Source organism: Schistocerca nitens, chromosome 1 (assembly GCF_023898315.1).
Source record: "Schistocerca nitens isolate TAMUIC-IGC-003100 chromosome 1, iqSchNite1.1, whole genome shotgun sequence".
In the NCBI taxonomy this organism is placed as follows: Eukaryota; Metazoa; Arthropoda; class Insecta; order Orthoptera; family Acrididae; genus Schistocerca; species Schistocerca nitens.
In genome coordinates this window covers 157423147-157711504 of record NC_064614.1, presented here as the reverse complement: position 1 = coordinate 157711504, position 288358 = coordinate 157423147, and the positions used below count along the sequence as shown (strand labels likewise).

The window sequence follows — 288358 nt, the reverse complement described above, 5'->3', positions numbered from 1 at the left end:
CTACCGGATACCACTATCCCATTACATCAAACTGTTCAGAAAATATGTACCAGCAGCTTCAAGACTTACGTCAGTAGCTGGCCGTTGTGGGCGAGCGGTTCTAGGCGCTTCACTCCGGAATCGCGCTGCTGCTACGGTCGCAGGTTCGAATTCTGCCTCTGGCATGGATGTGTGTGATGTCCTTAGGTTAGTTAGGTTTAAGTAGTTCTAAGTCTAGGGGACTGATGATCTCCGATGTTAAGTCCCATAGTGCTCAGAGCCATTTGAACCATTTTTTGAACCCTGTCCGTGCCACTGTACGTGCACTGATCTCTCTTATGTTATTTTATAGGTCCCTTCGTGACTATACTATAGTGGTAGCTTAATGGTCCCATATTCTGTTTCGAATACATGCTCTCTAAATTCAGAGTTTCGCAAAAAATAAGCAGTTTTTTTCCAAGGATTCCTATTTAGGTTCCACGAGGGCTTCTGTTAACGTTGCCATACGGACTAACCATCCCGTAAAGGTGGGTTACGGAGTGGCGTGGCAACTGTCATCGTAGGAAAGCTGGGCAAGAGCAGAAGAAATAAGTAGCGAACAAGTTAACAAGAAAAAAAGAAGATTTAATTAACTTGTATTTCTCCAGGTGCACAAAGACTCCGTACAAATAACGCAGCAAGAAGAGTCCAGCAATCTCAACGGTCGCGCAACATCGGTTCCGCGAGATCCCATGGAACCGCTATCGGCGTCTAACAGAAACTTGCAATTCCGTTGCCAACTTCACGGTATCGATGTGTAATATCATCACTTCTTACCATATCCTCACAAGCGTCTTCTAACCAAACTGCGTGCCTACGGAGTATCGTCTCAGTTGTGCGACTGGATTCGTGATTTATTGTCGGAAAGGTCACAGTTCGTAGTAATAGACGGAAAGTCATCGAGTAAAACAGAAGTAATATCAGGCGTTCCCCAAGGAAGTGTTATAGACCCTCTATTGTTCCTGATCTGTATTAACGACGCCGGCCGCGGTGGTCTCGCGGTTCTAGGCGCGCAGTCCGGAACCGTGGGACTGCTACGGTCGCAGGTTCGAATCCTGCCTCGGGCATGGATGTGTGTGATGTCCTTAGGTTAGTTAGGTTTAAGTAGTTCTAAGTTCTAGGGGACTGATAACCACAGCAGTTGAGTCCCATAGTGCTCAGAGCCATTTGAACCATTTGAACCATTTTGTATTAACGACGTAGGAGACAATCTCAGTAGCCGTCTTAGATTGTTTGCAGATGCTGCTGTCATTTACCGTCTTGTAAAGTCATCTGATGATCAAAACGACTTGCAAAATGATTTAGATAAGATATCTGTATGGTGCGAAAAGTGGCAATTGACCCTGAATAAGGGAAAATGTGAAGTTATTCACATGAGTACTAAAAGAAATCAGCTAAATTTCAATTACGCGATAAGTCACACGAATCTGAAGACTGTAAATTCAACTAAATACTTAGGGATTACAATTACAAATAACCTAAATTGGAACGATCACTTAGATAATATTGTGTGTAGAGCAAACCAAAGACTTCGATTCATTGGCAGAACACTTAGAAGGTGCAACAGGTCTACTAAAGAGACTGCTTACACCACGCTTGTCCGCCCTATTCTGGAGTATTGCTGTGCGGTGTGGGATCCGCATCAGCTGGGACTGATGGATGACATCGAAAAAGGATAAAGAAGGGCAACTCGTTTTGTATTATCGTGTCACAGACATGATACGTGAATTGGAGTGGCAATCATTAAAACAGAGGCGTTTTTCGTTGCGACGGCATCTTCTCATGAAATTTTTATCACCAGTTTTCTCCTCCGATTGCGAAAACATTCTGTTGGCACCCACCTACAAAGGGAGAAATGATCATCACGATAAAATAAGAGAAATCAATGCTCGCACAGAAAAGTTTAAGTGCTCGTTTATCCCGCGTGCCGTTCGAGAGTGGAGCGGTAGACAGACAGCTTGAAAGTGGTTCATTGAACCCTCTGCAAGGCACTTCATTGGGAATAGCAGAGTAATCACGTAGATGTAGAATACATATACAAAGTGATGTACTCTATATGTCTTACCACTTGTATTGTCATCAGCTACTGTCTGGTTCTTTCTCTGTGTTACAGACAATATCCCACATTTATTAACATGTCATGCACTTGATATGAAAGTCGTAATAAAATGCACATGAACCGTTCCTGAACATCTTTGTTTACATTTGATATAATAGGGCAAACTTTTCCTGTATCTCGTGTACTAAAGCCAGGGCTATGTAAAGACAGAACTGCGGCTTGTGGCGCTGTTACCCTGTTACACTTTGATCACATTCCACGCGTGTCATGTCTGTGAAGGCCTCTTCGAAGGCACTTCCCAATGTCGTCAAAAAAAGTATAGTTTATTTGTAAATAAAACAATTTCTGTGTTATAATTCGGCAGCTGTAAATATTAGAAATTCCTTGTGTATATCAGATATATTGCCATACTGTGAGATAAAACTCAACGACTACTGCACCACCATGTACCAATGTACTTCATTGGTTATATTTGAAGTGGTCTGTCTTAGTTGTATGATGGCTTCACAACGGGAAAATTATTTTCACAGCGTGGGATAGCTATCACAATAATTAGTACTGAGAATATTTAGCTTTTTTTAAATTACCGCTACCTGTCACAAACTTTGTTAATTATTGTATTACTTATTTATTTAAAGAGATGTTTCGAGGGAATGCCTCATCTTCAGGCTAAACGGCTTTACAAAAACAATTTTACAATAAGGCCATACTGATGTTACATAGTCTTTCCATTAGGTAACAGTAGTATGATCTTATTGTAAAATTGTTTTTGTAATGCCTTGTAGCCTGAAGATCAGGTATTCCCTCGAAACGTGTCTCTAAATAAATAAGATGGTTAACAAAGTTTGTGACTGGTAGCGGTAATTTAAAAACCTTTACATATATCTTGAGACAGTCACGGTCTAAAAATAGTCAAAATGACTTCAAATACTGAGTATGTTACCCATTCGCTGTCACATGTGTGATATATGTGCGACAAAATATTTCGGGAGTACGTCGCTCCATTATAATATGCTATAAAACAAGGAAAGAAATCAATACATTGCGATACTACACACATTGACAAACATGTAAATATCATTCTGTATTGTCTTGTAGTGTAACACACCTTGAAGTTTCTATGCCATTAGGTATCGTCAAAACTAAAACGCCACCAGCAAACATGCAGTGTCAGACATAAAACACTTCCTTGAACATATCACGTTGGCGCATAATACTCTCATAAGGTGTAGTTGTAAACTATACATAGCCTTCAAAATGTGTCTGTAACGGAGGCACGTTTCTCGAAGATAGCTGTCATTGACTTTCTTTTGGCGGAAAAGCAGAGCATCGTAGATATTCATAGGCGCTTGCAGAATGTCTTTGGAGACATGGCAGTGATCAAAAGCACGGTGAGTCTTTGGGCGAGGTCGCGCAAATTTGTCCGATCTCCCGTTTGCCGGCCGGTCGCACACAGCTGTGGACCCTGCAGTGTTGAACGTGCTGACGCTCTCGTATAAGGTGATCGACGGATCACAATAAAAAACCTCGCTCCTCAACTGGACGTGTCTGCAGGTAGTACTGACACATTAGTCCAACAGATGGGATCCTCAAAGATGTGTGCCCATTGGGTTTCTTGTCGCCTGACAGAACAACATAAACAGCAACGAAGGACCATCCGTGCCAAATTGCTAGCACGTTAAGAGGCTGATCAAACTGGTTCAAATGGCTCTATGGGACTTAACTTCTGAGGTCATCAGTCCCCCAGAACTTAGAACTACTCAAACCTAACTAACCTGAGGACATCACACTCATCCATGGCCGAGGCAGGATTCGAAACTGCGACCGTAGCGGTCGCGCGGTTCCAGACTGAAGCGCCTAGAACCGCTCGGCCACCTCGGTCGACTAAGAGGCAGATTGTCACAGGGGATGAAACATGGGTTCGCCACTTCGAACAGGAAACAAAATGGTAATCCATGGAGTGGTGCCACACCAGCTCTCCTCCGAAGAAAAAGTTCAAAGCCGCACCCTCACCCGATAAAGTCATGGGAACGGTCTCAGCGTGTTCGTCACCACAAGAGTGCAAACTAACTTCTCCTTCTCCATGAAAGCTTACAGCCTCACACAAGTCTGTTCACCCGAGAGGAGCTCAGGACTATTCTTCCTCATCCACCCTACAGTCTGGATCTCGCATCTTCCCTACTAGACCGAGCGAGGTGGCGCAGTGGTTAGCACACTGGACTCGCATTCGGGAGGACGACGGTTCAATCCCGCGTCCGGCCATCCTGATTTAGGTTTTCCGTGATTTCCCTAAATCGCTCCAGGCAAATGCCGGGATGGTTCCTTTGAAAGGGCACGGCCGACATCCTTCCCCATCCTTCCCTAATCCGATGAGACCGATGACCTCGCTGTCTGGTCTCCTTCCCCAAAACAACCCAACCCAACTCTTCCCTACTTCCATCTGTTTGACCCGCTGAAGGATGCACTCCGCTGGAAGCAGTACGTAGATGACGGGGTGGATGTTGATGCAGCTGGACGTTGGCCCCGACGTCGAGCAGTAGAGTGGTGGCCGGCCGCAGTGGCCGAGCGGTTCTAGGCGCTTCAGTCTGGAACCGCGCTGCTACTGCAGTCGCAGGTTCGAATCATGCCTCGGCCATGGATGTGTGTGCTGTCAGATTAGTTAGGTTTAAGTAGTTCTAAGTTCTAGGGGACTGATGACCTAAGAAGTTAAGTCGCATAGTGCTCAGAGCCATTTGAGCCAAAGTCCGCTCCACCGGACGCACCATAAATGTCCAAACGATAGTGAAACTCGTCCTATACTTCTTCTAGCATGTCCGGTGTTACTGCATTGATCATTGTTGCGACGCACCGTCGCAGTCTATCCAGAGTTGCAGGAATGCGAGGCACATGGACAGATTATTTCACAAACGCACAGAAGAAAAACCACATACCGTGAGATGAGACGGTAGGCCAATGACGCAATGCGAGATCCGTTCGCCACTTACAGCCTGTCGCTGAGGCAGCCCATTGTTTAGAAACGCTCTTACAAACGGTGCTGCAGAAGAATGCTGAAGATGAGATGGGTAGATCACATAACTAATGAGGAGGTATTGAATAGAATTAGGGAGAAGTGGAGTTTGTGGCACAACTTGACCTCAAGAAGGGATCGGTTGGCAGGACATGTTCTGAGGCATCAAGTGATCACCAATTTAATATTGGAGGGCAGCGTGGAGGGTAAAAATCGTAGAGAGAGACCAAGAGATGAATACACTAAGCAGATTCAGAAGGATGTAGGCTGCAGTAAGTACTGGGAGATGAAGAAGCTTGCACAGGATAGAGTAGCATTGAGAGCTGCATCAAACCAGTCTCAGGACTGAAGACCACAACAACAACAACAACAAACGTACGACAGCGCGACAGTGCTCACTCCGGTTGACAAATGAAAATTTTTGCATGTTTTCGCAACCGTAGTGAAAGCCACATCTTGAACGTAATTCCTGTTCCGCAGAAAGGAACGGGCTGTAAAACTATTCAGGACAGGGCCCAAAACATGTGAAGTTTCGGAGATTGTCTATTTTGTTCGACTACGACCTGTAGCTGCCGTGCTCCCCCTTATCCTTACTTTGCAGCAGTTCACATTTCACTTCAGTGGAACGCAGCCTCGTCACTGGTCACTCAACATGAACAGAAATAGTTACCTTCCATCTCGACTCACACAATGAATACAGAAAAATCTGCACATTATTGTTTATCAATATCATAGAGGGCTTGAAGCAAGTGAATGATTTGCGGCCGCGAAACAGGCTAAACAGACTCGTGACATCCGGCTAGCTGCACCAGGGAGACATCTACTGGCAACCATATGAACCACCAACTAACAGCTGCCACACAGTTTTTTGGTTGCGATGTGTTGGTTGAAATTTACTCTAAGTTTCCAGAATGAGATTTTCACTCTGCAGCGGAGTGTGCGCTGATATGAAACTTCCTGGCAGATTAAAACTGTGTGCCGGACCGAGACTCGAACTCAGGACCTTTGCCTTTCGCAGGCAAGTACTCTACCAACTGAGCTACCCAATCACGACTCACGCACTGTCCTCATAGCTCTACTTCTGCCAGTACCTCGTCTCCTACCTTCCAAACTTGACATAAGCTCTTCTGCGAACCCTGCAGAACTAGCACTCCTAAAGTTCGCCTCCGATAGCTGAGTGGTCAGCGCGTCAGAATGCCAATCTTAAGGCCCGGGTTCGATTCCCGGATGGGTCGGAGATTTTCTCCGCTCAGGGCCTGGGTGTTGAGTTGTCCTAATCATCATCATCTCATCCCCATCTACGCGCAAGGCGCCGAAGTGGCGTCACATCGGATGACTTGCACCCGGCGAACGGTCTACCCGACGGGAGGCCCTAGCCACATGACATTTACATTTAGCACTCCTGAAAGAAAGGATATAGCGGAGACATGGCTTAGCCGCAACCTGGGGGATGTTTCCAGAATGAGATTTTCACTCCGCTGCAGAGTGATAATCTCACTCAGCAAACATCCCCCAGGCTGTGGCTAAGCCATGTCTTCGCTATATCCTTTCTTTCAGGAGTGCTAGTTCTGCAAGGTTCGCAGAAGAGCTTCTGTAAAGTTTGGAAGGTAGGAGACGAGGTACTGGCAGAATTGAAGCTGTGAGGACGGGTTGTGAGTCGTGCTTGGGTAGCTCAGTTGGTGGAGCACTTACCCGCGAAAGGCAAAGTTCCCGAGTTCGAGTCTCGGTCCGGCACACAGTTTTAATCTGTCAGGAAGGTCTTTTTTCTCCAAGTTTGGTTTTTTATTCACTTGTAAAACTTAGTCTTGCGAATCGGATGAATCGTTTTTAAAAATAACGCATAATTTATTACAGTGAAAAGCAGTCCACACCGCAGTAAGCTTTCATTTTTAATTCTGGTTACCGGTTTCGTTCTAAAAGAATATCCTGAGATCTGAGCTCGAGATTACGTGAGGATCCCGTTTGTAACAGGTACCCGCGGCTCCGTGCACTGCCAACAAATTAAAAATAAAGCAAATTGCGATCTGTACTGTTTTTTATTAAACTGTTAAGTGAGATGGGTGTTGTTCCATAAAGGTTTAAAAAGAATTGTTTACTCTATTTTTTAGCGTAAAATATTGCAATTTCTCCACAACAAACGCAGACACAGCGGAAAGACGTACACACACACACACACACACACACACACACACACACACACACACTACAGCACGCTGGGTCAAGGCCGCAAGCCGTGCTGGTCCGCTAATAAGAACGCCGTGGGGTCCCGGCCGCCGTTCCTCGGTGTGGGGCCCGCTTTCACAAGAAACACGAGTTCCTTAATTAAGAGGTGGCCGCCCGCTGCTAATGAGGCCTCGTCGGATTCATTAACCTAACACAATAAAGCTGTTTATGGCGCGCCCAGACCGGCCCTGCACAGCCCAGCCCCCAGCCGCGTCGAAGCGGCGCAGCGTCTCGCGATGTCTCGACAGCTGTAATGCAACGGAACATAACTGCCGGCACCCGGTGACCCTACAGCACAGCACGCCGGGCTACACACCAACGTCCGCTGGCCACCTTGAAATGTGTGGCGGAGGGTACTTGCGACACCACTAGCATCTACAACACCCTGCAGAACCACTGTCGGAAATGGTTCAGCCGGCCGCTGTAGCCGAGCGGTTCTACGTGCTTCAGTCCGGAACCGCGCTGCTGCTACGGTCGCAGGTCGAATCCTGCCTCGGGCAGGGCTGTGTGTGATGTCCTTAGGTATGGCGGGTTTAAGTACACTACTGGCCATTAAAATTGCTACACCACGATGATGACGTGCCACAGACGCGAAATTTAACCGACAGGAAGAGGATGCTGTGATACGCAAATGGTTAGCTTTTCAGAGCATTCATACAAGGCTGGCGCCGGTGGCGACACCTACAACGTGCTGACATGAGGAAAGTTTCCAACCGATTTCTCATACACAAACAGCAGTTGACCGGCGTTGCCTGGTGAAACGTTGCCTCGTGTAAGGAGGAGAAATGCGTACCATCACGTTTCCGTCTTTGATAAAAGACGGATTGTAGCCTATCGCGATTGCGGTTTATCGTATCGCGACATTGCTGCTCGCGTTGGTCGAGATCCAATGACTGTTAGCAGAATATGGAATCTGTGGGTTCAGAAGGGTAATACGGAACGCCGTGCTGGATCCCAACGGCCTCGTATCACCAGCAGTCGAGATGACAGGCATCTTATCCGCATGGCTGTAACGGATAGTGCAGCCACGTCTCGATCCCTGGGTCAACAGATGGGGACGTTTGCAAGACAACAACCATCTGCACGAACAGTTCGACGACGTTTGCAGCAACATGGACTATCACCTCGGAGACCGTGGCTGCGGTTACCCTTCACGCTGCATCACAGACAGGAGCGCCTGCGATGGTGTGCACGAATGGCAGAACGTCATTTCTTCGGATGAATCCAGGTTCTGTTTACAGCATCATCATGTCGTATCCGTGTTTTGCGACATCTCGGTGTACGCACATTGGAAGCGTGTATTCGTCATCGCCATACTGGCGTATCACCCAGCGTGATGGTATGGGGTGCCATTGGTTACACGTCTCGGTCACCTCTTGTTCGCATTGACGGCACTTTGAACAGCGGACGTTACATTTTAGATGTGTTACGACCCGCGGCTCTACCCTTCATTCGATCCCTGCGAAACCCTACATTTCAGCAGGATAATGCACGACCGCATGTTGCAGGTCCTCTACGGGCGTTTCTGGATACAGAAAATGTTCGACTGCTGCCCTGGCCAGCACATTCTCCAGATTTCTCACCAATTGTAATCGTCTGGTCAATGGTGGCCGAGCAACTGGCTCGTCACAATACGCCAGTCACTAGTCTTGATGGACTATGGTATCGTGTTGAAGCTGCATTGGCAGCTGTACCTGTACACGCTATCCAAGCTCAGCTCTGTTTGACTCAATGCCCAGGCGTATCAAGGCCGTTATTCCGGCCAGAGGTGGTTATTCTGGATACTGATTTCTCAGGATCTATGCACCCAAATTGCGTGAAAATGTAATCACATGTCAGTTCTAGTATAATATTTTTGTCCAATGATGGCCAGTACTCGAGAATCGGCAGAAGAAACGAATGTTTTATGAGTCAGTTCATTCGTGAATGAACTATAATTGCCTAAGATTCTTCCAGTGAATACCGGCCGGACTGGTTTTTTGTGATTATTCTACTTCAGATCCCTCCGGACGGTTACTCTTACAAGGGGACCGCACCTATTCGTTATCACCTATTTCCTCCAGATATTTATGGTATATCCAGGATTGGGCCAGAAATGAAACTGACGAAATGGGAGCTTCAGACCGCCAAGACTTTAGAAAAAAAAAAATGCGCTCGATAATGGAAACAAGATGGAAATAGCATTTGTCGACCTTGAAGGAAAAAAAAAGAAGGTTCAAGCTATAAGGAAACACTAGTAGTATACAATATATAAAAGAGCCAAGAATGAAAACTAAGACTGGAAGTGCTCATATTAAAGAAGTATGTAAGACAGGGATGTAGTTTTTCACCTCTAGTGTCCTACATCGAAGAGACATGACGGAAATAAGAGAAATATTCAAGAACGGCATTAAAATTCAGATTGATGGGTATCAATGATAAGATTCGCCGATTACATTGCTATTCTCTGTCAGAGTGAAGAAGTATTAAAAGATCTGTTGGTTGGAGTGAACAGTCTAATGACTTACAGAATATGGATTGAGAGTAAATCGAAGGAAGACGAAAGTAATGAAAAGTAGCAGAAATGGGAATAGCGGGAAACCTTACATTAAAATTGGTGATCACGAAGTAGACAAAGTTAACGAATTCTACTAACTTGGAAGGAAAGTAATACATGGAGGACGAAGCAAAGACATCGTAAAAAGCAGACTAGCTCAGGCAAAGAGGGCATTCGTAGCCGTGAGAAATCTACTGGAATCAAACGTAGGCCTTGAACGGGGGAAGGTATTTCCGAGAATGTACGTTTGGAGCACAGAATTGTATGCTAGTGAATCACGGACAGTGGGAAAACAGAAACAGAAGAGAATCGAAGCGTGTGAGATGTGGTACTACAGAAGTATGTCGAAAATTTGGTGGAGTGGTAAGGTAAGGAATGTTAACACTCCGCTGCAGAGTGAAAATCTAGCGTCAAAGTAAAAGGCGCGGGCGTCCAAAAAAATGGTTCAAATGACTCTGAGCATTATGGGACTTAACATCTATGATCATCAGTCCCCTAGAACTTAGAACTACTTAAACTTAACTAACCTGAGGACAGCACACAACACCCAGTCATCACGAGGCAGAGAAAATCCCTGACCCCGCCGGGATTCGAACCGGGGAACCCGGGCGTGGGAAGCGAGAACGCTACCGCACGACGACGAGCGGCGGACAATCGGGCGTCTGTAAATGAAAGTATGGACGGGGTGATTCCGTGATGATGTTACAGACTTTCTAGGATGATGGAGAACGATAAATGAATTATTTTGAAGTAAGGATCCCTGTACCGGAAACGAACGAGTCGAAAGTCATAAACGAAAACCGTTCTGATACCTCTGACAGTCGAATACATGTACCGGTTCTTGTGTTGCGAAGAGTGTAGCGTTGGTAACTTTCAGTGGTGGTAGTGTGGACAAAATCGAGAAAAAATGTCCAGTAAACGTGGGCTCTAAATTGCATACCTGAGGAGCTATGACCATTCGTTCACGCACTTTCGAGCCCACATTTATTGGACATTTGTTCTCGTTTTTGTTCACACTACCACCAGTGAAAGTAACCAACCCTACACTCTTCACAACACAAGAACCGGTACATGTATTCAACTGTCAGAGGTATCAGAACGGTTTTCGTTTATGACTTTCGACTCGTTCGTTTCCGGTACATGGATCCTTACTTCAAATTAATACATTTATCGTTCTCCATCATCCTAGAAAGTCTGTAATATCATCACAGGGTGCTGGCAGTCTGGGTCACAATCTGCGTGTATGTCATGCGGAAGGATGACTACTGCTTGGAAGCGTCGTTACTATTGAGTGTAACGTATGATTTTAAGGCAGATTTAACAGTGGGGCGAAGTATGAGTTCTTTTTAAAAAATGCGCTCTAATATCTGCTGAATCGAAGAAATAAACTGTATATCGTGTTTGAGGAGGATGTATATATTTTAGGACGTAACAATTTTTATTGACTACAGAGATACAGCTGGCTGTAGAGATAAATTTTCATTTCGCTTGTTGGTACGTAAGTTTCTGGAGCGTTCGTACTGACTGTCATATTTTGAAGCTGTGCTAGAGTTTATACACTGGGGTGATAAAAGTGATGGGATAGCGAAGTGCACATATACAGATGGCGGTAGTGCAAGTAGACAAAGTATAAAAGGGCAGTGCAGAGGCGGAGTTACATTTGTACTCTGGTGATTCATGTGAAAAAGCTTCCTACATGATTCATGACAGTGGCCGCACGACAGAGTTAACAGACTTTGTACGCAGATTAGAGCTAGACATACGGGACATCCCATTTCGGAAATCGTTAAGGAATTCAATATTCCAAGATCCACAGTGTAGAGTGTGTGTCGAAAATACCAAATTTCAGGGATCATCTCTCACCGCCGGCCGCGGTGGTCTAGCGGTTCTGGCGCTGCAGTCCGGAACCGCGGGACTGCTACGGTCGCAGGTTCGAATCCTGCCTCGGGCATGGGTGTGTGTGATGTCCTTAGGTTAGTTAGGTTTAAGTAGTTCTAAGTTCTAGGGGACTTATGACCTAAGATGTTGAGTCCCATAGTGCTCAGAGCCATTTGAACCATTTTTTTTTTTCATCTCTCACCACGGACAACGCAGTGGCCGACGGCCTTCACTTGACGACCGAGAGCAGCAGCGTTTGTGTCAAGTGTCAGTGCTAACGGACAAGCACCACTGCCTGAAATAACCACAGAAACTAATGTGGGACGCACGACCAACTTATCCGGTAGGACAGTGCGACGAGATTTGGGCTAAGGCAGCAAAAGACCGATGCGAGTGCATCTGCTAACAGCACGACATTGCCTGCAGCACCTCTCTTGGGCTCGTTACCATACTAGGTGGACCGTAGACGACTGGAAAATCGTTGCCTGGTCAACTGAATCTCAATTTCAGTTGGTAACAGTTGATGGTAAGGTTGGAGTGTGGCGATGACCTCCCGAAGCAATGGACCCAGGTTGTCAATAAGGCACTGTGCAGCCTGGTGGTGGCTCCATAGTGCTGTGGGCTGTGTTTACATGGTTAAGCTGAGCCAACAGAGACCGTTTGCAGCCATTGACTTCGTTTCCAAACAACGGTGGAATTTTCCGTGGATGATAATACGCCGTGTCACTGGGCCACAGTTGTTCACGATTGGTTTAGAGAACGTTCTGGACACTTCGGCGAATGATTTGGCCACACAGATCGCCCGATATGAATCCCAGCGAACATTGATGGGACGTAATCAAGAGGTCAGTTCGTGTACAATATCTTACACCGGCTACACTTTCGTAATTATGGACGGCTATAGAGACAACATGGCTTATTATTTCTGCAGCGGACTTGATGAGACTATGTCACATAGAGTTGTTGCACTATGCCGGGCAAAAGGAGGTCCGGCAAGATATTAGGCGGTATCCCATGACTTTTGTCACATCACTGTATAACTGAATTTTCCAACTATGATTTGTTGATAAATTCTACTGTATCGTCCTAGGATTTCGCGCATATTTATAAATGCTGGGGCTTGCCGATTTGATATTTGTGCCCGTGTTTTGGAATGGAAATACTGCTTCTGCTTGTAGAGAATACGCCATTTCCTCCGTGTCCTCCTCCTTCCTCCTGAGGGTGATAAGGGTTTTGCACCCATATAGTACCTTCTTGCAGACACTAAGTCATAATGCACATTTTCATGAAACTTCTGTAGAATTATAGTTGAAATCTACACTCCAAAGAGGAAAACGCTATCGTTACTTTGCAAAAGGCCTTTTGAAGACTCACTAATTTCGAAGGCCACTTCACGAGGTTCTCATCATTGACAACTCTGTACAGTTTTTTTAATTTTTTATTTATTCGCCTCTGGGTACAGAAATGGAGCCAGTCCAAACATACAGGGCCCTCTATCCATTAAAAACATATTTCATTTTAAAAGTGAATACAGACCGGTTTCAGTAGAGTACTTTCTGCCAGACCGCTCTTCTCCACGAGAAATGTTCTCAAAAATTACGTACAAATTTCAGTGACATGGTTAATAACACACGATAATTACATTGGTCTTGTTTCTTAACTGACAGGTTTCTAATACAGAGAAATAAGCGAACACACACACACACACACACACACACACACACACACACACACACACACACACACACACACACTAAACAGTTACAGCCTAAGTCCAACTTTTAACATGATTTCCACAAACAATCTAAGTGTCTACATCCATTGTTGTAAAAAGTGTTAACATACGCTAAAGAAGTTCTTGACTCATGTGGACCAGTACCAAGTAGATTCTCTTCTACACCCAAAGCAGCCGAGATATATGTGGCTGACGTCCTGGCACTCTCCAGTCACGAGGTGGTAATGTTCGCATATTGATCGTATAGAATTGCCGGTAGCAGCCATGGTTGAATTTCGGCCCGGAAATGCCTCTTGTTACCTACGCCATTTGCTACATTCCATATTCTCTGTATGGCGGATACACGTGCATGAGTTGTTTACACAGTTGACTTGGCAAGGTAGCAGCAGTGTTTACGCTGCAGCGCCTGGTGGGTAGACGTGCCCGCCACGCGCGGACCCCCGTGCTCTTTTTGCCGGCTGTGACGGATTGCCTTGCCTCGAGCCAGGCTGTTAGCATTCGGGATTGCCCTAATTAGCCAAATAATTAGCGCGCTGTCGCGTTAAACGCGGTCTGCGGGCAGAAACACACGTCGCACCCCGCTCCCAGGGCTCTGCAGTGCAGCCGCGACAGCGCTTTCACTCGTAAAGCTATTATTTAGTCCCAGGTTACAGTGCACAATGAAAGGGAAGAAAAAGCAATTGGTCAGCTGCGTTCAGGTCTAATTGGGCAAGGGCGTGTCGCTGTACTTTGCGGCGCACGTACCAGAAGGCTATGCCATGCGTCTAACTATGCGACTGGATTCCTGTCAGAAAAGTTACAGTACTTCGGAATTGATGGAAACTCATCTAGTGAAACTGAAATCGTATCTGGCGTTCTGTGAGGAAGCGTGAGAGGCCTTTTGCCGTTGTTGATCCATACAAATGATTTAGGGGGGCAATCTGAGCAGCCTTCTTGGCTTCCTTGCAGGTTACATCGTGGTTTACCATCGATAGCCTTGTTAAAGTAGTTCATATTCGACGTCGAGAGGGCTACGCTCTTCCCACCAGCAATACACCGCTATACTGGCGTTGTCGGTTCCCACTGTGCAAAGCACTGTCCCCGACAGTTCTAAAGTAGAAATCTTTATGGTACGCCAAACTTTTGACTATTTCTAGAACAAGCATAACAACAACAACAATAATAATAATAATAATAATAATAATAATAAAACCTGGCCTTATTCCAAATATTATATAGCAAATGTCATGTAGTGCGATACGAAACTTCGCGAAGATCCCTTTCCGAGTGAGGTATTTTCATAATCAACGGAGAGAAACTCATTTTTGTAAAGTCAATGGTTTTTGAGGTATGACACCATAAGTTCGAAATTGTTTTCTGGAAGGCAAAATTTCATCTCTCTCCAAACATTTAATATAAACTCGGCCCAATTTAAAATAAATGATAGATTTTTGGCATATTGTTGTTGTTGTGGTCTTCAGTCCTGAGACTGGTTTGATGTTGCTCTCATAGTAAAGTTGCATGCCCCGGGAAAAATTACGGCTGTAGTTTCCCCTTGATTTCAGCCGTCCGCAGTACCAGCACAGCAAGGCCGTTTTGGTTAGTGTTACAAGGCAATGTCAGTCAGTCAGTCATCCAGACTGTTGCCCCTCTTCAGGAACCACACGTTTGTCTGGCCTCTCAACAGATACCCCTCCGTTGTGGTTGCACCTACGGTATGGCTATCTGTATCATTGAGGCACGCAAGCCTCCCCACCAACGGCAAGGTCCATGATTCATTTTTGGCGTGCTTAGATATATTCCAGAGACCTATGCTATACGTCTTCCTTGATTTCTGCAGGAGATAGACTTCAATGCGGTTTTCTATCCCTGCGGAGAGCGGTGCGCTAAGGTGACTGGCTGCAGACAGTAATTGCCTCGACACCGTCGTAACTTCGCAGCTTAAAAGTCAGGTGTCTAATAATTTTAAACGGCATTATAATGGAGCAAATACAAAATTAAAAAGGAATTGAGGAATGATTCAGACATATCCGAATAGTGCGAAAAGTGGCAACTGACGCTATGCAGAGAAACGATGAGAGGTCGTCCACAAGAACATTAAGTGAATTTCCTACACGACACAAATGTAAAGCTTATCGATCCAACCAAATGTTTTGGAATTATTTTGAAGAATGATCAAATAGAAACTGTTATTAAAATGTTCAAATGTGTTTGATTTCCTAAGAAACCGAACTGCTTAGGTCATCGGTCCCTACACTTACACACTAATTAAACTAACTTAAACTAACTTATGCAAAGACCAACACACACACCCATGACCGAGGGAGGACTCGAACCTCCGGCGGGAGGGGCCGCGCAGTCCGTGACATGATGCCGCAAACCGCGCGGCCATTCCGCGCGTCAAAAAAACGGTTATTACGAAGGCAAATTGAATAGTGCATTTTATCGGCAGAACACTTAGAAGGAGCAAGAAATCCACCGATGAAACTGCTTACATTACGCTTGTCCGTTTACCCTTCAACACTGTTGCGTTGTATCGCAACCTTACGAGGTGGGATTGGCAGAAGACGTAACAGAGTTCGAAGAAGGGTGGCTCATATTGTGTTATTACGGAAAAAGGGGGGGGGGGGGAGCGAGTGTTAAGAATATTATGTGCTGGGGTTCAGTACATAAAGGTAATACAGAAATTAAGTGGACTGTAAATGTTATTTATTTATTCATAAACAGTTACAGAAAGAGAGAACACTATAGGTTACTGGGACCGATGACCTATGCAGTTTGGTCCCTTTAATCTTCAAACCAACCAACTATAGGTTACTGTACAGGTCTGATGTAAGCCACATGAAGAGCTAACACTATCAAGTAATTTTGTGGGAAAGTTCGTGCTGAAGTGACGCGTAGCACGAAGCGTAAGGAGAGATATGCGTGAAGCGTTCAGTGAATTCGAAAGTAAAATTCTATGTACCGACTTGACAGAAAATCCTTGGAAGTTCTGGTCTTAGGTTAAATCAGTAAGTGGCTCGAAACAGCATATCCAGACACTCCGGGATGATGATGGCATTGAAACAGAGGATGACACGCGTAAAGCTGAAATACTAAACACCTTTTTCTAAAGCTGTTTCACAGAGGAAAACCGCACTGCAGTTCCTTCCCTAAATCCTCGCACAAACGAAAAAAAGGCTGACATCGAAATAAGTTTCCAAGGAATAGAAAAGCAACTGGAATCACTCAACAGAGGAAAGTCCACTGGACCTGACGGGATACCAATTAGATTCTACATAGAGTACGCGAAAGAACTTGCCCCCTTTCTAGCAGCCGTGTACCGCAAGTCTCTAGAGGAACGGAGGGTTCCAAATGATTGGAAAAGAGCACAGGTAGTCCGAGTCTTCAAGAAGGGTCGTCGAGCAGATGCGCAAAACTATAGACCTATATCTCTGACGTCGATCTGTTGTAGAATTTTAGAACATGTTTTTTGCTCGAGTATCATGTCGTTTTTGGAAACCCAGAATCTACTATGTAGGAATCAACATGGATTCCGGAAACAGCGATCGTGTGAGACCCAACTCGCTTTATTTGTTCATGAGACCCAGAAAATATTAGATACAGGCTCCCAGGTAGATGCCATTTTCCTTGACTTCCGGAAGGCGTTCGATACAGTTCCGCGCTGCCGCCTGATAAACAAAGTAAGAGCCTACGGAATATCAGACCAGCTGTGTGGCTGGATTGAAGAGTTTTTAGCAAACAGAACACAGCATGTTGTTATCAATGGAGAGACGTCTACAGACGTTAAAGTAACCTCTGGCGTGCCACAGGGGAGTGTTATGGGACCATTGCTTTTCACAATATATATAAATGACCTAGTAGGTAGTGTCGGAAGTTCCATGCGGCTTTTCGCGGATGATGCTGTAGTATACAGAGAAGTTGCAGCATTAGAAAATTGTAGCGAAATGCAGGAAGATCTGCAGCGGATAGGCACTTGGTGCAGGGAGTGGCAACTGTCCCTTAACATAGACAAATGTAATGTATTGCGAATACATAGAAAGAAGGATCCTTTATTGTATGATTATATGATAGCGGAACAAACACTGGTAGCAGTTACTTCTGTAAAATATCTGGGAGTTTGCGTGCGGAACGATTTGAAGTGGAATGATCATATAAAATTAATTGTTGGTAAGGCGGGTACCAGGTTGAGATTCATTGGGAGAGTGCTTAGAAAATGTAGTCCATCAACAAAGGAGTTGGCTTACAAAACACTCGTTCGACCTATACTTGAGTATTGCTCATCAGTGTGGGATCCGTACCAGATCGGCTTGACGGAGGAGATAGAGAAGATTCAGAGAAGAGCGGTGCGTTTCGTCACAGGGTTATTTGGTAACCGTGATAGCGTTACGGAGATGTTTAATAAACTCAAGTGGCAGACTCTGCAAGAGAGGCGCTCTGCATCGCGGTGTAGCTTGCTCGCCAGGTTTCGAGAGGGTGCGTTTCTGGATGAGGTATCGAATATATTGCTTCCCCCTACTTATACCTCCCGAGGAGATCACGAATGTAAAATTAGAGAGATTAGAGCGCGCACGGAGGCTTTCAGACAGTCGTTCTTCCCGCGAACCATACGCGACTGGAACAGGAAAGGGAGGTAATGACAGTGGCACGTAAAGTGCCCTCCACCACACACCGTTGGATGACTTGCGGAGTATAAATGTAGATGTAGATGTAGATGTAGAAGCCTAGGTCTGCAAGTCGTGTCGGCTACGATAAGATCGCTGTAGGATGAACGGTGTCGGTACTGGTTGGGTATTCTCATCAGGCCAAGAGACAGTGTTACACAGTATTAACCATCTGTCTCTCGGAAATGGCTAATATTATCGAGATTCATATGAAACATTCGGGAAATGGCTAATATACTAACACTAATACGACTATTTCGTCTCATTTATTTTTATTTTCCAGAGTAGTGGAGTACCTCACGGACGACCTTTCAGAAATGATAGGTCAACATACAGCGAAATTCTTATTTTATTTTTTTCCTCAGAGGAACTTTCATCTTTCACGAATTACACGTATCAGATTCTGGACGTTCACAACGATGTTGCACACAAATTATATTTTATATCTTAATTTACAGCAGGTGTTCAGTCTACTCCGAGCCTCACAGTACCTTTGCATCAACTGTAGTGCTGTCTGTTCCAGCATGGCGGGATCTTGTTTCGTGTAGCGAAACACATCATTCATTTGGACAATATGTTCAGCTCTGTTGGCTGATGGAGTAATACACACCGCGCCATTGACATGCCAGTCATGGGCAGTTAAATCAATTGAATGCGCTGGTCACGCAACAGGTCGTACTCGACGTGTGCTGCCCGAAGTCAACAGTTGGCTGTGCTCGCGGGGGGAAATAGTACGTCATTTTCTTGTAGCACACAGCCACGTCGATAAAATACGAGTAGAACAATTCGTGCTCCATGTTGGATTTACAGTATCGCATCTGCTACAGCACGCCGAGGGCTTAGAAGCAGACTGAGGGAGATGCACACTGGACTCGCATCCGGAAGGACGCTGGTTCAAATCTTCGTCGTGCCATCGAGTTGTAGATTTCCTGTGATTTCCCTAACTTAATACCATAACAAAGTGTCTCTCGTCTGTGAGTGTGTGCTTACTACACGAGGGACGGCGCTCGGGCACTTTAAATCTCTGCTATAGCATTTACTTTCTGCTCACTGCTCACTGACTTTACCTCTTAGAGGAAGTCGAAAATTAACGACATTATATCTTCAGACATTACCCTAGCAAGACACTAATATGTGTCGCGCAACTAAGTCGCCATTTTGTGCACGTAGACTAAAAGCATTGAAACATCTTATTCTGGTGAGCGTTACGTAAAGCACTGCTCTAATTACTGTATTAGCCTAGCCTGATAGAGATTTACGTTGCAGTGTAGAATTTTTTGTTGGTTTCAATGAAGACTACAAGCAGAGGCACAAAAAAAACCTCATTCTAATAAACCGTCTCTTTGTATATAAATTGTAATAATTGATGCTAGACTTTCAGTAACTTTCATTTCTGCAGTGTTAAGATTAATTTTGCACTTTATTTTGTTGAAAAATTGTTACATTTAATCATTATTCAGGCAATAGTTTTATATAGTAAGAGTTGGAAACTGATGGAATCTTTCCGGCTTATCTAGCGGGTCGTGGCGTCGTGTTGTCAAAATGTATCGCTGAAAAAGCCTACATTGCCGTAGTATTAGAGAACATAGTGACCGTCTTGTAAATGGATTTATATTTTATTTTTCGCAATCAGATTAGGCAAATGATATCTTGACCGGTTACGACTCGTTAGTAACTAATCATTACGCGATCTGTTTAAAAATAAAGAAAAATACACTAAGAAACTAACAAGGAAAGTGTTTGCGTTCTAACGAACATATCTGTATGAAATGTGGGTTACAGTACCATTACGTACCTCTCAATAAGCTGGTGAGTATCGTTTTTCTGCAAGGTTCTGCATAAGTGCTGTAGATGCCACTGCAGATGTCATTGTAGAACCCAAACGCAGAGCAGATATTTTAACTATAAATGCAAGTGGGGACTTTAAATAAAATGCTCAAAGCAGTATGAATGATTACAAAGCGCACAGCGAAGTAAAGCAAGTTGATTACTACTGGTCATAACCGGTCAGACCTGCACATTCTGTAGTATCAGTGCTGACCGCCCCCGTCATTTATACACTATATCATCTAAAGTATCCGCACATCTGGCTGAAAATGACTTAACAAGTTCTTGGCGCCCTCCATCGGTAATGCTGGAATTCAGTGTGGTATTGGCCCACCCTTAGCCTTGATGACAGCTTACACTCTCGCTGTCATACGTTCAATCATTTCCAAAACGTCACAAAGGTGTTCTATAGGATTCAGGTCAGTACTCTGTGCAGACCAGTCAATTAAAGGGACGTTTTTGTCATGTAACCACTCCGCCACAGGCTGTGCATTGTGAACAGGTGCTCGATCGTGTTGAAAGATGCCGGCCGGTGTGACCGAGCGGTACTAGGCGCTGCAGTCTGGAACCGCGCGACCGCTACGGTTTGAATCCTGCCTCGGGCATGGATGTGTGTGATGTCCTTAGGTTAGTTAGGTTTAAGTAGTTCTAAGTTCTAGGGGACTGATGACCTCAGAAGTTAAATCGCATAGTGCTCAGAGCCATTTGTTGAAAGATGCTGTCGCCATCCCCGAATTGCTCTTCAACAGTAGGAAGTAAGAAGATGCTTGAAACATCAATGTAGGCCTGTGCTGTGATAGTGCCACGCCAAACAACAAGGGGTGCAAGCCCCCTCCATGAAAAACACTACCACACCATAACACCACCGCCTCCGAATTTTACTGTTGGCGCTACTCATGCTAGCACCGGGCATTCGCCATACACACCCCCTGCCATAGGATCACCATACGGTGTACCGTGATTCGTCACTTCACATAACGTTTTTCCACTGTTCAATCCTCCAATGTTTACGCTCCTTACACCAAGCGAGGCGTCGTTTGGCATTTACCGGCGTGATATGTGGCTTACAAGTAGCCGCTCGACCATGAAATCCAAGTTTTCTCACCTCCCACCGAACTGTCATAGTACTTGCAGTGGATCCTGATGCAGTTTGGAATTCCTATGTGATGATCTGGATAGATGTCTGCGTATTACACATTACGACCCTCTTCAACTGTCGGCGGTCTCTGTCGGTCATCAGACGAAGTCGGCCTGTACGCTTTTGTGCTGCAAGTGTCCCTTCACGTTTCCACTTCACTATCACATCGGAAACAGTGGACCTAGAGATGTTCAGGAGTGAGGAAATCTCGCGTACTGACGTATGGCACAAGTGACACCCAATCACCTGACCATGTTAGAAGTCCGTGAGTTCCGCGGAGCGCCGCATTCTGCTGTCTCACGATGTCTATTGAATACTGAGGTCGCTGACATGGAGTACCTGGCAGTAGGTGGCAGCACAATGCACCAATTATGAAAAACGTATGTTTTTGGGGTTGTCCGGATACTTTTGATCACATAGTGTACTTTTGAAGTTGTCCTCAGGTTCACAAATATTGTAGTCAGCGTTCTGCCACTCGTAACGAAGCATTGATTTATGTTCTTACGCAGGTAATTGATTGTAAATAACAAGATGCATTTTCATGATAAAGAATCTCCCATGCATTTCTGCCTGCATGATCCTGAAGTGTAGCTTATTCTCTTGGCGTGTGTTTTATATCGCCTGAAGAAATAAACGTCCAGAGATTATGCATATTTTGTAGTTTTAGGAGACATGATTTTTAAAACTACATTTTTTTTCTTTCAGAAGCTTCCGGTAGCACTTTTTCATTTTTTGCCCAGCCCAAGAGGCACAAAGTACTAGTGATTTTATCGACAAATATGGATTCAAAACTGACATAAAAAAAGGCTTCAGGTGAGCTTTCTTCATTTTTCCGGTCACACTCACATCTATGAAGACATTTGTAAGGCAACGTTTTTCTATTTCCGTAGAACACGGGTCAAAACTTTCCATTTGGTTCCTGGAAACGTATACAGAGTTTGTCTGCCAATCGTCCGTCCATTGATACAGCAACATCGATTGCGTAGTCGTGTGTTGCAGTGTTAGCTGATTGTAACGTTGAGACAGTGTTTCTCTCCCTTTCATGCATAATGTTCTTTCGGAAGAAAGTTTATTGTTGGACTGATTCTGATCAACAACCATTTTGATGTTTTTTGTCGTAATATGCGCATTGACTACAGCAACAAATGTAGCTCTTTGAATCGTCTCTTCCTCGTGCTTGGAGCGTAGTTATCCTAAACTCCTTTTTCAGATTAGTAATAAATCCTAGTGACGGTGTAAAGTTTGTATACGCGAGATTTCTGTCTACGTCAAATGCCCAATGCTGTAAATGCCAATAACGAACAGACTGCTCCATTACAAAGTGGTTGATGATATTGGACTGCAGCGATCAATTTCCTTTGAAAATTCTTTGGCCTTCTCTTTTCTTTGGCCATAGTCCAGTATGTTTTTAATATTGCTTTTAGCCCTCAGTTTAGGGTATCTTTTCAAGAACATCCCACATGATAATCATCGTATATGTTCTCTAGTGTTTTGTCATCAGACACCTTGATTGCACTTTTGACTTAATTTCTTATCAGGAGAATGTTGAAATTCCCTTTTACTGCTTCCATCCCCTGTTATCGAACTTGCAGTATCACTGGTGTTTGCAATGAGATGTTCGTCATTACCATCACTAGCATAATAATTGTGTGTTAATGTTTCAACAGTATCCCTTTCTAACTGCTGATAATGTTTTTGTACTATAACGCTACAGCAGAGGCTGATGGGACATTAACCAGATATAGGCCTTCATGCGGTGGCATATCACATCGAACAGAGTGCATAAGTGCTTCCAGATGGAGCCGTAGTTACTTAGAAGTCGACAGTAAATAAATAAACAATAATAAGGAACAAAATGGTTCAAATGACTCTTAGCACTATGGGACTTAACATCTGAGGTCATCAGTCCCCTAGACTTAGAACTACTTAAACCTAACTAACCTAAGGACATCACACACATCCATGCCCGAGGCAGGATTCGAACCTGCAGCGTGGTTCCGGACTGAAGCGCCTAGAACCGCTCGGGCACGGAGGCCAGCTAGTAAGGAACGGAGTGGAGAAAGAAAGAGTGGACAGCATTGCCATAAAATTTTGCGGCACAGCTTACATAAAAGACATTATCTTATGGAAGAACCACAGCACTGTTAGTGTCTATTACTCTAACAAGGCAAACCCAGCTAAAACATAACTGTCTGCGTTTTTTCTTAAGTACAGTCAGGCACGTCGCAAACTTAACATCACATGGAAAGTGATACAATTTGTAAATACGCCCCATCCAAAAGATACGCAGTTATTCTTGATCTTACTGTGACATACAAGCATACTGCATGACTACTAGAATGTAATTGGATGCCAGAAGTAATATTTTTCGAAGATTACTGGTAGCATGGTAGCACGCAGAGCTGTCAAAAACAAACCCTGAAAACAGTGGTACTGGCAACATGCCCAGTCTGGTAAAGATCCATCCACGCGAACATAGTTGACAAGGTGCTAAGGGAAACGTGTAGCCTTATTACAAGTTGTTTCAAACCTACGCCACTTCTAATCCTCTATTTACTCAGAGGCATAGCGCCTCCAGATATTCGTCGTGAAGTAGCTGCTAACGAAGAGAGAACAGATCAAGGTCATCGGAAACTACTCTCTACGTGGACACGATTCAGCAACCCTGAGGTTGAGATCCAAATGAAGTTTCCTCATGACGACTTCAACCCTGGAACAGCACCAGCTACAACAAAGAATCAACGTTGTATTTCTCGAGTTGTGAATAACTCTACCTGGCCTCTTCATTCGGAAACCCTCCCACCTGGGCTCGAACAGAATTGGATCGTGTAGACGTCACTCAGCCTTCTTTTTTCTGGAGTTGGAAGATCCTGGAGTAAGCTCCAGAAATGGTACTTCCCTATGGATACTACCAACTGTGACTGTGTAGATATCCACCCATGGGCCACCTACTAGATTGTCGACTGTGCCCTGCATCTTGTACAGAAGACATATTTCTTGCGACTCCGGGCGCTATTCATGTTGCAAGATTTTGGTCGACAGTAGGGTAACTGGATTATCCTTTATTTCATATGCTTTTAATGGTAAAATAACAGTCTGTTGAATTTATTTCCGACTGAAATAAAAAGAAAATCACCAATCGGTTAAAAGTTTTTATTTTTTAACTCTACTACTAGTTTCGACCTCTCCGGTCATCTTTTGACAGTAGTGAAGTATTGTCGCGATCATACATCTACATCTACATGACTACTCTGCAATTCACATTTAAGTGCTTGGCAGAGGGTTCGTCGAACCACAATCATACTATCTCTCTACCATTCCACTCCCGAACAGCGCGCGGGAAAAACGAACACCTAAACCTTTCTGTTCGAGCCCTGATTTCTCTTATTTTATTTTGATGATCATTCCTACCTATGTAGGTTGGGCTCAACAAAATATTTTCGCATTTGGAAGAGAAAGTTGGTGACTGAAATTTCGTAAATAGATCTCGCCGCGACGAAAAACGTCTTTGCTGTAATGACTTCCATCCCAATTCGCGTATCATATCTGCCACACTCTCTCCCCTACTACGTGATAATACAAAACGAGCTGCCCTTTTTTGCACCCTTTCAATGTCCTCCGTCAATCCCACCTGGTAAGGATCCCACACCGCGCAGCAATATTCTAGCAGAGGACGAACGAGTGTAGTGTAAGCTGTCTCTTTAGTGGACTGTTGCATCTTCTAAGTGTCCTGCCAATGAAACTCAACCTTTGGCTCGCCTTCCCCACAATATTATCTATGTGGTCTTTCCAACTGAAGTTGTTCGTAAGTTTAACACCCAGGTACTTAGTTGAATTGACAGCCTTGAGAATTGTACTATTTATCGAGTAATCGAATTACAACGGATTTCTTTTGGAACTCATGTGGATCACCTCACACTTTTCGTTATTTAGCGTCAACTGCCACCTGCCACACCATACAGAAATCTTTTCTAAATCGCTTTGCAACTGATACTGGTCTTCGGATGACCTTACTAGACGGTAAATTACAGCATCATCTGCGAACAACCTAAGAGAACTGCTCAGATTGTCACCCAGGTCATTTATATAGATCAGGAACAGCAGAGATCCCAGGACGCTTCCCTGGGGAACACCTGATATCACTTCAGTTTTACTCGATGATTTGCCGTCTATTAATACGAACTGCGACCTTCCTGACAGGAAATCACGAATCCAGTCGCACAACTGAGACGATATCCCATAGGCCCGCAGCTTGATTAGAAGTCGCTTGTGAGGAACGGTGTCAAAAGCTTTCCGGAAATCTAGAAATACGGAATCAACTTGAGATCCCTGTCGATAGCGGCCATTACTTCGTGCGAATAAACAGCTAGCTGTGTTGCACAAGAACGACGTTTTCTGAAACCATGCTGATTACGTATCAATAGATCGTTCCCTTCGAGGTGATTCATAATGTTTGAATACAGTATATGCTCCAAAACCCTACTGCAAACCGACGTCAATGATATAGGTCTGTAGTTAGATGGATTACTCCTACTACCCTTCTTAAACACTGGTGCGACCTGCGCAATTTTCCAATGCTCTATCGGTGAGCGAGCGGTTGTATATGAGTGCTAAGTAGGGAGCTATTGTATCAGCGTAATCTGAAAGGAACCTAATCGGTATACAATCTGGACCTGAAGACTTGCCCGTATCAAGCGATTTGAGTTGCTTCGCAACCCCTAAGATATCTACTTCTAAGAAACTCATGCTAGCAGCTGTTGGTGTTTCAAATTCTGGAATATTGCATTCATCTTCCCTGGTGAAGGAATTTCGGAAAACTGCGTTCAATAACTCCGCTTTAGCGGCACAGTCGTCGGTAACAGTACCACCGGCACTGCGCAGCGAAGGTATTGACTGCGTCTTGCCGCTTGTGTACTTTACATACGACCAGAATTTCTTCGGATTTTCTACCAAATTTCGAGACAATGTTTCGTTGTGGAACCTATTAAAGGCATCTCGCATTGGAGTCCGTGCCAAATTTCGCGCGTCTGTAAATTTTAGCCAATCTTCGGGATTTCGCGTTCTTCTGAACTTCGCATGCTTTTTCCGTTGCCTCTGCAACAGAGTTCGGACCTGTTTTGTGTACCACGGGGGATCAGTTCCATCTCTTACCAATTTATGAGGTATGAATCTTTCAATTGCTGTTGCTACTATATCTTTGAATTTGAGCCACATCTCGTCTACATTTGCATAGTCAGTTCGGGAGGAATGGGGATTGTCTCTTAGGAAGGCTTCTAGTGACACTTTATCCGCTTTTTAAATAAAATTATTTTGCGTTTGTTACTGGTGGATTTGGAAGAAACGGTATTGAGCCTAGCTACAACGACCTTGTGATCACTAATCCCTGTATCAGTCATGATGCTCTCTATCAGCTCTGGATTGTTTGTGGCTAAGAGGTCAAGTGTGTTTTCGCAACCATTTACAATTCGCGTGGGTTCGTGGACTAACTGCTCGAAATAATTTTCGGAGAAAGTATTTAGGACAATCTCGGAAGATGTTTTCTGCCTACCACCGGTTTTGAACAAGTATTTTTGCCAACATATTGAGGGAAGATTGAAGTCCCCACCAAGTATAACCGTATGAGTGGGGTATTTTTTTGTTACGAGACTCAAATTTTCTCTGAACTGTTCCGCAACTATATCATCGGAGTCTGGGGGTCGGTAGGAGGAGCCAATTATTTAGTTCGGTTGTTAAGTATAACCTCCACCTATACCAATTCGCACTGTTGCAAATTTATATTCCAGGCATTTCTTAGCCTGGCCAGGGTAGAAATGCAATACTGGCATATCAAAGGGTTAAAGCGAAATTAGCAAAGTGCATCGAGGGCTTACTTACAAACAAAAAATCCCTAAAAAATACCAGTTTATGCTCATCATTTTACAAGAAATACAAGATACTCTTTATTCTCAATAGTAAAATATTTAACAGCTGACATCACCAATTTCCGGTAATGTGGAAGCAACAAAACTATGTACAATAATTCGAAGATTGCTGCAGCCTGTCTACTTGTTTGATCGCCCATCCGCCATACTTCTGGCAAAGGAAAAGGCACCCAGTGTGTCTCCGATTTTGCTCATGTTTTCCACACATGTAACAAACACTGCTGTAGTACAATGCACTAAGCTACACAACGAGCCCTCCTCTCCGCCCCTCCCCCCCTCGCCACACACACACACACACACACACACACACACACACACACACACACACACACACACATGCATATATACCTAATTTTACTTATTTTTGGAACTGTGGCTAACACCGTCTTAAAAAAAAAATATTCCGGTCCTCCAGAGCGAGCAAGGTTTCCAACTATCATTGTGCAAACGCTGGGGAACTAGAAATTCCCTCCCGAAGCTTCGCTGGGATTCTATCAGCCGCTCCCTGTCTGCTGGCGTATTTGGCTCGGAAGCACAAAGTGCTGCAACATTCCGCCGTGCTTCCAAGAGTAGCGAATGAAAGACGGCAGAACACGTTTTCAAAAAATCGAGGTTCAAAGATTTTCAAGACTGTTGAATACCATACTATATTTCTGGACTCTAGTCTCGTAAAGCCACTAAAATGCTGCATGACGTCTAATACGGCGCTTCTGATTCCATGGAATCAATATTCGCATGGCAATAGCTATCCCACGACTTTTGTCACCTCATTGTAAGCAGTACGATGAATAATAATAATAATAATAATAATAATCAAATAATAAATAAGGAAAGAAACAACATCAAAGAATCAGAAATAGCAGAAAGAAACAGTTTTAAAAATAAAATACTAAAGTTTGAAGGCTTTCAAAGCAGAAGGAATAAAATCTCGGGGACAACATGGACAGAAGAAAGGAAGAACTTCATGGGGAGAAAATGGGGGAATACTGGAAAAAGAGGAAACAACAACAAAGGAAGAAGGGGAACTGACGTTGTTGACGTGATCCTAATTGGTCAATACGATTGTATAAAAATATAATAATAATAATAATAATAATAATAATAATAATGTAGGTGATCGATTGCAAACGCTTGCAACGAATGAGCTACATACGTTCATATAAATGTGGGTGACGTCAAGGAACGAACAGAAAGCGTTGGGTCTGTGTGCGGCGTTTCTGGTCCACAACGAGCGAGCGCGCGATGTCGCAGAGAAGCTGTGCGTGGGCGATCGACACGGCTGCCGGCTGGGCCGTTCTTCACGTCTCGTCGGCGCAGATTGGATCTCCGGGGGCGGCAGCGGCGGCGGCAGTCTAGGGATGGTGTGGGGGCGGGAGCCGGAGCGCCCCGCAATTGCGCGATTTATCGCGCGCCCAGGGCCAGCTGTCACTGACGGACGCCGGATTGGACGTTTCATTTCTGCCGTTCCTCTGGGGTAAGAGAGGCGGCGCCGGCAACGGAGAATGGCCAACGTCATTCGTCTACGTCGAATTAAGTGGTGCGTTAATACGAGGTTCATTCCGTAATGAAACAGACAAACATCTGTACAACAAAATTGGCCTTTTTAGACAGTTACAGAGCGCGTAGAACGTAACGGTTCTTAGCCTTCCTTTTTGCTCTCTTCCCAGAACCTTTTTCACTTTTTTTCCTCTCCTCCTCGGAAGTTTAATGTGTTCACGCCCCATTTCTCTTCAAATTATTTTATGCTGTTATCTTTGCTTCCAAATTCTTCTCTGGGTGTAGATCATCACTAGTGTAATACCAGGTTCTTGTACATATCTTCTGACCTCATTTACGCACTTAGAGCTGGACATTAATGATGTGACATATTGTATTGAACTGGGGACCTAGAAACGACGGAGGGGCTACGTCCCCGCCGTAGCCTCAGTGGTACACAACCCCACATCAGGCTACAGCAGTCCACCCACCCCACCGCCGCCCCACACCGAGCCCAGGGGTTACTGTGTGGTTCGGACCCCAGTGAACCCCCCTCCCTCCCTCCTGACATCCCTCCCTCCCTCCCTCCCTCCCTCCCCTCCCCCGGGAACGCCTCACACCAGACGAGTGTAACCCCAATGTAAGCGTGGTAGAGTAATTATGGTGTACGCGTACGTAGAGACAGTGTTTGCGCAGCAATCGCCGACATAGTGTAACTGAGGCGGAATAGGGTGAACCAGCCCACATTCACCGACGCAGATGGAAAACCGCCTTAAAAACCATCCACAGACTGGCCGGCAAACCGGACCTCGACACTAATCCACCGGGTGTATTCGTGCCGGGGACCGGCACGCTTTCCCGCCCGGAAAGCAGTGCGTTAGACCGCACGGTTAATCGGGCGGGGATGCGACATAACTGAATTTTTTTTTTGCTCAGTCGGTTTTCTTTGATTCTCACTAGGTTTCCACAAAATCTCAGCCGTGGTTTCCGTATTGTGTCCGTGATCTTTGCGGTGCATTTGTGGAGCTCTTCGTTTTTTATATTCTCTCAAGTCGAGTCAGTAGTCTTCTGGAGTTCCAGAATTTCCCTGAGAACCTTTCATTCCTCTTGCTACAGTTCTCCTAACTTCCCTTGTTATTTAAAATAAGACGCTTCGAAGCACAGGGTCCTGGTTTTATAACAGAATTATAGTGAGTCATTATGACCTTTTATGATATCACTCGTCCATTTTATTGGTTCTGTGTTGGTTTATAAGCAAGATGTAATTATCTGGCACTTCGTTTGACTGCCTCTTTATCCAATCACTGGGTAAGTATTTGCATTTATCTCTTATTTCAGTATTCCAATATTTTATCTCCAAATATTTCTCCCCTTGGTGTCTGGTGTCCGTGTTCCATATATTACTCTTCATTCTAGACTACCTTCTCCAGTGATTTCATGCTATATCTCAAGCATTCTTTCTCCAGCGACGCCGCGTGGGATTAGCTAAGCGGTCTAAGGCGCTGCAGTCATGGACTGTGCGGCTGGTCCCGCCGGAGGTTAGAGTCCTCCCTCGGGCATGGGTGTGTGTGTTTGTCCTGAGGATAATTTAGGTTAAGTAATGGGTAAGCTTATGGACTGATGACCTTAGCACTTAAGTCCCATAAGATTTCACACACATTTGAACATTTTCTTCAGCTACGTCAGCCCAATAACTACGGTAGCAGATGGAACTAACCACTGTAAACAACACGGGTGCATTCGAGCAGTAGTGAGCAGACACTGTTAAGTAGTGGACATGCGACCGTAGTTTCTCAACGTTGTTGCATCACGAATTGCAATGGAACATCATTGCTAAATCAAGTGTTCAAGACATTCTCCAGAATGTTTTGAAGAAGGGGAAACTGTGCGCAAAGTTTATTCCGAGCCCTTGACTCCAGAATAAAAACGACGGATGGACGCCTGCCGCAACTACTTTGAAATACAAAACGAGGACAATTTTTTCTATAAAAATTCAACACAGGTGACAAGACTTAGTTGTCAGTACAGAGCCTACGACAAAACGACGAAGCAGGAAGTCACAAGAAGGGTCAACGCTTTGTCGACGTAACTGAGATTCAAACCAATGTGACGCCCGAACTGAAGAACATCCCAAAGATTGATTTTGCTGGCAGTTTCACATGGTTCTGTGAACGTACTGTGCATCGTACTCAAGTGAGCGTACTGATACGGTATTACGGTATATTCTCGACTAAGGTGGAGGAGATTAGTGTTTATCGTCGACAACGAGGTCATTAGAGGCGGAACACAAGCTCGGATTAGGGAAGGATGGGAAAGGAAATTGGCCGTGCTGTTTCAAAGAAACCATTCCGGCATTTCCCTGAGTGATTTAGGGAAATCACGGAAAACTTAAATCAGGATGGCCGGATGCAGGATTGAACCGTCGTCCTCCCGAATGCGAGTCCAGTGTGCTAACCACTGCACAACTTCGCTCGGTTTAACTAACTTAGTGCTCGCTGCTTCGTTGGCGTAAACACTAAGGCCTGGAGAGATTTTTTTTTATTTTATTTTTTATTTTATCGAATTTTTACGTTTGTCACATACTGCAACATCTTCTAAACTTTTCACGCTAATTAAGGCCAAATAAGCATGGTCTTCTCCGAATATACTTCTGACTAAAAAGCGAATCTGGTAGCTGGAGTCCAAAGTTTTTGTTAATCACGCCTTGTGCGATTCTTGTGGAGTTATTTCCATAGCACCTTTCATCCCCCTAAGAAATATTCTTTTATATCTAACCAAGTGAAATATCAATTTTCATAAATTAAGTTTACAATTTTTTAATTTAACGAGATATTTGCTTAAATATATTCATCTCCTATTGCATTCACTTAGGGGTCCAATTTCCAGAAACACTGAACACGTCTTTTTTTTTTTATTTCTAACCGAGAAGTCAAATACCAGTTGTCATAGATGTTGCCTTAAAATACTTTAGTAGTTTTTTAGTGATTATTTAAAAAAAAAACTTTCACCCACTGTTTCACATCCATAAGGTTAAATTTCAAAAAATCCTGAAACACGTATTTCTTTTTCTAACTGAGAGGCCAAATACTAATTTTCGTAGTTTAGCCTCAAAATTGCCTTAATAGCGACATTTTTCAGCCCTTCATCCTCTATTTCACCCCCTTAGGATTGGAATTTCGAAAAATCCCTTCTTAAACGACGCCTACAGTACAAGGATCACACATTCTCCAAATTCCAAGTTTCTATCCTTTACGATTTGGGTTGGACGATGATGAATCAGCCAGTCAGGACATTCCTTTTTCAACGTTAACAAAAAAAAAAAAAAAAAAAAAAACAGCGTGTATACCGGAGATTGCTTCAAATCAAAGTTCCAGCTTTGTGGTGACACAAAAAATTTTTGTACCACTGCATGTAATGCTGTGTCCACTTGTTGATCTCATACTGCCACTAGCTCACGAAGCTTATTGGAGGGGGTCCTACGTGGCCTGTTCAATGGCTGTTCTCTCTCTCTCTCTCTCTCTCTCTCTCTCTCTCTCTCTGTGTGTGTGTGTGTGTGTGTGTGTGTGTGAGTGTGTGTGACTGGGACGGCCTCAGCAACAGGCGACAGCGGACGCGCGGCAGCGTTGCCCGTGCCGTCTGCTCGCCCCCGCGGTCTGTGGCGCGCGCGAGTATCGATCCCGGGCCCCGGCTGGCGCACGTCCGGCCCTGCCCAGCTGTCCCGGGCTCCCGCCTCCGCCGCCTCCTCCACCTCCTCCGGACTTTTATCTCGGCCGCCGTCTGCCGGCGCGCGCTTCCGCTGCCGATGACCTGGCTCGCCATCAGCTGCGCCAAAGACGCCTGCCACTGGCCGAGACAGGCGGCGAGGGGCGAGAACAAAGCCCAGCCTGCGCGTGTCAGCTCGGGTCGATGCCACCGCCGTCTGGCACCCGAGTTAATCGCACGGAAGCAAGCGTTCCTTCACCTTTTGTCGTCAATCCGTCGGTCCCATTTTCAGCATCGCGCTTCCCTTCCACCTGCTCCGATTCTTCACAGTTCGTCTTGGAGGGAGGCAGTAAGACTGCTGATGCGGTGCGGATGGAGCTGGACGGCTTCGGAGCATCCTGAGTCCCGGAACGACGATTAACATACTTGGCCGCGTCGACATTGCAGCACTTGTTCAGCAGGACTAACTACGGTGTGCTTGAGGAAATCGTCACGGCATTCCCGTCGAGTGGTTACGGAAAACTGAACTGTGACTGCGCCGAGCGTCGGATGTAACAGTTTGTAGGGATATGAAATGATCACATAAAGTCAGTCGTAGGTAAAGCAGATAAAATGAAGTGATTGTATCTCATTGATGACCAGAAAAAAAGAGCGATGCGCGAAGCATTCAACCACTACCACCGTCATACCTTAGCAAAAGATCTTGCTGAAAACCCAAGGAAATTCTGGTCTTAAGTAAAATCGGTAACTGGGTCGAAGGCTTCCATCCAGTCACTCTCTGATCAGTCTGGCCTGGCAACGGAAGACAGCAAAACGAAAGCTGTAATTTTAAATGTAGCATTTGAGAAATGTTTCACGCAGGAGGATCGTACAAACATACCGCCGTTCGAGTCTCGTACAGATTCCCGTATGGAGGACATAGTGATAGACATCCCTGGGGTTGTGAAGCAGCTGAATGGGTTGAAAATAAATAAATAAATAAATCGCCAGGTTCTGATGGGATTCCAATTCGGTTTTACAGAGAGTACTTTACTGCATTGGCTCCGTACTTAGCTTGCATTTATCGCGAATCTCTTGCCCAACGTAAAGTCCTGAGCGAATGGGAAAAAGCGCAAGTGACGCCTGTATATAAGAAGGGTAGAAGGACGGATCCTCAGAATTACAGACCAATATCCCTAACATCGGTTTGTTGCAACATTCTCGAACATATTCTCAGTTCGAATATAATGAATTTCCTTAAGACAGAGAAATTGCTGTCCGTGCATCAGCACGGTCTTAGAAAGCATCGCTCCTGCGAACCGCAACTCGCCCTTTTTTCACATGATATCTTGCGAACCGTGGATGAAGGATATCAGACGGATGCCATATTCCTTGAATTCCGGAAAGCGTTTGACTCGGTGCCCCACTGCAGACTCCTAAGGTACGAGCATATGGGATTGGTTCCCAAATATGTGAGTGGCTCGAAGACTTCTTAAGTAATAGAACCCAGTACGTTGTCCTCAATGGTGAGTATTCATCGGAGGTGAGGGTATCATCTGGAGCGCCCCAGGGAAGTGTGGTAGGTCCGCTGTTGTTTTCTATCTACTTCTTCTTCTTCTTCTGCTTTTACGGCCTCATTGGACCACTTCAGTCAATCATTTCTGGTCCTCTTCTTTGGTATTTTCCCCTTCCGAGTGGCCCAGTATCTCTTCATTCGTTCCGATGCTTTTCGTCGTTCCTCATCTGTAAATACCCTTTTCATTGTATGTCGTTTGTCAATTTTTGGTTTAAATCTTATTTCTGTGTCCCTCAACTTCTTTAAATTTGGCGTTTTGTTCTGCAAATCATCCAGGGTTATTTCCAGTTCTTCCATATCCTCTCTTATTTCCTTAAGCCATCCTCCTTGTTGTTTCAACTTCCAGAGTTTCTCAATAATTTTCCTTGATAATCTGGTTTCTGGTGTCCTCAGAATGTGACCACAAAAAGAGATCCTTTTCTTTCGTATAGTATCAGTGATGGGCTCCAGTTCTCTGTATACCACTTCATTTGGAACTATCCGCCATTGCCCAGCTTTTTGATATTTCTTATTTATGCATGTTCTAGCAATTCTTCTCTCTACTTTTAAAATTTTGTCAATTCTGTTTTTCTGGGTGACTTTAAAAAGAGTTTCACTTCCGTATGTAACCTCTGGTTGAACCACCGTCTTGTAATGTTTTAATTTTGTTTTAATCGATAGACATTTTTTATTGTACGTAGACCACGTTAGTTTTTGAGCTTTTATCATTTTATTAGTTCTTGCTCGCCATGCAGGTTTCTCGTCCAATTTATGTGTTATAATTTCACCCAGGTATTTAAATTGTTTCACTATTTTAATTTCCCTATTATTCACTGTGATGTGATCTATTACAAGTGGATCCGTTACCATTATTTCAGTCTTTTCAAATGATATTTGGAGTCCTAATTTTTGTGCTATATTTTGTAAGCTTGTTATTTGTTTCGTGGCTTCCTGAATATTATTAGCTAGTAATGCTAGGTCATCAGCAAATCCCAAGCAATTTAGGTTTATTTTATCTTTCTTAGTCCCAATTTTAATATTCATAGGATTTTCCTTGTACCATTCTCTCATTACATATTCAAGAGCACAATTGAATAGCAATGGTGATAAACAATCTCCCTGTCTCAACCCTGTTTTAATCGTAAATGGTTCAGATATTTCTCCTCTAAATTTTACTTTGGATTTGGTGTTTGTTAAGGTTAACTGTATCATTTTTATTAATTTAGGATGAAGTCCAAAATTCCTTAATATTTTCATCATTGAAGATCTATGGATGCAATCATACGCCTTTTTGAAATCTACAAAGGTTATGACTAGTTGTTTTTGCCTTCTTTTGTAGACATCCATAACTAACTTTAGGGTGATTATCTGTTCTGGGCAGCTTCTCCAGGATCTAAATCCTCCTTGATATTCTCCCAGTTCCAGTTCTAGTTGATCTTTACAGCGGTTGTATAGTATTCTTGACATGATCTTATACGTGCAGTCCAAAAGGGAAATTCCTCTATAGTTGTCTGGATTTGATTTTTCTCCTTTCTTATGTAATGGATGTATTATAGCAGTAGTCCAATTTTCTGGTAATTTCTCTTCATTCCAGATTTTTACTATGCATTTGTGTAATGCTATCTTTACTGGTTCTGCTGCATATTTCCAAAGTTCAGCAAACGTTTGATCTTCTCCACTTGCTTTGTAGTTTTTGAGTTCTTTCAAAGCTCTGTAGACCTCATTAATTGTAGGTGGATTTATATTTTCTGCTGGTGTTTTAATTGGGGTTTCTGTGTTTATCTGAAGAAGTTCTGGGGGATCTTCACAATTTAGTAACTTGTTAAATGTTTCTGCTAGAATTTCTGTATTTTTACTATTGCTATGGGCTAGGCTATTATCTTTATCTTTTAACATTAATGTTGGAGGATCATATCTTTGTAATTGTCTGCCAAATATTTTGTAATAGTCTCTTGAGTTTCTATCTACATAAATGATCTTTTGCATAGGGTGGATAGCAATGTGCGGCTGTTTGCTGATGATGCTGTGGTGTACGGGAAGGTGTCGTCGTTGAGTGACTGTAGGAGGATACATGGCAGTTGTGGGGAAGGCGGATAATCGTCTTCGGTTCATTGGTAGAATTTTGGGAAGATGTGGTTCATCTGTAAAGGAGACCGCTTGTAAAACACTAATACGACCTATTCTTGAGTACTGCTCGAGCGTTTGGGATCCCTATCAGGCCGGATTGAGGAAGGACATTGAAGCAATTCAGAGGCGGGCTGCTGGATTTGTTACTGGTAGGTTTGATCATCACGCAAGTGTTACGGAAATGCTTCAGGAACTCGGGTGGGAGTCTCTGGAGGAAAGGAGGCGTTCTTTTTGCGAATCGCTACTGAGGAAATTTAGAGAACCAGCATTTGAGGCTGACTGCAGTACAGTTTTACTGCCGCCAACTTACATTTCGCGGAAAGACCACAAAGATAAGAGAGATTAGGGCTCGTACAGAGGCTTATAGGCAGTCATTTTTCCCTCTTTCTGTTTGGGAGTGGAACGGGGAGAGAAGATGCTAGTTGTGGTACGAGGTACCCTTCGCCACGCACCGTATGGTGGATTACGGAGTATGTTCAAATGGTTCAAATGGCTCTGAGCACTATGGGACTCAACTGCTGTGGTCATCAGTCCCCTAGAACTTAGAACTACTTAAACCTAACTAACCTAAGGACATCACACACATCCATGCCCGAGGCAGGATTCGAACCTGCGACCGTAGCAGTCGCACGGTTCCGGACTGCGCGCCTAGAACCGCGAGACCACCGCGGCCGGCATCGGAGTATGTATGTAGAGGTAAAATTCTCCACCTAGGGAAGTTCGGCCGCCGAATTGCAAGTCTTTTTAGTTGACGCCACATTGGGCGACTTGCGTGTGGATTGTGACGAAATGGTGATGAGCATAACACAACACCGAGTTCCTAAGTGGAGAAAAATCTCCAACCTGGCCTGGAATCGAACCCGGGCTCGCTGCATGGCAGTCTGAACGCTCTGACCACTCAGCTGAAGGGACGGACGCTAAAGCGGATGGCAGACTTTGGTTCGTTAGCGAGATACTGGGAAAAGGCAGGCAGTCTACAAAGGGATCCAATGCAGTGTGGATAAACGGGCATTAGGAGATCTTGCACTTGCGACTTAACTTTCGTTGCGCAATTTGCGTCCGTACGTTAAAAACTTGGCTCGTCGATGTCTCAGGGTCGAGCTGTACAATGACTGCTCTACCAGTCAATCACTACACTCATGATCCTGCGGTCAAATGGTTGAGGGCAGACACGTAATGCGAGTTAAAGATTATTAAACATAAAAGATCGAGGAAATCACAGTGATAACGTATGCTACACTCGAGATATTTATTTTAAATAACTGATTTATTCAACATGATAGAGCTTCCTACAGGATGGTGGTCTCGATGGTAGTCTCCACTTAACACGATCAAATTTCTAAATTCGTTTATACGAGGGTAATCCCAAAAGTAAGGTCTCCTATTTTTTATAAGTACATAGACCTGTTTATTTCTACAGTGGTTTACATCAGTTTACAGCTTGAACATTGAGCTATTTTTCGATATAATCACAATTTCTTTCGCTGCATTTTTGTAGACGTTGTGGCAGTTTTTGTATGCCCATGTCATACCAGCACGCCGCCATACTATTCAGAAAATTATGAACCTATTCTTGCACCTCGTCGTCGGAGCTGAATCGCTTTCCGGCCAAGTGTTCTTTTAACCTAGGGAACAGGTGATAGTCACTGGGCGCCAAGTCAGGTCTATAGGGTGGGTGGGTGATTATGTTCCACTGAGACTGTTGCAGGAGAGCAACGGTTTGCCGAGCGATGTGTCGGCGAGCGTTGTCATGGAGAATGTGTACGCCCTTGCTCAACATTCCTCTGCTCCGGTTCTGAATTGCCCGTTTGAGTTTTTTTCAGAATTTCACAGTATGTCAGCGTTAATTGTGGTCTCAGCGATTCAGCTCCGACGAAGAGGTGAAAGAAGAGGTTCATAGCTTTCTGAACAGCATGGCGGCGAGCTGGTACGACATGGGCATATAGAAACTGCCACAGCGCCTACAAAAATCCATCGACAGAAATGGTGATTATGTCAAAAAATAGCTAAATGTTCAAGCTGTCAACTGATGTAAACCATTGTAGAAATCAACAGGTCTATGTTCTTATAAAAAAATAGGAGAACTTACTTTTGGGATTACCCTCGTACACCAGTTCTTGTAACCCGCACTCAGATGCATAAACTGAAGTTCATGTTTAACGAAATAGAGCCTCATAATCCGACAGCCAAAGCCACAGTTGCAAGTCTTTATTCAGAGTATATTGCGTGGCGGCACTCCCGATCGCGAAAACACAAGTAACAGAAAATCCACTCTTACATAAAAAATCATAAATCAATCCTCTCTCTCCGATGGTTATAGCTTAACTTTTTGCCCTTGCATTCCACCAACAAATCCACCAATGTCGCCAAACTTTAGCCAGTGGGATCTAAGGTAGCACCCCCCCCCCCACCCCACCCCCCCATCACACAATGAACGCACATCTTACAACACTTTTACACATTGTGTGCAGCTGAAATGGAATGAAAATTAACTGGTAATGAGAATGTAAATGGAATTGGACCACCATGCCTACATTGATAATTCTGCAATTATTTTTCGTATGTTACATGAAACATTATTTGATATCACGCTTATTGACAAAACATGGTTCAAATGGCTCTGAGCACTATGGGACTTAACATCTATGGTCATCAGTCCCCTAGAACTCAGAACTACTTAAACCTAACACCCAGTCAGCTTATTGACACTAACTATTAATTCCTTTAAACATCGCTGCGTGATGTATATAGACAAGGATCTGCATTTATCGCACTTTCGATCAAATACATCAAAAATTTTAATATGTTAAATTAAAGTGATATATTAATATCTACATACGCCACATTTATAAGTGTACGTGTGGAGTACTTTCTGGTATGAAACACTGAATGTCGACACTTACCGTTATAGCATATAGACACTTAGACCGCCACAGCTTATTTATTAATTATGTAATTTGCATTGCCACTCGTGATAATGGCTACTGTGCAGTTCCTTTGTTCGATGTTATGTGTACCTTGTAAGACAGCTTTGTTTGTTATTTACAGAGTGTAAACGTTTACATTGTAGAGTCTAGTTATGCTTATAAATACAGATGGTGCTTGTGTAAATAGGATTGCGTTTCTTGGGCTCACATATAACACTTAAGCTTACTGCATCAATATTTCTTGTCTCATTTTAAGTTATTAGAGTGTTTGTTATATTCAGTGTCTTGGTATTTCCAAACAACGTTTAGCTTCGGACATGTACAACTGTTAGCGGTATTCCTGGCTTTTGCCTGTAAGTGCCTACCTCTTGAGGTAAGACTCTCACTCCCGTTAATCCCTCCTTTGTTCGCAGGCCCTCATCAGACCTGCCTCAGCGGAACACACTACCGTTTGCCCAGCCTCAAATCATATAAACAACACAGTGAACAGTTTTCTATAGTAATCCAGTGTTGTAAGTGTTTCGGAAAGGGAACCTACCCTAGCGTTCTTCAGCAGCATAAACTAATCGTTTAACCCCTCCACAGCTCCCGTCTTTTCACAATACTCATTGCGGACCGTCCTTAATTGTTCACGATTTTGGGTATTAGCGAGGCAATGGGATCTTACCTGGTTTCCCCACCCTTAACTTATACAGCTCCAAATAACTCAACGCCAGCCTGTGGCTTCCTCTCCTGCCATGTTACGTTACACACTGGAACCAGAGAAACCCTAAATTCTATTGTCTGACAAGTTTCTTGTGCTAGCCATTGTTCGCAGCAGCTGTATACAGTATAAATTGTAGCAGTGAGCAAGAAAAAGCCAGTTTTGCGCTCTGCAATAAAGTTTTGTTCAAACAACCACACGCGTTTCGCCTTTTGAAGAAGGCACCCTCAGAGGGTGTCCTGGATTATTACATAATTTTTCGTTTTCACAAATTGGTTTTTAGAATTAATACAGCACACGTAAACGTAATAAAATCAAGAGGTACTTACAGTAAAAACGTCTATCTCATTACAAAATCATCATGCAATCTTCCCTAATGTGAAAACCGGTTGAAAGTCGCACACCTGCAGCATAAGCTCCGTAACACAAATCGGTGCAGTTCTGCGATCTTTGGCAGCGGTAGGATGATGTCACAACCAGGCTGATAGGTTGTTACCAGTCCAAAGTTCTTCATTTTTTACTACCTAAATAGGTTTAATTTTAAAAATTAACTAATTACGCCTTTGTAGCTTCTGAGGATGTCTGTTGTAGTAGGGGACGAAACATTAAAAAGGAGAGTAGCGTGCGTAATACATGGCCTGACGCCTATGAAACGATGTCTGCAAAGATATAATTGTCAGCTGTTAAAGTCTGTAGTGCGGTCCGGCCGTGTGGCCGAGCGGTTCTAGGCGCTTCAGTCTGGAACCTCGCGACCGCTTCGGACGCAGGTTCGAATCTTGCCTGGGGCGTGGATGTGTGTGATGTCCGTAGGTTAGTTAGGTTTTAGTAGTTCTAAGTTCTAGGGGACTGATGACCTCAGATGTTACGTCCCATAGTGCTCAGGGCCATTTGAACCATTTATCTGTAGTGCATTGTTGCGGCATTGGTCTCAGGCAGGCAACAGCAGCCAACCCAGGGTATGTGGGCCAGTCAGCTGTGTAGTTTTGTAGTTGGCCGCTACGAGAACAGTGTTGTAGCAATCCGCAATGCAGTGGTCTGCCCTAAGGGTGGGCCGGATTGCTACATGCTGTAGCATAAAGCACAGTGATACAACCGGTTCTGTGACGGGAACCGATCTCCTGTCATAGTACATCCGGCCAGGACAAGTGCTGGGTGGTTGTAAGTAAACTGACAGTGTTGGCTGCTGTTGCCTGCCTGAGACCAATGCCGCAACAATGCACTACAGATAAATGGTTCAAATGGCTCTGAGCGCTATGGGACTTAACATCTGAGGTCATCAGTTCCCTAGAACTTAGAACTACTAAAACCTAACTAACCTAAGGACATCACACACATCCATGCCCGAGGCAGGATTCGAACCTGCGACCGTAGCGGTCGTGCGGTTCCAGACTGACGCGCCTAAATCCGATCGGCCACACCGGCCGGCCTGCATACATCGCAGGGTGCTGAAACAGCATAGGTGTGTTCATTAATCGGTGCGTTCGCGGAGTATGCTAAAAAATTATAGTTCCACATTTTTCCACCAGATGAAAATATGGCGCTGCAGGCAGTCAAAAGATGAAATGTTTCCTGTTTTGACTTCAGGAAGCTGTTTGTCCCTTGGCGATGAGAGTTAATTTCTTTTGTGAAGTGATTGTTGGTGTAACGGTTTAAGAAAGTTGACGTTTTCCGTATTGAGGAGGTAGACCATGTACGCTGGTAGAGTTGTTTTATCAGAACAGCAGCAGTAGCAGTACCGCGTTGTGGGAATATCGGCCACAGAAACAGCTGCGAAGAGGGCCCATGTCAGGAAATTGACTAAAGAATATGACCAAGAAGCTTGAAGAATGATGTGGCACAGCATGGAGAGGAAGGCGACCCATTCTCATGGCAGTTTTTGATGAGGTTTCTATAGCTATAGCCGACCGCACAGCAAATGCCTCAAATTCTGGAGCCAGTGCTCGAGCTGTGTCACGAGAACACACTCTCCAGTAGTCAACAGTTCAAAAGGTTCTGCGGTGATGTCACACTATTATCGCTATAGCACTCAGAATGCGCACCGAATGAAGCCCCAAGATAGGCTACAACGCTGTGACTTCGCCCTTCGTGTTTTGTTTTGCACACATGAAAATGGATGAGATGTGACGTGATTCTAAAATATTTCTGTTTGCTGATGACACTAGCTTGGTAGTAAAGGATGTTGTGTGCAACATTGGCACTGTTTCAAATAGTGCATTTCATGACATAAGTCTTGGCTTGTAGAAAATAAACCAACGCTAAATCACAGTAAGACTCAGTTTTTACAGTTTCTAACACACAATTCAACAAATCCCGACGCTTCAATTTCACAGAATGGGTATATGGTTAGTGAAACTGAACAGCTCAATTTTCTAGCTGTTCAGATGGTAAACTGTCGCGGAAAGTCCACGTTCAGGATCTTGTTCAAAGTCTTAATGCTGGCATTTTTACTATTCGAACGATATCTGAAGCAAGTGACAGTTCGACACAAAATGTAGCCTACTTTGCTTATTTTCATTCGCTTATGACGTATGGTATTATATTTTGGGGTAACTCTTCCCATTACCCAAGGATATTTTTGGCTCAGAAACGGGCGGTTCGGACAATAAGTGGTGTAAGTCCTCTTGTCGAACGCTGTTCTCTAGCCTGGGTATTCTGACATTGGTCTCTCAATACATATATATTCTTTACTGTCGTTTCTTGTTACCAATATCAGCTTTTTCCCAAGAATTATCAGCTTTCACTCAGTTAATACTAGGCAGACATACAATCTGCATTTTGACAGCAGTTACGTGACTCTTGTGCAAAAACGTGTGCAGTATACTGCTACATCCATTTTCACTAAGCGACCACAAGAATTCAAAAATCTTAGCAGTAATCCACGCGCTTTCAAGTAGAGACAGAAGAGTTTCCTTACGGGCTACTCTTTGTATTCTGTCGAGGAGTTCCTTGATAAATTAAGCTGATTCCTATGTTATATTATATTGCGTTTACATAAATTTATGGCTTGTCTTTTTTCGGGTTCATAAACATTTTATTTTATCTGTTATTACTTTTACGTTAGTAATTTCATATACTGACACGTTCCATGACCTTGGAGAGTTTCTCCTCAGTTTGGTCCTACGGAACTAGACGTGTTAAATAATATAAATAAAAAATATGACCGGGGAATATTCTTTGGACGCACGAGTCGATGCCCAGAACTGTCGCATATGGGATACTGCTCCTCCACACATTGTGTAGGGACATCGACTGCACTCAACTTACAAGTCTGTGTGGAGTGGTTTGCCAAACTCCTTCATTCTCGGTCCGTTTTTCTTTGAGAGGACGACATATCTCAGTCCTTTTAGGTGTACAGTGACACCGGCTTGTTACAAGGATCTCCTTGTGCAAGAAGTGATTCCAGCACAGCAAGAATGCAAGTGCGTCCAGACGAATATTTTCATGCCAGGCGGGTCGACGCCTCATGTAGCTTGCCAGATGAAAGATTTGCTTCGAGAAACGTTCGTTAACAACTGCATCATCTCTAGGAAGTTTCAAGATGTGTGGCCTTTCTGATCCCATTTGTGACTTGTGGTGGTGGGGACATCTGAAAGATCGTGTCTATCAGGGATGTATCCGATCTCTTCCTGATTTGAAGGATAGCATACGACGACATACCACTCTGATTTCACCAGATACGCTGTGAACAACTGCCCACCATGCGTGTTATGAAAGCAGCATCTTGTTGATTCGGGAGACCATATTGAACCCATGTTTCAACATGTGACCAAATCCTAATAAAAGTGACAGTACCACCGTTACCAAATATTTGATCGTTACTCCCATTTTCGTGCACCCACACCACATTCTGACTGCCTACAACGCCATATTTTCACCTGGAGGCAGAAAGTGGAACTACTTTTTTTCTTCAGCATACTTCGCGAATGAACTGATTAATGAACGGTGTTTTAGCGTCTTGCGATATTTACAGCCGCCACTGCAGCCGTTGGAACACCGTCAGTTTAGTTATAACCGATAGAGGTACTCAAGGTACCCTCCGCCACACACCGTCAGGTGGCTTTCGGAGTGTAGATGTAGATGTAGATAACCGCCAAGCATATAACCAGTTCAGCCAGTAGCTTCATTCCATCGGCATTGTGTTTCGCCCGCCAAAGTCTCCACTCTAGTTATGAGCAGGATATGCGACCAAGCAGCTGTACTGCTACAGCTTCATCTGAAAGCACCATCACCTAGGCTTCGAACTGGCATCCCATTTGGTTTACTTCACTGACGCACTCGCTGCCGCTAGCGACAGTCAGAACCGGGGCCACAGCCATCGACCTGTTGTATGAGAAACGCTGAATAATAAAGAATGTTTATGATTGCAGGCTTTCTCGGCGTATTCCAACCGACTGAGGTGGCGCGGTGGTTAGCACACTGGCCTCGCATTTGGAAGGATGGCGCTTCAAACCCACGCTCGGCGACCCAGATTTAAGTATTCCGTAATTTTCCTAAATCGCTCCTGCTAAATGCCGGGAAAGGGCATGCCTTTGAAAGGGCATGGGCGATGTCCTTCTCCAGACTTGACACAATCCGAGTCTGTGCTCCGTCTCCAATGACCTCGATGTCGACGGGACGTTAAACCCAATCTTCCTGCCGGCCGCTGTGACCGAGCGGTTCCAGGCGCTTCAGTCTGGAACCGCGCTGCCATTGCTGCGGTCGCACGTTCGAATCCTGCCTCGGGCATGGATGCGTGTGATGTCCTTAGGCAAGTTACGTTTAAGTAGTTCTAAGTCTAGGGGAATTATGACCTTAGATGTTCACTCCCGTAGTGCTTAGATCCATTTGAACGATTTGAACCAATCTTCCTTCCTTCCTTCAGCGTATTCCAATGATGAAATCTTCCCGGGTGATCGGCCGAGTAATGGCATCGTGTTGTCGCAACGTTTCGATGAGTTTGTCACCCATTATCGTCTCTTGCTTGTTGCACGATTCGAATACTCCCTCAATACTCGAATTTGCATCGAAAAATGAATGTACGAGGGCTGTCCAGAAAGTACAGGGTGATTCAAAAAGAATACCACAACTTTAGGAATTTAAAACTCTGCAACGACAAAAGGCAGAGCTAAGCACTATCTGTCGGCGAATTAAGGGAGCTATAAAGTTTCATTTAGTTGTACATTTGTTCGCTTGAGGCGCTGTTGACTAGGCGTCAGCGTCAGTTGATGCTAAGATGGCGACCGCTCAACAGAAAGCTTTTTGTGTTATTGAGTACGGCAGAAGTGAATCGACGACAGTTGTTCAGCGTGTATTTCGAACGAAGTATGGTGTTAAACATCGTGATAGGTGGTGTATTAAACGTTGGTAAAAATGGCTCTGAGCACTATGCGACTTAACTTCTGAGGTCACCAGTCGCCTAGAACTTAGAACTAATTAAACCTAACTAACCTAAGGACATCACACACATCCATGCCCGAGGCAGGATTCGAACCTGCGACCGTAGCGGTCACGCGGTTCCAGACTGAAGCGCCTTTAACCGCACGGCCACACCGGCCGGCTAAACGTTGGTATAAACAGTTTACAGAGAATGGGTGTTTGTGCAAAGGGAAAAGTTCTGGACGGCCGAGAACGAGTGATGAAAATGTAGCATGCATCCAGCAAGCATTTGTTCGCAGCCCAGGAAAATCGACTCGCAGAGCTAGCAGAGAGCTGCAAATTCCACAATCAATTATTTATTGGCACTTATCTGTCCGTAACTACCTGAACGTCAACTACCCGAGGCGATGGATCGGCCGCCAGGCAGCCCGTGACAGAGCACTTCATCACTGGCCTCCAAGAAGCCCTGATCTTACCCCCTGCGATTTTTTCTTATGGGGATATGTTAAGGATATGGTGTTTCGGCCACCTCTCCCAGCCACCATTGATGATTTGAAACGAGAAATAACAGCAACTATCCAAACTGTTACGCCTAATATGCTACAGAGAGTGTGGAACGAGTTGGAGTATCGGGTTGATATTGCTCGTGTGTCTGGAGGGGGCTATATTGAACATCTCTGAACTTGTTTTTGAGTGACCAAAAAAACCTTTTTAAATACTCTTTGTAATGATGTATAACAGAAGGTTATATTATGTTTCTTTCATTAAATACACATTTTTAAAGTTGTGGTATTCTTTTTGAATCACCCTGTAAGTTACGATCGGTCGCGAAATGGAAACCACTGGGAAAATCCGGTAAAGCTTCGCACAGATGTGTTGGGCAGGGTCTCTAGTATGCCCGTCGATCGTGTCGCGCCGCTCTTTTCAGTTTTGAGTAAACAGTGAGCACTTAAAGATGCGTAGGGAATAGCGTCTCCCGCCAAGTATGAGTGCCTGGTTAGAGATTTCGCCTGTGTCATGCAGCCCACATAACACAACTGTCGAGCAGTTCCTTCTTCATGCCAGTTCTGGCCCGTACAGTGCAGGGGCAATGAAGATGCTCCTGCAGCGTTTCCGATGAGAAGTGTTTGATCACCCACAATACAGTCCGTAATTGGCTCCCCCTGAGTCTCATCTCTGCTCACAAGAACCGCTGGCTATGAAGACACAATTTTTCCACAGACAACGAGCTGCAGACCAGTGCAGATAACTAGCCGAAAGCACAGGCGGCTGCTTTCTATGACGAGGATATTGGAAAGTTGATACAACACTAAGACAAACTTCGAAGTTGGAGCGGCGAATATGAAGAGAATTAGGTGGAAGGTGTTCCTAACTGTTGCAAATAAAACGTTTCTGGTTTTCACTGTGGTTTCCATTTTGCGACCGGTCGTAACTTACTTTCTGGACAGCCCTCGTACATTAGAGTCTCGATAGTTCGACCTGTACGAAAGCAGGCCCACATGGAACAATTAAGAAGTTGGACTATCGAAATTTATGTGGTAAAAAGAAATAAAGCGATGTTGAAAACACTACAGAAGTAAAATTATGAACTTTAGTAAAACAAGATGTTTACATGGGCATTTACGTTGGCGGAATAAAGGTTTAACTTATGTCTGGTAACAGTTTACTTCGTGAAATAATGTTGGAGTGTCTTTTATTGGCGAAGCTGCAATATTCCTGCGCGACATTATCACAGTTTGACCTCAAGAGCAGATCTTGTCGATTGGAGTCAAAAATGGTTCAAATGGCTCTGAGCACTATGGGACTCAACTGCTGAGGTCATTAGTCCCCTAGAACTTAGAACTAGTTAAACCTAACCAACCTAAGGACATCACAAACATCCATGCCCGAGGCAGGATTCGAACCTGCGACCGTAGCGGTCTTGCGGTTCCAGACTGCAGCGCCTTTAACCGCACGGCCACTTCGGCCGGCCGATTGGAGTCTCATTAGGCTGTTGCGACGTAGCGCATGGTGGATTCAAGTACCACGTAGCCATCTATATGATTCACCATCGCTACAGTCTCAACTTTATGCTTCTAACTTACCGTTCAAAAGGCGCAGATTTCCTTTTCTTTGTTACAGTACTCATTTTTAGGTGTATGAACAAAAAGTCAACGAAGTAAACGAAACGCAACTGTACTGACAATGACAAACCTAAAAAACGAGTTTCAGCAAAGGGTTTGCATGTGTAAACAACTAAAAATCGGAAGAATCGTATAATTGGGTCATTGACACAACTAAGGAGAGAGAGTGGTTAGACAGGTGTTGCGCCATGAGTTGGTGAGGATGGATATGTTCTTGGTTTTTATTTTGTAAAAAAACTTTCTAAAGCCAAGGTAGCATAAGTATTTCTTTAATTTCAACAACCGGTTTCGGCTGACTTTGCTGTCATCTTCAGGTCTGTATAACAGTGCACATGCATGTAATATCTCATAATGACTTACGACGCAATATTTGAGAAAACATGTTTTTTGTTTGACGTTATAAGAAACAGAAATGGAAAATGCAAATGTACGTATTCCATTCCCACTTCTCTTCGTGTAATGTCAAAAAATTTTATTTCTCAAATGTTACTTATAATTTATGATAAGAGATACATTTCACGTATGTGCACTATGTTACAGGCCTGAAGATGACAGCAAAGTCTGCCGTAACCGGTTGTTGGAAATAAACAGATATTTATGCTACCTTGGCTTTGGATAGTTCTTTACTAACTAAAACAGATTGCTCCTTCTCATTTCTAAACATGAAAAAATTCGATAAGGTTTAAATTTATTTATTTTTAATTTAGAGGCTCAGATTTATGGGAAACTCGATATTCCGAGACTCGAAGTACGCGGACTCGGCTGTATTACACATGTAGTGTATAACGTGTCGTGTTCTATGGCTGGCGTCTCAGGATTAGGTTAGGGGAGCGGGTGAGTGCTTTGGGGAGTAGAGAGACGTTCTTTTGAGAGGGAGACGTTCCTGCCACTGCACTCGGCGGGACGTGCGTGCGAGCAATAAAATAGCGTTTTCACAGCCGAGCGCCCGCTTCTGCCTCGCGAGGGGGCGTAACAAAAGATGAAGACCCGCTTTCAGCGCTGCGGAATGGCGCCCACTTACGCGCCACCATTCCGTCTTGCTCCGCTTACAGCCAGTCTCGATTGATTCCGCGCCTCGTTCGCTCTCTGCCCGGAAGAGAGCGAAAATATCTGCCGCGGAGACACGGAGGGTGAAGTGCTCGTATGGAACTGTAGCAGACAGTGGTGAAAGCAATGAAAGCCGATAAAATTGCTATACTGAGCATGCCAGACGCGGCTGATGACCTCTGAGATGACCTTAGAGAATTGCATGTCGTGTGCAAGAAATGCGAGGAACGTCTTCTAAAGCGAACTGTTGCTGGTGGATTATTACTTATTCTCCGTGTTTTACTGTCCTTGTTAATACATACTGACAAAACAAGTCTCGCACTAGAGTAATTTGGGTCTCGTTATTGAATGGGCATTTAAAATTTCGCTTTCAAATAGTTTTTTTTTCCTAACGCAAAATGAATTGACGTTTCCCCTTGACACTGGGCGTCCCATAAAGAATATGACAAGCAGTATTTTTTATGCCGACGCCATTGGGGGGCGCTGGGCTGTGAAAGCGCTATTTTATTTCTGGCAATGGCACAGGCAGCGATAAAACTGAGGAATTACCCTTCATATATTTCCAAAGAACAATGAAGCAAAACAAAAATGGATAAATGCTTCTAAACATGCCTATCCATTTTGGGTCGCTAATGGGTGTGTGTGATCAATACATTTTGCTGATTCGTATTAAGAAAGCGATTGAAATGTGAGCTGTTGAATCTTCCTCTGAAATGTAAGTGAGCTGTGATGCTGTTCCATCTCTCCAGTTTTGATTTAGGAGTTAGTTACGAGCCAGATAAATAAAACCCACAGAACACGATGTTATAAAGTAAAAATATTACCAACCAATGAAGATACTATTAGTAGAGAAAACATTAACAATGAAAGCAAGCAGTGCCGTAAAAGCGACGTTTGTTCCAGCTAGAAATTACGGAAAAGAAATAAAAGAACTTAACAAAAAGGACGCAGATGTAGAGGCTCATCTCTCTTTTTAATGCTGACTTGCTTAAAATTACAAAATTTAAAAAAAATTGGTCAACGGTTCTTTATTTGACTGTCAGCAACAAGTGATGATGAAAGGAGAGAGTACTAACTGATCATCTGTAGAGTTCGCAAAGCTCGTGTCTTTAAATTACACTATCCAGTCAAAAGTATGCAGACACCTATTAGTGGACATTAATATGTGTATGAAGTGAAGTGTCATGCTACAAGACACAGGAAAATAATATCCAGGGTGTAATGTTTAATGAACAAAAAAGTCTGCTTCGACAGTGTGGAAATAAAGGCCAAAATACAATAACAAGAGTAACACAATAGGTACAAAATAAGTGTGGATAACAATAATGTCAGGCTGGCTCTAAGCGCCGAGGGCATGGGTTGGAGATTAAATTCACAGAGAAAATACTGGCGCAATGCTCCGTTCGGAGTAGAACGATGCCAGGTGCCAAGTCGGGAATGACCACTTCGTGGACGCTAAGTTCGTTGCCTGCAAGTCTGGGTCAGAGTCTGAAGAGTTTGGAGCCGAAAGCCGGTACATCCAACTCAGAATAACATCGCTAATGATGAACACACTGTGCTGCTGCAGAATCTAACGTTCCTGGATTCAACCAGGGTAAAATTCTGGAAGGACAAACGACGATGACTTCTGAGGGCGGTGCTTGTCCTTAATGATGCACTTAGAGGGCAAGTCAGTTCGATGGGGGTGACTAGCATCCCTAACTTGCAGCTTTAGAAACCTGACTCACTGGTGCTGTCTTGTCTCCGGCTTAGACAAAACTGGGCAAATAAAAGTGGCCCGGACGAATGGATACGATTGAACTCGAATATGTGCATTAACGGAGGGGGGAGAACCTACAGTTACTTCCAACAGGATGGAGCAACTGCCCACACAGCCGCCCGAATCTTGGAGCACATTTATACAATCTTCAAGCCTGAAACAGTTGTTAGCAGAGACCCTAGCTGGTCAGCCAGGTCGCCTGATCTGACAGTACGATTACTTTGTATGGTGGGCCCTCAAGTATAAGATGCATCACAACAATTCTCATAGTCTGCAAGAACTGCAGCAGAACATTTCCGGTGAGATTGCAGCAATTCCAGCAGTCCATTTTCAATCCACCTTCAGCAACTTGCGTAACAGGGCCCAAAAGTGTCAAGAGATGAGTGGTGGTCACTACCAACATCTGCTATAATGAGGCTAGTTCTGTATTTCCTTTCCTCTGCCCTCTGCTATTTATCTTTGTACCCTGGAAACTTGTTCTGCGGGCCACTTTCATGTGCCCCCTCATCCTCGTATAGCTGCCTGCGGCGGACTACTGTTGGAAATATTTTCTTTGTACGTGGCACGTGGGCGCGAGAGTAGGTTCCGTGATGGTGGCGCATTCTGCAGGCGCCGGCTTCGCCTGCTGGTGGCCGGGCTTGACGGCTCCGTGACGTTCTTGCTATGCCGAGACGTGCAGGGGCAGTGTTAGCTGCCCACGTGAGGGAGTTGTCGAAGGGTTGCCTTTCTGCTGGCGATAGCCTCAGACATTACAGGGTATGTCCGCACTTCGCCTTTATGACGGCTTGAAATCTGATGAGGATACTTTCAGTGGGGTGTCTGGAGTCTTTGGAGGGGTAGCAGCCATTTTACCTCTAGAGCCAAAGCCATTGATGGTTTGGAGTCTGGAGCGAAGTCGACGTTCTAACTCAGCCCTTGTGTTCCCTTGAGTTTAGGTCAGGAATGTCAGAAACATTATTCTCCCCAGACCATTCAAAAAAATGGTTCAAATGGCTCTGAGCACTATGGGACTCAACTGCTGAGGTCATTAGTCCCCTAGAACTTAGAACTAGTTAAACCTAACTAACCTAAGGACATCACAAACATCCATGCCCGAGGCAGGAGTCGAACCTGCGACCGTAGCGGTCTTGCGGTTCCAGACTGCAGCGCCTTTAACCGCACGGCCACTTCGGCCGGCTCCAGACCATTCCCTCACAGATGCTGATTTATGGCAGAATGCATTGTCGTGGTGATACAATCGCCGTCTCCGAACACTTTGTCTACCGTGTGCATTACGCAATGCTGTAAAATGTGATCATATCCTTCAGCATTTAGTGCGGTAATCACGGAAAACACCTCTATGAGGTACCACCAACTCTTCCACACTACACACAATAGCAGGTAGCGTCCTCCATGTGCCCACCCGGTTAGCCGAGCGGTCTAATGCACGACGTTCCGGAGTGGGAAGGAGCACCTGGTCCCCGGCACGAATCCGCCTGGTTGACTTGGGTCAACGTCCGGTGAGTTGGCTAGTCTGTGGATGGTTTTTAGGCGGTTTTCCATCTGCCTCAGCAAATGCGGGCTGGTTCCCCTTATTCCGCATCAGCTACACTACGTCGGCGGTTGCTGCGCGAACAAATTTTCCACGTACGTGAACACCACCATTACTCTACCACGCAAACATAGGGGTTACACTCATCTGGTGTGAGATATTACCTGGTGGGAGTGGGGGGGGGGGGGTGTCCGCCGGGGGCCGAACCGCACAATAACCCTGGGTTCGGTGTGGGGCGGTGGATGGGTGGAGTGTGGTAGTCGTCGTGGAGTGTTGGACCACTGCGGCTGCGGCGGGAACGGAGCCTCTCCGTCGTTTCTAGGTCCCCGGTTAATATACAATACAATGTCCTCCAGGCTTTCGTCATACGCGAACTGTTACATCGGATTCTCACAGCGTATTGCCTGATTAATCATTCCAAATCACTCATTTCCAGCCATTCGCTGTCCAGTGGTGTTGCTCTTTACACCAGCTCAAGCGTCGACCGTATACAAAAATTTGTGTCTTGTAAATACTGTTGACCCATGGAAAACGGCCAAATTTTATTGCTTTGAAACATAACAAAGGGGAATTTAAGAAACAAGGGATATTTACGCGCGACAGCAGCCAGACCTCAGAGGGGGGTAATGTAAAGTGTCAAAGGCTCGTAAAAGCATTGGGGAAAATACTGACCAGAGGCGCCAGGGCAGCGACAGTCGCGTATATTGGTCACAATACAGGCTATAGATGCAAAAAATGGTTCAAATGGCTCTGAGCACTATGGGACTCAACTGCTGTGGTCATCAGTCCCCTAGAACTTAGAACTACTTAAACCTAACTAACCTAAGGACATCACACACATCCATGCCCGAGGCAGGATTCGAACCTGCGACCGTAGCAGTCGCACGGTTCCGGACAGCGCGCCTAGAACCGCGAGACCACCGCGGCCGGCCTATAAATGCAAGAGTGATATAATGGCAGACAAGTAGCTAGGATAAGAGAGAGGAATAAGGTTCAAATGGCTCTGAGCACTATGGGACTCAACTGCTGAGGTCATAAGTCCCCTAGAACTTAGAACTACTTAAACCTAACTAACCTAAGGACAACACACACATCCATGCCCGAGGCAGGATTCGAACCTGCGACCGTAGCGGTCGCGCGGTTCCAGACTGTAGCGCCAGAACCGCTCGGCCACCAGCGGCCGGCGAGGAATAAGGTTTGAGTCTCTGGAAGGGTCACCTGTACTTCATGAAGAGTCTATAGCAGGCCTGGCCTAAGACATGAATAACAACAGACACTTCCCATCCTCCACTCAGCCTTCGGAGAATAGCCAATGAGATAGTGAGGGCCCTTTGACAGCACATCATGTCAGAGACTGGCAGAAGCAAAGGGGGAAAATTGAATAAAACTCAGAAAGAGGATACTCAAAAGAGATCTATCACAGTCACACTAGAAAGTTGGTAGTTGTATCAGCAGAGAGAGCCAAAGGGAGTACCCAGACAGGGCTAAGCAGATCAAAAGTATCTGGTCACCCCCAAAAACATACATTTTTGATATTAGGTGCATTGTTGTGCCACTTACCAACAGGTACTCCATATCAGCGACCTCGGTAGTCATTAGACATCGTGAGAAAACGGAATGGGGCTCTCCATGGAACTCACGGGCCTCGAACGTGGTCAGGTGATTGGGCGTCACTTGTGTCATGCGTCTGTACGCGAGATTTTCACATTCCTAAACATCCATAGATCCACTGTTTCCGATGTGATAGCGTAATGCAAATGTCTGTCTGTTGACTGACAGACCGCCGACAGTTGAAGATGGTCGTAATGTGTAACAGGCAGACATTTATCCAGATCATCACACAGGAATTCCAAACTGTAGCAGGATCCACTGCAAGTACTATGACAGTTAGGCGGGAGGTGAGAAAGCTTGGATTTCATGGTCGAGCGGCTGCTCATAAGCCACACATCAGGCCGGTAAATGCCAAACGACGCCTCGCTTGGTGTAAGGAGCGTAAACATTGGACGATTGAACAGTGGAAAAACGTTGTGTGGAGTGACGAATCACGCTTCACAATGTGGCGATCCGATTGTAGAGTGTGCGTATGGCGAATGCCTGGTGGACGCCATTTGCCAGCGTGTGTAGTGCCAACAGTAAAATTCGGAGGCGGTGGTGTTATGGTGTGGTAGTGTCCTTGTAGTTTTGCGTGGCACTGTCACAGCACAGGCCTACTTAGATGTTTTAAGCACCTTCTTGCTTCCCACTGTTTAGGAGCAATTCGGGGATGACCCTTGCATCTTTCGACACGATCGAGCACCTGTTCATAATGGCGCAGTAGTTAGACGACAATAAGAAGCCTGTATTGGACTGGCCTGCACAGAGTCCTGACCTGAATCCTACAGAACACCTTTGGGATGTTTTGGAACTGATTGAACGTATGACTGCGAGAGTGGAAGCTGTCATCAAGGCTAAGGGTGGGCCAATACCATATTAAATTCCAGCATCACCAATGGAGGGCGCCATGAACTTGTAAGTCATTTTCAGCCAGGTGTCTGGATACTTTTGATCACATAGTGTATCTGTAGTAGTTGTAGCGCAGCTGATGGAATACTAATCGTTTAGGTAGGGACTTCTGCATGTCTTGTCGTGTGTGCAGTCTCAGTACTGACAGTTCCATTTTAAATAGACGGAACTGTGCTAATTAGTTACGGTCTTTGTGTAAAGACTTGGTCTCTTCGTGGATAAATTTCCTTTAGATCAAGTATATCAGGAGCTGATACTGTTCTCTGAATAAAGTTGTAAAACACTCATAGTATTTGTTATTTCAGTACGTATGCAAGCCTTACCTTTTATAATAAGGGAATTTTAACAACATAGTCAGTTCAAGACACCTTCGCAGTTGGCCAAACGACTATTTCACTTCTTTCCGAATTCTGTCGCCCAGTCCCGAGCAGCATTCACGTTTCAGGCGCGACAGTAGCTGCTCGAAAATTGTATTACATTCTTTTTAATTTCCTAAGCACAGTCATCGTGGTAGTTGGACTGCTGGTAGCAGTTTGCAACTTACAAGTGATAGCTTCCGCTAACGTAAAGTGATTTTTTACAGCCACCCTCCGCAATGCTCGACATTGATGTATGCGTGGTGTTTGTTTAGCTACGGTTGTTCCTTCGTGTTTCCACTTGACAGTCACATCACCAACAGTCGACTTGGCTGATATAGGAGGTTAAATGTCCCAGACGGATTTGTTAGTCAGTGACGACAACGTCTAATGCCACTGAACTCTCCTAACCAAGTCATTCTGCTGTTACTACTTCACTACTGCCTACACAATCCTCCTTGCCTTCATTTACATTGGTGGTCCGCCTATGTTGTTATCTAGTGTTCAGTTCCGTATTAGATGTCGGTATCTGGATACTTGCGATTAGCTAATGCATGTAACTAGGCAATGGCCTTTCTGCAGCGGATACATCGGTTCCCGTGAGATCACCGCAGTTAAGCGCTGTCGGGCGCGGTCGGCACTTGGATGGGTGACCATCCAGGCCGCCATGCGCTGTTGCCATTTTTCGGGGTGTACTCAGCCTCGTGATGCCAATTGAGGAGCTACTCGACCGAGTAGTAGCGGCTTCGGTCAAGAATACCATCTATCGACCGGGAGAGCGGTGTGCTGACCCCACGCCCCTCCTATCCGCATCCTCCACTGAGGATGACACTGTGGTCGGATGGTCCCGGTAGTCCACTCGTGGCCTGAAAATTGAGTGCTTTTAATGCATGTAAGTAACAAAGCGCTGTGTTTTTAAATCAAGATAAATTTATATGTTCTTTAACTAATAAATGAGTTCAAAATATCCACGGGTGTGCTGCCGGTCTATAGTGTCCAACGGGCACAATATTTCGGCGATCGTACATGTCGCCATCATCAGGTGAACTGACGGACTGAGCTCCTGTGAACGTGCCGGCACGGAGATCCGTACGCTAAGGCTGCTCAGAGGGAACTGGGTTCGGTCGCGGCGGCGGCCGATTTAAATACCCTCCGCCCGTGGCGCGCTCCCTCCGCCGTCCGCGCCCCGCGCCACGGACGCGCGGTGGAACAGATTGCGACGGCGTCTGAGATGACGTCGGTGTGATGGCTCTGTCCGCCGTGGTCGTCACAACTATACGTTTGCTCGATGTACTCTTGATTAACCCGATCGCTGGTTCCCAAGCCTTGCTAAGATTATAGCCACAGTCGCGGTTTATGAGGTCGTCATTAGTGCGAATTTCGATGGCCTCTCTAACAACGCTGTCCTAGTACCTCGACGTCTGTACCAGAATCCTCGTGCGGTCATACTCCATGGCGTGATTTTCCGACAAACAATGTTCAGCGACCGCCGACTTGCTCGGATACATCAGTCGAGTGTGCCTCTGGTGTTCACGGCATCGATCCTCGACGGTACGCATCGTCTGACCAATATACGACTTGCCACATTGACACGGAATCTGGTACACGCCGGCCTTCCTCAAACCGAGGTCATCCTTGGCGCTCCCCACCAGTGCACGAGTTTTATTTGGAGGACAGAACACAGTTCCGACCCGGTATTTCTTCAGAATGCGGGCGATTTTCCCCGAGAGTGCGCCTGTGTATGGAATAAATGCAGTGCCTACTTCCTCCCTCGTGACTTCATCCATCTCAACAGGTTGTGCTGCAGTGGTTGGGCGGAGAGCACGTTGAATCTGCCACTCCGAGTACCCATTTTTTCGAAAAACAGTTCTCAGATGTTCCAATTCCTGGGGTAGACTCTCTGCGTCGGAGATAGTGCGCGCCCTATGTACTAGAGTTTTAAGTACCCCATTCCTCTGTGAAGGGTGGTGGCAGCTGTCTGCGTGCAAATACAGATCAGTGTGCGTAGTCTTCCGATACACCCCATGACCTAGAGTGCCGTCAGCCCTTCTCTTGACCAAGACGTCAAGGAAAGGTAATTTACCCTCCGTTTCAGTCTCCATAGTGAATTTGATGTTGGGGTGTATGGAGTTTAGATGTGTAAGGAAGTCAAGGAGTTTATCCATACCATGTGGCCAGATGACGAACGTGTCGTCCACGTAACGGAAAAAGCAAGTAGGTTTCCATACGGATGACGACAGGGCTTCCTCCTCGAAGTTCTCCATGTACAAATTCGCTACCACCGGTGAGAGTGGGCTACCCATGGCGACTCCCTCCGTTTGTTCGTAGTATTCTCCATTAAAAAGAAAATACGTGGAAGTCAAGACATGCCTAAAAAGTTCAGTGGTCTTCTCGTCAAACTTCTGACTCTCGCAGGGGTACCCCGAAATTCGCACCAATGACGACCTCATAAACCGCGACTGTGGCTATAATCTTAGCAAGGCTTGGGAACCAGCGATCGGGTTAATCAAGAGTACATCGAGCAAACGTATAGTTGTGACGACCACGGCGGACAGAGCCATCACACCGACGTCATCTCAGACGCCGTCGCAATCTGTTCCACCGCGCGACCGTGGCGCGGGGCGCGGTCGGCTGAGGGAGCGCGCCGCGGGCGGAGGGTTTTTAAATCGGCCGCCGCCGCGACCGAACCCAGTTCCCTCTGAGCAGCCTTAGCGTACGGATCTCCGTGCCGGCACGTTCACAGGAGCTCAGTCCGTCAGTTCACCTGATGATGGCGACATGTACGATCGCCGAAATATTGTGCCCGTTGGACACTATAGACCGGCAGCACAGCCGTGGATATTTTGATTATCAAATACGCCGGGAGAAACTTTAGAATCACAATAAATGAGTTAACAATACTATGGCAGTTGCTGCTTTACCCTTGATTATTGATAATATTACTAGTGATAACCAAACACGATAAATCATCGGACTTCGAATGGCACGACTGCACATGGGCGCGACAGATTGTACACAACGCCCGTATCTTGGTGCCTGGAGTTTACAACCTCATGCTATGTTTATATTAGTAAATTTTTAACAGTAGGGAATAATCTGCAGTAATTCACACAGTAAATTTGGGGTACGCTTCTTTAGTTAATCTTTCCTTAACCAGGGGTCTACTTCACAGACTCGGACTTTCTTCAGCAAGCACCCAAGCTTCTCTTAATAAGTCACACGTTATATTGGTTACATTTCACTTACACTATTTCAGTAAATAGTATCTGAAAATTACACACATTAGTCTAAAAATATCTTTTCACTAATTACTGACACATCTACTATGCTGTGGTGATCTTTGTTTTAATCAAAGCAGTTATCTTTAATACTACAATTTCAATCACTTTAAGGTTTCTAGTTGTTACACTTCTCAATAGTTTGGACCTACAGCATAGCATCCTGAAACTTGCAATTACAGTGCCTTTTGTTGTTTTCTGCTCCAAGCTGCTCATTGAATTCCACAGTTATAATTTACTGAAAATATTTAAATGAAAATTTTCAGCCTCAGTAAGACTGACCATGCTTATGTCGTAATTTTGTTGAAACCATGACTCGTACAAAAGCCATGTATTATGTGGGAGGAAACAGGTTAACTATCCATAAAATTCACTGGTAATACACTTTGATGTTAACACTGATTTAATATAAACTTTTCATCGTAGCACAATGTTATTACACTTCATTACACTTGAAAATGATTACTTTTGTTGGTCTTTGTTATAAGGCGCGGCTTCACACTTACGATCGCAACACGTTGCTGGTAGCGTCTTATTTGAACAAACTTGGCCAAAATAGTGTACTTCATAAATTTATTATTAGTAGTCGTAACAACATACCAAATAGAGGATTCCAGTTATGTGGTCATACACAGTTGCACTAGTCATTGCATTATTGCGCAACAACACACTTTTCCCGTAAATAGTCTTCTTCTCGTTCTGCAACTTTTTAATATTTATATTCCACGGAACCACTCCATAAGACGTCGTTTCGGCGATGTAATTTTAAATAATTAATAATAACTTTTAGTGCACTTAGTAATTAGTCTTGGCCTGCTCGAGTGCGATACGACCGCTGCCTTGCTATCCCACGACTCGACTTTTCATTGTTCTTTCTTCCCACTGCTAGCTAGGCTGTTCCGTTTGGGTTACCTGGATGAATCCCCACCTTGCTACTCTCGTAAAATTAACTTGTACATTTACTTATATCCTATTTACTTTCATACATTCTTTTTCCATCAGTACATATTATCTTTTTTATTCGTTCAGATCTTATCTTCATTCCTTAAACACTTCTGAATATTTACTAGGGGGGGGGGGGGGGGAAACTGGTCGTACAGTACGGTTTGCAGTATCGTTCACCTTTTGGCCGCTAGATGGCTCTCCTTGCCTGTCTCGAGTCACTCCTGCCATTTCGCGCCGTTCCTTTATACTAATACTACTGCTCTCAGCGCTTGTAGCGTCACAATACGAATACGATGTAACACGAAAAATCCCTATTGTTTTTACAATTATTGTGTAAGAGTTAAGTCTGTTTGCGCGAGATGTATACATAAGCTTTTATGTGGTGCAGTGAGGCGAGGCAAGAGGGTCGTTGTTAACCTTACTGCTCGCTGCACATTTGCACGTGATTCCTTCCGTGTACACTAGTAACCATGGCAGTGGGCAGTGGGCAGTTCTGTCACCCTTTGCTCGGGGTGCTTACGAGTCATAATTTTTTGGCAGCTGCCATCAGCTGGTAAATGTTGTTGACCGTGAATGATCTCCAAGAGTCATGTATTAAACGTGCCACATGAAACTGTGCAGGCAAACTGCGACAGATGATGTAAACTCTGAACACGTCTTATATCACAGCTTTATTATGTTTCTAAAATCAAGAGAACATGTGTTGTTAAAAAATTTTAACATCATGTGGTATGTTGATTTCGAGTTGGCGAAGCCAATGAACGTTATCTCATGAGAACAACAAATTCTTGTTCTTGCACGTATTTTACGAATATTAAATTTCGTTATGTGGTTGATGTTCACCATTGTTTTGAGGTGAAAGGAAAATGCGACCGATGATGTCGGTACCTCATTATCCTACATTCGACGTTCTGTATTGGTCGGTTCAAATGACTCTGCTATGTACACTCCGTCTCACTGATTACCGACTTGGATGGAGAAGTCCATGAAACTATGAATAGTAGCTGAATACGGTCCATTCCGCTGTTAGTAACGTGGTAGACCTCTTTGGAACCAACAGTGGTGGTCTCCCATACTCTTTTTGTCATATAATGTATCTTTTTGCACTGAACGCTCCATTGGAGTTCGTTGCGTGCATTACATTGTAATCATCCGAGCTCGCATTGCGTACTCGCAAATCTCGACAGGCACGAAATATTTTATGGCATTCCCGTCAGTTCTGTCGGAATTTGTGCAACGCGAGTTTTGCACTGCGCAGCCTTTTGTTCCGGCGGTGTGTGGGCGCGGCTGCTGCCCGTCACGCCCTCATCTCGTATTCTGTCAGAAGCGATCTGCCACCCGCTCGTAATGAAAGCGTCAGCGGTGGCCGGCCTAAAAAATTCAGAGCCCTGGGATAGTGTGTGCCGCTTCACGTGGTGTTAAGAGCTCTGCTGTATTTCAGTCCATCAGAAGCTCAGATTTTCTGAATGTAACATGACAAAGGCAAGCACAAGTGTCTTCTTGTTACCTAAACTGTTGCTTTTGCTTGCCAGTCTTCATGGTGTTTACTTTCTGTAGGTTAAAAAATCGTTGAAATGCCTCTGAGCACTATGGGACTTAACATCTGAGGTCATCAGTCCCCTAGACTTTGAACTACTTAAACCTAACTAACCTAAGGACATCACACACATCCATGCCCGAGGCGGGATTCGAACCTGCGACCGTAGCAGCAGCGCGGTTCCGAACTGGATCGCCTAGAACCGCTCGGCCACATCGTCCGGCCCTTTTGGTTACCTCTTGAAGCAGTTCACATCTTCATAGCAGACATATGCTTCTACAATTTTGCTATATTTTGTAACTGCATTTACCTTTGATTTGACACCATAGGATGTGCGGTGCTAGGTGCCGTCTTAACGGTACTGCTTCAGCCTTTTTGTGTTCCATCACGCACTCGTCGGTAACATGACTTAATAATATCTGACCACATCACATCTTTTAAATTTTTGAGCATAATACTAAACAACCGATATAAAATTCGATGAAAAAGCATAAAAGGGCGAATAGAGAACTTTGATAGGTTGGAAACGGTTTGAGCTGACTGCAGAGCATGTAGAAAGGAATTCGCTTCCAAGACGTTAGTTGTGAGCAGTTATATTTTATTTAATTTTTATTATGTATTTGTACCAGGACTTATAGGAGACAATATGAGTTGAAGCTGTTTGGTCATGGAATGAGTCAGTACACAGTTTACAGAATACTGATTTTCTAAACAAAATAAACTGAAAAACAGGAAAAAATTTTGAGAGTGTATGCGGATAAGTAACGCAGTGTGTCCCAGAAGAAGTGTTTACGTTAGAGGGTGTCTTGAGGAACAAACTGAGGATACGAACCTCTGTCGGGAAAACTCATCGAACGACGCTACACAGCATCGGAGCTAGACACCAGCACTTGCTACTAGGCCACCCCTTCGGCAGCAAACTTGACTTAGTACATTGATGGACCGTAGGCGGAACGTCTCGCAATGTTGTTTGTTATTCATTGATGACTGATTCCCACCATCGCCAATGGAGAAGACCGAGCTAGCTGTTTTGTAGAAAAGCCGTATCTCCTATGAATGTGAAGCTTTGGTGCCTATGTGGAGGGCGGTTTCGGTCATGGGTATCCATCCGCAGTTTTTTTTTTCCTCCTGAGTCCTTCTAAAATCCAAAGTTTTTCGGTATAAAGTTGAAAAACAAACTGCAGATTGAAACCAGTGTCAGATACAGTCATCTACCGAGTCAACAAAGTAACTCATTCATTGGAGACAAGGCCTGTCTATGCTGCAGTTAGCTCCATCTCCTCCTCTGGGCGTCATGGCAACCAGTCGCCATCACTGAACAACAGACAACCTTGCCAGACGATCCGCCTACGGTCTGGCAGCTTAGTCACGTTTGCTGCCGAAGGGGTGGCCGAGGGACGGCCGAAGGACAGGTTGCGGCGCCTATAACCTCGACGCTCTGTAGCGTCGTTGGTTGACGTTTCCGAACGCGGGTTTCTATCATTGATTCATTCCTCGAGACACCCTCTATGACCCCTCAAAGTTCGTCGCAACATTTCTAGGACGCACTGTACATTACAGAGAATAGTTCTCTACTACTGTAAGAAACTCCTGTACAGAAGAAGGGAAATGTCCCTCAAGGAAATCTTTCAGCTTAGGCTTTTAAGAATCCTATTAAAATGAATTCGTGCGAGTAGCGCACAACTTTCTGTACAGTGCTTACGAAAGTGTTATCCAAGTGCAAATAATTTTTCCATATAGCATACACTGAATTAATGTTTGCAGTTTCTGCTCTGTGGCCGGCTGGAGTGCCCTTCGGTTCTAGGCGCTACAGTCTGGAACCGCACGACCGCTACGGTCACAGGTTCGAATCCTGCCTCGGACATGGATGTGTGTGATGTCCTTAGGTTAGTTAGGTTGAAGTAGTTCTACGTTCTAGGGGACTGATGACCTTAGCAGTTAAGTCCGATAGTTCTCAGAGCCATTTTGAACCATTTGAATGTATGTACAAAGATGGTAGAGCTAGGATGTTGAGAAACCACAGCAACGACCTACAGAAATTCGCGAATTCACACCGCAAATCTACAGTGCTGCTCTTTTCTGGTCTGAGAATATTTTTGCTGAGTGAGTACACAGAGTTCCCCAAAAGATGACACCGTACAAGATAAGGAAGTGAAAGTAAGCCTTTGCGTCCCAGTCTCAGTACGGTGGAGATTATTGTTGTAGTTTCTGCGCAAGACGTTGAATGTGATATTTACATAAAAGCTTTTCGACTTCCACCATTCCTAAAAATTTTAAATAATCGATTTTACTGCCTGTTTTACCACTTTGGAACAATAAAGTTGCGCTTTTAGAGGAGCTCCGCGTTGGAAACTGTATACATCTCTTTTTGTTACAGTTAAAGTGTTAATCTGTTCTCTGAAAGCCACGTGCTGATTTTACTGACGACGCTGTTACGTATATCTGGAGTTTTAAAACTACCATAGACTATCGTGACGGAGTTTTAAAACTACAATAGACTATCGTGAGTAAGCGTAGACTACTGGAGTTTTCCTAGTAGAGTTGGTCAGTTATGAGAGACGCTACGGTCGCAGGTTCGAATCCTGCCTCGGGCATGGATGTGTGTGATGTCCTTAGGTTAGTTAGGTTTGATTAGTTCTAAGTTCCAGGCGACTGATGACCTCAGAAGTTAAGTCGCATAGTGCTCAGAGCCATTTGAACTAAGTTATGAGAGAACCGCGTTCCCTTTATGTTAGGTGTGTTGCATACCCATCCGGCGTTACCTCATTTCGATCGCCTTGTTTACGTATGCTATCAGTGTCTTACCAGATTCCCCTAGAAACCGGAAGTGATGAATAGAAACTGATTGATTATACATAAAGGGCCGAATAACTTACGAAATATTTTTGTTCTACATAGCTATGCTCCTGTCTGTTATTTAAGAATAAACAGTATTTATAGCAAAGCTGAAGCTGTCAAATTCAGGTTTTATTCGAAAATTGGTGATTTATAACATGAAACAGGGATATGTATTAAAAATAAAGAAAACATTAGTGATTTATCGTACAGCGCTAGAAAACGTAATTTTCTCAAAAAAGATAAAACAAATAAACGCAAAACAAAAATATATCAAACATCGCTTCAATACTTCATCGCACTTGTCTATAACATTCTTCTGTTATTCATAAACAATTTTCGCATTTACCGATAACAACAGAAAACTCTTGCCTTTAATCATGATGAACATCGTTCTGAAACTAACAATGTTTGATCAAACATTATAACAATAATTGCATAGACTTTTTATGTTTGTGCAACTAAACTGTACTTGCATCAAAAGTAATTGCTGTCGTTACATAAAAACGGAGAAGTTATGTGATCAATGAACTTTTATTACTTATAAAATCATATTTGTATTTTGTAAGGATATAAAACGCACAGCGGACTAATACTGAACGATGTTCTGTTCTAAATATGTGAAAAACAAGAAGTCGTCGGCTCCCAGTTTCTCTCTAATACGAGGGCAGTTCAATAAGTAATGCAACACATTTTTTTTCTCGGCCAATTTTGGTTGAAAAAACCGGAAATTTCTTGTGGAATATTTTCAAACATTCCCGCTTCGTCTCGTATAGTTTCATTGACTTCCGACAGGTGGCAGCGCTGTACGGAGCTGTTAAAATGGCGTCTGTAACGGATGTGCGTTGCAAACAACGGGCAGTGATCGAGTTTCTTTTGGCGGAAAACCAGGGCATCTCAGATATTCATAGGCGCTTGCAGAATGTCTACGGTGATCTGGCAGTGGACAAAAGCACGGTGAGTCGTTGGGCAAAGCGTGTGTCATCATCGCCGCAAGGTCAAGCAAGACTGTCTGATCTCCCGCGTGCGGGCTGGCCGTGCACAGCTGTGACTCCTGCAATGGCGGAGCGTGCGAACACACTCGTTCGAGATGATCGACGGATCACCATCAAACAACTCAGTGCTCAACTTGACATCTCTGTTGGTAGTGCTGTCACAATTGTTCACCAGTTGGGATATTCAAAGGTTTGTTCCCGCTGGGTCCCTCGTTGTCTAACCGAACACCATAAAGAGCAAAGGAGAACCATCTGTGCGGAATTGCTTGCTCGTCATGTGGCTGAGAGTGACAATTTCTTGTCAAAGATTGTTACAGCCGATGAAACATGGGTTCATCACTTCGAACCTGAAACAAAACGGCAATCAATGGAGTGGCGCCACACCCACTCCCCTACCAAGAAAAAGTTTAAAGCCATACCCTCAGCCGGTAAAGTCATGGTTACAGTCTTCTGGGACGCTGAAGGGGTTATTCTGTTTGATGTCCTTCCCCATGGTCAAACGATCAACTCTGAAGTGTATTGTGCTACTCTTCAGAAATTGAAGAAACGACTTCAGCGTGTTCGTAGGCACAAAAATCTGAACGAACTTCTCCTTCTTCATGACAACGCAAGACCTCACACAAGTCTTCGCACCCGAGAGGAGCTCACAAAACTTCAGTGGACTGTTCTTCCTCATGCACCCTACAGCCCCGATCTCGCACCGTCGGATTTCCATATGTTTGGCCCAATGAAGGACGCAATCCGTGGGAGGCACTACGCGGATGATGAAGAAGTTATTGATGCAGTACGACGTTGGCTCCGACATCGACCAGTGGAATGGTACCGTGCAGGCATACAGGCCCTCGTTTCAAGGTGGCGTAAGGCCGTAGCATTGAATGAAGATTACGTTGAAAAATAGTGTTGTGTAGCTAAAAGATTGGGGAATAACCTGGTGTATTTCAATGCTGAATAAAACAACCCCTGTTTCAGAAAAAAATGTGTTGCATTACTTATTGAACTGCCCTCGTACATTCATTTGCACTGAAGTGATAAAAATCTGGGAGAGCGATGTGCACGAAATAGATGGCAGTAGTACCGCGTGAAAGTGCAGTGCATTGGCGGAGATGTCATTTGTACTGAGGTGATTCGTGTGAAAAGGTTTCCGACGTTATTATTGTCGCACGACGTGAGTTAACAGACGCTGAACGCGGAATGGTAGTTGGAGCCAGACGCACGGGACATTCCATTTCGGAAATGGTTAGCGAAGTCAATATTCAGTGCACAGAATACCAAATTTCAGGCACTACCTCCCACCACGGACGACGCAGTGACCGACGGCCTGCACTTAAAGACCGAGAGCAGCGGCGTTTGCTTGGAGTTGGAAGTGCTGACAGGCAAGTAGCAGTGCGAAATCGAAATCAATGCGGTGCATACGACGAACGTATCCATTAGGACAGTGTGGCGTTAACGGGCTATGGTAGCAGAAGATCGCATTGCCGACAGCACATCGCCTGCAGCTTCTCTCTTGGGCTCGTGACCATGTCGGTTGGACCATAGACGATTGAAAAATCGTGGCCTGGTTAGTTGAGTCTCGATTTCAGTTGGTGAGAGCTGATGGTAAGGCTTGAGTGTGATGCAGACCCTACTAAACCATGGACTCAGGTTGTCAAGAAGGCACTGAGCAAGCTCGTGGTGGCTCATTAATTGTGTGGGCTGTGTTTACACGAAATTGGTTAGGTTCTCCGGTTCAACTGAACCAACAGAGACCATTTGCAGCCATTCATGGACTTGATGTTTCCAAACAACGGTGGAATTTTTATAGATGACATGAATCCCATCGAACATTCATGAGACATAATCGGCGGGTCAGTTCGTGTACAAACTCCATCACCGGTAACGCTCTCACAAATATAGACGGCTATGGAGACAGCAAGGGACTTCAAACGACTTGTTCTGTCTATGCCACGTCGAGATGCTGGACAGAACGAGGTCCAACACAATATTGAGAGAAATCCCAAGACTTCTGTCATCACGGTGTATCATTCTTTCCCTGCCAATGCTACCAGTTAAATAGGTAATCCTACCATTTACCGCGTCATTTTTGTAGTGTACCAAACCTACCGAACCGTGCTTTTGGTAGAGTGCAACATTACATTCAACGACTCACAATACGCACGACATCAGCAAAGCGGGAAAAAATTTTTAAATCATGTGTCATGTTTAGTGGCAGATCATTGATTCATATCAAGAAATGCAAAGTGCCCAGAACAGAACCGCGTGGCATCCCCACTTTACATGACGCCAGTCAGGTTCAAATACTTTTCTTGTTTGTTGACACTAGTTTGAAGCCCCTCGCTGTCTCTATAGCCGTCCATATTTGTGAAAGCGTTGCCGATGCCGGATTTTGTGCACTGCTTTTTCAACTGAATGCAGTGTGTTTAAGGTGCACACAACTGTCCCCACTGATAAGCGAATTTTGCAATTTATAAAAACTTTATAGTGGTGCCGCAGAAGAACGAAACACCTCAATAGAAATATTGTTTCCCCCGCAGCCAAGACTGTTTTCCTTTGGAAACTTGTTTTCTTTCCTTTTATCGGCAGATGATATCTTATGCCAAGAATAATTCTGTTATTCTACACTTCATAACTACGACCACAAAATATTCAAACATTTTCATTTTCTTCTATAGCCAGCTGAACTCAGCGTAATGTTATCTAGAACCGAAAATATTTTTGAATGCACTCTTCGTTAAAAATCGATACACTTGTTGACACACGTTTGTGGATTACTTCATATAAATGGGTATTTCAATTTCAGTTTAAAACATGTACGACGTGTAGGTAACCATCTAAATTGGACTCTATGTTCGGAGACTTATGGTTTCCTGGTTAAAGGGACAAACATTTGAAACAATGCGGGCTGCTCAGAGGTCTCGATGGCGAACTTCGAGTGGGCTGTAGCAGTGCTTTTCATAGTTTTTGGGCCCACGACTCCCTTGGCCTGAACATACACACCTGTGGCTCCTTTCACACACGACATCTTAGAGTAAGTTCACTTAAGTTTAGAAAAAAAGAATAAGAATACTTATTTCTTTCTTAACTGTTGAGATTTCACATTTTAATCAATTTGAATGTAATAACATCTTATTCTTTCAACGAAAACAATGGGAAAGTTGAGGTTGCTTTTTCATCATCAGTTCTTCAAATTTCGGCACAAGGTTGGAAACTGTGACTCTTAACTCTTTCTCCATATTCACTAGCGATCTATATTTCGTGTTGATGACTGCCAATTCTGAAAACCTACTTTCCTTAAGTAGGATGTTGCCAAAGTTATGAAAACTTGTAAGACCTTGTTATCTACTTGCGGATGCTCCTGCTTCAATAAGCTCCAATAATCAAGCCGTGATCAGGAAACAAACTGCGACTTCAACGTAGAGTCGGAAGACATCAATAATTAGCTCTTGATCTTTAGTGGCACATATTTACAAAAGTTCTGTTTTGAAAAATCAGAGATCCAGGTGTACTGGACGACATGCTTTGAAAATTCCATTAGAAAGTAATGTCTGAGTTCAATTAAATGATCCACAAACTGACTTAAGTTGTTCATTCAACAGAAAATAAGTCTTCTAAAATCGTGTGAAGAGCATGGAGGACCTGTGTCTTTATTGGCAACCAAGTTTTTTCTGCCACAATAGGAGTTTCTGAAGCGTGAAATTTTGTGTGACTGTCGTAAAATTTTGGTCTCATTATCATGGAGAGATACATTCAATGATTTAAGTCTTCAAAGTTGTCACAAAGACACATCAGCTACAAAAAGAATTCACTAAGAACTTGTCGGAACTCAAATGTTCCTCTGGAATAAGGTAAGATAAAAGTTCATCTCCAAGTTCATACAGCTTTTTTAACACATTCGCATGTGAAAGCCAGCAACAGTTACTGTAATAAATTAGGGAAATTTGCTTGTACCCCACATCGACGCACAGCTATTGAAAACATCGCGATGTAAGTGGCCTAGACTAATTTGACTTCAGTTACTGATTGAGGAACCTCATGAAGGACGGGACTCATGCTTTCTGCTGCCAATGCTTCTCGTTAAATAATACGGTGTGTCCAAACAGCATGAGGAGTCTCTTTACCATCAGAGCTTGCAGTCCGTCGTCACTGCCAGCCATACTACGACCTCCATCTGTAAACTCGCCTACACAGTATTCCCAATTAATTTTTCCTTCCTTAAAAGAATGTAGTGTTTCAAAGAGATCTGTTGCTTTGCTCCAATGGTTATTTTCCTGCTGCAAAGAAATCTCTGTGAACTACCTTATGTTTAAACCAGATGTAACAAATTAGAAGCGGATCATTGTTGTTGTCTAGATTCATCCAACTCAGTAGTGAAATCATCATTACATTTGAGTCTTTCAACCATATGGTGATCAGTATAGTCAACCGTATCGAGTACTCGACATCTGTTAGTGGTATCTGACAAAGGCCACTTTCCAGTTGCTTGGCAGTTGACTCACCTTTCACAAAAGCTACAATGTCCAGAGCAGCTCGTAAAATGTGGTTTAACGTTATGGTGTGTGGTTTCTTGCTCTTTGCTACAGCTCAGCAACTTTGTAAGACGAAAGAACTGTCTTTGTCGGAACCATAGCTTATTTAGTGAATTTTTTTGTTTCGTTTGTCGTTTCTTGTAACTTGTGGGAAAAGTATTCTCGTGGTTTGTTTAGTACACTGGTGTGATTTGACTCCAAATGTAATTTCATTTTATTAGGCAGCATGTTTTCCGTAGCTAGGATTTTGAATTACATGAGACTCTGAGGTCGTTCTTCATTTCATGTCTGGAGAACTGCATGAAACATCTGAGACGAGACTCACCAAATCCACCAAAAATAAACGCAAAAATATCTATTTAAAGAATCAGATAAAATTCGCTTGACGCCTTCTTATGAGACAGTCTTCACTCCTTTTCAACTAGCTATGTAAGTGTAGACCATACGTGGCGTAAATTCAAGGAAATAGTGTCTGCGGCAAATGAAGAGGTTTATAACGAGTAACTCAATAAAAGATGGTACTGAACTCCCCTGGGACACAAAACAGGTCAGAAGACTGTTGCAGAAGCAACGAAAACAGCATACCAAATTTAAAAGAACACAAAATCTCTGAGATTGGCAATTTTTTACTGTAATTTGAAACTTAGCGTAGACTTCATAACGAAACTCTGACTCGAAATCTGACAGAAGATCCGCAGAGATTGTGGTCGTATGTAAAGTACACCACCCCCCGCAAGATACAAATAATACCTTCGGTGCACGACAGCAATGGTAATATTTCCTATTGCAGCGTCACTACAGCCGAGTTATTAAACTTCGTTTTCCGAAATTCCTTCACTAAAGAAGAGGAAGTAAATTTTCCAGAATTCGAATCAAGGACAGCTACCACCACGAGTAACTTAGGAGTCGATACTCCTTGTGTAGCGAAGCGGCTTTAAACACGTAATAAATGCAAGTCTTCTTGTCCAGGCAGTATACCAATTAGGTTTCTTTCAAAGTATGTTGTTACAATAGCCCAATGCTTAGCAGTCATATACAACCGCTCGCTCGACAAAAGATCCGTACCAAAAGAATGGGAAGTTGCACAGGTCACACCAGCACTTAACAAGGGAAAAAAAGGGGTAATCCGATGAATTAAGGACCCGTAGCTCAGATGTCGGTTTGCAATAGAATTATGGAACATGTGTGTTCGAACGTTATGAATTGCCATAAAGAAAACAGTCTATTGACACATAGTCACCACGCATATAGAAAATATCGTTCTTGTGGAAAACAACTAGCTCTTTTTTCGCACGAAGTAATGAATGATATCCACAGGGGTTTTAAAATGATTATACATTTCTGTGTTTCCAGGAGGCTTTTCACACCGTTCCTCACAAGTGAATTCTAATCAAATTGCTTGCCTGTAGAGTATCGCTTCAGTTGTGCGACTGGATTCATCATTTTCATGTCAGAAAGGTTACGATAAGCAGTAATCCACGGAAAATCGTCGTGTAAAACAGATGTGATACCTGGCGTCCTCCAAGGAAGTTTTATAGGCCCTTTGCTGTTCCTAATATACATAAACGATTTAGGATATAATCTGAGCAGCTCTCTTTGTTTGCAGATGATGATAAAAATTTAGCGTATAGTGAAGTGAAGTGATCAGAAGATCAAAACCAATTCGAAAATGGTTTACTCAAAATGTACGTATGGTGCGAAAAGTGGCAATTGTCTCTTAATAAGGAAGAGTGTGATGTCATTCACAAGAGTACGAAAAGTAGTCCATCAGATTTCGCTTAAACTATAAATCACACAAACTTAAATGTTGTCAATTCAACTGAATACTTAGGAATTACAATTAGGAACGATTGAAATTGGAACGATCACGTAGATAATGTTCTGGGAAAGACAAACCAAAGATTGAATTTTTTTGGCTGAACATTTAATGCAACAGGTCTGCAAAAGGCACTGCCTACACTAGGCTTATTGGTCCTCAATTTTGCTGTGCTGTACGGCATTTTTAGCAGACAGGGTTGAGGAGGACATCGAAAAAGTCCAAAGAAGAGCAGCTCGTTACGCACTATCGCGATACAGGGGAGATAGTATTACGGATATGATAAGCGATTTGAGGTGGCATTTATTAAAGCAAAGGCGTTTTTCGTTGCGGCGAGGTATTTCACTAAATGTCAGTCACCCACTTCCTGTGAATGTGAAAATATTTTATCGCCACCAACCTACATAGGGAGAAATGAATCCTTGCAATAAAATAAAAGAAATCAGAGCTCGTACAGAAATGCTTGAGTGTTCATTTTTCCCACGAGCTGTTGGAAAGTGCAAGTTCATGTAAGCGTTATGTAACCTTGCAGTCGATAATGTAATGGTAATGTTAATACGCGTTTATTAGGAATCTTACTGATAACAGGAATTTACTTTCCCGAGTCAAATTGTAGGAGGAGTGACTTAGAAGACATTCTCTGTCTTTATTTTCGGATATCTGGGGATTTCCAATTTCCTGCCTGATTTCTACGGACAACCTCTTACAGATATTTGCACCAAAATAAAAAACTCCTTTCTCAACTCTACATACTATATTACTTCGTGCGAAAAGAATGATATTTTATAAATGCGTGGTGACTATGTGTCAATAGACCGTTTTCATTACGGCAATTCATAACGCTCGAACACACGTTCCATAGTTTTATTACCCTTTATAAAAATTATTTCACTTTTAGTATTGTTGTTAGCTTCATAGTTCATCTTAAATTCACCCTTATTATTAATCAAAAATACCACTAGAGATCGAATGTATTCTGTTCATGTTCTAAGGTACTTGTACGTGCCAGACTGCAACAAGCGGTAGGTGTACAAATGAGTAATGGAGAATGATCAGTTCAGTGCACATCGCGTTTCAAACAAGAATAAATGGGCTGCGTGCAATTTAGAAGCAATTTACTGCCAAACATACATGATATTTCACACTGTGCTTTCATACAACGCTTGCCTGTTGCATATGTGGACATTAGCACAAATAACGGGAGGGCGCAAAAATTTCTGGCGCCAGAGGCACAGTATAATTAATTACGGCCTGAATATATATGACTCCAGTGATTGGTAGCTGCTCGTTCACCGAGTGTAACATCCGACGTGGCCATCCATCCGTTGGCTTCATAGGTCTTCAGTCACAAAACGAGCACTTACCTTATAGTCTCTGAAGAAGACCAGCAAATGAACCTACACGTCAGTCCAGTTTTCTTTTCTAATGCTTACCTACGTGGAGTGCAAAGTGTGCGCTATTGTGATTGAAGCTTTGACAGCTGCTATTAATCTTGGTATATATGGGTTGACTGATCTGCTCCTGACTGTGGGTTTTATGCAACCTGCAATGCCTTTAAAAAACCTGCACGAGGTTTTCATATTCTGTCGCTCTCTATGTGCGAACTGTGAGTCCTACAGAAAAATGAAAATGACCTTTTGTAGAAAATTTTATGTAGTTAAATTTTGTACTGTGATACGTTTTCGCTAGAGGCCTTAGTTTTTGAGTTATTCGAGAAAACGTAAAAAAAAGACCTCCAAACGTGTTATTCTTCCAGTGAAAACATATCCCAGTACAAAATTGAAGTACATTGAATTTCCTAAAAAAGATCCTGTTCATTTTTTCTGTAGGACTATTGTTGGCGTGTAGCCAGTAAGAGAATGAAAATCTTGCGTGTGGTTTTAGAAGGCGTTGCAGGTTGCAGAAAACCCAGATATACGGGCAGCTCAATCACCCTATATAGTCTCACTGGCAACGGAATTTCAGTAACTCAGCGTTACGAAAATTTAAATCTTTTTGACTAGACTTTGCTAAATTTAAGGTTCAGCGCAACATTACACGTGTTGAACCATGACAACCACATTATGAATCCCTCATTTATGATTCATCTTTGCTTTAGTCTATTTTTAATTATACGTAAGTTAGGTGCACTTTGGCTGCAGGGCTTTGCAGTTTATGCATTTTAACTCTGCCATAAAGTAGCTGTGTATCACGAAGCAAAAAATTGCCCCGTACCTGACAGAGTTTTTAGATTTAGCTGAAATTACAGGTCTGAGTTAAATGTACTGTAGTACAGTACTGGCTGTGCCATAGTAGACAAATTAAGAAGCAGCGACATCACGAAAGAATTGAACATATTTATTCTAAGAAACATATTCGAAGACAACAGAAGAAAACTGAGTGAATGTCTGTACTGAATGAACAGTGGCAGACTACCGTACAAAATCAGAAATAATACTCCTGTCGATTGAAGTCGAGGAAGGCCATACAACAGGGGGCACCGTAACGAGCAAAAGCGTAATACTTAAAGTACAGAAGAAGAAGAAGAAGAAGAAGATAAGAAGGAGAAGAAGAAAAAGTACCGTTGTGATGGAATTATTTTAAGTCACACAATTGTCACATAATTCTGTAGTGATGGAGTTTAGTTAAGGCCTCATGTTGGAAGTTAATTAATGTTGATTACCTTTATTAATCATAAGAGAACAGCTATTGAGTTCGGCAGTTGCAATTAATAATAGATTAAGAGACTAAGTGTACCAACTGCAGAAATATTAATAAAAACATTACAATCGTATATCTTCAGAACTCTTCTGTTTTGACCATTAGAGTTAATTTTAGTTATGCTTAACAAAATGGACTTGCTAATTAATTTGTGTCCTTCCATTATTACAATTAAAATATGAAAACAATAACATCGCTTCACATTTTTGGGCGACAGTCACGAGATAACGCTGAATGATATTTCCGCCATATGAGTGCACAAACTTCCTTATTTTATATTACTGTCATGATTTAGGGCTCAAGCCATTATATAGTAGAATAGTATTGAGTATAACTAGACTTCGATGTCTTCTGTTAACAAAGTCTAATTATACCCAAAGTTGTTGTACTTGGTAGTGTCTTGAGACCGAAATTGTGATAGTAATATAAAATAAAGATGTTTGTACAATCAAATGGCGGAAATATCATTCAACACAGTAACATCACCGTTGTAGTAATGAAAGTCTCTCAGATCCTTTGTCTTAGGCTTTAGTAATTATAAGGGGCAGTCTAATGAAAACGATACAGGGAAGAAAGTATGCAAACTGCCCATTATTTCAAAAGTAATCGTCAGAACTGTTGAGCCCTGAAGGAAGACATTCGTGACCGTCGATTTGCTTCGGATGAAGTAGTGCATGCCTGGCTAAAATAATGGTTCCACAGGAGCCACAGACACTTTTTTTCGTAAAGGCATGTACCGTCTTGTGTCATAGTGGAATAAATGTTTTAACAGTTACGGCGATTGCTTTGAAATAATAAACAGTTTACTTACATATTTTTACAAATGTCTTGTTTTCATTTGACTACCCCTTATTTTGCTCTTGATAAAAATGGAATATTGTGCACTGTGACAGGAGTGCTTAATGACGTGTCTTTGCCAGGCAGGCGTCGTGGTAGCATGTGCTGCTAAAGCTGCATGTATATGGCCCAAGATGGAGTGGCGTTAGCGACAACGAACCCCGCCGACTACCCCCGCAAAGTCTCGATTGACCTGCAGGCAGTAGTGCAAACGCCTTTCCCTATGAAACTTCCTAGAAGATTAAAACTGTGTGCGGACCGAAACTCGAACTCGGGAAAGTTGAAGACGAGGTAGTGGCGGAAGTAAAGCTGTCAGGACGGGGCGTGAGTCGTGCATGGGTAGGTCAGATGGTAGAGCACTTGCCTCGCGAAAGGCAAAGGTCCCGAGTTCGAGTCTCGGTCCGGCACACAGTTTTAACCTGCCAGGAAGTTTCATATCTGCGCACACTCCGCTGCAGAGTGAAAATCTCATTCTGGCTTTCCATACCTCTGGCGGCCAAGCGTTTCTTATGATGCCCTTGAGAATTTAACGCGAAGGAATACAATGTTTTGAGTTGTGATTGATGACTCAATCTGCATCGACTTCATTCATTTCAGCGGAATAAGCTCAAAATAATACGTATACGAGGGTGGTTTGATAAATCTGATAAATTTCTGTGAAATAATGGAACATTTTTAAGCGCCTTTTGGTTGGTAAGCTTGATTATTCCATGGATCGTATAAGGAATTTCAACAATGTTCGGCATATAGTTAATTGTTGGCAGCCGTCTGAATTGCTCAATGTGTTGATTGCGTTTGAAAACGGAGAAAGCCGAGTTTCGTGCTGTTCTTAAACATTTTCAGTTGAAGCGCGGAACTGCCGTAGGAATAAAAACAGAATGGGATGAAGTTCATGCGGATTCTGCACCATTATTGAAGAACATTTGCTTTTGGGTAAATGAATTTAAACATGGTAGGGCGAGCACCGAAAGCGAAGCGCGTTCAGTGCGGCCAATTGAGATCACCACAAAGGAAAACCATTTACAAAGTCCATGACATGAAGAATGCAAGACCGCCGAATAAAAGTTCGTGAAATTGCTGAGACAGTAGGTATCTCAACTGAGCAATTACGTAATATGCTGAACAAAGAATTGGCTATGAAGAAGCTGTGTGCGAAGTGGGTGCTGCGATTACTCACAGTCGACCAGAAGCGTATGTTGCACAACATTTGAACTCAATGTTGGGTGATGTTTAACCGCAGTGCGTAAGACTTTTTCCGTCGATTTGTGACTGTTGATGAAACCTGGATCTATCATTACACATCAGAGTCAAAACGACAGTGGAAAAAAAAAAAAAAAGGTTGCACTAAAGAAGGCAAAGACCATTTTGTCAGCTGGTAAAGTAGGCCCATTGTTGTTTTGGTATTCCCAAGCAGTAATACCCATAGATTACTCGGATAAAGGCATAATCATAACTGGGTCCTGTTATGCTTCATTGTTGGATTGTTTGAAACTTAGGTTGACTGAAAGAAAATCAAGGTTTTCACGCAAAAAAGTGCTCTTTCACCAGGACAATGCACCATCTCGCCCATCAGCAACAACAGTGGCAAAAGTGCAGGAATGGGGCCTTGAATTGTTTCCGCATCCTCGATATTCACCACACTTAGCCCTGAGTGAGTTCTTCCTGTTCAAATGGTTCAAATGCCTCTGAGCACTATGGGACTCAACATGTGAGGTCATCAGTCCCCTAGAACTTAGAACCACTTAAACCTAACTAACCTAAGGACATCACACACATCCATGCCCGAGGCAGTATTCGAACCTGCGATCGTAGCGGTCGCGCGGTTCCACACTGTAGCGCCTAGAACCGCTCGGCCACTTCGGCCGGCCTTCCTGTCCCCTACGTTGAAACTTTGGCTTGCTGGGAAGAAATTTTCATCAAATGAGGAAGTAATAGGTTGCAGTCAATGTGTATAAGTTCGACAGAACTAATTTTTCCGATGGGATGAAAAAGCTGGAGGATCTCTGGAGAGAGTGTATCTCCCTCAGAGAATACTCAGGACGTGAGCTGAGCTGTTTACGAAACCAGCATTTTTCTTCCTTTTTTTTACCAGACTTCTCAAACGATCCTCGTACGTCCCTTAAGCCGTCGGCACACGGACCGTGCTGTCGAACCTTAACGTTGAGCTTGCCAAGTTCAACGTGCTGCTGAACGCTCAGGAACAATGCGACTTGTGCATACGGTACGCGTGCCCCAACGTGGTATACGCAATCGCAACGCACTCCAGCGGCAGTTGTGGTATGTTTCTAGTTCGTAAATCACACTGTTTACTCAATACGTTGCGTAAAATTCCCAATTTAGCTCTATTAAAACGCACATTTCCTCCATTGCTCATATCCTAGTCGTGTTGTTCTATATGTAATATACACACATAAAAACTTCAATACCGATGTACATGTTTTAAGACAAAAACGAAAGTACCATGTCCAATCAATAAGGACACAGGGTTCTAAAAGTTCCATTACAAACAGTGCGACACAAATTTGCAGTAGTTCTCCACATAAGATAAACACTACTTTATCTTCCCCACATTTTAGTAAAACGTTGAAGTCATTCTTACTTGATCACTGTTCCTACCCAGTAGCAGAAACTTTACAACACGTAAATCACGAAACTCAAAAGAAAAAGGAACAAAATATCATTATACAAGCAGTGCAAGCTGTCCTGTGGATTAAGCTAATCGAACGAACTCATTCCTAAAAAAAAAAAGGCGAACTTATATTTACATAACATCAAATATTGTAGTATATACTTACATTAAACAACTACAGTGACAACAATTCATTTTACGGCCATTTCTAAGATGTTGCCACCTGCTAAGTGCTTTAATCGTAGCTACGTTACTAACTGAAATTAATTATAACAAATTGTACCAAGAACAATGTGTTTTTGGTGGATCCTCAGTGTGTCGCTACCTTCAAATGACATACTCTCATAACACGCAAGTTACAATAATTCTTTTGCCACAAATATGATGTCTCTCATTATTTTATTCCAACGAATCACGCAGTTAACAAGGGGTTTTCGAGTGATTTTCAATTTGCTGGTGCTCAGAAACGACATATATACATATAGGCTTGAATTGAATGCTCCTGGCGCCTTACAGTTCAATGCTGAAGGGAGATGGCGTGCATGTGACGTAGGTAGCGTTGTGCCATCTGACTGGTCAACGCTCAGACGCACGTTCAGAATATCTGAAATGTAGATATTGCTCTGCACGTTCGGAAAGACTCCCGAACGTGCTATTCCACCTTACGTCGGAAGCTCGGCACGCTCAACGCTCAATGTTCGGATGCACGGTCCGTGTGCCGACGGCTATACAAGAGAGGGCTCCCGTCACAGTACCGAAATAAGGGATTTTTTTTCTTAAATTTTACATTTTGGGTTCTGTGGAACACACTCCGTCCAATTTAACGTATTGAGTTATATTAGTCAAATATTTTTCGAGTCAATCACATTTTCGAAAATAATACGTATAAGTGTACCTGGATTAGTGTCTAACACCTTTCGGAATTCTTCTTGTATCGTACAATTCGGCGCGAAATACCGAAGCGCCAGTGTAGTGGAAAAGAGGCCCATTGGTTGAATTGCCCGGAGCTGTGCGGCCCACGCTGTGGCGTGACTGGCTGGACGGAGGCGGAGCTGTACCTAACCTCTGTGCGGTTGGCCACCGTGCTAACGGAGCAAGCTGTGACGTAACAGGGCCGCCGCTAATGGAGGTAACTAAGTTGCCGGCAAGTTGCCCCTCGGCGCTGTTGCCTGCTGGGAGGTGTCGGGCCTTACCGCCGCTAGCTGGACCTCTCACACCTCTACTGTCGCGCACTACGACTCGTCAGGGCGTGAAGGTACGACAATTAGCCCCTAACGTTAGCGCCAATGGCCTAACAGGGTAAATTGGGGCTCGGGGCAAAATTAGACTTCACCCTCCCTCCTTTCAACGTCCTCCTTTATGTTTAATCCACAACCTACTTGAATGCGCCAATAAACCAAAACAGTATTGTACGGAAGAATAATTTTAAGTCTGGAATTCTTCGATTATCTATTCCGACAAGAGGTTGCCAAACTACCACGTCTAAGCTTCAGACGAACCAAACCGTCTAAACTTTTAAGTTGTTCTGGAACTGTAATGAGCCAAAGCTTAAATAATAATGAGTTATTACTCGTTACGATTTCGCTGCTCTTACCGCAAACAACGTACGAAGCAGACCAAGTCCATCGATCCAAATTTGTTCGATAGATGCTCTGAGCTACGAAAGAAAGTGCTTAAGTTTGCCGAAGGATCCCGCGCAGATAGCAACGCAACAGAGAATGGCAGCGTGATTTGGACGTCAACTCTTAAATTCGGATAGACACTTTCGTCACTATATTTAACTGTGAATTGCAATAGTTGTTCTGATTTTTGATGGAACAGCTGTCTGGCATTAGTATCGTGCAGTCCAAGTTCTTCACCGTCCACGTCACGGCTGTAAAATTTACCAAAACATTCGCATTTGGTCCGCAGCTCGTGGTCGTGCGGTAGCGTTCTCGCTTCCCGCGCCCGGGTTCCCGGATTCGATTCCCGGCGGGGTCAGGGATTTTCTCTGCCTCGTGATGACTGGGTGTTGTGTGATGTCCTTAGGTTGGTTAGGTTTAAGTAGTTCTAAGTTCTAGGGGACTGATGACCATAGATGTTAAGTCCCATAGTGCTCAGAGCCATGAACCATTCGCATTTGGTCTTTAGGTCCGTCTTGCCAGCGTCGTAGGGTCTAGTGAAGCAGGGGATACAACCCGTCGGCTTTGACCAATGACGTCATACATTAGTCATAGATAGTAAGGTCTTCACTTTGGGGCATAGATAATAAAACAGTTCTGTGTTCCGGATAAGCGCTATCATTGTACATTAAAATAATTATTCGTAATGATATTGAGGTAATTTGGAGTATTAGTTTGTTATTGTAGAACAATTTTTAGTGTCTTAATTTCGTTTATAGAAACGGATTTGCCTGTTTGTGGGTATGTAATTTTCGTTACTGTCTGTCTAGACGAGCTTCGCTTATTCCTCGATATTTCCTTGTGGTAAGCTCACTTTTCCATTTGCTTCTTTCACTGTATTTCACAATTTTGACATATTTCACAGTTTTATTCCACCAATATGTGTATTTTCGTGTTGTGAAGTACGTAATAGAAATTTCTCAGCTGTCGATCTTCTTTCGTTTCCCAGCACTAGTATCAGTTCGACATTTTCGAATGTGTACTTGCTATATTACAGGCGAAACCCCCGACACAACTAAAATTTGCATCCCGTCCTTCACTTCGCCTTTACACTGACACTATATATGTCAATTGGCGAGAAAGATACAAATGTTGCGTATGGCTATATAGCTCAAGTAACGAATGAGATATTAGTAGCGTCCAAGGCAACAAGAAAACTGTACCCCATAGTGAAGTACGGGATGCTAATTGTACATTGTCGTCTTCTTGTCTCTCTGTAGTTCAATTGAGGTACAGATTGCAAATGTAACGTACGTGTATTTCCACCTTTTCGTTACCAGTGTACATATATCGAGGTCAACGGAAGTCTGGTATACATATATTACATACGTAGGTCCTTCTGTCATCAGTAATACTGACATGTACGTAAGAAAAGACTGTTAGTAATAGCGGAGACGAAATAAACAGCACATCTACAATTTGTATCCCGTGTTCCACTTAGGGTTTACTGCAGCGGAGGATACATCGTTCAGGTGAAGAACAGAACAGTAATGCTAGTGAAAACGAAGAAATCGACTTACGACAAACTCGTATTCCGGACTGTACTTAAGCAACACACTTCGAATGAGATTTTAATTTGTATCGGGTGTTTCATTTACGGTTTAGTGAAGCAGGGGATACATAGTTCAGATGAACAACAGGACAGCAATGCTAGTTGAAACTAAGAAATCGACTACGCTGAACTTGTATCCCGTACTGCACTTAAGCAATACAGTTCGAAAGACATTCGAGATACAACTGACATACATGTAACGTGATGTATTCTTTGCTAGTAATATATTTCATTCATTTCTTTCCATTGTATTTTGCGGAGAAATACTAAGATACAAACACACGATATCGTTAACGTGAAAATACTACTGGCCCTTATATATGTGAAGTACAGTTTTTCTCTCTTGCATTCCTTCGTTTCTGAACATTCTTCTCAGCTCTTCCATCTTTGTAATACATGCTCTCTGGTGAATTCTGACGTCATTGGTCAAAGCCGACGGGTTGTATCCCCTGCTAAACTACACCCGCGTCCTAACACAGTTCTCTTCACCTGAGAAGAAACCTTCACTTTTCAGATATGTCATTCAATGACGAGAACCTTCATTGAAACATTTCTTCTCCTTCTTCTCCTTCTCCTCTTGACATATCCGTTGGCATCCTCAGTTTCTTCCTAGTCCCCTTTCGCCCTCCCTCTTGATATTTTCGTTTGCACATCCTCAATTTTTTCTCCCTTCACAATAAGTCGCCTCCGCCAAATTAGCCGTTGAAGGTCACGTGCACTTGCTGTCCTATCCTGGTTACGCCGTCGATTAGCGCTCTACATCTTCATCTATACTTAGAGGGACGCTCCATATTCATTTAAACATTATTTTTTCCACCATTCGTTGTGCACCAATTGACTCATCATTACTGTTGCAAGTATGTTGTACTTTGGTCTAAATGTAAGTAGAAGGAAAAAACACAAGAAGTGTAATCCCTGTACAGTGTAAGTAAATTTCTCGACTGCTGACATTTGTTGAGCGGACAACATGCTGCTGCATGACGTGGTTTCTGTGGTAACAGGGTGTAATCACTACGGATATTCACAAGCGATTGATGGCAGCCGGCCGGAGTGGCCGAGCGGTTCTAGGCGCTACAGTCTGGAACCGCGCAACCGCTACGATCGCAGGTTCGAATCCTGCCTCGGGCATGGATGTGTGTGATGTCCGTAGGTCAGTTAAGTTTAAGCAGTTCTAAGTTAAGTCCCATAGTGCTCAGAGCCATTTGAACCATTTTTTTGATTGATGGCAGTGTATGGTCAGCATACACTGTCACGAAACGTTATACTGCAATACGACAACGCCTCCCCCCATGGGAGTCGGAAAACCCCAGCTGCCTTCGCTGAAATGGATTTCCAGGTACTGCCACACCCACCGTATTCTCCTGACTTGGCCCTTTTAACTTCTGTAGACCTTCTCTGAAGCACTTTTCTGTTGTCTGTCGCAGTTCCCGGAAGTCTGCGAAATAATGTCCGCGTAGAGGTTCCTTCATAGCTCAGAATATGTGATGATCACAAGAGATCAAGTCAGAGGAATACGGTGGGTGTGGCGGTACGTGGAACCCCATTTCAGCGGTGGCAGCTGTGGTTTTCCGACTTTATGGCGAGGAACGCTGTCGTGTTGTAAGAGCACTTTCCGTACCGATACACACTTTCCACACACTGCCACCAATCTCCTGCATATATCCTCAGTGTTCGCACCCTCTTTCCGCAGAAATCTCGTCCTCCAGCGCTGTCTTTGATGGCCACATTTCATTTGTCCGCTCACATAATGAAGGCAGTCGGGGAAATGGGATTACAAAATGGTTCAAATGGCTCTGAGCACTATGGGACTTAACTTCTGAGGTCATCAGTCGCCTAGAACTTAGAACTACTTGAACCTAACTAACCTAAGGACATCACACACATCCATGCCCGAGGCAGGATTCGAACCTGCGACCGTAGCGGTCGTGCGGTTCCAGACTGTAGCGCCTAGAACCGCTCGGCCACCCCGGGCGGCAAATGGGTTTACAGTTCTATTGATTGTCCTTCCACCTACTGTTAGACCAAAGTACTAGATACCTGTAATGATGAGTCAAATGAACGATGAACGATGGGAAAAAATAAAGTTTAAAAGAATATGTAGGGCCCTAAGTATAACTAAATTAAAGACCACCTTCGCGTTTTTCTCTCTGTACATGAAGGCTATTGTCAGAAACTACTGTAAGAATTTCGATGGTGTTCTCACTAAGAGACCGATTGATTAACGAGGAATGTTTTTTGTATATGATTTATTAGCGTTACGCCAGGCAAGTCACCTGGTCTTAGATACTTAGCGCTGCCCATGCCCGTTCGAATCCACCTCTGAATGTGTACCGCGATCATGCCCCCTTTTTTCTGTATCATTCGCGACTAATGCGTGGCATGCACGACTATCGGTATGCCACCGTGTGCTCTTAAAAACTTTCCTCACGTGGTTACTTTGGTAGATGTACGCAGAAATAAGAAATATGTTCCCTGACTCTTCTTAGAACGTACACCATCGCACTTCTGACAGTCAACCATAATGAGTCTCTGTAATGCACAACGCCTCTTGTAACGTCTGCCAGTAGGGTTCGATGATTTTGTCAGTAACGCTCTCGTATTTATTAAATAAGCATACGACGATCGTGTAATTCTCCTTTGGATCTTGTCTCTCTCTTCTATTAATCGTACCTAACAAGGATTGCACACAGACAAGCAGTATTCAGGAACTGGCCCAATGAGCGTTTTGTAGCCCAAATCTTTCGTGGTGGACTTAAATTTCATTAGCATTCTTTCGACAAGTATTAGACTGTCATCTGCTTTCGCTACAACTAGTTACATTGCTCATTCTACTTCAAACAGTTATGGACGGTTACGATTTGTATTGTATTAGATTGCATGTTAACCGGAGACCTAGAAACGACGGAGATGCTCCGTCCCTGCCGCAGCCGCAGTGGTCGACAACCCCACGACGACTACCGCAGTCCACTTCACCCCTCCGTCGCCCCACACCGAACTCAGGTTTATTGTGCAGTTCGGCCCCCGGTGGACCCCCCAGGGAACGTCTCACACCAGACGAGTGTACCCCCTATGTTTGCGTGGTAGAGTAATGGTGGTGTACGCTACGTGGAGAACTTGTTTGCGCAGCGATCGCCAACATAGTTTAACTGGGGCGGAATAAGGGGAACCAGCCCGCATGGAAAACCGCCTAAAAACCATCCACAAACTGGCCGGCTCACCGGACCTCGACACAAATCCGCCGCGCAGATTCGTGCCGGGGAACAGGCTCTCCTTCCCGCCCGGAAAGCCACGGTTACGATTACGTCTCTCCCTCTTTTGAGTGATCTATTTCCAGTCGTGTTGCGGACAATAATGGCTCATACTGCATCATTTTGTTGCTGTGGTCTTCTCCCCAAAGATTGGTTCTATGCAGCTCTCCATCCTCGGCAAGCCTCTTCATCTCTGAATAAATGCTGCAGCCTTCATCCGTTTGAACATGCTTGCTGTATTCGACCTTGAGGTCCCACTACAATTTCTACCACCCACACTACCTTCCACTGCAGAATTGACGACGACTCTTGACGCCTCAGAATCTGTTCTGTAAACCGGTTCCTTTTTTTAGATAATTTGTCCACAAATTTCTTCTTTCCCCAATCCAATGCAATACCTCCTCATTAGTTACGCGATCAACCCAGCTAATCTTCAGCATTCTCCTAGAGCACCATGGTCCAAAACTTGCTTCTTGTCTGACCTGTTTATCGTTCACGTTTCACTTCTGTGCGGGGATACATGCCAGACAAATACCTTCAAAATTTTCTAATATTTAAATGTGTATTCGATGTTAACAATTTCTCTTTTTCATTAACTCTTTACACTATTTCCTGTCTGGATTTTAAGTTCTCTGTGTTTCGACCATCACCAGTTACTTTGCGCCCGCATCTCGTGGTCGTGCGGTGGCGTTCTCGCTTCCCACGCCCGGGTTCCCGGGTTCGATTCCCGGCGGGGTCAGGGATTTTCTCTGCCTCGTGATGGCTGGGTGTTGTGTGCTGTCCTTAGGTTAGTTAGGTTTAAGTAGTTCTAAGTTCTAGGGGACTTATGACCACAGCAGTTGAGTCCCATAGTGCTCAGAGCCAGTTACTTTGCTGCCCAAGCAGCAAAACTCGTCGATAACTTTTTATGTCTCATTTCCTAATCTCATTCCCCCAGAATCGCATGATGTATTTCGACAAGGTTCCATTACCCTTATTTTTCTCCTGTTCATCTTATAACCTCTTTTCAAGACGCTATCCATTCGTCAAACTGCTCTTACAAGCCGTTTGCCGTCTATGACGGAAATAAAATGTTATCGGCAAACTACTAACCTGTAATTACCTTTCTACAGTTCTCCTTGGTTTCCGTCAAAGCTTGCTGAGTGCACAAATTGAATAAAACTGAGACGGGCTATATTCCTCTCTTCCTCTCTTGCTCTCTTGTCAACTACTTCAAATGGCTCTGAGCACTATGGGACTTAACTTCTAAGGTCATCAGTCCCCTAGAACTTAGAACTACTTAAACCTAACTAACCTAAGGACATCACACACATCCATGCCCGAGGCAGGATTCGAACCTGCGACCGTAGCGGCTTGTCAACTACTACTTGCTTTTAATGTCCTTCGACTCATGTAGCTGCAGCCTGGTTTTTGCAAAAGTGTGAATAACGTTTTTATCCCTTTATTTTATCCGTGCTGCTTTCAGAATTTCAATAGGTGTTGTCCAGTCAACATTCTGGAAAGATTTAGACAAATCTAAAATTGCTCTAAACGCAGATTTTTCGTTTTTTTCCCAACTCCTAAGATAAGTCGTAAGGTAAATTTTGCCTCACGTACTCCTACGTCTCCCCAACGTCAGCCTGTATCAGTTATTCCATTCTTATACAAAGAATTCGTGTCGATAATTTGCAGCTGATACTTCGCTGATCATCACACCTGTCAGCAGCTGTGTTTTATGGAATCGGAATTATTATATTATTCTTGAAAGAACCTTCAGAAGAAGGTGTTTCGCTTGTCTCATATATCTTGCATACCAGTTGCACACCAATCGAAATAGTTTTATCAATAATTCTGACGGAATGTCGCCGACTCCAGGGATCTTGTATCGACGCAGTATCAATCTTCCGTCTGATCTTCATCTAGTTCCTTTTCAGTTTCTGTAACACTGCCTTCATGTTAATTTCTTTCTGTAACCTCTCTACATACTCCTATCTTTCAGTTTTCCCTTCTTTACTTATTACTGGTTGTCCATCTGAGCTTTTGATATTCATACACCTTCTTCTCTTTTCACAAAAAGCGTCTTTAATTTTCTTGTAAGCGGTATCCATGTTTCCCGTAGTGAAATATCCTTCTAAATCATTATATTTGTCCTCTAGCCGTATCAGGCTAGCCGTTTTGTACGCTCTGTGAATCTATTTTGTCTTCTGGTTCTTATTTTTTTCGCTATTCGATCCTCTGCTGCTTCCACTATTTCATCTCTTAAACTACCCATTCATCTTCTGTCGTATTCCGTTTACCTTTTGTAATCAATCATTGCATAGTGTTCCCTCTTGAAACTCTCAACAACCTCTGGCCCTTTCAACTTCTCCGGGTCCCAGCTCCTTAAATTCCAACCAGTTACCAGTTTCTTCAGTTTTAATCTATAGTTCATAATCAATAAATTATAGACAGGGTCCACATCTGCCCCTGGAAATGTCTTACAATTTAAAATCTAAAGTTAGTATAGGTTTTTGAATACGTGCGTAATTCCGGCGATCCTTTATAAAATCGGACACGACACGCGCCTCTTTCCAATCGCTCGGAAACGTCTCTAAAATATTAACACACGTGGAAATTCCTCTTTGTCAAACAGCTAATTAAATGCTCATCTTCTCCCGGTTATCCATGTTTTTGTTTTTCAATCAATTGTACAATTTTCTTTCCTCCTCTCTACATTACTTGCGTTTCTATTACTTTCCTCTTCCTTGCCCCCTTTTCCCATTCCTTTTATCACGTCCTTTATTTCCACTATCAACAATTACAATCTACCTGCCTGAAATTTACCTTAATTATTTTACTTCTCACAAACGAATATCGAGTGTTTCGACTGGTACAGCTATTGATGTTTCTTCTGTTTGTTGTAACTATTTCCAGTCATTGGATTACATGTTAGATGTAAGATCTCTTAACGTGTTCCTAATTAATGTAATGTTTAACACTAAAAATGCGTGGTTACACGTGAGAGACGGTCTGATGATCCTAATCTTTCCAGGACACAAAAAATTAATACACAGGAAGTGTTTTGACCTTACCAAAATTTTTTGAAAAATATTAGGCCCCATGTAAGAAGGAAGTCATGTAAGAAGGAAGTCAGTACCAAGACTAAGTTATCTGTGCACCTTTCAATCTTTCGACCAACTTTGTTGTATGGGAGCGAAAGCTGGGTGGATTCAGGTTACCTTATCAATAAGGTTGAGATTACGGATATGAAAGTAGCTAGGATGATTTTAGGTACTAGTAGGTGGGAACAGTGGCAGGAGGGTGTCCACAATGAGGAAATCAAAGAAAAACTGGGAATGAACTCTACAGATGTAGCAGTCAGGGCGAACAGGCTTAGATGGTGGGGTCATGTTACACGCATGGGAGAAGCAAGGTTACCCAAGGGACTCATGGGTTCAGCAGTAGAGGGTAGGAGTCGGGGCAGACCAAGGAGAAGGTACCTGGATTCGGTTAAGAATGATTTTGAAGTAAAAGGCTTAACATCAGAAGCGACACCAATGTTAGCACTGAATAGGGGCTCATGGAGGAATTTTATAAGGGGGACTGTGCTCCAGACTGAACGCTGAAAGGCATAATCAGTCTTAAATGATGATGATGATGATGTATACAGAATCAGTTTTTTTTGTTAAGATAAACATACTTTTTAACGTTGTTTCTGAGGTACGTGTATAAGATGCCCTGTGGTCAGCAAGTTCGAGTAAAGAAGTGCAGCACCAAGGGTCACAGATTTGTTGGACCCACAGGAGATCGTCACAAAGATGCTGAAGAACCTGAAGTGGCAGACGCCTGGAGATAGACAACGTCTAACCGGAGAAATCAAGCTTCTAGAACCAGTGTTAAATGGGGAATATATTAACGTGTTACAGCCCCCTAAATGTAGCCGCGGAGGTACCGCGAGTGCAGGACTAGACTAACTAAAATCCGCAGAGGGAAATTTAAGGAGTCGTTCTCTCCGTGCTCCACTCGCAAAAGGGACGGAAAGAAACCCTACTGTGCGTTTCAGTGGAAAGTAGCCTTTGCCATACACTTATCTTATGTAAAGAACGGTTGTGGATGTAGATACAGAAATTTACCATAAGTACTCAGTCTGCCCGTGTCATATGGTCCCTGTTGTTCCAGTACCGCACTACCCATTGGATCAGTAGCGACACTTCTCGCGGCGTATCTTCATTGGAATATTTCTTCTTTTCACCCTAATAAGCATATCACGTAAGGTTCTTTCAAAAGGTTTAGATTGCCTTGTAGCGAATCGGGTTTTATATTTGCTATGAAATTAGTTGGCCGCTTGATTCTGTTTAATATTCAGCAAATGGCTGCACTCGCAATTTTTTTATTTGGCTGTGTAATAGTCTTCCACTGATACCTTCCATCCTTACCAATTTCCTTTCCCGTCCATTCTTTGTCACTTGAGACTAATGCTGGCTTTTTTCTGCTTGCAGGGGCTTCGGCAAGCAAGGTTTTCAGTGTCAAGGTAAGCACGCGTCGCCTGCCTTCGCCGTCCGCTTTATCTTCTTTATTTGCCTTGTTTAATTGGCATTTGGGCAAAATCGACGGGACGCATTGTTTACAGTCTGCCTTAGCTGAAACTGTTCAAAATGCAAACACGACAGCGTGAAGGACTTCTGAGGAGCCAGAGGAGTAAGTAAGTATGCAGCACTTATAAGGCGCCTGTTCGACCGATTCTTAGTATCGTTCATGTATTTGGGTTCCTTACCAGATAGAACTGATAGGAGAGAGAGAAGATCCAACGAAGAGCTGCACATTCCGTCACGGGTCGCCTAGTCGGCACGAGAGCGTTACGGAGATGATCAGCAAACTACACTACTGGCCATTAAAATAGCTACACCACGAAGATGACGTGCTACAGACGCGAAATTTAACCGACAGGAAGAAGATGCTGTGATATGGTAATGATTAGCTTTTCAGAGCATTCACACAAGGTTGGCGCCGGTGGCGACACCTACAACGTGCTGACATGAGGAAAGTTTCCAACCGATTTCTCATACACAAACAGCAGTTGACCGGCGTTGCCTGGTGAAACGTTGTTGTGGTGGCTCGTGTAAGGAGGAGAAATGCGTACCATCACATTTCCGACTTCGATAAAGGTCGGAATGTAGCCTATCGCGATTGCAGTTCCTCGTATCGCGACATTGCTGCTCGCGTTGGTCGAGATCCAATGACTGTTAGCAGATTATGGAATCGGTGGGTTCAGGAGGGTAATACGGAACGCCGTGCTGGATCCCAACGGCATCGTATCACTAGCAGTCGAGATGACAAGCATCTTATCCGCATGGCTGTAACGGATCGTGCAGCCACGTCTCGATACCTGAGTCAACAGATGGGGACGTTTGCAAGACAACAACCATCTGCACGAACGGCTCGGAGACCATGGCTGCGGTTATCCTTGACGCTGCATCACAGACAGGAGCGCCTGCGATGGTGTACTCAACGACCGAACCTGGGTGCACGAATGGCAAAACGTCATTTTTTTCGGATGAATCCAGGTTCTGTTTACAGCATCATGATGGTCGCATCCGTGTTTGGCGACATCGCGGTGAACGCACATTGGAAGCGTGTATTCGTCATCGGCGTGATGGTATGGGGTGCCATTGGTTACACGTCTCTGTTACCTCTTGTTCGCATTGACGGCACTTGGAACAATGGACGTTACATTTCAGATGTGTTACGACCCGTGGCTCTACCCTTCATTCGATCCCTGCGAAACCCTACATTTCAGCAGGATAATGCACGACCGCAGGTTGCAGGTCCTGTACGGGCCTTTCTGGATACAGAAAATGTTCGACTGCTGCCCTGGCCAGCACATTCTCCAGATCTCTCACCAATTGGAAACGTCTGGTCAATGGCGGCCGAGCAACTGGCTCGTCACAATACGGCAGTCACTACTCTTGATGAACTGTGGTATCGTGTTGAAGCTGCATGGGCAGCTGTATCTGTACACGCCATCCAAGCTGTTTGACTCAATGCCCAGGCGTATCAAGGCCGTTATTACGGCCAGAGGTGGTTGTTCTGGGTACTGATTTCTCAGGATCTATGCACCCAAACTGCGTGAAAATTAATCACATGTCAGTTCTAGTATAATATATTTGTCCAATGAATACCCGTTTATCATCTGCATTTCTCCTTGGTGTAGCAATTTTAATGGTCAGTAGTGTACATTGGCAGACGTTACAAGAGAGGCGTTGTGCATCACGGAGAGATTTACTATCGAAATTTGGAGAGAGCATTTTCCGGGAAGTGTCTGACATCATATTACTTCCACATACGTCTTACGTTATGACCATGAGGAAAAAGTTTGAGAAATTAGAGCCAATACAGAGGCTTATCGACAATTATTCTTCCCACGCGCTGTTCGCGAGTGGAACAGGGTTGGAGGGCTCAGTTAGCGGTGCAAAAAGTATCCTCCGCCACATGCCATTAGGTGGCATGCGGAGTGTGATGTAGATGGTGTCCCAAAACCTCGGCGTCAAAATTGCTAACATGATAAAGGTTCCTAAACTTAGTAAGTAATTATCATAAACGAATATGGTTTCTGCACACAAACAACTTTAACCTTAAAACAACTTACATCTGTACAACGCTCGACATCCAGTTGCAGGAAGATGGCAAGTAAGAAACTTGTTGCAAGTTGCTTCGGAACTAACATGTCCCTCAGCTGATTTTCCGAGGTAAGTTAATAAGTGCAACTTGCCGATAATACTGTATTCACATATAATACTTCGAGGTATGTCCACAAAGTAAGTTCCGTTTGGTTATATAAAACAGATGTGTGCAGATACAGAAAAAATGTTTATTGTACAAAAGTCTACAACTGTTAAACTACTTTCCTGCATAGATTCCGAAATTTTGTAGACACTTTTCATAGCATGGCACAAGTTTTTGTATGTCTTCTTCATAGAAGGTTGCCGCCTGTGTATTCAGCCATGTGGTAACATGTTCTTTAACCTCGTCATCATTGTTGAAATGTTGACCACCAAGGACAGATTTAAGGTGTAAGAAGAGATGAAAGTCGCTAGGAGCGAGATCCGGAAGATGATCAAACGCGTCCCAGTGAAATACCTGTAAGAGTTGTTTGGTCACAATCGCCGTGTGAGGTCGAGCGTTATCGTGGGGAGGGGGGGGGGGGGAAGGGGGAGGGAGGGAGGAAACACTTCCTTTTGACAGTAATTCTCGGCGCTTGTTTTGTATTGCGCGGCGCAATTTCTTAATGGTCTCGCAGACATCATGTGCATTGATATTTTGGCATCGTGGTAAGAAACCAATCAGAAAAATGCCGTTTCTGTCCCAAAAAACGGCGCACATTACTTTTCGAGGTGCCAAGATTTTCGTAGGCTTAACCGTCATTGGGGATGAAGTGTGCCTCCATTCCATTGCTTGCCATTTTGTTTCAGGTGTGTCGTACAATACCAAAGTTTCATTCCCCGAGACGATCCGAAAAAAAAAAAAACCATCACCTTCTTCATTGTAGCGTGTCAAAAACTGAAGTGCACTGCCCATCCGTTGTTTTTTGTGTTGTTCAGTAAGAATTTTGGGTACCCAACGTGAGCAAAGTTTTCGAAGTTTCAGTTTTTAGTAACAATTTCATGACTTAGTGATCGTCAGATTTGCAGAACTTCCATAGCAAGGGCACTTAGTGTAAACATACGGTTGTGCTTAATCCTCTCTTCGATTATGTGAACTAGTTCATCAGTAACCACAGACGGACGTCCACTTCGTTCTTCATCGTGCACTTGATCACGTCCTTCATCGAACAGTCTGGCCCATGTTCTAACCATTGAATCGCTCATAGCATTTTGTCTGTAAACCTCGTAGATTTGCCGATGAATTTCCTTTGGTTTATCTTTATTTGCATTTAGAAAACGAATCACAGATCTGATTTCACACGCGGCCGCAATTACGGCCGACATTATAAATAAGCACTACAAAGCACACGTCGGCAGCAGCGATCTGAAAATGGCGTACATGTCTTCTCCTTGAGTCAGTGTGTCCGCAGCTCGTGGTCGTGCGGTAGCGTTCTCGCTTCGCACTCCCAGGTTCCCGGGTTCGATTCCCGGCGGGGTCAAGGATTTTCTCTGCCTCGTGATGACTGGGTGTTGTGTGATGTCCTTAGGTTGGTTAGGTTTAAGTAGTTATAAATTCTAGGGGACTGATGACCATAGATGTTGAGTCCCATAGTGCTCAGAGCCATTTGAACCATTTTTGAGTCAGAGTATCAGAGTAAACGCCGCGCATGCTCGGAACTGCGATCGTAGCGCTGCCACGAATAGAAATAGAAACGGAACTTACTTTGTGGACGACCCTCGTATACTGTCCGTGATCAGAACTGTCCGGACATCTGTTAGTGGCCATTGATGTGGGATGTTGCCATTCTTCGCCTCTATGACGCCCTGAATGCTGTAGGGAACACTTCTAATGAGATATCCGCATGCCCGTGGTGGAATGGCAGCTCATTCTTCTTTAAGAGCCAAAACAGGCAAGGTAACGGTGTTGGACGCTGGAGTCTGTAGCGAAGGCGGCGTTCGTATTCCTCCCAGAGGTGGTCCTTTGGGCTCATGTCGAGACTCCGTGCAGGCCAGTCTATTTCAGAAGTGTTTTTTTCCATTGCCTTAGAGATGCTGTTTTATGACAGGGTCCTTTGTCATTCGGATACAACAGTTATGTTATGTTAACCGGGGACCTAGAAACGACGGAGAGGCTCCGTCCCCGCCGCAGCGGTCCGCAACCCCACGACTACTACCGCAGTCCACTTCACCCCTCCGCCGCCCCACACGGAACCCAGGGTTATTGTGCGGTTCGGCCCCCGGTGGACCCCCCAGGGAACGTCTCACACTAGACGAGTGTAACCCCTGTTTGCGTGGTAGAGTAAAGGTGGTGTACGCGTACGTGGAGAACTTGTTTGCGCAGCAATCGCCGTCATAGTGTAGGTGAGGCGGAATAAGGGGAACCAGCCCGCCTTTGCCGAGGCAGATGGAAAACCGCCTAAAAACCAACCACAGACTGGCCGGCTCACCGGACCTCGAAACAAATCCGCCGGGCGGATTCGTGCCGGGGACCTGCGCTCCTTCCCGCCTGGAAAGACGTGCGGGAGACCGCACGGCCAACCGTGCGGGCCTACAACAGTCATAGTCTTCGAACTGTTCTTCTTCTGTTCGCTGCACACAATGTTGTAACACGTGTTCATAGCATTCCGCATTTAGTGTTTTCCTGAGCTCAATAAGGGGAGCACGCACTAACGACGAGAAACATCCCCGCACCGTAACACCTCCTCCACTGTTACTTCACGGTCAGCTCAACGCATGATGGTAGGGAACATTCTGCAGGCATTTGCCAAACCCAAATCCTTCCGTATGATTGCCACAGTGTATAGCGCGAGTCGTCACTACAAGTATCTCGTCTCTAGTTCAACGGAGCCGCTCTTCACACCATCTCAAGGGCTGCTTGGCATTGGTTACAGAAGTGTGTGGGTTATGAGTAGCTGCTCTTATCATTGTACCTCATTTGGTTTAACTCCCTGCGCAGTCATTGTGCTAGCGTTTTGCTTTTAAATAACTCTTTCTGCTGAGTTATGAACATAGTTGTTTCACAGAGTATCGAGGAAATTTGTGTGGAATAAGCATGGCATATGCACTCAACGAGTTCGTTGACATGTTTCTCATGCTTGGCGAATGCGGACACGATGCTAGTGATGTAGTCGCAGCTTATGTGGGTGGTTTGTGGGATTAAAGGGACCAGACTGCTTAGGTCATCGGTCTCGCAGCTTATGCCGTGAGATATCTTGGCCGAGGAGGTGCGTCGACCATAACGTTCTTACATACTGAACAATGAATTCGAGAAGGTACAGCTGTAATTAAGCCAGTCCATTTTGAACACGATGTGCAGGAACTAAATAACAGATTTTCTTCAAGATGATTAGACTCAGGAATGGTCTACGCTGTTGCCCGATTTAACACCAGTAGATTTATTTTTGTGAGTCGACTTCTAAAAATTGTGTTTAGCCTTTGAACTCAGAATCCAAGATGACTTCAAGCAGTGTACCGACGAATCTCGCCGCATCATGTCTGCAACAACTTCCCATCTAGTCCGCGGTTCATTTATAAGGCGCACTGCGTTGTGCATTTAGGAAAATGAGTACTGGTTTAAACACGTCACTTAAATTAAGAGACAGTGAGAAAAACATCCTCCAGAACAAAGGCAGTTAAGTATGTTGAATCAGCGCTAATATTCTGAAGGTTTCTGTCTCGCTAACTAAAATTGACAGAAAATTGATTTAAATTGATTCGGACACAGTTTGTTTATGTGAAGTCAAACCTGTCAACTATAGAGAGGAAGTATGGGTTGTGGTTGATGCCAGATCAAATTAGGCACTGAACTTAAAAGCGTATACCGGAAAAGAAGGAAACGCCCCAGAAAAAAAGGTCAAGTACAAGGAGTGGTGTTGAAACGTCCCCATAGAAAATTATGAATTACTGTACTGGTAAACCTCTTACGTTATTTGATTTACAAACAGCTGAGAAAACTCAATGTACTCAAACAGTTTTCTCTTTACTTATTCTGATCGTCACTAAACTGACACTCAATGTTTTTAGCGCAACGCAATCTGACTCTCAATAATCCCTACAAAAGAATGGCCCTGACTAACAATAACCTAGCCCTTTCATGAACCACTTACCTCACAAAAATCTTCGTTACTCGAACTGCTGCAATACAGCGAGCGCCAATACCGCCAGCTAAATGAAAGATTCTAACTACTGTAGGCACTAACTACTGATAGGCATAGTTAACAAATGAAAGATTTTGATAGAGAACAACCAATGTATTTACCTTAATAATGTTCAAACGTCATCATATATGTATCTATCAATTCATGACATCCATCTATACAAATTTCCTTTTTCTGGCGGACACACGTCCAGATCGTCCGCTTATAGTGACCTCTCAAAACTATGGCATCTCTCTCTCCACATCCACCACTGCTGGCGGCTCACCTCCAACTTCCCAACGCTACGCGCTGTTCACATCCAATTCCCCAACACTACGCAAGCGAATATTCCAACAATGCCAACCAGCCACAGACTGCACACAAAAATGGTTCAAATGGCTCTGAGCGCTATGGGACTTAACTGCTGAGGTCATCAGTCCTCTAGAACTTAGAACTACTGAAACCTAACTAACCTAAGGATATCACACACATCCATGCCCGAGGCAGGATTCGAACCTGCGACCGTAGCGGTCGCGCGGCTCCAGACTGTAGCGCCTAGAACCGCTCGGCCACCACGGCCGGTGACTGCACACAGCACCGTGAGTGTTTTCCATACAGAGCGCTACGTGGTGTTACCAACATAAAATCCGAAGCAGCCTACTTGCAATGAAGAGACCGTGACAAAAACATCCTCCAGAACAAAGGCAGTTATGCATGTTGAATCAGCGCTAAAATTCTGAAGGCTTCTGTCTCGTTAACTAAAACTGACAGAAAATTGATTTAGACTGATTGGGACACAGTTTGTTTATGTGAATTCAAACTTGTCAACTATAGGGTGGAAGTATGACCTGTGGTTGGTGCCAGATCAAATTATGCACTGAACTTAAAAGCGTAAACCGGAAAAGAAGGGAACGCCCCAGAAAAAATGAAGGGCAAAGAGTGGTGGTGTGTCTAACTAGTTGTCTTAGAGGACGTTTCAGCATCACCACTGATGCTTTTTTACCTCTCTTCCACTTGCATTTGAACTTTACAAGAGGAATTTGACTCTTTGTGGAACAGTGAGTAAGAATAAGAAACAGATACCTAAAGCTTTGTTACCTAACACTATGAAGAAAGTAATATCATCTGTTTTCGATTTTCATAATGAGGATACCTTGGTGTTCTATGTCCCGATGAAGAATCGTACCTTATTTTTCTTAGCACCGTGCTTCGTGACACGAACTTAGGAGATGATACTGAACGCTACAAAGAAATGACATTTTTCATTATAACACCACCAAAGGGGTGTTGATACACTGGACAAGAAGAGGGTCTTACGTCGTATTTATCAATATGGTTGACAGAGGGTGTTCGAATGCTTGTATATTATCTTCGTCCAAACGTGCCTCGGAAGGCCCAACGGTACCGACCGACCTCCGTGTCATCCTTAGCCGATAGTCGTCACTGGATGCGGATATGGAGGGGCATGCGGTCAATACACAGATCTCCCGGCCGCTGTCAGTTTTCGTGACCGGAATCGCTACGTCGCTATCAAGTAGCTCCTGAATCGGCCTCGGAAGAGCTGAGTGCACCCCGCTTGCAAGCAGCCCTCGGCAGACCCGCATGATCACCCATCCAAGTGGTAGCCTAGCCTGACAGCACTTTGGTGATGTAATGGGAACCGGTGTTGCCAGTGCAGCCAGGCCATTGGCACCTTGCATATTATGCAAGGCAAAAAAATCAGCATATTCCATCGAGGAGAAATTTTCTGCCAAATCGTGGCATGGAGTTAATCATATCCCAAGTCAAACGGCGACCATAAAGATACATATGACTTTCGAACATAGTAATAACTGCAATGAAAAGTATAGGTCAGAACTGGGGCTGTGGGAAGAGAAGATGGCTAAACTCCTGCTCAAGTCCAGCTTTTAGAAAGAAACTTGTGTCAGCTGTGACCAAGAAAGTTTGACAAAACGTGTAGTGTGTATCCTGAGAAATGTGCAAAAAATATATATGCACAAAAAAATTCAAGAATATTAGAAAAACTCTGTGTTTCATGCCGTGGACAACATGAAGTGAACAAATGCTTGGAAACTTGATTGTTCCTTTTTTTTAAATTCAGTTTTTCTCATTGTTGTACTTTTGTTTTGACTCACCAGGAAAAGTATAGTTAGTACAACGTTTTCCAAGGATGTAATGCAATTTTTATGAGTGCATTTGAGAGAGAGGAACATATGAAGTCAGTTATTGTGTTATATTCCAAATTCATAGCGACAGCATTATAGCCTTAATTAATTGTTAAAATGTGTTGTTGTTAGTTTTGTTATTGTTGTTATTTTTGTTATTTTGTTGTTGTTGTTATTTTGTTGTTATTGTGGTCTTCAGTCCTAAGACTGGTTTGAAGCTACTCTGTCTTGTGGAAGCTTCTTCATCTCCAAGTAACTACTGCAACTTACATCCTTCTGAATCTGCTTACTGTATAAATTTATTGTTCTCCCTCTACGAGTTTCAGCCCTCATACTTCCCTCGAGTACTAAATTGGTGTCCCCTTGATGTGTCAGAGTACATCCTACCAACCGATCCCATCTTCTAGTCAGACTGTGCCACAAATTTCTCTTCTCCCCAATTTTACTAATTACTTCCTCATTAGTTACGTGATCTCCCATATGATCTTCAACATTCTTCTGTAGCACCATATTTGAAAAGCTTCTATTCTCTTCATGTCTAAACTGTTTTTCATCCATATTTCACTTGGTATATTAACAACTAAAGTGTATTTTTTACTTAAATTATTTTGTGACATTTTGCATTCAGTCATATTCAAAGACTACTACACCTATATTAAAAAAAGTTTTGCATCACCTTGGATCCGAGAGTTCCGGAATCTGTACAGAAAACTGGAATAGAGATCAACATAAGCATCATTTCCGCCCTTTTTGTTGCTCATGAAAACCACACGTTGCATGTTGTACCACCATGCAGTGAGGCCTTCAGAGGTGGTGGTCCAAATTGCTGTACACGCCGGCACCTCTAATACCCAGTAGCACGTCCACTTGCATTAATGCATGCCTGTCTTCGTCGTGGCATACTATCCACAAGTTCATCAAGGCACTGTTGGACCGGACTGTCCCACTCCTCAATGGCGATTACTCCTCAATGGCGATTGGGCATAGATCCGTCAGAGTGGTTGGTGAGTCACGTCGTCCATAAACAGCCCTTTTCATTCTAGCTCAGGCATGTTCCATAGGATTCATGTCTGGAGAACATACTGGCCACTCTAGTCGAGCGATGTCGTTATCCTGAAGGAAGTCATTCACAAGATGTGCACCATTGGGGTGCGAATTGTCGTCCATGAAGACGAATGCCTCGTCAATATGCTGCCGTTATGGTTGCTCTATCGGTCGGAGGATGGCATTCACGTATCGTACAGTCGTTACGGCGCTTTCCATGACCACCAACGGCGTACGTCGTCCCCACATAATGCCACCCCAAAACAGCAGGGAACCTCCACCTTGCTGCACTCGCTGGACGTTGTGTCTAAGGTGTTTAGCCTTTTCCCGGCGTATTTCCAATTTGAACAGTTCTCGGGTATCCGACCAGGTAGCGTCGTAATTTTTCCATAATATTTCGGCAGACTTACACGCTACCATCTTCAGGTGGTTCCTGACGAGTGCTGTGCTGTTCCTCTCGGTGCCTTATATATACTAGCCGTTAACCCCTCCACCGTTCCTCTCCTGGTGTCTTCGGTGCGGCCGGCGCGGCGGCTACTGGAGGTGGTGGGGGAAGCGGCGCCTGGGTCTGAACAGTCCTCGATCTCTGGGACCGCATATTTCTCTCCAGGCTGAGTGGAGGGTTCCAAGCCTGACAGCGGCCTTCAACTTAGTCAGGACTGCAGACCCCTGTTCAGACCCAGGCGCCGCTTCCCCCACCACCTCCAGTAGCCGCTGCGCCGGCCGCACCGAAAACACCAGGAGAGGAACGGTGGAGGGGGTAACGGCTAGTATATATAGGGCGCCGAGAGGAACAGCACAGCATTCGTCAGGAACCACCTGAAGATGGCAGCGTGTACGTCTGCCGAAATATTGTGGAGAAATTACGACGCTACCCGGTCGGATACCCGAGAACTGTTCAAAAAGTCTTGTAGCTGTCTATTGTTTTTTACCTTAAGTTGTGTGTTAGCGAAAATGTGTTTCTATTTTGATAGTGTTTTGATTATTGCACAGTTTCCGTTTTTTATTGCCTTTTCCTGGCGATTGATCGTGACCACCTCATGCATTTTCAGCCAAGCACCGGGACATCTGTTTTTATTTGAATGAGGTGGTTGTTTTCCTATATTCGGTATTCTGTATATGTGTAATCTCTACGCTCACTCTTCGATTGTTAAGAATATTATTATTATTATTATTATTATTATTATTATTATTATTATTATTATTATTTTCGATTATTCCCATTTAAGAGAGCGTTTGAACTTGAATTCCTTTATGTTGATTGTTTATGTTTTTTCTGAGCCCAAATTTTCTTCATGTATTCACTGTGTTGTTTCTTTCGCTCCGCTGTCCATTTGCATCCTGGTCTCTTCTGTGTTGTGGTGTCAAATTTATGTTTTTTGATGATGTTCCTGAATTCAGTTCTATTTTCTGCATAGTTTACTGTTATGTGTGCTTGTCTGAGGTCCTATTCAACTTCTTTTATCCATTTTGTTTTTCTCCTGCCTGAGTTGATGACTTTAAGAATTCGCTTTGAAATTCTGTTTTCATTCATCTTGTGGATATGTCCGTAGAACTGCATTCTTCTTTTCCCTATTGTATCCGTAATCTTGTCTGTGTATTTATATAATTCTGATTTTGGTCTCTTCTTCCAGATTCCTTGCTCTTGTATCGGGCCAAACATTTTCCTCAGAATTTTCCTTTCTTGTTTCTCTATTTCATTGATTTTAGTTTGCCCACCTATTTGTGTTGTTTCAGATGCATACAGTGCCTCCGGAAGTACGACAGTGTTGTTGTGCCTCAATTTTGCGTTAATGCATGTGGACTTTTTGTTATAATAGTTCCACGTGAGTTTATATGCTTTCTGAAGTTTTTTTATTCTTTCCTCATTGGCCTTTAGGTTGATCCCTGATGGCTGGATGATTTCTCCCAGGTACTTAAAATGTGGTACTTGTACAATTTTCCCATGGGTTGTCACAATAGGCAATTTGTCTTGTGGCACTCTTTCTATGTACTGGGTTTTCTCATATGAGATTTGCAGGCCAGTTCTTTGTGCAATTTCGTGTAACTTCTCTATGGCGTTAGTGGCTTCTTTTCTATTATTTGTGAGGATTGCAAGGTCATCCGCAAAAGCTAAACACTTCACATTGAATCTATTATCTTTTCTAATGCCAATTTGGATTCCTTTGACTTCTTTTTCCGATGTCCTGATATTTTTTTCAAGAATGATATTAAAGAGTAATAGTGAAAGTCCGTCACCCTGTCGCACTCCAGTTTGGATTTCAAATGGTTCCGAGATATCCCCTATAAATTTAACCTTGGAGACTGTGTCAATTAATGTTTGCCGAATGATTGCTCTTGTCTTTCTGTCAATGCTGAATTCTTCCAGCGTCTTGCAGAGCGCTACTCTGTCTATTGAGTAGTAGGCCTTTTTAAAATCTACAAAAGTGACCACTGTGTTTCGGGTGTTCCTCATCTGGAGAATCATTTTCAGATTCCAGATCTGCTCTATGCATGATAGTCCCTTGCGAAAACCAGCCTGGTATTCTCTTATTTGTGGGTCAGCTTGTTCTTCTAATCTATTCATGAGAACTTTTGATAGGATTTTATATGTGACCGGTACGAGTGAGATACCCCTGTAATTATTTGGTTCAGTTTTGTGGAGTGGATGGATGAGTGCGCATTTCCATTCAGAAGGGATCTGTTCTGTTTCCCAAATGTTTAATATGATTTTGTGAATTTTTCCTGTTAATCTTTCATCATTTAGTTTCCATAGTTCTGCAATAATTCCATCTTCTCCTAGGTCTCTATTGCTTTTCAGTGTCTTGATAATTTCTACTAATTCGTTGATGGTTGGCGGTTTAGCGTCAGGATTTGGTGTAGACGTCTGGTAGTGAATATCCTTTGTAGGTCTTTCGCAGTTGAGAAGTTTGTTGAAATAGTCTGCGAGGATTTCGCAGTTATTCTTCGTGTTAGTTTCTAGTGAACCATCCGGTTTCTTGAAGCAAAGATTGGGTGGCTGGTATCCTGCAGTATGTTCTTTAAACGTCTTATAAAAATTACTGGTGTTGTTCTTCTTAAAGTCTTGTTCTATCTCATCTAGTCGCCGTTTGTCATAATTTCTTTTTTCCCTCCGAATAGTTTTCGATGTTTGTTTTCGGATTACTAGAAACTGTTGCCATTTTTCAGATGTTTTGTGACTATTGAAGTTTTTCCAGGCGTTGGTCCTTTCTTCTATTGCTTGGTCACATATTATATTCCACCACCTGTGTTTTCTCCTTCTCGGGGGTTGACCCAATTTCATCGTGGATTTGAGGACGTCCACAAATTCTGTCCAGTTTGTGGTGTTCGTCTGACTAATTTCCTGTAAGATGTTTTCCTTGTTGAGTTTGATGTATTCGGGGTCTGGTCTCAGCACTTTATTTAGTTTTGGCTTTTTTCTATTGGGTTGTAATTTTGTCTTTATCTGTAGAAGATGGTGGTCTGAGTCAAAAAATCCTCTTCACATTCAGAATTTCTGCTGTGTTACTCTTGGAGATGGCCACATGGTCTATGTGGAATTCACCCAACATTGTGTTGGGCGACTTCCAAGTATACAGTTTCTTGTTGGATTTTTTGAATTATATTGACATAATTACGAGGCCGAAATTTTCGCAAAAGCTTATCAATCTTTCCCCATTCTTGTTAGTTCTCTTGTGAGCCGTATGGGTTCCGGTGATTTTCCTGTATTTTTTCTCTTTGCCTAATTGTGCGTTAAAGTCGCCTAACAAGATTATTACATGGTGTTTGGCAATTTTGTTTGTCGTCTCCTCAATGTCATTCCAGAAGTCATCCACTTTCTGGCGGTTCTTCTTGTTATAGTTATTTGTGGGTGCGTGTGCGTTGGTCAAGGTATATGATTTGTTGGTCGATTTGACGGAGAGCGTTGATACATGTTCTGAGGCAGACTGGAAGTCAATGACAGAGTCGATGATAGATTTGTGGACTGCAAATGCTGTACCAAACTGTTTGAGACCTTTCTCATTAGTTTTAACTGCTGGTTTTCGTTTGTAGATCCTGTAGTTGTCTGTGTCAAAATGGTTTCCGTCCGTAAATCGTGTTTCCTGGATTGCAAGGTTTTTGATCTGGAATTTTTGCAGCACGTCTGTAAGTTGTTTGATCTTGCCCAGTTTGAAGAGAGTATTAGTATTAAGTGTACCGATGAAGTGTCTTTGTTTTGTGTGTAATAATTTGGACGTCGTCTGGTTCTCAACCTTTGGCGTAACATGATGCTCCTGGTCCCCCGGAATCCGATGACCAGGTAAAGCCTGCCTTGTGACTGGTGTCCGTGGTAGTGGATTCATTGCTTGTGTTATCATCATGTTTGGTTTTCAAGTTGAAAACTAACTTGGTGGTGGTCCTTCCGAGGAAAGATCACAAGGAATACGACTTGATTGTTGAGATCAAGAAGGTTGCTGCAGCCGCACCATCTAGCCGAACAGACGCTGACCCTTAACCGCTGGATACCAGGCAGACGTTAGTGGATTTCGGTTGATAGTTTTAGTCCACCTCGGGTATTTTATTTCCCCGGTACCCTCCATATCTGGAGAGCATTCCCCTATCCACCACCAGGGAAGGTGCCCGATGGGAGACTATCAACAACACACGGGTTAAGAAAATAATTATTATAAAAATAATCATTTCACACTGAAGAAGTCTAAAACAAAAAGACGGAATCAATTTGTATGCGCTTACTCGACTGAATTATACGTTGGACAGCTGATGAAGTCAACATTGATCCCTCAAATTACGTGATCTCTCGCGGAAAAATGACAATGGCACCCTGTCAGAGTTTAGCTGCAAAACCACTTGGTGGTTCACGGAAAATCTGGCAGTTGGAAATTGGACTGATTCGCTTGAAAACCAGTTTTTCCCTTAGCATTTTTTGATGCAAACCAGGACCATAGAAAGTTACTTATGACAGCAGTGGAAAAGAAGTCGTTTCTAAAATAGAAGAAGATCAAAACACACTTCAACGATCCATTTTAGACGAGACGCTCGTTTTGGCATCATTTAATTTTCTTAGAAGATCATTTGCAACACTAGCTCATGAACATAAAACTTACTTTATTAGTATGAAGTCAGGCACAAACCAATTAGCTAATAAAATTATTAAAAAAATTAATTCAAAGTAGCATTATTTGTGAAAGAATTGTATTTGAATTGTACATTGGTAATATTTGCTTGGTTGATACATTCCTTTTGCTATCGTGAATCTGCCTGACAAACCTATTTGCTTGTAACTACAGTATAATGTTTTTAAAATTTAAACACTAATTTATGCATGGACATGACCTGAGTCTTTCGTTTTTTCTTAAAAAAAAAGTCAAGTTGTTCATAACGATGTTAATAAATGGTGTTGAATACCTTAATGATGTATATCCGTTTCATTTTTTAATCTTATTAATTCATCAATACAGTAGAGCCCTGGTAATTCGAGCTAATTGGGGCGAAGGCTACTACGAATTACAAAAAGTCGAAAATACGGAAGTATCTCTAAATCAATGAGTAAATCACGAATAACTGTTTAATGAGCACAATAATGATTAAAAAATAAAAAGCAATATAGTACATATGTGCGTGCACATTTCCAGTCTGCAGACATGTGAATTACAACTTAAAGAAATTGCCCATAGTCCTTTGTTTTAAAATAGAACCTCGTTTTATAGTAGCAATGTGGCGCAATCTTCTAAAAAGCCTGCTGTCTGCTGGAGTAGCGTCCGCTTTCTGCTAGATATCATGCAATGCCACATCTAGCGCTGCTAGAGCCTCCGGGTCAGTGATCACTCGTACAATTTCTTCAGCTCGTCGTCACTGTCTTCAGCGTGTTGACTAACCATTTCGACTACTGCAAGATCTGTCCATTCTGGAACATCACTCTCATTCGTATTTTCACCTCCAGCAAGCTTTTTCATCATTTCTGCCAACGATAGGTCATATTCGTCTGTGTTGTAGGTATCCGTTTCATTCTGTAAAATCTGTTTCCGAAACTTTTGTATTGTCTCTGCCTTTACTTCAGACCATAAATCAGTTATCCAGTACACTAAGCCTTTTATGGTAGGTTCTTTTTTTACAAATTCTTTGATGGTTCCTTCTTCAGCTTTCTCTGGAACAAAATCTTCGAAAAACCACATCTCAAAAATATTTTTGTCCACCCAAGCAGTTTTCTGGTGGACAGGTATAACTGGCAGTGCAAAAGCAGTGATATTCTTTAAACCTCTAGGCTTAGCAGACTTTCCTATAACCAGCAGCTTCAGTTTATGGTGGCCACTTGCATTCGACGCAGTAAGAACTGCTAATCTTTCTGTACCTTTTTTGTACTGGGGACAGACTTTTCTTCTTTTGAGGCTAGAGTTTTAGATGGAAGCATTTTATAATTTGGCCCTGTTTCATCACAGTTATACACTTAAGTAGAAAGATTTCCTTCTTTCGTAATTTTTCTTAATTTCTCAGAAAACTGTAACAGTTTGAAAATTCGCAGAAAGTTTTTCACCGCAAATTTCAAGCAGTCTTACGCCGTATCGCTTGTTCCTCCTATCCAACCATCTTGAACTTGCAGTAAAATAGTCCTCACCTTCCTTTAACTCACTTCTAAAAGATACAGTTTTTTCTTGCAGAATATGTCCTGAAATTGGGTTTCCTTTTTTGTCTTTGTCGAGTCAACCAAACGAACAAAGCTTCACTCGTTTTTTCATACTCAGATTTCTTTATGGACTTCCGTTCAAATAACGAAACAGAATACTTCTTTTGTGACAACTTCTCAATTTCATCTCTATTTCTACACAAATTTCCAACTGTCACATCACCGACTCCATACTCAACAGCAAGGCTTTTTTACGTTTCTCCTTTGTCTAGTCTTTCCAAAGCCTCCAGTCTCATATCCACGGGAACAAAATATTCTCTTACTCCTACCACTCATTGTAATGTATGAATTAAAACATTAAGAAACAGACAATTATATGTACAGTGCACTGTACATCAATGTAACTCTTTAAAATTAATGTACACAGGTGGGCTGACTACAGCGCAGATGTTACTGCGCAACCAACTACAGTACATGCAACAACGGTCAGCCAATGTTATAAATGTGTACTGTATTGCTACATACGCGTACTGTATTTTAATGACCACTGTTGCTGAGTAGGCAGAACAATAGGGGTAACAGTAAGGATGGTATGCACTGTACAACTGATTGGGTGGTCTCGCGGTTCTAGGCGCGCAGTCCGGAACCGTGCGACTGCTACGGTCGCAGGTTCGAATCCTGCCTCGGGCATGGATGTTTGTGATGTCCTTAGGTTAGTTAGGTTTAAGTAGTTCTAAGTTCTAGGGGACTAATGACCACAGCAGTTGAGTCCCATAGTGCTCAGAGCCATTTGAACCATTTTTTACAACTGATTGTTAGGCGTTCCCAGTTGGTGAGGGGTCGACAAAGAAAGAGCAAGCGCATTCCTCTAAACCTAATGGTACCTGCCCATCTGTCATGGAAATGCATTAGCACTCTGAGGCCAAGGTGATTTCTGTGCATTATGAACGAAAACTTTAAGTGGGACAGTTTTATCTGTATTGTACAGGGAAAATCGAAAGGAAGTTCAAAATTTAACACATTAGAAAGTGAGTAAAACATACATACGGACAACGTATGAAAACGTCTTTTTACTCTGTGTTTTATGAAACATGTTAATTTTCTTAAAACCAGTTCGAATTACACGAAAACTCGAAATATCGGGGCTCTGTTGTATTACTAAATGGCTAAAACAGCCACCCTGTGTCAGCAGCTGCAGGCTGCGTTTCTAAGAGTCAACATGAATTTGATATTCAGTATTTCATTTAATTATTGCCCGAATTTAAAAATGTGAAATACTGCCGTAACTTTTCATCAGGAGGTATAATCTTAAGTTACAGGTTTAACATAAGTATTAAAGTTAGAAACTGAGTATAAGTCTTGAGGCTGATAAATCACGGCACGAAAGTTATTCCTTATATGGGAACCAGGGCTTATAGCGACTTCCAACAAACTTTGAAAATAATCTGAAACCTTTTCGATACTTCTCCTCGCTGACACCGCAACATAATGATGAAAGGAAAGAAGTTTATCACTTGATACATTTTTCGCTGTTCTTGCGGTAACACTTCAGCACAGTTATCATGTTTTTATTCATTACGACTTTACTACAGACTCTAGTTGCAACACATTTTGCAGACAGTACCCACATATACCAATGAATGTAATTGCAGAATTATATCGATTTTATCGTTGTACAAGTCATACGTATACGACGGCATAAACACTGACATGCCTGAAAAACTAACTTTTTTTGTGTCTTCGACAACAAAGTTTTTACATGGTTAATGTCAAATATTTAACACATTAACTCAGTTGTGAAGTAATCAGACGTTAAAAGCTATTTTACACATGGGAGTTCGGTTCTTTAAAAACTGAGAGGGGGGGGGGGGAGATTACTGGTTACAACATAAACTATACTGTATTTAACAGTACAGTTAAATAAAACCCTTAATTGCCGCGTCATAGGTCTTTAATTTTAATATTTCTCTAGAATGCTATTTGTGGATGTTTATTATCTTGGTATGACCCGTACCATTTACGAGTTTGGCAAAGAAGTGTACAGATCTTCCATACGACTCTGTAAGAAGTAGCGCCCTTTTATTACGTCTCAACGCGATTCCCGTTCCTCTTAGAAAGAGCAGCTAGTGCAGCAGAGTGGCTTATGTTGCTGGAGAACAGATTCACTGTGCTAAACGATTGCAGCAGACAGATCTGTGTCAGTCCCGGTCGTCGTCTGTTGGCAGCGTTAAGCTGCGTCAGTCCTGCGCACACTGCGACGATGGCAGCTCGCCATTCCGTTTGATTTGCTAGACAGTCGCTCAGACTGCGTCCACAGCCCTAGAGATAACTTCATCCGTGCGCCGTCTGTACGCCTGTGGTAGTCGCTCTGTTGTTAACTGCAGAGACACTGGCCACCCCGACACATTTAACACGGGTAATGACGCTAATGCTGGCTTGCACAGCTGTATGCGTGGTAAAGTATTGTGTAGGGCAAGTACGGCTGGTTTGCTGGCAATCGTCATTTTGGGCCATCGCGCTGCAGGTCAAACACTGAGGACTACAATACACGATGTAGCAACAAAATTAAAGTATCACTTTTTCGAAACCTTGTAATTGTCTCCCACTGCGACGTAAAAATACGAAATTTGGCTCAAAGGTGCCTACAACTTTCCTCTGTAATGGTGCACAAGCTTGGAGCTCTGCGACGTATCTTCGGGCTCGGCGGCGCTTCAGACAGCGAGGTATCGACACATAGAAAAAAAAAGGCCAGGGTTCAGAAGCTCAGGTGACGTGTAAAGTGGGTTAATAATGACCAATTGGCACCAAATGTTACCATAATTCTGCCCAGCACCACCGGGGACGTGCCACATGATAGGATGGTCGTCACAGCCCCTCTTACCTACATTTCACCCCTTCGTTTAACGGCTCTGCGATGGAGGTAAGAACCGCGACGCCCAGCGTTGAAATCGTGCACTGTTCTTATGAGTGGCTGAGGAAAGCATTTCGCTGCTCAGAATCGACACGAAAAGGCCTCAGGGGTTGGCATAAAGGGCGTCAGTGGCACCACAGCTTTCCTTGGGACGTTGATTCCCGAACACATCACTGTCGAAAACGAGAGCGCAGTGCGATAAGCAGCAGGAAGACGTTCTTGACAATCTTTGATACTACTGACATTTCCCCCGCGCTTCAATCCTTCTGCAAGGACATCGTGGGCTAGCAACCCTATTGAATCTGATCTCACCTCTTTGAAGTGCAGCAGGACGCAAGTTTTATACAGGGTGGAACCATTAGGGACAGTTCAAAACTATTCGACGAAATCTGAACGCGATTCGAAACAATAAAGGGGTCTTACGCTTTTTCAGTGCTCCTGTTTCACGCCTTACACATGGTTACGACATGGGCAAATCGTTAAATAAAACAGCAAAGGGTCCGTCTAGACTCCCCCCCCCCTCGTTCGGCAATAACCTACTTGTACCTGCCCCCAGTTATTGAGAATTTTATAAAGTGCATTTACAGAGAAAAACCTTCGGTGTAGTTCTAAGCGCCTGCAGGTAGGCAACCACTTGACACACAATATTTTTAGCGCAACGCAATCTGACTTTCAATAATCCCTACAAAAGAATGGCCCTGACTAACATTAACCTATACCTTTCACAAATCACTTACCTCACAAAAATCTTCGTTACTCGAACTACTGCAATACAGCGAGCGCCACTACTGCCAGCTAAATAAAAGATTCAAACTACTGAAGGCACTAACTACTGATAGGCATAGTTAGCAAATGAAAGATTTTAATAGAGAACAAACAATGTATTTACCTTAATAGTGTTGAAAAGTCATAATGCTATGTTCATGACATCCAGTCTTACAAATTTCAAAACTTCGCCATTTCTCTCCCCACATCCACCACTGCTGGCGGCTCACCTCCAACTGCCAACGCTACGCGCTGTTCACATCCAGCTGCCCAACACTACAATGGCAGACAACAATGCAAACTAGCCACAGACTGCACACAGCACAGCCAGTGATTTTCATACAGAGCACTACGTGGCGTTACCAATAAGAAAACGTAAACAGCCTACTTACACAACAAAACATTCATTTTATAGAAGCCATGCTATTGCGGCACTAAGGTTTGTTTAAGAGATCAGATTAAAGGATTTTTCCCCTGCGAGATTCCTTATTTTAATGCTTACGTAAATCATAGTTTATTACCGATATAGAAACACTGCTTATTATGTATTACATCTGTGTAGTTTACAGTTTTGCCAGAAACGGGAAAGGATTTGGAAGAACAGTGAACGAGATGGGTAGCACCTTGAAACGAGATTATGAGATGAACTTCAACAAAAGCAAAACAAGGGTCATGGAGTACAGTCGAACGAAATGAGGCGATGCTGACACATTAGACTAGAAAATGAGATACTAAAAGTGATGTATGAGTTTCATTATTTAGACAGAAAAATAACTGATGGTGATGGAAGTAGGCATACTGGCAAGAGCGAGAAAAGTATTTATGAAAAAGATAAATTTGTTAGCATCGATTATAACGTTAAGTATAAGCTTGCTGGCTTTAATGGTCGTTGTTACTGAAAGCAAAATCTTCCAAGTTGTTAGGTCGCCTTAGATTTCTTTTCAGTTTCTTCTTATACAATGGACGTTTCGACTTTTTTTTTTATATAATCCATTATGGAGTCGAGGTAGCAGTTGTCGTTATACTGATTATCACTGCTAGCATTCAACCGCGATTCTTATACATATTTTAACAACGCGTTTCAAGAGACAATGCTCTCATCATCAGGTTGTAAAATCTATGTCATGAATTAAACGGACTAAAAAGACCAAATATCATCACCAATAGTGGGGAAGTCCATAGAGTAAAACAGAATTAAAAGTATATTGGACTGTGGGTCCTCGTCTTACATTGAAGTTGTTGACACAAGTCAATGGCCGTCCCATAGCTACCAAATATGCTGTCGACTGCGCCGGCTCGGGAGCTGTTGTGGACTGACGTGCCTAGGTGTTGTGGCGTGGTTACAGCCGTATGCTTGACGGTAACGCTATGCTATTGGGCGCCTCATTTCCTTATTGCATTGGTCTGCCATCGTTAGCCTATCGCAACTCCGTCATTGACATGTTACAAGTTTAAAGTCGCATGCCTGCCCTAAAATAATTCTAAAAACCCGCTAAAAAATCTCATTTCTTTAAAGTTATCTTGTACATTTAGGATATTGCTTTGTTTCTTTTCATGGATAGCTATCTCGAATTCCTCTAGTAAATCAAGTTTCCTCCCTTTCTTTTCTACATGCAATATTTCTACGTTGTCTTCTATGCTATTAAGGGGATGGCCTGTTTCATATATATGGTTCGCAACAGCTGATTTGTCATAATTCCCTAACCTGAACGCATCTTTATGTTCTTTATACCGGATCGCGAATGATCTTCCTGTCTGCCCTATATATTTTGCATCACAAGTTCTGCACTGAATCTTATAAACTCCCGATCTTTCAAACTTATTTCTCTTCTCGCCAATATCGTGCTTAAGGCTATACCTCACTAGGTTATTAGTCTGAAAAGCTATTTTGACATCGTATGGCTTAAAAATATTTGCTATCTTTTGTGAGACTTTTCCGTAGTATGGCATCGTGATAATTTTCACTTTCTCTCCATCAGGTTTATTCTTTTTGCGCTTATTACTTTTCCGTAACAGTTTTTTAACCATATCTATTCTGTAACCGTTGTTCATCGCTATTCTCTTAACGGTATTAATTTCAGTCTCCCTATCTTTTTCACACATAGGTATATTGACTGCCCTATGCACGAGACTACGGAAAGCAGCTTCTTTATAAGCCTGCGGATGGCATGAATCATTCGGGATCACGGCATCAGTAGTAGCTTGTTTTCTATAAACGGATAACGCATGTTTGTTGCCCTGCTTTTTTATATTCAGGTCCAGGAACTGTAAACTATTGTCAGTTTCATACTCCACGGTAAATTTTATTTTATTATGTGCGTCGTTGAACTTTTTTACTATTTCCTCAATGTCCTCACGGGAACCATCGACAAGTAACAGGGTGTCGTCTACATAACGTTTACGTTTAATAACAAATTTTATATTCAGGACGATGGGTTAGCCATGGGGTCCAGTATTTCAGGAACTATGGCAGACATTTTTATCAATGACCTTGAAGATAAAGTTCTAAATTCTGACGATAACATTATGGATAAAATTGTTTATTACAAACGTTATGTAGACGACACCCTGTTACTTGTCGATGGTTCCCGTGAGGACATTGAGGAAATAGTAAAAAAGTTCAACGACGCACATAATAAAATAAAATTTACCGTGGAGTATGAAACTGACAATAGTTTACAGTTCCTGGACCTGAATATAAAAAAGCAGGGCAACAAACATGCGTTCTCCGTTTATAGAAAACAAACTACTACTGATGCCGTGATCCCGAATGATTCATGCCATCCGCAGGCTTATAAAGAAGCTGCTTTCCGTAGTCTCGTGCATAGGGCAGTCAATATACCTATGTGTGAAAAAGATAGGGAGACTGAAATTAATACCGTTAAGAGAATAGCGATGAACAACGGTTACAGAATAGATATGGTTAAAAAACTGTTACGGAAAAGTAATAAGCGCAAAAAGAATAAACCTGATGGAGAGAAAGTGAAAATTATCACGATGCCATACTACGGAAAAGTCTCACAAAAGATAGCAAATATTTTTAAGCCATACGATGTCAAAATAGCTTTTCAGACTAATAACCTAGTGAGGTATAGCCTTAAGCACGATATTGGCGAGAAGAGAAATAAGTTTGAAAGATCGGGAGTTTATAAGATTCAGTGCAGAACTTGTGATGCAAAATATATAGGGCAGACAGGAAGATCATTTGCGATCCGGTATAAAGAACATAAAGATGCGTTCAGGTTAGGGAATTATGACAAATCAGCTGTTGCGAACCATATATATGAAACAGGTCATCCCCTTAATAGCATAGAAGACAACGTAGAAATATTGCATGTAGAAAAGAAAGGGAGGAAACTTGATTTACTAGAGGAATTCGAGATAGCTATCCATGAAAAGAAACAAAGCAATATCCTAAATGTACAAGATAACTTTAAAGAAATGAGATTTTTTAGCGGGTTTTTAGAATTATTTTAGGGCAGGCATGCGACTTTAAACTTGTAACATGTCAATGACGGAGTTGCGATAGGCTAACGATGGCAGACCAATGCAATAAGGAAATGAGGCGCCCAATAGCATAGCGTTACCGTCAAGCATACGGCTGTAACCACGCCACAACACCTAGGCACGTCAGTCCACAACAGCTCCCGAGCCGGCGCAGTCGACAGCACATTTGGTAGCTATGGGACGGCCATTGACTTGTGTCAACAACTTCAATGTAAGACGAGGACCCACAGTCCAATATACTTTTAATTCTGTTTTACTCTATGGACTTCCCCACTATTGGTGATGATATTTGGTCTTTTTAGTCCGTTTAATTCATGACATAGATTTTACAACCTGATGATGAGAGCATTGTCTCTTGAAACGCGTTGTTAAAATATGTATAAGAATCGCGGTTGAATGCTAGCAGTGATAATCAGACGTTTCGACTACTTTAAGTGGCGACATCAGGAGACCCTGAAGATGACACCAGTAGAGGATACCAACGTCCATTGTGTGAAGTAACTGAGGTGGAATATACCGCGGCCTAAAAACCTAGAAGATTTAACATCAATAAATTTAAATGTCAGGCAGTCTTTTCTGGCACTTTTTCTCCGGAGTGTAGCCTTGAAGAGAAGTGAAACGTAGGCGATGAACATTTCAGACAAAAAAAGAAAAGTAGCTTTTGAAATGTGGTGCTGCAGAAGAATGCTGCAGATTAGATGTGAAAATCGAGTAGCTAATGAAGGAGGTACTAACCGAATTTTGGGAAAAGTAATTTTTGATACGGCGTGATTCAGTCTTGCGGTTAATGAACGGAGTCAGGTATATTATACAAATACCTGGACGTAACAGTGTGTGGGGATATGAAATGGATCACATGCGTTCAGTCTTGGGTATAGCAAGTGAAAGACTTCAATTTGTTGGAAGACTAATGAGAGAACGGGTCTTACTTAAGACGGAGACTGCTTACGGAATGTTTGTATGACGAAAATAGCAACACAAATTCATAGGTTTGTGGAACAGCGGAGCTCCAACGTATGTTTGCGCATTGAATTGGCAGCACGAATGGTCGTAAATACCAATAATATTTTTCTTTTCTTGTTTTTTCTTTTTTATTTCAAGCATACTGCAGTATGAGGGTGTTCTACATCAGACTTTACATTTCAGTTGACTTCGATAAAACTAAAAACGCAAATGCAGCAAAAGAAAATTCAAGTTCCAAAAAGCCGGAAAATCGGGGAAGGTGAAAGTGCAAACCAGTTTTTTCAAAAAATGGTTCAAATGGCTCTGAGCACTATGGGACTTAACTTCTGAGATCATCAATCCCCTAGAACTTAGAACTACTTAAACCTAACTAACCTAAGGACATGACACACATCCATGCCCGAGGCAGGATTCGAACGTGCGACCGTAGCGGTCGCACGGTTCCAGACTGAAGCGCCTATAACCGCTCGTCCACACCGGCCGGCAAGTTTTTACAACTTCTGCTAACAGCGAGGTACAAATCGGGAAAAATATGTCGAGTACAGAACATCTAAGAAAGAGAAATGAACGCCAACAATAGTGCTTAAGAAAAAAGCGCCATTCGGACACATTTGTGTAATGTAGAATGTCGCGAGAGGCAGACCCGCGAGGACAGAAGAAGGTGGGCTGTATTATATTGTCAGTAGAGAAACAGTAACTACAGAGTGACGTCTTCAGGAGAACTCAGGGACTTCTAACGTGTACTAGTCATTGGATGCTGGCCGAGTACAAAATCCATCAGGGACATTTCACCCTACCTAAAACTACCAATGTCAACTATTGGTGAACTGATTGTGATGTGGAAACGCGGAGGAACAAACATAGCTACATCTACATCGATATTCTATAAATCACATTTAAGTGCCTGGCAGAGGGTTCATCGAACGATCTTCACAATTCTCTATTATTCCAATCTCGTGTTGCGCGCGGAAAGAATAAACACCTATATCTTTCTGTACTAGCTCTGATTTCCCTTATTTTATCTTGGTGATCGTTCCTCCCTATGTAGGTCGCTGTCAACAAAATATTTTCGCATTCATAAGAGAATGTTGGTGATTGGAATTTGGTGAGAAGACTCCGTCGCAACGACAAACTCCTTTCTTTTAATGAAGTCCAGCCTAAATCCTGTATCATTTCTGTGACTCTCTCCCTCATATTTCGCGATAATACGAAGCAGGCTGCCTTTCTTTGAACTTTTTCGATGTACTCTGTCAGTCCTATCTGGTAAGGAGTCCACACTGCGCACCAGTATTCTAAAAGAGGACGGACAAGCGTAGTGTAGGCACTCTCCTTAGTAGGTCTGTTACATTTTCTATGTGTCCTGCCAATAAAACGCAGTCTTTGGTTAGCCTTCCCCACAACATTTTCTCTGTGTTCCTTCCAATTTAAGTTGTTTGTAATTGTAATACCTAGGTCTTCAGTTGAATTTACGGCTTTTAGATTAGACTGATTTATCGTGTAACCGAAGTTTGAGTTCCTTTTAGCAGTCATGTGGATGACCTCACACTTTTCGTTATTTGCCGGCCGCGGTGGCCGTGCGGTTCTAGGCGCTGCAGCCCGGAAGCGCGCGACTGCTTCGGTGGCAGGTTCGAATCCTGCCTCTGGCATGGATGTTTGTGATGTCCTTAGGTTAGTTAGGTTTAAGTAGTTCTAAGTTCTAGGGGACTGATGACCACAGATGTTAAGTCCCATAGTGCTCAGAACCATTTGAACCAACGAGGCCGGCAACAATCAATTGTAGGACGGAATGTCAACAGTGAAAATTTGCGCAAAACCGGGACTTGAACCCGGATTTCTCGCTTATTGCTAGCGGTCGCCTTACCATTTGCCTACCCCTGCACGACCCCCGGCCACACTAAAACTTCCATATGTCGTCATCCATGTGTCCACAACATGTACTCGTATATCCACTATGTATGTTCCCGTACAGACGAGAGATTTTGCTTGAAAGTCGCATTCGTGTCCGAAGGAACTTTGCACCTTAATTCGGGATCCACAGGCACTGCAATATCGTATTAATCTGCCTACACCGGGCAAGCGACGGTCTACAGACACTACATCTACATCTACGTGATTACTCTGCTATTCGCAATAAAGTGCCTGCCAGAGGGTTCAATGAACCACCTTCAAGCTGTCTCTACCGTTCCACTCTTGAACGGCACGTGGGAAAAACGAGCACTTAAATTTTTCTGTGCGAGCCCTGATTTATTTTATCGTGATTATCATTTCTCCCCATGTAGGTGGGTGCCAACAGAATGTTTGCGCAATCGGAGGACAAAACTGGTGATTGAAATTTCATGAGAAGATGCCGTCGCAACGAAAAACGCCCTTGTTTTAATGATTGCCACTCCATTTCACGTACCATGTCTGTGACACTATGTCCCCTATTTCGATTTCGCGATAATACTAAACGAGCTGCCCTTCTTTGTAATTTTTCGATGTCATCCGTCAGTCCCACCTGATGCGGATCCCACACCGCACAGCAATACTCCAGAATAGGGCTGACAAGCGTGGTGTAAGTAGTCTCTTTAGTAGACCTGTTGCACCTTCTAAGTGTTCTGCCAATGAATCGCAGTCTTTGGTTTGCTCTACCCACAATATTATCTATGTGATCGTTCCAATTTAGGTTATTTGTAATTGTAATCCCTAAGTATTTACTTGAATTTACAGTCTTCAGATTTGTGTGATTTATCGCACTCGTAATTACGATTTAACGATTTTTCTCCACAATTATCTTTCTTGCTGCGAAATACATCCACAAGACTGAAAAAACCAGTAATTTGCAGTCGCCAAAACGTAGAACACAGAATACAGAGTAATGCAGCAACCATCAGACAGATGCAAAAGTTCTGTGGTGTGGTTGCCGTCGCTGTGGGAACAGATAAACTTAGCATCGCTGAGGCGCCCTTCAGTGAACCGATGTAGTATCTTCAAACCGGCCAACTCTTTTTCAGCAAACCTCTCCAAACTGCTGTGTATTACCGTTTACCTACAAATAACACAGCCGGAATGAGACACACCCGAGACAGAACCACGGAATACTGAGTGGAAGTGTGGGAGCGAAGTCTAAAATGGACCTAAAATGTGGAGATATTTCACAGAATAAAGGTAACTGGGCTAACAAATTAAATAAATTATGATTACATGACTACTCTGTAAGGAGCCTCCGAAGATCACGGGACGCGCTTATTCCAAATCAGTCAGAAAAAATCCCCGACAAATTTCCAAAATGTTGTCGATGGAGTTAAAGCTCAACCTGTAAATACGGGCTGACAGTTATTGAAGTATATGAAAAAAAACGTAAATTAGTTACAAACTACAGCGTGCGCACACTGTATTCAACGTGTAACCGTCACTACAGATATTCAAATTATGTTATGTCATACGGTATTCGATATGCCTGTCATCAAAAAATGTTCAAATGTCTGTGAAATCTTATGGGACTTAATTGGTAAGGTCATCAGTCCCTAAGCTTACACACTACTTAATGTAAATTATCGTAAGGAGAAACACACAGACCCATGCCCGAGGGAGGACTCGAATCTCCGCCGGGACCAGATGCACAGTCCATGACTGCAGCGCCTCAGACCGCTCGGCTAATCCCATATGACTGTAATCATTGGCAATGATGTGCTGCAGACGAATAGCGAAATTCTGCATTAGCCGCTGAAGTGTCGGAACATCGATGCTATCGATGACCTTCTAACAACCCTACCACAACAAAGGTCAAAAATTAATTATGATTGTAGTGTTGCTCACGCTGCTAAATTTTGGTTCAAATGGCTCTGAGCACTATGGGACGTAACCACTTTGGTCATCAGTCCCCTAGAACTTAAACCTAACCAACCTAAGGACATCACACACATCCATTCCCAAGGCAGGATTCGAACCTGCGACCGTAGCGGTCGCGCGGTTCCGGACTGTAGCGCCTAGAACCGCTCGGCCACTCCGGCCGGCTGCTAAATTTTGCATTTTCGGGCAACAACATAGTTATATAATGTAGCAGGTGTCATTAGAGCACAGTTAATAAAGTCATTTCTTGAAATAATGGATCAGCTAGGCACTCATATTTTCGTGTTTCCCACGCTGGTCTCGTTATGAACTCATGGCTCAATCGTCGAAAATCTAGGTAGTGTTGATTCCAAGCTCGGATGCAAAGAGGCCTAGGTGTTATTCTGCGATATTCAAAAGTTTTATAGATGTGTTTCATAAACCATTCTTGAAGATTAAACTTTTGCACGTTAGGACAATGGTGATGTAAAAAAGTAATGAGCACTACGAATTTAATTTACACTTCTTTTTTATTACTTTTGTTACAATATCACGTAACTAGTTTCAAAACATCACTTCACAACATAAAACATACTTGAAAATATCTTCCTCACTGTTAAAGTTCACATTTCATAAACTGACTACAATTTGCGTCTTTTTAACATGACGACCAAAGCTTGACTCTCTAATAACCGCTTACGCGCCCAAAAATCAGAGTTACAAGTACGTCAAAGATCATAGTGACAAAAGAAAGAATACACATAAGAATAATATCATTGCAATATATACATATCGATGTATCGAAGTACCTCTACATTAATGAAATCAAATCTGAATGTTGTTACAGAAATATGTGAACTATTTTACAGAAACACAGTAGAATATTGCTGGTATCGAGAGGTTGAGGTGAGATGCCGTAATGGTTACGTAATTCAAGTACTATTACAACCTCCTGAATGATAGTTTTCAGCAATGGTTTTGGGATTATTGTTGTACAAATTGCCTTTAATATAAGCCCACAAAACAGAGTGGTATGTGTTCAGATCCGGAGAATATGGCGGGTGATCCAGGCCCATGCCAGTGGCCTCTGGTACCCCAGAGCCAGAATGCGGTCCCCAGTGTGCTGCTCCAGGACATCAGACGTCTCATGCTTCGATGGGGCTCGACCTCCGTCTTGTATGAACCACATCATGTCGAAATCAGGGTCACTTTGCATGATGGGTATGAAAAATCATCTTCCAAAATCTTCACATACTATTCGGTAGTTACCGTGCCATCAAGAAATATCGCACCGATTATTCCGTGACTGGACACTGCACACCACACAGTCACCTGCTCAGCCTGAAGGGACTTCTCGATCACGAAATGCGGATCTCAGTCCCCGAAATGAACCAATTTTGTTTATTGATGAACCCAACCAAACGATAGTGGGCTCCGTCACTAAACCAAACCATATTCACATAGAAGTTCAGTTCGTCAATTCTGTGGACAATAGTGTTGGCGAAACACAACTGCTGTTACATGGCCCTGGGGCTTAATGGCTGATGGGTTTGAGTTTTGTATGGGAAGACATGCAGATCTTCAACAACAATTTGTCACATTGTCTGCTGGTTGATTCCCACCTGTCGTGCAGCTCGCCTGATCGATTTCCTGGGGCTGGTTTGAAGCACAGCGATTGTCTTCTCGATGTTTTTAGCCTTTTTGGACGACCAACACTGTCCGTTCTCCCAACTTGTGAATCAAATTCTTGATTGTTAGTACCCTGAGACCTGTTGTCTTCAGCTTGAACTCGCTCGCAAACTCCCTTTGAGCCGCATTTGGAATGTTGTTGCTCGCATAGTAGCCCTTCACAAGCGCTATACGCTCAGGTAGCCTGTACCGTGACATTGTCACGTGCAAATGGTCGACAAGGCGCGTGCGCATGCGTGTACTAATTCCCATCACGCCCCGCGGGCAACCGTGCAGTGTGATCGTCCTAATGCAAACCGTTCAGAAGTTATGACGATTTTCTTTCATATAGTTCAATAATTGTCGCCCTATATGTAACTGTAGATGTTAAATCGTAGAGTTCTGCATGAGCTCCATTGCGTTTCATAGGCGGCTTTCAATCTTCGCCGCTTAAGAGATATAAACTCAAACTTCCTTCTAAAGCCTGACAATCTTCTTTTTTTTCCCCGGACGTCCCGCTACGGTCGCAGGTTCGAATCTTGCCTCGGGCATGGATGTGTGTGATGTCCTTAGGTTAGTTAGGTTTAAGTAGTTCTTTGTTCTACGGGACTGATGACCTCAGATGTTAAGTCCCATAGTGCTCAGAGCCATTTGAACCATTTTTTTTTCCCGTACGTCCAGAGTTTTCGCTAATTTTTTCCTCAATATCTGCAAACTGTTGAGGACAATATTACGGCATGCTGATAATTTTTATCTTTATTGCCATCTAATTACAACTGAGGGCAGCACGTTTTATATTATCGCCTAATATGGGAGGGAGTGTCACAGAAATGATACAGGATTTGGGATGGACATCATTAAAAGAAAGGCGTAGGGAGAACCGATCACCACGATAAAATAAGGAAAATCAGAGCTCGTACGGAAAGATGCAGGTGTTCGTTCTTTCCGCGCGCTATACGTGATTGGAATAATAGAGAATTGTGAAGGTGGTTTGATGAACCCTCTGCCAGGCACTTAAATGTGATTTGCAGAGTATCCATCTAGATATACGTAGATGTAGATTGAAACACTGTTTTTGTACCATAAGCGTTTCGTCTTTATTCTTTGCAAGACATCTTCAGTGATCTGAAACATGTGCATATTTTTGTTTACACTATTTAGTTTACATTTAGGACGTTGTATATATAGGCTACAAACAGTTCTGGGATTTTGCATATCTATGGTGTAGTAATAATTTAAAGTTCTACTTACAGGCTGCGTGGATGTGGTTATGCATTTATGTTTTTGTTTGTTTTTGCTGCCCCCGAAACCTGTAAGTACAACCTTAAATTATTATTGCATCATAGTAAAGCAAACGGCCAGAACTGTTTACAACCTATATACATAACGTCCTAGACGTAAACTTAATTGTACAAACAAAAATATGTACATATCCCAGACCACCGATTATGCCTTGCAATGAATAAAAGCGAAACGCGTATGGCACAAAAATTCAGTTGTAATTAGACGGTTCTAAAGGTAAAAATTATTAACATAGTATAATATTATACGCAACTGAGGACGACAGGACAGCAAATAACTGAATAGGGTGAGAACAAGTTTTGAAGCTATAAATATTTTACAGCTTTCTGCGGCTACATGCATTCCACCTGCTGGGATCCCCTAATATTTGTGTGTACGTGTAAAAAATACACCCTGTGTAAATTACAAAACGCTCATGACAACGATAATTAGCTAGGAAACGTTATTACAGAACCATTTAACTATTGCGGCATTTAGTTCCTGTAACGTCTTGTAATAAACAAAGACAATATATTATGTAATAATTAAAATATTAGAGGTGTCATATTGTGTCATTATGTAAAATTATGTATTATTTTCTTTATTTTTTATTTTTGAGAACGTCTGTGTCGGCGAGTAATAAGACTGACACAGAAGATAAATGTTGTACAAAGATCACCAAATGAATTTGTATATAAGGCATGATGTAAAGCAATGTCTTTGTCTTCTTAATCTGAAAGCTGTGAGAGAAAGATCTCCTGTTATTGTCGTAGAGAGCGCGAAGGTAGCATTCTTTTGTCGAGATTGTGAATTGGACGCCATTGCGCGTGAATGTACACAGGTCTGTAATTATTAAGATATTTAAATGTTTAAATAGAGTTGTTTAAATGAAAACTTGTATTACTTAAATGTTAAAGTGTGCCTGCCTATTATCCCATCCTGTTAAGATATTTTTCAGCCATATAAAAATATTATCTGTGGAGCTGAGCTGTGTGGAGAAAGAAGAGCCGCTGCCGCGGCGTATTTAAACGACTTACAATATAGTCGAGTATACCGCAAGGAAGCGGTAAAATAATAGTAAAAAATAATATTATTTCTTTTAGCTCCCAGGCTGGCAGTGAAGATCAGCAGATTTTATGATGTGTTGCAGGTTGACGCGGGCTGCTGATAGGATATAATTTTCAGTGCAAATAATTTTATGTACCTAAAGAATCTGATAGGAAACTTGCTGTGCTCCGTTCTGACCACGGCTAAATTTTATAGTGAATACGTAATTTTCTTTAATGAGAGTCTCATGTTCTTGGGCTAGCCGTGGTATGAAATAGCATTTTAGTAAGAAATAAAATCCACTGCAAACTTGTATTTGTGAACGATCGTACGAACTGTAACATCAGTGATCATAGGACATTAATTTCAACTTTGAATAATTACGAAGTAGGAAAGATATATTGATACTTAGCATGAGTTGCAGTTACTAAAAAATCGTTCTTTAAATTGTAGGCCAGATTCAGAACAATAATACTTCCATCATTTTATTTTGCTAAAAAAGGGTAACGATGATAAAGCAATTAAAAGCACAGCATTGTTAAAAGAATTTCACGTCACTCTTTCCATATATGCGTTGTTACGCCAATAATAATTAAAAATAATTAAATAAACCAGAAGGAGCAAAAACAATTTTTATAAAAGCAACAATTAACGAAAGGGCAGTCGGCAACAGATATAGTTTTTTTTTCAGAGAGACGTGAAACTGGCGCCCAGCGTGGGGCCCGAATTTGCAGTGGCCACAATTATAAAATTTTATGTATTTTCTTTCAGTGTCTATTGTTATGTAGGTGTATATGTATATGTATTTAGTGTTAAATGTATGTATATCATGATCTATGCTATGTATTAATGAATGTTCAAACACTCTTACATGACAAAACGTACTACTGCAAGCGAGTTTGAGAAGACGATCCTGATTGTACTGAGAAGCTCTAACGACTACGTAATCCGGGGGCAGCCGGACCCCGAGATAATAGAAACTAAAGGTAAGACTACAGTGTAGTTGTCCTGTTTGTAGAAGTTGAGCTCCAGTGAAGTAATCTCATATCGCTAGTGGTGTGCATACTGTACGTAGTTTGATGTTAGTATTTGTGACAGGACAAAGTTGATGTAGATAGTAATTTTTAGTGTGCAGTGTAGTGTATATAAAGTGATGTATTTTGTGTGCAAGGGGAAAAACTGTTAGATTTTGTGTTTTAGTAAGCAATTTAGGAATATGGTTAAGTTGCGTAGTCAACGTCCAAGCAATATGGATACTGAAGAACAACAATTAGCTAGTGAAGGAAATGTGGAACAGGGTGCCTCAAGTAGTACTAGTACTCTCTTTGAAGATATAACTGGCGAAAATGTGGGGGCAGGGCCACAGGAAGTAGTGCCACCGCCCACTAGTCATCAAGTTGATGTAGATAAAGAAATTGTACCACCACCAGAAAAGCAGGAACCAGAGAGTGGTAATCTGCCTGGTGGGTATTCAATTCAGACTATATTAGAGCGTGTGCTAGATTACCAGGCAAAATTTGCGCAACAGCAAGTTGAGCGAGATCGCCGGCAAGCTGAGCGAGATCGTAAGCTAGCAGAAAATTTACTTGCCCAGCAAGCCGAGCGAGATCGCCAGCAAGCCGAGCGGGACCAGCAACTTGTGCAATCGTTAGAAAATATGAAAAAAGAGATAGCAGATATGAAAAAGAATTACGAGTCGATACCTAAGGCCGTGCAGGAGCTGACTGAACAGGTCACCCACCTGCAAGTAGCAAACACTAACATGGTAGATGAAATAGGTGTCTTAGCCAACAGAGTAGAAAAGCTAGAAATAGATTCCACACAGCTTGTAGAGCAGAAGTGGAATGAACAGGCAAATAAAATTGAAACAGAATTTAACTCATGGCTAGAAGTGAAGGAGACTGAGATTGACACGAATATTAATTCTAAAGTAGAAGCAGCAATAGCAAATAGAGATTCAGAATCGTTCAGTACCGCCGTAAATAGTCAGGTACAGAACGATGTGCAAACCATTAAACAAATACTCAGTGAGGATATTCCGCAGTGGCAAGTGAATGTTAACAAACGGATATCCGATCTGGAGAAGGGTTTAGCACAAAGCAGGAAACAAGTGGAACAGGAACCTCTGTCGCCAACAGCCCATGGTTTTGGCAACGCACAAACTTATATGCGATACAACAATGGGGAATCTGTAGTCGATAATGCGAAGAGCTGTAGCTCCGGTTCGGAGCACACAGCATATGTCCCAGCAGCGAACCCATGTAGTTCAAAAATATTAGTGGAAGAAAGTTTAATTAAAAATAGACAATTTCAAACATTTACTACTGAAAGGAAATCAGTACACCCAGTGGTATTTATAAAAAGCTTTAAAAATATCTTACCCAGTGTATGGAACGAAACACAGAAAATACAATACGTAATGTCGTACATTCAAGGTGACGCAGCACTGTGGGCTACAGAAGTAGCAGACAGCTGCAAGACATACGAACAGTTTGAAAGGGCATTTTTATCGAAATATTGGTCGCCGTGTATACAAGAGCGACTAAGAAAAGAGGTATATAATCCCGAACCGTACTCACCCCGTCTTGGGAATTTGAGGCGGTACTTTGAAAAATATATAAACAAAACACGCTACTGGGACGAGCCTATATCACCGAGAGACATAATAAGACTACTCAAATCCCATTTACCAATTCAGATCAAGGAGAAGTTAATACATGTACCAGAAAGCGACATGGAAAACTTCCTGTCGGTCCTAGATTCCATAGATTTGATACAGGAAGATGTAAAATCGGCGTGCGACCATTTGCGGAATAATGGGTCGGGATGTAATCACGACAGAAACAGTAGTGCACAGAACCACAACCATAGAAATGGTGGGGGTGGTAGCAAGCGACAAGAACAATCGCAAAATGGTAGTAACGGTAGAGGCCAAAGCGGGTATGGACAACCAAATTATAACAAAAAGCGTCGATTTGACGACAGATACGAATCCGGAATGTCAGGGACCAACCGCTGGAAAAATGCGCGAGGTCAGTGGCAGAGTAATTATAATGATAGTAATCGAAATTGGCAACAGAATCAGTGTAGAAGCCCAGAGCGACAGGCTAGTGACCGGTATGACAACAATAGACCACCACCGCAAAACGCGCCTATTGCGCAGCCGTGGCGGCCTACAAATCAGAACGTACATATAGTGGAGGTCGCGGACAATAGCCGTCCAAGTACCTCCCAAGTAACTAATCCAACAAACTAGAATCGGCCTCGATATGCTCTCCATCGACGGCCGAGGGATGGAGTGAGAGCAACTCGAGTAATAACAGTAATAGACCTGGGATACGCATGCTGCGATACAACGAAGGTGTCAGTATGGATAAAGATCTGCTGAACGAATCGCACGAATGTAAGAAGGATAATAACGAAAATGTGTAAGCTATTATTGAAGCTAGAATCAATGATGTTGCAGTAAACATAATTATCGACACAGGTGCCTCAGTAAGTGTGATGAGTATGGAGCTATTTAAAGCACTGGGAAAGGGACATAGTATTCCGACCTTCCCGGTTAATAATTGTAAGGTGTCTGGAGCCATTAGTGCACAGAGCCAATCAGTTAAGTACCAGGTGCAGGTGGAGATTTATAAGGAGGGCGAAGCCATAGTGAGCTCGTTCCTCGTGGTTAAAGGATTGAAGGTGGCCTGCATTCTGGGAGTAGATTTTCTCCGTGAGAGGGACGCATTGATCGACCTCTCCGTGGGGAAACTAAGCATAATTAATAGGGGTAGAAGGATTGAATTATCTATGATGAAATTGAAGGAGGTACTTGTGCCGTGCTGTAATCGAATCGATATCAAAGGTAGGAACCCTTGGGTACTACACATCGATGATTTTTCACATGCAACAGACCTCTATTACCCGAACTTAGAGGATCAAAATTTCGAAACAAATGTTGAGGCATATCAGACTAAAGTGCACGAATCGGAAGGTTTAAATGATACGCAAAAGCAACAGTTGACGCAGCTGCTATCGGAATATACTATGGTATTTACCGACCGTCCAGGAATAGTCAAAGGGTACCACTATCACATAGAGGTGATACCCCATAATACATACTGTCGCGCAACCTACTCCATCCCTTGGTCGAGGAGGGAATTAGTAGCTAAGGAAATTCGAAAGATGTTAGAGTGGGATATCATAGAGCCCTCCTTCTCTCCATACAGTAGTCCTCTTGTAGCAGTGGCGAAAGCCAATGGAAAAATCAGGCTAGTGTTAGATGCTAGGGACATTAACAAAATTATTATACCTGTCCGGACTCGTCCAGAGAATTTAGACGAGCAAATACAAAAATTTCATGGAGTGCAGTACTTGACCTCGATCGATCTGAAAAGTTCATATTGGCAAATTCCCCTTACAACGGAATCCAGGAAGTACACAGCTTTCATATTCGGGGGGCGAAGTTACCAATTCAAGGTGCTTCCCTTCGGATTGAATGTGAGTGCTGGAGTGTTTATTACTGCACTAGACACCGTACTGGGTCCAGACCTATTGGAAAAAATTACGGTATATGTAGATGATTTGGTAATCGCGACTGCTACTTGGGACGAACACATGGAATTGTTGCACAGAGTACTAGAGAGATTTAGGCAAGCAGGGGTGACAGCAAACCTCGAAAAGTCAAAATTTGGCAGAAACAAAATTAAATTTTTAGGCCATCTTATTACACCACTCGGTATCAGTCCGGACAACAAAAAATTAGAGGCGATCCGACAATTTCCAAGCCCCTGCACTAAGAGACAATTGAAAGCGTTCCTTGGGCTGACGTCTTTTTTCAGGAGGTTCGTGCCCAATCAGCTGTTAAATGACGCGTCACTACTAAATCTATTACGAAAAAATGTGCAATGGGTTTGGAATGACAAATGTCAACAAGCCTTCGAAGCGATTAAAACCGCCCTACTGAATGCGAATATTTTGCAGCACCCCGATCTGTCCAAAGATTTTTGTCTCGCGACGGATTCATGTTCTTATGGCTTGGGCGCGTGCTTGTTTCAGTGGGAAGAAGGAAACGACCCAACAACAATAAAAGTTATAGGCTTCGCCAGTAGGACGTTAACTAGCTGCGAGAGAGCCTACTCGGCAACTGAACTCGAAGCACTTGCAGTAGTCTGGGCTGTCAAAAAGTTCAATTATTATCTACAAGGGAAGGAGATTAGAGTCTATAGTGACCACCAAGCGTTAAGTTTTTTAATGTCATGCAAGCTGTTCCATACCAGACTGAGGAGATGGATGCTTGTCTTACAAGAATATAGGATAAAGATCATGTACATTAAAGGCCAAGATAACGTAATAGCGGATGCTCTGTCACGACTGCCGGTAGGATTACCGGAGTTAGCAGAAATGTTAGAGCAATCCGCGGAATATAAAGTATTGTTAGTGCGTGACAACACTTACATGAAAGATTTTTTATATATATGTAAAAACATGTTCGAGTTACAAAGATCAGATCCGATGTGGAGAAAAATTATTAATGATATTGAAGAGGGGGTTAACAATAGAGGTGAGCAAGATTTTAAAATAGTGAACCATATTTTGTATCATAAAATTAGCACGAAAGAAGACTGCTGGGCAGTATGTATACCCAGCCAGTCAGTAAAAGTTATGATATGGCACACGCACTTGGCATGGGGCCATGCAGGGATTGGAAAGTGTGCAGAGATCATGGCGAGATACTGCTACTTTCCCCGTATGAAACACCATATTCAGACAACAGTTAGAACTTGCGTGATATGTCAAAAAGCGAAACATTACAATAGATCCACCAAGTTTGAACTACACCCTATAGTTCCTCTCAGGCCACTTCAAATAGTATCGGTAGATGTGGCAGGTCCCTATCCCATGGCCAGAGGAGGTATGAAATATATACTGGCCATGTACGATATTTTTTCCAAACACTTGGCAATTTATTGCATAAAATCAGCTACTGCCAAAACCATGGTCAGGCGGATCAGTCAAGAATATTTGCCTAAAGTGGGAAAACCCGAAGCCATAACAACTGATAATGCATCTTATTTCACGGGTCGAACTTGGAAAAATTACTTACGGGAACAAAATATACAGCACATTCTGGTATCCCGATTCCATCCAGAAGCAAGCCTAGTTGAAAGAATATTCAAAGAATTGAATAAGTTCCTTAGAATCTACATAGGAAACCGACATACTAAATGGCCAGAGCTAGTACCGAAATTTGTAGAAATACACAATTTAACACCCCATTCAAGTACAGGCTATCCACCGGTAGAGATATTGAATGGATTTAAGGAGACACCGAATGAATGGCTCACGCCGTTGCCGAGATTGCCAGCTAAGGCAGAAACAAGGGAAGAAAAGATGGAAAAGATATGGAACAGACTAACCAACTGTGTAGCAAAGAGGAAAAGGAAGTACGACCGAGGAGTAACAAACGAACAGAAATATAATGTAGGAGACCTAGTACTCATTCGTAACCACCCTAAATCCTCAGCCACCTTAAAACAGAATAGTAAGTGGCAATTGCTATATTCAGGACCCTTTAAAGTAATAGGCGTGCCACATGAATGTAGCTATTTGTTAGCACATCCCCATACGGGGAAGATCAAATGATTATATCCACGTAAAGACGTGAAGTTATTTATTCAGTGACACATAATATATAAAGAGTAATAGGTGTAAAAAGATTTTAATTGTGTTTTAGAATATAAGTGTGTTAGTATTTAGAAAGAAATTTGTGTGTAATGAAGTTGGGAGGAAGTGGAACCAGAAAGTGAGCAATAGCTTACACAGGACAGATTTTGTTTACAGACAATTAGTCATTAAGATATTATGTGCTTATTAAAAAATGAACAATTTTCTTGTTGTATAAAGGATTAATTTCTTGAACCATTTTTTATGTGTAGTGTGTAAGTGCAATCAATGATGCAATCTTATAGAGTAAAGGGATTGCTGTAATTGTATTAGGATAAGAAACCCTGAGAGAGAGAGTCTTTACTAGCCAGACATTGACTTTGCAATATGCAACAATGATGTAATGTGATGTCGGCTGCCAGTAGTGATTTGAGAACGACACTGGAGCAGAACCTAATTAAAAACGAGCCCGTTCCGTGGAAACTCCGTTCTGTATGTAGCAATGCTTCAATTGAAGCCTGTGTACCTGGTACACGACCTTGAATATTCATTACGCGATACGCGAGTTAAGTCAGACAATGCAGAACCTACACTGTAGTCATATAGGAAAAATCATTAAAAATAATGTTATTGCTGAACGAAGTATTTATTGAACAATATGCCCGAGTCAAGCTGTCATGCACATGGTAAAATCTGTTTGATAGATGGGTGATAATCAGGCAAGCTACACTAAAAAAAAAAAAAAATATGTATAAAAAAAAAAAAAAAAAAATTCACACACCGTTAAAAAAAATTTACAAAAGGGCCAAATACGCCTAGCAACAATATGAAGAGTATGTTGTGATAAAGTGAAAACAAATAAATGCTATGTAAATCAGAGTGACTATGCAAAGAACAGTTAAAAGGTGTTAAAAAATAAACTGTGTGCATAAACACTTAAGGACAGGACGGAATATTGTGTGTAGTAGGGACAGAAAATGACTGTTGTATCTGCACCAATATATACGTCGATAAATCTAGTGTTGAGTGATAGACTGTCCTAGTGCAGCGCTCAACGAACAATAGACAGTGTATAAAAACAGTAGTTATTGATCCGTTCGGAGACGATTTACACAAACATCGCTCAACGGAGACATGTAGTATGAGTGTAACGAACCATTTTCTCGTGTTGAAAGACGCTCTGGCAGTGCATCAACCGTGGAAGTGAGTGAAAACGTGTAGTACAATGTGCGTGTGACGAACTCTGAATACCAGTGTCACGATGCCACAAAAAACCTGTTATCACGCCAAAACATCCTGTGCATACCAGTGAAGCGACGGCTTACTGAACAATAAACGCTTTTAACAAATTGCCTCTTCTTCCACAGCTAGTAATCTGTGTCCTTAAAGACAGTACACCGTTGTGGAATGTTTGTTTCATGCGCCACGACGGGGAGCCATGCGGAGAAGCAGAGACGAGTGCCGTGCCGCCATCCAGCCGGTTGCGGTAAACCACTGCCACTCGCCGACAACAGCGAATGGTTCAGCGCGGTTCGCGACTGCTTGGGCGCCACGCTAGCACGACCTCACTGTTATTGAGAGCCGGTCGTCGAACCCAGCGGCCGTCGGTACGCGGCGTTCCAGACGACGCTACTCAACAATTGCTTCGCGCCGCCAGCTCCATACCACATTGTTGTCATTCAAATGAACTATTAACTATATGTATAATGTGCTAACATGAATGGTGTTTAATGGACACGCAATGACGTGATAAACATTTTTTTTTGTTGTTATCCAACACGAACTCACAATATTCATGGATTTAGTGATGTATCGATCTAATATGTTTGCGTCATGTTAATGAAAGATACTCGCACGAATGCTAGACATTTTAAACCAACTGTCGCGAGTAAGTGCAAAGACGGTTCATTATACTATTGTAAAAATGTGTAATAAGTGACTTTCATAACAATCCAGAATACAAGTAGTATATTGATAACAAAGAGACTAAAAGTGTAGCATGCTATCACAAATAGCCTTTGTTATATGTGGACATTGAATAGAGTCTAAACTTTTCGTGAGATGACCATGGCTCCGGCGCAGTTTTCCCAGGTTTTCTGATCGCACGTAGCCCGAATGGGGGAGCCAAATAAATGTAATGACCCTGGGACTAGGTTGACGGTCACCTCGCAAAGTGTAAGAACAGTATACGAAGTGTAATTAAACCTACAGTGTAAAAGAACTGAGTAGTGTAAAGTGAATGTTCCAACCAAAGTAATAAACCATAAACAAGACAGACGTTAGTGGCAGCATATTGCCGAACATTTTCATCGTTAGTCAAATGCTGCCAGGGGGCAGTGTAACGTCTTGTAATAAACAAAGACAATATATTATGTAATAATTAAAATATTAGAGGTGTCATATTGTGTCATTATGTAAAATTATGTATTATTTTCTTTATTTTTTATTTTTGAGAACGTCTGTGTCGGCGAGTAATAAGACCGACACAGAAGATAAATGTTGTACAAAGATCACCAAATGAATTTGTATATAAGGCATGATGTAAAGCAATGTCTTTGTCTTCTTAATCTGAAAGCTGTGAGAGAAAGATCTCCTGTTATTGTCGTAGAGAGCGCGAAGGTAGCATTCTTTTGTCGAGATTGTGAATTGGACGCCATTGCGCGTGAATGTACACAGGTCTGTAATTATTAAGATATTTAAATGTTTAAATAGAGTTGTTTAAATGAAAACTTGTATTACTTAAATGTTAAAGTGTGCCTGCCTATTATCCCATCCTGTTAAGATATTTTTCAGCCATATAAAAATATTATCTGTGGAGCTGAGCTGTGTGGAGAAAGAAGAGCCGCTGCCGCGGCGTATTTAAACGACTTACAATATAGTCGAGTATACCGCAAGGAAGCGGTAAAATAATAGTAAAAAATAATATTATTTCTTTTAGCTCCCAGGCTGGCAGTGAAGATCAGCAGATTTTATGATGTGTTGCAGGTTGACGCGGGCTGCTGATAGGATATAATTTTCAGTGCAAATAATTTTATGTACCTAAAGAATCTGATAGGAAACTTGCTGTGCTCCGTTCTGACCACGGCTAAATTTTATAGTGAATACGTAATTTTCTTTAATGAGAGTCTCATGTTCTTGGGCTAGCCGTGGTATGAAATAGCATTTTAGTAAGAAATAAAATCCACTGCAAACTTGTATTTGTGAACGATCGTACGAACTGTAACATCAGTGATCATAGGACATTAATTTCAACTTTGAATAATTACGAAGTAGGAAAGATATATTGATACTTAGCATGAGTTGCAGTTACTAAAAAATCGTTCTTTAAATTGTAGGCCAGATTCAGAACAATAATACTTCCATCATTTTATTTTGCTAAAAAAGGGTAACGATGATAAAGCAATTAAAAGCACAGCATTGTTAAAAGAATTTCACGTCACTCTTTCCATATATGCGTTGTTACGCCAATAATAATTAAAAATAATTAAATAAACCAGAAGGAGCAAAAACAATTTTTATAAAAGCAACAATTAACGAAAGGGCAGTCGGCAACAGATATAGTTTTTTTTTCAGAGAGACGTGAAATTCCGTGGCGCAACACTAATAAGGCACTTGTTAGTGAACCTCAACATCTGTCATTCCGACCTACACGGCGAAAAGCGAGATGAACTTGATGATACACAACTCTTTTAACGCAAGCCCTTTGCTGTTAATAACGACCTGCCAGAGTGCGGTAAACAAGTGAGGATACATTCCTCTGTTATTATCCTTGGATACAGCATGAAGTAATCATCTTTTAGTGTTGTTACTGTAAACAGTTTTGGCAGTTCTGGGTAAGTGGAGAAGATACATTCGCTCTAGTGAAACCAGTTCATATTGAGATAAGTTTGTGAAATGCTTTCACATAGGAGTTTTATCTTTGTACTTACAAGGGAACCTCCCCATCGCACCCCCCTCAGATTTAGTTATAAGTTGGCACAGCGGATAGGCCTTGAAAAACTGAACACAGATCAATCGAGAAAACTGGAAGAAGTCGTGTGGAACTATGAAAAAAATAAGCAAAATATACAAACTGAGTAGCCCATGCGTAAGATATGCAACGTCAAGGTTATTGTGGGTTCAGGAGCGCCGTGGTCTCGTGGTTAGCGTGAGCAGCTGCGGAATGAGAGGTCCTTGGTTCATGTCTTCCCTCGAGTGAAAAGCTTAATTTTTTATTTTCAGGTTATGTGACAAACTCTTATGTTTTCATCACTTTTTTTTGGGAGTGATTATCACATCCACAAGAAAACCTAAATCGGGCAAGGTAGAAAAATCTTTTTACCCATTCGCCAAGTGTACAAGTTAGGTGGGTCGACAACATATTCGTGTCATGTGACGCACATGCCGTCACCAGTGTCGTATAGAATATATCAGACGTGTTTTCCTGTGGAGGAATCGGTTGACCTATGACCTTGCGATCAAATGTTTTCGGTTCCCATTGGAGAGGCACATCCTTTCGTCTACTAATCGCACGGTTTTGCGGTGCGGTCGCAAAACACAGACACTAAACTTATTACAGTAAACAGAGACGTCAATGAACGAACGGACAGATCGTAACTTTGCGAAAATAAACTTTTCACTCGAGGGAAGACTTGAACCAAGGATCTCTGCTTCCGCAGCTGCTCACGCTAACCACGGGACCACGGCGCTCCTAAGCTCACATTACCCTTGATGTTGCCTATCTTCCGCATGGACCACTCAGTTTGTATATTTTTCTTATTTTTTTGATAGTTCCACACAACTTCTTCCTGTTTTCTCGATTGATCTGTGTTCAGTTTTTCAAGGCCTATCCGCTGTGCGAACTTATAACTAAATCTGAGGGGAGTGCGATGGGGAGGTTCCCTTGTTAGCAGCATAGTGGAAGTCTATTACTGCACACGGGAAATGACCGACATTTGCCAGAGCTTAACTGAAGGTGATGACCTCCATTTACCGTGTAGAGTAATAAGATTCCCAGTATGCTGCGAAGTACAAAAATAATACTACAGTATAGAAGCGTTTCACAAACTGGTTTTGATCCATCAGAACTACCAGTACGATTTACAGTAACAACAGTAACTGTTATTAACCGTGTGCTGTATTCATGGACAAAACAGAGGAATGTTCCTTCATTTGTTTACTCCATTGTGTAAGTTGTTCATAACAGCAAAAAGCTTGGAATAGAGGTAGGCTCTCCAGAAGGGATAAGTAGCGAAGATGAAAAATTGCTCATAGCTCTTAACGTGCGCATCTTGTAGCCTATGTTTACTGGACGTTTTTCTTGTGTTGGTTCACCTCTCCAAACATGGAATGCTTTTTTAACGTCCTTTATATTTATACGAAGGAAGATTGACTAATCCTGTGCAGCTTGTAAACAAAGGGAATGGCGACGGGAGAAGTTCAGAGGGCGGAGTCCTTATCTCTTCCTCAGATGAGGCCGGCTGTCGCAGACTCGAGCGCCAAGATGAGAGAGGTTCAGGCAAATAATTAATTTTCTAGAAGATAAGAAATTAAGAAAAGAAACCGTAAAAAAGGGGTAGTAAAATAAAAGTTAATGACAAATACAGCTCGTATAAAGTGAAATGGCTGAGATAAGAGGTCGGAGAGAGTAGGAAGAACGGACAACATTAGAGGTTGAAAGAGAGATTTTTTTTTGATAGGGGAAGCTGGTTTCTTCCCCTGTAATATTAAATAACTTCTTACTACCTACAGATAAGAGCAGTGTCCTACATTTATCTTATGGCGTCTTCCCAACGTATGCTGTGCTGTTTTTTGAACTGTTTTCTGGCTCCGTAAGTTGCGCGTGAAACTTGTGTGACAAGAGTCCGTGCAGTGTTTGGTATTATTAGTCGAAGCATCGCCGCAATGCACTTAATTGATCCATCATCGGTTTGTACGCTGGACTGTTTAACTTTATAAAAATAATTTTCAGCTGCGTGTGTGTGGTTAGTAAAGTTTCTATTAAAGTTTCCTCGTGTTAAAGATCTTGTCTCAGTCATCATTATACCTTGCTACCTCCACTGCTGTCAATTTGGACTTCTTAAGCTGTGTTCATTCTTTTGTTGTCAGGCACATCATATGACACCAATCACATTCACGAGTCTGACACCATTTTCGGCAATGTATTGCGTTATGTTTTGTTGTGGTTGCTGCTATCCAAACATTCTGTAGAACCTGTCCCGACGGAGGTTCGAGTCCTCCCTCGGGCATGGGTGTTTGTATTGTTCTTAGCATAAGTTAGTTTAAGTAGTGTGTAAGTCTAGGGACTGATGTCAGCAGTTTGGTCCCTTACGAATTCACACACATTGGAACATTTTTTTTTTTGTAGATTGTGCATTATGGGTTAACATTATTGCATCGTCGTCGTCGTCAACCATTTGGCTTTCATTGCCGCATAAAGGCATCCCGTAAATGTTTCAACACATTATACTGTTCAGCTATACACGTTTTTTAGAATACACTGCGCCTCCCCCCCCCTCGCCGCCGCTGGCCGGGGTAGCCGAGCGGTTCTAGGCGCTACAGTCTGAAACCGCGCGACCGCTACGGTCGCAGTTTCGAATCCTGCCTCGAGCATGGATGTGTGTGATGTCCTTAGGTTAGTCAGGTTTAAGTAGTTCTAAGTTCCAGAGGACTGATGACCTCAGAAGTTAAGTCCCATAGTGCTAAGAGCCGTTGCAGGCCTTCAACTAGCCTCCTCCCAACAACACACGACCATCTCTGGCACCGTGGAAGAACCAAATTTCATCAAAAAACACAACAGCCCTGCCCTCCAGTGATCTCTCGCTTGACACCACTGAAGTCGCATATGGTGGTGGTTTGGGGTCAGTTGAATGCAAACTACAGGGCTTCTGGCTCGGAGCTGTCCTTGAAGTAACCGATTTGTAAGAGTTAGTTGTGTCATTGTGGTGCCAACTGCTACTCACTTTGCCGCTGCAGATGCAGTACGATCTGCCAGAGCCAAACGCCGAACACGATGGTCTTTCCTCTCAGCAGTGCCACGTGGCCGTCCGCAGCCCGGTCTTCTAGCGACCGTACATTCTCGTAACCACCGCTGCCAACAACCACTTACAGTGGCTACGCTCCTGCCAAGTCTTTCTGCAATATGTATTTCTGCAGTATGGCATTAGGAACATCCAGCTTCTTGTAGCCCTATTACTCGACCTCGTTCAAACTCAGTGAAGTACTGATAATGACATCTTTGTCGCTAAAGACATTCTTGGCTACCTTCACCTCACCACGTCCAAACTCAAAAATAATTAACGCACACGGCCGTTACACGGTGTGTTTAAAGGAAACCTGATTTGCGTCCTTCTACGACACTAATAGCGCCGCTTTTATGTGACTGGGGCGAAATTGGAATAGACATCATCTTTCAGATGGCAGAAACTCTCTTACCAACTTCCGTTTATGTCGCGTAACACTTTTGGTGTTGCAATTTTTTTTCCGTCAGTTCCACTTACCATTAGGTCATAATCTTTGTCTCTTGGAGTCCAACAAAGGACTCAAGTGATCCACTCTACCGTCCATACTAGTGGCTACGTGTCACACCCCCTTCCCCTCACCGCCAAACTACATTTTAGTTCCATTACCGGCGTAATTACTCTGCCATTAGAGTATGTTCTCTGGTCCAGTTTTTATTCTCCTGTCTCTCCTAGTAACTCCCATCAGACATTGCTCCATCAGTTCCTGAGACTTCCTTACTTTTGGATGAATTCGCATTCAAAGACGAAAATTTCACCATCTGAAGTCAAAACTGGTAACTCATATATTGCAAACTCTTTGTTTCAGACGCACCGGAAAAGTGATTTAGAAACCCTTATTTAATGTAGCATGCGTTCTAAACCATTTGTGCTCTTCTGTTTAACACTCTGCCTTCCCACCCAGGTGCCTTTAATTTCAATATCGCTTTATACCCTGATGGTACATATAAGCACCAGACTGCTCGTCTTAAAACGCAGCGACACAGGGATTCTTGCGGCGGAGCGCTGGTCTGTTACATGGTCAGCTTGAGAGTGGTCTCAGGCGGTATCTCACTCTCGTATAGGCAAATGCTGGACTGGTCCTCAATCTTGGCCTCAGAAAATGAGATACACACACAGGTAAAAACTTATATTCCATTGACGAATTATGTGTTAGGCCCGGTTCAGACTTCCCGCCTGATGCATACAAGCAATACGATGAGCCGTTTCAGTTACGATTGTGGAAACAGTGAGCGTCATGTCGTCAATCCATCCAGCCGTTGCAGTCAGGCTTATTATATCCTGTCCCAGACGTCCTCCCTCCCCCTCCCCTCCCACCCGGAAGGAAATCTAAAGAGGTATTGGAAATCGTACCCGGGTCTTTCCGCACTGAAGGCATTGGTGCTAACCATTCGGCTACAGTTCTAGGCGCTTCAGTCCGGAACCGCGCTGTTGATACGGTTAGAATTCTGCCTCGGGCATGGAAGTGTGTGATGTCCTTAGGTTAGTTAGGTTTAAGTACTTCTAAGTCTAGGGGACTGATGACCTCAGACGTTAAGTCCCGTAGTGCTTAGAGCCATTTGAACCATTCGGCCACGGAGACAAACAGTCCTCATTATCTTTTGCTTTACTTGAAGCATCCCAGTTGGGTTAAATCTTATTGTTTGGAGACATAATCTTTCTCAACTCATTGTTTCGTGACATTAAAACAAACGGTTTAAACACCATAACACACCGAAAAAGGTTAATGCGTTTCAGAAGCAGAAGGCTCACAGCTTCATTCCCTTAGGTGAATGACGACCTATGTTGCTAGCAGAGATGACAGATTAAACTGACAAGAGTAACCGAACATTACCTGACGAAAGGGTGTGCTGATCTAAAACAAGGTGAACACAACAAAACACTCAGTTATGAGGGCGCGCTGAAAAGTAATGTCTCCGAATTTTTTTATGCGAAACCTCTTAAAAGTTTTTAAACAAAACAAACGCCATTAACATTCTACATCTTTATCTACAATACTGGCTATTAAAATTGCTACACCAAGAAGAAATGCAGATGATAAACGGGTATTCATTGGACAAATATATTATATTAGAACTGACAGGTCATTACATTTTCACGCAATTTGGGTGCATAGATCCTGAGAAATCAGTACCCAGAACAACCACCTCTGGCCGAAATCACGGCCGTGATACGCCTGGGCATTGAGGCAAACAGAGCTTGGATGGCGTGTACAGGTACAGCAGCCCATGCAGCTTCAACACGATACCACAGTTCATCAAGAGTAGTGACTGGCGTATTGTGACGAGCCAGTTGCTCAGCCACCATTGACCAGACTTTTCAATTGGTGAGAGATATGGAGAATGTGTTGGCCAGGGCAGCAGTCGAACATTTTCTGTATCCAGAAAGGCCCGTACAGGACCTGCAACATGCGGTCGTGCATTATCCTGCTGAAATGTAGATTTTCACAGGGATAGAATGAAGGGTAGAGCCACGGGTCGTAACACATCTGAAATGTAACGTCCACTGTTCAAAGTGCCATCAATGCGAATTAGAGGTGACGAGACGTGTAACCAATGGCACCCCATACCATCACGCCGGGTGATATGCCAGTATGGCGATGACGAATACAAGCTTCAAACGTGCGTTCACCGCGATGTCACCAAACACGGATGCGACCATCATGATGCTGTAAACAGAACCTGGATTCATCCGAAAAAATGACGTTTTGCCAGTCGTGCACCGAGGTTCGTCGTTGATTACACCATCGCAGCCGCTCCTGTCAGTGATGCAGCGTCAAGGGTAACCGCAGCCGGTCTCCGAGCTGATAGTCCATGCTGCTGCAAACGTCGTCGAACTGTTCGTGCAGATGGTTGTTGTCTTACAAACGTCCTCATCTGTTGACTCAGGGATAGAAATGTGGCTGCACGATCCGTTACAGCCATGCGGATAAGATGCCTGTCACCTCGACTGCTAGTTGGGATCCAGCAAGGCGTTCCGTATTACCCTCCTGAACCAACCGATTCCATATTCTGCTAACAGTCATTGGATCTCGACCAACGCGAGCAGCGATGTCGCGATACGATAAACTGCAATCGCGATACGCTACAATCCGACCTTTATCAAAGTCGGAAACGTGATGGTACGCATTTCTCCTCCTTACACGAGGCATTAGAACAACGTTTCACCCGACAACGCCGGTCAACTGCTGTTTGAGTATGAGAAATCGGTTGGAAAATTTCCTCATGTCAGCACGATGTAGGTGTCGCCACCGGCGCCAACCTTATGTGAACGCTCATTTGCATATCACAGCATCTTCTTCCTGTCGGTTTAATTTTGCGCCTGTAGCACGATATCTTCGTGGTGTAGCAATTTTAATGGCCAGTAGTGTACATATTTGTAGCCCTCTACCTCTAGAGGGCTTTGAATTGTAGCGTTTAACAAGGAGACGTGTATCATAACTATGTCTGCGTGCGAGAATCACCGTGCTGAAATCGAGTTTCGAATTCGGAGAGTTCGTCCACTCATGGAGCACACCCTCCTTCAGCATGACAATACAAGAGCACACATGAGTGCTGCGACGTCTGCATCAGTCCGAGGCCATGGGTTCACTGTTATCGATCATCCTCCATGCAACCCTGACTTGGCTCCATCCGATTTTCTTCTGTTTCCAAAACTTAAAGAATATCTTCTATAACTTCACGTTAATAATGATGTTGTGCAAGCAGAGGTGAGGCTTTTGCTCTGTCAACAGAGTCGAATATTCTACAGCGAACGTATCAACAAACTGGCTTCTCGTTGACGGAAATGTCGACAGTGCGACAACGGTGAGAAACGAATATGTAGACAAGAAGAATAAATATTTAGAATGCTAATAAACTTTGTTTGATTTAAAACGCTGTAAGATTTTTCACATAAATTCGGTGGCATTATTTTTAATCAAGGCCTCGTATATTTATTTTTGCTAGTTTCCAACAAATTCTTTTTACTTTTAACTTTTTCTTAAAAGTCGTTGCATGTTGCAAACTTCAAATTGCAGTGCATAATTCTGCTTTTACCACATCGACACTCAATTTGTTTCTAGCGTCAGGCCATAAATGATTTATGTGACAAGAATCCGATTCATATCACTGATGTAGATAGCTGGTGTGAAGAGATCCGTAAACTAAATAAAATTTTGGAACAGTTACGAAGTGAAGCTTTTACGTCTACAAAATCGTTTTTCCCAGAAAACTCTTTTCAGTTGAGAAGAAATGCGTAACAGAGAAAAATTATCGAAAGGATAATAGTAGTTACATGCAGCAATGACTAAGTGGAAATAGTCTTCAGTGACAAAAAAAAAGGTGAAAAAAATTTGTTGAAAGCTGTAACTAGCAATACAAATATCCTTAATGTTTGGTGTGTGTTTCATGATGTTCGCCCTCAGTTCGGCCTATGTTCGGTAGTTTTATCAGTTTAATCTGGCCATCCTACAGACGACTGTGACGTCTCGCCACTAAGTTACAAGGTTGTTGTTGTGGTCTTCAGTCCAGAGACTGGGTTGATGCAGCTCTCCATGCTACTCCATCCTGTGCAAGCTTCTTCATCTCCCAGTACCTACTGCAACCTAAATCCTTCTGAATCTGCTTAGTGAGTTCATCTCTTGGTCTCCCTCTACGATTTTTACCCTCCACGCTGCCTTCCAATACTAAATTGGTGATCCCTTGATGCCTCAGAACATGTCCTACCAACCGATCCCTTCTTCTAGTCAAGTTGTGCCACAAATTCCTCTCCTCCCCAATTCTATTCAATACCTCCTCATTAGTTATGTGGTCTACCTATCTAATCTTGAGCATTCTTCTGTAGCACCAAATTTCGAAAGCTTCTATTCTCTTGTTGTCCAAACTGTTTATCTTCCATGTTTCACTTCCATACATGGCTACACTCTACACAAATACTTTCAGAAACGACTTCCTGACACTTGAATCTATACTCGATGTTAACAAATTTCTCTTCTTTAGAAACACTTTCCTTGCCATTGCCAGGCTACATTTTATATCCTCTCTACTTCGACCATCACCAGTTATTTTGCTCCCCAAATAGCAAAACTGCTTTACTACTTTAAGTGTCTCATTTCCTAATCTAATTCCCTCAGCATCACCCGACTTAATTCGACTACATTCCATTATCTTCGTTTTGCTTTTGTTGATGTTCATCTTATATCCTCCTTTCAAGACACTGTCCATTCCGTTCAACTGCTCTTTCAAGTCCTGTGCTGTCTCTGACAGAATTACAATGTCATCGGCGAACCTCAAAGTTTTTATTTCTTCTCCATGGATTTTAATACCTACTCCGAATTTTTCTTTTGTTTCCTTTACTGCTTGCTCAATATACATACAGATTGAATAACATCGGGGAGAGGCTACAGCCCTGTCTTACTCCCTTCCCAACCACTGCTTCCCTCTCATGTCCCTCGACTCTTATAACTGCCATCTGGTTTCTGTACAAATTGTAAATAGCCTTTCTCTCCCTGTATTTTACCCCTGCCACAATCAGAACGTGAAAGAGAGTATTCCAGTCAACATTGTGAAAAGCTTTCTCTAAGTCTACAAAAGCTAGAAACGTAGGTTTGCCTTTCCTTAATCTATCTTCTAGGATAATCGTGGGGTCAGTATTGCCTCACATGTTCCAACATTTCTACGGAATCCAAACTGATATTCCCCGAGGTCGGCTTCTACCAGTTTTTTCATTCGTCTGTAAAGAATTCGCGTTAGTATTTTGCAGCCGTGACTTATTAAACTGATTGTTCGGTAATTTTCACATCTGTCAACACCTGCTTTCTTTGGGATTGGAATTATTATATTCTTCTTGAAGTCTGCGGGTATTTCGCCTGTCTCATACATCTTTCTCACCAGATGGTAGAGTTTTGTGAGGACTGGCTCTCCCAAGGCTATCAGTAGTTCTAATGGAATGTTTTCTACTTCTGGGGCCTTGTTTTGACTTAGGCGTTTAATTGCTCTGTCAATTTACAATACAAATAAATTTTCCAGAACATTAAGAACAGCGGATCCAGCACGACGGGACTTGCTAGGAAAGAGAGAACAACTAATAAGCGCCCATATTCTTAATGCGTCGTAGTTTTCGACAATATATACCGTATCCTGGAGTGTCAAATATGTGCCTCTTTTATATGAATTTCTCCTAACTGTAGAGAGGGAACAGAAGCAATCTGCAACAATCAACAACTTACATATGCGATTTACCAGTGTGCCTCACTGTTTGACACACGTTTGCTTGCTTCTTTTGGATACAGCACTACTCACTTGCGTTGGTAAGCGTACCCATTACTTTTTTCTACTTTTAATGCTCAGAGAGACTATTGAAATACGAAAGTGTGCCTAAAAAACAAATACAGTAATACCCACATACAGAAGCTTGCAAGTTAAATGCATGTTCCTTGATTGATAATAGCGATCTCGCGACTTGACGAATTATGTCACTTAATTAACAAATGTAACATGAAAACATACTGGCCATAGACAATTTGCATTACAGTCTTCAGTTACCTTCATTTTTTACATGTACCACGTTCCGAAATTATTATCCTGTGGCGTAGTAGTTACGAAGATCAAACGCCAGTTAAAAGCAATTATTAAATCTCCAGTGGTATATTACTTACAAAATAAGTACAATAAGTCCTGCTTTATAACGTGTAGCGACAATTTTACTGTCAAAATATTATTGGAAAAAATGGGTGTTTCAAAATGAATATATGGGTTTTAAGGCTTTGTAGCATATATTACATTCACGTTACAGTTATAAATTATACACCACATGAAAGAGAAACACAAACAGTTTTTCTTACAGTTATTCAGTGTGAACACCGATCACACATCGAGTCGATAGGCGAGTTGTTCCGAAACATTGATCAATGTGTCAGGAGTAACTTTTGCAATAACACTGAGAAACGTCGCATACATCAGCTGGTATCGGAGGTACATACACACGATCGCGTCAGACCGTTTGTGAACGTGGAGTTTATGTATAAAAAGCTTTTAACCGGCCCATTGCGCCCAATCCACCGGTCGGATACAACGTTGTTTAACCAGTCGCGTACTGAGTTATGCCAGCGAGGCGGCGCATCATCTTTCTCCCAAATAAAGATGTGTTCTTCAGCTTCTTCCCATTGAGACACGGGCCATAGTTGTAACACATCAAGATAAGAAACATCAGTTACAGTTGATTCACCGAAAAGAAAGGTCCATAAACATTCCGCAGGGTTATTTCTTGGGGCTAAGCGTGAAAGACTCGCACTCGTTAAACACGTTTTTCAGTCACTCTTTGTCATTCCATACTCGTCCCATTGCGCATAGGTATACAAACAAATCTGTTTGAGTTGCTCTTTAATTTGGTGTATTATTTACAATTGTAAGTTGAACGTAATAAATGTTACAACGCCTTAAAACCGGTATGTTCATTTTGAAACACCCTGCAATTTGTGCCACGCACTGGTTACAAATTATTATCATTATTATTTCTTCTTTCTCTTCTCAGACGTTTTGTCTGGTCATAAATGGAAAGTGACGCGGACCTTGATCAAGCGTGACTTCCTTTTAACTGTACGGTATATGTTACATTGCATTTAGGGACTTTAGGGTAATTGAACATGTATCAATAATTACAGATTTCTGTAGTTGTATATATACGTTTGGACGTAGCTGTATTGCGTTGATGTACTGCTGGATATTGTGTGGTATGACTCCTGTAGTTGATAGTATAATTGGTATGATGTCAACTTTATCCTGATGCCACATGTCCTTGACTTCCTCAGCCAGTTGGATGTATTTTTCAATTTTTTCTCATGTTTTCTTCTGTATATTTGTTGTATTGGGTATGGATATTTCGGTTAGTTGTGTTAATTTCTTCTTTTTCTTGGCGAGTATGATGTCAGGTTTGTTATGTGGTGTTATTTTATCTGTTATAATGGTTCTGTTCCAGTATAATTTGTATTCATCATTCTCCAGTACATTTTGTGGTGCATACTTGTATGTGGGAACATGTTTTATAAGTTTATGTTGTAAGGCAAGCTGTTGATGTATTATTTTTGCTACATTGTCATGTCTTCTGGGGTATTCTGTATTTGCTAGTACTGTACATCCGCTGGTGATGTGATCTACTGTTTTATTTGTTGTTTGCAAAGTCTGCATTTATCTGTTGTGGTATTGGGATCTTTAATAATATGCTTGCTGTAATATCTGGTGTTTATTGTTCGATCCTGTATTGCAACGATGAATCCTTCCGTCTCACTGTGCATATTGCTTTTTCTTAGCCATGTGTTGGATGCGTCTTGATCGATGTGTGGCTGTGTTAGATGATACGGGTGCTTGCCATGTAGTGTTTTCTTTTTCCAATTTACTTTCTTTGTATCTGTTGATGTTATGTGATTTAAAGGGTTGTAGAAGTGGTTATGAAACTGCAATGGTGTAGCCGATGTATTATCATTATTATTATTATTATATTTATCTCAAAGAGTATTTCACACATAAAATAAATAGTCTTCTGATTTAGACACCATTATTACAATGTAAGCAAGACCTAGCTCGGTGTTCTGCACGAATTCCCCTGGAGCAATGATGACATATGTCGTCAGTCTTCGTTTTCTCGAAGCACAAAATGAGCATTGACGTTGTTGTGCTTTCTACTACTGCTCAGATGAAGTTCTACTTACAAATCATCCAATATGTAAGTCGAAACCAAGTTCTGCACCATCCATATTGTGCTGATTCCAGTAGCAACAGACGAGATTAACACTGAAGAGAGCCAAAGTGATGTAAATTGTCTTTTAACTGTGACTACTTGATACTTCACCTAAAATGCCACAATACGATAAATTCCAAGCAACTGAACAAATATAAGACTATGAGTAATCAGGCACACTATTACTAAACATTCGTGGTATTTACGACAAGAGCACCAGTGTCAGCAAACCGTTGGAGTCAGGTTATAAACAATTAATCCATTGTTAACAATTATTGTCATGAAGGTATTCAAGATTACGCGTAGCTTATGTGTCCAGATTGGCGGTAATCGTGAAGATGTACCAAGTGAAAAGTTAAATTTTACGAGGTTTTAGTAATGTAAGGTTAAACAACTGTCTACAAGAACGCGTAGAGCAGCCACCACATATTCTCACTGCACGCTTCTGTGCGACGAACATTTTCTTCCTTTTGATGTTTTGCCCCAGTACGTTATCGAGCGAATAATAAGAAAGTTGAATGAGCTTTTTGATATTTTTATATCGAAGGTCTGCTTTTGTTCATAAGTAAAAGTTGCAGAGCTCAGACGTTACAGTAAGTACCGTCAGGTCTTACTTGCTGCTTGTATGTGATTGTGATTTCAGATTGAAGTACAATTCAGCAAGTGACACTCGCCTCTGTTGTGAGAAGTAAGGCTCTCAGGCAAATATTAGCTGAAGAAGAGGTACTTTAGTTTGTTATGGAAGACATTCCCTCCGACACGGTGATGCCAGTTACATCCCATTTACGCGTAGCAAAGCGAAAGGGGAACGTCCATGGTGGTTAGACGCGTCACATTAGACTGCACGCACCGAAATCAAGCTGTCATAGCGTCGAGTGCTAAAAGGAAATAAGCAATGCTTACCTTTCCTGCGTTCGTTTAATTAAATACCGTGTGAGTGAACAACACGAAAAGAAAACGTTCATTATGGGTGAAAAAATTGATGAGCAGACGGACTTTTTCTTCAAAAAAAACTTCTTTTAGAGGACGAAAACTCATTTAGAAATTGAGGATGAGGGACTATAATTATCGATTCGTAGTAGACCTTGAACAACAGAAATTAACGAAGCCGCACACTGCGATGCAACAAGCAATTACTTTTGCCGAAATAACGGTCGGTTTTTCTAAGATTGCAATTGGAACCGTTGAATCGAAGTCTTCCAAAAAAATTAAATTTCTGATATGTAAACATCCTCGCTGCGGGCACCACTTAGCTTAGAGGTCTCAGCGGCAACTATTTCTCGGCACTATTGTGAAATCAGTGTTTTTATTTACTTTTCTCCACGGTTGCCTACAGCCTACACGCTTTTAACGTAAAGCATATTTCGTTTAATGTTGTACCACGTCTGTTCCTGTTGGGATAATCTTTACTTCTGACTACAAAAAGTCGCGGCTTCAGTTCACATTGTTAAATAAAACACGTGTTTTTTGCACGTAGTTGTCAAATTCTAACTTCCTTCTTCCCGAAAGAACTTAGCACGCCGTGGGATCTTTGAAGTGGACAGCAGCAGACGCCTTCACCGCACGAAAGCACAAGTGAGAGTAAACTACATGGGTTCCATCGGGAGCGTTCTTGTATCATCGTACGGCATTTCACGTACGGATCATGCCAGCCCTATTGTTTCACCAGCTTGTGCTGGAAAATACCGCCAGAAACATTTTTATTTGATGCTAGAAGCGATTTGGGTGATGAAGAGGAAACTATATCCGCGCAGAGAAATTGGTATAAGAGAACAGTTGTGACAGGTACACCGCCAGTCCTGCAGAATGCTGGTACGCGAGTAGGAAAAGAGAGTTTCCGCCTGTCAGCAAACGTGAAATATGTAGATTCATCGATTAGAAATTATTTTCTTACACCTGCGGTACACCTCGTTACTGTTTCTCTCAAATACTTTGTTATTTGCATCTCACTGACGAAGCTACTTTGCCAAGATTCACTACAGATATTCAGTACAGATAAGCTATAAGTGGTTGACAACTAACAGATCAGCTTGTTGCAAAATTCATGAATTGCAGATGCAGATTAGTGACGGGCATAGATTAAAGTATGGTGCACTTCAAAGATAGAACATCTGAAAAGCACTACAATTCAATGAACCCCGTAATGAGAGGCTATGAACTGGGATGCAAATCTGGTTACATACGCGTTTTCTGTTCGTCCAGGTAAAACAGCTGCATGTAAATAATCTATAAAAAAGTGTGGTCTGAGATGAAGCGTTGTGGGATGGTTGATAAGAATTCTGATAAAAGCCTTGTCGTGATTATGGATTTTCCCTTCTTTAGTGGAGCTGTTTGAGTACCTGATCTGCCGGCCGCGGTGGTCTAGCGGTTCTAGGCGCGCAGTCCGGAACCGCGCGACTGCTACGGTCACAGGTTCGAATCCTGCCTCGGGCGTGGATGTTTGTGATGTCATTAGGTTAGTTAGGTTTAAGTAGTTCTAAGTTCTAGGGGACTGATGACCACAGATGTTAAGTCCCATAGTGCTCAGAGCCATTTGAACCATTTGAAGTACCTGATCTTGTAAAACATACACTTGCAAGACTTAGATACCCTTTCTTACAAGGGTTCTTTCGCACAAACTTGCGACAAATGCAGGGACTGACTAGAAAGTGACAGAAGTGGAAACTCCATGTGGCCAAGCGTCAAGCGTTTAGAAAAAATGGAATTTTTGGCGCTGGTCGGATGTGGCATCAGCGATTTATGTTAGCGTACTTCCCAGTCACGGTTGGCGCTGCGCAATGATTACAGAACTGCAGTCCTAGGTTCGTGGGGTCGAGTCCTTAAGCGGAAGCTTGTTTTTTAATATTCAGTTTTTACGTTACTTACACCGCAAGTAAACCGAAATAATTGCGTTTACTAGTATTTTAAGAAAAGGCACGAAAAGGTAAAGGAAAATTTGCGATTGAAAATAAATTTTCGTGAGCGGATTGTAATGTGTGCGCGAGAACTTCTTATATGAAATTAGATACTGTTACTATTCTACATTTGATGATTTACACGTGCTAGGTGATATTCATCGTAAAAAGGGAGTATCAATAATTTTCTCAGCATTCTGCGCATATTATAAACGCCGCATTTTTAAAGACTGTAGGTAAATAATCCTATTTCACATTCAGAAAGATTCTCTGTCTCATCACACAGTATGGCAGCAAACCACGCATAATATGAAGTTTGGCCAGATGTTGGCGAGGGTAGCTGGTGATACAGCCTTCAGCAGGTGATGCAGTGTTCTTCAAGGTTAAAATGAAAATACCGCATTACCAAGTCCTGGACACTTTAATTACAACCCCTTTTTGAAATGTTATTTACAGAATCCTCGTTAACACGGTAAGTAAGTAAAAATCGTTATTGGAAACTGATTTTGCAATCCGAAATTTTCCTGTGCGTTTCCTTTTCATCCCTCTTATGAAAATATTAATAAACACAATATATTGACCCTTATTTCGGTTTATTTGCATTACAAGAACGTGAAAATTGAAAATAAAACAAAGAAATTGTTTCCGCGTACGTACTCGATCCAACGACGGTTAGCGTTCAGTAATTTTTCCACAGCGTCAACCGTTGGCTGGAAACTACGCTCACATAAATGGCTGATGCCTCTCCTGACTCGCGCCAAAAATGCAATTTTTTTCTAACCGCTTTGACATAGGGAACTCCCACTCCTGTCGTTTTTATTTCGTGGACAAGCCTTGCAGCAACCATAAATTTTGATGAAATCAGTTATGACGAGTTGGGAGGGTCACATCGTTAGACATTTTCTACGACTGCGAAAGGAACAAGAAATGCATCAAGGCGACTACTACAGCACAGTTGAAAGGCAAGACTTTCAGAGCCGAAAGCCCGGTCGTGTACCCTTGATGACTGCAAGACACAAATCTTTCCGCTGGCCACCAGTCTCCCCAGACTGAACATTATTTAGCATATCTGGGATGCCTTGCAACGTGTTATTCAGAAGAGATCTCCACTCCCCTCGTATTCTTTCGGATTTATAAACAGCCTTGCAGGATTCATGGTGTCATTTCCCTTCAGCTATACTTCAGACATTAGTAGAGTCCATGGCACGTAGTTTTTCGGCACTTCTGTATGCTCGCGGGGGCCCTACATGAGATTAGGGAGGGGTACCAGTTTCTTTGGCTCTTCAGTATGAATATATTCAGTTGATTGACTGGCGTAGACTAACACACTCCTTTTGCACTTGTCTCAAAACAACGTTGCCATAGTCATATAAAATAGCCTGTGAAAGAATGCTGAAGTGCAGATTATTAGTGAAGGGCAAGACGAGGATCCAATGATACTTAAATCCTACAGACGAATTTGTTCTCGGTAATATACAGACGGAGTCAAAAAGGGCTTTACAACTTTGGAATAATATATAAATGTAGTGAGGTAATTTAACATAACCGTTAGATGTGTCAAGTTTGATTCACGTAGTGCAGCAGTACCCCATTCCGCCCCTAGGAGCGCCAGTGTAATGCAAAGTTAATATGGCTGCTTTCACTGTTGCGGAGTGCGAACGGTGTGTGTTTTGTTTTCATGAAACGAACTCGGCAACAACTGTTCGGCGTAAATTTCGCACCGAATACGCTAAAAAAACTGCTAGCAGACCTACGGTTTATTCCTGGCACACGAACGTTGTTGAGAAGGGTTGTTCACTGCCACGTGATACAGCACCAGGTCGCTCGCGTATTGATGATTATGTCGGACAGATTAGGGAGATCTTTGCCCGCATTCCACTAAAATCAACAAGTCTCGCTGGACTGGCATTCCACAAAAGACTGTTTGGTGAGTCCTGCGTAGACATTTGCATTTGAAACCATATAAATTCACAATGGCACAGCAAATTAGTGATGAACGCAAGGTTGCTCGTGGGGAATTCTGTACGAAAACGTTGCATCGGATAGAGGACGACGAAAGGGTCGTAAACAAAGTAATCTTCAGCGATGACTCAACATGTCATATCAATGGCATGGTGAACACCCACAACTGAGAATATGGAACAGCCAAAATCCACATGCAACACTGGAAACGTTCGTGACAGCCTCAAAGTTAATGTATTTTGTGCCCTTAGCAAATTGAAAGTGAATGGCCCTTTCCTCTTCATGGAGAAAACCATCAGTTGTAATGTGTATCTGGATATGCTTGAAAACTTTTTTAATTCCACAATCGATCGATGAAGATAACGGAGATGGGATAGTTTATTACCAGCAAGACCGTTCACCACCACATTGCCCCATGGAAGCTCGAGGATTCCTCAATAATCGCTTCCCAAGTAGGTGGATTGGCCATGACCACCTCCCTCCATAGACTTTCTCTGTGGTTTCATTAAAGACCGTGTGTATGTTCCTCCCCTATCATACGGTTTAGCCAACCTGAAAAATCGAATCCACGCTGCCGCTACAGAAGTGCCGCCCGATTTGCTGCAACGAGAGTGGGAAGAAACTGATTACCGGTGGGATGTTCACCGCATCACATCGAACCAAAATGACACTTGACACTTTTATGTGGAACTTGAGGTTGTTTGCTACAAAATAACACATCTACCGATTCTGTAAGTTATCCCAATAAATGTCTATATCATTCCAAAGTTATGCACAGCAAGAGGTTATTCTCTCCATTCTCCTCCACATTCACATCTCAAATGCTTCTGACCTTGTTTCGTCCTCTCGTCTCAGCGTCCACGTTTCTTCCACATACAGTGCCACACTCCAGACAAAACATTTGCCACGTCTTTTCCTTAGACCCTTATCTAATTTGCCACATAAGAGTCTCCTCTATCTGTTGAATGCCTCCTTCGCTATGGCAATTAGATTTTTCAGCTCCTGGTGACATCTCTAATCTTCAGTTATTGTGCTTCTAACAAGGGAACCTCCCCATCGCACCCCCCTCAGATTTAGTTATAAGTTGGCACAGTGGATAGGCCTTGAAAAACTGAACACAGATCAATCGAGAAAACAGGAAGAAGTTGTGTGGAACTATGAAAAAATAAGCAAAATATACAAACTGAGTAGTCCATGCGCAAGATAGGCAACATCACGGATACTGTGAGCTTAGGAGCGCCGTGGTCCCGTGGTTAGCGTGAGCAGCTGCGGAACGAGAGGTGCTTGGTTCAAGTCTTCCCTCAAGTGAAAATTTTAATTTCTTTACAAAGTTATGATCTGTCCGTTCATTCATTGACGTCTCTGTGTGTCTGTGTTTTGCGACCGCACCGCAAAACCGTGCGATTAGTAGACGAATGGACGTACCTCTCCAATGGGAACCGAAAACATTTGATCGCAAGGTTATAGGTCAACCGATTCCTCCACAAGAAAACACGTCTGATATATTCTATACGACACTGGTGACGGCATGTGCTCCACATGACAGGAATATGTTGTCGACCCACCTAACTTGTACACTTGGCGAATGGGTAAAAAAATTCTTCTACCTTTCCCGATTTAGGTTTTCTTGTGGATGTGATAACCACTCCCAAAAAAGTGATGAAAACATAAGTGTTTGTCACATAAACTGCAACAAATGAATGCAACAGTTTCACAGTCGGACAGTTTTCCCTGTGCTCTGTCAAAACATATGTTTTTAACGTTTTCAAATTTTTCCGTGTGTAGACCGTCAAATCCTGCATATGTCCAAGCAAATCTGAACATGTCCTGGAATTTTGGAGAGCGAAGTTGATTATGTGTGAGTGCCTGAACTTTGATAATTGTGCGAAAATTAAAAATGTAACTTTTCACTCGAGGGTAGTCGTGAACCAAGGACCTCTCGTTCCGCAAGTGCTCACGCTAACCACGGGACCACGGCGCTCCTGAGCTCACATATTACTTGATGTTGCCTATCCTACACATGGACTACTCAGTCTTTATATTTTGCTTTTTTTTCATAGTTCCACACAACTTCTTCCTGTTTTCTCGATTGATCTGTGTTCAGTTTTTCATGGCCTATCCACTGTGCCAACTTATAACTAAATCTGAGGGGGGTGCGATGGGGAGGTTCCCTTGTAAGATATTTAAATGCACTTACTTGGCTAATGGTAGATTGTCCTATTTGAATATTGGACAGTCTGCGTCTTGTACTGATGACCATACTCTTTGTTTTTGCTGTGTTTATTTGCATCCCATATTCCACACAAGCTTCATTCAGATCTTTCAGCATGTTATTCACTGTCCGCTCACTTTCTGCCACCGATACCATGTCATCAGCAAATCTTATACACAGATGCAACACGATTTATAGTTGCTGAGTAAATACATCGTGGTAAAGCAAAATAAATAAAACAAATGATGTTCATGTAAACTTTATTTATGTGGCATAAAAGATGTCCCCTTAACTTTAAGAAACTCATTTCAAACCAGAAGACGAAAGGCTACAAATGGTGATGCCGTACATCATGTAATAAATAGAACAATAGATGCATAGGAAATGAAGCCTTTAGCAACTGTTAGAAGCATAAATAAGGAAGAAGAGAGAACGTCCTACACTTCGCTCTTAACATCTCAAGGATTAGATACAAGCTGTATTTTTTAAACATTTCTAATAATGAAACAAATATGTTTTATGAATAAAAGTCCACCTTCTGTCTATGTTTCGGTTACCGAAGAACAGAAGGCAACGGACTTTTATTCACAAAATATACAGTATATCTTTTGCTTTCTCTACATTAACCCATCATGGATTTGTTAAAAATGAAACAGTTGCTTCATTTGTTATGTCTCTATTGCTATACTCCTCGTACGACGTATCCCACAAACAACCGCCGTCTTTAAATTTCTCCAGAAACTCTGTCATTAAAGTTTCGTCCGCCTTGCACTGTTTCATGTATATTAGAATAGCATTTAATCCGGCGGTGACAAAAGACGATCTTTTGTCGAACTGTTGGCACGCCAGCATTGTACGCGGCACAGTTTGGGGTGGGGGGTGTCGGGTGTTGGTACCCATCCGACAGCCTGACTATAAAAGTCAGTCGGTCTGTCGACGCGTCTGTAGGCTCTTAATTGCAACGATGTTTAAACCGTCGGCACACGGCCGCATTCCAATGTTGAGCGTTGAGTGTGCCGAGTTTCTGTCGTTATAGCTTGGAATCGGATGTTGGGAAGTCTTTCCGAACATGCAGAGCAATATATAGTATGTCGGATATTCTGAACGTGAGATGGAAGAACGCCAGCTGCGTCACCCGACGCCATTTCTGTTCAGTAAAGAGTCGCGAGACACCACAATTATTTTAAATTCTTCTGGGCCTGCAGCGTCTTGTAAGGACCTTATGTGTACATAAAGCCAAAACGCTGCTTTGTGTAGCAGTTGTTATTATTGTGACTTTATTTTCATTGGATATAGGCCTATTTCGACTCAGAGGCCATTTTCAAGCACTCTGCAACATATAGTACGGTATTTAGGCCATGTGTCTGTGAATGTTCGTAATAAATAATTATTTTGTACATTTGGCGTAAGACTTACTTCCCGTTGACGCTCTTGCTGTCAGACATCTTACTTGGTGTGGTTTTAAGCAAAGCCCAGGCGAAATTATAAACTACTCGCTAAGTAATGTCTCAGCAGTGGACGTTTTCTATGTTGGCCAGTATCGTTAAGATCTTGTTAACATTTTGTAAGTTTGACAGCTTCGAGTTACGGCAGCGGTGTTACATGGTTACAGATTTGCATACCGCACTGCACACAACCTAAAGACACAAATTAACTCCGGAAATACGAAACTACCAGTGCATTCATACCCTGGCGTATACAAAATTAACTGCAATGACTGCGGAAAAATCTATATAAGCCAAACAGGAAGAAATTTCCAAATTAGATACCGAGAACATACCAAAACAGTGACAAAAAACCATCTACATTATTTAACCATGTAAAAACTGAAAATCTCGATATAGACCAGATTGTAAATTCGATGCAAATTCTCCACAGAACACCAAAAGGCCCAATATTGAACTTTCTGGAAGAGATATAAATCTATATACACACCCGCAAATATCCGGGAAAAATTTGAAACGAACAAACCGATTTAAAACATAAAAACTATTTTGATAATTTTATTGAAATTATTGACCACGGATAATTTCATAAAACGAACACCAATATACAGCTGCAAAGATTTTACTATCACACAACTCCATAGATTTATAGAAACAAATCTGTAACCATGTAATACCGCTGACATAGCTCGAAGCTGTCAAACTTACAAAATGTTAACAAGATCTTAACGATACCAGCCAACAAAGAAAAATTCCACTACTGAGACATTACTTAGCGAGTAATTTATAATTTCGCCTATGCGTTGCTTAAAAACACACCAAGCAAGAGCATCAGCTACGTAATATGGAAGTAAGTCTTACGCCAAATGTACAAAATAATTATTTATTACGAATATTCACAGATATATGACCTAAATACCGTACTATATGTTGCAGAATGCTTGAATATGGCCTTTGAACCGAAATAGGCCTATAGCCAATGAAAATAAAGCTACAATATTAACAACCATAATTATTGACGTTCAGTTGAAGCCCAGATGTGCCGTTTCTAATCGCCAGCAAATTGCGAATCTCTCTCAAATCTGTTAACTGTACTATCTGTTGTAATAAAATGACGGGAAACGTCATATTGGTGCTTAAAGAATTATTGTAACTTACGTATTATGTATTATGATAGTATGCCGTTTCAAGGCAACGGCACATTGAGGATCCATCAGAAACGCATTGTTCCTAATGCAGTTTGTTATAATTAAATTTAAGTTAATAACATATCTACGATTAAAGCTTTCAAATGATAGGATACAAAGTATGGTTGTAATTAATCTACGGTTGGCGTAGCGCAATGAGTAGACACAGAATTGCTACGTACCAAATGATATGTTGGTGGTTCGCATCTCACTGCAAAAAAATTTTTTTATTAACCTTCGCGTTTTGTTATAGGTGCAGATATATTATTTTTAGTTTAATAAGAGTATATTGTATGACATTCGATGTTACGTAAAAAGTGCGCTCTTTCTGACGAGTGGATTTCTTCGATTGGCTTTATCTGCAAGACAACTTGGACTACATCCAGTGCGACATTTTACGCTTTCTTGTTTCAATTTTTGTATTTCACGTGTTGTAAATTAAGAATGACCTTAGAGGTTTACTGAATAGTGAAAATGATGAAATAACTGATCTTGTATGGAGAACTATTATAAACTTCTATCGCGTTATTTATAATGGAACTTTGGGTCAACAGAAACGTCCGATCTTACTCGTCGGCTTTGACCCGTGACGTAAGCGTGTTGTGGTGTGTGACGTCATTACGGCGCGGAGTTTGGTTTGCGATTGTGGCGTGTTTGTAGATGTCTTGTTTTTATTTGTGGTGCTCTTTGGTGGTGTGTTCATGGTTGGGTTGACGTTTGGGTGGGTTGGGTTTTTATTTTAGTTCAGTATTTTTTCGTTGGTGTGTGTGTGTGTGTTTTTGTATGTGTGTGTGTGTGTGTGTGTGTGTGTGTGTGTGTGTGTGTGTGTGTGTGTGTGTGCGCGTGTGTGCATTTGTGTGTGATTGTGGTGGCCAATCTAGTTTGTGGAGCTGGAACTTTTTTGAGGTAAGTTCCGTTTTTTTTTTTTTGGTTATTTATGTATGTTTTGTGTATTGGGTATAGGTTGGAAACATCCGATCTCACGCGTCGGCTTTGACCCGTGACGTAAGGGACCTACACATTGATCTGTAGCGTAGCCCTGAATACGAGGTTAGGTTGGGAGTTTTTTTTTTGGAATGCGGCCGCGGCAGCGGCCGCCTATGATTCGAAAATATTGATTTGACACTAATGAACATGTATACGTAATATGAAGCAATTTGATGAACATATTGATCTGTAGCGTAGCCCACTTGAGGTTAGGTTGGGAGTTTTTTTTTTGGAATGCGGCCGCGGCAGCGGCCGCCTATGATTCGAAAATATTGATTTGACACTAATGAACATGTATACGTAATATGAAGCAATTTCATGAACATATTGATCTGTAGCGTAGCCCACTTGAGGTTAGGTTGGGAGTTTTTTTTTGGAATGCGGCCGCGGCAGCGGCCGCCTATGATTCGAAAATATTGATTTGACACTAATGAAGCCTGTGGGGGGATGGGGGGGCACTGCAGACTCCCCCCACCGCATAACGACACATGATGATCAAATTTTGAAAAAAAATGAAAAATTTTTTCCGTACCTGCTAAACTGCATAACTGCCGATGTATGTAGGTGTAAGGGAAGCTTTCGTTTCTTAGTTTTCTATTGGGGGATGTGATCGGTAGGTTCTGTTGAGCTATATAGGTTAAGGGAAGTGTCCGATTATGGATAGCAATGTGTTTTTTGGTATTTGGTCAGTTTTGTGATGTTGATTTATTTCGTTGTTTTGCGTGGTTTTGAATGGCGGTCGGTGGCTACATTTCTGTATATTTAGTTTCTCCCCACCCAAAAACCCCTAATTTCCCACGCTTGTCCCGTTACAGTCATTAGGCTTTTTGTGAAACTTGTGTATTTCAGTGTTTACAATACGTATGCGATGTTTTTATATCCGCCATATTGGAATTGTTTATAGTCGTTTCCGCGGTATTTGTGACGTCATGGGTCAAAGCCGACGGGTAAGATCGGACGCTTCTGTATTTCCGGAACTTTTATAAGCCGATGTTCTTTTACATTACATTACATTTATCGTTTTCCATGGATCCCTTGGAGGAGTGTCTGGGGTGTGGAAAGAGTCAAAGGTTGTTCTTCTTTTATTATTCAGATACATGGATATTGTACAATTCTAATGCAGACAGAGTTATGAGCTATAACCCCTGTGAAGATGTTCATCGACGGAGTAGGAGGAGACGGCCAATACGAAGTTGTTTAATTCACTCTAAACCGATCTTTATCACTTACAAGACCTTTGATATGCACTGGTAAGTTATGGAATATATGCGTACCCATGTATTTGACTCCTTTTTGTACTAATGTTAAGCTTTTATAGTCCTTATACAGGCTAATACTTTCCTTTTCGCCTTACAGCATTGTTGATGGATGTTGAGGTTTCTATTTATGTATACTACAGACAGAAAAACATCACTAACATATGGACAAGGGAGAAAATGTGCGTTTTAGTAGAGCTAACGTAGGTATTTTATGCCCGTCAGTTTGGCAAACAGTGTGATTTGCTAGCCCCAGATATAGCCGGCAACTGCCGCCGGAGCGCGCTGCGATCGCATGTACCACGTCGAGGCACACATACCACAAGAGGAAGTAGCATCAAATGGTTCAAATGGCTCTGAGCACTATGGGACTTAACATCTATGGTCATCAGTCCCCTAGAACTTAGAACTACTTAAACCTAACTAACCTAAGGTCATCACACAACACCCAGTCAACACGAGGCAGAGAAAATCCCTGACCCCGCCGGGGAAGTAGCATCGTTTCTGAGCATTCAGCAAGATGTTGTTGAACTTGGCAGGCTCATCGTTGACGTACGAAAGCAGGTCCATATGGCGACGGCTTTAGATACGAAGTTCTTTGGCTGGGTGCATGGCTAGTGCAGTGTTGCAGCGATGCAAGCGAACGTTGTTCGCCGGCCGCGGTGGTCTAGCGGTTCTAGGCGCGCAGTCCGGAACCGCGCGACTGCTACGGTCGCAGGTTCGAATCCTGCCTCGGGCATGGATGTGTGTGATGTCCTTAGAATAGTTAGGTTTAAGTAGTTCTGAGTTCTAGGGGACTGATGACCTCAGAAGTTAAGTCCCATGGTGCTCAGAGCCATTTCGAACGTTGTTCGTCTGATGTGACTTACTCTGTCAGCCACATGAAACATGAAACATATTTTACAAGAACTTTATTTCAGTGCATTTAGTAAAATTTCATGATGGTATTCCGACCTAAACGGTGGAAGGAATCTGGTATTATTATTCGAAAATCTGTGAGAATTGAAGTTCGAATCAGAGCTGAAGGCGTGCTCAGATAGCCTAACGGTTGAGACTGGCACCAATTTTCAGTAATTACAACATATTCATTGCATTGTAGGTTTAACATATCCGAACTATAGATGTACAAACTCGTTCATCCTTGGGAACTAGTTCACTGGTGATAGCTCTTTTTTTGGGAACCGTTCATTTTGACTCGTTCACCGTTCATTTGTTCTTGGTATACGGCTCTTATGAAAAATTGAAAATTAGTAGAATAGTTGACTGAAGATGGAAGGCGTCAAGAGGGGCACTTGGTGGCTCCGCCCTGGAGTACAGAGTTTTTATTCATGACAGAATTCTCACACACTTGTAATTTTCATGACTGCAAAACCTCTCCTTTAGCCAACTGTGGCGTTATGTGGCTGATCGCCGTGAAATAATATAAGGTGACGCACGAAAAACCGGCCCCAAGTACAGACTGTTCGCCAATTACGCAGGATTTGTTGACCGCTACGAGCAGAATAGATAAACATGTAATAATTAGGCATTGAAGGAATAACAAATAAGCTAATGAAAACAACTACTTCGAAACAATAGATAACGATTGGTAGGCGATACTGAGCAGCCTAGTACTCGGGGCCGATTTTTCGTGCGTCACCCTACACCACTCAAATAATATTATAGAAGTTATCATACTCTCTTTACAAAATGTGACACCAGACTCTCGATTATGGAACGCGAACTTCATTCGGTTGTAAGTCGGTCCGCCTTCCATAAGAATGAACAAGCTCTTTTACCTTGGATCAAAAAAAGACGGAAAATGGCCACTCGTGTGTGCCGTTCCCACTTCCTTTGCATGTTTAATAAAAAATCTTGCCTTTTTACAAGTATTTCTTCTGCTGTTTATCAAAATAGTGAAGTAAGCTGATACGCCGTTTTGTTACCTGAAAGGATGTATTATTACATACCACATAATTTTATGTAATTTACGTAATTATAAAATACATTTTAAGTACCCGTCATGGACGCTGAATAGAAAACGAAAAGGACCAGAAGTTCAGAGTTCAAAAAAGGTATGAAACAGATCTAGAATGGACGTGCGCAGCGAACAAAACGAACAGCTCTATACTGAACTATGAGCAGTCGGCAGTGCAACTGCGACGAGTGGCCACGCGAAGAAGGGCGAATCCGGCCGAGCCAGACCGAGACCGATGGAAACGGGACCGAGGCTGGAACGAGACCGGCCGACGTACCGTTGCGGGAACAAGACCGGCCGTTTCCCGTTCCCAGGAACTATAAGTAGAAAGCCGCGACCGAATTGAACTATGAAATACCGTTCCTTAGAATTCGTTTGTCGCTCGTTCCGTTCATCTTGATGAACTGTTCCTTTGGACCCGTTAGTTCACGAACGACCCATCTCTAATCCGAACAGTTTGCACTGATAAAATTTCATAGTAGTGTATTTTCTTTGGTTTCATCCCCTAGCAGGCGACTCATTTCATTGCATTTGAGTGTATTTAATTCAGTTCGGTCACAGGTTTGTTTGGATGGCGAGAGAGCTTAACAGAAATACTGAAATATTCAAACTGGATGACATTTTAATTAAGAAAGTGTACATCTTTGCTTGGATAATTTCAAGCCCAGAAACTACCAACTTTCTTTAGTCCACCAAGTATGTATCCCATAGAGATAGTACAGATAAATTAAGAAGGTAACTGTCCTCACAAAGGAGTACAGTCATTTTCTCACGCTACATCCGTCTGCGGAACAGGAAGAAACCTTCATATATAGTACCGGAAACTGTACCTTTTGCCACATTTTTCCCAGTGACTCAAAGAGAATAGACCTTGTTGTACAGGAACACCCAGGATATTCTAGCACCATTATATGCTTGTTCTGAACTTCATACAATTCACCTGTTGCGTGTGTGTGTGCGCGCGCGCATGTGTGTGTGTGTGTGTGTGTGTGTGTGGTTTGAACGTCAGACAGATTGTTGTGATTATTTTGTATTTTAGTTGAGCCGTATCAAGTTTGCGTCAGTTTTTTTCTTTCCTCGGTAATTTGGCGTTTGCTTCTTCCTTTCGCACAATACTGCAACGTGTGCATTATAGTTGCTTACGGATGAGAGAAGACGGATATTATTTTATAGATTGGTATCCACGATGGCAAACCGTGCGGTAGCAGCGCTCGTATGTATTCAAACGCATGTGGTCTGTGTCATGTTGAAAGGTCTCTGTTGGATTCCTTTCATGTTTAATTTCTCAAAATTGTTGTCTTTTAAGAAATAAATTCCTCTTCTAAATTTACTGTGGCGTTTCTGACTATCTGGGAGGAGACTGAGTAGTGGAACGTGTTACTTTTACACGTAAACAAGAACGATCTCTCACACTACTACACTTTAAAGCACAGTTTATATGTAATTCTTATATGTAATTCATGTCACACAGTCTCATACGGAACCTACATCCGCTTTCTTTTATATACTGTGTATGATAAGATACTGTCATCCCCCTTCCCTTCTGTGTGAGAGGATGAATGATCAAATGTGTTTGTAGCTGCATGCTTGAGGGTAGCAGACAAGGCTGTCTGCTAGAGAACAGTAGGACCAACGTTGAAACAGGTAGCTACGGTTCCTAAAAGCAGAGAGGTTTCCATTCTTAGTATGGTCCGGTCCGTCCCCTGTCATGTTGGTATAGGGAGCTGCCCCTCTGGCGCCTTCCGTTTGTCTTTGTGAGCGACTCTCGGGAGCACGCTGGGTAGTTCAGGGGGAGTCTGGCAGCTGGAGAGTAAGCAGTTGGAGAGTGGCAGTCCAGCAGTAGCAGTCTGGCGGTAGCGAGCGTCTGAAGTGGTAAGATCTCCGGCCAAGCGCGTGTCTGTTAAATCCATAGGACAATGGATTTGTTAAGTTGAGGTTAACTGAGAATTTAATCATTTTATTTCGGGTTAGCTTTAAAATAGCTAAGGTTATCTTTAATTGCAGCGGAGTGTAATTCTCGTGTCCAGTTCAGATTAATTTGCGGTAGTTGCTTTGTTACTACTTTGTGAGTAAAGTGGAACCACGTGTTGGTCAGTAACTCTAAGTAAGATCAATCTTAAATGCAAATGCTTGTGTGATTATAACGTATCGTCTTGAAAAGATTTTGAATATACCAACTTTTCTTTGTGTTCAACCCACGTGGCGTGTACTTTGTGAGACCAGTACCACGTGCTTATATAACTGTTTGACCCATCAGGTTAATAGTAGGACGTTAGTAACCAGTTCGAGGTTTTTGTTTTGTAATTCGCTTTTTGATCTAATTTATTTTTATTATCTAAATTATTGCGGAGTTATACGCTTTCTGTAAACCAAGTTGACCACGTGAAGGGTAATTACAAGACGGACAGGATTGTGCTATGAAAGTAATCTCTGAATCTGTTTGTAGTGATTAACTTTCTCTTGCATGCGTTTCAATGTTCTTTGTGTGTTGTTTTATGAATGCAGTGTTGTATCCAGTCTCCCAATCTTGACTCCATATTTTATGTGTTCCGTAATATTCCAATCTCACAGTCTCACAATCGTAAATAAGGCACCAGCTCAGTTATAACTCACGTATAATATGCTGAAATTTCAATGAACAATCTTTAAAATAAATTTGCAAATATAAACTGATTTCTTTCTTTTTATTTAAATTCTCCTTTTATATAGATATATTACCGGTTGTTGTGTGACTGTAAAAGATTATAATCAATGATAGACTGATTGGTAATATGGTAAACTTAGACTAGTTACCTGCTGAAACAGTGGCCCAGTAAACGCACGGTTAACCTCCCAAGACAGCTCACAGTTTTAAACCGCTTTCATGGTCTAATTAGCACCCGATTTCAGCATACCAAATTCAAGTCACAATCTTACGCTATTCAGCAAAGCAAATTAGAGTTACAATCTTTCACATGGCGACCCTGTTCTGTGATTCCGCTAGACTCTGGAATCTCTGAGACGTTAGATTGCAAGCGTTGTATAATCTTAATTTTTTTTCCCTACAGCGCTCAAACAACTTTTGCATTGTTTCTGAGCAGACGTTCAAAAGATTCACGGCGTTGTTGATCGGCGTTGCGTTGTTTGTCTTGTTTTGTTTTCTATATTTGTTTGTTCTATATATGTGTGTTTTTTTTTTCGCTTGTAAATTCCACTGTTTCGAACAAAGATAAAAATTTGTTTTGCGTGTGAAAAAGTGCGTACTAGGTTGAGTATCTTTCGTGTGACTGTCGTAAATTTTGGGGGACACATTTATTGTGATTAGTGTGTTGCGTACTGGGTGTAAACTGCACTAATGCTGACACGTAACCAAGCTAAAAGTAAGGGGTCCGACAACTTAAGCAACATGGACCAAGGGGATAATTTGATTTCCAATATTAACGCGTCGGGCGGTTCCGAAAATGCAATGGGGAATACTTCAGACGAAATGCAAAACAGCACGAACGGGGTCACATCAGAGCCAGAAATTAATTCGCCTCCAACTAAACAAATTGATTTGGCAGAATTCATGAAAGCCTTATTGCAACAAAATAAAGAAAACGCAGAGAAATCTGAAAAATCGATCCGCGAGCTAGGCGAACAAATAGACAAAAAATTAATCCAGCAGACAAATAAAGTTGACAAGTCGATGCAGAGAGTGTCCGATGATATCTCACAAAGAATAAACAATCTGGCAAGTGAAATAAAAAGTGACATTATGAAAGAATTAGGCCGTACATTTGAACAAATCGACGACCGTCTGCAAGCCCTAGAACAGAGCAAGCGGTGTGGCGAGGCCGAATCTAAAGAAAGCCAAGAACGGCTACTTAGGAATTTCCAAGAGCTGAGAGAACAATGCCAAAGAGATCGTCAGCAGGTACTGTCGAGGGTCCAAGAGGCTGAAACGCATTGTCCCACGGCCGTTAGCAACACAATAGCGGACAACAGTTTAGCGATCCACGCGTTGGAACAGCAGGTCGAACAATTGAAACAGACTGGGGCGGAGGACAAGAGACAAATAGATGAGAAGATCGCGGCATTAGCGGACATTGTAGGCACGATGAAGCTGACGGAAAGCGAGAACAATATCACACAGGTAGCGGCCGCAGAGACCGAAGAAGTGCGTTCGCTTCTTAAATTCCAGAAGGGACAGTTTGAAGTAAACAGACAGCACAAAGCTGTAACAGGCGATTTACAAGAACGCGTGGCGCATCTGGAAAACCGCATGGCGTGTGATTCCGAACTCGCCAATAGCAATAAAAATAGCCGTACGAACAGTGCAGAGAGGGACTCCGGCCACGAGGGAGATTGTGACGACAGGGAAGAATGTAATTTAAGGGGCAGACATGAGACAAATAGAAACATTCAAGGGCCTCGCCAGGAGGAAATGCGGGGATTTGATTTCAAACATTTCCTTACGGTAAGAAAATTTGAGATATTCCGTAATTCTCAAAAAGGCATACATCCACGAGCATGGCTCGAGCAATTTGAGTTCTGTCTTCCTCCCGACTGGGCAAGTTCACATAAAATAGAGTATATGTGTGGCTATTTGGAAGGCGAACCGGCGAGTCGTATGAGGTCGGCAGCGCGTCACTGCAACTCCACTCGGGAGTTTCGACAAGCCTTTCTCTCCGCCTATTGGTCGGAAGCGGCACAAGATAGGGTCAAACATGGCATAATTATGCTGCCAAATTTGAACCAGTCTGGTTTCGGCAGCCCTGCACGCCTATTCGACCACATGCTGCAGGCAAATCAATTTTTATACGACCCATACGGACCTGCGGAACTAATTAGGATATGCATCACCAAATTGCCGATGCACTTGCGGCACGTCATTCTTGCAGGACGATGCAAAGAGGACGTGGAAACGTTTAAAACGCTTCTCCAAGAGTTGGAATACAATACACCAGAATGCCCGCCTAATCAGGCACAAAGTTATTACGGGGCTCAGCAGCGCGATCGCAGTCGTGGCCGTATTACTAATCAACGGCGTGACTGGTCGTCGCGACGCGAACGAAACAATAATCGAGACAGGCCGTATAGAAACTGGGGTAACAGTCGCGAACACAGATGGAGCAACAGAAATGAGAGAGGATGGGGACAAAATCGTGAACGCAACAGGTACGGCAACCAGCATCGTTACTACGATGAACACGGTGGGAGTAGAATTGTAGGCGGAGCACCTCATGATGTTGAAATTCGGCCAGCTAACCCTAGACATAATCCAACAAATGGAAATGAACGAAACCGGCAATGACAAATGATCAGCCCAGAAGGCGCCAAATCGGAACAAATGAGCGACATGGCAAATGAGTACATAGGATTTATAGAGAGGAGAATGAATGGATTTGTTTAAATTTGTGACGTATGCATTTTGAATAATATGTTAGTAAAAATTAATGATAAAGATGTTTTTACGTGATTGATTGAAGTGATGTTTTAATTTGTTTTCTTTCCTTGTGCAATTAGGATTTAGGTTGGTTCTAATGTGAACATAAAAGGTTTCCTTGTGAACGAGTAAAATGCTGTTTATGTTTTTTTTGTGTGTAAATTGAATGGAGTCGCTCCTGAGAGAAGCAGGATCGTTGCTGAATTAGTGCAAAAACTCAGGGGAATATCCGATCTGTGGATATTATGGGTCTGGCAAACCCAGGTCCCCAGCTGTTAGTAGCCTTGTTTCCGATTTTCTGCTTTCCGTGCTACTATCTATCTATTACTATTCTATATCTGTCAGTATAAATGAGGATCTCTTACTATAGTATGCGTGCTGTATGAATATTTTAAGATAGGAGAACTCTGAGAAAGGAATGAGTAAGTTTGGAATCTTGAAAACCGGATGCGATAATACGATTGTTTAAACCATTGGCTTCCCAATATGCGATGATATGTTAATAATGATATATGTTTTTTTTTGTTCTTTATAGCTGAGTACGTAAAGTGATGTCTGTGGATTTCGTAAGTATATTGATTCCCTTCAAGGTGAAAGAAGAATTGTGGTTTGTGTAATTTACGTGGCTCTGAAATATTATTGTGGTAGTCAAATACGAGCAGTTTTTCAGCAAATGGAGAATGGAACGGAAATATGGATCCTTTTTGTAGTCTTGATTGATGTTGAGCCAAAGCCTGGAAAACTTATTCTGCGTTAATACTTGTCCCAGAAAAGCGACGTTTATGTGTTTTGTGTTTTGCTGATGCTGTGAGCATTACAGCCTACTGTTTTCGCTGGTGCGGGATGCACTGCAGCCTATAGGATTTGTACTGAGGAAATTTCCCTCTTGAAGGTAGAGGATGATTAAATAATTTTGATTATGGGAACGAAGGAAAGCTTGGTTTAAGGTAATAAGGATGAAGCAAAACATTTGTCATTTAAACTACAGGAGGAATCGAATCTTTTGTGTCTGTTGTAAGTTCAATATGTTGAGATGATACTGTTTTACAGAATAGAGGTGACCACAATTTTGCCATTCATGAGAAATGAATCCAGAATAACCACCACAGGAGAAATAACTGATTCGAAGGCGAAAGGTAACGTAAAGAAGGAACGAAATCGAAGCAAAATGGGTAAGAGAATGTAATATAACCTGTATAATGCAAATAATTTAACCTTCTCAGAGCCATCTGTGTGATTAATCCTTGTAACAACGTAATTTTAGATGAAATTTTCTTACTGTGTTATGTGTGAATATATGAGTATGATAAATGTATAATTGTGAGTCTCTTTTCAGGTGTGCGAACTGGTATAAATGTTTTTGCGTGTAAATAACCATTGTTCTTTTTAATGTGTATGTTTAAGGAAAGTCTCCATATTCATTATATGACAAGACATATGCGGCGAGCGTCAAGAAGAGGACGAAATAGAACAATGTGGTAGTGGTGTAAACACTTCGTTGAAGTAGCATTGAAGTGGCTTGTGGGATTAATTAGTAGTGGATAGAAGTAGAATTTAGAGTAATGCATGCTTACGGGTAGTTAGTTTGTAGAATAGACAACAGGTGTGCATGTGTGTGTGTAAATAACATGTGAACCCCATGCTCTCCTAACCTATACTTGCGCAAGGCATAACCCTATTCATTTTAGTGAATTAATAAGTGGCATTTGATTTATTAAGACACAAGTGAACCACATTAGTGATGTGGATTTAAATATGATATTGTCAGTTCATTTAATTTTAATTTTTTTACATTGTCAAGTCATTTCACTTTTATCTTTTTTATATTGTCAAGTCATTTAACTTTTAATTTTATATTGTCGATTCATATAACTTTGTTCTTAAAAATTGTGAAAGACAATACTAAGTGATATTATGTATGACATTGTGTAATCACATAAGGATGATGAAAAATTTCTGTGAATGCAGTTGAGAACGTGAAAGCGAACCGGCAAAACTCTTAAGAGACGGCGGGAGCAGCCAGCTAGTTGTAAACTGGCGGGTTTCCCAGCGGGACACGCTGTCAGCCAGGCCACTTCGGGAGCGCGGCCGACAACAAAAGACCCTACGCCGCAAACACTTTCCCGTATACCTGCAGCTAATGGAGGGCCGCCCGCGCGACCCTAGCTGAAGGGAATGACCTGAGATGGGCGAGCGGTCCACCGCGCGGAAATCCATCTCCTGGCAACGCACCTCACGCACGCGACCGTGACGAGACGGCTGCGGTGTAACAACACAAAGGGCGTGGAGCCTTTTGACAGGTACTGTCCAAAGAAACTTGCAGACGTCAACGACGCCTATCGACATTTCCTGACGGATGCCTACTGTCAAGCGACAGTAATTCATGGTTAGATGTTCTCTGGTCGCTAAGGGTGACACGAAGAAGAGCCATTGAAGTGTCATCCTTGCCCAGGAATATCAACCTGGCATGTCAATCGAGGATACTGCACGAATTTGACAATACAAACATGGAACAAAATCGAGATGTTCGTGACACAAGAGAAACTTCATGAGAGGCCAGAGACGGCGGGATCGCACGCAACAGATGGACAAAAATCCCTACTGACAGCTGCGGCGACGAACCCCCTCCCCCTCCCCTTATATTGTGCCACGGAACAGTGGAACTAGTGAGTGTATAAGTGAACAGTGATTATACGGTTCTTAGTTCAATGCATATACGTGTGTTTCTGTCACAGAAACTTTGACTCGTGTGTTTTGCAGGGACTCGATTTATTGGTGTTTATTAAACTCTGACTCTTGTATTTTGCAGGTGTTCTATATTTTTTTAAACTTTGACTATTGTATTTTGCAGGTGTTTTATTTATTGGTGTTTTGTTTTAGATGTTGACTATTGTACTGTTTTATTGATCAATGTTTGTTCTTGTGTTAGGTATTAGATTTGTGATATTTTGTTTCATAAATTCATTACTGTGGCACTGCTTCCTTTATCAGTCAGATTGCGATTCATTCTCATTGGGCTGTGATCGATTAGCCTTTGCATGGGGCATATTTATTGTGAGGAACCCCTTAAGGGTAACAATCACACAATTATTGTAGTTTCAGTATAATGACACAGTGCTCATTGTTTGCTAACTAACTGAAATATTGTAGAGTGATTAAATTAGTGCCACATAGTTAGGTTAATCCTACAGATTATTAGTTTTATAAGGTATAGAAATTTTTTTGCGATAACCACTTAGTAAAACATGTTTTTTTTGTCGATTTTTTTGCTTTTGCGAATTGTGCATTGTAATGTTCTACTTTATGATACTGATGTTATTTGATGTTCTTTTTTTAATTGCTGTGGCACCTTTGCTATTTTCATAAATTTTGCCTGTTAATAAACAGTCATAAATTTGCCTGTGATCAGTTGGCTCTTGCAATGAGCAAATACTGGTGAACTCCATAAGGGTAACAACCAGAAATTGTTTTCATATTAATGACACAGGAACCATTGTTTTTACTTGCTGACCGATTTAGGTCTACATGATCTTTTAAATAGGTGTCACAGATTGTGTGTTTTTTTTTTCTCTCTTTGAAATTGGTAGATTGTAAAGATGTTTGAAATTATTGTGTTTTAGCAAGTAGCTGGTGACCTTTTGCCTTTTTCTTTACACTTTTGGTTTAAGTAGGGTGTGAGAAGCCTGCTTGGGAATGTCCTAGCATGGCCAGAAAATTCCCTGCACAGTCTTTTCCCGGAGCGTTGGGGTTATGAAAGGTCTCTGTTGGATTCCTTTCATGTTTAATTTCTCAAAATTGTTGTCTTTTAAGAAATAAATTCCTCTTCTAAATTTACTGTGGCGTTTCTGACTATCTGGGAGGAGACTGAGTAGTGGAACGTGTTACTTTTACACGTAAACAAGAACGATCTCTCACACTACTACACTTTAAAGCACAGTTTATATGTAATTCTTATATGTAATTCATGTCACACAGTCTCATACGGAACCTACATCCGCTTTCTTTTATATACTGTGTATGATAAGATACTGTCATCCCCCTTCCCTTCTGTGTGAGAGGATGAATGATCAAATGTGTTTGTAGCTGCATGCTTGAGGGTAGCAGACAAGGCTGTCTGCTAGAGAACAGTAGGACCAACGTTGAAACAGGTAGCTACGGTTCCTAAAAGCAGAGAGGTTTCCATTCTTAGTATGGTCCGGTCCGTCCCCTGTCATGTTGGTATAGGGAGCTGCCCCTCTGGCGCCTTCCGTTTGTCTTTGTGAGCGACTCTCGGGAGCACGCTGGGTAGTTCAGGGGGAGTCTGGCAGCTGGAGAGTAAGCAGTTGGAGAGTGGCAGTCCAGCAGTAGCAGTCTGGCGGTAGCGAGCGTCTGAAGTGGTAAGATCTCCGGCCAAGCGCGTGTCTGTTAAATCCATAGGACAATGGATTTGTTAAGTTGAGGTTAACTGAGAATTTAATCATTTTATTTCGGGTTAGCTTTAAAATAGCTAAGGTTATCTTTAATTGCAGCGGAGTGTAATTCTCGTGTCCAGTTCAGATTAATTTGCGGTAGTTGCTTTGTTACTACTTTGTGAGTAAAGTGGAACCACGTGTTGGTCAGTAACTCTAAGTAAGATCAATCTTAAATGCAAATGCTTGTGTGATTATAACGTATCGTCTTGAAAAGATTTTGAATATACCAACTTTTCTTTGTGTTCAACCCACGTGGCGTGTACTTTGTGAGACCAGTACCACGTGCTTATATAACTGTTTGACCCATCAGGTTAATAGTAGGACGTTAGTAACCAGTTCGAGGTTTTTGTTTTGTAATTCGCTTTTTGATCTAATTTATTTTTATTATCTAAATTATTGCGGAGTTATACGCTTTCTGTAAACCAAGTTGACCACGTGAAGGGTAATTACAAGACGGACAGGATTGTGCTATGAAAGTAATCTCTGAATCTGTTTGTAGTGATTAACTTTCTCTTGCATGCGTTTCAATGTTCTTTGTGTGTTGTTTTATGAATGCAGTGTTGTATCCAGTCTCCCAATCTTGACTCCATATTTTATGTGTTCCGTAATATTCCAATCTCACAGTCTCACAATCGTAAATAAGGCACCAGCTCAGTTATAACTCACGTATAATATGCTGAAATTTCAATGAACAATCTTTAAAATAAATTTGCAAATATAAACTGATTTCTTTCTTTTTATTTAAATTCTCCTTTTATATAGATATATTACCGGTTGTTGTGTGACTGTAAAAGATTATAATCAATGATAGACTGATTGGTAATATGGTAAACTTAGACTAGTTACCTGCTGAAACAGTGGCCCAGTAAACGCACGGTTAACCTCCCAAGACAGCTCACAGTTTTAAACCGCTTTCATGGTCTAATTAGCACCCGATTTCAGCATACCAAATTCAAGTCACAATCTTACGCTATTCAGCAAAGCAAATTAGAGTTACAATCTTTCAATGTGGTTATTTATGTTGTATTGTTTGTTGCAGTATGCAGCTTCGTGGTCCACAAGCGATGTCACGAATATGTCTCGTTTACCTGCCCCGGAGCCGACAAAGGAGCAGATTCAGACGTAAGTATCCGAAAAGCAGGCCTGTGCATTTCCTGCTCTCAATAGCGCTGCTTGTTCAGTAATAAGATATTTGCGCAGTTTTAATTACATAAAAGTTTACTACGTTATAGACTCGGTGACTTCGTAAGTTCCAAGGTATGTTCTGTTTAGATTGTGTGATGATTTGAAACGTACGCTTCTTTTACAGTTCCAGTTTTATATGATTCACGCTTGTATCGGAATAGTAAATTACCAGAAATAGTATAGAAATTTCTCACTATACTAGTTTGTATACGTAGCAACACAGGTCGCACACCTGAAGTAGACAAGATTATAACAGATCTGCATGAGAAAAAATATTGGCATTTCTAGATTTCGTTCTTTAAAATTGACATGGAGGCGGATGAAGAAGTTGGACATATTCTCCAATACTGAAGACGGCGAGATTTGAGACAATACGCTAATTGTATGCTTTAGAACTAATAATGAGAAAAGTAGCGTAACCTAACGAACAACATGTCGACAGATAGTAGAGTTTAAGGGATGATAGGACAATTTTACTAACAGTTGCCTGTGGCTGGTTTTTTGTTTGGATCATGCTTCCCCTTAAGTTTTTTCTCAGACTCATTTGTGTTTGCAGAAATTCGTCGATTCGAGATACGAGGCCTGTTCAGAAAGTAAGCTCCGATTGATTGCCAAATTGAAACCACGGTGAACATCAGAAATGTTTTACTTGTAACAATTAGCTACACCTTTCAGCTACTTCTCTACGTAGTCGCCGTTCTGACTTAGACTTTTGTCATAGCGTTGTACCAACTTTTCAATAGCCTCATCATAGAAGGCAGCCGCCAGTGCTTTCCGCCAATTCTCCACGCTGGCCTACACCTCGTTGTCTGTGTCAAAATGTTGTCTTCAAAGACAGCGGTTCATGTGACCAGAGATGAAACTCAGGGGGAAACAATTGCGGACTGTATTGTGGGTAATCTCACATTTCCATTTGAAAACGATGCAGGAGCATCTTCATTGCCCCTGCAGAATGCGGCTGAGAATTGTCTTGAAGAAGAAACAGCACGACAGTTATGTAATGTTAGCTGCATAGCTTCAGGCGAAATTTCTCACCAGGCCCTCGTACTTGGCGGCAGACACTATTTTCTAGACATCTTTACGCACTCACTGCGAGCTCAGAAATGAGAAGAGCGACGTGATGCTAACTGGGGTTATACTAGAGACACTACCCAACACATCTGTGCAAAGCTTTATCGGATTTTCATAGTCGTTTCCATTTCGCGACCGATCGGAGCTTACTTTCTGAACGCCCCTCGTACTATGGCCACAGTGTGTTTCAGTAAGGATTTCGTAACTTTCAAAAACTCGTTTCGCTACCTTTCAGGATAACTACATGTTAGCGAAAGTTTGCTTGGCACAAATTTCGGCTTAGCGATAAACAAGACAAAGAGAAAGAATGAACACTTCGCGCGGCCAGTAGTTCAACAAATCGGCATATTGCGTCCTTTTCAATGATGCGAGGCATCGAGTATAGTGGCGGACCAGTGAGGAGTTGAAGCCACAGTTTGTGGAGGGTGCAGTTCAGGTAAGAAATGCTCCTGTGATGTTTTGGGAGTGACGTAAGCACCATGACGTGGGTCCATAGATTAACGTTATCGTGAACATGAACCAGGATACCATTTCAACATTACCCATCACCAAGTGTAATCTTCGCATACGCTTTGGGTATGCAGGAATTAATAGTTGTCATAACAGCTCCCTTTTCCATAAGCTGACAATTTTTCGTCTATCAAATTTCGTTTTAGTTACGGCACTGAGCCAGTTTCAGTATTATAACATGTTCATGGTCAAAGCAAAAGTTATTGACTACGGAAGGGGTCATTCTGCGCGGATAGCCGGCACTCTCTGTGCGCGTTACACAGGGGTCATAAAGGCACTACAAAAAGCTCTCCGCCCCTGGCAATAGGCCAGGCGGCAGCCAACACCACTTTCACGCTTTTCAGTCTCCTCTACCCTGACTGACATTGGTCATAGCGGATGAAAACCATTCGTCACAAAGCAAAACTTACTGCGTTCATACCACTACGTTACTACACGAAACTGGGCTTTGAACTCAGGTCTTCGGCCAGCAGCGTCTAAAGGCAACTCTCGACTTCGTGGTAGAAGCAGAGAATACATATGCAGTGCCTGACAAAAAAAGTAAAGCACTACGAAGTCATTACGCATACACAACACCAGTGGGCTTGTAAAGGATTAGAGTTGCAATTCTCTGTGAGAGGTAAATGGGTCACCTCTGTGCTTCAGTGTCGTTCGTGTACAGTCGTGGACAAAACGAACGAGACCCCTCGCCTTTTCGTTATGCTGATCCGCATAGCTTTAAAGTCTGCTACACAGCATAACAGGCAAGGCGACGAAGTGCTACCAACATACTGTACTATGCGCAGGAGTGAAACTGAAAAACTATCCGAACTTAGTCACACTCTTTTCAATCACGTGTAAGACTATATTAATTCTCATTAGTGTGTTAAACACAACACATAAATATAAGATACAAGTTAAAGAAGAAACGGTAATTAGTATGAACTGTACTAATAAAAATGAATTTTAACTTATCCACATAACTATTTCAGTAAGACACAGTACCCGAGATCGTTACGAATTAGCAAAATATTATGCGCATTCGGCCGCGAAACGGTCTGTGTCAACGTTCAGACGAGTCATACTGAATTACCGTTGCTGACCTACCATGAAAGTATGCAAATTTAGCAATGCGTGAAGATTCATAACGAAATTCAGTTAAAAATCATACAGTGCCACACTTAAGTCAGTTCAATTATTGACAGAAGCGGAAAAAGTAGGCAATAACAAGTATGAAATTCTACAAGATATTCATATTTACACCACAGGGCGCCGGTACAGAATAAAGGTAGCATAAAACGTATTGGGGGTGCGAGAATTTCTTAAAATTGCTTTGCTGATAGTCTATCTGCCTCCATCAAGATTAGAACCGAAAACAAACCTGACCTCCCTTGAGTAGCAAACACCTTTCACTACGCTAGCAGACAACACAGGAAAACGGCCCTCTATTAGTACCCCAGACATGAATAAGCCGGCAATTTCGAAATGAAAATGGCAAAATGATCCGCAGTTTCCGTTGCATAGAGCTTTCTGGGCTCAAAACATGAATTTTCTACCTTTATGTCACCGCTTAAGTGTTAATCATTTAGGATGTTTATCGAAATAACAAAATACTGTTATTAGCTTGTAAATTTAGTAGGATAATTCTGCACCACCCCAGGAAATAAACGGCTAAATAGCTGCCAAACGTATTCTACAATGTTTAGGATTCTACATTAGATTTGCCACAGCCAGAAAACGTTCATTAGCCGAAGTATTTCTTAAGCTAGCTAGCAATGCGAATGCTCGCACTTCTAAAGCGCTGTGGCATTAATACTGGGGTCTGAATTACCACGAGTGTAGGCAAATGGATTTTATTTGCATTCCTGTAAACGTGATTTGGATCGAAAGGGTAGCTACGAGTAATATGCTGATGTATCGATTGCTACTAAAACATTTCAAATAAAGAGTAGGGAGAGTTATTTATGCGGCCCTCATCTTCAGTAACTGTCGTAGCTATTATCGTTGTTAGGATTTCGTCACCTAAATCGGTAAAAATGGAACCCTAATAGTCTCACTTTCTTGACAGTCTATGTGTCTACCCAACCCTTAAAACCCGTTTACCTCGAGTACGGGTAGACATAATAAGTTGAAATGTATCGCACTTCCTGCGGGATACGGTCCCTTGGTGGTGTAAGAAAGTGAGCTTCTATATCAACGCAATGTAAAGATGCGGCCGTTTATGTAAAGAAAATTTACTCGAAAGGTCAAAAACTGGCTCTAAGAACTATGCGACCAAACTGCTTAGGTCAACAGTCTCATAGACCTAGAACTACTTAAACCTATCTAACCTAACACACATCCATGCCCGGGGAAGGATTCGAACTGACGCCGCAAGCAGCCGCGCGGTCCGCGATATGACGCTGTTGAACGCACGGCTAACCCGCGCCGGCAAGCTACTAAATTTACTCGCTAATAACAATATTTTGTTCTTTCGATAAACATCCTAAATGATTGTCACATAAGCGGTGAAAAAGCTAGAAAAATCATGTTTTGAGTCCAGAAAGCTCTATGCAACGGAAACTGCGGATCATTTTGCCATTTTCATTTCGAAATTGCCGGCTTATTCATGTCTGGGGTATTAATAGAGGACCGTTTTCCTGTGTTGTCTGCTAGCGTAGTGAAAGGTGTTTGCTATTCAAGGGAGGTCAGGTTTGTTTTCGGTTCTAATCTTGATGGAGGCAGATAGACTATCAGCAAAGCAATTTTAAGAAATTCTCGCACCCCCAATACGTTTTATGCTACCTTTATTCTGTACCGGCGTCCTGTGGATGTAAATATGAATATCTTGTAGAATTTCATACTTGTTATTGCCTACTTTTTCCGCTTCTGTCAATAATTGAACTGACTTAAGTGTGGCACTGTATGATTTTTAACTGAATTTCGTTATGAATCTTCACGCATTGCTAAATTTGCATACTTTCATGGTAGGTCAGCAACGGTAATTCAGTATGACTCGTCTGAACGTTGACACAGACCGTTTCGCGGCCGAATGCGCATAATATTTTGCTAATTCGTAACGATCTCGGGTACTGTGTCTTACTGAAATAGTTATGTGGATAAGTTAAAATTCATTTTTATTAGTACAGTTCATACTAATTACCGTTTCTTCTTTAACTTGTATCTTATATTTGTGTTGTGTTTAACACACTAATGAGAATTAATATAGTCTTACATGTGATTGAAAAGAGTGTGACTAAGTTCGGATAGTTTTTCAGTTTCACTCCTGCGCATAGTACAGTATGTTGGTAGCACTTCGTCGCCTTGCATGTTATGCTGTGTAGCAGACTTTAAAGCTGTGCGGATCAGCATAACGAAAAGGCGAGGGGTCTCGCTCGTTTTGTCCACGACTGTACCATGTTATACCAGGCATGGTAGCACCTATTGGGTGATGTCAGCTGCCCCTACATATGGGTATTACGCAACCTTTTACAATTTCGTCGTGACTATACTGCGGACACTTCCGTCTTGCAAAATGACAACAGCTTGTTCACATGTCTGTACGCTCACGTTACTGGTTCGTCGAACACTCGGGCACACATCGCACCTTGAGTGGCTCTCTAAATCGCTCTGTCTTAATCACGTAGAAAATGGCGGTGACTGGTTGGAACAGTGGATGAAACATGGCTTCAGCTTTACATCGCACACCTGAAGAAACTTGTCGAATATTTTCTCACAGAATAAAGAGGCAATTATCTATGTTAAAGACGGTGTTAGTGTCATGTTTCCTGGGGTGACTAATTTTTTGTCTGGTGTGCTTATGTGTCTTATGCATCTGCGCAATATTCATCAATTCATTTTTGTTTCTAGCATCTTCCGATGCAGAATTTGTTGATATACAGAATGTTTCCTGATTTCTATTACCGAGGGCAATTAGTAGATACAGATTTAAAAAGGAACCCACGTACGGAAATGTTCTGCTTGGTTTTAAAATATGTTTCTAGAATGAATGTAAAAAATGAGAGAGCTAGTAGAGTGGGTCGTAACAAGCAACTTGCATATAGCGTCTCATGTTCGCATCCTTTAGCATTCGGCGTCATTTAACAGCGTTGCGCGTCGCCGGGTAGGTAGGCATACAGCCCGCCATCCGAGTGGACATGGTAGCTGCCCTGCAGGGCAACGATTTCAACTTCTTTGTGACACGAAGGTAAAAGAAAGGTTAGGTTGACGTTTCATGACCTTTATTTGAAAACAAAAACTGGTCAGTTACAAAAACTGGTCAGAGTTACGTCCTCCTGCTCGAATGAACGCCATGCAACGACGCCTGAGTGATTGTCGCACCATTTCAAACTCCCCTTCATCCGTCTCGATAGGGTGTTGTAACCAAGGAATTTCACGTGTCCCCAGACGAAAAAAATAAAGTCGAGGGAAACGTGCAGGCCATGCCACCGGCACAACGGGCCCTATCAAATTCTCACCTAAGGTCTCATCCGAATGATTTCGCACCGCATGAGCGAAGTGCGCAGATGCACTTTGGTTGTTGTTGGTACCACATGCTTTGTCGCATGTTCAGTGGGACGTATTCCAATAACTCTGGAAATGTTTCCCATCTACATCTACATGGATACTCTGCAAATCACATTCTAGTGCCTGGCAGAGGTTCCATCGAACCACCTTCACAATTCTCTATTATTCCAATCTCGTATAGCGCGCGGAAAGAATGAACACCTGTATCTTTTTATACGAGCTCTGATATCCCTTATTTTATCGTGGTGATCGTTCCTCCCTATGTAGGTCGGTGTCAACAAAATATTTTCGCATTCGGAGGAGAAAGATGGTGATTGGAATTCTGTGAGAAGATCCCGTAGCAACGAAATACGCCATTCTCCAGCCCAAATCCTGTATCATTTCTGTGACACTCTCTCCCATATTTCGCGATAATACAAAACTTGCTGCTTTTCTTGGAACTTTTTCGGTGTACTCCATCAGTCCTGTCTGGTAAGGATCCCACACCCAGAAGTATTTTGAAAGAGGACGGACGAGAGTAGTGTAGGCAGTTTCCGTAGTAGGTCTGTTACATTTTCTAAGTGTGCTGCCAATAAAACGCAGTCTTTGGTTAGCCTTCCCCACAACATTATCTATGTGTTCCTTCCAATTTAAGTTGTTCGTAATTGTAATACGTAGGTTTTTAGTTGAATTTACGGCTTTTAGATTAGACTGATTTATCGTGTAACCGAAGTTTAACGAGTTCCTTTTAGCACTCATATGGATGGCCTCACACTTTTAGTTATTCAGGGTCAACTTCCACTTTTCGCACCATTCAGATATTTTTTTATAAATCGTTTTGCAGTTTGTTTTGATTTTCTGATGACTTTATTAGTCGATAAACGACAGCGTCCTCTGCAAACAACCGAAGACGGCTGCTCAGATTGTCTCCCAAATCGTTTATATAGATAAGGAACAGCAAAGGGCCTATAACACTACCTTGGGGAACGCCAGAAATCACTTCTGTTTTACTCGATGACTTTCCGTCAGTTACTACGAACTGTGACCACTCTGACAGGAAATCACAAATCCAGTCACATAACAGAGACGATATTCCATAAACACGCAATTTCACTACGAGCCGTTTGTGTGGTACAGTGTTAAAAGCCTTCCGGTAATCCAGAAATACGAAATCGATCTGAAATCCCTTGTCAATAGCACTCAACACTTCATGTGGATAAAGAGCTAGTTGTGTTTCACAGGAACGATGTTTTCTAAACCCATGTTTAGAAGATTAAATATCTGATACCGTACAGTGGCCAGAGGAGCATGTATGGACCAATCAGATTATCGCCTACCAAAACGGTCGAGACACCGACAGCAAAGCACTCTTGGTGATCACGAGCAAAGGCGGTGTGCGGATTATCCTGTGCCTTCACGTGTTGACTATGCCTGTTGAACACATCTTCCTTGTAAAGGATGCCTCATCTATAAAAAGTACAAAGTATCGAAATTCAGGTTGAAGGGCTCACTTCTGCAAAAACAACTGGCAGAAGTCAGCGAGACGAGGAAAATATTCTGGGTTAAAGGCTTGAACATTAAACACCCATCAGACCTTGGAATGACTAACTGCCATTTCTCGAGCAATGCTCCACGAGCTTGTTGAGGGCGTGTTTTGCAATAGTGTTAACGCCTCCTCGTCGAACTCTGGTGCACGCACTGTGCGTTGATAACCACATCGTGCGCCATTGTCAGCGCAGAACTTGCCTCAAGTGCGCCTGTCTCTCTTACGGACTCGTGAATGGCGAGAATCTGGTACTCAACGATTCGGAAACCGCTAAACGTACAACTGTTGAGCAGGGAGAGCATTTCCATCCACCGCCCCGTAAGCATAGTGCATGTCTGCCCTTTTCTTCCAAGAAAAGCGCTCCACTTACCGTCCACTCTGCAAGGAACTAAACACAAGAGTGTCCCCGTTTCTTGACACACTGACGCAGGACAAGACAGGCTCTGTAGCGTTTACAGATGCCGTCCTATGTGTGACATCCTATCGAGGAGGCATTTGCACTGCCAAACGCATCGCGTTCACGTCCCAGCAAATGCCGTGGTGTTGTCCCACCCGGAATATCTGCTACCATTTCGGCTAGGGTGGCGGGGAATGTATGCCTACGTCCTCGGCGGCGCGCGACGCTGTTAAATGATGCCTAGCGGTGAACGCGAAGAGCTACCGACATGAACTGTATGCAAAGTTGCTTGTTATGAGCAACTCTACCAGCCCTGTGATTTTTTAAATTCATTTTAGAAACACCCTGTAGAATAAGTCTAAAGATAGGATCACTTCCAAATTGCACACGACGCACGCGCCAAGAGAAGCAGCGCCATAGTATAGTATAGTTCGCAAGCTTACGTTTAGGGGGGAGCGCGCAGTTTATGAAGTAAAGCCACCACGGCCGCATGAACCCTTTCGCTGCTACGGAGACGTGCTCCCCGCATTCCGCGCTGTGCGCGATTTTGTCACTGCACTGCTCGCCTGTGCTGACACATGGTGTTTCCGACTGCTTTGACACACTTATCATTCGATTCCACAAAAACTATTTGGCCCAAAAATTAGATTTTTACACATCTTCTTGACTGATACCTTCCCCCCACTTCCTTTGACTGATTGAAGTGCTTTAAAATAAAGCCAAATGCGCCCGGTCTAAATAAAACTTTTATTAGTCGCGAAAGACGGAATATTTCTCAATATTACATACGACACCTATGTGGTACTTAAATTAAATGAGATATTGTTATACAGTAAATTTTATATGAAATTTAGGTACCTTGTCCACACTTCATTCTCAACATTGTGGCAACTAAAATCGACCATACGGAAAGTATACGCTATGGACTTTTACCTCTGCAAACTCTTCAAAATTTCGTGCAATGGTTTACTACATTTAATGCTGCACAATAACTGGGTTGAACATCGAAACAAAATTAAGTCATTTATGGGGGGAAGGTATCAGTCAAGAAGATGTGTAAAAATCTAATTTTTGGGCCAAATAGTTTTTGTGAAATCGAATGATAAGTGTGTCAAAGCAGTGGGAACATCATGTATCTGCACAGCGAGCAGTGCAGTGATGACAAAATCGCGCACAGCGCGGAATGCGGGGAGCACGTGACTGCAGCAGCGAAAGGGTTAATGAAGAGAAAGCACTAGAAATTTCAAAAAATTGCATACAAACGAATAAAATTCGTGAAGTAAGACACTTCGATATTGTTTTTAAATAAAGAAAATATTTAGCATCGCATAAGGTTTGAACTCTTTAGTTTTCGCTTACTAACCCAACGCCTTAACCGTTACGCTAGCGCAGCTCATCATGCAAATTATCCCCATAAGGGCTCTAACAGGTCACGCAAAATTCTGACAAACACTGTTGGTATGCCTATGAATAACTCGCACTTCGTCGAAGTACAATAGGAAATAAACAAATACCGCTGTTCTTTATTGCGAAAAAGCGGTTCGTGAGAGTGATACAAACACCTTTCCTTGCTATCGCCTGAATTAAGAGTCTTATTGCTTGTTTGGTTTAATTAATTAATAGAAAATGAAGCAATTGGTATAAAGAATGGTTTTTCAAAACTTTCAAAAAACAGTCTGCTATGAAGACATTGCTTTTGTTCTATTACTTTATTTATGACTGAACGTTTCTAAATCTGAAGACACTCGTCCGTGCTCTGCTCTGCAGTCGAGATCTGGCAACGTCGTTCTCTGTTCATTGTCTGACTGTATTTTTTGACGTCAGATGCGCAGAACGAACCTAAACTCGGCCGCCAACATAAATGACGCGCACTTTAGTAGGTTTGACTGTGGTGTTACAGGGACTCGCCACGCTATGGAGTGTGGAGACGACACACTTCGTCATGTAGAAGAGAACCCGACGAAGACTGCTCGCATCATTGCACATGCCATTGGCTCCAGTAAAGCACAGCGGACAGAGCTCACTGTCTCCATCGTGTGTGTTCCGTAAAGTGACTGATTTAAGTGATTCGGTCTTCAAACTTCTTTTACATCCAAACGGTACATTTCCCAACACGAGTTCCTAATTAAAACGTTATCTACAAAGTCCCCTCAACAACCTCTAGAAGCCTGTAATAGGAATTGTGAAACGTATCTATTGTTGTGGACATAGCCTTCCCATAGGATGAAAGAGACGCTGATTATGCGTCGGTAGGAATCTGAAAGATGTACCAGGAAGAATTATCCCATTCTGCCAACTACTTTCAACTGAATTGTTGCCACTGAACTATATGGGGTGATTCCGTGGAGATATAACAAACTTTCAGGGTGGTCTAGAGGTAGCATCTTAATTAGTTAGTAATCAAAACGTCATGGATCTCGGGTTCGAAACCAGACACTGTTTAAATTTTCAATAAAATCATCAGCAATAGCGGATAAGAAGTCACCCTCGCTCTGCCAACGGCCTTTTCAAAGACGGCGGAGGAGCGGACAGAGGTCCAGGCTATTCTATTGCCCTTGTGGTGGGAAATCTGCCCCCAAAAATGGCGGAAGGATCAGCTTTGATCAACGTCATGAGGATGCAGAAGGCAATGGAAACCACTGCTTTAAAGACAGACAGTGTGTATCCACAGGACTTGTGGCCTATAATTGAAAAGTGTCATGATGGTCTCTCCATTGGAAAACGTTTTCGGATAAGTCCCCCATTCTGATCTATGGGAGGGGACTGCCAAGAGAGAGGTGCCCATAAGAAAAAGATTGAATAACCAACGAAGTCAGAGCATGGAATGTCAGAAGTTTAAACTTAGTAGGAAAACTAGAAAACCTGAAAAGAGAAATGCTAAGGCTTAATCTAAATATAGCAGAGTGACACTGAAGTGAAACGGAGAGAGGATAAGAATTTCTGGTCAGACGACTGTAAGGTAATATCAACAGTAGCAGAAAATGGTATAACGGGAGTAGAATTCGTTATGAATGGGAAAGTACGGCAGAGAGTGAGCTACTGCGAACAGTTCAGTGATGTGGTTTCTCCCATCAAATCAGACAGTAAACAAACGCCGACAACGATAATTCAGGTATACAGAGCGACGTCGCAAGCAGAAGGTGAAGAGACAGAGAAAGTATATGAGGGTTTTGAACGGTTATTCAGTAAGTAAAGTGAGATTAAAAATCTAATAATCATGGGGAATTAGTACGCATTTGTAGAGGAGGGAATAGAAGAAACTGTTGCTGGAGACTATGGGCAAGGCAGTAGGAATGAGAGAGGAGAGAGACTAATTGAGATCTTGAATAAGTTTAAGACTGTGGTGGTGGTGGTGGTGGTGGTGGAGCTATACTTGGAGATGGGAGAAAATTCCAGCTGGATTAAACCAATGACACCGAGATTCCGAAATCAGATAATGGATTGTGAGGCGTACCCAAGAAGCATATATAGACGTAAAGCACAATTTAGTAATGTTAAAGAGTAGACTGAAGTTCAAGAGAACCGTCCAGAAGAATCAGTGTGGAAGGAATTGGAATAGTGAAGTACTGAGGAATAATGACATTCGTTTGAAGTTCGCCAAGGATATGGATACTGCGATAAGGAATATCACAGTAGGCAGTTCAGTTGAAGGGGAGTGGACATCTCTAAAAAGGGCAGTCGTAGATGATTGACAGTCAGACATGGGTACGTGGGAGGTAACTGCAAAGAAAGCTTGGGTAACATAAGAAATACTTCAGTTCAGGACAGAAATAAGAGCAGCATGGGTCGTAATATCTATATTTCATTGCAGATCTGGATTTCAGCTGAGAGCAGCTGTCAACATTGCTATAAATACAGGATTCAGACACTGATAAAGTACACAAACCGAGAACCATGTCACAGTTGTACACAATGCCAACAGCAAAATTACATTACGTGATAGGTAGTCATGTAGACTCAGCATAGTTATGACACAAAGTAGAATGTAACTTTGGCATGTACAAGCATCAGTCAAACTGAGGTTGCTGTTTACACATCCATACAGCTAACCTCGGTTTACGTGATGTTGGATGGCCAACGCCGTCTATGTCCATTACCCGTATATGAAAAAAAAGTGGGTTAAGGTAAAATTTACACATAATAATAAAATGAATTCACATAATAATTATAGCAAAATACAATTTTGCCAGGAGGCATGTAAATTAAAATACGAGTGGTGGCAAATGTGGCAATACATAGAGTCCATTATAGTGAAGTACATTAAAGTGTATTAAAAAACTTTACTTCATAAAATGATGATGAATGAACACAATTGTTAAGAAGCTTAATAATTTACACAAGAAAAGAAAGTTCACATGTGAAATAGGGAATAATGATTCCAAAAATTTCCTGTACTTTAAAATTAAGAATGAAAATGGGAAGCACGTCATTGGGATCTTCCGGAAAAACACCTGTACATATGGTGTGTTAGATTTTTATTCTGACCACCCTAACCAAAATACGAAGGAATTTTTAAATTTTGCAGTAAATCGCTTTTTCAAACTTCCACTATTGCAGTCTGAAAACAAAACAGAATTAGATGTCATCAGTTACACTAAAAAAGCTAATTATTATCCACAGAATTATGTAACAAATATTTACAATAAAATTTCAATTCAAGTGGGACCAAATACAACACCTGTTGCAAATAACACAGCAAATGCCAAAGATAATAAATTTGTTATGTTACCGTACTATCGTACTCTTAATATGAGAGTACCGTCAGCTTTTAAGAAATATAAAGTTACAGCATCTTTTCCGACAGTGAATAATCTTGGTCGATTACTATTAAGTAATGTACGAAAAACTAACATTTTTCACAAGTCAGGTGTAGAGAGAGGGAGACTTCAGATTGTGACACTTGTAATGTGGGCCAAACTGAGAGACGGTTCGCGTCCAGATTCCGGGATCATATGACGCTGGAAAGAAGGGACCTGACGGGTAAATGTAATTTTGCCGCCCACCTGATGGACAGCTGGAACAGTGGTCTGGATGTGACCTTGCAATTGAAATTGCTTCAGAGAGGCGAGAAGGGCAGATTTTTAGATTTGCTTGAGGAAATGGAGATTCTTTTTCCATCAGAGATTTTCTCACGCTATTTTTCTCAATAAGCAAGTAGCAGTGAGAAGCACCCATTTTTTGGGAGCTTTTTCAAAGCCACCTTCTCGACAGAAGGCATGGTAGCGACTTAGGAGGTCCGAATTCAACTATTCAATTACTATGTAGTAACATTTGACAGTGTACCATAAGAGTACAAGCAGTAGAACTAAAACTCTAAGTCGTCTTTCCAGTATTTAGAGACTGTACACGTTGTAATGTAGTTTCTATCATCAGTGAATGCTACGTACGTTTCTTTAAAAAAAAATTGCTAACAAGCATATTGTTAAAAAAATTTTTTATTTCACTTTCGCTTTTCAGCAATGACACCGACTGGAAAGTTTCGTTATGTGGTGTCTACTTGCTTTCTATTGGTGAATATATTTCACATTTTTAGACCATAAAACGAACTAAAAATGGAAAATTACAGTTTCTACGCCAGTTTGTTACTCCTTTTTAATATAATAACTGGTCGGCTGTTTATAATTTTATTACGTGGAACCGTTGCTGTTGTGCAGCTATGTTTAAAATATTAAAATACCTTTTTAATATATTAAGGAATAAAGTTTTAATGAATTTCATTGTCCTTCGCTGTAATGGTCACAATGTATTGCAATATTTGCCGCAACACTTACTTTAATTTATACCTCCTGACAAAATTATATTTTACTGTAATTGTTTTTTGAATTCATTTTATTCTTACGCATAAGTATAATCTTAACCTATTTTTTCATATATGGATCACGGGCATAGAGGGCGTTGGCCGTCCAGCATGCCGTAAACCGAGGTTAGCTGTCTGGACTTGTAAACAGCTGCCTCAGTTTGACTGATGGTTGTACGTGCTGAAGTTATATTGTAATAGCGGCTTTACAACTATGTCGAGTTTACGTGACTACCTACAACGATATGTGATTGTGCAGTTGGCACTGCATACAAATCTGACATGGTTCGTGGTTAGGGTGCTTAATCAACTTCTGTGTTTTTTTGTGCTCGTATTTATAGCACTGATGACAGCTGCATTGTTAGCTGAATTCTACACTCATGCTCACAAATTAAGGATAACTGCAGAATGTGGTGCCACACAACGTGGCACTCCACAAAACTGGCGCTAATAGCATAGGAACATGGGGATCACACACGACACAGATCTGTAAGTCCACGGTATTTGTGATAAGTTGAGAAAACCGTCCCGAAACACATGTGCTACAAAACGACACTGTTGCCTGCGCATGTACCCCGACATCAATATGGGATATGATCACCATGCACAATACACAGGCCGCACAACGGGTTGGCATACTCTGGATCAGGTGGTCGAGCAGCTGCTGGGGTATAGACTCCCATTCTTGCACCAGTGCCTGTCGGAGCTCCTGAAGTGTCGTAGGGGTTTGAAGACGTGCAGCGATACGTCGACCGAGAGCATCCCAGACGTGCTGGATGGGGTTTAGGTCTGGAGAACAGGCACACCACTCCATTCGCCTGATATCTTCCGTTTCAAGTTTCTCCTCCACTGTGGAAGCTCGGTGGGGCCGTGCGTTATCATCCATGAGGAGGAAGGTGGGACACACTGCACCCCTGAAAAGGTGGACATACTGGTCCAAAAGTTCCGATACACCTGACCTGTTACAGTTCCTCCGTCAAAGACATGCAGGGGTGCACGTGCACCAGTCATAATCCCACCCCACACCATCAAACCACGACCTCCATACAGGTCCCTTTCGAGGGCATTAAGGAGTTGGTATCTGGTTCACGTCAGATGAAAACCGGCGAGAATCACTGTTCAGACTATACCTGGACTCGTCCGTGAACATAACCTGGGACCACTGTTCCAACGTCAATGTGCTGTGTTCTTGACACCAGGCTTTACGGGCTCTCCTGTGACCAGGGCTCAATGGAATGCACCTTGCAGGTCTCCGGGCGAATAAACCATGTCTGTTCAGTCGTCTGTAGACTGTGTGTCTGGAGACAACTGTTCCAGTGGCTGCGGTAAGGTCCCGAGCAAGGCAACTTGCAGTACTCCGTGGCCGTCTGCGTGCACTGATGGTGAGCTTTCGGTCTTCTTGCGGTGTTGTACACTGTAGACGTCCCGTACGGTAGCGCCTGGACACGTTTCCTGTCTGCTGGAATCGTTGCCATAATCTTGAGATCACACTTTGTGGCACACGCAGGGCCCGTGCTAAGACCTGCTTAGCATGACCAGCCTCCAGTCGCCCTAGTATCCTACCTCTCATAAGGTCATCAATATGTGTTCTTTGGGCCATTATCAACACACAGTCACCATTAGCATATCTGAAAACGTCTGCACACTTACTCGCTGCACCGTACTTTGACATGCACCAACACACCTCTGCGTATGTGGACTGCTGTCAGCGCCACCATGCGAGGACCGCAGGTCAAATGCACGGCATGGTCATATCCCGAGGTGATTTAAACCCGCAAACCGCCAACCAGAGCGTTGTTTCACCATGTATCAGCATTATCCTTATTTTTTGGGCATGAGTGTAAATAGCAAGTTGCAGGGCAGCCAAGGCGAAATAGATGCAGGAAAAATGTGAAGAAATCTAAAAATTAATTACCATCGTAAGAACTGACCCAGCAAATGATAAAGTCAAAACAATCCTCGGTAAATTTAAAAGAAAGGGTGATTGCATTAGTGCAACGAAAATTCCACTGTAAAACGCAGAGGAAACAGCGGACGGGTGTAGGAAGTACACTGAAAGCCTCCACGAGAGGGAGGACTTGTCTGATGAATTGATAGAACAAGAAACTGGAGTCGATAAAGAAACGTAGACGATCCAGTATTAGACTCAGAACTTGAAAGAGCTCTGGAAGCCAAACGACCTTTCAAGTTGGCGTGTAGAATCTATGAGACTGCCGAGGTACCATCAGACTTTCGGAAAAATATCGTCCACATAATTCTGAAGATAAGAGTAGGAATCTGCGAGGATTGCCGCACAATCAGCTTATCATCTCATACATCCAACCTGTTGACGAGAATAATTCACAAAAGAATGGAAAAGAAAATTGATGATTTTTTGGCTTAAGGTAGACGACAGAGAATTATGTTGAATAATGTTTATTCAAGAAAGGTCGTTTCAAATAAACGGGAAGTGGTGCTACAATATTCAGTTAAAAATACATACAGTAACCACCCTTATCAAATGCAGTAAAGTTACGTTGAGTGTGATACGAGAATGGTAGCGAAAGAAACTAGAGAGGCATTTATCACTTTGGCTTGAAAATGGAAGCAAACTGAAGGAAAATAAAGATGCGCTTATAGAATTCGTAGATCTAGAAAAAGCTTTCGACAAAGTGGAACGGTGCAATATGTTAAAAATTCGGTGAAAAAATGGTTCAAATGTCTCTAAGCACTATGGAACTTAACATCTGAGGTCATCAGTCCCCTAGACTTAGAACTACTTAAACCTAACGACATCACACACGTCCATGCCCGAGGCAGGATTCGAACCTGCGACCGTAGCCGCAGCGCGGTTCCAGAATGAAGCGCCTAGAACCGCTCGGCCACAGCAGCCGGCGAAATTCTGTGAAGAAAAGGAGTAAGCTACAAGGAAAGACTGGCGAGGTTCAATATGTACAAGAAACAGGAGCGAACAATGTGGTTGGAAGACCAAGCTTTGAATATAAAGTGGGTGAGACAAGGTTGCAGTCTTTCACTACTACTTTTCAATCCATACATTCGCCAAGAAATGATGGAAATAAAAGAAAGGTTCAGTAACAGAATGAAAATTCCGGGTGAAAGGATATCAGTCGTAAGATTCCATGATGATGACATGGCTATCCTCAGTGAAAGGGAAGAACAATTAGAGGAGCTGTGGAATGAGATCAACAGTCTAATGAGTGCTGGACTCTGAGTAAACCGGAAAAGGACAAAAGTAATGAGAAGTAGCAGAAATGAGAATAGCGAGAAACTTAACATCAAAATTGGTGCACGCGAGTAGACGAAGTTGAGTTCGGCTACCTTAAAAGCAAAATAAGCAATGACGGACGAAGAAAGGACATAAAAAGGAGACTAGTATATGCAAAGAGGGCACTCCTGGTCAAGACAAGTCTACTGGTATCAAACAAAGGCCTTAATTTGAGGGTGAGCTGTCACAAAATGTAGTTTTGGAATCCAGTGTTATCCGGTAGTGAATCAACGACTGTAGGAAAACCAGAACAAAAGAGAATCAAAGCGTTTGAGACGTGATGCTACATTGGAATGTTGAAAATCAGGTGGACTGATAAGATAAGAAATGAGGAGATTCTCCGCAGAATCAGCGAGGAAAGAAATATGCGGAAGGCACTGTCGAGGAGAAGGGACAGGATGATAGGGCATTTGTTCAGACATCAGGGAAAAACCTCTATGGTACTAGCGGAAGCTGTAGAGGATAAAAGCTGTAAGGGAAGACAGAGATTGGAATACATCCAGCAAATAACTGAGGTGGCAGGCGCATCAAACCAGTCTCCGTGGCAGGCCGCATCAAACAAGTAAGAAGACTGACGCTGCAAACATGGACTGTAAAATGCGCACCTTAGTAGCTATGAGCACTTATTCATCTTCGATACTATGAAACACACCTCTTCTACAGAGAAGATTCCCAAAGCTCTTAAGGTATGCATGCTATTAGACTTGGTCCATACTATCACCCCTGAACGTCGCCTAACCCACGATTTTAGAAACAACGTATCTGGTACAAGTCAGAGGTTCGACCACTGTACCATCCTCTGCCAATGACGATATCGGATGCAGTATAGAGGGGGTGGCAAGGTGCACCTCGTACGATTCCTTCCACCAAGAAAAATCCTGGCAATACTGGGTATCGAACCCGAGTGCCCTCGCATGGCAGTCAGGTTCCCTGACCTCTCTGCTATGGAGACGGATTACAGTCGGAAATATCTGAACGGTTTTGCCTATAGCTTTAGACTTCATTGTTTCTGGACCAGGGTCTCTTATCTCAAATTGATGTATTTACCCTTCTCCATTAACATTGAAAGTTTGCAACACTATCACGGAATCATCCTGAAGAACGTACACTAAGCTCTATTCTTACTGAAAATTGTGGAGTCTTAAGTGAACTTTTACTACGACTTGTGCGCTTCTGACGATTGGATCTGGCATCACAGTACAACAAGAGTCCAACTTAATACATAGTGTTATTGAATGGCAGCTTAATCCTGTATGATTACTTGAATGGCATTTTGGAGGCTTTTCATGTTACGACATTTATTATGTTTCTTACTGAAACGCACTGTGTAACTTCACTAGTTGTTTCTGAGAGACATAGTATAACGAAGCTGCATTTACGTAGTGAAATATATTGAACATTTAACATTTTTGACATATTAACATTTAACATTCGAGTACCCCTAGCGAAGTACAGTGCGTAGCTCTCTTGATACTTTTTGAAAGTTAGATAAATGATGCACTGAAATTAAATTTTTACTAGCTACAGTCATAGAGTGTAGTTAAAGAGTACGAAAACCTATCGCTGAGCACCAGAAACTCTAAAATTCTTATCTTTCATTACGAAGGAGAAGAATGGATTGCATTTAAACGGAAGAGTAGCCTTCTCTATAAATTTGTATGTTTTATGCTTACAATGCTAGTAATTTTAATTATTTAGCCTATTGCATGACTTTTGAATGTAATAGTGACGTAGTTAAAATGCTGATAAAGTTTGAGAATATATGCAGAATGATACGCAGGTATTAGGAGAAGAAACAGAATGCACTGTATTACATAATGGTCTTTATAAAGGTATTATATGAAAGCACATTATGGGTTGCAAACGGCGACAACTAAGACATTTTCTTTGTTACTTTACTATCATGATCTTTTCATGGGACAATCTGGATCGAATGGAGTCCATTCATAGCGCATAATGCTCCGTTCGTCGAAATTATTTGCAACTCTCCCCTTAATAACAAAAATGCTGTTTTATCTTGTCTTTAGACTTCAGTTTTGACAAATAAACATATTAAACCTGTGTTGTTACACTATGAATATATGTCTAAGTCTAGCAAAACTGGAGTTGAAGTATTAAGTACAGCCATGAAATAGTTTAAGGTTACTAATCATTCAGGTTACATTAATTCCATTTACACCATTGACCTGGCCATATTGACTATGGTCAAATCGCAGATGCCTCTTATTGATAACGTACCATAATTGGAGAGGCTCAACAACGGATATTTTGGTCTTGAGAAGTACTACTACTACTATTGCCGCCGCCACCACCACCACCACCACTACTACTACTAGCAATGTGGTAGAATATTCTGGACTCCAATGCTTTCGGTTTATATCTAAACCTACTTAACTCTATCACCACAAATGAGAAGGATTTACAGGGATTTCACCCGTCTGGGTATTTGTTATTGAGCGGGAACGATATGCACCCATTGTACTGTATTGTATGTTAACCGGGGACCTAGAAACGACGGAGAGGATCCGTCCCCGCCGCAGCCACAGTGGTCCACAACCCCACGACGACTACCGCAGTCCACTTCACCTGTCCGCCGCCCCACCCCGAAGTTATTGTGCAGTTCGGCCCCCGGTGGACCCCCCCGGGAACGCCTCACACCAGACGAGTGTAACCCCTATGTTTGCGTGGTAGAGTAATGGTGGTGTACGCGTACGTGGAGAACTTGTTTGCGCAGCAATTGCCGACATAGTGTAACTGAGGCGGAATAAGGGGAACCAGCCCGCATTCATCGAGGCAGATGGAAAACCGCCTAAAAACCATCCACAGACTGGCCGGCTCACTGGACCTCGACACAAGTCCGCCGGGCGGATTCGTGCCGGGGACCAGGCGCTCCTTCCCGCCCGGAAAGCCGTGCGTTAGACCACAGGGCCAACCGGGCGGACCATATACATCCATACTCGAAAGCACTACGTGTATAGCATGTTACTTGGCTTCTTCGCCTTGTACTCAGAATGCCAATAGTTGTGGAATACCGATTAGACTGCGGAAATTCAACACGGTGAAGTTTCTTACCAGTCAATGAACACACAGGGTTCAATTGACTCCACCCGAAAGATATTCTATTTTGTCCATGTTTAGCAATCTGTGTAGCGACATAGTTTCTTAAAACTACTCAGACTGATTTTCATACCTATCTCTAACGATCTTAGACAGGGACTGGAACCGAGAACCCGGAACTTTGGCTTTCACGGACACGCTCTTGGCTCTTACTAACCGAGCTATCCAGCTAAGTTCCAGTCTGACGGAAGTTTCTAATACATGTAAAGCACAAATAAGTTCACATTGAACACGTATCTCAAATCAAAATGTGTAGTGATTTCGTTTCGCAGCTGGTTTCGAACCACAGTAGAAGAAATCCTATATGTTATTATGGTGCAACAACTGCCATTTTTCATTGGGTCTTCATGGTGACTGAATCATTGACATTATCTGCATCGACATCAGTCTGAGAAAATCGTCGAACAGTGTGTGCCAAAGATAACTTTTTTGTACCATACATTAAAGTTTCTTCGCGATCCATTCGTGAATGGAGCGTGGGAAAAATGACTGCTTGTGATCTCTTTGCGCACTCATGCATGCTTAATTTTGTCTACACGTTATCTGTGAATATGTACAGTGTGTTAACTGCAAGTTGGTTGATTGGCTCCCTTCCTGAAACGGTAGATCAGTAGTGTCTTTTCGTACTGTCCCCTTTCCTTGTGATAAGTGTACGTAATTGTTGCAGTTAGGATTTTATTTAACATGTCACGACAGTATACGATTTCCGTTTCGATTACAAACAATATTTAAGATAGCTACAATTAAACGTTTCTGTTACTCCGCCAGCCACAGTAGCCTGTGACATTTCACAGCGCTTTTTGTGTGTGCGTTTGTTGTCCCCTGTTAGTGCGATCTGATATACTTGAGCAATATTCAAATGTAAGACTGCAGTAAACCAACTGACACTTACATTTATTGAACTAAACTGTTGTTGTTGTTGTGGTGGTGGTGGTGGTGGTGGTCTTCAGTCCTGAGACTGGTTTGATGCAGCTCTCCATGCTACTCTATCCTGTGCAAGCTTCTTCATCTCCCAGTACTTACTGCAACCTACATCTCTTCGTCTCCCTCTACGATTTTTACCCTCCACGCTGCCCTCCAATGCTAAATTTGTGATCCCTTGATGCCTCAGAACATGTCCTACCAACCGGTCCCTTCTTCTTGTCAAGTTGTGCCACAAACTCCTCTTCTCCCCAATTCTATTCAATACCTCCGCATTAGTTATGCGATCTACCCATCTAATATTCAGCATACTTTTGTAGCACCACATTTCGAAAGCTTCTATTCCCTTCTTGTCCAAACTATTTATCGCCCATGTTTCACTTCCATACAAATGCTTTCAGAAACGACTTCCTGACACTTAAATGTATACTCGATGTTAACAAATTTCTCTTCTTCAGAAACACTTTCCTTGCCATTGCCACTCTACATTTTATATCCTCTCTACTTCGACCATAATCAGTTATTTTGCTCCCCAAATAGCAAAACTCCTTTACTATTTTAAGTGTCTCATTTCCTAATCTAATTCCCTCAGCATCACCCGACTTAACTCAACTACGTTCCATGATCATCGTTTTGCTTTTGTTGATGTTCATCTTATATCCTCCGTTCAAGACACTGTGCATTCCGTTCAACTGCTCTTCCAAGTCCTTTGCTGTCTCTGACAGAATTACAATGTCATCGGCGAACCTCAAAATTTTTATTTCTTCTCCATGGATTTAAATTCCTACTCCGAATTTTTCTATTGTTTCCTTTACTGCTTGCTACAGTAAAGCTGCATGCCCTCGTGAAAAATTACGGCTGTAGTTTCCCCTTGCTTTCAGCCGTTCGCAGTACCAGCACAGCAAGGCCGTTTTAGTTAGTGTTACAAGGCCAGATCAGTCAATCATCCAGACTGTTGCCCCTGCAACTACTGAAAAGGCTGCTGCCCCTCTTCAGGAACCACACGTTTGTCTGGCCTCTCAACAGATACCCCTCCGTTGTTGTTGCACCTACGGTAGGGCCATCTGTCTCGCTGAGGCACGCAAGCCTCCCCACCAACGGCAAGGTCCATGGTTCATGGGGAGGGGGGGGGGGAGGAAATGGTGAACTAAACTACGGTATTTTATTACAGCATAGTCAGCTAAGTGTGTTGGGAGATTAAACAGAAGCCCTTGTTTCGTGTTTTTATCAAAGGTACTTCCGTTAATCTTCTGACCATTTAACAGCGAATGCTGTTTTAGAGCCAATCGACTCGTCGATACCTAAGAGAATATGAACATCGGTGTTGCGCATAAATTTTAATACATTAGGGAAAAATCAGGAAACAGCTTGAACTAGATAGGTTACATATTATAACTGATGAAATTTGAAAGCTCCTTATCCTAAAATCCCATTTCTGTCTTGTGCCATCTGTATAAATACAGTATAAAATGAGGGATTTTATAATTTGTCCATGGTCACGCCTTTATTTACTAGTTATTAGGTTTGTTAAGTTTCCATCAGTGGTCTATCGAAATTGCTGTGTTGTGTAACTGCGTCTAACTTATAATGTAATGTGTTTGCTGATCTACATCTACATGATTTCTGCAATTCAAACTGTAAGCGCCTGGCAGAGCGTTCATAGGGCCACCATCAGACTAATTCTCAATCGTTCTACTCCCGAACATCGCGTGGAAAAAAGAAACACGTAAATCGTTCCGCACGAGTTACAATTTCTGTTATTTATTATAAGGTTTGTTTCTTCCTGTGTAAGTTAGCGTCAGTAAAATAAATTTCCCTTCAGAGGAGAAAGTTGATGATTGAAATTTCGTGAAAAGATCTCTCTGCAACGAAAAACGCCGTTGTTTTAAAGATTGCCATGTGAACTTGCGTATTATATCCGTGACACTTCCCCCCCCACCCCCTCCCTATCCCACACCAACCCCTATTTCGCGATAATACAAAACGAACTGCGCTTTTTCGATATCTCCTTCAATCCTATGTGGTAAGGATCCCATACGGCTTACCAGTACACTTTCAGAGGACGGACAAGCCTAATGTAAGCACTCTATTTACACTCCTGGCCATTAAAATTGCTACACCACGAAGATGACGTGCTACAGACCCAAATTTAACCGACAGGAAGAAGATGCTGTGATATGCAAATGATTAGCTTTTCAGAGCATTCACACAGGGTTGGCGTCGGTGTCGACACCTACAACGTGCTGACATGAGAAAAGTTTCCAACCGATTTCTCATACACAAACAGCAGTTGACCGGCATTGCCTGGTGAAATGTTGTTGTGATGCCTCGTGTAAGGAGGAGAAATGCGTACCATCACGTTTCCGACTTTGATAAAGGTCGGATTGTAGCCTGTCGCGATTGCGGTTTATCGTATCGCGACATTGCTGCTCGCGTTGGTCGAGATCCAATGACTGTTAGCAGAATATGGAATCGGTGGGTTCAGGAGGGTAATACGGAACGCCGTGCTGGATCCCAACGGCCTCGTATCACTAGCAGTCGAGATGACAGGCATCTTATCCGCATGGCTGTAACGGATCGTGCAGCCACGTCTCGATCCTTGAGTCAACAGATGGGGACGTCTGCAAGACAACAACCATCTGCACGAACAGTTCGACGACGTTTGCAGCAGCATGGACTATCAGCTCTGAGACCATGGCTGCGGTTACCCTTGACGCTGCATCACAGACAGGACCGCCTGCGATGGTGTACTCAACGACGAACCTGGGTGCACGAATGGCAAAACGTAATTTTTTCGGATGAATCCAGGTTCTGTTTACGACATCATGATGGTCGCATCCGTGTTTGGCGACATCGCAGTGAACGCACATTGGAAGCGTGTATTCGTCATCGCCATACTGGCGTATCACCCGGCGTGATGGTATGGGGTGCCATTGGTTACACGTCTCGGTCACCTCTTGTTCGCATTGATGGCACTTTGAACAGTGGACGTTACATTTCAGATGTGTTACGACCCGTGGCTCTACCCCTCATTCGATCCCTGCGAAACCGTACATTTCAGCAGGATAATGCACGTCCGCATGTTGCAGGTCCTGTACGGGCCTTTCTGGATACAGAAAATGTTCAACTGCTGCCCTGGCCAGCACATTCCCCAGATTTGTCGCCAACTGAAAACGTATGGTCAATGGTGGCCGAGCAACTGGCTCGTCTCAATACGCCAGTCACTACTCTTGATGAACTGTGGTATCGTGTTGAAGCTGCATTGGCAGCTGTACCTGTACACGCTATCCAAGCCCTGTTTGACTCAATACCCAGGCGTATCAAGGCCGTTATTACGGCCAGAGGTGGTTGTTCTGGGTACTTATTCTCTGGATCTATGCACCCAAATTGCGTGAAAAAGTAATCACATGTCAGTTCTAGTATAATATATTTGTCCAATGAATACCCGTTTATCATCTGCATTTCTTCTTGGTGTAGCAATTTTAATGGTGTGTAGTGTAGTAGACTTGTTTCGTCTTCTAAGTGCTCTGCCCATGGAGATATAAATAAACGAATGTCATGTGGCACAACGGCCAGGTGCAAGCAATTGGACGCAACTTCTGCGACTTAGGTGTCTTGAAAACCAACGGCATCCAGTTCTACCCAAACTATCACGCGTCCAAATACTAGGCGGACCCAATGTTGCTTACTGTCAGCGATCGGGCGGGAACCGGTGTTACCTAGGTGACAAGGCCGCTGGCATGGAGGTGTAATATGGGGAGGTGACACTACATTACTGTTCGTTGCTCTGAAGTCGGCGCCGCCATGTTAGCTACCTTAAAACATTAACAGACTACTGTTTACGATTGCATCACGTTCTTTATCTGTGTCGTATGCATGCAACGGTTTTTCTAAATAGCAACTGCTGCAGTTCAAATGTGTGTGAAATCTTATGGGACTTAAGTGCTAAGGTCATCTGTCCCTAAGCTTATACACTACTTAACCTAAATTATCCTAAGGACAAACACACACACACACACACACACACACACACACACACACACACACACACACACACATGTCCGAGGGAGGACTCGAACCCCCGCCGGGACAGCCGCACAGTCAATGCTGCTGTTCTTCCGTAAATAACGCAGTTCGGAAAGCATTGTCAGACGTTTTTCTGGTCTTAAATACATATTTGATCCAGTAATACGACGCATTTGACTTCGTCAATGTAACTTTCTATTTGTCATACGTTTCGAATAACCGAGAAGCGAAGTATGTGATATGAACAGGCAGCTTTCCTCATCCAACATCTTCCTTAATATGGACTGACGAAACTGATGTTCGGTATGTGTCCTTTTCCCGAAAATACTGAGAACATATTTTGCTCTGTTTGGTCGGTTTACAATCTTTTCTTCTCAAACCTTTCAGCCGAGAGTTTTTAGAGTCGATTCTTAATACGAAAAATAAAGTCAAATGACAGAAACAAAACCATTACAGTGAAAGGAAGCAGCGAACCAAAATTTATGTATACAAAAGAAAAATATTTGTTTTTCAGTTTCACCGCCGGCCGCGGTGGCCGAACGGTTCTAGGCGCTTCAGTCGGGAACCGCGTGACTGCTACGGTCGCAGGTTCGAATCCTGCCTCGGGCATGGATGTGTGTGATGTCCTTAGGTTAGTTAGGTTTAAGTAGTTCTAAGTTCTAGGGGACTGATGACTTCAGATGTTAAGTCCCATAGTGCTCAGAGCCATTTGAACCATTTTTCAGTTTCACCCTTTTGTTCGTTTGGGACAAACAACCTCTTTTTATATGGTGTAGAAAAATTTCCGCTACCAGTCGCAATAAAGGGTTATTTATTTGTCATACGACCGGTTTCGGGCTTGCGCCCATCCTCAGGTGTTTATACATGTACATGTTTATATTGCTGGAGATAACTGTATAAATACAACAAAAATTATTTTACATATGCTGCCTTACCACTTACAATTGTCCCAATTGTATCTGTTTAGTCACCAGCAAATAATATTTTTTTATTTATACATTGGTCTCCAGCAATATAAACATGTACATGAATGTATAAACACCTGAGGATGGGCGCAAGCCCGAAACCGGTCGTGAGACAAATAAATAACCTTTTATTGTGACTGGTAGATGAAATTTTTCTACACCCTATAAGGGAACAGTCACGGAGTTCAACTTCATCCACTATGGATACAATTCATTCTCTTTTTATATATATCATGAAACGTTTATTAAAAAATCTGTCACAGTTAAAGTACATACGTTTGGTGACTAGTTAACGAACTGACTGGTTCATTCTCAGGGTTGACTTACTATGGCTGTACTGGAAGTGCCTGATCGTAATAATGAACATCACTATGGCAATACAGGCTTTTCTAAGTAATTGTAGATGACTGTCGCAATCAGCATGTTCCTACTTTGCTGTCTTTGAATCTAACTTGCGAATTAGGCACATTTTGGTTGCGATAGTCACCTACAATTACCTTGAGAAGCTTGCATTGCCATTGTGATCGTTATTAAGGTCAGGCACTTTCAGTGGAGCCTTAGTTGGTCAGGCTTGAGAATGAGCCAGTTGTTTGAAACTAGCCGCGAAACGGATCTACTACAACTGTGACAGATTTGTTAATAAAGGTTTTATGAAACAGTAAAAGTAACTATCGCTTGAACGAGTCCACTTACGAATGAAATGGAATTCCTTTACACTTTAGACTAAAATTTGTGACATTGTTAACGAACTTCAGTTATGTTCACTTGAAAACCGACATACTTGTATCAGCATTATTTACTGTTGTTTTGGACGTACGTTTAACTTCGCAAGCCTTGGTGATTTAGCTGTCTGCATGTGTCATCCCGCTGTCCTTGTCGGTGCTTTGAAATGATCTATTTAATCCTTGTACAAGGGTCGTCCACAAAGTAAGTTCCGTTTGGTTATATAAAACAAACATGTACAGATACAGAAAAAATATTCATTGTGCAAAAGACGAAAACTGTTAAACTACTTTTCTACATAGCTTCCGATATTTTGTAGGCACTTTTCATAGCGTGGCACAAGTTTTTGTACACCTTCTTAATAGAAGGTTGCCGCCTGTGTATTCAACCATGTGGTAACATGTTCTTTCAGCTCGTCATCATCGTTGAAGTGTTGATCACCAAGGACGGATTTTACGTGTAAGAAGTTCCTAAGGAAAAGCAATCCGAAAACAAAGGAAGTAGGTTACAGTACGCTTGTTCGCTCTCTGCTTGAATACTGCTCAGCAGTGTGGGATCCGTGCCAGATAGGGTTGATAGAAGAGAGAGAGAAGATCCAACGGAGAGCAGCGCGCTTCGTTACAGGATCATTTAGTAATCGCGAAAGCGTTACGGAGATGATACATAAACTCCACTGGAAGACTCTGCAGGAGAGACGCTCAGTAGCTCGGTACGGGCTTTTGTTAAAGTTTCGAGAACATACCTTCACCGAAGAGTCAAGTAGTATATTGCTCCCTCCTACGTATATCTCGCGAAGAGACCATGAGGATAAAATCAAAGAGATTAGAGCCCGCACAGAAGCATACCGACAATCCTTCTTTCCACGAACAATACGAAACTGGAATAGAAGGGAGAACCGATAGAGGTACTCAAGGTACCCTCCGCCACACTGCGGAGTATGGATGTAGATGTAGATGTAGAAAGTCGCTAGGAGCGAGGTCCGCGCTGTATAGAGGATGATCAAACGCGACCCAGTGGAATTCCCGTGAAGAGTTGTTTGGTCACATTCGCCGTGTGAGGTCGGGAATTATCGTGGGGGGGGGGGGGGGGGGGGGGCGCCTTTTGACAGTAATCGTCGGCGCTTGTTCTGTATTGCGTGGTGAAATGGTCTCGCAAAAACCATGTGCTTTGATTGTTCGGCCTCGTGGTAAGAAATCAATCAGCAAAATGCCTTTTCTGTCTCAAAAAAACAGTGCACATGACTTTTCGAGGTGTCAAGATTTTCTTAGGCTTAACCTTCATTGGGGATGAAGTGTGCCTCCATTCCATTTATTGCCGTTTTGTTTCAGGGGTGTCGTACGATACCCAAGTTTCATCCCCCGTGACTACCCGAGAAAGAAAACCATTGCTTTCTTCATTGCAGCGTGTCAAAAACTGAAGTGCAGTGCCCATCCGTTGTTTTTTTGTGTTATTCAGTAAGAATTTCGGGTACCCAACGTGAGCAAAGTTTTCTAAATTTCAGTTTTTCAGTAACAATTTCATGAATTAGTGATCGTGAGATTTACGGAACTTCAATAGCAAGGGCACAAAGTGTAAACTATGGTTGTTCAAATGGCTCTGAGCACTATGCGACTTAACTTCCGAGGTCATTAGTTGCCTAGAACTTAGAACTAATTAAAGCTAACTAAGCTAAGGACATCCCACACATCCATGCCCGAGGCAGGATTCGAACCTGCGACCGTAGCAGTCGCTCGGCTCCAAACTGTAGCGCCTAGAACCGTACGGCCACTCCGGCCGGCCTTATGGTTGTGCTCAATCTTCTCTTCAACTGTGTGAACCAGTTCATCAGTAACCACAGACTGGCGTCCACTTCGTTCTTCATCGTGCATTGGACCACATCCATCACTGAGCAGTCTGACCCATCTTCTAACCATTGTACCACTCATAGTATGTTGTCCGTAAACCTCGCAGATTTACCGTTGAATTTCCTTTGATTTAACTTTCTTTGCATTTAGAAAACGAATCACAGACCTGATTTAACACGCGGCCGCAATTACGGCTGATACTATAAAGAAGCACTACAAACCAAACGTCGGCGGCAGCGATCTGAAAATGGCGTACATGTCTTCTCCTTGAGTCAGAGTAACCGCCGCGCATGCTCGGAACTGCGATCGTAGCTCTGCCGCGGATAGAAATAGAAACGGAACTTACTTTGTGGACGACCCTCGTGTTTAGTCTGTTCCATCGTCTATTGAGGTCTGGGTTATCCGCCCGTCAGGTTTCCTATTTTTTTTTTTTGTTTTTTTTTCTTTCATATTAGGTCGAGGTCGTGTTGGGGGATGGCCTGTCTCCAATTTACTATGATGGTGGTGGTGGTGGTGGCTGTGAAAGCTTCTTCTATTGCCTGTTGTATGGCTTTTCGAGTCTGTTAGTGACCTGCTGGAGGTCATCGTCATCTGTTACGGCTACTGGGAACGCAAGGCTTTCTGAGAGGACAAAAAAAATGGTTCAAATGGCTCTGAGCACTATGGGACTCAACTGCTGAGGTCATTAGTCCCCTAGAACGTAGAACTAGTTAAACCTAACTAACCTAAGGACATCACAAACATCCATGCCCGAGGCAGGATTCGAACCTGCGACCGTAGCGGTCTTGCGGTTCCAGACTGCAGCGCCTTTAACCGCACAGCCACTTCGGCCGGCTCTGGGAGGACATACTTGTATCTATCTCAGTCTGCGTTAGCGTATTTTCATGTTGTCCGCCTTCTGGGAACTGGTCTGGGAACTGGTCTGGTGGGCTGAATGGGACTGTTCGCGGAAAGGACAGGAAGCTTGTCGCTTGTAATTGAATCACCGATGTAAGTTGTGAAGTCGGCGTCCGTTTCCGTTGTCTTTCTGTCTCCCAGCATATGGTGTCTTGTATTTAAGTCACGTAGAATTATGAGCTTATTTATGGTCATTATGTGTCATAAGAACTGGGATGGTAGGAGCCTCCCTGGGGAGGGGGGCGGGGTGTTTGTACATAGACTGTGATGAGGGTACGCCTGTTTCTGCCTTTTATTTGGACTATGACCGCTTCGATGTTCTGAAGTACTAGCGGGAGAGGTCTTTCTTTCTCTGCCACCGAGTCGCGTGTATACAGGGGGTACATAAAGTCCGAGAACACTTTCAATTATTTATTGCACAAGAACGAAACATTCTACAGATATCGTTGTTGTTGTGGTCTTCAGTCCTGAGACTGGTTTGATGCAGCTCTCCATGCTACTGTATCCTGTGCAAGCCTCCTCATCTCCCAGTACTTACTGCAACCTACATCCTTCTGAATCTGCCTAGTGTATTCATCTCTTGGTCTCCCTGTACGATTTTTACACTCCACGCTGCCCTCCAATGCTAAATTTGTGATCCCCTGATGCCTCAGAACATGTCCTACCAACCGGTCTCTTCTTCTTGTCGAGTTGTGCCACAAACTCCTCTTCTCCCCAGTTCTATTCAATACTCCTCATTAGTTATGTGACAGATATCACTTTCAGGGTTTCTCTTCAAAATGACATCTGTATGACAGATATCAAACATATGTCATTTTGAAGAGAGAGCCTGAAATTTTTCCTCATGTATACCGCCATAGCGTAGTTTTGGTAATTTGCCGATAGTCAGCGCTAGTCGCAAACATAGCGAGTTCAGGTGCGGAGTGAGCTTTGTGTGTGTGTGTTGGAGTTTATGAAATAGCCTCCCTGATCACCAGATCTCACTCCGTATGATTTTTTTCCGTGGGAACACATTAAAGATCTGGTGTGTGTACCGCCTCTTCCACGTGATGTAGCAGAGCTCCGGGAGAGAATACGGGAAGCGGTTGCCTCAGTCGACGATGCCATGCTGGGATGGGTATGGCAAGAATTCGATTACGGTGTTGATGTCTGCCGGGTTCGCATATCGAATGTTTGGAAAAAAAACTTTCATAGTTTCTCTTCAAAATGCCATACGTATGACATCTGTACAGTATTCAGTTCTTGTTCAGTAAATAACTGAAAGTGTTCCTGGACTTCATGTACACCCGTTTGACTACTCCGTCTCTTCCGTCTTACCTATATTTGCGAAAGGTGGTGTATTTGGGAAAGCCGAATTTGTTTCTTACCGTGAGCCAATTGTTGGCTATTCCTACAACATGAATGCTGGGAAGATTTTTTTTTCTCTCATCTCAGTACAGGGTTCAAAGCCCGACTCAGCTGTAGACTCCACGCCTCACTCAGAAATAATATCGACGGATGTTGAGAAATACGTACCAAACAAATTAATAAGAGATAGTACTGATCCCGCATGGTACACAAACAAGTCGGAACACATCGTGCCACATTTAAAAATACAAAATTTCATGACTGCCGATGTTTTGCTGAAGTGTCAAAATGTATCGCGGACTTAAGTTGAGATGCTTTTGTTGAGATGCTTTTGTTGAGATGCTTTTAATGGCTTCCACAACGAAACTTTGTGTCGGAATCTGACAGAAAATCCAAAGAGATTCTGATCGTATCTAAAGTATACCAGTGGCTAGACACAATAAATATCTTCCCTGAGAGATAGAAATGCTATTGATGAAAGTGCCAAGAAAGCAGAGTTACTAATCATGGTTTTCCGAAATTCCTTCAGCAAAGATGACGAAGCAGATATTCCAGAATTTGAATCAAGAAACACTCCCGACATGAGTAACTTACAAACAGATATCCTCGGTGTAGCGAAGCAGCATAAATCACTTAATCAAGGCAAGGTCTCCTGTCCAGATGTGTGTCAGTCGGGATTTTTTCGCAGTACGCTGATACAATAGCTCCATAAGTGACGAAGCAAGCTGGCATCTCTTACTTCCTCTCTAGTTTTGCCATATACCTCCTTGAATTCATTTTATTTTCATTTTTGACTAATTACCATTAAAATACATGAGTATAATCTGCATTTTCATGAAACAGAAAGGTTGGCCCTCAGCCTTAAGGAATATAGCACCAGATCTAATTTTGTGCTTAGCTTTGTGTATGTAATTAATTTCCTCATTTATTTTGACCATTCCTAGTTAATATCTTTTGTTATACAGTGAAATCAGTAATTGTTTCGTGACTTAAAATCTATTGTTGACTTATAAACAAATATAAATTCTGTACTTATTATAAACATATGGAAGAACTACTACTAGGATCCTTGAAGTATTCATTTGGCTCTATTCGAAAACATTGTAACACGCCCGGGAGAACAAATGGGTGGGGTACCTTTAAACTGGTTTTCACTTCTGGACCGTGCGCCCTGTCCACACCACGTACCTGATAATCCCGCGGCGGTCGTATTGTCCTGCTCCACACTGCTGTTGGCTTGCCAGGAATTATATATCGAAATATGCAAGCGGGTTTAGGGGAGCCACTCAACGTTAAAACACAACACTGTTCGACGTCTGGTATGAACAACTATATTCTGTGACGATTAAAGAAAATCTCAGGTTGCACTGTTTACATTCTAATTCATAAGTGTTTATCCCAATTACTGTATGATAACCAGTCCACAGCATCACCCAGACGAGCGAACGCGTAACCGACATGACGCAGGTGATTGTTGATGATGCGGAAGTCGAATGATCGCACGAAAGTTCTTACGCTCGTCATGCATACATAAATATTTGGTACCAGTCCTCCTTGACACTAGTAATAAATTTTAACACTGTTCACAAAGTTAAATTTACAGTTCTCAGTTGCACGAGCGTGCACGTAACCGTCGTGGCGCGGTTGATTGTTGATGATGCGGAACGCAATGGTCGAACGCACGTTCTCACGCTCGCTACAAGACACTGGCACTTAAATGCTCTCTTTCGTGGTAAATAGTATTACCGATTCACATAGTTCATTCTTGGAAACCGAACACGGCGCGGATGATTGATTGAGCCGGGTGACGCGCAGCGAGAGGATACACAAATGCGTAATCGGCGGCACTGCTCACTTTTAATTACGTCATTACGCACTTTTCTCTGAATCACTTCCATATTCCATCACTTTACTATAATATCACTTGCAGCAATACTTCAACTTCCATACTAACAATGCCTCTCACATGCACAGCTACACGCAACACAACATAACAATTCCGTGTCCCATGCTCGACTCAACAGACGCGGCTGCCCGCATAGATACTCCACAACTAAGCCAGCGATATGACAATACACTTACAACATGTTAGCAAAGCCAGCCCTTAGTAATTCCAAAATAATTACCAGGTTTGTCAAAAGTATTGTTTGTATAACCATATCTGTTAATTTCATTATTTAAACAAATAATTCGGCCTAACGTTTGTGATAGAAGGAACTATTAAAAGAGGAGGAATTTTTCGATGTGTTCAGTTAATTGAATGAGTTAGGTTTTAATTATAATTTCTTTAACTTAAACGCTGGACAATGTATAGTTTCAGTGCCTGTTATTGTGAGGATATATAAAGGCACAATTTTTGGTCCCGAGACAGTCAGTCACGGCCGATTTTCAGACAGGAAGTCTGTATCAGTCAGAGTAACAAGAATGTATTAACTTAGCGGAATTAGTGTAACACAAATAGGCTGTGTGTTAAAACAGTGACAGTGTCCGATCAATTTATTTGAGAAATAGTGTGACACGTACCTTGTATTCTGCAAGAACTATGAAATCTTCTCGGATTGAAGTCACCTGAAGATGGCAAGTAATAAACTAGCTGAAACGTTGCTGGAGAACAACGCATTGTATCAGCTGTCAACCCGAGAAGATTTTATCAATGTGTGGTTAGGTATTTACTGCTCATAGATGTTCAACAGCAAACTATTGTAGCAGTATGCTGATGTTTGCGTGCAAACTATTAATGAGGGCCGGTCGAAGTGGCCGTGCGGTTAAAGGCGCTGCAGTCTGGAACCGCAAGACCGCTACGGTCGCAGGTTCGAATCCTGCCTCGGGCATGGATGTTTGTGATGTCCTTAGGTTAGTTAGGTTTAACTAGTTCTAAGTTCTAGGGGACTAATGACCTCAGCAGTTGAGTCCCATAGTGCTCAGAGCCATTTGAACCAATTTTATTAATGAGGCTTAACCTTTACCAGTATTGAACTGGCCATATAACTGTGTAATACTGGGGGGGGGGGGGGGGGGGGAGTTGTGAACAGCGAAAGTAAAAGAACTGTGGAACGCTACTCCCGTCCCCCATTTTTCAGCCCGCATAAAAAAGCAGTACGTCGACACCGAGGACTATCAACGAAGAAATAAAGCAGGCGAATGTCACACATACAACCGCTCGCTCGATGAAAAATCCATAAGAAAGTTGCACAGGCCACACCGATACTCAAGAAAGCAAATAGGAGTACTCCGCGGACTTACAGATCTCTATTACTAATATCGATTTGCGGTAGGATTCTGCAACATATACTGTGTTCTAATCTTATAAATTACCTCGCAAGTCGCCGAAGTGGCGTCAACTAAAATGACTTGCAAAATGGCGGCCGAACCCCGAAGGGGAGTCCCGGCCAATAAATGCCATACCACGAAAAAACTATTTTTTGATAGCCAACACGGATTAAGAATATACTAGTCCTTTATTCACACGAAGTAATGATTGCTAGCAACAGGGAATCTCAAATTGTTTCCATGTTTTTAGATTTACAGAAGGCTTTAGACGCAATTCCTCACAAGCTACTTCTAATAAAATTGCGTGCCTATCTAATAGCGTGGCAGGTGTGCGATCGTATTCGTGATTTCCTGCCAGAAAGGTCACAGTAACTGACGATAAGTCATCGTCTAACACAGGTAATATTTGTGGTTCCCCAGGGAAGTGTTCCAGGCCCTCTGCTGCTACTGATTCATATAAACGATGTAGTAGACAATCTGAGCAGTCCTCGTAGATTGTTTTCGGATGAGTCTGTCATTTACTGTCTCGTAAAGACATCAGATGATCGAAAACAATTGCAAAATGATCTAGACAAAACATCTGTGTGGTGCGAAAAGTGCCAGTTGACACTAAATAATGCAATACATAGGTGCTAAAAGCAATCCACCAAATTTCTGTGACACGATAAATGGCGCAATCTAAAGCAATTTAGCAGCTCGCACGGGGCGGCACTTGGGCTTACGCCGGCCCTGACGGTCCCCATAGTGCTCCTCCAGGACATCAAACACTCGCCTGCTTCGATGGGGTCGAGTGCATGAACCGCATCTTATCGAAATCGAGGTCACTTTGGATAATGGGGATAAAATAATCTTCCAAAACCTTCACATACCGTTCGGTGGTCACCGTGCCATCAAGGAATATCACACTAATTATTCTGTGATTGGACATTGCACACCACCCAGTCACCCATTGAGAGTGAAGAGACTTCTCGATCACGAAATGCGGATTCCCAGCCCCTCAAATGCGCCAATTTTGCTTCTTGACAAACCCAACCAAATGAAAGTGGGCTTCGCCGCTAAACCAAACCGTGTTCACATCCAAGTTCTGTCCGTAAGTTCTTTGGACAATAGTTTTGGCGAAACACAACCATTGTTACATGATCCTGGGGTTTAATGGCTAACGGGTTTGACCTTTGTATGTTGGTTGATTCCCACCCTTTGTGCAACTCGTCTGGTTGATTTCCTGGGACTGGTTTGCAACATGGCGCACAACACTTTCAACTAAATATTACGTATGATTTACATTTCAATTTATGTAAAATATGACAAAATGTATAATAGCAGGTACATTTTCAATTTTAATATTTGTCTATGTTAAAAAAGAGAACATAAAGTACATATTATGTGTATTAAACAATGGGAACTCCAGGATGGAATAATGACAGTATTATGAAAAGGAAAGTTGCTACTCACCAGATAGTGGAGGTGCTGAGACACAGAGAGGCACAACAAAAAGACTGTCACACACACACACACACACACACACACACACACACACACACAGTCTCTAGCTGCCAAGGCTGGACTGTGGTTTTGTGTGTGTGTGTGTGTGTGTGTGTGTGTGTGTGTGTGTGTGTGTCTTTTTGGTGTGCTTATCTGTGTCTCAGCAAGCAACTCTCCTTTTCAAAATATTTTATGTGTTAAGATCCCCAATTTAAAAGATGCTACACTAATGTACAATGGAGAAAATCTCCATCACTTTCTATTTATTGATCCCTCAATTTGCACTAGTTTCAGGTACTGATTGCACAATTAATCCAGTCATTTATCTTTATGATTCTAGAAAGTCAACACATGGAGACAGTCAGCAAAATTATTAAGAGGTAGCTTGGGTAGCTTTTCCACTTGCTTACTGTTGCTTTCATTTCTAGGTGTGTCTTGCAATTACGTGGCAAATAATATCACCCCACATATCGACTTTGATGGAAGTTGTCGAATTTACTCAGAGATGTTTTAGTATGAAGATATTTACCACTAAATGTGACATAAACTTTTTTTTAACAACTTCTGTTGTGTGTAGGGACAAAGACATACATTCAGTTCTCATTAGATATTCAAAAACTAAAACTTGCCTAAAACTTCTTTGTGGTATGGAAACCCAGATGCTTCTCAGTCTGTCTCACGATGATGGTACCATGGAGGAATGTGTTTGGGCAAACAGAAACATTAGTGGTACATCTAACCACTAACATTTTCTTTCTTGAATAATCGGGTTCTGTGCACATTACTCATAAAGCAGACAATGCTGAGATGTTTAACATTTAATACATGGGCTATGTCAGCTTTGTAACATCTCAAGTATATGACATTTGTGTTGAATCAGTGGATGCACCTTTTCTACTGTATGTGGTGTTAAAACACTCTTATTTGGTAAGTTAGTGTCACGTGTGCCAAAAAGCCATCAAAAATAAATTGTTGAGTTTCATTGTTATAACAAGTGACTGAGTAATATTAATTTGCTTGGAAAGCCTCTTTGGATGCAGAATTGTTTCTTAACCTACTGTTTAATTATTCTTCAGTGTAACATCTCAGCTTAATCTTAAAAGAAATGAAAAATGAAGATGATAGGTCTAACATTAGCAGATTTCATTGGTTTTTGTTTTTACTTCAACTATTAAATTAATCAAGGGCTATAGAGCTCAGAAGGAAATTTCTGCCACTTAGTTAGTTTTTTTTATTTTTTTTATTATTATTATTATTTTTTTACATGCTTTCTGAATACTGTTTCTGAATCTTTGTGGTGGTGGTTCATTACATGGACTTGGTGAGTTGTGTGTCTGTTGGGTTTCATCTTCAGTAGAGCAAGGTAATAAAAATTATAAATGCAATGCAATGGAATGGAGAGAATGTGACAAAGTTTCCTTATTTATTACTCTTAACAATTTTCACTGCTACTCTGAACAGTATATATTTTGTAAACTAATATATGTGTCCAAGAATTAATGTGACAAGCTCCACAGATGTACCAGCTGAAACATATAACAAATGCCACTCCTCCATTCCTTAAATAACTGCTTGAATTTCAGAATCTTTTGTCATATTTCAAGGATGGTGACATTTAAAGTTGTTTCAGTGCTATAATACAGCACTGTGCTTTGAAATAAAGTTTTTCACTTTATAATAATGAAGACAAATATAAATCATAGATAAAGAAAATAAATACTCTCAGTGAATGTTTCCATGGAGAATTTACATACCACCATCGTTCTGAGAATTGTTGATTTGTGCTATATGATGATGATATGAACGATATTTTGTGAAGAGATTAGATACCAATTTCCATTTTGTTGTAGTTTATTTATTAATGAAAGTAACACTATTGTGTAATAATTTAGAACAGTGTTTGTTTACTGTACTGCCAACTTGCCGATAGAGCATACAACATCACAGTAGGCACGATTTAGAGTGAACAAGAGACAGTACAGTCTGTATGTATCCACAGGATTCTCGGACGAAACATCGGTTCAAGGTGCACACATACAGCAGTCCAACATTCTGCGACCACTGTGGATCACTACTATATGGGGTGATCCACCAGGGCATGAAATGTGAAGGTAACGGTGGGCAGATGCTGAGGAGCCACCATTGTCAAATGTAACTCTCCCATTTGAGTCTGGGATGCCGATCTTTCAGAACAGGCACGTGCTAGAGCCAGTGCCTTTTTTTTGCCATACATTTGTGTCACATGCAAACATTATGTCTGCATGATGCAGATAAATTTTCTAAATATAAAAGGGCATTAAATCCTGTAAGGGAAAGAACCATTATGCTGTTCTAAATATCTTAATTTTTGTTTGCTAAGTGTTGTTCAATGTAATTTTTGCAGCTAAAACTTTTTTGATTGGTATTTCAGTGAAACATGAGCAAAATTTTTAATTAAAATGTTGCTGCTAAAATACAATTATTTTATCAGTCACTATTTCAGTGAAATATAAGCTGAAATTTGTAATAAACAAAATCTGCATCCCAAATCAGCTCATGGGAGATGACATTTCACAGAGTATTAAGTAAAAAAAAAAAAAAACACTTTGACTTGGTGGTGGTCCCGACACTAAATCTTTTCCATTTGGTGATTTGTGCCTGCCTGCTTGCCCATTTGCTTGTCTGATTGCACGGTTGCATGTAATCTGTTCTTGTAAACAGCTTCTCTCTCATAACTTTTTCCTTAAAATCGGATTTTCATTTTGTAACCATGCTCACAGTTGTCATCTGCAATGCAAAAGCATCTCATCAGTTATGGAACGAGCACTGGAAAACTTTTCCCACAAACAGGTGAAATCTGTTACTGAATTGGGATGAAAAAAGTTCATTCAGATCTTCATAAATGATTGCAGGGCAATCCATTATCCATTTGTATTGAGCAGTTTTGTGTTCTTAAAAAGTTTAACAGGATGGTGTATAGCTGTGTATTCTCCCTGAAGTAAATTTCCAAAAAGTTAACAGCAGATTGTATATAGTTAGAGATATTACTTTTGTTAATAATTGTGATATAATGTAAATGCTGAAACACAGATGTTTGTCTTTTATGTATTAAAACTGTAATATTTTTGTTGTTTGTGTATACTTTTCTTACAATAGCACATTTCAGCATGTGTAAATGCTCCTACCATAACTTACCAGACTGGCACAAAGTTATTTTTACTTGAAAAGCAATTCTTTTAGCATGGAAAGAATTTATTGTGTTTGCTCAAAGTTGTTGTCATTGATTCTCTCATACAACCTTTATTTGCTTCCTGAATAATAGGGGATAACAATCTGCTTGAAACAGGTTTCATTCAGCATTCTGAGGATTGTGTAATATTTCTCAACTATTTTAGGTGGGGCTAATGATTTATTGGTAGCACATTTTCATTGAAACAGTAAGCTAGTTGTGCTATCATTCCTCATATTACCATGTGTCTTATTATATAAATATGAATAATTCTTCATAATAGAGTTATTATTTTGATTGTCCCAAATAGGTAAGTTGGAGTTTTTTTAAAAAATCAATATTTCAGAAAAGTATTGGGATTTACGTTTCATTTAAAAAAGAAAGACATCATATGTGATAGGAAAGTACTGTTTGTCTGCATTTTATGTTCCTGGTCACTGTAATCAGTTCCATGTCTTCAGTGAGCAATATTTTTCATTGAGTACTGATCACACAAAAATAAACATACAAAGTTTTTTTTTTTTTTTTTTTTTCCAGCTAGGGGATAGAAAATAATCTCAGTGTCCCAAGGCCTGCAACAGTTTACATTCATTCAATTTCTGTGTTGCAAAATTTTGTCCTCAAGTGACTCTACACCTCTTCATACCTTATTTTTGAGTCTTCTGTTTTCCTCCTTCTCTCCTATTACCTTCCCAGTCCACAGTACCTGATACTGTACATTTGCTTGTGTTGGTTGATACTCACTGTGATAGGCCACTAGCGCGTGACGCTTTGATCGGACACTCGAATGTGTGTTGCTCTGTGTTTACCACCAGGCCTCCGCCGTGCACAAGTGGGAGGTTTTCACGTACTTGACTCCGACTTTCTGTGACCACTGTGGTTCCATGCTGCACGGCATCACGCATCAGGGCCTCAAGTGTTCAGGTCAGAACTGTTCTCACAAGACACAACTGTTGCCACTGTAACAACATTAGTGCCAGTGATATAGAAATTTAGTATCAAAGCCATTTCATGAATATGTCAGATATTAGATTTCCAACCATTTCTGAGCAACCATTAATCCATGTTTACAAGTGTAGAGAACATAGCCCATCCAAAATTCTATCAATATCCAGCTGTAAGAAATTCTACATCTAGTGATGTGGTTCTTTATGGTACTGTGACACCAAGTAACTAACATTAAAACTAACAAGTAGCTGTAAATTTTGTGCTAAACTATTTGTAAAAAAGAAAATAATAAAATTGTTTTAAAGAAGTATTATCCCTTACTGTGGAGTGAAGTGAGCTAAATGAACTAACATAACACTATTTAGTAATTGTTGCAACCAGGTGACAACCAAATAAATTTCAAGCCATCATCTGAAAAGAACAAGAGGAAGGTGGAAGACTATGTGATGTATTTTGTAGCAAAAGAAATGCTGATTAATTTATAGATTGCATTCATATTTTTCTGAGAAAATAGTCATGAAACAATATTACTTATTTATTGCTCCTTTCATAATAACTACTGCTGTAAATAGCTTGTAGCCACTCCTTTAAATTATTTCATTTTCTTGCAGCTCCTTCTGTAAATGTCACCTTATAAGCTAGTTATAAATTTTTGCTTCTTTCCTGGTATGTCATATTTTCAAGATCAGAATTGTCAAAACAAAGATATGAAAAAAATGAAGCTATGAATTATATTTCCACTGAATTATTGCTTTCAACTTACAGTGCATATCCTTTATGTGCCACTGATACAGGATTTGAATGAATTTTCAGTTTCTCGTCTTCTTTGTTGCATTTTTTTCTATTTCTTGCTTTCAGTTCTCTGCAAAGAAAGCACTTCTTCACAGAGTTCATGGTTCATTGTATCCAGTCATTTCATGTTGATGTTGCCTTACCAACTTAATTAGTTTTCACGTTAGTATATAGAATGTTACAGAATAAAAATATAATGTTGTTTGAGCGTTGAAGTAAATTTGTTTTACATCTTTTCAGTATTTGGTAAAGACAAATTATTCCTGAATCAAATTCTGTATTTTTCTGTATATGATATTTAAATCTTATTATTTCAGATTTCAAAAAACTACTTTCACTGTGGAACTTCAGTTCCTCTTGAAATGGAATACTTAGATGCAACTCACCTTTAATCCTTTTGAAGTATTTTGCAGTTTTTCTGATGTGACTTCTTTTAGATCACAAAACTTCTCAAAACACTTAACAGTGACAAAATGTGCTGGAGGAAACCTCTCAGAATATTTTACGATCATAAAGGGATTCTTGTAAGCAGAAGTGATTTTAATTAACTACACTGAGGTGATAGGAGTCGTAGGATACTTCCTAACACCATGTCGGACCTTATTTTTCCTGGCTTAGTGCAGAAACTTGACATGGCAGGGACTCGACAAGTCGTTTGAAGTCCCCTGCAGAAATATTGCGCCATGCTGCCTCTATAGCTGTCCATAACTGCAAAAGTGTTGCCGGTGCAGGATTTTGAGCACAAACTGAGCTCTTGACTGTGTCCCATAAATGTTCAACAGGTTTCATGTCAGATAATCTGGGTGGCCATACCGTTTACTTGAATTGTCCAGTATATTCTTCAAACCAATCATGAACAACTGTGGCCCAGTGACATGATGTGTCATCATCCATAAAAAAATCCATTGTTGTTTGGGAATGTGAAGTCCATCCCACACCATTATGGAGTGACCGATGGTGTTCACAGTGCCTTGTTGACAACTTTGGTCCATGGCTTCTTGAGATCTGCACCACACTTGAGCCATACCATTAACCCTTACGAGCTGAAATCATGACTCACCTGTTGATAGGCAACAATTTTCCAGTCATCTAGGGTCAAACCAATATGGTCACAGGTCCAGGAGAGGTGCATGCTGCCAGCACTCGTGTTGACGGTCTGCTGCCATAGCCCATTAACCCAAAATTTCACCACACTGTTCTGATGAATATGTTTTTCATATGTCCCATATTGATTTCTGTGGTTATTTCATGCAGTGTTGCTTGAGTGTTAACACTAATAACTCTAAACAGATACCGCTGCTCTCGGTCCTTATGTTACGGCCATGAGCCACTGCATTATCTGTCATGAGAGGTAAGGCCTGACATTTGGTATGCTCAGCACACTCCTGACAGTGTTAATCGTGGAATATTGAATTCACTAATGATTTCCTAAATGGAATGTCCCATACATATAGCCCTAACTATCATTCCACATTCAAAACTGTTAATTCCTGTCATGCGGCGATGATAATGCCAGCCGCCTTTTCACGTGAATCACCTGAGTACAAATGACAGTTCCGCCAATGTACTGCCCTTTATACCTTTGTGATAATGCCACCATCTGTGTACATGCATATTACTTTCCCATTACTTTTGTCACCTCAGTGCATATATAAAGCAGTTGGTATATTAGTGTATCATGTCTCTGACAGTTTTGAGAAAACTATTGTGCTTCATTTTTAAGTTGACACTAATACAAATAACTAATTTCAAGAATTTTAAATGACTGCTGTTGTAATTATTTCTATCAAAGGATAATTCACTTGAGAAAACTACATAAATATGAGACAGAACTTCTGGCAAGTCTTTATTTTCAACAGGCAAAATATAAGCATTCCTGATAGGTATATGTGATAATTATTTCTTCATACTGGGGTTCATAGCTTGTGTAATGTTTACCGATTACATCATTTTTCCTTTATTTGTCTGTCTTTCAAATACAGGAAGAAAGACTCCACCTAATAAGACTGAAGTAGCCTAGCAACAGAGAACAAGGTTATTATTGACACATCTCCTGATGTCATGGAGCTGTGTGTCTAATTAATTTAGACTGCCTCTCAGAGTGTTGTTTCTTTTTTTATCTTGTTGCATATGATTTCTTGCCCTTTGGCACATAAACAGGCTTCACAACTAAGTCTGGTGCCTCATAGTTTTAAGCAAAAATATTTTGGTGTTCCATATCATATACTACACCTCATCGTCCTTTTAATTCGTGTTTTACAATTGTGTCCTATATTTGTAGGACATGCAAGATACTTATTTCCAAATTGATCAATGTTTTTATGTTTTCTCTTTTTGTTTGTTATAATTCCTTCAATCCCTTTCTTTATTTATCTTCAGTACTATCCTGTTGTCATCTGCAGTTTTGCTCTATAAGATAATTATTTTTTTCTTTCAGCAAAATATCATACCATTATTTCAGGTTGTTAAAATTATTTGTGATCTTTAGTTTCCTCCTTATACAATTCTGTGCTTTAAGTATGGTTTCTCTTCCACGGTTTCCATTGCTGGTTTCTTACACATATGCTTCTCTCCCATTCCTCTTTAGCTGCAGACAAAATGACCTTTAGGGCTGAAACATTGAAATTTGGCCTTGATGGGTCACTGGAGGGAGTTGCATGACAAGTCACCTAATTCCCATAAATTTTGGGTAGGGCAGCAATGAGCTCCAACAGCAAATTCAATCACATCCCAGTTGTGTTCGGTCGGGTTCAGATCTGGTGAGTTGAGGGGCAAGCACATCAATTGAAACTACCCAATGTGTTCCTCAAACCACTCTACACATTCCTGGCCTTGTGACATGGTACATTATCTTGCTGAAAAAGACAACAGATCATCATGAGGGGTTGTATGTGGACTGCAACCAGTGTACGATACTCCTCGGCCACCGTGGTGCCTTCACAAGCTCCACTGGACCCATCAGTTCCCATGTGAATGTTTCCCATAGCATAATGGAGCTGCTGCCAGATTCTCCATCCGCACTACAGGTGTGAAGGAGCTGTTCCACTGGAAGATGAAAGATTCGCAGCATCACATCAGCATGATGAAGAAGGTATTGGGATCAAACCAAGCAAAGCTCTGCCACTGTGCCAACGTCCAGTGCTAATGGTTACATGCCTATTTCAGTTGCAGTTGCCAGTGTCATGGTGTTAACATTGACACATGCGTGTGTTGTTGGCAGCTGAATCCCATCATTAGGAGTGTTCAGTGCACTGCATGTTCAGACACACTTGTACTTTGCCCAGCATTAACATCTGAAATTAGTTCTTCCACAGTTCGCAGCCTGCCCTGTTTTACCATTCTTCCCAGCCTATGATGTCCGACATCTGCAATGAGGAGTGGCCGCCCAACCCAATGTCATCCAGATGTGGTTTCACCTTGGTCTTGGCACTTGTTGAAGGCACTCACTATAGTACTCCTCAAACACCTGAGAAGTCGTGGGATACCCAAAATGCTCATGCCGAGCCTCCGGGCTGTCACACTCTGCCCTCAGTCAATCTCGGGGAGATTGTGTGCCTTCCCCATTCTGCACACAGATAGCACATTCACTGGTACTACACACTGTGCATGTGTCTCATTAGTAGTCATTCCTTGTCAGCTGATGCTGCTATCTATCTTCAGGATAGGTTTATATTGATAGCAGGTCAGTGGTCATAATGTTCTGGCTTATCAGTGGATTTCTGCTAGCATCTATAGAATCAGTAGGTGCCATTTCAGAGTCTGCATTTGCTTGAAAATGTATCCTCTGAGTGTGGTCTTTTTGATATATATTCCCTAATGCAAGATTTATGTAATCTTGTCTGTATGATGTCATAATCTCATTCAAATTTAGTACAACTTCTTATGTGGTATGTAACACCAAAAATTTTCTTCCTGCAGTAAGATTCAAACCAGCTATCTATGAAGACTGCCATACATTATCAACCTAGGCCACTAGAGGTGTTGTTGCCTGTTTACAGCTTGGATATCATTGGAAAATAAAGCTCTTCATATACTGAATACCAGGTCAAATACATGCACAGTGTAATGCTAACAATGCCTTGGTTAGTCTCATCCATAAACTCGTGTCTCACCTATACTTCGCCATTCACATGATTGATGAATCTCTTTGCCTTTGAGCAGTATGGGCTGGAAATCATTAATACATTTTCCATCCCTTTCTAAATTAGAAAGAAGAAGGAAAGAAGATTAGAGTTTAATATCCCATTGGGGATGAGGTCATAAGAAATGAAACACAAGCACAGACTGGACAAGGAATTGGATCTGTACTTTTTTAAAGGAACGATCTTGTCATTTGCCATAAAGTATTTAGGGAAATCACTGAAATTTACTTCTCAATAACTGTACTGGGATTTGAACCCATTTCATCCCAAGTGTGAGACCAGTAGTGTATCCACTGTGCTACATTTCTCATTCCCTGTATTGGCAGTACTAATTATCATAAACTATAATGGCCTGCACTGTCATGTGAGCCACACAAGTAAAATAAATAAGGAGATTGTGGTGATGAGAGTGGGTGATATTGGTGGAGTTTGGAGACTCTGTCTGACATTTCCCACAATTGCCAAAACATCAAGTGTAAGGTTGAAAACTTGTGTGTATGAGGTAAGGTGACACTAAGAACTTCAGTGATGGCTACTGCATTTCATTTTCGTATTATACCACTTTTGCATTTCGTGGCTAATTGCTATCAAGATCACGTTCTTCTCTTTAACATCTTTTGCAGTCTTCTAAACATTTTACTTTTTTTCTTACCTTGTAAATTAGGGACATGAAATGTTGCAAATTTTAGTCCACCATGTTTTTGTGTTAGTATCTGCTTCACTGAACACATTGTCTCAACAGGTACTGTTTAATTCTAGGTATATGTGGAATATAGCTTGGACTTTCATTCTTTTAAGATTTCCTTTCAAGTAACATAAAAATCTACCTAAAATAAGAATTTGAAATATTTCCTAAACATGGTCATAAACAGATATTTATTAAAATTTGTCTAATAAGATACAGAAATTTACTTTCGGTGTAATGAGTGGTGGCTGTACTTGTGAACCATGTCCAGAAATTATTCTTACAGCTTTAATGAAGCAGTGACAAATTTGCTATGTGAAATCTCATTTTGTAACTAGACTGATATGGAGCCATGTATTTGTCATACTTAGACTGTTGATAGAACATTTTCTTGTGAATCATCTGTATGATAGTTCATATACAGAATAATTACTTTTCTGCAATATGGAAACCAATAACAGTCAACTGAGAGTGTGTATGTGTAATGTCTTCTGGTTTCAAAACCTGTCCACTAAATGATATCTCCTAAGAAAATAGCAATAAAAAACCCAAAAGGGGCAACCATCCATTGTCTTTTGGCAATGCTTTCGGTACCTGTGATTTACTTTTGCTTTGTATTTCATTTCAGAATTGGGGGTCTCTATTCATTTTCTACTGATGTTCCATTTTATTTTGTCAATACACATCAGATACCCAACAAAAATATGCTACCATTGGGTATTAAGTAGATGACACATAAAATTTTTGAGGAACCAACATTTTCCATTCTTGTTTTTGGATTTGGTCATCCATTGTGTCATAGTGCAAGCAACTGTTTGCAATAATTGGAGATAAATCAGTCTCAATACTGTTAAAATAATCATCCTGACATTTTCTTTGAGTGCTTTAGGGAAACTGCAAAAAAATTGAATTGGATTTTTTGGACAAAGATACATCCTTGACTATTCCTCCAGTGTCTCAAGTGTATGGCCTGTCAGACCAACTAATTGGATTCTGTGACAGAAGTAGGCAACTATGTGTGATGTGAAGTAGTTCTTGTAATGTGTGTGCTGTCAAGGGCACTTCTTTTTCTTTTCTGTTTGTGAGATATTACTGTTTAATATAAAGACATCATGTGTTCATCGAACATCATGGGAAATGACAAGAGAGTTTGTTCCATACCCCTGCCAAATCCTAATATCTCATAGTTGTGAGAATTACTATTGCTTATGAAGCCATCTGTCTTTCATTGGTCCAATGCATTCCTTTTCTAATCATTGGAGGAAGAAATTAGCAGCTACTGATATAGACACTGGTCTATTTGCAATTGTTTCTTGTGTTATGGCGGGGAAATTAATGTAAATATCTAGAGCCATTAGTCAGCCAACACCAGTTGAAAGTTTGCCCACAGTTAAATGTCCCTGTCATTAGTCACTAATCTCCTTCCTGCCTTCAATTGAAAGAAAAAAAGGTCACTGCATCAACATGAGAAAATGGACAGTTAAACCAGTGATAGCTGTCACAAGAGGTAAGAAGAATAATATTCCCTCATTTTACAACCTTCAGCACAGAGTGTCAGTTTCAGAAGTTCAGAGATGTGAAATGAGAATTTCTTCAGTAAAAAGACTCCTGCAATGATGTCATAATTACAGGGAAAATAGAGATGATGCAAGACAATAGCTTAACCTGCCATGCATGTTTACTACTGCTGGATGGCGGCAGTTGAGTTGCATTGAATGCCTTGCAGCATTACAACTCTGTTAGTGTGTTGGGGTGGTATGCAATAATAGCTTACACAAAATAGAGCTGTTGACTGTGTTTTTAGATTATGAAGTACAGGATCTAGTATCATGGATGCTCATTTCAGGGAGACAACTAAAATGTACAGTGAGTAGCTTGACTTATTTCACTGATACTGTACTGTATTAAACTGACCTTAGCACTCTTAAAAAGTCATACACATTTGTTGGATATTTGAGCGGCCCTCCACATGCTTCTTCTCCCTTCCCTTCTTTATTGTAGTTTCATTAGATTTTTTCTGTCTTTGTATAACACTTTCTTATTCTTATTCTCCCTTTTCTGCAATGTGCCCTTTATTGCAAATGCTCCACTTCAGTTTGGTTTTATGTCATCTCTGTTGTGTCAGCTTAATGTAGTGTTTGCTGTGTACTGTTATGGTCCTTGTACAGAAGGTAAATCTCAACTGCAGTGAATGAGATACGTAAAGTATAGTCCACATAAATTTATGGGTTTCATCTGGTTGGTTCCTCAGTGCAGTTCTTCCAAGAATTCGGTTTTGCAAGTTTATCTACTTCAATCCTTTTCATAACAGAGAAAATTTGTTTGTTGTAAATACCACCACTAGTATCCTGCATTACATTGAAAAGTAGCTTCTTTAACAATGTTCTATTCTTATGTAACTTAATGCATTTCATGTTTATTTATCTGAAGCTCTGTACAAATTTTGAAAAAGTAGAGTAGCATATTATTTTGTCTGTGCTTAATGAATTCTCAAGAAGCTTATCTTTTGTTGAATTTACTTACTTTATTAATTAAAATTAAGTTCATTAATATATTCCCAGGTAGTTACATGTTTACTGCATACAGTGTAGCATCGTACAAATTTAGCTGGAGAGAGATGACTGAAACTATATTTTGCTCTTTCCGATATTAAACTGGGAAATCTCAGTATGTATGATACTAATTTTACTGTTTTGTCTATTCAGTTTTTTGGGTAATATGCTTGGATAAATTTGATAGCTGAACATCATTATGTCATGAGGTTGCTTTCCTTCAGTATGCTTACAGTTACTAGACTCACACATTGTTCTCTTGTAGCAATAAAATAAATTTAAATTGTTCATATTAAAGAGAGCTTTCACTCTTACTATTAGTTTTTTACTGGTAATTTTTGGGTTCCTTGCCTTAAATAGCAAATTTTACTAAAATGCAATAATATGTTACATTAAGAATATCTTGTTACCTTTACTTCTTAACATTTGCATCCCACCAGGACTTTCCATTGCCTCATCAATATGCTGTTATTTTCAATAATTGATACTTAAGATTTTAATGCACAGCTTTAAAACTGGAAATGAAAGAGTAGATTTCATTTTTAAAAGAAAAAAATTATTGTTGAAAATATGTCATGGAAAAACTTCAAGTACAACATTTTGAATATACCAGTTGCTTTTTCTGCCCTGATGTGTGTATATTGTTTACACATTGGCACAACTACAGATTCAGTGACACCCTTGTATTGTGTGTCTTTTGTCTTCATTGTTTTCGCCGGCCGAAGTGGCCGTGCGGTTAAAGGCGCTGCAGTCTGGAACCGCAGGACCGCTACGGTCACAGGTTCGAATCCTGCCTCGGGCATGGATGTTTGTGATGTCCTTAGGTTAGTTAGGTTTAACTAGTTCTAAGTTCTAGGGGACTAATGACCTCAGCAGTTGAGTCCCATAGTGCTCAGAGCCATTTTCTTCATTGTTTTCCAAAAATGAAACATAAGCTGTTCTACCAGCTACCATGCTCATTATGTTCCACAACTTGTTTGAGTTCCTTACGATGTGTTGTCTTTTCTAGTTTTTCTCTGTTGTTCCCAGATTAGTCAGAAATGGAATTTTTGAACCAAAACTTTGGTAAAAGTATTCTGCGTAGTACACATACAAACAGATCCACAATCTGTGAACAGTGTGATACAGTGTTCAGAAGACATAAACTTCATAGTCATTTAATAAACCAATAAGCAGTTTACAAACAATATTTAACATTACAGATTTCTTAACTGAAAAAGTTTTTCTGTATCTGGGTTTTAAACTGACCTAAATCACTTCTTTGATGTATTTTTACCACCTTCCAACCATTAATCTGGGTGAAATTACTCAATTTTATATTTTCAGTATCAATATATTCCTGTGATTCGAATAATAAAGGGACACTGATTGTCTGACGCCAATGATTTTTATGGATACTGCTCTTTTGCTGGAGACCATGCTTCTGACAGTTTTGAACAGTATTTTTGAGTTTTGTGCCTTAGAAATGTAGTGACAGAAATTTTTATAAAGGAAGACTGAAGCTTGTTTCTACTTGGTGAACAGTTTCCATTTCATACCTGGTATGATTCTGCATTTTAATCATAACACTTTTTGCCAGCATAAGATGATAGCATCTTTCTTTTGTTGACTGTTATTTACAGTTGGGAGGAAACTGAAGGGGGTCATTTGTTTTCCAGTTTGTCAAAAGTGTTGGTACTACCATTCTAAAAACAAAGGGGGGGGGGGGAGGGGGCGGTGATTTGTGATTTGTACTCCCTGCAGTATTTCTTTATCTCTTGTTTTCAGATGTTTTTCATGTTGTTCATCACTGTGCATCATTGTCAGCATCTCTACTTCAAAAAATTAAAGTGCTCATAAACAGCACAGCCTTTTAAGCAACCATGCACAATGTTTTTATGTACTTGTCCTTAATCTGAACCTGTACTTTTGTAAATATCTATCAACGAACCAAAAGTAAGATACATGCTCAAAACAAGTGGGAAATATTTTTAGTTATATCTAATAAAGGGCAGAATTTGCATAAATCACTTAAAACACGGTATTAAACAGTTAACAGTAATTAATGTGCAGTTTTCATGAGTGAATTAATGAGGCTACTCTGTTAGGCTATTTTCCCAACAACTGACTAGAAGAAAATCCTTTAGCATGACTTCAAAAAGACTGGCTCAACAAGTAAAACTTGTCACATTAACATGCAAACATAGACTAACATTAAGAGGGATAGTTTTCTGTGTTGAGTGTGTCGAGTGTTGCAGCATGTGACATGAACGTGCACAAACGCTGTGTGGAGACGGTTCCTAACCTATGTGGCTGCGATCACACGGAAAGAAGAGGGCGAATTGAACTGAAGATTATTTGTGCTGGCAACAAATTGACTATTGAAAGTGAGTAAATGCAGAAATGACTGGAATCCTTCATCTTTTTGAACTTCCTAATTGAAATTCTGTTCATTGTGTTTTCTCAATCTTGTCTGTTTTTGTTCTGTGAAAAATATTATTTTTAATTTGAATTTCGGTCGACAAATTTTCTCTTTATAATTAATTGACTGACACTGAATTCCTTGACTTCAGCTGTATCTACTACTCGATAATGACATGTGAAAATTTGTGCCAGATTTCCTGCTTATCGTGAATGGGAAATCTGGCTTCAAGTCTTGGTCCAGTGCATAGATTTATATCTAATACAGCTGATGTCCATAAATTGCAGTGAGCGAATTAATTTTGAAGTATTTCATACAGCTGTGGATCAGCAGCAGCATCTGTTCTTTCAGGCATGCATGTGAGACTTTCTCTTATAAATTTGCAGTTCGCCAAGGCCGAAACCTAATTCCAATGGATCCAAATGGTTCATCTGATCCATATGTAAAACTCAAGCTCATACCTGATACAGACAGCATAAAGAAGAAAACAAAGACAATCCGTTCCTCTCTGAACCCTGTTTGGAATGAGACAATAACATTGTGAGTATTTGTTGACTTGTTAAATTCTGTATTTAAGTGTAGAGGTTGTAAATTGAGAAGTTATTCCATTTTTTGAAGTGGGAATTTAAGTGTCTGGCATAATCCACTGATGATGTGTACTCATAACAGAATTAATTGTGCATATTTCCCTTATTTCCTTTTCCAGATGTTGATCTGTTAATTTCCTTCTTTCTTTATCAAAGGATTATACACTCAGGTTAATTATTAGTGTGAGAAGGAGACAAGAGAGGATGTAAGAACAGTTAATACTTCTTTGTTTCAAACTAGGCACCTAATGCTACTGGAAAAATTCTCCCATTTCTCCCACTTTCCTCAATCCACAACCTAAGTGTAATATAATCAATGTATGGCTTTCTGGTCTGCCATCAGATCACATTTTATAAATCCTACAGTCAGCCACTCCTGGTCTTGTTGTTAGCATTTCTGTCTCTCGATCGTGGGGCCTGGGTTCAGTTCCCATCTTGGTCTGAGATTTTCTGTGCATGAGACTCTTTGGTTGTTTGTGTGTGTGTGTGTGTGTGTGTGTGTGTGTGTGTGTGTGTGTGTGTTTTCTTTTTGTCAAACAGATTTCATTTCTTTGTAAATCCCACAGTATCCCTTTGAGGTAACTTCTCGATATTGTCAGATGCTGGCTGCTGGGTATTGCTGGCATGCCTCTACCAACTGATGATGTCAAGTAGTTGCCTTGAAGGAATACTGTGAGATTTTCAATACATAATTTGGTGGCAGATCCAAGAGCCTTATGGAACTTTGAGTATCTGGTCTGTCCTCGTCTTGTCTTGTTACTACCACTTCACTCTTCTTTGCCAAGGAATCTCATTCCATAACACACAACTGATTCTTGCTTTCCGGCTGTTGTTGGATCTCAGTCTCACTTTATCTTCAGCTCACCAGATTATCATCAAAAAGCATTGCATTTAAATGCAAAAATTTTTGGTTAGGCTTTGTGGTGACTGTTATTAATGTTGCATGAAACAAATTTACTGTTACCAGGCGAGCATTGTATGTATTTTATTTTCTCCTAACATCTCTGCCACCATCACAGTTTGACCTACTCCCAGCTAAGATAGTCATGAATAATGTGCTAAAACACTATAGCCCAACTTTCAAAAGTATATATTTTGTCTGAGCATGTATGTACAGAATGTACACACTTCCTATCCCCTATCGATTCCTCTTCCTCCTATAAATTCTCCTCCTCTCTCTTCTCCCTGCCCCCTTCCCCACTCTTCACGTATCTCCCCATTCCCTTCATGTCCCCATGTCTCTCACTCTCCACATCTATCCCCCTCTCCCTAGCTTCACCCCCTTCCCATTTTAAAATTGCTACCCCACCAAAATATGTCAAAATTAATACTTTTATGAAAGTTTTTTAGCGGGTGAATGTAATACTACAGATCCAAATTTTTAACACTACATGCCAGTGATGGAGGCAGGAAAATTAAAGTTAAAACTGTAACACCTAACCGTGGTTATGAGATGTGTTGGTCCCAGATTTGATTATATTAATGAGACAATAGCTCTCTCAGTTTTTGCTTTAACATACAAGGCAAAAATTATACAGTCCAGTCAGTGTCCATCTCAGTTTAACACAAAGAGCTACATCCACTGCATTCGTATTTACACAGTCCAGTCACATTAATGTGACCAATGCCTCTGTTCAGTGTCAATGTACAATAACTGTTCACAGATGGCAGGTGGCAGCACTAGCAATGGAGGGCACACAAATCGTGTTGGGAGCACAAGGAAAACAGTGCAGTGATCCCAGAATGATATTTTCACTCTGCAGCGGAGTGTGCGCTGATATGAAACTTCCTGGCAGATTAAAACTATGTGCCGGACCGAGACTCGAACTTGGGACCTTTGCCTTTCGCGGGCAAGTGCTCTACCAAGAGCACTTGCCCGCAAAAGGTAGAGGTCCTGAGTTCGAGTCTCAGTCTGGCACATAGTTTTAATCTTCCAGGAAGTTTCAGTGCAGTGATTGTCATAATATGGAAATGGAGGGATTTATCTGGCATCCAAAACGGCATGTTCCTTGGCTTTTAGGCCAAAGGTGAAACCATTTCCAAAATTGCTAAATTTATGATCTGCTTTCATGCTGCTGTGTTTAAAGTATACCGTGTATGGCTGAATAGCACTATCCAAAATTGGCATCGAGGCAAGTCTGGTGCACCACAGGCCGTAGATGGCAGCAGTGAATGACGGCTCTGCAGATGTGTATGGGCAATTAAATGTGCACCTGTTGAGCAACTGACTGTCAAGATGAACCAAGCGGCTATCAACAGTGTCTCATCAAAGACCGTTATGCAAATGTTGCTGTGTATGGTCCTTTTCAGCAGGCACCTGGTTCATACATCCATGCTGTTCCTTGGTGACAAAGGCTGCAATTTGGACACCAGTATTGCAACTGGATGTCGTCTGAGTGGTGAAAGGTGGCATTTTCAGGTGAGTCACATTGTGTGCTCCATCAGACAGCTGGCCATTGGTGTGTACGGCATGAAACATCTGAAAGCAAACATCCCGCAACAATTGTCAGAATGGTACAGGCTGGAGAGGGGGAGTGTTAGGCTCTGGTAAGTGCTTTTGTGGCATTCTCTGGGTGATCTCATCATTCTGAAAGGCACAGTGGATCAACAAATGTATGTATCTATCCTTGGGGACCATGTTCACCCCCATACACAGGTTGTTTTTCCTTGTCATTATGGCCTCTACCTCAGGACAACGCAAGACGTATACAATGCACAGCAAATTGGCGCTATTCAAAACTGGAATTAAGACAACTGTGGTGCACCAAGGGCTGTAGATGGCAGTAGTGTACATGCATAGTTTGAAGAGCACCAGGATGAGATTACTGTACTCCCTTGGCCACCAAACTCCCCGGATTTAAACTCAATCAAGACTATGTGGGACACCTGCATCGTGTTGTACGCACCATGGATCCTCAATCGAGAAACCTAGTGCAGCTGGCCATGGCACTGAAGTCTTCATCACACCAGATTGCTGTTGGTATTGACCAGAACCTCAGTGCCCATGCAAAATGTGGTTATTCAGACTTTTGACAGGTCATCACATTAATGTGACTGGACTGTGTATAAAAGTATAACGATTAGCATTACATTATACACTAGTAATGGCTATCACTGCTTCTTTAAAGAATTGAACACCCATTTACAAAGCAGCTAGTTTTTCATGCATCTCAATGTTTACAATGTCATATTGCCATAACTGTATATTGTAAGAGCCTGGGCTGAGAAACCTTACAGTCGCAGGATGGTGAAGCATGTAGCACAGTGGTGAAGGCCAGATGGCACTCTGTGCCCTAATGAAATAGCATTAGTAAGACATATATTTATTCATTTTAAGTGTTACAATTAAATCATTTCCACGGCTGTGGCAAGGGCAGTGGGCAAATTGTATAGCCTCGCAACGTGCTGACTCATCCACCTTAGCAGATTGTCAAAGCCGTTGTCTCCGTAACACCAGGGCACCATACGAGGTAGTGGGCAGAAGCTATAGCTTGCACAGTGATCTCAACCACCAGATTCTGACTGCTTTTCACTAGGACACTCATTTGGATGTTGAAGGTCTGTGTGTGTGTATGTGTGTGTGTGTGTGTGTGTGTGTGTGTGTGTGTGTGTGTGAGAGAGAGAGAGAGAGAGAGAGAGAGAAAACTACAGCAGCTCTGCATGGAATGTAGGTACTAGTGCAGGGTTACAGCATGATGTCCCAATTAGAGGTAGGGCATGGATGCCAGTGTCTCCTTCCAAGTGCAAGTAAGGGACAACAGACTAGTGTACCTTCCAGATATGACAACAGGTCGGTAGAGTGCCAAACACTGTGAGTTTGGCTCTCATCAAGCTGGTGTTAGAAGTCACCAGGACTCCATATCAGCAGATGAGATGAGATGTTGGCAGCTCACAGTTACCAGGGGTAGCAGACTGGGTAGTCAGCAATCTTGAAGGCAGAAATCATCTGGCAAATGGTAGACAGGATCTCACAGGGTCTGTATCATAGCAGGCTCACTGTAACTGAACAGCATAGTGGTAGGCAGCCTAAGTACGTATTGCTTTTCATCTGAGGCAATGACGTTCTCTCTTGCCGAGGATGACTGCATGTGTCAACATTTTCTGGGCTCATCCACATTCTTCATCACACCTCAGTCTCACAAAAGTGGCTTTGAGCACTTCAACTTGGTGCTTTCCAACATGTCGGTGGGCTGATAGGTGTTCTTGCATAACATTTATTCGTTTTGCAGCATCATGCTGTGCTGTCAGAATGATGTTATGGTCCCTCCTCAGTAATCTCATGTTGCTGCATCAGTGATTCAGACTTCTCACTCAAGCAAGGTGAAGCAATAGCTTCCAGGGTGTGTCATGTTATTTGTAGTATCAGCTCTGCCTGTTTGCATTCTGGTTGCTGCGTGGTGCACTGACTTCATTTGATTTGGCTTAGTACTAGTCAGAGAAAACCTTAAGAAAATCCTGTATTTGCCCATGACACCTTTTTGCAGCACAAAAGTACAATGATATTATTTTGCGGGTACATTTAGTGGTATATGCGGATACAGTGTTGCAAATAAAGTTAGTAGTAAAGAAGTTATAAATTAAAATGTCACAAAATGTAATAAGCAATAAACTTTTTAACTTTCATCATTTTGTTGGGGGTGTCAGTGAGAAAAAGTTTCTGAAAAGTTTGAAATTATGTTTCAGAAGTTAAGTACTTTCATTCACAAATACTGTATCAATATAGCTGTGTATTATGTGTGGCATGAGTTATGCACCCTCAAGACATAACAATTTTAATACTTGATTTATTGTGTTAAACCTTTAATGTAAGATTACATCTCTTAGTGAGTAGATTATGGAGTATTTTAAATTATTACATTTGGGCAATAATTATATGAAATACTGGAAATAAAATTTTTGTTTTGAAGTTGTTAGAAAGGCAATGTGCAACTGAGATTGGGTGACCGCATGAGTGTTTTAGCTGTTTACTGAGTTGCTGGATAATTCATTTAAAATTAATATTTCTCTATTAGAATGATTGTACATTGTTTATAATACTGGACATTCATAGTTTTTCTACAAAACTACAGTAATACTGCTTAAAACTCACATTTGGTACATTTATTTTGACTTTCTGGTGTGTCATTGTTGCATCCTTCATGGGAGGTGTATGGTACAATGAACAGATGTGCCCAGGTACCCAAGAAAATGATGGAACTTCATTACACAGTACTTTAAACAAGTACAACAGAAAACAGTTTCTGAAGTAACACCACTTAAAAATAGTTCTGATCTGACACAAACAGAATAACAGTTTCTTGAATGTAGGAGCCATGCCATGATGCAGATACAGCTTCTGAGTTAAGTACCCTGCCCATCCTAATAGGGTGACTCCTCAGGGGGCTCACCACTCTTCGGTGAGTTTGTGCTTGGCCACCGTGGGACCCTGCCTTTGCAGTGTCTTTTCCTTTCCATGCTGCATGTTTATCCATTTGCTATTTTTTTCACCCCTCGTGGGAAACATGTCTGGGATGTTTTTGGGACTGTGCTCTGCATTTTCAGTAGCCTGACATCAGAACAACCCCTCCACTGTTTTCTTATTCTTTTTTCTTTCTTTGGTCCCCTTTTCCTATCCTTCCTCCACTTTGGCGTTTGAGAGTCCTCTTTTTCTTCTTCCTCCCTGTGAACTCCTGAAGGCTGGCCCATGCATCTGTTGCATAACAGGTGACTGGGTAATGCATATTCCCGTCCATGGGTCAACAGGTAGCATTCGCATGTACCCCCTGGTACAGGCCAGGTCCAAGTAGAGATGTTTGCCTGAGCTGTTACCTTCCCAAATTGCCAATTGGACCCTCTGTCAGGTGTTTGTGAGGTGAGACCTGAGGTATGAACAATCATTTTTCCTTCATATGTACAATCGCATTTGGGCAGACGGCAAGTTTCCTAGATGCTAGCATGAAGCCACTGTCATACCCATGCCTAAGCCCAGTAAGGACAAACACCTTCTTTAGCTATTGCTCAGTTTCTCTCACCAGCTGTGTTTGTAAAGCAATGGAATGTATGATTCGTGCCCGGATGATATGGTGGCTTGAGTTTCACAATGTACTAACCATTGCACAATGTCGATTTCTAGCACGCCTTTCTGCAGTTGACCATCTCATCACTATGTCAACCCATGTCATGAATGGTTTTCTGTAGAAATACCATCCTGTGGCCATGTTTTTTGATTTGGGTAAAGCCTATAACACCTGCTGGAGGACTGATATCCTCTGTACTCTCTACACGTGGGGCTTCCAAAGCCGTCTGCCCTATTTCATTCAGGAACTTTTAAAAGACTGAGTTTTCAAGGTACATGTGGGTTCTGCCTTGTTGGACACCTTTATCCAGGAAAACGGTGTGCCTCAGGGTTCCATTCTGAACGTTTTCCACTTTGCTATTATGGTCTATCTCCTGCCGGGCACCTCCAGCTCCCTTTTTGTTTCCAATTTTGCCATATATTGCAGTTCTCCATGGACTTGTCTCCTTGAGTGGCACCTTCAGTATTGTCTCGCTTGTCTTTACTTGTGGAGCATCAACAATGGCTTTCGCTTTTCCAATGACAAAATTGTTTGTATGAATTTCTGGCTGTGTAGTGGTTTCTTCCAGCGTCTTTACTTCTTGGACCTGTTGCTCTTCCGTTTGTTGAAACTATGAAATTCCTGGTCCTCATTCTCAATAGGAAACTTTCTTGGTCCTCCCACGTCATACCTGGCCGCCTGCTGTATGCAGTCTCTCAATATCATACATGTCCTCAGCAGTACTTCCTGGGGAGCGGATTGGACCACCATTCTCCGTTTGTACCAGTCCCTAATCCATTTGAAACTAGACTACGGGTGCTTTGTTTATGCATCTGCACATCTGTCCATCTTACACCGTCTCAATACAACCAACTGTCATGGCATCTGTTTAGCCACTGGTGCCTTTTATGCTAGCCTGGTTGAAAATCTGTACGCAGAAGCTGTCAAACTACTGCTGTCATACTGCCATGATTTTCTCCTCAGCAGATACGTGTGCCATTTGTTTGCCATGTCTGGCCACCCATTGTGTGCCGTCTCCTTCAGTGACTCCTTTGCTCGCCAGTGTGGGGTGCATCCCTCTTCTCTGTTGTCTCTTGGAGTTCACTTTCGGCTATTGCTCTGGCAGCTTTACTTAATGCTACTTCCCACTTTCCCGATTGGTGGGAACCCTTCACCACTATGGCTTTGTGCAGTGGCATGTGTCCACCTTGGACTTCATTAGCTTCCTAAGGACACTACTTCAGACTCGCTCTATCATAGTAAGTTTCTCAACCTTAGTTCAGAAGTTTGTGATAGTACCTTTGAATACACTGATGGCTCTCAGACTGACCATGGTATCAAGTGTGTCTTGATCATGGACACCGACGATTTCACCCTGTACCACACCATGCAGTACATCCGGTGACACAGGCTTTTCAATTCTGTCATCTTCTCGGACTCTCTGTGTCCTTCAGAGCCTCCCTTAGTGCAGCGACTCCAGAAAAGCTTTCACTTACTCACTCGTGATGGAGCCATTGTAATGTTTATGTGGGTCCCTGCTCACATCATTCTGATCTTCCGTTCATGGGAACAAGCTCTGGGGAATTAAACCTCTCCCAAAGGCTTGGCTGATCTCCTCTTGACCCTCTCACTGTGAGGAGATCATTTTAGTTGGGTTGTGTATTGGGCACTGTCTTTACATCCATCACTATCTGTAAAGTGGTGCTCTCCCACAACTTTGTGCTCAATGTGTGATGTTCACCTGCTTTATTTCTTCGTTGACAGTCCTCAGTGTTGCTGTACTGTGTTGTTACACTGGCTGAAAAATGGGGGCTGGAAGTTCAACACTGACTCTGTAAATGATGTAGCCAACAGCTGCACAGTTGCGTTTCACAGTTATTTACTTTCACTGGTCACAACCCCCAACATTACACAGTTAATCTGACCATTTCACTATTGGTTAACTTTTGATAAGCCTCATTTATAGTTTGCAGGCAAATGTCAGCATAATGCTACAATAGTTTACCGTTGAACGTCTATGAGCAGTAAAAAACTAACTGCACAGTTCTTACAGAATAGTACGGTATGTGTGACACTATTGAACAGACACTGTCATTGTTTTAACACACAGCCTGTTTGTGTTACAATTATTTCACAGTTAAGTTAAGGCATTGTTGCTGATCTAACCTGTGCAGGTTTCTCGTCTGAAAATCGACCATGGACTGACTGTTTCAGGACCAAAAATTGGGCCTTTATATCCTCACAATAATAGGTACTGAAACTGTACATTGTTAAAATTAAAACATAACTGAATGTATCTAAAAAGTCCTCCTCTTTAACAGTTACTTCTATCACAAAGGTTAGGCTGAATTATTTGTTTAAATAATGAAATTAACAGATATAGTTACACAAACATGACAAACCAGGTAATTATTTTGGAAATAAATAAGGCCTGGTATTGCTAACATGTTTCTGAATAGAGACAAATAAATACCTTAAGAATGGTAGTACTTCTTCTTCTAAATGTTTATAATTAGTACAGAATTTATATTTGTTTACAAGTCAACAACATAATTTAAGTCATGAAACAATTAAATGATTTCACCTTATAACATAAGTATTAGGTAGGAATAGTCAAAATGAATTAGTAAATTAATTACTTACACAAAACTAAGCACAAAATTAGATCTGGTGCTAATTCTTTAAGTCTGAGGGTCAACCTTTCTCTTTTATGGAGATGCAGATTATACTGATGTATGTTAATGGTAATAAGGCAAAAATGAAAATAAAATGAATTTAAGGAGGCAGATGGCAAAACAAGGGAGAAACCTTGCTTCATCACAGTTGACCTCAATCTTTGACGGTTCACCATTTCCTGACAGAATGCTCTTTTTTTTAACCACTTATCTTATAATTTATATTTGTCATGTGAGTTATTGGTCATTTTAGTGAATGATGTGCAGGCTGTTGACCGAATTTTACTTTTTATCTGTCATAGCAATATGTCGAAGGATATTTAATCGTTAGTTCAGGGCTTCTGTTGTCTTTATAGCATATTTTATGGCCCTTTTTCCAAGAGCAAGTACCTGTTTGTAGCTGTGTTTCCTTCTCTCAATTGGACTAAATGTGTAGTCACTTTTAACTCCTTTTTCATTGTCCCTTCTACAGTTCTGACATGGGATTGTATGACCTTATTTGTTTTTGCACCCTAAAACAATACAAACTGATAGCGTAGCATTGATGTAGATTGGAAACATCCCTACATGAGCGTAGTCCGTGGCTGAAGTAGTCCTGAAGACCATGCGGTTTGTATGTGGTATGCAAGGCTGTAGGCTGTGGCTAGTGTGAAACCACTTGCATGGTCAACTCCTGGGCCAGAGAACCATAGCTATGAGCTCTTGATGTTGACCGATAGGTGGGCAGCTGGGTAGCATACTATATGGTCAGAAGAATACCAGTAAATCATAATAATGTCATGTGGCTTGCGGAAGGGTGCTAGTGCCAGTGATACTGGTGCTGTATCAAGTGAATGTGGCACCAGTAGGTACTCCAATGGCTGCTGCAAGCATGATGTGTTGTGGTTGAGTTGCAGGTGCCTTAGCAGGCTGGCAACCAGCAGCACTCTGCTGAGTGGTTGATGACTGTATCTAAAGGTGTCAGCCACAATGACTACAATCAATGTTTATCACGGTTCAAAACTAGCCCACACAGACAGAGTGGTTTAAAATGGAACGAAACTCGTAACCAATTTTAGTTTTTATAAAAGGGCCAAACTTCATATAAATTCTGTAACTTTGTTATGTAAATAACAAAGTATCCCATACATTCCTTCTTCAACAAATTATTACAAAAAAAGTGGAAAACCTCCATTATAGCACCCAAAGACGTTAGCTATTCACTCAAAACCCTATGATGACACCAAAAAACTAAGAAGACAATTTATGAATGAAAAGTATACATATATCAGCTGCTTCACTAAACCATTGTATCAGATATTTCAGTACTTTCCAGTCATGGTAGTTGCATTTCTACCTCTCCACCCTCTTCCTCCTTCTCCTCCCTTTTGCCCCTTTTCCCCTCTCCCACTGTCCCCATCTTTCCTTTTTTTTCCTCTAGCCTGCCTTCACCTTCTCCTCCAATTCTTCTCCTCTTTCTGCTAACCTGTTCCTCCCTCTCTAACACTGAACTATGCTGTTTAACTCCTTACTGCTGCACCCATCGATTGCTAAGCACTTCCATTTGTTGTATAGGAGAAGTCCCTCCACATGCTGATGTTTATTTTCCACTTAGGATTTTGATTGTTTTGAAATTACTGCTACAGAAAGCTGCTGTGTGGGTTGTAGAATGTGTTTGCTGTAGAAGTGCAGATTTTTTATGGTAGAGAAACCATCCCTCTGGTGGCCCAGTGAACACTTACGTGTATTAGTCCCCAGAGATGTGGATAGTTGGTCAATATTAACAATGGAGAGGGATAGACACCATTACAGATAAGGGAGTGGGAATTTAAGTGCTGTAGCAGCCAATAGTATAGGCATAGTTACTTAATTAGTTTGAAGTCCCATGGATCAATTGACAGAAAAACCTTAATAATTTGGAATGATTTATTTTACATTCACACCACAAATTAATTTGAAAATACTTTGGTACTATTCTTTAGTATGGGAACATTACAAGGTTGTATTAATGGGACAGATGTGGAGAATTCAAATAAAAGTGGTACAGTTCATTATGGATTCATATCATTAAGGTAAAAGTGTCCTCCAATGGGAAGCACTATGGAAATGTGTCTCATATAGAGACTACCATTAAAATTGTGAGAGGGCACATTCCGAAATGGTTTAACAAAGATATTATCCTTCAAAATAGGTCTCAGTGTCCATGAGGATAAAATATGATCTTTGCTTACACACAGTCACGCTGAAAATAATTTTTGCCATATGCAGTTCATTAATGGAATAGAAAGCAGATAAAATAACACTGGTATTGTGTCAGTTCTTTGAGTCTATGCAGCCTTCCTTAGAGTTCTTAAAAGCCTTATATTTTGCTGCAGTGTAGTATACAGTTTTATATTTTGCTGCAGTATTGTGAACGGTTGATCCCAATCAACAAGAGAACAATCAGTGTGTGAGCCATCATTTATTGTCACTACAGAAACTATTTCTTGCGTTATCATAATAATTTTGTTTGGCTGCTTGTATCTACTTCATTCAGACAGCAACTGTGTAACATAGGAAGACAACTCCAAATTGAAATTTGTTCAGTTTTTAATTAGTACACCAAGTGTAACTCTCTTGAATGCTAACAGATCCTAGATTAAGATGAAGTTTTTAGGGCTGTGATTGTGATCCAAAGGAATACTGAATCTGGAAGATTTTGGCCTGAACTGTGGAGAACATTTTAAAAGTTAATGTTTCAGTTTTGAGAGGTACAATCTGTCTGGCTTGGAATTTTACTTTTGTATTGTTGGCTAATGATTTTCATGCAGTTATCATTAGAACTTCTGGAAAGAACTCAAATTTGCAAAACAACTTTCATTATGGAATATTCAACAAGAAAAACTGGTAAATTTGGCTGTTGATTTTTTTCAGATGAGAAAAGTATTGTCAAAGAAGAGAAATTTGTTAATTAAATATAAATTTGAATGTTAAGGAGGCTTTTTGGGAAGCATTTTTCTGAAGAGTAACCTTGTGTGGAATGGAAGCTTGGATGACAAATGCTGCAGACAAAAGGAACTTTTCAAATATTGTTTTACAGAAGAATGCTGATAACTAAATGGGTAGTTTAAGTAAGTAATAAATACTGCAACTAGATGGGTGGTTTGAATAAGTAATAAACACTGCATTGAATCTGGTGGAAAATGCTTTATGGATAATTTGATTAAAAGAAGGGATACACTGATAGAAAAAAATCCCAAGGCATCAAGGAGTAGTGCGTTTGGCAATGAGGGAAAGTGTGTGAAAATTCTACATTAAGACCAAGGCTAAAAATACAGTCAGTAGACTCAAATGGTTCATACCTACACAGTATGATAAAACATACCCAAGGCAGAGAAGAATGGAGAGTTGTATCAAACACTATTAGGACCACAAATCATAACAAAAAAAATCTTCTTGGTGAAATGTCACCCTGGACCTCAAGATCTGTGTAGCAAGGGCCTGAATGAAGCATTTATATCCACTGTGCGCACTTTTACCACTAGTCCATATTATCTCTCATGTGGCTGCTACAGACTGTTTAAAGTCTTAAGAATTAATACAACAAATTATCTGCAATTTTAATGTGCAGTTTCCATTCCACTTCAAAAAGGGTAAATTATATTTGTTCAAATTGTGGCATAGGGCTTAGTTTTTCTTTAACCGGAAGCTTCATCTATTAATAGTCTAATTACTTTTCTTTCTCAGTGAACTGAAGCCAGAAGACAAGGATAGGCGGCTTCTGATAGAAGTGTGGGACTGGGATCGAACTTCACGTAATGATTTTATGGGCTCCCTGTCATTTGGCATCTCTGAGCTCATTAAAGCACCAGTTGAGGGGTGGTACAAACTCCTGACACAAGAGGAAGGAGAATTTTACAATGTCCCCGTACCTGAGGAGGGTGCAGATCTTGCTTCACTGAAAACTCAGATGAGAGTAAGTATAATCATTTTAACAGAATATAAATTTGTGTGTATGCCTAATTATATATGGAATCAACACATATGTGTTTCATAGACCTGCATGTGCAACAGTGCCATTGTTGTGCATGTTTGTACATGGAAGTTAGAGGGGAGTGGAAGAGGGATCATCAGTTTCAAAGAAAGCTGTGATAAAGATTGAGATATTTGGTTTTATTTGTCGTATATTGCTGATATTTGGAGGTCTTGAAATCTTTTGACATAAATGCATAAAAGCAATTTTTGACATTAAACTAAAGTGATTTTAAAGTAATGAGTAAGTTTTAAATCATGTCATATGATTTGTAATACATGAATCATTAATATGGAATCATAGTAATTACTGTGACACTAACCAGAAATTAAAAACCCTGATTCTTAACTTATAAGTTGCATAATATATAAATTAAAGAAAATATTGACATTATGATTCATTAATGTGATTTCTGAATTAATACAAAATATTTCTTCTGTTCCCTCCATACAGGGAGCAACAATTCTTAGCAAAAGTCAACTCCGTCACACGGTGGGCAAAGGTTTTACATACTGTATTCTTAGGTTCATAGGTGGCTGCCATGCATGCACATGTAGAGACAGTTATGGCGCTATTAGTGCCATGGGAAATTAATGCAGTTATCTATTACTTGTTTCCCTTGTCTGAGATTATTTTTTAAAAATTGTCTTTATAGATTTATGTATAGTGAACACTTACAGAATAAGATTAAATGGATTAAACTACCACAGTTTTTATTTGTAAAAGTAGATAAACCAGTCTCTTACAGAAATATCAGTATTTAAGCTACAACAAATAGAGCCCTGGAATCATAAATCATCCTTGAGAGTGTATGTACTCACAGAGTTGCCTCTTCTATTGAGATAAAAGCCAACTTGAATATGTGGCAGTATTAACATACTGTTTGTCATCTGACAACACCTCATTCCACTGTTCCCACTTGTCAACCACAGAATTATTTCAGTCACTGTATGTGTTCATTTACTATACATTTATTTTCCTTTTGGTCTGGAAACATATCAGAAGACCAAAAAAATATATCCATACAAGTCCCAATGGTAGCAAGAGCAGATAAGCATGCTAACATTGCATAATCAATTTCGTAGCTTATGTATCAAAGTTGCTGACTAGAATAATATACAGAAGAATGGAAAAGAAAATTGAGTACCTGTTAGATTATGACCAGCATGGCTTTTAAAAAAAAGTAAAGGCACCAGAAAGGCAGTTCTCAAATTTCACATGACAATGGAAGCAAGAATTAAGAAAAATCAAGAGTTTTTCATAGAATTTACCAAACTTTAAAAAACATACAACAGTGCAAAATTGTGCAAGGTGTTTGAAATTCTCAGGAAAACATAATAGGAAGTTGTAGGCAATCTATCATATATCCAATAACCAAGAACAATGTGCTCCAATTAGAAACAGTATTGGACATTGATAAGTCTAACTCCCTTGTTCTTCCATCTAAAATGTCAAAGACATAGTGATGGGAATAAAAGAAAGGTTCAGAATTGAGATGAAAATTTAGAGTGAAATAATATCATTAAGATTAATGTCATCCATATTTTGCAGCTGTGAAAGTGACTGTATTCAATAAACAAGAAGTTTGTATAAAATGCCATCTTCAGGTGCAAATCATCTAATACATAATTGACATTTGTCCTTGGGTGAGGTGATATGCATATTCATGTTACGAGAAAGTTAGATGTTAGGTTTTGTATTTCATGAATCAAGTGCAGAAAATACTTTAGAAACAGTGGGGAAGAAAAACAAAACCATACCAAATACATAAGGAAGAAAACTTTAAACTTTTGAGGTCAATATACAGTGATTTATTCATTCTGTCATCACATGTTATGTCACTCAAGGCACACATTTGTTGACACATTCTGAAAACACTTCACAGATGTAATTTAACCTGATAGAATCAAAGATGATATTTATCATGTAGTGTCAGAAAATTGAGTATTATCAAGTTGTCATATGCAAGGAATAATATTAAAATAATTCTTTAAAATTACTGAAGTAACTATGGCTAGTGAAATATGTCTGTTCATTTAACATAAATGACAAATTTTATGAACCAATGTATGTTTCAAAAGGTTAAAAATGTTCTTCTTTGTTTTTTCAATAAGTTTTTCACTTTTTCCACTGTTCCTCACATATTTTCTGCACTTGATTCATGAAATACAAAACTTAACATATTTTTCGTAACTGGAACATGTGTTCCACCTCATTCAAGAGCAAATCTAAATTGTATATTAGACGATTTGCACCTGAAGATGGACCCCACAGAGTTTGCAATGTATCATGTAATTTAATAAAAAAAAAAATGTGACAAGGGGTTTTTATTCAAACTTCCTGTGTAATATCATTGAGATTGCCATCCTTTGTAAAAGTGAAAAATAATTGCAGGACCTATTGACTGAAGTGAACAGTCTAATTGAGCACACACTAAGGATTGAGAGTAAACCAAAGAATGAAAAAAGTAATGAGTAGTAGCCAAAATCAGAGTTGGGAACCACAAAGTAGACGATGTGAAACAATTCTGCTATCTTGGAAGCAAAATAACACGTGAAGGACAAAGCAGTGAGGACATAAAGCAAACAAGATAATAAGGTCTCATGGTCAAAAGAAGTCTGCTAGTATCAAACATCAGTGCTGGAGGAAGGAATTTCTGGGAATATACATTTATAGTATAACATTTCATGGAAGCGAATCCTGGACTGTTGGAAAACTGGAATAGAAGAAACTTGAGGTGCTGAAAATATCATGCTGTAGGAGGTTGTTGAAATTTATGTAGGCTGATAATGTAAGAAATGAGAGAGTTCTCCACAGAGGAGAGAAATATGTGGAAAACATTGACAAGAGGAGGGACAGTAAGACAGGACACATGCTAAGATATCAAAAAATAGTTTCCATGGTGTAAACTTCCAGATTTTTTCATAGTGTCAGATTAATAGTGTGCTCTCAGGTGTTCTGCGAAAGTTATTGTTCCATTTTATGCACAGTATTTCGACAGATAATCCAGTCGTCTTCTTCAGGTGGTGTGAGTTATGCTATTATGCTATAGTGTGTACTCAGTCCGTGGACTTGAACAAGACTGTGGCATATTGTTGGTCTTGCATTGATATTTATAGCTCAGTTCGATTGCTGATACTCACTACACTCTTTTATGCTCTCTTTTTTCAGAAACCTTACTAATACTCCAGGAAACACAAATTCTCTCAGAATTTTCCAGCCCTGCTGGATGTGATGGCTGGAGAGATCTTAATAAATTGAGTGCTGGGCCACTAGCCTTGTTTAAATTGAAACCTGCATCCCTGTTTATCAGATTTTTTTATCTTTATTTTGACAGACTTTTTAATTATGCTGTCCCAGAAACTTGGTGTTTGCACTACAGTATTGGTCTCATCACATTTCATTCCATGATTATATACCTAGCAGTACTTGGTGGCAGCTGATTTGCTTGGTTGCTTTAGTTGGGTATTTCACTGATGATCCTTGCATCTGTTCTCAACTGTTCTGATAGTAAGCCACAAGTAAGATGTGCCACTCTTGGTGTTCAGAGACCTCAATCAATTGCAGCTTGGAGATAACCTTTTATTTTTATGTTGGTTACCCATTCAATAGAGACCCATGTTCTGATTCCTTGGCATAATCACGGAGAAGTTTGATCATTGTTTTACAGAGTTTTTTTTATGAACTTTCTGACTCGTCTTATTTTCTGTTCAATGGAAAATATTATGAGCAAACCAATGGCTTTGTGACAGGTAGTCACTTATTGCCTTTCGCAGCCAACCTATTCGTGGAATACTTTGAAGAAAAGGCACTAGAATTCTTCAAGTTGAAATCAGCCTGTGGACAACACATTTGTGGTTTGCTCACAAGGAACAAAAAAAACTTGAAGAGTTCTTAGAACATTTCAACTATGTCCAAAGTAATATAAAATTCATGAAGGACCTTTCCTCAACAAATTAGTTAAGAGAAGAATGGATGGATCCTGGGGTCACAGTGGATATAGAAAGCCTGTGCACACTGACTTCTCTGTCCACACCTTGAGCCATCACCATCTGTCACAAAGAAATTCAGTGTTAAGGACTGGTCCGTAGATCTTGAACACTTTCAGACAAGAAGAACCATACCAAAGAATTACAAAACCTATGAATAGTGTTCTGCAGGAATAGGTACTCAAATCATCAAATTGAGTGAACATTGCATCCAAAATCAAGAATGCCTGAGAAAGAGTTTGAGACTGAGGCTGAGCAAGAGAAGCCAAAAATCACTTATATACCTTACACTTGCCCAATATCTGGAAAGATCAGTAGACTCCTATGGAAACACGGCATCCAATGTATTTTACTTCCTTCAAATAAGCTAAAAAGTCTCCTGTGTAATTTTGAAGACTGTTTAGGTCTCCAAAGATTGGGTGTGTATTGCATTCCATATACATGTGGTATATGTTATGTAGGGCAGACTGTCACAAAAGTCAACAGGAGATGCATGGAATAGCAGTTTCATGCCTGATTAAAACATTTAAGCAAATCAGTTGTTGCCAAGCTTAGCCTTGAATCTAATCATGAAATTAAATACAACGAGACCAATATTATGATGCAAACACAAAGTTTCTGGGACAGCACAATTAACGAGTCTATTGAAATAGAGAAGTCAGAAACTGTAATAAACAGGATTAGAGGATTTGATTTCAACAAGGCTTGGGGTCTAGCAATAAATTTATGAAGATCTCAGAGGCCATCACATCTACCAAGACTGGAAAGCACTGAAAGAATTCCAGCTGTGTGGAATATCAGTACAGGCTCTGAAAAAGGAAAGAGAATCAAAGGGCATAGTGGACATTGGGAACTGAATGTGGCTCTAAATATTGCTGTGAGACCAACAATACTTTAGAGTTTGTTTGGAGTTAGACAGAAAGCACTCATAACATCAAAATTCATAGCAGCTGAAGAAGATGTCCGGGTCAGTCATCAAAATATTTTCCTTGAAATGGAAACAACTACTTGACAGATAACCCAAAAACACAGTGTTAATTTCCATAGTACTTGAGTGAGCTGTAAAGATTAAAAGCTGTAGGGGAAGACAGAGGTTAGAATATATCCTACAAATAGTTTAGGATGTTATGTTGAGCTGAAGATGTTACCACAGGAGAGGAATATGTGGTGGGCTGCATCAGACTAGTCAGGGGAGACATAAAAACCAAAAAATAACTTGGGCATGAACTTGTATTATCCGCCATAGTACTACTGGCAGTTTTCAATCTGTTACAACCACAGATTATGATTCTATATTTCTTTACAGCCAGTTTTGGCTTTGGAAGAAAATGTGAAAGTGTGGTCTACACGGCCATAAATGAATCGTAAAAGTCACCACTATGGACCCTGGTATTATGTCAGTATGTGTGATGTCTTGGTTCCAGTCATTGTGTAACTAAGAGTTTTAAATTATCATAAACATTCAATAGAGCAGCCACTCCAGAAAAAGAATAAGGCATTACACCTCAGTACACTAAGTCAAATTGAAATCCCTGGATTGGATGACATCCCTTTAGAATTGAGATCCTTGAAATAGTCGACCATTGCAAAACACTCCACCTAGTGTGGAAGATAGGAGAGAGAACTGAAATATCTTCAGACTTCAAGAATAATATAATAATTCCAATTCTGAAAGTAAGAGACGCTGACAGGTTTGATTATTACTGAACTATCAGTTCAATTTGATATGTCATGGCTGAAGAATACCGAGAGGAACTGTTTAAAGAAGAATGAAAAATCTGGTAGCGGTTAAACTTAGGAAAAATCAGTTTGGGCTCTAGAAAAATGTAGGAACTCTTTAGTTGTTACTGATACTGTGACTTATCTTAGATGACAAATAAAAGAAAGAAAAACCTATGTTTATACCATTTCTAGAATTAGAGAGGGCTTTTGGTGTTGCCCAGACTACACTCATTGAAATTCTAAAGATAACGAGGATAAAATACAGGGAGTGAAAGTTTATTCACAGCTTCTGTAGAAATAAGACTACATCATAAGAGTCAAAGGACTTGAAAGAGCAGCAGCAGCTGAGAAGGGGGTGAGATAAGGTTGCAACCTATTCTTGAATGTTATTAAATTTGAATATTGAGTAATATGTGAAGGGAACTAAGGAGAAATTTGTTAACAGAGTTAAAGTTCAGGGAGAAGAAATGAAAATGTTGGTGTTTGCTGATAATATTGTAGTTTTGTCATAGATGGCAAATGATTTGCTGATAATATTGTAGTTTTGTCATACATGGCAAATGATTTGGAAGAGGAGCTGAGTAGAATGAAGAGTGACTCGAAAAGAGGTTGTAAGGTGGATTTCAACAAAAGTAAAACAAGCATAAAGGAATGTAGTCAAATTAAATCAGATGATACTGAAGAAATTGGATTACAAGGTGAGATACTGAAAGTAGTAAAGGAGTTTTGCTATGTGGCCAGAAAAAGAAATAATTATGGTTGAACTGTGGAGGATGTGAAATGCAGACTGGCAGTAGCAAGAAAAGCATTCCTGAAAATGATAAATTTGTTAACATCAACTATAAATATAAGCATTAGTGAATTTTTTTTTCCAATTTTATTTGTCTAGAACCTTATGTGGAAGTGAAACACGAATGATAAACAGTTCAGACAAGAAGAAAATTGAAGTTTTTGAAATGTGGTGCTGCAGTAGATGGCTGAAGATTAGATGGATAGATTAAATAATGATGAGATACTGAACTGAACTGGTAGAAAATAATAAATTTATGGCACAACCTTGCTAAAAGGAAGCACTGTTTGTTAGGAAATAACCTCATGCATCACGGACTCAGTGGTTTGGTAATGGAGGGAGGTGTGTGTTGGGGAGGGGGGGTTGCAACTTTGTAGAGGGAGATCAAGGTTCAAATACAGTACACTGGTTCAAATGGATGTACACTGTAGTATTTCTACATCTATATTTATATTCTACAAGCTATGGTGAAGTGCATGGCACAGCTGTAGAGATCTGCACAATGTGGCAGCTGTATCAAAACAGTATTTGGACTGTAGACCATAGCAAAAAAAGAGAAGACATTACAACTGATCCATTTCAATCATTTCAGTATTTACTCTGTGTATTGGAATGCACCCATGAATTTGAAGAAAATGTTATATGAAATGAAAACCATTACTGCAAGCATTCAGAAACAGTCCTTAATTACAACTCATAATGTTATGCAAATATATCAAGGGTTTAACATTTTAGTAAAGCAAATGTCCATGTCTGATACTTAGTTGAAATCAAACAATGGAAACTCAAGGTAGAAATAGCAGCAATGTAGAGAAAGATAGATTGCTACTTACCATAAAGATGACACTTGAAGTTGCAGATAGGCACAATTAAAACACATTTACACATAATCTTTCAGCTGCAACCTTCATCAGAAAAAGAAACACACACACCATTCATTCACACAAGTAAGCACACCTCATGGACACATGATGACCAACTATGGCAGCTCAAGGCAGAATGTAACTATCACTTGGGATGGAAGCAGCAATCTGGAGCAGGTGGGGAAAAGGAAGGGATGGCAGTGTACAGTTGGAGAGAGTGTGTATGGGCTAAAGTGCCAACAGGTGGAGTGTCAGGAAGTTGTGGGGCAGGGAGGAGGGGAAAATGGAGTGAAAAAGGAAAAGAGCGGGGAAAGATGGGCAGGTGTGTCGGCAGAGGGCAGCAAACAGAGGGTAGGAGATGAGAATGGGGAGGAAGTGACAGGACAGAGGGAGTGGAAACTGTTGGGTGGAGGGTGTTAGGACTGTATGTTACCATAGGTTGAGGCCGGGATAATCACAGGAATGTGCTGTAAGGATAAACCCCATCTGCGTGGTTCAGAAAGCTGGTGGTGGAGGGGAGGATCAAGATGGCTTGGGTAATGAAGCAGCCATTTCAATCAAGTCTGTTATATTCAGCTGCATGATGTGCCACAGGGTGGTATACTGTGCTCTTGGCTGCAGTTTGACAGTGGCCGTTCATCCTGGTGGACAGCAAGTTGGTATTCATACCAATATCTTGAGGGTGGTGGGAGGATTCCTGCCTGTAAAGGCCTTGGAGAGACCTCAGTATGCCAGATAAGGGAGTCCTTATCACTGCAGGTATGACATCCCCAGGCAACCAGGCTGCATGGGAGTAACTTTTTGGTGTGAAAGAGATGACAACTATTGAAATGCAGGTACTGTTGGTGGTTGGTTGGTGGATGGGTGGGTTTGATGTGGACAGTTGCTGATGGAGCCATCAGGGAGGGGGATGGCAATGTCCAGGTAGGTGGCATGCTGGATTGAGGAGGACCAGGTGAAGCAGATGGGAGAGGTGGTGTTGAGGTTGTGAAGGAGTGAAGATAAGGTGTCTTGGCCATGAGTCAAGATCATGAAGATATCATCAGTGAACCTGAACGAGACCAGGGGTTTGGCTATTTGGGAGGCTAGGAAGGTTTTCTCTATGGCCCATAAACAGGTTGGCATAGGAGAGTGCCCTGCAGGTGCCCATGGCTGTGCTGTGGATTTGTTTGTATACATTTCTTTCAAAGGAGAAGTAGTTGTGAGTTAAGATGAAGATAATAAGGTGTGTGAGGAATAAGGTAGTGGGTTTGGAGTCTGAAGGACATTCACATAGGTAGTTGTCAATAGTGGTATGACCATGGGCATGAGCTATGTTGGTGTATAGGAAAGTGGCATCAACAGTGACAAGTAGCGATCCAGGAGGTAAAGGGGTGTGGGTGATGGAGAGTTGGTGAAGGAATTGGTTGGCGTCTTGCATGTGGGAGGCTAGGTTTTGGACAATTGGTTGCAGGCCTTTATCATTGTAAGGGTGCACGATAACCAGCCACAGTGGGGCATTCAGGATTGTTGATTTTGTGGATTTTGAGGAGTGTGTAGAAGATGGGTGTGCAGGGTACAAAGGGAAATGGACTTAGAGGAAAGGTTTTGGAAAGGGTCTAAGGCTTTAAGCAGGAATTATAAGTTGTGTTGGAATGGGATCACTCTGGCAGAGTTTATAGGTGGAGGAGTCAGACAACTGGCAGAGGCCTTCCGCCAGTTACTTACTGCAATTCATAACAATAGTGGCGAAACATTTGTGTAGGATGATTAAATCAGGATTTATTACATAATAGAAATATAGTTTTACTTACTATGTTTTCGACTTGTAACTTCATTGTTTCCCATGGTTTTATTTATGTTTTTGTAGCAGCTTAAGTCCAAATAGCATGGCAGCTGATTCATATGCAGCATGTCACATAGTCAGCTGCTTTATCATGTGCAAAGAGCTGAACTTAAATAGCCACATTCTTTACTTAGAGTTTTCATTTTGAAATGTTGGAAAAACTTCACATACATAGAATGCACTATAGAAAAGTACTTTTAACAACAAAGCAAACCTGTTATTGACATTAAAGTAAATACAAGACTACAAACTATATTCAAATACATAAATTAAAAAAGCAATAAAAATACCTTTTATGCAAATTAAAAAAAAATTGTAGCGTGTGAAGAAAGGCTAGCAACAACATGGAATAGTTAAAGATAAAAGATACTGAGCTTTCAGGAAATGAGGAGTCTTCACATGTGTATTGCATTCTTCATCACTGTACTGTATATTTTGTCCTCCACACTGTCCAAGTTGTTGTAACTGCCAGGTCTATTACAACACAGGCTTTCTTAGTAGCTCTATCATCAACCAGTTAAACCATTCACCTATCACTGTGGTTCTGGCGATATAATGTATAACTGAATTTTTAGACAACTTCATATTACCAAAATATTTAAGTAGCAGCATTTTCCAAGAATAGAGTTTCTTAAACAGCTTTTGCATTTGTGATATACTCTTAACACACATTCCTCAAAATGAAATCTTGTGCACTATTGGTTAATAGTCTTCTATATAAGTTCCAACTTTTGTGATATAGTTGGTAGTCTCAGATTACATGGAAGTCTCTCTCTTGTCCCTTGTAAAACTGGCTGCAAAAGCTGTTAACCACAATATGATGACATAAACACAAAAAAGATCTAAGTAACCCTGATTGATCAAAATTTAGCTTTCTCCATAATTTAACATTGTTTAATTACGCAACAAATTTGAGAAAAAAGCATTCAAAATCTGCTTGAAACCTCCAATGGAAATAAATCTTGCTGCCATAGAACAGATTCTGTGACATAACTGGATAGACATGAACATTGCAGTTATAACGGAAATCACAGAGAGATGTAGTCTCTTCATTATGTCTGTATATAAATATATGTTCTTTCCCTTTACCAGTGTGTAACCAAGGCTGATCTTTTTACTGTGTTTTCTTTCTATCATATACTTCTCTTTTATCTTCAGAACATCAGGTTATACTCTGTTTAGGTGTGTGATACATTTTTTCCATTTTCTGCAGCCTTCCTGTTATTTACCTTTAACTGATTTATGTTGTTGATTTGGCACAGTGAAAATACTTTGTCAGAATGATAGAGTGTAGTGTATTATTGCACATTAAAATACTCAAGACTGCTTCAAAAGTTAAAATGTAACAGCTCATCAAAATATTGTCATTAAATTGAATTTTGTTGAGAGTTCTAAATGATGGGAAGAGAGATGTTTATTCATAGCAAGCTGCTTTTTAATTATTTGCAGATGAAGTGTGTCTTCAGCTCCATTTCTTTTTTGCTGTGTGTGTGTGTGTGTGTGTGTGTGTGTGTGTGTGTGTGTGTGTATACAAGCATACAGTGTGTATTAGATCACTCACTCACTTGTCTGCCTAAAGAGAAACAGCTATTTCATGTTTGCACTAAAGCTAAATTAGAAGCCAGCAGCAAACAGCAGTATGGCTGTTGTAGAATGCCTGAATGTTTCTTAATGATACATTTTTAGAAAATAATTTAGTTTGTATCATAACATAGCATAACTTTAAGAACAATGTGAATACTGATATGTTCCTAACAGATGAAGATTGCATTACAGGGCTATGAAATAAGCCATCAGTCATCTCTCATTTAGAAAGAGTTACTGAGAACACACGAGATATTTCAGGTAATTCACATGACACTGAAGTCTTCCATTGCTAAACTATTTGGATCACTGATGGCAACATCATCCCTTCAAAAGGTTCTTCTTTTATGCTGTTTTGTCTAAACCAGTATGTTAACTATTAACTACAGTTTCAGGAGAAGTCTTTCATTACCACTTCATGAAAGGAGATATGGGTGGTCTGGAGAACTGGTGGAACATTAGTAATGTGTGTTAAATGAACATTTTGGCTGTTTTCATGTGTTCAACTGATGTTAGAAATTCTTATACAAAGAGGGCAGAATGTGCATACCAAAAATATTATCAAAATTCTTCAGTAAAGAGGTTTTTTGGGGCAACGCTCTCTCAAACTTTGAGATTACAGTGTACAGTTAAGATTTCATTCTTTGGAAAAAATAATTGTTTCCAATTAAGTGAAGAAGGATCTTTTTGTCCATTCATTGTATTCTGTTTTCTTTCTTTTGAGAATTAAACCTTCTTCTTCTTCTTCTCCTTATTTTCATTTTGGCTATCTGAGGACTGCATAAACTCAGATTCATTTATTCTGTCTTTTTTCCCAAATATTCTTTCTTTCTCATATTTTGCAAACTTCTTCACAGTTACGTCCATGATGTTGCTATCCTATGTCTAATACTGTACTGGAAACCTACGACAACCTGAATTTTGTAATTTAAAGTTGCCCTGTTGTAAATTTCTGTTTAATGCATTGTCATTTCTTGGAAATTCCTTTGTGCTTGTTGGAACCAATGTACTGTGGTTCTCGTGTGGACAGGAAACTGCATTATCTGATGTGTCAGCCTCACCTGGTTAATTCAAAGTAAGTGTGTGAAGAACGTGGTCCTTCTTTTCCTGACTGTGGAGCTCTTCTATATCTGGGTGTAAAATTATTGGCTTGCTAGTCCTGTATATTGACTGCCTCCAGTTCTTCAAAGTCCCAATACCTTCCTGAGAATCCTCCATTCCAGAACGTGTACTCTCTTAAGTAATCCTGTTCTGTCTAGGTTCTGGCTTTCTGCATCATATAAGGCTTCAGGGCAGCTCATTGCCTGGTAGTGTCTTAATTTTACCTTGATGGAGAGATTCTTCTTAGTTTAGATGTTCATAGTGGGTCTATTTGATAAATTTATCTTATTCATTCATACTTTCATAACTTCTTTTTCTGTCAGAGCAATTTCTGTGCATTCTTATACCCCTTCCTGACAGCAATCTGTAATCACTCATTTCTGAAATTACGTGGTTTGATTAGTTACCTATTCTAAAGGTGCCAACAAGATCACAAAATCATCTGAAAATGCTAGACAGCCTACCAGTATTTATTTTTTCTTGCATTGCAATCATATTCACTCACTCCTTCCATTTCTTGTCATCTTTCTTTGACCATGTTATCAAAGATACAGTTAAAGAGCAAGGGTGTTTCCATATGAAGGACTCCGAATATTTCCTCTAAATTTGAATGTCCTCTAACTTGACCTTGAGTGTGAAGTTGGTAAAGGTCTATTTAATCAATTCACTGGAGTTTCTATCTAGACTTGTCTCCTCCAAAATTTTGAACATGTTGGTGTATCTGCCGAATAACAGGCATGCTTGAAGTCTATGAATGTGAGTATGAAATTCTTGCTTCTCTGTTTTTTATATGCAGTTACTGATTTCAGATTCAAAATTGGTTTTGTGCTCCTTTCTGAAGCCTTCTTGGTTTTAAGTTTGTGCATTTAGTTGCTTTTACATTCTGTTTTGAAAATATTGTCAAGGTGGTATTTGCTGATATGAACCTGTTGGAACACACTTAGGAATAGTTGACACTTTCCTCATGTTGTCACAGGAGGGTCGACATGCCCGAGTGGAATAGACTTGAGCAGTATTGCCTCAACCATATTGTGGACAGCAGGCAAAAGGGGCAACATTCAATTACAATATAAAGAATTTTTCCTTTTTTATATGATAAAGCGTAATCGAAGTAGCACCTGCAAAAAATGACTGCAGTTACTAAAAATCCCACATGTCTGCAGATAAGCAGCTAGTGCAAAACAGTTTTTGAACAATTTAACTGAGAAATGGCAAAATTTTTGATAGCCAGATGAAGCTATATAATATACTGTGAAAGATAATTCTGTCATGTGTGATGGTAGCTTCAGTTAAAATACTGTATGTCTGAATGCTCCTCATGCTCTACTATACTGCAGGATAAGATATGCAATAAATGATGAATTTATGCCTCTTTTCATACTCTAATCACGTCTTTAAAAACTGAAGAAAACATCTGTACAGAAAAAATACCATAGTCCAAAGCAAAACTGTAAGCACATAGTGATTATGAAATAAACAAACACTTACTAATGTGAAGAATGGTAGTCCATTGACAAGTCACCAACAGGAGATCAAAAACTTTCAGGCTTCAATGTTGTGAGTTCTTTTACTAGGAGGGGAAAAAGAAATCACATTGAGGAAACATTATTTTTTAAACGAATAGACAAAAAATTATCGTGGCTGTCAGATCAGTGCAAGCATCTGAGGGTAGTATGAAATACAGTGGCATTTTTAGTCAAGGAAATTTCCATGTCATCCTATTTTAATATGTACTGTTGCTCTTTATTCTGCATGTGATTACTATTTAAGTCTTCATATTAGCTTATTCTTTTCTCCCTTATTCTCATTTCTCTTTAAGTGCTTTATTCTGTTTCCTCCTTCATTATAATGATGCAAGATGCACAAATAAAAAGTACAGAATGAAAACCTTGGATGAGAAATGAAAAAGGAAGTAGTTGCTGCATTTTAACATCAGTTGAATGGTAAAGCCATTATGTGTTTGAGAGCCATTTCCATCTCCACAGTACGGAAGCCCTAATGTGGAGGGAATCCAAGAAATCTAATGTTCTAGTAGGAGCAAAAGTTTATGCTGTTATGTTTCACAGTATGGACAGAAAACACATATTGGATGTTATCACTGGTTTTGACGGATAGCTTGGTGCTGATAATGCAGATGAAAAGCTTGTGCAAGACTTAAAGGCTTGTGCGTTCTCTCTTAGGCTGCCATTCCCTTTATATCATATGGTATACCAGTAGCGTGTCTGGAGTAAATGGTGCTGTCTTAATGTACAGAACTGACTTTTTAAAACTCCATCTTCAACAAAATGCACTGTATTTCTTTCTTATACATATCAATTTAATATTGTGGTGTAATTTAAAAGCCTTATTTTGTAGATTGAAGTCCAGTTTGACACTCCAATAAAAATGCAATACTCTTCTGTTACAATCAGTGTTAATATTCATTTCTTTTACTTTAACTGTGAATTAATCATGATTTACATACCTGTTTCATCTGCTGTAAGGCCACAGTATGCAGATAAGGTAGTTGGCAAATAAATGAGAGTAAAAATCACCAATGTATTCCCAAATTTTAGTGTAACTTAAAAAGACAGTGTGGGTAAAAAAAAGACAGTGCAGGATTTCAGATTATCCCTGTTTCCTAGAAATCTTTAATAACTTAGCATAATCTCACAAATTAGAATACTACTTTTGGCTATTGAGTAACATATTGTTAGCATGCTTTGTTATTTATCTTCCATTTCTGTAGTTCAAACATGTGTGCAAGCTGGCTTTTAAATAAACTGTAACTGCCACAAATTAACTGTTACATTTTTAACTGCTGGTACCTTTGCCGCTGATATACAGTTTGCAGCTAAATAGACTGAAAATTGCTATTGTTTTTATCTTAGCATCTCATGATATTAAAGGGATAAACAAAATGAAACAAATACTTTATTAAACGTTTTTAATTAAGTAGTTTACTTCATATAGGGGCTTTTACATTTTTCATGTTATATACATTATGAATTTTTCTTTTACAGTGTAGTAAAGCTAAAGGTATAGGATGACTCTCAGCAGTCTCCTCAAGCATCAAAATTTAGTGTTGCATGCAAAATGTAAAAAAACTTGTTCTTATTATTTTTAGTGAAAAAATAAGGAGTTCCACTCTAGTACAGTCTAAAACTATGTTACATATGAATAAGTCAAGTGTGACCATACAGTTTGATTTGCAATAAGACTAGTAACAACTTCCTGCACAGCACTTCCACAATATTTGCAAAATAGGGCAATCATAACAATTACTTTGATATTAACACTGTCCAAGACATGTTTTATAAAAGAAGGAAGTTCCTTTCACTATGAACCTCTGTTGCACTGTAGGAGTAATTTAATAAAACACCATTAAATATGTGAATATTTATTTTTGTATGACTGATATGTCAGAATTCATAGCCATGTCACCATATATGTGTGTGGGTCATAATCTGTCTTGTTATATTACAGAAAACTTCCATTACAAAGAAAGCGCCTCCTCCTTCTGACAAAGATGTACCACACAATATGGGAAGGAAGGATGTCATACGTGCTTCAGATTTCAACTTCCTCATGGTTCTGGGGAAAGGCAGCTTTGGCAAGGTGATTGCTAAGAGTGTGCATCATATGAGGCACTGCCAGAGATTTTGTTGTTATAAAATTTATTACTTTCAAATCAGCAACTTTTAATAATATTTGAGCTCAATAACTTCTTCCGATATTTTTTTGAATTCATTTTAAATGTGGTGCACTATGTTGTGGGTTCCATGGTCTCCTCCTGAAATAAATCTATTACAACATTTTTCTTAAACTTTTGCCTTATTGTATTTGGAATTTAAATAATATTGCATTTGTTCTTTTAGAATTTTGGAAAATTATAGTATTGAATGACTTCCATTTGTTTTCCTGCACTTCATCACATATATATGGAAAGTTTGCACACTGAAGAGAGGATGTTTTGTGATATTGCATGGGAAAATGGAAATTAGTCCTGTCAAAATCCATAAATTAAAAGGTTTTAATATGACATGGACCCTAACATACATGAAATATATATGTTTCATAATTTACATTTTTATGTTGTTACTCTTCATTGTGGTTAGCTTTCTTAGGTATGCATAAATTGTTTCATAGAACTTATATTTTCCACTTGTTTCACAACTTTTGGGGTAAGATAAATGCACAAAAAGCTGACCACGAGCCTTCAGAAGTAACATTGAAAGAGGACATTTGTCAGTGTTTCTGAATGTCTGATTCTTTGATTTTCTTATTGACAACACTGTGTGCTGGCTAATATTGTCTAGGAATGTCATGGACACACACAGTTTAGTGAAACAAGACATCATATAACACAACGAAGTCACACAACAAGATCTAAATTTTTTCAATCTTTCTTGTAAGTGTTATAAGCTGACCCACATACATTTTCAGTCCCACTCTGCCCCCTTTTTTTAAAGGACTTCAACAAACAAAAATCTGAAATAACCCAGATCTGAACTAATCCCTTCATAACACAAAGAAGACAATTTTATCTGCCACCTATTTACCTTTATTTTTCAAACAAACAGTAGCTAATAAGCCAAGATGAGTTTAGGCAATACTGATTCCAGTGGCTTAGTTGCACCTTGTGACAGTGATTTAATTCTAAGGTATGGTTACGGAGTTTTGGAATATAGTGTTGGCTATGGATATATGAGTTACAGTGTTCTGAAGGTGGAAAGTACACCTTAATATCAGCAAAGCAAGAAAGAAATATCATCATGTTTTTATTTGTCGATGTTCTAAATATGATTTCTTAAGATGTGATCGGAATGTTGTTGGTAGTGTGAAAATTGTGTCAATGGCTAATGACGGAAGTCAGTTGTTGGAACATGTATGTGTGTAATTAATTTTGGTCTTACAGCTTCTTCTTCTACATTTACATATACAGTGAGGTGACAAAAGTGATGGTATACCTCCTAATATTGTGTCAGACCACTTTTTGCCTGGCGTAGTGGAGCAACTCATTGTGGCATGGACTCAACAAGTTGTTGGAAGTCCCTGCAGAAATATTGACCCACGCTGCCTCTATAGCCATCCGAAATTGGAAGGTGTTGCTGGTGCAGGATTTTATGCGCGAAATGACCTCTCGATTATGTCCCATAAATGTTCGATGGGATTTATGTTGGATGATTTCGGTGGCCAGATCACTAATTCAAACTACCCAGAATGTTCTTCAAACCAAATGCAAACAACTGTTGCCTGTTGACATGGCATATTGTCATCCATAAAAGTTCCATCACAGTTTGGAAGCATGGAGTCCATGAATGGCTGAAAATCATCTCCAAGTAGACAAACATAACCTTTTCAAATCAGTGACTGGTTCAGTTGAACCAGAGGACCCAGTCCATTCCTTGTAAACACAGACCAGACCATTGTGGAGCCACAACCTGCTTACACAGTTCCTTATTGACAAATTGGGTCCATGGCTTTGTGGAGTCTGCACTGCACTACACTCAAACCCTACCATCAGCTTGTACCAATGAAATAGGGACTCATATGACTAGGCCACAGTTTTCCAGTCATCTAAGGTCATAAGCACAGATGAGGCACGGCAGGTGATGTGCTGTTAGCAAAGGCACTCGTTTCGGTCATCTGGTTTCATAGCCCATTAACACCAAATTTCACTGCACTGTCCTAACAGGTATGTTTGCCGTACACCTCACATTGATTTCTGCAATTATTTCATGCATAGTTGCTTGTCTGTTAGCACTGACAACTCGACGCAAATGCCACTGCTGTCTCTCTGTGTTGTTTGTAGTAAGAGGTAATACTAGAAATTTGGTATTCTTGGCACGCTCTTGACAGTGTGGACCTCAGAATATTGAATTCCCTAATGATTTTCAAATTGGAATGCCCCATAGCTCCAACTGTCATTCCGCGTCCTCTTAATTCCCTTCATGTGGTCTCAGTGGAAACTTTTTCACGAACCACAGGAGCAGAAATAACAGCTCCACCAATGCACTGCCCTTATATACCTTGTGTACACAGTACCACCGCCATCCGTATATGTGCATATCACTATCCCGTGACTTTTGTCAAGTCAGTGTATACTCCACAACACACTGTACAATGCATGGGAGAGAGTACATCATACCAATATTATCGGTATTCTGTGCTATTCTTTCAACTTACCATGCAAAAGGGAGAAAGACCCACTGTATGCCTCTGTATGTGCCCTAACCTATCTTATTACGATCCCTATGTGAGAGACATGGTGGTGACAGCATGATGACTGCACAGTGTACTTCAGTTAAAAGTTCTCTAATTGTACCCAACAGGGCTTCATGAGAACTATGTCATTCTTCTTTCAATCATTTCAACTGAAATTCGCTGAACAGTTTTATTACACTTTCACATGTTTTGCTATCCTTTCAAAATGTCTTTAGATAGCTGAAACAGTATTTACTTGAGCACTGCTTTTGCTATCTGTGGATTTCTGTAGTATCGTAATAAGTAAACCAAATTTACCAAATATTATTAACTGTATAATTATGTCACTTTGTATTGTTATTTAATTTAATTGTTGTGATTATGCATTCTCATTTTATAACTTCTTTCCTTACAAATTTATTGTGTTACCCATTACTAGTACAGCATATGTACAAACAATGCACTAAAAATTACTATTGGACCAAATAAAAAGTAAATAATAAGTGTTCAGATGAACACTACAACTATGTAAACTCTAGTTGTAATACAGTGTGTGTTTTCCAGTCATACTGTCATAACTGGAGTTCACTTCAATCAACCAACAGTTGTGTTGCCTGATGCTTTCCTGGCAGACTAGTTGGAAATGTAGTTCTTGGGTGAGACGATGGATGTTGTGAAAATTCCACAATATTTCAGGCTGTGACTGAAGCCTCCTATTTATGACAGTCAGAGAAGAAAATGCACAGGCATGGAATTTTTATGACATCAGATGCCTGAGAACCATTTCTATAAATTGCATCCAACAGTTACTTGATTGGATTAATTTCAGTTTTGTTAGTGATGAGTAGGACAAGACATCCTGTAAAATACATTGCCAGAAAAAAATTAGTATGCCCATTTATAGTTTTCCAGTTTACTCAGGATTTACTAAAAGGATTGTAATCTTAGTCTGTGGTCAAAAATACTTATTCACACTGTGTTTCTGTGTAATATGACCAATCCAATTGGAAACAATTCCTACTTAGGCCAAAAGGCCATAAACTTAGGGGCCAGAACTGTGGAAGGCCAATGTATCAGAGCATAAATGGCACATGTGCTTAAGACAGCTGAGCAAATCTGCTACTCCAGGACATTATCTAGGTATGGCTCATCCTGTGGGATATTCTAGTGTGCAATTTAAAGTATTGGGACAGTATTATTAAGGAAGCTGCTGAGATGAAATTAGTGAGTGACCTTATAAATGGAGATTGAGTTTTTTGCTTAAATTTTGTATTGAATCTGTCTCTCTCCCTAGTAAAACAACAGACGGACAGAGGTAATGCCACTTGCTTGCCCATTGGTAATTAATGTTCACTGTCAGTAACTTTTGACTTTAGTCATCTGTATTGGCTTTCTCCATATACATTTTAGGGTTCTTATTTGTGTAGCCCCATTTACTGAGGATTTAAATTTTCTTATACAGACCTTTCTCATTGCATTTGTGCCTTGAAAATGATGGAGTGTTTCCTCTGCCAAAATATCAACAGTTGTTGAAGACATCACTTGGCTGAATTTCTTTAAGATGCTTGTACTTAGAAAGAATTACTGTCTACTGCATAGAAGGTGTAAAACAAAACATAAGCCTGTAATTAGAGAGATGCTGAATGAGCCATGTTTGGCTGTCTATAGGGAAATGCATGAAGCCTGCCCTATCAAAATCTTACCAAAGAATTGTTCACAAAATCCAAGGTACATTTGATCATTTGTAAAGACTGTCAGTGGCACCAAAGTTGAGTTCAATACTCATGGGTGACATAAGAACTGAAATTAAGATTATCAAACCAAAAACTGAAGTGCTGAACTCTGTTTTCATATGATAATTTTCAAAGGAAGATCCAGGAGTACTGCTCCAGTTTAATTCTTGCATACCTGCAAAGATGAGTGATACAGATATTAGTATAGGTGACATTGAGAAACAGCTGAAATTACTAAACCTGAAAAGACTCCAGAGTCATATGGAATCCCTGTTATATTTTACACAGTATCTGTAGGTCACCTGTCCCTCATTTTAGCCATAATATAGTGTAGATACAAAGAAGCACAAGTAATCTAGAAAAGATCATACAACATTTTTGACATCCATCAAACAAAACACTGTGCTTAATGTTTGGAAGAAAGCAGAGGTCACATGCGTCTACACAAAGGGTAGCAGAAATGATTCACAGATCTACCATTCATTATCATTTACTTCCATCTGTTGAAGTTTCTCAAACAGAGTGATCAACCAACATGGATTATGAAAATATCAGTCATGGGGAACCTAACTGTTCTCACAAGATGTTCTGAAGTATGTAAAGTTTGATAATTAGGTGCGTACATTATTTATATCCTATTAAAGGCATTTGACTCAATATGACACCACCACATATTAACAGAAATAAGACCATTTGGGGTATCAAACAAAATTTGACTGGATTGAGAATTTCTTTGGAGGGATACAACATTTTGGATGGAGACTCATTGAGAAGTGTAAAAGTGACATCAGACATGCCCCAGAGGAGTAGGTTTGGACCATTGCTGTTTGTGTTGTACTCGTACATTAATGACAGGGAAAGCAAAATTATTATTAATCTCAGATTCTTATATATGGTGCAGTTATTTATAACAAAGGACTAGCTGAAGAAAGCTGGACAAATATGCACTCAGATCTTAATAAGACTTCAATGTGATGCAGAGACTGGCCACTTACTTTAGATGTTTGGAAATGTAAAATTTTTCACTTCACAGAACATAAAACCTAGTATCCTCTTACTAAAATATCAATGACCGTTGCCTGGAATCAAGCAGTTCACAGAAATACCTGTGTGTAACAATTTGAAAGGATTTTGAAATGGAATAATCACATAGTCTCTGTTGTAGGTAAAGTAGGTGGAATAATTTGTTAAATTGGTAGGATACTTGGGAAAATGCGGACTACAAAGGAGGTGGCTTGTAAGATTATGCAATCCATCATAGAATATTACTCAACTGTGGGATACAGACCAATGCAATTTATTAGTATCCTCATATTTCATTATATACAAAGACGCAGAATTTGTCATAGATGATAATAATAATACATGAAACAACTGACAAAGATAGTTATATCAATGAGATGGAAAGATACAATGAAGAAAATTAATTGATGTATAGAATGTGGTTTTTACAAAGAAGGTTAAAGAAACTTGTGAGTGGTTGGGGGTGAAAAGTCACTCAGTGGACAACAGATTACTTAACCATATTTTGTATGTTTTATCATTTGTGGTGCCTAATTGTTGAAAAATCTTTCCTCGTTTGGTTCATATAATGTAATGCACACATATGCTTGCATGCACTTGCTGAATATTATTTCTTTGTGGAAATGATCAATGAAAGTATAATATGTTTGTTAATTTTCAGGTTATGTTAGCAGAAAGGAAAGGAACAGATGAATTGTATGCAATTAAAATACTGAAGAAAGATATCATCATTCAGGATGATGATGTTGAATGTACAATGGTTGAAAAGCGAGTGTTGGCCTTATCAAGCAAACCGCCCTTCCTTGTTCAGTTGCATTCCTGTTTTCAGACTATGGTAAATATTTAATATAATTTCTTATGATATTATTCTGAAAGTCACTTAAGTAATTTCAGAAAAACAAAAAATATTGCAATCTAATAGTTTTATGTGGCTGAAGGACAAGTAAACAGAAATAGAGAACATACTGTGCTCTTATATGTTTCTTAAATGGGTGTAACATGCATAGTCATAATGTATGAAAAATCGCCTTATGGATTTAAATGTAAGTTAACAAGTACTTTTTTTCAAATTACATTCTCTGGTACGCACTACTTTGTACTTAGTCCACCCTTGTCACTCACTTGGCTATGTTTCCCCACTGATTGATTTGATATTTCTTTAACATTTATTGTTTTAGTTCTCTAATTTTAATTGATTTTTGGCTATTTTATCCTGTGGTTGGCTGCTAGCATTTTTATCACTGATCATATTGCTTCCAAAGAATTAACAACAATAATAAATTTACTGTGCAGTTCCTTAAGCTCTGACGATAAATACCAATGTTCCGACATAAGCTATGACTTCTTCACTCTAAGAACTCTCTCATTTTGGTGGCTAATGGTAGCAGCTGCTTTGATAGAAGTCAGTGGAAGTGTCTGTTTTGATAGAAGTCAGAAGACAGTGCATTTGTTTCCAGTCACTACCAACCATAACTGTCAATACTGAGTGAAAAGAGAACTTTCACTGCACGTATCAAGAAATTCAAACCATTTTAAGATCAGTTACATATGCTATATCTCTGATATTTAACACTGCATATTATGTGTAACTCTGCATATTATGTCTTGCTTGTAGCATGCCTTGATTGAAGCGTTTGAACAATATAAAGTAACCACCTCAGAATATTGTTTATTTGCATTGCTATAGCATCAGGCAGAGATAATCATCACTTGCCACACCACCACTAACATCACCCATTGTATTCAGACTTATAATTTTCAATTAAAAATAATAATTGGTGCGGGAAATCTAAACAAAGCAGTGTTTATGACCATTGGCTAATGGTGTTGCTCTGACTGACACGGCAATGGTTCATGGCCGTGTTGCTCTGGCCCCTGTTCGTTTAGTATGAAACATAAAAAAATACAACTTTTGTAGTTATCTCATAAAATCATAATGTGAAAAAAACTCTCCAATTACATTTTAAAATAAGTAAATATCTTTGTTGCTCAGTTGAGAAAGGCAGCATTGTGCGCATAAGTTTTGTAACTTTAAAGTCTGCTTTTGTTTAAGAGTACATAGGTGCTCTGAACACAGTGTTATCTGCCAGCTAAAGTTGATTACATTGGCAGCACTGAGAAAGCTGTCTGTACTGACTAAGGCCATTTGACTTTAACTGATACAGCTAGTTGTATCAGTGGCCAGGATACAAGTGTTCTTAGAGTGAATAATCAGCATGCCAATTGGAATTTTGCTGTTTTATATTATCATATAATATTATATTTCATATCATATAATATTATATCATTTGTATTCCTTCCATGTATTATTTCTGTCTGTCAACACTGGTGCTGGCTTTATTTAGTGTACTGCTGTTAGTTCTTATACCTTTGATGAAATGGATATTTGTGGAAGAATGGTTCTGCCATCTGCTGTCCCCTTCCTCCTTGGCTCCAAGTCCTTATCTCCCTCTCACTATCTCTCTCTTCCTCTTTTCATGTTTCATACATAACCTCAGTGTAGTAATTTAAGGTACCTCAGAAGTTTCTATTTTATTTTATCAACTATACGAGGGGCACACACATTATAAAATGAGTAAATATCCTCAATTTCTTATCTAAGTTTATGTAAATTTCTTGTAGCTGTAGGCCTTTCCTCTCAAATTTAATTTGTCTAAATGTCAATGTCAGTGCCGTACTTATTGTACATTAGCTTCATTTGATATTCGTCACTTTTTATATTCTGTGCACACGTGTGTGTGTGTGTGTGTGTGTGTGTGTGTGTGTGTCTGAAATACATGAATAACTCCAAAAGTATGATAGGAGCTGAAAAGTTTTTGGGACAAAAGTAGCTTGGGACAATGGAGGCCATAATATTATGATGGGTTTTTGTTGCTAGGTGAGGTCACTTCAGAGGTATGAAGGTCTACTTTGTTTTGTTAAATGGGATGCTATAGTTTGGTACTTATATTCTGATAGTGTCTATTGAGATGAATTCAATGATGTGTAACAGTAAGATATTTGAAGGTCAATGAAGGTCACAAAGGTGGCAGGAACGTCCATTTACAGAAGGTGTTCGAAGAGATGACCATTGGTATCAATGCAGCGCTGCAGTCTTCTTTTCATGGATTGAGTGGTATTCCTTCTCACATCGGAACTTATTGAAACACATGCTCTGACAGTTCTCTCTTGCATATCTTCAGGTGTAGTTGGAATATCTTTAAAAAACAACGACTTTCATGAATCCCCCCAAGAAGAAATCCAGAGGCATCAAATCTGGTGAACGAGCCAGCCACGACACATCTCCTCCATGTCCAATCCAATGATTTGGGAATTGTCTCTGCAACTCATTTCTAGTCATCAGCGAAAAATGTGCCAGACACCTATTGTGTTGATACCACATTCTGTTCCTAGTTCCTACAGGTATTTCTTCCAATAACAGACCTAATGTTTCTTGCAGGAATGTGGTTTACTTCTTACCATTAAGATTTCCTTCAATGAAGTAGGGGCATATAATTCTGTCCTCCAGAATTCCACACCATACATTCACCGACCATGTTTTTTGGTGTGTAACTTGCTACAGCCAACATGTATTTTCAGTTGCCCTATAATGCATGTTATGCAAGTTAACATTTTCATGGTTCATGAATATAGCCTTATCAGTAAATAATATCAAATTAATAAATTTGTCATCCCTCTGAATCTGAACTTGAGCTCATCGGCAGAATTCAATTTGATGCATACAATGTGTACCGGTTAATTCTTGGTGGAGATTGATATAGTAAGGATGATAATTATGGTGATGCAGAACACTAATAACACTACTCTGGTTCATGCCAGATTCAATTGCGATTTGATGCGAACTAACACAAATGTCTCAAACCACTGTGCCAAGAGTACCAATTACCATTTCCTCGTTAGTAACTTTCCTTTGCTGGATATGTTTCCGATGCAGTAAAGATCCAGTTGTTTTCAATTTATCATGCCCTACACATTGTATATTTAAATATGTGTGAGTACATTGAGGATCTCTCTGTATAACTCTCTAGCTCTCAATGAATTTCATTGGCATTCTCTGTAAATGAGAAGCGTATGAATACATCATTCACATTCACTTGATTCGATGACACTAGTCTTACCATTCCTATTAGTGTTGTATTGCAAAACCGTCAAATGGTGTTTACATGTCAGTGGCATGTTAGATGGATATACCGTATTCGGCATGATATACGAGAGAGAATTGTCAGAGCATGTGCTTTGATAAGAGTCAGTGGTAAGGAATACCAGTCAATCCATGATAAGAAGATAGCAGTACTGCATTGATGCCAGTGGTCATCACTTTGAACACCTTGTGTTAATGGACATTCATGCCACCTTTATGACCTCCATTGACCTTCAAAGACCTCAATGTTACACATCACTGGATATGTCTCAGTAGCTGCTAGTGACTCACCCTGTATTTGGCCCGCCCAGTTAGCTGTGTGGTGTAACACACAGCTTTCCGGACTGGGAAGGAGCATCTGGTCCCTGGCATGAATCCATCCGGTGGACTTGTGTAAAGGTCTGGTGAGCTGGCCAGTCTGTGGATGGTTTTTAGTCAGTTTCCCATCTGCCTCAGCAAACGCAGGCTGGTTCCCATTATTCTGCCTCAGCTATACTATGTTGGCGATTGCTGCACAAATAAGTTCTCCAAGTTCTCCACTTACGCGTACACCACCATTACTCTTCCACCAAACATAGGTGTTACACTCATCTGATGTGAGACATTCCCAGGGGGGGGGGGAGGGAGGGAGGGGGGGGGCAGAACTGACTCATTAACCCTGAAAGAGTGGTTTGGTGTGGGGTGGCGGAGGGGTGAAGTGTACTGTGGTAGTCGTCATGGGGTTGTGGGCCACTGCTGTGGCAGGGACGGAGCCTCTCCATCATTTCTAGGCTCCCGGTTCACATACAATACACCCTGTATATAAAATACCAAAAGTAAACCTTTGATTCCTCGAAGTTTCAAACTCCCAAGCCTAAAACGACTTCAGATGTGTGATTAATGTGTTAAATACGTGGCTTTAAGCATGTAAGCAATAAAAAGTTTAGAAAAGGATTGAAATTATGTTTAAATTTCTTTGTAAGTCGCTAAACACCCTCATTATCAAACACTGAAAGAGTATAATCTGGGTAATTTGTGCTCATTTTTAATAAAAAGCTAGTATATTACAAATCTCAATGTATATGACATCGTATCTCCTGAACTACGTGTCATACAATGATATAATTTTGCTGGTACATGCAATGGTATATACGGATACTGTCTGCAAAATGTGTTGCACATAGTGTTAATAGTGGCATAGTAATAAAGTAAAATGTCATGCCTTGTATGGAAGTTTTACTGCATGAACAACAAAAATGTAGTAAACGATAACAGGATGGGGATGGGGAAAGATGCTAGTGCTGCCCATGGGAGCCTGCAGGGACAGGACAGGTCTGCTAGATGCTGCCTCAGGAAGCTGTTCTAGGATGAGGATGTGGAGAAGAGAAAAGGAATGTGTATGTGCATAGGTGCCATAGAAGGTGTATATAGTACGGGAGTGGGAGCATGGAAAGGGGTATGTCAGTGGAGAACAGGGAGTAGTGAAGTTGGATGCCAAGGGGGTTACAAGGAATGAAGGTTATGTTATAGGAAGAGTTTCCACATGCACAATTCAGAAAAGCTGGCGTTTGTGGGAAGAAACTAGATGACACACTCTTTGAAGTAGTCATTAAAGTGAAGCACATCATGTTGGGCAGCATGTTCAGCAAATGGGTGGGTGAGCTGTTTCGTGGCCAGTTTGGCAGTGGCTATTTGTGTAGAAAGACAATTTGTTACTTGTCATGCCAGTGTAGAAAGTGGTTCTGTGGTTGCAGCTTAATTCATAGATCACATGATTGCTTTCACAGATAGCCCTGCTTATGTTAGTGTGCCAGAGCAACTGTGTATCCAGGCCTATTAAGCCTGAACTTACGACACAAAATATTTTAACTTCTTATCAGAGAGCACAATTTAAATGTAGTGCTAGAACTCTTATAATGTGAAATGAGGTCACTTGTTTTTTTTATAGGAGAGGGGTCGTATTTATATTTAAATAAATCATAGAATTCAAATTTTGAGGAAAATCAAAATGTGATCAAGCCTGCAAATTCTACAATTTATTGTTGTTACATATGTGACCTGTCATAACTGTAATATCAGTAAAAGTCTTAGAATTTTGTGAAACCATTTGCACTAACTCTGCTATAACATTATCACAGACTGGCAAAATTAAAATCATGTAGTAAGACTTATTGAAAGCACAACAAAGAAGTCCATCTTTAAGCACAACAAACACTTTTCTTATTTTGAACAGCACATAATTCTATCTGATGTGCAAATTAATATGCATTAGTGTGGTTGACCTGCATTTTAATGTTGAAATGAGTACAGTGTTCACCAAAATACAAATTTAATTAAAATTCATTACTTCATTGCAGGACCGCTTGTATTTTGTGATGGAATATGTGAATGGAGGAGACTTAATGTTCCAGATACAGCAGTGTGGTAAATTTAAAGAACCTGTTGCTGTGTAAGTTTGATAGCTTTATCAGATTTACTAATAGTATTTCAAACCTCTATAAGATGCTTGCACTAATGAATTTAAATAAATTCTAGGTTCTATGCTGCAGAGATTGCAATAGGACTATTTTACCTTCATGCTCGAGGAATTGTATACCGAGATTTAAAACTGGACAACGTTCTTCTGGATCAGGATGGACATATTAAGATAGCCGATTTTGGCATGTGCAAAGAAGGTATAACTGGTGACAAGACAACAAAGACATTCTGTGGGACGCCAGACTACATAGCACCAGAGGTAAGGATACTGATGTGTAATATTGACCTGTGTGAACAGCAAATTTATGTTAACCAAGATAACAACAATTGATAAAATAGCTACTTCCACATTATTGTCTGTTTATTTCTCTCTTCTGCTTCAAAATAAATGTGCTTTGCTGAAAAAAAAAAACCAAATTTTCTGTCTATGTATTAGTGTTCCTTTACCATACCATGTTGATTGTGGCAATAAACCAGATTACCGAATTTAAATTGGTATTTTCTGGAAGTTACAGTCTGCATGATGTTTAGATATGATCACCTCTCAAACAGCTTGGAATATAACAAAGACAAGCATTTCCACTTACCTTGATATTACCCGTACGGTAAATAGATATTAATTACTTTTCCTTTTCATGCAAATTATTTTTGAACAACGATTACCTAGTAAACATCAAAATTCTCTCATGGGTTATGTTTTCGAAGTTGTTATTATTCAGGCATTAATTTATACTTTGCTAATGTTTATGGTGCGTTTAATTTGGTTGAGGAGATTTTATCTTACAGAAGACGTTGATATTTAAAATGCCATACTATCATGATTTATAAAAAGTGCATTCCCTATTACAAACTTTTGCTGAAACATTAACTTGTATTGATTTATGTATAAAGTTTCTTCATTACTGAAATATGTTTGAATGTACCTTTGTGATGAATTGTAAAATTTAGTCAGTTGACAAAAACTGTACAGCAATTATTTATGAACTTGTAGTGGCAGATGTCAACACACTCCGATAACAAGTCATCAGCTGATTTGTGTGGTGAAGCTGTCAAAAAGAGTTCATGCCCTGTCCACCAGGAGAACTGTGATTAATGTCACTTTGCTGCAGTGCAACACTCCATGACTATTTTATCTGACAAAAAAAACTTCACTTAGTTACGATCAAGCTTGATTGATATACTTACCTTTTATTGATCATTCTGTCTCATTTCAGTATAGGTTTGGATTATTCTGCTTGTGATTCAGTGACCTGATTTATTCTAAAATAAAAGTTGTTCTTGCTGAATCAGAATTAATATTTTGCATCTGTACTGGCTGAGTTATGAGCACTTCATGTTCTGTTCAGAAGGCTATCAACTTGTCTTGCAACAGTGGTGACCACAATGTGATAAACCCAGTGACAATAAACTGCAACACAGTTAAGTTATAACTGATTTTTCATGAGTCAAGAATTTTTTGATTGGTAGATGTACCCACTGTATAAAGGCTCTCAGCATGACTACCCAAGCATTATAATTCAGTGGAGGCAAGTTTTTTTTTCTGTGCTGGACTAACAGCAGGCTCCACCAAGTTTGTGTTAGTGGTCAGCCAACTAGACCATTGTTACACCACAAAAGTAAAGGACATAATAACCATGCCTCCTGAGATAGAAGATAGAAGCATAAGGCACAAGACAGAGTTGATCCACAGTGTGTCAGTTTCACAGGAAGAGTGATTTTTTGGGGGGGGGGGGGGGTGAGCACTTATGCAGGAAGATGTAAGACATTGGGGACAGAAAGTCATCTCAGTACCATCAACACCTGTGCAGAAGGGCAATGTGTGCACAGTATGGGATACACTGTTGCACACAGTATGGAACAGCTGGCTGCCATTATAGTGTACCAGACAGAGATGTCACTAAATGCCATACCAGACCTGGCAGATAGAATCTGGAATGCACTTGTGCTGTCCTCATGCAGTTCAACAGTGGCAGAATATTGACAGTGACACACATGGGTTATGACAGCCTCATGAACAAGGTTGAAGCTCTGAGCAAAAAGATCAGTGAGTTACTCGCTGACTGAAATGCTAGAGGTCACTTCCAAGGAGGTCTAGAACTAATTCCTCTAAGAAATCTCCAGCAACAGGCAGTGCAACAGAGCATGAAATTTGTCAGTATCATCAAAAGTTCAGAGACCAGGCATAGAAATGCACTTCGCCATCCACTTTCCCAAACAGCAATGGCAATCAGAAGTAGACACATTCAGTTATCAGTCAACTTTGCTCCACCTCTTCATAACTGATCAAAAGGCAGAACAGGAGTTTCTAGTGGACATGGTATCCAATTTATGTATCGTTTCATGGGTCCTGTTGCATAAATATTGGCCACAGATGTTGGTCCACCTCTCTGTAGCCAATAACTCGTCCACAGTGGCCTGTGGCATGCAACACACACAACTAGCTTTGGGATTACACCATACCTTCACTTGGATCTTTACCATAGCAGGTGTGGCAGAACCCCTAGGAACTAACTTCCTCACACATTTTCACATGCTGCCAGACTTCGCCAACGCGTGCCTTGTCGACATGGCGTACCTGCTGTGGGGTTTTGACACAGCATGGCTGTGCATGATGCCAAACTTATTCAGTCAACAGGCAACAGGTATGCCAAGCTACTGGAGCATATACCACAACCCCCAGGCACTCTGAAAAAGGGTACATCACCACTCTATGCAGTATATTAACAGCACTGCAAGCCCACCAGTTTCATGTAGACCAAAATGCCTTGCTCTAGATCATTATGCTTTTGCCAAACCAGAGTTCAATGCAATGTTGATGGAAGGCATCATATGCCCCTCCAGTAGCTCCTGGTAGTCACCCCTACACTTGGTGTGAAAAAAGTGTAACACATTGCGCAGATTAATGTGCCCTTAATGCTTGAACAGTACCAGAACATTATCGTGTGCCCCTATTAAGAGAGTGCAATTGTGCATTACATGGCACAACTATATTTAATGTGTTAGACTGCACCAAGGCCTACACACAAATTCCTGTGGCTGAAGAGGCCATACTGAAGATGGATATTATATCACTTGATCTCTTCTAGAGTCAGTTAATGACATTAAGCTTACAAAATGCTGCACAGATCTAGCAGAGGTTTGAAGATTTAGCAATACAAGGTTTTTCTTATTGCATTGTATGCCTTGATGACTTCCATGATTTTTCAGCCACAACACAGGAATATCAACAACACATACTCAAAACTGTAGGCACGTGGATAAATACATGGTTGTATTAAATACTGCCAAGTGAGATCATCTTTTAAAGCCATCTGATCTCAGCAGCAGAATGATTATTGCGTCTGAAAAAAGTAGAAGCCATATTAAAGATTCTACAGCTGGAAACTGCAAAGGAACTATGTAGTATTGTGGGAATTTACTAGCATTAAGTAACCCAATCAACAGATATTCAAGAGCCTCTAACTACAAAATTGTCTCCCTGAAGATAAGGGAAAAATGACAGCACTGTGGACAAATGATATGAACACTGATTTCGAGGCAGCCAAGCAAAGTGATATATATAAAAAACAAAGATGATGTGACTTACCAAATGAAAGTGCTGGCAGGTCGACAGACACACAAACAAACACAAACATACACATGAAATTCAAGCTTTCGCAACAAACTGTTGCTTCATCGGGAAAGAGGAAAGGATAGGGAAAGATGAAAGGATGTGGGTTTTAAGGGAGAGGGTAAGGAGCCATTCCAATCCCGGGAACAGAAAGACTTACCTTGGGGGGAAAAAAGGACAGGTATACACTCGCGCACACACACACACACATATCCATCCGCACATACACAGCCACAAGCAGACCAAGGTGCTTGTGACTGTGTATGTGTGGATGGATATGTGTGTGTGTGTGTGTGTGTGTGTGTGTGTGTGTGTGTGTGTGTGTCCTTTTTTCCCCCAAGGTAAGTCTTTCTGCTCCCGGGATTGGAATGGCTCCTTACCCTCTCCCTTAAAACCCACATCCTTTCATCTTTCCCTCTCCTTTCCCGATGAAGCAACCGTTTGTTGCGAAAGCTTGACTTTCGTGTGTATGTTTGTGTTTGTTTGTGTGTCTGTCAACCTGCCAGCACTTTCGTTCGGTAAGTCACATCATCTCAGTTTTATTAACATACTTGTGTCTGATAATATGAATTGTTGTTTTGTATAAGAAAACAAATCAAAACAGTGGATATATATAAATCAGGGATGAAGGGGTGCAAGTGTTTAGCAGTAAAGATCACATGGTCCACAGCTGTAGTGGTACATTCTGTTACTGTGGAAGCTCAAGTGAACATCCCCCCATGTGATAATACTGCTCCCACTGGCCTGCATCGGAGGTGTGATGCCTGTTTTGAGCAGCTGGTCACAATCGGTAGTCCAGTGTAGCACGCAGTGTAATTCTTCCTACAAAGTTACATTTTTCTTTCATTCACGTTTCAGTCTCAATGTCCTGTGTCCACTACAAATGTAACTGATACTCCTGTGTTGATCCCACAGCAACACATAGGAGCTGTCTGCTGTTGAGCCACGTGTTCAACAATGTGGGCTGAACACTGTGTTTAGAAACACTTATGTCTGCAACAGCCTTGTACTGCGTAATGAGATCTGCCACAGATTTGCTGCCTATCCTGGTTTACATATGGGGCAAGCCTCTGACTTCCACTTTATGTGATTAGGCAACAACGTCCAACACCTTGTCGCCTACTTATAGTTTATAGTTTCACCATCCTTGAACCACAATTTGCAACAGTACAATACAGAGAGATAATGAGTTTTGCAATTTCCAAGGTGATTATTTCCAGGCTCTGGGCCATAGCAATCTGCCATATGTAAGAACCACTTATGTAAGTGTATTTATTCATTTTCAGCCTGTATCATCACTAGAATTATTTCCAGTCAACTCTGATCTCCTTATATACTTTTCTTATTACATTATGTGCTCACAGTGCCATCAGGTGCATTCAGGCTCATGGCGGACAGTAGTAATAATGTTTTGCATCTTCAGTCTATATCATATAAAATCTTGCCAGACTTGTTGCATCAAATTGAAAGTGGGTGTTTGATATCAGGAGGCTATGGTGGAGTGGACTACAGACTTGGACCCTTACTTGTTGGAAACATTGATGTAACTTGTGTTGTATCATTGATTTAATCTCTGGTTCCAGGGGACATCCCTCTTTAACAGTCAGTTGCTTTCCTGATGGAGGTAATGGAGTACATTGTTGAAGTTTAGAATTTTATATCAGTTTGTTGCAAAAAGTCTACGGAAAAGTTTTTATACATTAAATCCAAATCCATCTCATAGGAGCATTTGTTAGGTCCTTACAGCTGTACAGTTTTTTAACATAATACTGCAAACTGAAAGCTGTTATAATTACTGATTGTGAGATTGATGATGTTCTTTTCATATTGCAGTGTAATCTCGGAATACTATTTCTTCATCCGTCTTGCAGTGTGTGCCCTTGAGTATACTAGCACAGTTCTTAAAACAGAAAGTATCATAGAGTGTCAAATTTATCATAATGATCTCATTTTCAGATTATTTTGTATCAGCCTTATGGGAAATCTGTGGACTGGTGGGCTTATGGTGTATTGCTGTATGAAATGCTTGTTGGACAGCCTCCATTTGATGGTGAAGATGAAGAAGAACTTTTTGCTGCAATCACTGACCACAATGTCTCATATCCTAAGAGCTTATCAAAGGAGGCAAAAGAAGCATGCAAAGGGGTTAGTATCTCTCCAGGATTCCTTGAATATGTCAAAAATAATGAAGCTGTTGTACGGCTCAGTAATTTTGTTTTATTTTTTTTTTAGTTTCTTACTAAGAACCCAATGAAAAGGCTTGGGTGTGGGACAAGTGGAGAAGAGGATGTCAGAGGTCATGCATTTTTCAGAAGGATTGACTGGGAAAAAATTGAGAACCGTGAAGTCCAGCCTCCTTTCAAGCCAAAAATAGTAAGATTAAAATCGTATAATAATAATGCTTACTTAATTTGTTCTTATGATATCTATATGAATTTGAGATGAGCATTTTATTCTGTCAACAGAAAATTCAGAATTTTTACCTCAGTGTATTAATGTTTTAAAACTAAAAAGACACCACACGAAAAGATAAAAGCTTTCATTTATTTTTATACATTAGCTATTAAGTGAATTGCCAAGATCCTTCATTCCAACTAGCCTTCTTACTGTTTAAAGTTCCCTTTCATTCTCTAAGTAACAGCTTGAGAATTAAGAATGAAATATAATTCACCAATACAAAATTTTCTAGAAAGTAGCCATATTTCCTCTGTTTGATGAGAGCTGTGAAAATTTCTCATTGTATATGACAAATGGAACATTGCTGTTTATTATATTAAACAGTAGAATAAAATTGTATTCATGCACCATCCATTATTAATCTATGAGTGAGTAGCTGCCTTTCCTCTTATTTGTCATTTTCTTATGACTTGTTCATATTTCTCTTTACTGCTCTTCTTGAAGGTGAAGTAGTGAGAAGTGCACAGAAAGCACTGGAGATTTGTGCATAGTTGTCAGATTTGACCTCATTCTCAACTATTACTAAATCTCAGTACGATGCAATAACTCAAAGAAAATTAGTAGAATCAACTGCTACTCATGTATCGGCTTATCTGTGTTCATCTGTTCACTATGTAGCTCATCACCTTTGGGGCAAGAGCTGAAAACCCAGACAGTAATTGTTACTTTGCTTACTGGACTTTCCGTAATGGATATTGTGATGTGTTTTGTAATATCCCTGTAACTTTTGGGTAGTGTAAATGACATATTCACCCTAAAACTTTTTCTTCTTATAGAAACATCGTAAAGATGTCAGTAATTTTGATAAGCAGTTCACATCAGAGAAGACAGATCTAACTCCTACTGACAAACTGTTCATGATGAATCTCGACCAGACTGAATTCATGGGCTTCTCGTTCTTAAATCCAGAATTTGTGCAGCATGTGTAAAACCAGTTTGACAGATGTTGTCTGTTTATGGTAAGTTTCTGTGTAAGGGAAAGTGTTACAATTTACACAAAGTAAGTGATTTAAACAGTTTTTAGATTGTGTTTATACTTTTGGAATATGCGCTGGATGATTATATTTAAAATGTTACATATGATCTAGAGACTTCTCAATTAATTAATTTATTTTTATTTACTTCTTCTAAAAAGAAATTGCCAATATTTTTGAGTAAATATTCAATTCTTAGAAGATTAGTGGTACTTACATTTCCCTACAGATTGTTAATTTATGATGATCAAGGTTTTTCAAAATTAAGCAATAACTCTATATTTTATACAGATAATGCCCTAGTAAACATTTCTCTGTAATGTTGTCCATTACTCTGGATAATATGAAAAGAGTTACGGTTAGTTAAACAACAGTGTGATGTCTATCATAACTTATGAAGGTCATGCAATATAGCACACTATTTTATGTATTAATGTATATACGAGAGACATTTTCACGCATAGTTTTTATTGAAACATCATTTCATACACACACCATTTCCATTTTGCCCTATCCAAGCTGAAGTATACACTGGGAACTATATTTTATTTGATCACATTGATACTCATAATATGGTTAACTGTTTCACATGAGTATATTATACTATCATTTCGAACTTTCATTAGGTTCATGATCATCTCTATCCAACTCGCAGTTTAGAGCAGTGCTAACATTGTCATTCAGCACCATAAGTCTTACCATTTTGCCACAAGAAGTGCTCTATGCTGTTTGGTGTAGCTGTTAGTGTCTTTGGTGAACATGCTGCAGGTCACCAGTTCAAACCTGACCGCCAGTACTTGTTATTTAGTATTTATCATATCTGGAAGGTTCTCAAAAGTTCTTCTGTTTGTAATGTTTCTATATTCTGTGCTTGTATAAACAGCAGCACTCTCTATCCAGGAGCTCAGTTCTGTTCTGGCTGTGCATTGGTGTTCAAAATAAAGGTGCTTTAATTGCTAAGTGTTAAACTTCATTGATGACCCTGCTTTTGGATTTAGACATGAGTATGGTTACAAGGAGACACAGTTTTATGGAAATGCAGTTTTCTTCAAAACATCCACAGCACTGTGGCTCCAATTAGGCAATGTAAACACCATCAATCTGCATGGACAGGAATAGGAATACAAGCGGTAAATCATTCCCAAGGTCCATATTTTCCACATACCAATGCACTCAAAAACAAAAACAAATTGGCTCCTCATCAGGCATCCATCAGTGTTTTCTGGAACACTAGTCAGGATCCAATGAAATGGCTGAGAAGATTCAGCTAAGCCACCTAATACGATTGGAGGGATGACATAATGTATTTAGCAGCTGTATACTTTTACTTAGATGGCAGAGTTCAACAGTGGGTGGAGAACAATACAGACAAGCTCAATAGCTTGGATAATTCTAGGCTGTACTGAAGAAGACATTTGACAACAATCAGCAGCGTGTCTGTTTAGTGGAATAACAGTTGAAGAACAGGGTCCTACATCCTGAGGAAATGACACAGTCCTGCATACGGAATGTTTTGGCTCCACGCCACATTATGAATCGAAATATATAGAAGCCAAAAAAGTTTCACACTTTATGAAAGGAGTTGCAGAAGAGATATACCAAACTCCTCTAATAAAGGAGTTGTAACAAGCCAGGAATTCATCAAGTAGTGCCAGAGCATTGAGGAAATGCAGTGGAAAAGAATCAGACAAAAGAAGTATGACTGACTCCTGAATGTTGCCCTATGGTAGTTGTAGAAGACCATCATGACCTCACTTTTCTGACACGCTAAGTAGTGAGAGGAGAGATGCAGCATTTTATGACAGGCACAACTGTCAGATCAAGTAAGCAAGAGACAGAAGCTATGAATGCAAACTGTGCACATAAGGAGGTAATAGAGGCTGTTGAAGTATTAGTGTCTATTGATCTTAACTGCCAATCTCCACCACCAGTCAAACACGATGGGAAGAACGGACTCCTTTAACTTGTACTTGCACCAAAGCCAGCACCTAAAGGGAACAATGAGCTCCTCCTTGAAGTATAATGCCCTGCAGAAGAACAGGTATCTTGAGGACAGAGGACAAAACACCAGTGTGTTTCCACTGCAGAAGCCCAGGGTACTTTGCGGTGGCCCGGTGTAATGTTAAGCTCTCTCTATACAGCTTAAGCATTTTCGTGGACTTACTTGTTGAAGAATGCTGGTTCTGCTTTCTTGCAGAGCCAATGTCTTCTGCTAGCACCGGATGCTTCTCCGAAGATTTCACTGCTAGGAAGGGAAATTTTCACTCTCTCGCTCTCTCTCTTCTTATTTAAAAAATACGCTATTCTTGGAATATCATTCAATGCACCAGAACATATTTATTTCCACTTTGTAAAAAAAAAAAACTAAACTTTATGACATAAGCCCACACATTACCGGGCACCCAGAATCAGTTAATTACACATATTTGAACACACTTAATACATAAGCTTTTATCTTGGCTGACTATCCACGTCCAGTCCATGTACTCTCAACAGCAGTTCAACATCTAATAAACAGTCATTATTTCGAGTCTTTCCATTTGTTTTTTAACAATACAATGCTACATTACTCTTTGCAGCCGGTCACGGTGCTTCCGGGCTGTATTTGCTTATTCTTGGCAGGTCGCGCTGAACGCTTGGCAGCGCCGACAAATTATCTCCCTTCCAATTTCGCCTGTACAAACAATAAATTGGTGCAGTATCCCATGCTCATCCTTACACCCTGCTTTAAAATAACATGAGTTCGAAATGGATGGAACCCAAGTGTCTCCAGACTTTTGTAAAATTCTGGGGGCACTACAACTTACATTACTACAGAGAAAGAAAACAAGTTTTTGAAGCCTTCTACACTACCGGTCATCACTGCAGTTGTGTTCATGCCAGCTAACTACAGACAGCTGTAGTCGACCTGTGGCACGAAGCTTATCACCATACCATGGACAAGATCACTCCCCCAGAGGCCATAAATGTTCCCTGTTAGCATACTACAGAGGTACCAGCTACTCGCCTAGCTTCTGAATTCAGAAAATGTAAGCAAGGCAACCAGTTATGGAGGTGACGCTGCCACAGATGAAGATTCTCCATCCACAAAGATGTCTGAAAATATCAGTGACATTATCATCCAAGGCAAACGTGTCCAGGCACTGGCAGACAAAGACACTTCTTTTTCTGTAATTTAGGATGCTTACCATTACCAGATAAAGAAGGCTATGTTTGAGATATAAAAGCGAGTGTGCTGAAGTCGCAAATGGGAAATGCGTCCAATCAGTAGGAACATGTATTGTGACAATAACTATCAGTGGCAGAACACAGCCCTTCAAATTGGTCATTTTATCAAAATGAAATTGTAATAATATTCTTGGAAGGGACATCTTGCAGGCATCACAAGCAGTCATAGACTGTGAAAGATCAGAGCTCCAGTTTAACAAAGTTACTGCAGCAGGCACCCATAACAAAGACTGCTCTGGCCAGTTGTTTGTTGTTGAAGATGTTTTTATCCTTCCATCATCAATGAGGAGAGTTTGTCATCAATAGAGATGCTCAGTGACGCTCCTGTCAATTGCAATACACTATTCAACTAAAAAAAGATCTTCATGCCAGTAAAAGCATTATAGGTGACCAAGAAGAACTTTGGATCACTAATTGTCATGAGCAGCCACTGCTTGTTCCTAAAGGAATGTATCTATGGTTGGCCAATCTAGTCCAGGGAATGCAGCTTAATGCCATCAACAAAGAATCGTGCTCTGCTACCACTATAGCCAACATAGAAGAGGAAACCACTACTGAACAGCCAATAAGATCCGGCCAATTCAAGAAACAATGTTAGTGAGTGTTAGCCATTCTGCACCAGTTTTTGGATTCTTTAAAACCTGGAATAAAAAGACATACTGAGTGACTCATGGTAAGATGATGTAGCATCATTGGGGTCATCCAACAAGTACTCTTATAGGGCATCACTGACTGAACTACAGATAATTCAGGAGGTTAATGTGATGCTACAACCCTCAGAGTATCCTGATCCTCTCCTGTGGTACTTGTGAAGAAGGATGGCACATGATGCTTCTGTGTTGATTATGGATGACTGAATAAAATCACAAAGAAATATGTCTACCCATTTCAAGCATTGATGACACCCCCAGACTACTTGAGAGGAACAAAATACAGGGTTTCCCAAAAGACTGACCCAATTTTAAACAGAATTATTTATTAGGAAGAAGGGCTTAACACCAACAAATGGCATACTAAATTACCCATAAAATACAGAAGTTTATAAAAGTCCATCATAAATGTTCAATATGTTCTCCATTGGCTGCTTGGGCGACATCTAGCCAATAGCTGAATTCATCCCAAATTGAGACCAAGGTGTCTTCTGTCACTGAAGCTGCAGCAGCTGATATTCTGGTTTTTAGTTCATCAATGTCACGAGGTAAGGGAGGAACATAAACACATTGTTTAACATATCCCCACAGGAAGAAATCACATGGTGTTAAGTCAGGGGACCTAGGAGGCCAAGAGTGTAAAGCCTAGTATTGAGATCCTGTATGCCCTATCCAACATTGAGGCATGTTGGCATTGAGGAAGCTGCACAATTTGTTTTTCCAGTTGTATTGTACCTCTCTCATCCAGGGAACAAATATTAAATATCATCAATTTTTTTATGTCAAATTATGACACATGTTTAAAAACCTGTGTGGTCTTCCTGGTTTCAATAGTGGACCACAAGTCCCCGTCAGTCTGTTCACTCTATTAACAGAGCATAAGAGACTTAAATATTTGACAAAGAGAAGGTAACTTCACAACACAAACATGAAATAATTTAATTACCTTACCTTGAATACTCGTTGTTGCTTGCTCATTGTCTAGGGGTAACTTCTGGATTTGCGGCAATTGTTACTACAATGGGTCCTTGGGTTTGTAATATGCTACGTAAGAACTGATACTGTTTGAAGCTTTCCATATTATATATTTTTGTAATATCTTCATAACAATCAGTAGTTCTCCAATGTAAGCTTTTCCAACATAAGTCGTCTCAAAAATGTTCAACAACATGACCTTTCTCAAAATCATCTGTTTCTCACGACTTCTCAAGACTCACTGTCTCTGAGACTCACCAAAACGCGACTGTCCCTTAGCCTCACCCGGCAAACTGTTTCTGCATTAACAATCAAAGACCTTACAAAGTACACAGGTTTTTCCAACATGAATTGAGCATAGATATTTTATACATCACACGTATAGACTTATGAAAACAGTACGAAAATTGAATAGAGTTCTCAAATAGTTCTGCAGCAATACATAATATGATTGTCCTGCAAATTATTAGTTTTTATAATAAAATGATAATATTTCAGTTTATGTTGACGTAATTAAAGTTCACTGTAATTTTATATTAATATAATTGTTCTTCCATGTCGATTCATGGCACCGCATAGCTTGCCAGCCGATGGTATTAATAGTTTCAGTAGTCTGTTACATTACACAGTGCAGTGGTGCTCCATCTTGCTGGTAGATGCAATTGTCAGAGTCAAGTTGTGTGAATAACCAGTTCCATAGCAATGCAAGATATGATTGTCCTGTTACAGTTTCTTCCCCAAAAAAGTAGGGTCCATAAACCATGCTTTGCGAAACAGCACAAAAAACATTCACTTTTGGTGAATCACATTGATGTTCAATTGTTTCATGAGGATTTTTGAGCCCCCAATATATGTATATTATGATGGTTAACCTTCGCACTAATATGGAAAATTGCCTCATTGCTGAATATCAACAGTGACATAAAAGTGTCATCTTCCATGTCCTCTAGAATAGCACTGCTAAAGTCCACCTGCTTCACTTTGTCAGTATCTCGAAGAGCTTGTACCAGTTGTAATCGGTCTGGTTTGAGGGCTAAACAATGCTGTAACACACACCACACTGTCATGCGCAGTAACCCAAGTTCTCGAATAGCATGATGCGTAAACTTGCAGGGGGTCCACTCAAATGCTCATCAGATTTGTTCCACTGTTTGTTCAGGAACGCGTGGCTGGCCAGGACTTTTGCCTTTACGGAGGCGCCCTTTTTCTTCAAACTGTTTATACCACTGTCAAGTATTCTTTGGTGATGGTGGTTTAGCACAAAATCAAATATGAAATGCCCGCTGAACTGCGATCACTGATTGAGTATGACTAAATTTAATAACACGATACGCTTTCTGTTGCACGAACGCCATATTGCACGAGACTGGCTGCACACTCCAGGTCAGCACTCATAGCGACATCTAGCAGATTTTTTCTGAAACTCTAGACCATGCCGAATACATCTAGTACTGTTTCAGTTACCTAGTGACATTTGTCTTATTATTATTACAAGTTAAAATCGGGTCATTATTTTTGAGACACTCTGAATTTCTCTACAAGGACATGCAGACAGGGTACTGGCAAACTAAGGCTGACTGGGAAAAGGTCGCTTCTATAAGCTCCAAGTTATGTCATTTGGACTATGTAAGACTTCGGCCACCTTAGAGTGTGGCGCACAATCCACTTTTACACTTGAAATGGAAAACATGTCTTTGCTAACTGATCTATAATTTCATTTTTTCAAAGTCATTTGAAGAACATTTAAGCTGCCTGATAGCCATGTTGAAATGCATTCAGACTGCAGGTCTCCAACTGTACCGGAAAGTGTTTCTTTGCCGATGAAGCATCTTGGGGCACCTGGTGCGTGGTGACTGAGTCTATCCTGATACAGTGAAAATAAGAGCAGTCACAGATTTTCTGACTCCTCGGAATGTTCTTGATGTGAGAAAGTTTCCAAAATGTTCTCATATTGCTGGCATTTCTGTACCAAGGCATGATCCTTGCCAGAGCTACTGCAGTGAGACACCAAATATCCTTGGAACAAAGTATAAGAAAGGTCTTTCCATATCCTTAAGGTGGCACTAACATCATATTCAGCCCTAGCATTTATGATGAGAATACTAAGACAGAAATGCTAGCCATTATAGGATGGGTGCAGTTCTAGTACAAATTCAAGGATGTGCTAAAAAGGGTGATAGCTTATGCTTCCAGAGTACTCTCCAAGTCAGAGAGGAACTAAAGTGAGAAAGAGTGCCTTGTAGTTGTTTGGGTCATCAAAAAGTTCTCAAATACAAGGACACAGATTGTCTTTAAAGGAATCCTGTGGCAGAACACAACAGCACAAATATTTCAGTAACTGTTGCATCAACACTTACTGTGCGGCTGCCATAATATTACGTCATGGGCGGAAACGAAGAAAATGCGGTCGCCGTAATATTTCATCCCGCCACATTCCACATTGTTTTAGTGTTTCAAACGCATTGTTAGCGTTCCCGCTACAACCTGTAGGTCCTGTAATGCTTGTAGTTCATCATATTAGCGCTAGATCGCAGCACCTACATCTACATCTACATTTATATTCCGCAAGACACCCAATGGTGTGTGGCGGAGGGCACTTTACGTGCCACTGTCATTACCTCCCTTTTCTGTTCCAGTCGCATATGGTTCGCGGGAAGAACGACTGTCTGAAAGCCTCCGTGCGCACTTGAATCTCTCTAATTTTACATTCGTGATCTCCTAGGGAGTTATAAGTAGGGGGGAGCAATATATTCGATACCTCATCCAGAAACGCACCCTCTCGAAACCTGGACAGCAAGCTACACAGTGATGCAGAGCGCCTCTCTTGCAGAGTCTGCCACTTGAGTTTGCTAAACATCTCCGTAACACTATCACACTTGCCAAATAACCATGTGACAAAACGCGCCGCTCTTCTTTGGATCTTCTCTATCTCCTCTGTCAACCCGACCTGGTATGGATCCCACACTGATGAGCAATACTCAAGTATAGGTCGAACGAGTGTTTTGTAAGCCACCTCCTTTGTTGATGGACTACATTTTCTAAGGACTCTCCCAATGAATCTCAACCTGGTACCCGCCTTACCAACAATTAATTTTATCTGATCATTCCATTTCAAATCATTCCGCACGCCTACTCCCAGATATTTTACAGAAGTAACTGCTACCAGTGTTTGTTCTGCTATCATATAATCATACAATAAAGGATCCTTCTTTCTATGTATTCGCAATACATTACATTTGTCTATGTTAAGGGTCAGTTGCCACTCCCTGCACCAAGTGCCTATCTGCTGCAGATCTTCCTGCATTTCGCTACAATTTTCTAATGCTGCAACTTCTCTGTATACTACAGCATCATCCGCGAAAAACCGCATGGAACTTCTGACACTATCTACTAGCTCAGTTATATATATATTGTGAAAAGCAATGGTCCCATAACACTCCCCTGTGGCACGACAGAGGTTACTTTAACGTCTGTAGACGTCTCTCCATTGATAACAACATGCTGTGTTCTGTTTGCTAAAAACTCTTCAATCCAGCCACACAGCTGGTTTGATATTCCGTAGGCTCTTACTTTGTTTATCAGGCGACAGTGCGGAACTGTATCGAACGCCTTCCAGAAGTCAAGGAAAATAGCATGTACCTGGGAGCCTGTATCTAATATTTTCTGGGTCTCATGAACAAATAAAGCGAGTTGGGTCTCACACGATTGCTGTTTCCGGAATCCATGTTGATTCCTACAGAGTAGATTCTGGGTTTCCAAAAACGACATGATACTCGAGCAAAAAACATGTTCTAAAATTCTACAACAGATCGACGTCAGAGATATAGGTCTATAGTTTTGCGCATCTGCTCGACGACCCTTATTGCAGACTGGGACTACCTGTGCTCTTTTCCAATCATTTGGAACCTTCCATTCCTCTAGAGACTTGCGGAACACAGCTGTCAGAAGGGGGGGGCAAGTTCTTTCGCATACTCTGTGTAGAATCAAATTGGTATCCCGTCAGGTCCAGTGGACTTTCCTCTGTTGAGTGATTCCAGTTGCTTTTCTATTCCTTGGACACTTATTTCGATGTCAGCCATTTTTTCGTTTGTGCGAGGATTTAGAGAAGGAACTGCAGTGCGGTCTTCCTCTGTGAAACAGCTTTGGAAAAAGGTGTTTAGTATTTCAGCTTTACGTGTGTCATCCTCTGTTTCAATGCCATCATCATCCCAGAGTGTCTGGATATGCTGTTTCGAGCCACTTACTGATTTAACGTAAGACCAGAACTTCCTACGATTTTCTGTTAAGTCGGTACATAGAATTTTACTTTCCAATTCACTGAACGCTTCACGCACAGCCCTCCTTGCACTAACTTTGACATCGTTTAGCTTCTGTTTGTCTGAGAGGTTTTGGCTGCGTTTAAACTTGGAGTGAAGCACTCTTTGCTTTCGCAGTAGCTTCCTAACTTTGTTGTTGAACCACGGTGGGTTTTTCCCATCCCTCACAGTTTTACTCGGCACGTACCTGTCTAAAACGCATTATACAATTGCCTTAAACTTTTTCCATAAACACTCAACATTGTCAGTGTCGGAACAGAAATTTTCGTTTTGATCTGTTAGGTAGTCTGAAATCTGCCTTCTATTACTCTTGCTAAACAGATAAACCTTCCTCCCTCTTTTTGTATTCCTATTTACTTCCATATTCAGGAATGCTGCAACGGCCTTATGATCACTGATTCCCTGTTATGCACTTACAGAGTCGAAAAGTTTGGGTCTGTTTGTTATCAGTAGGTCCAAGATGTTATCTCCACGAGTCGGTTCTCTGTTTAATTGCTCGAGGTAATTTTCGGATAGTGCACTCAGTATAATGTCACTCAATGCTCTGTTCCTACCACCCATCCTAAACATCTGAGTGTCCCAGTCTATATCTGGTAAATTGAAATCTCCACCTAAGACTATAATATGCTGAGAAAATTTATGTGCAATGTATTCCAAATTTTCTCTCAGTTGTTCTGTAACTAATGCTGCTGAGTCGGGAGGTCGGTAAAAGGAGCCAATTATTAACCTAGCTCAGTTGTTGAGTGTAACCTAGTGAGGTAATGCGATATATCCATATATATTTCCGAACGAATTCACGTGTGTTTTTCACTTCTATGTTACGTGTTCTGTGGTGTCCTGCCGTTTGTTTACTGTTGATTTTGGCGCTAGTTTTTTGGTTTTAGCTTGTTTATCTTCTTTTTACTCACAATAGCGAGTGATGAGGATGCAAAACTTCGAAAAATGATTGAAGAAGTACTTGCTGAACCTACTGATTATGATTTTTTTCGGATTTCGATAGTGACAGTGATTACGAAATGACGGAAAATAACGATAGTCCATGTAAGTCTAACATCTTACTAAATCGATGCAGAACAAGACACTTCATGTTGCGATTTGTTCTGTTATGCTCTGTATTATTTCAGACACAGATTTGTCGTCAGATGAAGGTGAGCCACCGCCTGTGTTCCCCCCCACACATCATTGAAAGAGGCCAAGATTGAGTGACATTTCACAGGATGACTGGACTATTGTGGATCAAACACCAAACATTTTGTTATTTACAGGGTCTCGTGGTGTGCTAAATAATGTAGGACTCGGTCAGTCTAGTGAATATTTAGATTTTTTTTTCTCATTTTACAAATGACTGGGTTATTTCAGTTATGAAGGAACAAACAAACCTATATGCTAGACAGAAGCTAGCCACACTGAGAGCACAAAACAAATTAGGGCCCAATTCTAGATTCAAGCAGTGGAGGACACTAACAATTGCTGAACCAAAGACGTTTCTGGCTATTATCCTCCACATGTCAATCAGTGAGAGGTCAAGTATGACCAGTCACTGGTGTAGTGATCCAGTGGTTAGCTGCAATTTTTGCCCCAATATTATCCCAAGGGACAGATTTCTGAATATTTTGTCTACGTTCCACATAAATGACAATTCAGAGCAAAAAAAGAAAGAAAGGTGAAGTAGACTTTGATGCCTTTCATAAGGTCAGGCCTCTTCTGGATGATTTTGTAAGGAATTTCAAAGAAAGTTATCAGCCAGGTGAAGCTCTAACCATTGATGAAGATATGTGTCCTTTCAGAGGGCGTGTAGGTTTCAAAGTTTATATGGCCAATAAGCCAAACAAATATGGCATGAATCTATACATTCTTGCAGAATCCAAAACTGGGTACATATACAACTTTGAAGTTTATGACAGAAGGGATGATAAACTGGACAACAGTGCTTCTGCAGTGGTAAAGTGATTGCTCGGCTCACTCCAAGGTAAGGGCCACACTGTATATGTTGACAAATTTTACACCAGTGTTCAGCTACCCGAAGAACTGGCTAGAGCCAACACTGGTCTTGTAGGGACTGTAATGCCAAACAGAAAAGGATTGCCTAAGGCTCTCAAAGAGGGTAAACTCAAAAAGGGTGAACAGATATTTCGCCGCAAGAACAATGTGCTAGCATTGTGATGGAAAGACATGAGGGATGTGTGGATGATAAGTACCAGGCACACATCCTCAATGTTGCCTGTTGCTACAAGAGAAGGCAATGAGAAGTTGAAACCAGTGGCAGTGCTGGATTACAACAAACATAAAGCTGGTGTAGACCTTTTTGATCAGCGTCTTTCATATGGAGCACTTGATCACAAAACAGTGAAGTGGTGGAGAAAGCTTGCCTTCCACTGTATAATTATGGCTGTTTCCAATGGTTATATTTTGCACAATTGCATCAATGAGAAGAAACTGAGCACTCCTAAGTTTATACAGGAGGTCTGCCCTGCGTTAGTGATACAGAGAGGAGAGAGAATTGAGGAGTCTCATGGATCTGCAATGATTGCTCAATTGTCGCAGAAACATTTTCCGAATCATGTGGAAATGGCAGAAGGGAAGAAGAAAGCACAAAGATGTTGTGTAGTGTGTAGTGGAAAACAAAAGAACATTACTGGGAAAGCTGGGAGGAAAGATACTTCTTATGAGTGCAGTGAGTGTAATGTAGGTTTGTGTGTCACCTCGTGCTTCAAGCTTTATCAAACTGTGGTTCACTATGCAAAATAGCTTATGAGTATGTAGCTATGCTTTATGTGCAAATGGTATAACAAATGTCTTTTCAGTGTAAATGATCACTTTCCAAAATTTATTTCTTCTTTAAATTGAATAAAGTAGTAAAAATAAATTTTTGACAAAAATTTATTTTCGCAAAATTGAGGAGAAATCTGCATCACTTCTTGGAAACAGTATATGCCCCATACACATGACTGTTAACCCGTGTAAAGCTAAAACCTTAAAGTTTTAAACCATACCTGTAGTTTTTATGTATCTCTAACTAAACATCCTTTACAGCAATTTAAAGTCTGTTGAAAACAGAAAAAATTAGCCAGCACAGGGAGTGGCATGCAGTTAAGGGCTTAGCATGGTAAGTGTTAACTGATATTGCTATTGAACACAAGGAAGATCAAGGCTTGCTGAAAACCATACAGGCCTTAAAGAATGAGGTACTGACCAAAACAGAACTCCAGTTAATGAATGGAACATTTAATAAGGGCAAAAACAATTATAGTATGGCATTATTGGCTGGGATACCCTGTCTAGGGTTGCTTGGTTGCCTGGTGCAAATCTTTTCATTTGATGCCTCTATGGTGAGTTGAACATCAATGAAGATAAGATGAAATGATTAGGACAACACAGACACCCAATACCCAAATGAAGGAAATCTCCAGGCTGACCAGAAATCGAACCTGGGTCCCCACGATCAAGAAACAGTAACACCAACCATTATACCCCCAATCTGTGGATATTTATAAGAGAAACTGTGATACACTGGGGTGGAAATAGTTGCTTGTCATCACAGCTCAACTATAGTTGGCTGTGCTAAAGTTTTCCCACAAAATTCCAACATCTGGTCACCTGGGACTCATGAAGACTCTAGACAGAATCAGACACAGACTGCCAGTTTGTTAGATACTGTGTGAACCACTGACAGAAGCACATGCCAGTGACTGGAGAACATGCCAAAATTACATCTGGGCCTTCTGGTACCAATTGCACCTGTAGCAGGAACATTCCACCAAATTGGGATGTTCACTACACTTTCCCCAAACTTGTGATGAATGCTGAAACTCCGGAAATTGTAAGGTTCCTTGTGTAAGATATCATTTTGAAGCATGGAGCATTCACTGTGACCATTTCTGAGAATGGAAAAGTTTTCCAGTCGATACTAGTATCAGAGGTAATTTCATGTTGCGACATCAACCACAAGGTAACAACTGCCTGCCACCTACAGATGAATGGTCCTGCAGAATTCTTTAATCAAATATTGGCAGACAGGGTCCTGGTGTATGTTTATGTCAAACAGAGACATGATACAGTACTGTCTGTTGTAACATTCACATACATCACAGTAAAACTAGACACTTTCTGCTTCTCACTGTACTTCCTGCTCATGAGGCTGAAACAACAATGAATACACTATTCCCCTTTCACTTGGATGATACTCAGGAAAACAGTGTAAACCATCTCATAATCAGGACTGAAGAAGCAAGACAGCTGGCTCCCACATGAATGCTGGATGGCAAGGAGAAAGACCAAGAGCAGTGCAAGCCAAGCACCAGCTAGTGACATACAGTTTGGGTGATGTGGTGCATATTTTTACACCTGCATGGAAAGTGGGATTGACAAGAAAGTTACTAAAGTGCCACGTTTGTTAATATTGTATCCTGTCACTTGTTGGATGTCACTTTTGAATTCAAGGAATATGAGCCTTCATCGAGAAGACAAAGGTGCCAAGTGTCATTCGTGTTCTCCATATGAAGCCCTCCTTCAGTCCTGAGACATAGGATGATGATGGAGGCTTCTTGTTCAAGAAGACTGAAGATCCACTTGATGAACAAGAAACTTCAAGGGGAGTGGTTACCTTTCATGCTCTTCATAGTGAAGAGGATGTGACAACATGACCAGAATTTGAGGACCCACCAGTGTTGCGATGCAGAGGACCATTGACAAGATCTAGATCCAGGGTGCTGTGGTTGGTTGCAATGAGAACTTCTAAAACAGCAGCTCACTGATACTGCAGGAGAGGGAGCAATACTGTGAGATGTGTTGTGTACAGTGTAAAGTAGTGGTTAGCTTTACTGGCATGCTGCAGGTTGCCAGTTCAGACTTAACCACCAGCAATTATTTCTTATGAAGTATTTATCATTTATAAAAGGTTCTCAAAAGTTCTTTTGCATGCAATGCCTGTGTAAATAGCAGTAGTCTCTGTCCACAAGTTATGTTCTATTGTAGCTTTATGTTAATGTTTGTATTAAATGTGCTTTCAGTGCTAAGTGTTGTACTTTATATTGATGAACCTGCTTTCTAATTTGGTCTTGAGTGTGGCTATGAAGTGACAGCATAGTAATGTGAATGTATCTATATCTATATCCATATTCTGAAACTAACATGAAGTGCATGGCAGAGCACATGTCCCATTGTACCAAATAGCAAGGATTCTTTCCATTTCATTTGTGTGGGATTCTGGAAGAATTATTACAAAAAAGCCTCTCTGCACACTGTAATTAGTCTAATTTTTTCTTTGCAGTCTTGAAGGATACATAGGATGTGGTAAAATATTGCTTGACTTCTCAATTAATTTCGGTTCTTCAAACTTTTTCAGGACAATTTATGTCTATACTCAGGTTTCTGCCAGATCAAGTTTTCATTTCACTATTGCTCTTCCATGAGTGAAACAAACATGACCATGTGTGTTGTTCTCCCAATGTAGTCAGAAGTTCTACAAACAGATGGATGGAGTCACCATGTGTTCCCTTCTGGTGCCAGGCATTGCCAGTGTATATGTGGAACACTACTAGGAAACAGCTCTCAAAACCAAACAGCTGAAACCACTGATATTTTACAGAGATGTTTCTGTAACATTCAGGGTTTTGTCACATGGTGAAGAAAACCTATTAGAATTCTTGTGCCATTTTAACAGCACATGCAACACCAAAGAAGTGGAAGGAAAAGGATACCTACCATTCCTACACATTCTGATACAGAACAACCATGAAGGCATGTATGGGACATTTTGCCTGTGGGAAGAAGACACACACAGACCTGTACCTAAATGTCAATAGCTGCCACCATCCAGTGCAGCACACATATTTGCTCACCAGCCCAGTACATGTGGCAAAAAGCCATATGCGACAAGGGAAGTCTGTCTACCAAGTTACAGCATCTCCGCGAAACCTTTCACAAGAATGCCTACTCGGAAACAAAAATAAAACACACTCTCCAGCCAAGCAAAAGGAAGAAAGATAACAATCCCAAGAAGAAGTCAAGTGTATGGCATTCCCTTCACATGCATTGTTGCCCACAGCCAAGATTGCCAGGATAATGGAGAAGTACAATATAAAAACCATGTTTTTGCTTGGTGGTCAAAATTTAGAATTTATTTGTGTCAGTCAAAGACCAACTAGGGCTTACAGGCACTTGGCATCTGCAGCATAAGTTGTGAGTGTCACAGGCAGGACATTGGTCAGATATAGTGTGCATCTCACAGCACTGTTCAAAACATGTGGGAAGTGTTCACTTTGGCCAAACCTAAAAGTCTGCATTGTTAGAACACAGAATCAATGGACACATGTTTGTTTTCAAACAGACGAAAGTGCTGTACCTTGCCAAAGGTTCTGCAATTCGTTCGTCAATGAAGCAGAACAAATAAGAGTATATAATGATCTTGTCAACCAGGACAGCAGTTTTCAACTGACCTCTGCATGGGATGTGGCATTAGCAAAAAATGTGTCAGGGATGCTCTGATGCGAAAGTGGCAGAAGTAGTGGGCAGAATAGACAGGCAGTAGGAGGACTCAATGTCCAGACAATATCCACCCTGCCCCCCCCACACACACACACCTTTCCCCCCTGGCCCTGTCCGCAATGTCTCCTCCAGAGGCATGTGATTGATTTGATCCACCCATTTGACCTCAGCAGAGGAGACTGCAGCCCAGCAGTTATAAAGGAATGAACTGGACATGAACCAAACACTTCACTTTCAGACAATGTAACTTGCAAAAAAAGTTATGAAAACAAAACACCACAACTTAGGTGGTAACCCAAGAAGATTTCATCAATGAAATTTTCTGAGAAAACCTGCGTTCCAATATAACCTTCTTACTTTTTATCTTGTCAGTCCATATCATATAATTTTCAGCATAATTTTGTAGCACCAGATCTGAAGTGCTTAGATTCTCTTCTTTTCTGGTTTTCCCACAATCCATGATTTACTAGCACATGATGCTGTCTTCCAAATGCACATTCTCAGAAATTTTTTCCTCAAATTAAATCCTACATTTGTTACTCATAGATTTCTTTTGGTCAAGAATGCCCTTTCTTCAGTGTTAGTCTGCTTGTTGTGCATGCTTTGTGTGTCATTTGTTAGTTTGCTTCCAGGGTAACAGAATTCCTTAAGATCGTCTACTTTGTTGTCACCCGTTTTGATGTTAAACTTATTCTCATTCCTGCTACTTCTCATTACTTTTGTCTTTAAGGCTTATCTTCAGTTCATACTGTGTACTTGTTAGGCTGTTCATTCTATTCAACAGGTCCTGTAATTCTTCTTCACTTTCACTGAGGATGACATGTCATCAGCAAATCTTATCATTCATATCTGTTCACCCTGAATTTTAATCCTACCCCTGAACCTTTCTCTGATTTTCATCATTGTTTCTTTCATGCATGGATTGAACAGTAGGGTTGAAAAACTGCATCCCTGTCTTACACCTTTTCTATTCCAAGCTCTTTGTTCTAGGACTTCCATTATTAATTTTCTCTCTCAATTCTTGTAGATACTGTATATTGCCCAACTTTGCTTGTTGCTCTTTCCTATTTTTCTCAGAATTTCGAAAATCTTGCACCATTTTATACTGTGTAACACTTTTTGTAGGTTGACAAATTCCATGAAAGTGTATTTGTTTTTGTTGAGTCAAACTTCCATTATCAAGCCCAGAAATGCCTCTCTATCATGTTATCTTACCTAAAGCCAAACTGATTATCATGTAGGAAATCTTCAATTTTTCCTATTCACCTGTATATTATTATTTTCAGCAGCTTGGATGCATGAACTGTTAAGCTCATTGTGCAATAGTTCTCACACTTAAATGCTCTTAATGTTTTCAGAATTCTATGAATGATGTTTTTACAAAAGTATGATGGTATATCCATAGTCTCGTAGATTCTACACACCAACCTGAATCGTCATTTAGTTGCCATTTTGTCCCAACATTTTAGAAATTTTGAATGAATGCTGACTGTCCCTTCTGTCTTATTTCAAACTAAGTCGTCCTAAGCTTGGTTAAATTCTCTCTCTAATACTGGATCCATATGTCTTCCATATTGATTCCCATGTCAACTTGTGTCAGGTCATCAGAAATGACCTCCTCCTTGTGCAAACCTTCAGTTCACTCTTTCCATCTACCTACTCTCTTCCTTGCATTTAACAGTGAAATTCCCATTGCACTCTTAAAGTTGCCACCCTTGCTTTTCATTTCAACCAATGTTGTCTTGACTTTTCTATATGCTGAATCAGTCCTTCCACCAATAATTTCTTTTTAGATGTTTTTGTTTTTGCCCTGCAGCCATTTACCTTAGCTTTTGTGCATTTCCTATTTCTTTCATTCCTAAGTGACTTACAGTATTGTATTCCTATATTTCCCTGAACATTTTTGTACTTCTTTCTTTAGTTGATCAGTAGAAGCATTTATCCTGTTACCCAAGCTTTCTTCACAGTTACCTTCCTTGTACCTATTTTTGCCTGTCCAACTTGTGTGATTGCCCTTTTAGAAATGTCCATTCATCTTCAACTGAGCTGTCTTCTGTGATATTGAATATCATACCATATAGAGTCTTACAGAAGTTCAAACACATCATTCCCTAGTACTTCAGTACTGCACTTCTTTCCACATTAATCCTCCTGGATTCACAGTAACTATCTGACCTACCTTGCTATTCATAGTGAATCCTACTTCTGTTAGACCATTTTCTGCTGCTGTTGATATTACCCTATATTCATCTGACCAGCAATCTATATCTTTCTTCCATTTCATTTAATTGACCCCCACAATATCTAGATCAAGACTAAGCATTTCCTTTATCAGATGTTCTAGCTTCCCTGTCATGTTCAGACTTCTGACGTTCCGTGCTCTGACTGATAGAGTGATACCCTTTTGTTGGTTATTCCCTCATTTTATCATGGTTACCTCTCTCTTGGCAGTCCATTCTCAGAGATCCAAATGGGGGAAAATCTGGAATCTTTTGCCAATGGAGAAGTCGTCATGACACTTTTTCAGTTACACATCACATGCCCTGTGAATCCACATTATGTACCTTTTAATGCAGAGGTTTCCGTTGTCTTCTTCATCCTCGTGCTTTTAGGGTGAATTTTCCCAACTTGGGAGGCAAGAGAGTGACTCATACTTCTATCTGCTACTCTGCCACCTGTGACAAAGTTGTTAGCAGATGACAGACTTAAATTTCTTGGAAGTATCCTAATAATGTAAAATTCATGCATTAAAATGTTGCTTACAAAACCCCTGTTCAGCTGTTTCTTGATTGTTCATTGGTCTGGGGCCTTTACCGAATTGGTTTAAGGGAAGAGAGAGAAAAGATTCAAATAATACTTGTTTGATATTTTGTGGGTTTGTTTAATCAGTGTGAAAGTTTCTGGATGGTCCTTTCAGAGAATTGGCACAAAAGTTGGAAGTGCTGTGATAGCTGTGCAGTGGTGCTGGTGTCAGTGGGCATGTGAGCATTCTTAGGGAGCACCTGTAGATGAGGTTCTGTGTGTCCACATATCACAGACACCAACCAGGATCATCGTATTGTAAGGGCTGCAGTGATATACTGTACAGCTAGCACAAAAAAGATGGATTGTGAGCTCAGATGTGTCAACATGGACTGCTGCAAACTGGTTATTAGCAGTAGGACTACGAGCATGCACGCCTTGAGCCCATCTTCCACTTATGCAACAGCATTCGACATGCATGGCTCAACTGGTGCCATCAGAGGATCTCTTGAGAGATGGAATGGCACACTGTGGTCTTCAGAGATGAAACCAGATTCTTCTTGCATGCAAGTTACGGTAATTTGCCCATATGAGCACTGTCTCATAGAGTGTATTTGTCTAAGACACACTGGCTCCACCCCAGTCCTTTCGGTCTGGGATGCAATAACCTACAACTGTTGTTCACCTTTGGTGCTTCTGGAGGTGATGCTGACCAGCACTCAGTATGTGTAAAATGTTGTTAGTCCATTCTTTTCCCGTTCTTGCAACAGGAAAGTGCAGTGTTGCGTCACAGGATAATGCGCTCTCTCTCTCTCTCTCTCTCTATCTATCTATCTATCTATCACACACACACACACACACACACACACACACACACATACACACACACACTGCCCATGAAATTCAATGTGCCCTTCAAGATATGCAACAGCTTCTGTGGCCAGCAGAATCTCTGGACATGTGGGATATGATAGGATGAGAAGTGACTTGTGCAATTCATCAACTAACAACTTCTACATAACTATATAACCAGGTCAAGCAGGCGCAGCATAATGTATCAGAGAATGGTATTTGCCACGTGTATGATCAACTGGTTGCCATAGTCAGCATCTGCATTGCCACCCTTGGAGGCTACACCATATACTAATATGGGTGTTTCAGCATAGATCAATACCTGGTACCTCAGAACCACTTGTGCTGTTGATCTGTAAATGTAATCATTTTGTGTACTAACCTAACCTAACCTAACCTATGCACTTTTGCAATGATAAATCTTAAGTGAATTGGAAACCTCCAAAAGGATCGTGATCTACAGTACGAGACTATTCATTTTTCTGCACAGAATTTGTTAAATAAGTCTCATTGTAAATTCACTAAGTGAGTTTGTACAGAGAAAACTATATTCTTGAGTTTGCAAATGAATAAATAAGTTTTTAACATACTGCACTGTGATGTGTAGAATGTAAATAAGAATTTTACACTGAGTAAGCATCCTTCCTCGCAGAAACATAGAGAACAACATGTAAAATGTTTTTGTTATATATTTCAGCCTCATATCACACAAATAGTACCATGGCTAGTTTTGAATTATTAACAGGTCATCCTCAGATGTTCTGAAGTTGTTACAAAGAATATACGTAAGTGGTGTCTGTTCCATCAGACATGTCTGGTAGAACTCTCACATACATATATATATATTTCTGTAATGACTCCTTCATATCTGTTTCAGTATGATTGTACTAATATCATCCAAACGCCTATGGGACTCCGTAACTTGTGCGTAGAGGGGTTAATGGACGAGGGTTGCTGCATTGCAGCTTGTAATAAGTTGGAAATTTGAACCGGTTAGGGTCTGTGTCCGGGTGGCTAAAGTGGTTAAGGCAACCACTCATGAGAAGTGATAAATTGGGGTTTGAGTCCATGTCCAGCAGAAATTTTCAACTTTCACCATTGCCTTACTACAATGTCCTGTGTTGCTGGAAGTCGTGCATACTCAGCTACTCCTCCCATCACGTCACATTGTACTCGGGAGGTACTTAAATAGTAAACATATCTGCACTGTGATCCAGAATTTGACTTATTACCAAGCTGTCATCAGATGATTTGAATATGCTACATTGTAACTTGGCAACTGAACAAGCCAGATTCAGAATCAGAGTGCAACTATGTTTACACTGTAATTATCTTCCAGGGGCTGTTCAATTGATGAGCTACTAAATAACATAATAAATCATCTCCTAATAGCTTGGTAATAAGTCAAAGTCAGTAGTTACATCATTTGTGAGACCTGAGGCTGAAATATGTAATAAAGACATTAACGAGAAAAATATCACAAAGAACAAATGTAATGGAAATTTAGCTGGACCTCAAATGTAAAATAGTAATTATATGCCTTAACTGTAATTCTTCAGGCTTTTCTGGCAATATAATATACCTTAGCTGTTCATGTGTAGCCTGACAAATGCAACTACCCAGCTTTCACTGGTGATAACACAGTGAAGACCCCTAGGTGACATGTCCCATAAGTCTCACTTAGTATGCACTGAAACTTTGCTGCACTCCTGATGTTGGACACACTTAACTATGAGTATTTTCTGTTATATCTAACATAGTAAATAGTAAAATGAAGTAAAAGTGACAAAATGTTTTGACATTTTGCTAAAGCCTACACAGTAAAATGGTGAAATTATGGATAGTAGCTGTCTTTTATTTTACACCATGATCTTGGAAGGCTGAAGATGTTTTTTTTATGCTTGTGGTTTATTGCTGGCACAAAACTATTGCAATATAGTTTCTCCACATTTAAATTTTCATGGATACTGTTAGTTAGTGACATTAGTAGAGGCAGCAGTAGTTTTGTAATACATGAGTTAATTTTAGGAATATTAAGCCAATTTGAATTTCATGTAAAGATCCTCTCAGAAAATTTTATGAGGGAGTTCAGTTTTTGCAATGTGACTTCCGTAACCAACAAGAAAATTATTGTTTGACTACTATTAATCTGATAAAACAGCAAACATGTTTCACAGTAGACGTCTGTGTATGACCTACTGACCTACAAATCTTCATTACCATTTTATGAATTTCAATGCTAGAAGCTATTTTAATAGTAGTAATTAAGAAATAAATATCATATTTGCATTTCATGTGATTCATGTCCACTTCATTGTAGGGGTGCACAGAATACCAGCTCCTAGAATTTATTTTGTGTCTTCTGATATGTATTTTGTGAAACTTACAGGTGAAAAGAGAGATGCGCCTACCTCCTTGTTGATGGAAGAATACTGTTAGAAGATGAATGTTCCACGTCAGGTGAACACTGTGTCTGGATACATGTTCCACTTCTCATTCAAACCTTCTCATGGTCTTCCTGGTTGGTTTGAGCTGTGTACACATGCCAGAAGCAATAAAAGTAAGATAATTAGAATTGACACTGCAACCTGTATTATTTTAGCTGTTTAAGTATGTTATTGGAGAGCAATAGCGTTCTGCATACTCATAATTTTCAAACACACGTGTCTGAAAATTTTGTATTCATTCCATCTGTGTACATTAAACATTAAATGATACTTTAACATTTGTAAATTGTAGTTCAATACATTTAATGCTATAAACACTCAGACACTTTGTTACTTTTGAAACTTTAGTGATTGAATTTCTACTTCAATTCTCATTATCCCATCGTGTTTGGAATTAAAGATAGAACTAGTTTACAAGACAATATGAAATACTCGGATTTCCAAATGAAGCTTTATTATTATCTAAATATAGAAACATATCTGACATTCCTAGAATTCTGTGCAGTTTCAATAAAATGGTGATTGTAAATAATTGTTCATATTATACATTTTGTTTTGAGAACTGCACTGCAAAGTCTCTTCGAAAATGTTTTCAAAGTTGTTTCTTTACGTGTACTATCTTTTATGTTTAAAAATATAGTTATTTACACATAAATATGTATATTGTGTGTGGAAGATGTACACAAGACATTAGAAATGATATTATATAGTTGAAACTTAATTCTCTTAAAAACTATTTTTAATAAATGTTCCAAGTGCCTGCTTCAAACTATCTTCATGCACATTGGGACATCCATATCTCATAATATTATGTGAATTGTCTATCAATTTGTGTGCTTATGGGTTGGATTCCACCAATGTTTATAGTGCAAATATGTAATATAATTTTTTACATTCGAGTTCCTACTGACTGATAGAAATGTTAATTACTGTTCCCTGTTAAATACATTGTGTGTTCTAACAGACAGTTTGTTCTTCATTTGACCATTGTGGTTGTGTGGTGAACAACTTACGATTCTGTACAATAATGTGACATAATATTCCAACATTGTTATAGAAAATTACACTGTATAACACCAAGCCTGTTGCCTGTTTTGTGATTATATTGTGCTGTCATTTTTAAAGGTGCAAGAGGCATGCATCTCATTTCAGATTTTTAATGTAGTGTGAGTACAATTTTAATAAACTATATGTGCAGCTTTGTCAGATTAAACACAATATCCTTTCCAGTCACAGAATGATTAATGTGTTACTTCTTTTCTTATGTAATAGTTCTGTCTGGAGCACTAATTGATTTACCATATATACGTATATAGTACTAAAGAGAAGTAATACAAATATTTTCACCATTTTAACAACAACAATAATAATAATAATGATAATATAATAATACCAATAAACTCCATAAAAGAAGAAATATATGTATGAAAGTTATAAGTTGAAATTATTTACCAATGAAAGAATGGCCAAAATATTTTACGATGTTTCTGTATTTTTCTTTGGTGTTACAACTTTGGTATGGTTGCAAAAATATTTGTCAGGCTTATTAGGACTGCAGTACTGTAAATGTGGGACGCTTGTTAAACAATTACTTTTTACCTTACGATTTGATTTCTATTGATTGTCTTTATGTGTTTGTTTCCAACACTAGTATATAGGAAAACTTCTGAGTTGTATATCATAACAGAGGCCAAAGAAATCTACACAAATGACTTTCTCAAAGATAGTGGAAGCTATCTTCTAGCTTAATAGTAGGAGGGATGGTTTTATGTGAATGGATTTCTGTTGAAGATATTTGGCCTGTACTCGGCAAGGGATGAGGAATGCGGAGAGAGAGAGAGAGAGAGAGAGAGAGAGAGAGAGAGAGAGAGAGAGAGATTGATTTTTTTTGGGGGGGGGGGGGATATATATATCTAACTGTATACATCTGCGTATTTTATCACATATTTCAAGTTTCTTCTGCCCAAGGCAAATACAATTCACCATTGATGAGCATTTTATTAATTTATGATCTGCCTGAAGCTCAGGTATTACTGGTATGAAACCATTGGTACCCAAA

The 288358-nt window shown here is 41.2% G+C and overlaps 1 protein-coding gene across 2 annotated transcripts; it reads left to right on the top strand.

Moving 5' to 3' along the window:
* Nucleotides 1–87145: 87145 nt before the first annotated feature.
* Nucleotides 87146–286778, top strand: LOC126243987 (protein kinase C, brain isozyme). 2 transcript variants are annotated; one of them, XM_049948204.1, is made up of 14 exons: nt 87146–87172; nt 166345–166427; nt 206156–206264; nt 216697–216825; nt 217247–217400; nt 229863–230091; nt 245488–245619; nt 251626–251799; nt 257442–257533; nt 257620–257821; nt 263129–263317; nt 263405–263545; nt 264406–264588; nt 286242–286778. In XM_049948204.1, exons 3-13 carry the CDS (start codon nt 206225–206227, stop codon nt 264556–264558), a joined length of 1635 nt encoding a protein of 544 aa, XP_049804161.1. In that variant the 5' UTR covers nt 87146–87172; nt 166345–166427; nt 206156–206224; the 3' UTR covers nt 264559–264588; nt 286242–286778. The 2 variants fall into 2 exon arrangements, with proteins under 2 accessions (XP_049804161.1, XP_049804160.1); XM_049948203.1 differs by lacking the exon at nt 206156–206264 and adding an exon at nt 204132–204243 and having other exon boundaries at nt 286242–286777.
* The last annotated feature ends 1580 nt before the right edge of the window (nt 286779–288358 follow it).

Excerpts from the sequence above, each read along its gene's own strand:
- LOC126243987 (XM_049948204.1), top strand. The coding sequence starts at position 206,225 with ATGCTGCACGGCATCACGCATCAGGGCCTCAAGTGTTCAG. Across the intron at positions 245,620-251,625 it reads GGAAAGGCAGCTTTGGCAAG|GTTATGTTAGCAGAAAGGAA; the intron begins GTGATTGCTAAG and ends GTTAATTTTCAG. Across the intron at positions 257,822-263,128 it reads CAGACTACATAGCACCAGAG|ATTATTTTGTATCAGCCTTA; the intron begins GTAAGGATACTG and ends TCTCATTTTCAG.